The sequence below is a fragment of the Apteryx mantelli genome, chromosome 13 (genome assembly GCF_036417845.1).
Source record: "Apteryx mantelli isolate bAptMan1 chromosome 13, bAptMan1.hap1, whole genome shotgun sequence".
NCBI lineage: Eukaryota > Metazoa > Chordata > Aves > Apterygiformes > Apterygidae > Apteryx > Apteryx mantelli.
This window is the reverse complement of record NC_089990.1, coordinates 1772087-2053817: the sequence shown is the minus strand read 5'-3', so window position 1 is coordinate 2053817 and position 281731 is coordinate 1772087. Positions and strand designations below refer to the sequence as shown.

Sequence of the window (281731 nt, the reverse complement as noted above, 5' to 3'; positions counted from 1 at the left end):
GCCGGACGGATGGGAGGCGCAGGCGGCTTCTTGCACGGCCGATGGGCTTGGTCAACCCCGGTCACCTCCGGGCCCGGCACCTCCCACCTCCTAAATCCGGCCCCGGTCCTCGCGGGGAGCGGAACGGGAGCGGTGGCCGTGGTCCCGCAGCCGGTCCCGGGAAAGGCAAGCGGGGCGACCGCGCCGGGGAGGAGGCGCCCCACGGTGATGCCGGTCCTCTCCGCCCCGCGCCGTTCCGTAACGCCGAGGTTTGGCCTCGCCTGACCTGATTAGCGCATTATTAATTCAAGGTTTGCTGCTGCAAATAGAAAAACCCTTGAAAACACAGAGCGGATTTGCCTTGCGGGAGGCGCGGGAGACAAATGCTCCCTGCCCCCTTCCTTCCTCGTCCTCCGCCGGAGCCAGGCCCCCCGCGACGCCGCCGGGAGCAGAAAGCCCCCAGCGCCTTCCCCTGCTCTGCCGCCGCTGCCGCCGCGCAGGAGCCCTCGGACGGCCCTCACCGCTTGTGCCCTGCCTTCGGGGCCGGGGGGGCTTTAGCTGCCAGAACACGCTGTCCGCGGCCGGGACCTGTGATCTCTTTAATTGCACCCCGGCGAGCGGCTTAGCGCCTGGATTAGCGGGCGCTATTTCCGCCAAGGTCGGGGGACGCGGGAACCCGCGGGGCTGGGGCACGCTGCCGGCCCTCTGGCGCCCTGCGTCCGACGTGCCTCATCCCCGCTCGCCGTGCGCGGCTGCTCGCGGGGGAAAATCAGGGAGGGATTGGGTCCCTGCGGGAGCGGGTCTCCAGCAGGACGGGGGTCTCCAAAGGGATCCTTGCGCAGACCCTCTCGCCGGGTGGTTTTGGGGACGGCGATTCCTGCTCCGGCTGCTTTGCAAGCGGCGAGCAGCCGGGCCCTGCCCGTCGCGGCCGTCCTCTGGAGGTGACGAGAGATGCAAATGCCGCCGCGCGGCCCCGAACCGCCAGCCCAAAATAAACGGAACTGCCGAACTTCTCGGCGGCCCAGGCCGCAGCTTCCCCCTGCGACGGGGGCAGAAAGCCCAGGTGCCGCCAGCCCAGGAGGAAGCTCGGGACGGGGGACGGGGGCCGCGGTCGCTTCCCGGCAGCACCTCCCATTTGCTTTCGGCTCAGGGGCCGGCTCTCCGTGCAAAGAGAGCTCGTGCGGCCGGGCACACCTGCTCAGGCCGTGCAAAGAGAGCGGCTGGCGGCGGGGAAAAACGCAGGGTGCAAACGGTGCAAAACGCCTCGGTCCTCCTCCTCCTCTTCCTCCTCCTCCTCCTCCTCCTCCTCCTCCTCCTCCTCCTCCTCCTCCTCCGGTGCGGCCCCGGCCCCTGGCAGCAGATGGTGGCTGCTGCTCATCTGTAATTAACTGGGCGCCGTGCGGATAATCGTCCCGACGCGCCTGGCGCCCGCCGCCTCCCCAGGCACCCGCTGCACGAGGCTCCACCGCGCTCCCGCCACGCGCACGGCGAAACCACCCGCGCGGCGGCTGCAACGTGCGGCAGAACGTCCGGGCTGGCACCCGGGAGCAGCGTCACCCCGGCAGCTTCGTCCCCGGGGCGGTTTGCAGCTCCTGTTGCTGCGGCTCGTTTCGGAGGCTCGCTCCGATCAAACGCCCCCGGCTTTCCCTGCACGCACCCGGCACCTCCTGCCCGGGAAAAACGGCTGGCGAGGCGCCAGCTCCGCTCTGCCGGGCTGCTTTCTGCGGGGGGGGGGGGGGGGGGGGGGTGCGTGTGTGTGTGAATCGGGTCCCTTTGCCGAGCGCCGACCAGTTTTTAGCCAGCATTTCGTCCCGTCCAAAATCCGCCTTTGCCCATGGCTAGGGAGCGCTGCCCTGCGCGGGGACAGGCCGGGGGGGTGCGACGGCCAAATCCGGCAGCCCCGTCGCTCCGCTGTGCAAACCTCCCCCCCCCGCCCGCGGCCGCGTTTTGAGCCCTGCAAAGCATTTGCCGCGCGGGCGACCCGCGTCGCCCTCGGCTGTGCAGCTCGCCGGCTGCAGCCCGGGGCTTTCCGAGCCGAGCGAGCTCCGGCGCCGCCGGCGGGGATGGGACCCGGCCGCGCGCTCCGGCTTTTGGCCCTGCTGATGCCGCAAGGAGAAAGCCCCGGGGGCCGCCCCGGTTGGGAGGGGGACCGGCCCCGGCCCCCGCGGCACCCACATGACTGCGCCGGCTTCCTCCGGGCGGCCGCGAGCCCGCCGGCGGGGAGGAGGAGCGAGGAGCGGGGCCAGGGAAGTGCGGCGAAGGAGGAAGCGCGGCGGCGGGGAGCCCGGCGTGCCGAGCGGAGCAGGCCCGGCGGCGGCGGCGGCGGCGGTGGGGTCGGGGGTGCCGGCGGGCGCCTGCAGGCGAAGGGCGCCCGTGCTCCGGGCGGCCGCCCCGCGGGGTCCGGGCGGAGGAAGCTGCCGTCGGCCCGTGCATCCTCCCGGCTCCGCTGCTCCGGGGCCGGAGGCAGCAGCGGCACGAGCGAGGGAAGGTGAGCGCGTGCGTCCGCGGGAGCTGGGCGCCCCGGGCAGCGGCGGGATGCTGCCTGGGGAAAGGTCCGGTTCGCTGATCCATGCCTCTTCCCCGCTCCGGACAGGCCGGCTGGAGCCAAGTGGATGGAGAGCATCTGCACCCCCGGCCGCTGCCCCTTCCCGCCGCCGCAGCCGGGCCCCGCTGGGACGCGACCGTCCCCGTGACCCGCAGCCCCCGGCTCGCGCCTTCCCCGCCGCCTGCCCGCCCCCGCCGTCCTCATCCTCATCGTCCCGGCGAGCGCCGCTGACCCCGGCGGCGGGGCCGATGCTGGGCTCGGCCCCGGGGCCGCCCGCCGCGCCGGAGGATGGCGGCAGCAAGCTGGTACCACCGCGACATCAGCCGGGTGGTGGCTGAAGACCTGCTGGCCAAAGCGGGCAAGGACGGATGCTTCCTGGTGCGGGACAGCGAGTCCGTGTCCGGGGCGTACGCCCTGTGCCTCCTGTGAGTTACCTGCCTCGCTTCTCCTCTTCCTCCTCGCCCTCGGCCCCCTCCGCGGTCCCTCTCCCCCCTTACCCCGTGCGGGACCCTGGCGCCGTCACTCGGGGCGGTAGCAAGGCCTTTTCCCGGGAAAAGCAGGCGGCACCGGCTGAGCTGCTGCCCGCTCCGGCAGCCTGGCCGGCCACATGCGGGGAGCTCCGAGAGATGCCCGGGTCCGGCCGCAGGAGGTGCCGTGTCCCTGGGCCGGATCCCGACCAGGAGCCCTGCTCAGCCCCAAAATTCACGAAGACCTGAGGGATTCGATGCTGGGGCAAAACCCAGCGTTCCCTGCCTGCCCCATCCGCACATCAGTGGAGCATGGAGCGCTGGGAGCGTCGGGGACGCCCAGGCTGCGGACACTCGCTCCCCGGAGAGCGAGCGGCCCCTGGGAACGGAGGGAGCCGCCGGGGAATGGTGCCGGCGCCCGAGCGTGCCGGGAAGGGCGCAGGCGGTGCTTTGGGGTCGCCCGCTCGCGCCCCCGCGGCGCCAAGCCCCACCGGGCCGGCTGAGACAGGAGCAGCGGGTTTTTCCCCGCCTGGGGGAGCGCGGATGCATGGGAGCACTTTCCGCCTCCCCGGCAATCCCGCTTTCCATAGCGGGGGCCGCTCGGGGCTCTGCCCCACAGCCAGACCCCCTGCGCCAGCTCCGGCTGATTCCTGGCTCTGGGGGTGCGATGCAAACGCCCCCTCCTCAGTCGGATGCACCGGCCCAGCTCTTCCTCCATCGTCACCTCTCCGGGGTGGCCGAGAGCATCCCGGCCCTCCGCCGCCTCCGCGCCGGGCCGAGGCGTCCTCTCGGCGCCGGGGGCTGCCGGGGGCCCGGCCGCGGCACGGCGACACGTCCGCAGCCGTGAGCGAGGCGCGCAGGGCACGGGGCGGTGCCTCGCGCCGGGCTGGAAGGATGCCGCCCCGTTTCCTATGGTTTTCCTGGCCCGGCGCGTGGTGCAAATTGCAAACACATGGTGCCGAGAAGCGCCGGGGGGGACACTAACCCGTCAGCCGGGTCACGGCAGCAGCGTGCAGCACGGCGCCGGTGCAGCGGCCCCCGACGAGCCCGCCGGGATGAAGCCGCGCTCCGGCTGTGCCGTGTTTCGCCGCATGCTGCCCGCGGCCGTCGCACCGTGGTCTCGGGGCGCCCCCGGCTGCATCCCCCCCCCCCCGGCGGCCCAGCCCGTGCGAGGGGACGCGCGGGCACCCGCTGAGCCCCTGCTTGCTCGCGGCAGGTTCCAGCGGCACGTGCACACCTACCGCATCCTCCCCGACGACGAGGGGCTGCTCTCCGTCCAGGTGGGTGCAGCGGGTCCCGCTCCCGCCGTCGCGCCCCGGGCCGGGAGCGAGCTGGCGAGCCCGGCCGGCGGCGGGATTTGGGGCTCCGGCGGGATTTGGGGGTGGGCAGGCTGGCACGTTTGCCTCCGCCGCCGCCGCCGTCGGGGGGGCCGCGTGCGCCGCGCCTGCAGAGGCGGCGTTTGCACTTCCATGCGCGCTGGAGCCGCAAGCGAGCGGTGTGGTTTTCTTTTTGCATAAGCCAGCTTCAGCGCGCGGCGCCACAGGATGTGAATTCTGTGCACGGAGCCCTTTTGCAGCGCGGCCTCGCCAAGGTTTCCGACGCGCTGAGCGCAGCTGCGGCCTGGGAACGCCGGCTCCCCGGCAGCGCCCTGTTCCGCCCGGCCCGCTGCCGCCTTTAAGCCCGCGGCTTTAAACCTTTGCACTCGGCTGCCATAAACCGGTTGCCCGTCATCGTCCCCCACCGCGAGAGCACGAGCCCTTCCTCCCTGCCCGGCATCACGGCGTGAGCAGCGGCGCCGAGCGCCCGGAGCGGCGCTGGGAAACGCCGCGGCAACGTCCCGTCCTCTTCCTTCCCCAGACCATCCAGGGCATCCAGGCAAAGTGCTTCCGCAGCCTCACCGACCTGGTCGGCGCCTACCAGCAGCCCAACAACGGCCTGGTGACGCCGCTGCTCTACCCCGTGCACCGGGCGCGCGAGGCGGCCGACGAGGACTCGGGTGCGCGGGGGGCGGCGGGGGGGCGCGCGGGGCGGCCGGGGAGGAGGAGGAGGAGGAGGAGGAGGCGGGCGAGCCGTGCCCCGTCCCGCTGAGCCGGTGCCCGTGTGCCGCAGATGGGGACGAGGGCCGCGGCGGCGCCCCGGCGAACGCGGGCCCCCCCGGCGGGGCCGCCCCCGGCGCCTGGACCGGCCGGGCTCACATCTCGCAGCAGCTGCACCTGAGGCTGCAGGAGCAGGTGCACAGCAGGTAACGCTCCCCCGCTCCGGCCCGGCAGCGCTTTCCGGGGTCGGCTGCAGCGGGACATTGCACCGAGCCCCGGGGACGGGGTGGGGGGGCGAGGAAAGGCTCCCGCGCTCTCAGCCGCCTCTCGCCCTCGCAGCCCAGCCAGCGACTTCATGGGCTTCATGGCCGAGTACCTCACCCACCACCTGCAGCTGGACCTGGAGGCGCTGCGCAACGGCGACCTGCAGCTGCGGCACCTCAGCACCGCGCTCGTCACGGCCTGCCGGGGGCTGCACAGGCGAGTGGCCCCGGCCCCGGCCCCGGCGGGATGCGCGGCGCCCCGCTGCGCGGCCGAGCGGCTCCCTCCGCCGCGCTCACGCCTCTTCCCCTCTCTCTCTCTCTCCGCAGCGAGATCGACTTCACGCTGGCCGGTTTAGAGACGCTGGCCAAGGTGTTCGGCCCTCCCGCTTCCCCCCGCAGCCCCGCGAGGGAGCAGGTGAGCCCCCCGGGCGGGCGCTGGGGGCCGCGGGTGTCTCGTCGCGTGCGGGCGAGCGCAGCTGCTCGGCGAGGAACCGCTCGGGGCGGTTTCGGTGCCTACGTGCACCCGGAAAGGTGCTGCGCGCCCTGCAGGGACAGGTGTCCCGGCGCAGTGCGTCCTCGGCGGTGGAGGGGACCCTCGCACCGAAGGGACCTGGGGGAGGGACGGCAAATTCATTTCTGCATCCAGCCCACACTGCTGCAGGACGGGGAGCGATTCCCTGCCCGGCCCCGGGGACTCCACGTGCTGCATCCTGCCCCGGAGGTGGGACCGGCCGTGGAGGAACCCACCAGCCGGATCCGACCGCGCTGCTCCGAAAGCCTCCGCCCCCAGCGAGTGTCCCGTCTCCCTCCCCAGGGTCTCCTGACCAGTGATCCGGACCTGGAGCTGCTCCTCAGCAAGATATCCACTGTCAACCATCTCCTCTCCTCCCTGGAGAAAAAGGTGCCTGATGTGCCCGGCCTCGCGGCCGAGACGGGGCAAGACGCGCTGCAGAGCGGCCGGGGGGCGGCGGGTGGGGCAGAGGGGCGGAAATCAGGATTTGGGATGCTAAGGCGGAGGCGACTGTCATTTCCAGACGCCCATCAGAGAGGCTGGGGTCCCTCTCCCGCCCCCCCCCCCCCCGGGGCGCATCACCGTCTCCTTGCTTCGCGCCCGTCTCTCTCCGCAGGTGCTGAGGTCGCTGCAGGAGACGGTGTCCAAGCACAACCTGGCGCTGCCCAGCGTGGCCGCGGCCCCCCAGCCGGCCACCAAGCCCCTGGCCGTGCAGAGCTTCGAGGTGAGGCCGGGACGGGCGAACCGCGGCCCCGGGGGGGGGGGGGGGGGGGGCCAGACGGAGCAGGGGGCAGATGCCGACCCCACCGCGAGCGTGTCCCCGTGCTGCAGGTGAAGGTGGGCAAGTCGCAGCGAGCAGCCCTGACGGTGGACGTGGAGTCGGGCACGGTGGCCGTCACCAAGAAGGGCAGCGGGACCCCGGAAGAGACCATCCCTCAGGACAAAAGTAAGGAGCCCCCAACCCCTCTGCCGGTGCCCAGGGGACGGTGCGGGGCCAAGGGGTTCCCTCCGCAAGGGCGGCAAGGGATGTGCCTGGGACGCCACCCCAGGGACAGGCCTGATGCCGAGGCGATGGGCTCCTTCCTCTCTGGAGACCGCGGGGACAGCGGGGAGTGGGCTGTGCGTACCCCCAGCCCTTGTGTGGCCGAGGCCGGGGGGTGCCGGATGGGCGGCTGGACACGACGCGGGCGCCCTGCCGTCGCCCCGCTCACGCCTGCCGGCATCCAGTCTTGCAGCTGATTAAATACCAGAGCGTGCAGAGCAAGGTGAGGCTGGTGTACGACCGGGACCAGCACAAGAACCTGAGCAGAGACTTCGTCTTCCCGAACGCGCGGGTAAGAGGACCTCGCCGCGTCCTGACGTTAATAACTCTCCGCATGTCCCCGGCTCCTGTGCCTGGAGGTCGATGTCCCCGCAGCCTGGCTGCAGCCCTGCAGACCTGGCCATCGGCGTCTCTTGCGGTGCCACGTTCCCCAAAGCCCTGGGTCTTGTGCCGGGGCTCTGGGGACACCCGTGTCTTCCTGCAGAAGCGAGAGGCCTTTTGCCAGCTGCTCCAGCTCATGAAGATCCAGCACTCCAACCTGGACGAGCCTGACCTCATCTCGGTGTACGTCGGGACGTGGAACATGGGTAAGGGGCTGGGAAACGCTCGTGTCATGCAGGGAGGCCGTCGCGGCTGGTCGTGCGTCCAGGGAGGGCTTTGGAAGGGGACGCCTGCAGGAGCTGCCCTGGGATGTCTAGGGTTGGAGCTGCTCCTTGCTGGGACGAGAAGCCTGGAGAAGACCCCGACCGGGCCTTTTTTGGGTTTGTCAGTCCTGTCGTGATCCACTTATTTTGTGGTCGTATGGAGTAAACAGAGGAGCTGGGATACTTGGAGGGTTTTGGAGCGTAGCTGTAAATCTCAGCGCAGGTCTGGGCTGCGCATGGGTGGACCGTGCCGTTGACACGATACTTTCCATCCCCCGTGGGGGTCTTGACACACGCAGGGCCTGGGGGCCGAGAGAGGCTCGGGGAACCAGCCCTGGAGGCAGCCGCGCGCTGTCATCCCTCCCGCCTGGGCTGGCTGGGAAACGCCGCTCGGTGACCGCTGTCCCCTCTCCCCCCCCCCCCCCAGGCAGCACCCCGCCGCCGCGGTCCCTCGCCTCCTGGCTGACGTCGCGGGGCCTGGGGCGCACTCAGGACGAGACCACGGCCTGCATCCCCCACGACATCTACGTGGTCGGCACCCAGGAGAACTCCCTGGGCGATCGCGAGTGGGTGGAGTTCCTGCGAGCATCGCTGAAGACGCTGATGGCCATAGACTACCGAGTGGTAATGGCGCGGGCCGAAGCTCGAGGGGGGGACACGTCCTTAGCTGCCCTCTCCGGCTTTGCCAGGGGCATGCCCGCTTGATAAAAAGGCTGAAGACTCCCACAAGTAGGTTCAGGAAGCTGATTTCCCACCGGTAATCGAGCTGGGGCTTTCACACCTAAACCCGGCGTCCTCTTCGTATCTTTCCGCTTCTTCACCCCGTCCTGCTCGTTGGGGGCAGCTGGCAGGCACGGGCCGGGGCCAGGCAGCCCGGTTCACCCCCGTGTGTGGGGCCGTGCGGGCCAGCTCACCCCTGTCTCCCGCAGGTCGCCCTGCAGTGCCTCTGGAGCATCAAGATAGTCGTGCTGGTGAGACCGGAGCACGAGCGGCGCATCAGCCACGTGAACACGTCCAGCGTGAAGACGGGCATTGCCAACACCCTCGGTGCGCGCCGGGAACGGGGCCGCGGGTCCTCTCGGCGGGACGGGGCAGGGTGGGCCGGTGCGGTCAGGGATGCCTCAAGCTGGGGTGGCAGCCTGGGGGCACGGCGCGGGGAACCCACCGCGTGCCACCTCCGCCGTGCCGCGAGGGAGCATCGTCTCCCCCCCCCGGCTGCTCAGCGCCGCGCGTGTCCCCGCAGGTAACAAGGGAGCTGTGGGCGTCTCCTTCCTTTTCAACGGGACATCCTTCGGGTTCGTGAACTGCCACCTGGCCTCGGGGAGTGAGAAGACCCACAGGTGACGGAGGGACGCGGGGTGGGGGTGGGGGGGTCAAACCCCGCTGGGGTCGGCTGGGGGTAGCAATGCGTAATAGTCAAGGTGGGTCCTTGTTCGGATGGGTCGCTTAGAAAGGCATCACGGAGATTTTCTGATGAACCACGGACGAAACAGCAATAAAACACAAAACCGAAAAGCCACCCGCTAGCAAAGGATGTCCTTCCTCAGAGCCCCTTGTTTCCTCTGTGTAACGGGAAGCTCAGACGCAGCTTCTCCTCCCACCGTGTTTCCCGCTCGCTCCTTGCAAGCGCAGCTGGAAGGAAGCCGGGGTTGCACCCAGAGCCCTTCGGAGGGAGAGAAGTTTTGGTCCCTGAATGTCAGACGTTGGGTTCAGGGCTGCTGGTCCCTGTCCCCGTCCTGCACGGGCTGCCCCCACCACAAGGAGCCCAGCGGCTGGGCAGGATGGGGCCGGGGCTGGTGGTGGGGCTGCCTCACCTGCTCTGCTCCCGTCCCCCCCCCATGCCGTGCAGGAGGAACCAGAACTACAGCGACATCCTGCGCTCGCTGGTGCTGGGTGACAAGCGGCTCAGCGCCTTCGACCTCACGCTGCGCTTCACCCACCTCTTCTGGTTCGGGGACCTCAACTACCGCCTCAACATGGATGTGCAGGTAGGAGCCCGTGTAGGATGTGCATGTGTGGGACAGGGCAACTCCAGCCAGGCGCCGTCCCAGTCCCCAAGAAAGCAGGCGTGAAGGGGAGGCCGGGGCGTGCACTCAGGGTCCCTGCTGTGGCTGGTACCGAGGAGGAGCCAAAAAGGGCCCCGGATGCCTGTCGGGATGCTGAAGCAGAGGGAGGGTGAAGAAAAGCCTGGATGCTCACGGTCTCTTTCCTCCTCCCTGCCCAGGACATCCTAGCCCACGTAACCAAGAGGGACTTTGAAGCCCTCGTGGCTGTGGACCAGCTCAACCTGGAGCGGGAGAAGAACAAGGTCTTCCTACGATTCAGTGAGTGCTGGCGCGAGGTGCCAAAAACGTGAGGGTCCTCGATGTGCACCAAGGACAGCCCTCCCCCGGGGCAGTGCATCCGGGCGAGGAGGGAGGCTGGCCTCAGCCTGGCACGCGTGTGCCAGTGGGACGCGGCCGTGCCGCTCCCAGCATGGGAATGGGGCTGGGGGTGCTGCTCGGGAGACCCCCGGCAGGACGGGGAGCATGGAGGACGGCGTCCCCAGCCTGGTTCCAGCCATGGGGACAGCCACGACACCCGCCCCGGCTCAGCTCTGCACCTTGGTTCCCAGGCGAGGGCGACATCTCCTTCCCTCCCACCTACCGGTACGAACGGGGCTCCCGGGACAACTACATCTGGCAGAAGTTCAAGACTACGGGGGTGAGTTCCTGCACTCTCATTCCAAGGCTGGGGATCCAGAGGTCCAGGACTGCCGGGGAAATGGGGACAGCGGCTGACTCTTTTAGGAGTCCTCTATCCATTCCCTTGGTGGGGAACAAGAGAGAAAACTTCTGGGGTGGGAGAAGCACCGGGCTGGTGGGAGAAAGCAGCCGGATACGAGGACTGCGGGAGCACAGTTTTTCCTATTCCTAGATGAGGATCAACGTCCCCTCGTGGTGCGACCGCATCCTGTGGAAGTCGCACCCAGAGACCCACGTGGTCTGTAACTCGTACGGTGAGTGAGGTCCCCCAGGGCCCTGCCGGGGGCTTGGGGGCTGCCGGAAGCGCCGGGGCTCAGCGGCTGTCACTTGGCTCCCCCTTCTCACGTTTCAGGCTGCACCGACGACATCGTGAGCAGTGACCACTCGCCGGTCTTCGCCACCTTCGAGGTGGGAGTGACATCGCAGTTTGTGCCCAAGAAGGGTAAGGGTGATGGTGAGGGTGAGGATGAAGGTGAAGGAGCACCCTCTCCGGGAGCGATTGCCCCTGGAGCAATTGGGCTCGGGGACAGCTCGCAGCCCTGCTTCTTCCTGGGTTTTCCACCTTCTATCACCCAAAAGTGCTGGGTGCTGGGGCGAGCCCTGAGCGCGGTGCTCGGCCAGCACGCGCTGAGCCGCTGGCGCCTGCCTGCAGCACCCGGCTCCAGCCCCGAATCGCTGGCCTGCATCGAGTGGGAGAGCATCGAGGTGATCGTGAAAACCGCCAGCCGCAGCAAGTGCTACATCGAGTTTCACTCCTACTGCCTGGAGGGTGAGCTGGGGCCGGGGCCGGGACCCTGGGCTGCGAGGGGTGTCCGTGCAGCCGTGCACCCGCGGGCCGGGGCAGCGGGGATGGCTGCGCTCCGCCGCGTAGCGTCGGGGCAGCCGGGCGCCCTGGGGCAAGGCACGGAGGCGCCGAGCTTGACTCCGTGCGGGTTAAGGCCGGCGCCCCGGGCGGGCTGCCACGCGGTGGGGCAGGGCGGTGGGATCGGCGGCGGGAGGGAGCCGCCTGCCCTCACGCTCTCTTGCTGGCAGAGCCCCAGCGGAGCGGGGAGAACACGTCCCAGAGCTGCGACATCCCCGGCTTCCTCAAGCTCAGCTGGTCGGCCAAACACTTGCCCGTGGTGAGCGCCGGGGAGAGGGGGGGTCCGGGCCGCCGCGGTAGGGCAGGGGCGGGCGGACGAGGCACCGGCTGCCCCTTTGCACCAGCTCCGTGCCAGCACCCCCCATCGCTCCCCTTCCCTATCCCTCCCGCCCGGCTCGGCACCGGCGCTCTGCTCCAAGGGGAGTGCCGGGGCCATCACTGTTCCCGAGGCTGGAGCGACCCTCGTGCCGGCCCCGCGGCCGCGCTCCCCAGCACCCGCTCTCCCCGTGCGCAGCTGCACCCCATCCTCTCGGACCTGGAGTACCTGGGGGACCAGCACCTGCTGCTCAGCATCAAGGGCGTGGAGAGCTGCGAGTCGTACGGTGCGTGTCCCCGCGCCGGCACGTCCCCGCGCACGGCGGGGCTGGGCTGCTGCGGGCACCCTGCGGACGCCTTCGGGGCGGGGGCTCCTGGCGGGGGGGGGGGGTCTGCAGGGAGCTACAGGCTGCAAGCCCAGGGCTGCGGTGGGTCTGCGCCCAGCAGAGCACCGGGGAGAGACCTTGATGGCCTGTAGGAGGCCCCTAAAGGAAGCAGGGGTGGTGTCAAGAATAGCTTCTGCATGCAATTTTTGGGAAACAGTGTCTCCCAGCCTGTGGGCCTGCTGGGTATGAGGTTTTGCAGCTGGAATTTGGCAGGGGGGGACCCCAACACCCACCCTCCCCAGCGCAGCACCCGCTCCGGGTTGCTGCTGGAAGGGGGTCCCGCAACGGGAAACAGAGCAGCCCCTGCTCCTGTCCCGCTAACGCCTCCGCGTGCTGTGGGCGCAGGCGAGTGCTGCATCGCGATGAGGTCCATGATTGGCAGCATGGCCCAGCAGTTTGAGACCTTCCTCTTCCACCGCGGCGAGGAGACGGGCTCCATGCGCGGCTGGATGAAGGTCCGAGTCCCCAAGGACAGGCGCAGCACCCGCGAGAGGCTCTACGGTAACGCCGCCGCGCTCTTCGGCCGCCTCTGCCTTGCCTGGGACGGGTCGAGGGTGGCGTGGCTGAGTGGTCCCCATGCCCAGCGCGGTGCTCCCCTTCTCCGGCAGCGAGCGGAGGCCGTGCATGGACTAACTTGTCCTCCAGACACCCTGTGCTCCTGCTGAAAGAGGCCAGGACTCAAATATCCGCACGCAGCTCTTTAACCGTGCCCTTCCTGCCCCGAATTTCTTGCAAGCGAGCCTTCACCAGCCTTGTCGTTTGCAGAGTGGATCAGCTTCGAGGAGGAGGATGCCGAAGCGGCTGCCGATGTCCCGACGTGCTCCAAGCCGCCCACGCACCGCGTCAGGTACCCGCGGCAGATCTTGGCCCCGCCGCCAGCCCCGGCAGCGCCAGCGGTGCTGAGCCCGCCTCGTCCCGCCGTGTGTTTCAGGAGCCGGCCCCACAGCGTCCCGGACGCGGCCAGCAGCTACACCAACCCAGCCTACTTCATATTCGAGGGGTTGCCCAACACGTGGGCCCCGGCGCCCGGCGCCTCCGAAGCCCTCCGTCGCCCCCGCGGCGAGAGGCAGGCGGAAAGCCCGCGGCGCCGCAGCCCGGCCCCGCCGCCCGCGGAGGAAGAGCCGCGGGGCGGCCGGCCCCGCAGCGTGGCGGGGGGTCCCGGCCGCGGGCGCCAGCTCAGCCCCCTCCCCGCCGGCAGGCAGAAGAGGCCCAAATCGGCCGTTCTGGAGAGGGACGTGGCGGCGGCGGTGGCGGCGGAGGGCGACTGCTCCCTGACGGCGCTGCACATGGCGAGGTGCCTCAGCGAGCTGGACCGGGTGTCCCCCGAGCGGGGCGGCCGCCCGGACGCCGGCACGGCCGGTGGCCCCAAGGCGCAGCTGCGCCAGACCCGCAGCGCCCTGGAGCCGCTGCCGCCGCTGCCGCCACCCACGCAGGACGCCCGGCGGCACGGCCGCACCACGGAGGTACCACCTGGCTGCGCGCGGTGGGTGAAACGAGGGCGGCCGCATCGCGGTCCCCTGCCGCGACGCTGCTGGAGCGTGTCCTTGTCCTTCTCTCCCCAGTGGCCCTGCGACAGGGGCGACCGCTCCCGCAGCATCGGCGCGTGGCTGAGTCACCTCGGCTTGGAGCAATACAAGGAGGGGCTGTATGAAAACGGCTGGGATGACCTCGAGTTCTTCAGGTATTCCCCCAAATCCTGGAGCTCACAGTGGGGCAATCGGTCCCCAAGTGCCAAAGCAGTAGTGGAGCAGGTCAGGCCAGCTCCTGTGTCCCCGAGGTCCCTGGTGAGCCCCAAGCCCGGAGGGAGGGAGGAAAGGTAGAGCGCAGAAGAGGGGACCGTTAACCGATCAAGCCCCCAATTCCTTCTGAATCCCCTTGGCCCCTGCGCCCTCTCGGTGGCTTCCCTACAGTTGCTCTCTCTCACCCCACACCGTACAGAGACATCACTGAGCAGGACCTGCTGGAAGCCGGGGTGCTGAGCCCTACTCACCGGAAGCTCATCCAAGCCAAACTCCGCGAGAGCGCCGCTGAAAGTCCGCAGCAGAGACCCTACCTGAAACCAAACGCCTAGATGCCAGCGTGGCACGTGCCACGCGCGCGCGTTTCCTCCGAGGAGCTTCTTGGGGAGCTTCTGCTCTAAGGTGCCCAGAGCCCCGAGCAGAGGAGGCAGGACTGGAGGTCACAGGGATAAACCTGTGACTGGGAAATGCGCTCTTGGCTGGCTTCCTCCGCGGTCTTCTCCACCACTGCCGACGTCTCGCCGAACGTGCCCCGCTGACAGCTGCAGCACGCGCCCGTGCCATGCCTGCACCCAAGCCCGGACCTGTTGCGGTGAAACCAGCCGCGTTCCCAAGCTGTCCGGCCTCGCCAGTAAGCGACCGGACGTTTCTCCACCGGGAAGTGGAGAGCCTCGCCAGCCAAGAGAGGTGGTAGCCTGTGGGACAGGGACGTGGGACGCGTGGAGGCCACGCTGGAGGTGAGGACCATCCCCTTCCCGAAGGCCGCGGCGTCGCCGTTTCCTCGCGCCTCTCTCTCTCTCTCGCCGCCGTCGTCGCGACCGAGAATAAAGCCTCAGGGCTCGGAGGGCGCCGCGGGGCCGCCTGGTCTTCGACGCCGGCCGCGATGCGGCGGGAGCCATCCCGGCGGGAACGCGCCGCTTCCTCCCGCGGCCCGGATGGTTTGGCACGTGCCGCGTCCTCGGCGGGGGGCCGCAGCGCGGAGGTGAACGCGCTCTTCCGAAGAAACTGAAGCTTCCTCGGAGCGGTGCCCATCCTTGGGGACACGATGCCCGGGCTGGCCTCAAGGTGGCAGTGGCCACCTTTGTCCCCCAGGAGAGGGGACTGGGTGTGAGACCCCGGGGTGCAGGGCCGGGGGGGGCGGCAAGGGGGGGCAGCCGTCCCCGTCCCCGTCCCCGTGCCGGTGGTGGTGGCGGTGGTGGTGGCGAGGGAAGCAGGCGGTGGTGGTGGCCTCGGGCACCTGCCCCCGCCTCCGCCCGCCTCCGGCCCAGCCTCTCCCTGGCACTTTGCTCCCCGAGCCGCAGAGCGGGAGCAGGAGCGGGAGCGGGAGCGGTGCTGCTCGAGGGCGCCCAGCCCGGCATGGCCCCCGCGCCGGGACTGGAGGTGAGGCGGAGGCGGTGGCGGCGGCGGGGACGGTGGGGACGGTGGGGACAGGGGACGTGGGACCTTCCCGGGGAGCTGGCCCCGGCCGCCCCAGGGGTGCGGGTTTCGGGATGGCGGGGGGAGGGCACCGAGCGGGCGCCGAGGGACGCCCCGTCCTTGCTGTCGTCGCCCCAGCCGGGCCTGGGCGTCCTCCCCAGCGGGGCCTTCATCCCTCCCCACGCGCTGCCTCCTCCTCCTCCTCCTCCTCCTCCTCTGCCCCCTCTGCCTCGCTCCAAGGGGGTTGTCCCCCTCCGGAGGCGAGTTGCCCTCCGGCTGCTCTGCCTCCATCCTAGCTCCGTGGGCTCGTCCCGAGGAGGTGGAGGGTCTGGGGGGAACCCTGCCGAACTGGCAAAATTAGTCAAAAAAAAAAAAAAACAAAAAAACACCCATGTCACATCCCTCCCCGCTGGGAAACGGTGTCACCTCGGCAAGGACGAGCCCACGGGCAGCACGGAAAGCGTCCGCTCCCGGGGGAGGAAGCGTCGGCTCCGGGGGCAGCGACTCGGCGTTCGCCCTTCGGCTGCAGCCGCTCTCGCAGCCAAAGGAAAAAGGATCAAAAAGAAATTGGGTCACACGCCCCCCGTCCCCCCCCCCCCCGTCCCTCCCCATGCCAGGGCTTTGGCTGTGCAAACCACGTGGCGATTAGGGACAAGGGTCCTTGTGCAGGGCGTTTTGCATAATTTCCCCCTTGTTTTGCAACTTCCGAGCGTTTTTGGGCGAGAAGAAAAGCCCCGCGTCTCCCTCGCTTCCAGCTCACCCTGCCCAGATATCACTCAGCGGCTCGGCCGCTCCTCTCCGCAATTCGCGTTTCTGTGCAGCAGCTCCCAAAGTGCCGACGGCGCGGGGCCGGACGGCGCAGCCCCGGCGTCCCCCGTCCTCCCGGGGCGGCAGGACCTTTGGCTCCCGAGCGGAGCCCGGCATCCGCACTGCCGGGCTCATCCGTTTTATTGACGCCTTTCCACCGCGCCTACATAAATTCGGCACGCAGGAGGCCTGGGGAACGCTGCGGCGTGCCGGGGTCCAGGCGAGCCGCTCCGCGTCCTTTTCCTCCAGGGCTTTTTGTCTCCCTGGCCGGCTCCCAGGCGGCAGCACCCGGCCGGGACACGGCTGACACGGAGCTCGGAGCCTCGCTGCAGCTGCGCTCGCTCCCTCCAGAAAAAGTCCACCCAGGAGAGGCCGTGGCCAGGGAAAAACGGTGCTGGTGAAGTTACCTGGAAATGGGAACAGGCCCGGCGATGACGTGTCCTCAGGGTGGACTAATGTAAATCAGAGCAACTTAAACCGCTGATTTTGTTCATGACTAAGATGAGGAAGCAGGAAACGTTGGCTGTTGAGATTAGAGTGTCAAACGTAGTCGTCTCACATTTTTGTCTTTCAGCAGTTTTCCTGAAGAAAACTGGCTTAGGGATAGTTAAAAGATGTTGCTAAATACCAGCTATGCTCAAGGCTTTGTATTTTTGGGAGACAGACACCATGAACCTACGCTCCCATCTGAAGAGCCCTCCACCAGACAGCTACTCAGATGCTTTCTCCCTTTTCCTTTGTCTTTCTCTTTTCTTTTTGATGTTAGATTTTTATTTTTTTTTAACCCACTGGATTTTTTCATATCTTCCTCATGATTGTCGACCTGTGTTTTTTGGAAATTGGCTTTGGTCGCTGAATCCTTCAGCACGTCCGGTCTGGTAGATCGCGTTGTTTCATGCTCCATTTGTTCAGAGGTTAGAAGAGGAAAACAAATCTCCTGATCCTTCATATCCTCATCGGTGTCTCGACTTTGAGAGAAACAGCTGCTGGCCAGACCCGTGCAATAAACCCCAGCGACGAAGGGAGTCTGGCCGCACCTGAGACAGATGGCTGCCGGTTTCTTCCCCCGGATGTGGCTCCAGGTGCTCTGCTGAGGCCATGCACAAGCTCAGGGGTTTCAGTTCTTTGATTTTCTTGACAGTCCTGCCAGCAAAAATGTACCGAAAATTTTATGCTGTAATAAATTTATACTGGTTTAATGGGACGCTGGAAGGTGAGCTTCTAAGGCGCTGTGTTATACCCAGAGCTAGACTCTCCTTCCAAGCCCGATCCCTCCTTTTCCTGGCTTTGCAAGGGTAGAGCAGCCCAGCAGAGCTCTGTATTGTTCTGAGGGAGCCAGGAAATTCCCATGCACACCCGCAGCGATCTCGGGCCTGGGATTCCCGGCATCTCCTCTTATTTCTGTTCCGAAACTTGCTCTGACACGGCCCTTTGCTGCAGTGTTAGGAAAATCTCAGCTGAAGGATAGATAATAGTGACTTCCTCATGCTCCTGCTCTGCCTGGGGGAGCGGAGCCACCTTTCCTTGCCTTTGGACGGGCTGGTGCCAATGGTGCTGTGCCGCAGGGGCGATGGATTACCTTGGGTTAATATTTCAGCGCTGAAGATAAGTCCCTTTCCACCGATCGGGTCTCCCCATCACCAGGGCTTGGTACGTCGTACAGTACCTGCCACCGGTGAGGTCCCGCGTGGAAGCTGTCACAGTCCGGGCTTCCTCCCCTCCTGGGGACCAGCCGAAGGAGAGCGGGTGGTCCTGATGGCCCGCACCCAGCACAGGGCTTAAGCCCCCGTCTCTTGTGCAGGCTTTTAACCTCGCACTGGTTTCACTCGTCAGCCAGAAGCTGAGTTAGCATTAGGAGCCTCAGTCCTTTGTTGAACCTGCAGATGGAAGGGAATATCTCTACCGTGAAAGACACCTGGAGCAGCAGGGTTTTCCCACGAGGAACATATCACAAGATCCCTTAAAGGCAGGTGAACTCATAGGCTGGCGCCTTCTCTCGACGGTGTCTCAGTAACCGGTTCTACCCTGCAAAGGCCTTCCCTTGTGTGCTTCTCCCTGCCCTTTCTCTAAGGACACCGCTGTCAAAATGATTCATAGATCCAAATTCAGACTCGATGTCGCTGGGGCTCGGTAATGACTGCATTGAGAACTGGGACAAAGGCCTGCAGCTGGAGTGGGAAGCTGAGCAGATGCTGGTGCGAGGAAGGCTTGAGCGCAGATGTGATACGTGCACGATCGTTCCGAACCCCGGCGGGGTAGTACAGGCACCCGTTTGATCCCAGCAAGACCTTCCCTGTTCGCTGGTCTCTCCACAGAGAGTATTTGCTGCTCTGCTGCACAGCCACTGCTTGACTTTGCTGTGCAGGCTCCGGCGAGGATTGCTTTGCTGGCAGAGAGAGTCCGAATCTTTTTACTTTCTCAGGCCTTGCATCTTGCTAGGTACGTGCTTATCAGCTGGTGTTTATCTGTGAATTGTGGTGATCGTCTGAGACAGTCTTACACAAAGGATGTTAGCGGTAGAGAAGAACAGGCAGCTGCATCACTTTATTAACTCCCTGCTATGCCTGCTTTCTATCCAGGGCTTGTTCTTCCTACCCAAGCTGAGAACATAAGATGTTCCATAGTCTTCGTGGGTGAAGCAGCATTATTTGCTCATTTCCCCAGGACAATGAATAACTATATAGTTAAAGTTGGGGAAAAAAAAAAATCCAAGCTAGGTCTGGTCAGAGATTGCCTGAAATAAGCTTATTAGAAAGAAAGCTCTGCCAGCAGCTTTGCAGCTTTACAGCTGAGCAAGCTCTTTGCTCCTCACTACGCCGATGGCGCCATTTCGGTCTTCCTCCACTTCCCTATAGACGTGTCGGGGCAGCAGAGCAGCTGTCCAGGCTCAAGTCAGGACAACACCATAAAACGCACCCAAGAATGCCAGGGGAGCTGGACACACCGCCCCAAAATAGTCCAGGGGATCTTCTTGGCTCCCAGATGCACAGAAACTTCTGCCTTGCACATGTCTGAAATGTGGCTGATGGACGTGATCCAGGGATGAGACCTGGCGAAGCCGGCTAAATTAAGTGGCAGAGCCCGCTTGATTCATGATAGTCCCAATGCTCTGGGACCTCTCAGATGGGTGGTTGAACCACATACGTGAGGGAGACCTGGGTGTATCCTCCTGGCAGGACACCCTGCAGCCCCTTCAGCGGGATGCTGGCATTGCCCAGCAGCTCCCGGTGCTGCAGCCCATGCTGGCGGCAGAGACAGGCCACTTCCCAAATCCCTGCCATTGCTCTCCCAGCACCTGGGATTTCCATGGAAGTGTTCCCGCAAAGTGGTCCAAGCCAAGATTGCAAGATGCAGCTGGTACCAGAGCCCGGAGGCTGCTAGGGTTTCCCATGAGCTGTTTTTTCTCTGCTGTTTACAGGGGAATTGACAATTTCCTTTGTTAATGTTTGATCAGGATCTGCCTGTTGCTCTCTGAACTCATCCCTGTAATAAAGCTGTGAAGCAATCTGCACTTTCTGTAGCTGGAAAGCAACTGCAGAGTGTTTGATTTGGGCCCGAGGCTCCAGCTCAGCCCAGAACTCAAACAAACGGCGCAGATCATGCGCAGCCACGGAGGCTGGCCCGGCACGGACACCCTCCTGTCTCTCAGCCCATCTGCCTGCTGATTAATTTACGATCATGACTGTAAATCTAGGAATGCCAATCTATCCAGGCAAGGCTCTGCAGAGCAGAGTGACAAAACGGATCCAGTCTCACCTGACCCTGGAGCTGTGAATGAAAGGGATAAAGGGGACGGGAGGAAGAGGAGACCGAGGGAGGAGAGCAGAAGGCAACGCAGCCTTCTGCCTTGTATCACTGAAACCAACATCCCATCAACGTGTGTCATCTCCCTGGACCCAGAGTCCTCCTCTGTCCTAACGTCATCTCGTGGGTGAGCTCTGAACCAACATAAACCAAACGCACGCTGCGCAACCCCTGCTGTGAGATACAGCGTTCAGATGCACCCTCAGCTCTCTCCGCAGCACGGCAGAAGCCAACTCCTGCTCCCATTTCAGATTTCCCTGGTTACTAATCTAAGGACACCATGGACCCTAGCCACTTGCCCACAGAATGGGGAGATGGGGCTCAGCCCGCCTGGATTCGGTCTGCAAGTCCTTTCCAGCACCACTGTGTGCAGAAGCACCAGCCTCAGGTTACAAGTGCAGACCGCCTTTCCTGACTCTCCAAACAAGCCCTTGCTTTTGGTTATGTTTAAAACTCCAGGATTCAGTGGGGCCCACTGGGAAAATGCAGCTTAGCCTGTGTAACTGGCCAGACCCTTTTACTTTTGAATCCTCTGAAATATTACCAGCTATAGCTTTATATTTTCCTCAGGACCTTTGGTAGATGCCACTGGCCCAGGAGCGAATCTTTGCTGGACCCCTATAGATGCATGTCCATGGGATAAGAATATATGGCTTTACAATTACTTTTTTTGAGCATCTTTGATTATGGTTTTAACCTATCAGGTTGAAATAAAAATGGCATATCTAGTGTGAGCCCAAAATGCAGGTAAGTGTATGCAGTTAAGCGTCCTGGTTTTTTGTCCTTGCTTAAGGTGTGGCTTTAGCCTGCTGTTAGCAAAGCTGCAGAAGCACTGGCTGGCACCAAGCTTGTGCACCGGGTCAAAGCCGGAATATACAGATTGCCCAATTGGACTTGCAGCAGCTGACAGCTAAAAGAGGTTTTTACTCCAGCCAGCTGCTCTTTTACCCTCCACCATTGTGGGGCCAACTGTTGAGCTGCCTCTGTCCACCCTGCCTGTGGCTTCTCAGTCTGCTGCCTTGGCTGATGGAAGCAGCTGTTCTGGAAGTGCTTTGCAAGGAAGCAAGGCAACCTTGGAAGAACAGAGATGCTGAAACTCTTCTGAGACCCAGGGCTTTGTAGGATGTGACAATTGCGGTAGAAGCTCCCTCTTTCTTCTGGAGAAGCGGACTCTGAACTTTAGACATCTTGAGATGCAGATGCAATCATTTTATAGTTTGCCCTCACATTTTACCCTGGGGATTAATTTGCCAGGATGATGAAAATCCCAGTCTTTGATCCTAACAATGCTCAACAGGGAAATGTCCTGCCTGGCTTGTGAACTTGCACTCTCCTGCGCTGGGACTTGGCTCTGTCACAGCTCCTCTCCGCACCGCTTAGATCATCTCTCTCCTACTGAGAATACCCGGCAGCTGGAGGCCCCTCACTGTCCAGGGACACTCTCTCCCAAAGGCTCCTTTAACAGCCCCCCAAGGATTTCTGCAGGCCATAATATTCCCCCAGACAAGCCTTTCTTCTCCCCTAGCCTTTCTTCTGCCAAGGACCCCTCCGGGACGAGCAGCATTGTCAGGATGGTGCCAATTAGGCTGAGCTGGGTTCCAAGAGCCTGCGCTGGCACCGAGCAGGGGGTTGCTGTTGCTCATAAAGGTTTCTTTGTTAGCGGCGCAGTGGGTTTGCTGGCCCGGCGGCTGGGGCTCGGCGTGGTGGTTGGGGGGGGACGGGGACGGGGACGCAAGCCTTTCTGTCTGAGGCATGCTTCCCGGGCTCTCGCACAGCGCTGGTGTCACTGCGCGGTGCTCAAAGGGATGATTAACGGGTGTCACTGTGGGGGCTCCAAAGGGGAGGATTTGTCAAGCCTTTCTTGGCTGACTACAAGGCCCAAATGTGAGAGCTGAGGAAAAACAGAGAATCATCAAAGTGGCCGGAGCTCCTGGAGGGGGGGAAAAAAATCTGGCATCTTTGGCTCCCTTCCACTCTTTGTGCCTGACAATGGTTGGGATCAACAACTAATGCGTTTTTATTAACTGCTCTTCTAGGTCTGGCTTTGAGAACATGGCCACTTCAGTGAGGACATTCCCAGTTGCCCTGTGGACACCAACGCCTGCTTCCTGGCTGGTAGGGAACGCCACCACCGTGGCAGAAGCAAAGTGCGTGTTCGACGAGGAGTTCAAGTTCATCCTGCTGCCCGTCTCCTACGCGTTCGTGTTTGTGGTGGGGCTGCTGCTCAACTCTTGGGCCTTGTGGATTTTCGTCTCCAGGATGAGGCCATGGAACGCCACCACGACCTACATGTTTAACCTGGCTGTCTCTGACACGCTCTACGTGCTCTCCCTCCCCACCTTGGTCTATTACTATGCAGACCGCAACAACTGGCCCTTTGGGGAATGTCTCTGCAAGATAGTGCGCTTCCTTTTCTACGCAAACCTCTACAGCAGCATCCTCTTCCTCACGTGTATCAGTGTCCACCGCTACATGGGCATCTGTCACCCTATCCGCTCCCTCAAGTGGGTGAAGACCAAGCACGCACGCCTCATTTGTGTGGGTGTGTGGCTTGTTGTCACCATCTGCCTCATCCCCAACCTCATCTTTGTCACCATCAGCTCCAGGCACAACAGCACCCTTTGCCACGACACCACCAAGCCCGAGGAGTTCGATCATTACGTGCATTACAGCTCCTCTGTCATGGCCCTCCTCTTCGGGGTGCCCTTCCTGGTTATCGTCCTGTGCTATTGCCTGATGGCCAAGAAGCTCTGCAAATCCAGCTTCTCCAGCACCGGCACCCGAATGCCCTCCTACAAGAAGCGCTCCATCAAGATGATCATCATCGTGCTCACCGTCTTTGCAATCTGCTTCGTGCCTTTCCACATCACCCGGACCCTCTACTACACCTCCCGCTACTTCCAAGCGGAATGCCGGACCCTCAACATCATCAACTTCACCTACAAGATCACGCGGCCCCTGGCCAGCATCAACAGCTGCCTCGACCCCATTTTGTACTTCATGGCTGGGGACAAGTACCGGGGCAGGCTGCGCCGGGGGGCAGCCCAGTGGCCCCAGCCCCGGCCCCGGCCCCAGTCTGCCCTGGCCCTGGTGTCCACCTCCAGGGACGAGGCTGCGGGCGACAGCCATGCCACCGCTTACCGCATCAGCGACACCTGAGCGACAGGGACAACGCGGAGGCGGAGGAGGGCGCTGAGAGCCTGCTGAGGGGGAGCCGGTGGGGTTGCAGTGCCGGCATCACCCCTAGTCTCTTGCGAGTTGCACCTTCCCGGTGCTCTGGCGTCCTCTACATCCCCGAACCCTCTCCCCTTGCCCAGCCTCCACCTCAGAGCCGGGACTGGAGCAGAGACCTACGTGCTGCAGGTCTGGGCGAGGGAGGAGACGTCTGCGGCAACGCGCGGAAGACAGAACTGGACGAGATAAGGGTGATGAGGAGCTCGCAGTGCAGTTGGCGGGTGGGCTCTAGAGCTAGGCAATGCTGAGGTCCTCCTTCCCACCAGGTCCGGGGCCCTGCAGACCCGGCCGATGCCCCATGCCCAGGATCTTGCCTGAGCTTCACCTGAACGCCGCTTGCACACGGGAGAGGGAAGCGGGGGGCTGATCCGTCCGTCCGTCCGCCCACGCTTCTTTTGCAAGATGAATCTTGCAGCAGACGAACCGCTTCCCTTGCTTCCCTCAGCGCCCCAAGAACGGCGCGTGGGAGCTGGCCCGCCGAAGCGGGGACGCAGCCGTGCGAGCGGGGCCCTGCCACCGTGGCAGGCGGGAAGGGCGTGGGGCAGGGATGGACGAGGGGCAGGACGCCCGGCTGACAGCTGTGGCATCCTGCGTGCGTTGCAGAGGCTGTTAGAGATGTTCCTGTCACAATATTGTCCTTGGGCGAGGCAAGGGAGTGACCCACTTGTGGGGCTGGCGATCCCTCCAGCACCGCCGTCCCCGTGCCCGGCTCGGGCAGCGGCGGGGAAGCGCTCATTGCTAATCAGCCCACCAATAAAGCGTATTTTCTTTCTCTAAGTCCGGGCCTGTTTCTCCCTGTATCAGAAGAAAGAGATATCAGGTGGTCGTATCTGACCACTTGCAAGGGGACATCGCAGGAGAGGGGGAGCCCACATAGCATTTTTTTTCCTTCTTCTCCCTTCCCCGTGCAGCATGCCCCATTACTTAAATGATCTTTAAACGATATTAAAAAAATAATCTCTCTGATCCTCAAAGGGCCGTTGGCACGAGGCAAGCCGCTCCCTGGGTCTTTACGAGCTGTTCCCATCAAACGAGAGCAGCTCGTGCCCAGCCACAGCCTCGACCATCGCGCGGAGCGCCTTGCCCGGCAGAGCGGTCTCATCTGCGCACGCGCTGCCGTTGCAGCCTCCAAAAGCGGCCCCACGCCAGGCTCCCCTCGCTCAGCTCACAGCCCGGGCCGGCAGAGATCCATCTTCCAGATTGCACATTTTTTGCTGGGAAGGGATCAGGCCTTTAGAAGGTGTTTCTGAGCGCAGAGGAAAGCCTTCTCCAGCTTTCTTCATGCTTGTAACGTGGCCTTATCTGACACCGACGCTGACCGTGTGCCGCGTTAACGTTAGCGTTTCTACGGGTTTCAAGAACGAGGCAGCTGGAGTGGTGAAATAGCGAGGTGACTAGTGGTGGGAGGTTAATGAGTCCTCAGGAATCTGTTTTTTATGGGTGTTTGCTTTCTAAATGTTTACCCAGATCTCCTGTTTAACCGAGTGCCTGCGTAAAGAAGAGCAGGCCAGAGATGATTATCATCACCGCTATTGACTTTCCCACACCAGCCCATTAAGGATGTCATGTCCCGCTTCCTACCACCCCCTGCGGACAGGGATCGGGCGAGACTTGGCCGCCGTCCCCGCCAGCGAGGCCGAGGAAGGGGCTGCTCCCTGGTGCCACCTGCACCAGGAGGGTCACGGACCCCCCCCCAGAAGGACAAGTTTCAGCTTCACCAGGCCCTACCGCTTTGGTTTAGTGCATGCATTTTGGGTAGTTGCTGACGAGGCAGGGAGAAGGAGGTGCCTTTCAGCCCCAGACATCAGGAACAGCTCTCGGCCAGCTCCAAACGTGGAGAGAGAGGGCAGCGTGCCCCATCCCTCCCTGTAGCCATCAGGGCAGGAGCAGCCAGACCCAGAGAGCCCCTCGCTCACGGCTCAGCGCAGAGAGCAGAGAAGCGAGAAACAGCCCAGCAGCACCGCCAGCTCCCTGCCCTCCCTTCCCCTCACGCACCGCCTGCCCCAGGTGGGACCAGGTGCAAGTGCCCCGGCCAAACCCTGCGCCCCGGTGCAGCTTGCAAACGGGCCGGGAAGCAAAGCCTCGGGGACCGCATGCATGGGGCTGCGGCAGCGTGTTCGGCACGTGGGGCTGAGCCCAGCCAGCCCTCCCTCCCCGCCACAGCCAGGCAAATCTGGGGGTTGCAAGTCTGTGTTGGATGCAGAACCGGTCGCGGTGGTGGGAAAGGCTCATTACCTGGGGCCGCAACAGGACCAGTCCCTCCAGTAGGGTAACGTGGTCTTAGGTTTCATTGAGGCCGGTTGAATAAGTCCCAAGGCCTGGGATTCCCACCCCTTCCCCATAGGAGACCTCTCTCCAGCCCAGCACCTCACGCTGATGGAGGGCTGCCCCTAAGAGCTGCTCTCCTTAGGAATTGTCCCTCTTCCTCCTCCTTGCTACACCTAGTCTCCTGCTCGTCTTGGGAGGGAGCACGCCCGGTCCAACACCGAGATAGCCCTTCCCTCCTCCCCGTTGCCAAAACATCTTAGACTGAAGGGATGAGACTGTGGAAAGGCCACCACTACACCTGGCTGCGTAAGACCTGTTTGCCAAGATAAACATTGCAGTGCAAGCCATCATGTTCAAAAGCCTTGATTGAAAATACTCCCTGGAACGGAGCACCTCCCCGTCGCCCCAGGACGCCTGCCGCGGCCCGGCATCCCACCGGCACGGCCCATGGGGACATCGCTGCCTCCCGCGCCACAGCTCTGCGAGCCCCCGTCCCGCGGGAACCACTGCGCCAGCCCATGGAGGAGCGGGAAAGCAGCTGCTCACCCCAGCGACAGGCCAGGGACCCTCTGCCAATTTTTCCCTCCCTCCCTCCCTTTGGTTTCTCCCTTCCTCCCGTGCCTCACTCTGCTTTTTTTCCATCTTCCTTTCCTAAGCCGCCATGGAGGAACATGGGCTGGAGCGGAGGCAGCGAGGCAAGGGGCAGCGGCGGTGCCCGGTGCGTGGGAAGGGTCTCCGGGGCCAGGTGGTCCCCGTGAACACGGTGCCTGTCCTTCTGCGCCCACCTGCCAGGCGGGCTGAAATCCCCACCCGCAAGAGCCAGCCGCCCTTGCGGGTCAGGACTTGGCCGCCCGCCTCGGCCCGTGGCTTCTGCCCAGCCTCGCTCATATGATCCGCAGCTCGTCCGTCTCCGACAGCCCGTACTTGGTCTTGTTCTCGTTGAAGAGCTTGAGCAGGGAGCGGACGTACATCTCGTGGTACAGGTCCACCGTCTCGCAGCTCGGGTCCTCGATCTTGGGCACCGTCACGGGCTCCCCCACTGCCAGAGCCGGCACAAGGGAGGCCCGTGAGCCCCAGGGGTGAGGGACGAGCCGCTGCCCGCAGTGGCGTGGGATCCCACCCCGTGCACCATCCCACCCTCCCGGCACGCGGGGCTGCCGGGGACAGGGTCTGCACGCACTGCACCGCAGCACGGAGATGCTCACCGACAGTCGTGATGGGTCTGGGGTAGGGCAAAAATCCCCGGGACTGAACGGAGGTGAGGCCCCGGCCGTAGAAGACGCAGGGGGCGAAGCCCATCATCTTCTGGAAGCGCAGCTGGATGCTCCTCATCCAGCTGCCCTCCTCGAAAACCACCTGCCGGAAGAGGTCGTTCTCGCCGAAGGAGAAGGAGGGCACCAGGTACGCCCTGCAGGGGAGAGGCATTGCCACGAGACCGGGCACCCCGCAGCTCCCTGGGGCCACGCGGTCCACGGAGCACCCCCGTTGCCCGCGGGCAGGAGAAGCTCTGCCCCTCACCGCGGCCACCCAGCCCAGCTCACCCGTGCTGCAGGGCCATGCGCACGAAGCCCTTGCGGTTCTTCAGGATTAAGGTGGTGACTCCCGGCCGGCAGGAGAGCGACTCGGCCGCGCCGCCGATGACGATGGCCACGGCGTTCCCGGTGCCGTTCTTGGACAGGAGGTACCCTATGGCCTGGCGTGTCACGGGGCACAGACCTGGGGAGCAGAGCAGCGAGTTGCAACGGAGACGATGGAGATGGGCCTGCCCGGCTGGGAGCTGCATTTTGGGAGGGCTGGGCTAATACTCGTGTTTGCTGGGGAGGCAGGTGGCAGGGAGCGGAAAGCCTCCCCGTGCTCGGGGTATAGACAGCACATCCCAGCACCAAAGCAAGAGTGAGCTGGGCTGGCACCAAGCGCCTGCCCGGTGGTGACCCCGGCTGTGCTGCCCCATGGGCGCAGCCCTTCCTCGAGCCAGCCTGTGTGGGGCAGGGGCAAGGTCCCCCCTGCTTTGGGAGAGCACCAGCAGCTGGGGCCCTGGGCCTGCAGGCAGGGTGCAGGTAAGGTGCAAGCAGAGTGGAGGCAGGGTGCAGGCAGGGTGTGGATATGGTGCAGGCAGGGTGCAGGCAGGGTGCAGGCAGAGCACTGCCTCTTGCTCCTAGGGCGCACAGCCTCCAGGCAGAGCCGGCCCAAGCATGGGCTGTCAGTCCTGGGGTTTGCCCACAGGTGGGAGCAGGAGGCCGGGGGATGCAGTCCCTGCACCCCTCCATTGCTCCAGCTGTGCTCCCTCCCCGGTGCTGCCTGCCAGAGCAGCCTACGCGGCCCTGGGCATGGGGCAGAGCTAGGCGACCAGTGGCAGGAGCGGGGCAGGCAGGGACGGCCACCCCCAGCCCCTGGGGCACCCAGTTTGTTTAAGATGGAGAAGAGGAGGTGACGAGAGTGGGGTGAGCACCCGGGGACTCCGCAGGGTGCCTGGCAGTGGCCCCCCGGGCACGCTCACCCCCGCTCATCAGGTACTCCCTGAAGATGGGCAGGCGGAAATTGCCGGCCAGGGTGGTCAGGAAGGGTCTGATGCCAGGGAACATCTCCAAGAAGCCCGTCGATCCCGTGACGAAGTTGCAGAAGGCCCCGACGCAGAGGATGCCGTGGGGGTGCGAGCCGATGATGTAGTTGTGGCTGGGTGACAGGTCGTGGGTCTTCACCAGCTGCGGGAACCAGGGAGGATCAGCGGCCACCAGTCTGGCCACACGGGAGCCGCCGGCCACCGTGGGGCTGGGAGCACGTGTCCGCGCTGGGCAGCAGACCACTGCCTCCCGCCGGGCTGCAAGCCATGGCAAATGGGGAAAGCAAGGGCATTTCCAGGAACGGTTCCTGCTGGAGAGATGCCCCACATGCACCGGCCCTTCCTGGCCCACCTCCTCCACCTCTGGTTTTCCAGGAGGTGGGAGGTAGTTCCCACTGGAGCTGCTCCTCAGGGAGCTGGGCTTGCACCAGGGCTTGGAGGGGGGGGGTCTGCTGGGTGCACATGGCATGAACGCCCTGGCCCCTTGCCCACCCATGGCTTACCTGAACCGGGAAATAATCCCGGAAATGCTTCCACACGCGCCATTTCCGCAAGCACGCCAGCCTCCTCCCGCCTGCAAACATACACCAACGGGGGTCAGTGAATCCGCTCCAGTAGTCTTGCTGAACAACTTGCAACACATCCCTCTTTTCTACCTAGATGAAATTTGCAGATGGAAGAAGGGCCCGTTGCGGTGGTGGAAAGGCCGTTCATTGTGGAAGGGGCTGGTCAGGGAAGAGAAGACCGAAGGAGCAAGCAGGACACAGTGCATTCAGTCCAGCACGCTGGGATGGGGACCCTCTGGTGCATCTGCTCCCGACCAATATCCCTAGACTTACCTTTACCACGAGTGCGATTAGCTATTCACATGGGTCCCTGCCCAAAATCCAGCAAGCTACTTGCGTCGATCGACGCAAAGGCTTTGACACACCCAGCGGCACAAATTATCCCACCACCTTCTCCTTCTCTCTGCATTGGTCCCACCATCACGCCCCAGGCAACCCGGAGGTAATTCAGTGATAGGCGGAGAAATGAGACATCCCACATTTCCTGAGGGACGTCTCTGTGCTGCTAGAAAGACGCAGGAAACAGGGCTGTGTCCATCCATACCTTTCTCCGGCGTGTCCCAGTCGAAGATGATCCAGGCCAGATACAGGGCGGAAATGGGCCAGAAGCTGGTGAACACGAGGTAGATGAGCAGAAGCAGACTGACCACCCCTGCGGGAGCCGGGGAGAAGGGGTAAGCGTGCGCCCGCCCGGCCAGCTCACGACATCCCGTCCTCAGAGCCGCCGCCACCACCACCTAGGCACAGCTTTCCCACGTTCCAACAAAACCCAGCAAACACCGGGGTTAAGGCACGAGAGCGTTTTTGCTCCACTCACCCAGGAGCAGGAAGCTGAGGACCCACTGGAGGACGGCGAGGAGCTGCAGCCACGAGCGGACGTCCCGCTGCGAGGGCCACGGCGCCGTGAGCAGGGTGCGGAGGGCAGCCTGGACGCTGGCGCGACTCCCTGCGAAGCACGGACACCCGCTGGCCCCCGGCTCCCTCCGGCCACGCGGCCCGAAACAGCGCGGAGCCCGGGCTTGCGCAAGCCTGGTGGCCACCCCCGACTTTGGGGCAGGGGAGGCTCAGCAGCCCTCGCTGCTTCGCTGCCCGCCACATCCCCACTTTTTTCCCCCCTCCAGCCGGTTGACCGACCTTGGTGAACCATTAACCACCCCAGAGCGGTGCCAGCCGGGCCGGGAGCCAGGATCCAAACTCCACGCGCATCCCCGTCCCCTCCTCCCCGGCACCGGCCCACCGCGCTCGCCTCGCTGGCCAAAGGTCCGCCTGCCTCGGCTGCCACCGTGACCACGGGTTCTTGGGCCACATGGCTGCAAAATAGCCCCAAACCCGAGCGCCGGCCAAACAGAGACCCCTCCATGGAGGGACCCACACCACTCTCCTGGGCTGGGAGGTCCCAGAAAGACCCTCGAGTTGGAGAATAACCACCAAAATCCAGATTTAGGCCAGGCTGGGATGATGGAGGCTCGACTTTTCCCAGCTCAATCCAAACCAGGAGTGGGACAATTAAAATTAAACACTGGAGTCATCACCAGCGTCGAAGAATTATTTTTCCTCTCCCTATGCCCCCCGAGCGGTTTGCCATGCTTTAAACAATCCCTCCTGCCCGTCCCTGACACACGTCCCACGACATATTCCCAGAAATCTTAGAGCCCTTGGAGCCCTGTGGTTTCCAACTTTCCAAATTCCTAGTTTTTTCCAGTGAAGACAAGAGCTCTGCCTAGCGATTCGTGCCTACCAAAAAGTTGCTTTTTTTAGTTGCTTTTTATAGCCTCCCCCAGCAGCACTCCATGAATTTCCAGACCACAGAATGGAAACCATCAGCCGAGTAATGGACAAACCCCAGTGGCTCTGCTCACGCCCACGTAGGTCTCCGTCCTGTGTAACAGGGACTTTTCTGAAGGCAACCCACCAGAAATTTGGGCTCCACAGCTCGGAAGCAGCAAAGAAACATGAAGGAGAATTTGCTGCGCTTTGTAGCATTTTGCGGGAGTAACATTATCTAACACATTGTCAGTAAAAACTTAAGAAATTTCATTCCTGTTGAGCAACTCTATGTTTTCCTCTGGTGCTGCTAACCCCAAATTGCTCCGAACACCTCCCTTTCCCCTAAGCAGTCTGCAGCAGATAGACAATAGTGACAACAAACATTAATTGCCTGACTAGATACTCGCAACTCCAGAGCATTAGGAACCATTCAAACACGCTTTGGAAATTTCTTACCACTACGATTTTGGGAATAGGCTGCAATAATTGTTTTCATGGTGGCAAGAAGTTCTGCTCCAGACTCTGGTTCTGCAGGTTAAAAGGCAAGTTTGGAAATACCGGACTGAGACTGTGTATCCAGTTACTTTAACTGCACCAGCCGATCCAAGATAAACTGTCCGCTGCGGAGGGGAGAGGACGGGCTCCGGCCTTGACCTGCAGCGCGAGGAGAAGCTGGTGCTCCTCAGGAGGGAAAGGAGATGGTGCTGAGCGCCGAGGAGCTGCTTTCGTAAAGGGTGCTGTGCTCTTCCTCCAAAACGCACAATTACCACAGCTCTTCATCGTTATCGGAGGTCATTCAGCGGGTGCTGCCTTCCCCCCTGCGGGGAATGGTACTGTCCAAACTTTGGGTATTTCACAAACCGCTGTCATGCCTTACTGGTGTGACTCCCCCCGGGCTGCCCGAAACCGTCATCCCCAGGTCTCCTGCTCCAAGCTACAGGAACGCACTTTGCCAGATGGGTCCTGACCGTTAGTCCCACTGTCCAACACAAAATCCCATCCTTTTCCACGGCCACAGTCCAGCGGAGGAGAAAGCACGCTGCCTGTGACTAGGAGAGGCACCAAAGCCAGCAACCTGGCACCATTTCCCTGATGTTCTTGAGACTGTGGATGTTTTCCCTCTCACCCTTCTCCCTTTGGGGCTGCTGGAAGTGATGGGAAAGGAGATTGAATGTGAAGCTCAATTCTTTGTTGTTTCAACCCAAGGCTGATCCACCCAGGCAGAAGATTTTCCACATTCTGTGCTAGAATAAGATCAAAAATTAATGCTTCTGAGAAGATAATCATCTTTAAGAGGATGATGGGTGAACTAGCTGTCAGGCATACGACTATGGCCTGCTAGCCTGTGAATACTGGAGTAGCGCTCATGGAGGATGGGAGACCCAAAGTTTTTTTCTGCTTAGAAAGCAATCTGCACCAAGGTTCCCTGGATCCTACTGTGAAGGTTGGGGGAGGGTTAGGGTGTGGGAACATCTTCAGGAGTTCATTGGAATAGCCTTAACACGGGGATTGTGGCTCTGGCTGGAATTACAGCTCACCGAAACACTAGCACAGAAGGCTGAAAGGAGGATTGGGTATAGCTAAATCAAACAACTTTAGGCAAGATTCCCTTGCAAACGCACATAGGAAAAAAAAAGCCAACAAACAAACCAAAAGTAGCACAGAAGTATCCACGAGATGCGACTCCAGGCTAACATTGACAGGAATAGTAAAGATCTGCAGGACCTAATTCACTAGAACTAGTTCTCAGACCTACCTTTCCAGAAGTACTCAATAAGAGCAGTCTCTCTAACACCAAATGTAGGAAAGGGGTAAATCCATGTATAAGATTGCATGAGTGTTAGAGCAAAAAACATTTCAGAGGAGAGATCTGAAGCTCACAAAAATTCATAGACAAGAATCTGTTAAGTTATAGAGATTTGATACCTAGAAAAATGGGCATTAACAGCATCCATTGCAGGCCACAGCTTCAGAAATGCGGATTAGCTAAGAGCTGAGATTGCTTCATACTGCTAGGTATAAAATGTCTAAATCCCACTGCAGCCTAGCTGGTTCCCGAGCTGTGCCTGAATGATGTTAGTATGAAGGAAAAATGCTAGACTCTTTAAATCATCATCCCTAAAGCCTGCAGATGAAAACCCCTGACTGAACTTCAAAAATCAGACAGTAAATACCTTCTGGCCTGCTCTGGATAGCACACATGACCACATTAGCAGCTGCCACAGGAATTAGGCTTTGGTTTTTACCTGACATCTGTAACGTAGCTTCCATTAGCAGAATGCCGGTTTAGAACAACCTCGGAATCACAGCTGTTCACCACGCTAGGTGAGCCCAGAGTTTCCTGCAGCGTTTTTTCAGGTTTCTTACCCAGCAATGCTACTTCTGTGATCCGAGTCAGTGCTAGGTACGGCAAAACAGTCATGTCCTCTCTTCTCTGTCAGTTCAGGATTATTACCAACAGCTATTTCAACTAGCTTTAGAGGAATTCAGACAGGGTTTTCACCATTACAGGGCTATTTGGTAAGTAGATTTCAAAGCACACTGGCAGTCAGTGCACCACCCCTCTTTCGAACACTACACAATTTCTCCCAGTGTTAGTCTCCATAATACACCAAGCTGGCCGAGCATTTATACACACAGAATTTATATTATGTATGTTATATTATGTTATAGCCACACAATCTCCCTGTTACACTAAGTGAAAGGATAAACATTTCTATTACAGCATTTTACTGTGTGTATTATCAACACTTCACACCACAGCCCTTGAAATACCTGATCTACTTAACATACAAACATCCAAAACACTTTTGTCTGCCACTTTGGGACGAATGAAGGGATGAGACTGTGGAAAGGCCACCAATACACCTGGCTGCACAAGACCTGTTTGCCAAGATAAACATTGCAGTGCAAGCTGTTGTGTTCAAAAGCCTTGACTGAAAATACTCTCTGGAACAGACCACCTGACAATTCACATTTCCCATCCTCAGCTCTTTTGGTTGCTGGAAACCAACCTTACAAAATTGCTCTAGAAGAGCCTAGGACAAAGAGCAAGGGATTTTACAGCAAGAACTAGTCAGGACAAGAGATTTTATTTTGTTTAAAATATAGAGAAAAAATAAATACATCCACCAACAATACAAAGAGCTGTTTTCAAATTCATGTACTTTCTTTCAAGGACTTCCTCTGACTGGGAGAGCAGAGGTAGTTCGATCCCTCGGAAAGAGCTCCACTTGACAAGAGCTCCTGTGTTATCACTGCACATGACAAGTGCACTCTCAGTCTGACATTTATGTAAACCAAAACAAACTGTCCTGTTCACTCCTTGGACTCCAGTGACTCCCAGAGAAGTCAAGGATACCTCTGCGTATGTACAGTCTATTTACTCCTATATCTCCAGGATATAGGCATTCTTACAGGATTTCCAAGCCCTACTCTTTCTGCAGCTGCAGCGTCAGCCCATATTCTGTCGGTTGCCATAGCCTTTTGGGTGTGTATCTTTCCAGTCATCCCAGTTTCGAGCTTTCTGAAGAGCTTCCTCATCATCCTCTTCCTCTTTTTTCTCCTGCTGCTTCTTCTGCAGTTCGTCATCAGTTACACCTGCTATAGGTCAAGAATAAAAGTGAGGGGCAGTAAGACAGTGAAAGATCACTAGCCCAGTTCTCAGAATAGAAGCCCATCTGGGAGCCAGTACAGACTGAAAGCAGAATTGCCAACCAACAGCAACCTAATAGGCAAAGTTTGTTCTTACTCTTCATCAGTCAGTGGGTGTTTTGTATCTTGAACATATCCCCATTCACTCTTCCCCTCGCAACAGTTCCCAAATTCTCTATGCCAAATTTTACTTTCCACTCCATACCTGGTGTTCTCTGAGGGACGCTCTGACCAGGCATGACTCCTTGCCTTCTGCGCTGCTCATACCAATCATCTACTGTCATAGTTGGCACGCCAGGATATCCAGCACCAAACACTCTATGGGAAGAAAAAGTCAAGGAACGCGCTTTATGTACCCTTATTAATGAACAGAAACAGATAACAATGCAGAGAAATACTCTGTACTCCAATCTGTACTGTAATAGAAGACATTTTGTCATGGATGACTTGGGAACAGATGTATTTCTAGGGTCTGGGCCTTCAGCAACAGGCTTGCCAGTAACCTAGCCATAACAGTATTTAAACAGTTCACCCAATAAGTTTAGAGAGATAAAGACTGTTCTATTCCAAAGGCCCTGAATCACTTCTATTCAACGGAGAAAGGTCTCTGCTAGCTTAACCTGCCAAGGAGGCCACTGGGAACTGAATTAGGCACTGCTTAGCTAAATAGATACATTGAAGGCTCAGGACAAGTTATGTCAAAAGCATGACAAGAAACCCTGTTTCTATCCCATTTTGTGCTTTAGCTGCCATATTCTTTACAAGAATCTGACAGTGCCACAAAGTGTTAAGATCTTGATCCCCTAGGGAGAGCCTTACAGTCAAAAATTGTAAATAACAGGCTATTGTGATTGATGAATCTCTGGTAGGTATTGCATCTTCCCAGCCACTAAGATCACTTATTTGAATTCACTGAAATCTTCCAGAGTGCACACTGGATTAACAGACACCACATGTGCTTTTCACCACCAGGTTCTTAAAGAGTGAAGAACAATCCTGTTATACCATGCAGAGGTTTAGAGGGTGAGATAAGCCTTGCCTCTCCACAGCTAACTAAAGAGCAAGCACATGGTCTATAAACTAACACAGCTGTATTTGCCTCGTATAGTCTTCTCTTCTGCTACTCCGATAGGGGGAAACAGCATTAATAAAGACACTGAAGCATGCTGATAACAGAAGAAATTACAGAGAAGGTGGCGGAAATAAATTAGAAGTTTGCCCCATTCCCTGCCCCAGATGTACAATACATGCCACATCTTGATGTGGCACACTTTTTAAGAATAACCACCAGTTTTCTGCATTTGAAAGAATATCCTAGGGTTGATATGACAGAGCACTGCATCACACTGTGTCTAAATAATCAGAAAACAACATACTTAGCCTGAGCAGCATCCCGGGTAAGAATGAAAGGTTTCAATGGAGCCCTGACTTGCCGAGAAGTACCGTGTGGTGGTGCTGAAGACTGAAGTTGCAAACAATAGTCAAAAGATAATCATGTAGATGGCAGCCCCCTTCTTTCCTTTCCATCCCAAACAAGTTATTAAAGGTCTTGTAGATGAGAAATGCCTCTGCTGTCAGAGCAACATCCCAGGATGGACAAATCAGGCCCTAATCCAGTTTAAATCATGAACTCCATCTGTGAGCTTCTACAAATCACTTCTATTTGTGCCTTTGTTATACCAGTTCTGATCAAAGCACAAAGCTGACGTAGCTGAACCAGATCAGCTCAGATCGAAGCATGAAGTTTAGCTTATTTTTTCCAGGGATCAGACAGTGCTTTCTGCAGCAAGTAGAATCATCATTCACAATGAGGTTATCATCTGGGCACTACAGAAAAGCAGACTTCTACAGTGCCAGATAATGAACTGCACAAATAAGTCACACCAACAAAACTAGGCTATGGCACATTTAGGCACATTATGAAATTTGCATCCCAGCCAGACATTTAGGTGAGCAGCACAAAGCCGAGAAACACTAGTATACACAAGACTTGCAGGTTCATGAGAAGCTTCAGTCATTCAGAACAGGCATTCCTGGAATGTTTTGACGTTTTCTAAGCTAGAACTGTATGCTGGGGGCAGGGGAACAAAACAACCCAAGGCTCTTGTTTAAAAATCCACTTAGTTCTTTAGTGTTAAGGGACTGGCACAACTGAGCAAAGCTGAGAAAAGCCTCTGCACACAGACCAGATCAGCTTTGATATTCAGCACTCTAGTATTTCACAAGCTTTGACTGTCTAGGACACGCGGTGACACCAGACAGTGACTAATCCAAAAAAAAAAAAAAGACCACCACCCATTCGGAATTAAATCCAAACCCATCCGCTTAGGTCATATGCGAGCTAGATTTTAAACTAGAACTTCACAGAATAAAACTTACAAAACTGCCTCTGAGATTAATTTACTCTCCACAGTGTCTATCATCAGGTCTAAGTATCCACAGTCCACAGGACCTGCAGTTCAAGAGAGATCTCGTACCTGTTTTGTTGTACCTCTGCTCCTCAAAATGACCGTTTCTTGGTCAATACTCTCAATTTCCTCAAGGCTGATGTTGATCCATTTCTGGGTTTGCAAGAGGTAAAATTCTCGCATCTGATCCTCATCTGCTTGCCCACTCTCCACAAAGGTTCTCATAGAGGCCAATCTGTTCTCCAGTTCCTTCTTCTGCTTATATCTGGCTCACAGAGAACAAAATGAGATCATTTAAGTAACTTTTCTCTAGCATAACCCAGATACTCTGTTTTTTAAAATAAACAACTTGCGATTTCTTGAAATTCAGTCAAATTCAGTTAAAGAACCACCTCCTGCCCCAATCCCATTTTCACTGCTTTTTACATAGGTGCCAGTTGGCGACCAGCACTCATTAGGATAAGCAAATCCCAGACATCCATAGAGCTCCCCATATCTTAGAAAAAGTTCCCTGTGAAAGCAGTTCCCATTCATTTAACAACAGAGTAACATTCCTGCAAAGACTCACAGGAAAATTTCCATTATGAAGAAGAGGACCATTGGCAGCACTAGATCATACTGGGGGTTACTTGCTGGTGACCTCTAAAGGGTAAGCACAAGGCAAAACACCAAGCACAAGGCTTTATCCACCCACCTCAATTAGAATCACCTGACTGAGAATTTAAGTTTTTTGACACAGGAAAAAAATACAGAAATCAGAAGGGATTCACTTTAATTGCAAAAGATTTTGAAATGCAGTCATATACAAACATATAGTGCTAATACCTTTTCCTCACATCTTTCCCATCACTTTCATCTGTCCACTCAAGTTTAGACTTTACTCTGGATCCTTGCTACTCTTTACAAAATATTTTAACACTACGTCAGGTACTTAAGAAGAGAATTATGTACAGAAAGGCAGGTTTACTGTTGTAATTTAAAGTAACTCCTGACTGTTAAGAGTAGTTAAAATAAGACAGTTAAAATGCCTTTCCCCCCCCCCCCTTTTTTTTGTGCTAATAGGTCAGCAAACCTAAAATGTTAAGCCTCCCAGGTAAAATGAGGAAAAACTGGCAAGGCTAATCTGCTGGAGGAAAAGGAATTAAATTCTTCAGCTCCTTCAATGAGATAACCAACACAATAGCTATTTTGAACTGTCTCTACATTACATGAAGATATCAAAGAGCTGCTTATAAAGCAGATTAATTCATGAAGAGTTCAATCAAAACTGTGTTAAAAAAAAACAACAGCTGAGAAAGGAACTGGAAAAGTGTTTTAGTTATTGGGGGTGTGTGGAGGGAAACAGCCTAAATAATATATTTTAGGCTAAATGATTGTGTCCAACTTCCTTTACTTACAGTGAGAAATGAACAGTAAGAACCAAGGATTAGAAAACTACAGGAGCTGAATGGAGAAGCAGCCTAGAAGAACCTTGCAGCGGGGCAGGTTGCTTCAGCTGGCCTGCTGCAACGCCAGCCTGCTCCCCAGGCTCCGGCACGCTGGAGCGCCGCGCTCACGTACGGCGCAGAGAGCAAGGGTAAGGCAGCTAGGATGGCATGGGTCCAGACTAGATGCAGGCCTCCTTAAGGAAGTGTGTTCACAGTGTCTAAGGATTTTCCCGAAAGCAAATATAATTGCAACTCCTCATCTCGCAGCCGGATCGAGTAATGACCTGCTTTCAGCCAAACTCACAACACAGGCACCTCCGGTTTTCCCGTGGGCGGATGATGCCCCGTGCAGCCGCGCTCGCGGGATCAGGCGCAGCTCCAAGACGGCCAACACCCATCCCGTGTTGCAGAGGCTTTGCTGCGCTCACCCAAACGTCTCCAACTCACTCTCCTACCCCAAAGCCCATTTTATTTAGACTGCTTTCTAGAACAGGAATCATGTTTTGCCTTTGTGCAAGGTGAGCACTCTTTGAGCCCAGATGGGGCCTTCCAGCGCTGCTACAGCAAGCGACAACTTTATTATCAAAAGCCTTAAAGCAAAGCACGATGAAGAGGCTTTATATCTCTTTACTAAAGATCTATCAATAAGTTCAGTGGTAAAAAATAAAAATAAATAATAATCCCAGCGTGTGGCTTTACGCAGCTGGCAGCGACTAGGGAACTGATACCGAAGGAAGCATGTGCGGTACTTACTAGAAGACTGGAAACTCGAGACACGTCTCTCCTCTCCCCGAGGGAGCAGAGCTACGAGGCGGCGCGCGTTTCAAGATGGAGCGAACGCTCAGCGCCGAGGAGAACCGCTTTACCGCCGCGCAGGCCTGCCCAGCCACCCCCCCGGGCCCGGGGCCGGGGCCCAGGCCTCCCCCCTCCACCCTCGACCTACCTCTCGATCTTGGCTTGCCGGGCCGACGCCATGGCCACCAGGCCGCCGGCGGCCGGGCCCGGGGCGGCGGCGGGGGCCGGCGGGCTGCCGGCGGGGCCCGGCAGGGCGAAGCTGCCCAGGCCGTAGCTCTTGCAGAGCCGCAGGAAGCGGCAGAAGTGGGCGCGGGCGCTTTCCAGGTGCTCCAGCCGCCGGCTCTGGTTGACCTGCCGCAGCGTCAGGGCCCCCAGCAGGGCGGGCAGCGGCAGGTAGCGCAAGTCGGCCGACGCGATCTCCTCCAGCTCCTCGTTCTCGCTGCGGGACGAGAGAGGCGAGACCGTCCCGCACCCGCCGCCCGCACCGGGCTCGGGGGGGCGACGGGGGGACCCGCGCGGCGCAGCCCGCCTCGCCCCCGCCGCCTCTCACCTGAACAGGTCCAGCTGCGCCACCATGGCGGCCGCCTGCTGCAGGGCGTCGAGCCCCCGCCGCACCTTGTCCTGCACGGCCGGGGCGGCCGAGGACGGCTCGGTGCCGGCCTCCACCTCCTCCCACAGCCGCCAGCCCGCCGCCAGCAGCTCGGGCAGCCGCGGCGCCTCCGTACCAGCCCCCTCCGCCATCTTGGGCCGGGAGCGCAGCCCTTGCCGCCGTGCCGCTTCCGGGCCCGCCCCCGGCCGCCATCTTAGTGGCGGCGGCGAGCCACGCCGCAGAGGGCGTGCCGCCATCTTGGTAGGGGCAGGGCGGCCGCCGCTGCGAGAGCGGGGCGCCATGTGAGGAGGGCAGCGGGGCGGCGGTCGGGGGGCCCGTGAGGCGAGGGGAGCCCCGTGAGGCGGGGGGGGGAGCCCGGGCTGCCACACCGGGGGCCGGGCAGCCACCGTTGCCCGCAGCAGCATGGCCCCCAAAAGTGAGGCTGCGCGCCCGCCTCAGGGAGTCGGCGTCACCTCGCCTCACACGGGCCCATCGCCTGCAAAATCCGACCTGCTGCCCTTGTCTGGCTCACGTAACTCCTCAAATACCGCACCTACCAAGGCGTTAAACTTCTAGTGGTGGCCTGGGTCCTACCGACCAAGCAAAGATAATGACAGTTAGGGAAATTGTCAGAAAACGTGCCTTCTTCCCACTCAGAAATTGAGCGAGAATGGCAAAGAGGCCATTGCCATGTTAAAATAGCACATTTTTTATGAAACATCTGTTCTAAACAAATTACTTTGAAATTGGGCTCTTATGAGAATAGCCCAAAGAATACAAAGACAACAGGTTATGCCAGAAATTAAATCGGAAGGGACAAAGTGAAGTGGAAAATGCAGCTAGCTAGCCACTTCTTTAGCTCTGCCGATTTGGCTGTCACCATTACCAGTCATACCGATTTTAATATGACACACAGCATATACACCGGTTAAGCAGCATTCTGTATCACAACAGAAAATAAGACCTGGTCCATCTCTCCACAACTTCCAGCATCTACAGACAAGGTGATGCATCGCAGGACAAGGGTTATAAGGCACAAGCAAAGTAACCTGCATCCGGCAGCAAGTGGCATGTTAATAACACAGTGTTCAGGAAGGAACAGAGAGGGAGAAGGGAGCTAGACAGTGACTTTAGTTATGAAGAGATAAGCTGAAGGCAGGGCAGAAGATAGCAAACGATGAAGAGTACAGCCAAGGTGCCCCAGTGACTGAGAGGCAGAAGGGTCTCAAACAGTTGATCGACCCAAGGCAGGGCAATACCACCCTTAAGGCCCTCCTCAAATGTCAGCACTCTCTGCTTGCATGGACTGAGCCTCCATGGAGGACATCAATCCTTTAAAAGGGATTGTATTTCTGTTCTCCTTTTAAAATCAAATGTGCTGTTGTACGTGTCTGGAGCAGTGATTCACGTCTTCGGCCATAAGAGATTCTTTACCAGTGGGGATACCCTCCCTTGGCCAGGTGTAGAGCAATGTCTCACATTCAGTGTGCTCAAGCAAACGAGCCATGAATATAAAGAGACTTTACAGAGAAAACTGGCAGAAGTTTGTTTCTGTTGTCTACTCTGGTTTTCCCTTCCACCGGATGCTTTTGCTCATGGCCTGTCTTATCTTAAGTGCATCCACATATATAACAGCAGTTACTCATCTTTTTAGGCCTTGGGGTTTTTTTGTAGATAGCATTAAATACAAGCTCCCTAGAGTTCTTCCTGCTAAACCAAGAGGACCTGGATTTCCAAAAGCTCATGTCACCTCCCATGTGATTTTTGCTCCAGTACCCACACCTCTGGAGATTATTGGTTTGGTGGTTGTTTTTTTGTTTTTTTTTTTTTAATATTGTGAATCTCTTTCCATTAATCTTACCAGAAGAAATATGCAGTGCAAGGTTGGAGTTTGTCTGCATAACATAACATGGTGCTATGCAGCACCAGCCAAGCTGTAATCAAATACTTCATAAGCTTTATATCAGTATAAACAATATTGTCCTGATGAGCCCATTTGAAGATCAGGCTAGTTAGCCATTCTGCATGTGAACCCTACGCTAGCATTTCTGCATGGTGCTCAGCTCTCGTCTCCCAGCGCAGCGGTTTGCGTGGCAGCAGCCTGCACATCTCTGTGCGGTGAAGGTGTTGGTGTGCGCCTGGGTGTGTTTTGTCTGCGCGGCTGCACCAGAGGGAGCTAAGTCATTGCTAGCAGTGAGGCCCTGCAAGCCCTCCCTGAAGGCCACCTGAAGTCACAGCAGCCGCGGCAAGGCTGTCCCAGGCAAACGTACAGGTCATGACGGCAGCGTGTCTTGCCCCAGGTGCTAGAGCAGTTATTAAATCTGTGATGGCAGGTACTGCGTGTGGTCCTCTCCTGCACTTGGAAGAGTCAGAATGACATTAAGCCATAGGACACTGCGGCCAGTGCCACAGCTGGGATTCACTAATGGCTTGTACTGGATTGGACTCTTACTGCCTAGCATGGGATCTAAATCTGACAGACAGTCTGGACAACACAAAGCACAGCATGTCAATATGTACAGGCAGTGTAGTATTTTATAAGTGCAATGCCTCCCGTTTCTTCTCTGTGTAGCTTTTTTGAAACAAAAGAAAGACAAAAAGCTAGTCACGTTTCCTTGCTTTTAGCTCAGAGTCCTTTCTTACAATATTTCTGAAATTAAAATAGGGATAAGACAGATAAGAGTTAAAGCTGTATTTCTACAAACTGACATTGGTCCATAAGAAGTACAATAAAAGTAATTGACCTAGCTGTGAAAAATTTATATGGTGCAACAGTAATTCAGGGCAGGCTTGCAGCAATTAACCTACTAGAATGAGTCAGTTTATCATCTCCTGTGTTTGTTTTCTTCATACATACATGAGGAAGCTTGATAAAAAGTTAATCATAAAAAACAGAGCAGTTGTGGATTTAGGTTCCTGTATTCTTTGTCCTGAATAGACCCCCAATAGTTTTACTATCCTGTCATCCTCTCTCTGTGTGACCATTTTGCTTATGCCTGAAAATGCAGACACCAGTACTGTGAGATACGTCAACAGTTTTACATGTCATTATGCAGTATTCCTGCATACCAGGCAGGAAGTGAAGAACAGCACTCTGTCCAGCAGTGGGAAAATTAATTAATATAATTATTGGAAGCAGAATGGGGCCATGAATCAACAGCCATTTGTTCTTCACTAACACAAAATGCTATGACATCCCTAACAATTACTAGTTCCCTTTCAACAAAAAGGCAATGCCACTATCAATACAGCATCTTCCCCTTACACACGGATTAATTAAAAGCTGCAATAAACCTATCAAATCATCACCCCTTTTAACTAAGAGCCAAGATTTCAGCAGCACTTTTTTCTTAAGGATCAGAGTGAAAGAGACTGCTAGAGTGAACTCCTTCACCCTTAGTGTTATCCAGAGGCTCTCTGAGCAGTTCAGAGATCACCTTTCCCATAGGAAAACTCTGTTTAATCGTTAACGGGTATCTTCTATAGGCATGCCCTTCTGAGGCCTTCACCTCTCGGAGCAAACCAGAGCAGCGGTTCGCAGGGAGCTATAGGCTTGCTCTCCAAATAATTGCAAACAGGCTGATGATGGGGCAGTTTCCCCTCCCTTAGCATTGCGTGGGGACCATTTTGCCCCAGATATCCAGGGGTGGCACAGGACCAGCTTTCAGACACACACTGTCACAGCTCACCAGACGTGAACCAGACTGAGAGTAAGAAATCTGTGTGAGGCCCTGTTTCCTCTGAGAGGGAGAAGGCCATGCCTCTAAGAGCCAAGTGGGTCAGCTCACTTGTTAGCTGGTTGGAAGTTCATGAATTTCCCTGCTAGGAGTTAATCAGCCCTATTTTCACCTGTTGCTCCAGTTGGTCAAGAATAGGTTCTACTTACAGCACAGGAGCATGAAATAAGAGCTAGTGACCAAAATCACCCACAATCTGCTGGTCTTCAACCCCAGCATAAAAAATTGCAAGTACCCGCACATGTTGTTCTCCTGCTGACTGAGGTCTGCTTGGCAGGACATGTTTTTCTGAGCTGCCCCTTCCAATTACAGAACTAATGTTCTTAACACAAGGAAAAAATAAATGGTTCTTTGGCAGGCATAATTATCTAGCAAGCCCCTATTCACACCACAATGAGCCTCAAGCTGGGGACTACAGGAATAGTAGCTGTGATTAGTTCCACTGCACGTGAAAAGGGGGAGTTCCCAGGGTTTTGACAAGCAGGGGATCAATCTCTTCCACTCTCCAGCTCTACAGGGTGTTTTAGTGCAGTAGGTTTTCAGCATGAAGTTGACATCTAGGGATCAATCTCACCTCAGGTTCTGGAGTGTCCTTATATTTCCGCCCATCGTTTCCCAGACATGAAACATGCCCACATGCTTTCCATTATATAGGTAGTAAAACCAGGACCGCTATGGTGTATTCCATTTAATGCACATGTGCAGAACATCTGGCTTTGCACATCCAGAGGGCCTGTCCAGTGCTTCCCAGGAGCACCAGACACGTTACAAGTACGTCCAGTCTTCCTGGAAGGTGTTGGAGCTCCTGCATGTGGCCCTACAGCATGGTACGCACAAATAACACTCCAGCCAGACTGAAGCATGCCTGGAAATTCCTTGCTCTACCACACAGCACATGCACAGTGGTCATGGCTGACACAAACATAAGCTGAGAAAGTCCTCAAAATCTGAGTGGACTGAGTTCTGGGGTGGGAGGGGGAGGATGTATCTGGAAAAGCCCAGTTGCATGGCAGCCCTAAGGCAGCTCATAGGCCTAAGTCAGCCTCTGCTTTGGAGACAAGACTGTTCTGCACATCCTTCCCTGCTTAACTCACCTTCTGACTGGCTTTGGAGGTGGTTTCCTCAGGAATGCACACAAGGAAGATGCTATTATTTAGTGATTCATCAATAAGGCCAGGGCACCTTCTCTGCAATTTGAAAAGTCTACCACAAGCAACCTGCAGTGCGCCACCCACACTATACATGAATGAATTCAAACTAGGCCCTATTGCCCAGAAAACAAGTGAGAGGGAGGAAAAACAGGGTGGTGAAAGGAGACCAAGGTGCTTAGAAATGTAGCAACCCTACTCTCTTCCTGGCCCCTCTGGCTGTGATAAGGATACCATAACATGCAGTTGGCCTGTTCTGTCCCCGAGCCTGTGCATCATCGGGTGGTCCCTGAGCCTGTGCACCATTGGGTGGTACAGCTGCTGCTTCCCTCCTGCAGGGTGTCTCCTCAGTGTGACCTTCCTAGAGAGAGATCCCATCATTTTTGCTGCATTCAGCTTGACAGGACTCCAGCTCTCTCTCACTGCGTCCCCGCTGCTGAAGACTGCTCGCACAGCAGTCAGCCTTTCCTTAAGAATACTTTTGGCCATATCTCCTCCTAGCAAAGTCCTGTTCCGGTGACAGTGCTGGTACAAGCGCAGGTAACATGATGCTCCCAGGCTTTTTCTGTTGCGTGTCTTTTGTTCTGCAAAGAAACCAACAAGCACCACGGGACAGTTTCTTGACTTCAGAGTGTAGTTCTCCACAGCAGCCTTTTGTATCTGGGTCTTTTCTCCTCTGATTCACCAACTTGCTGAAACACATGATTCTGATCTGGAAGGGATTCCCGCCTGACCATCCGAGAAGAAGGGATGGGAGTCTCTTTCTCTTTGAATCTAGCACAGCCATTGCATCCACTGCCCTTCGTGCTACGCCTGAGGTCCTTCCAGGCTGCAGTCTAGTTCCCCCTCAGTCTCATGGCTGTTACTCTCGTTGATTCATCCCTGTTTCCCAGCTGAAGATCCCCATAAGGACAATCCCTATGGTTGCTTGTCATCCTCAGGGTGTCATGATACTGCTGAACACCCCAGAAATAAAGGAGAACAGAGATGCAAAGGTTCTTCCTTAAATACAAGCACTTACTCATGTTTGTGTCTTGAGGCGGAATAACGTAGGCACCAGCTGTCCCAAAGTTCAAAGTAACATCCCCCAAATATCTAAAGCAGTACAGATGTTGATCAACAGCTGAGCCCCCAGGCAGTGATGCCATCCCAAGCCTTTTCATTCTGGCTCAGCTTTTGTCATAGCCAAGGAACTCCACTGGTGCAGGTGAAAGCCCTGACCCACCCCACCTTCCTGTCAGAGCTGCAGTCTCAGGGCTGTAGGGAGGAAACATCCCAACATGTTCTTGAACAAAGTCATTCATCCCCAAAACTCTTACTTATTTACCAACAGCTAGTTGCCTTTGCTCAGGTTATCCTCCTGGAATAATTTATTGAGCATCCTTCAATGAATAAAGAAATAAATTAAAAAAATTGTTCTTTATCAAAGTCAAAGGAATCCATGCAAATTGCTCTCTTTTCTATAGACCTCATTGTCCACACAATCTAACCAGTAGGGAATGATCCTGTTCATTTCAGTGTTACTCCTTTCAAACACAAGTAAAAAAATCAGCTAGTGAGGAGAGGAGCCTCTTCAGAGCAAACCCCTTGCCTACTTCTCATCATACTTCATGTAGAGGAATAAGTTTCCTTCTTTTTTCTGAGCTCAAGCCAAATTCAGAGCCATCTCTTCCACATCAATTCACAGCACCAAGAAGTGAAAGACTTCTGCCATGGCCATGGCAAAATCAGCTCCAGGAATTTCATTTCCAGAGAGAAAGATAAACAAAAAGCCACAAGACATTAGAAAAAAAGATAATAAAAAAAGGCTTAGGAAAGAAAAGTGAAGAGGTAGATCCGCCAACATCAGTAACAAGCCAGATGAGGTTTCATGAAGCAGAGGGTAATGACAGCAGTCTACCACACTCTGGAGAGGACTGATTGTGAAACTGAGGCAAAAGAAATGTTGGAGGGAATGTCTGAAGGGCTGCAAAGCCACAACCATTACACAGATCTTCTCAGTTACAGGGACAGTGCTACCTTCCTGGTCCAGGTTTAATCAGGTCCTGAAGTGGTATCTACCAGAGCTTGAAACATTTGTGGTGGAACAGAAGGTATAGAGGGTTGGAGAAAAAGTCTCTTGTACTGATTTCTCTGGCAGAAGGCATTGCACTTTCTAGCGCTGGAAGCCACTGAAGGGTGACATCCACATTCAAGTTGTTCCCATCTTTTACCTCAGAGGGTTCTTGTGCCAGCCTGGGCAGAGGGAAAAGGGCTCTGTGTTCCTCTGGCGACTTCCTACTGGCATTTCTGTCCAGGCAGGAGTAGAGATAGAAAATGCATTCGGTCAGATGGATCCCCTCAACTGCATGGTTTATTCCTTCTGCATCCATCATCTAGTATTAATTGCCTTGTTCTGGCTCTTTGTCCCTGGGAGACTCTCTCAGTCTAGCAGATCTCACAAGCCCGGTAATTCCAGATGTGGGCCCAGGATTACAACACCTCCCACTCAAAACATTGTCATTTGACTGTCATCTCCCCACCACAGTCCTTCCTGTCCGCCTGACCATTTGCATCCTTCAACTAATTACAGTGCTTTCCAATTTCCTCCAAGACGTAAATGGAGCCCAGCATCTTCACTGCCAAATGACCCCTCCAATCCTTTCCCAATTCTTCCCTGTTGGGCCTGCAGTCAGAATGCAAAAAGTGAGGGAAGGAGAGGACTCTGCATATTCAGCACTTGACCCTGCCTTTTCCCAGGCAGAAATTCAAACAGGACCTCTGTAGGAGAGGATCACAACACCTCCTCAGGGCATTCCTAGCTATTGTAGCCCTTCTCCTCTACCCCAGGCTATGTATGTTTGTAGTTACCAAATGCAAATCACATTTCCCACCCTCCTGGCCGAATCTCTCACTCCACAATATCCTTCCCCTGTTTTTTTCTCACCAGCTCATTTTGCAATGCTCTGCAGAGTTCACAGCCCCTCCCAGTTTCACCTCCCTCTGATCTTGCAATGAAGAGTGAGGTGGCTATAGAGAAGGTATTTAAGCAATCCTCCTAATTAAGTACCTGCATCACCTCTCCGCTTAGCCTGGTTCTGGATATAGAAGCTTCACCCATTTTGCAGCCTAGCAGCTTGAAGACTCCCCTTTTCTGAGGAATGTTGGTGACTAACTCCTAATTGCATTTTAAAAGAAAATCTTGAGAGATAGCTTTTTTGGCCTTGCAGCTGTGACGGAAGCCTTGCAGCTGTGGCTTTGCTGTCACTCTGGGAAGGCTATATGCCAGCAGCCTGATCAAGTCAATGGCACATTAACAACTGATAATGATAGTTAACTCACTTAGTTAACTATGTGAGCATATGCTTCACCCCTGAGCATTTCAACTTCCAGCTCCCAGGCTTCTCTCAAATCACCTTTGACTCTCAGCTCTTATTCACTCTTAATATAGAAACCTGGAGCACATTAAATGGAGGGGACAATTTACAATAAAAGCTTATGAATTGATTCCATGACCCAGCAGAGGCTATTAAAATGATTGAATGAATATGGAAATGAGTAATCTTACAGCTGGACTCAGGGCTGAACACAGCCAATTCCATTCAATGCAAACCACAAATAAAACAAGATGCATGCAAAGCCGCCAGAGTCTCTAGGTCATGGTGTGAACTGCAGGAATTTGTCTTAGGATTTCAGTCACATTTACCTATATTCCTCATGCTGTAGGTTTTCTGAGCACATTTGTATTTAGACTCATCCTTTCTCTCCAAAGCCTGCATGAACTGGAATCTCTTATTCTATGCAAACACTTGGCCAGCTTCAGTGCTAGAATAAATCAGGGCAGCAGAGGGAAGGAAAGGTATATCAGGCCCCCCATCCTGCAACTTCTGACTTCTTGCTGTTCACACACACAGTCCAGCCCACGTTCACAAGGATCAGAAAATAAGCCCATGCTTCCTCAGTTTTCAAGCTAACAAAACTAAACCCCAGAAGGCTGAATTCTTAGCTTGTTGGTCAGAGGCCCAAGGAAGTATTCCATAAGGTTTTCTGTACGTGCGTAATAGCTGAGGCTGACCGGCAATAACTGTAGGTTAAAGGCAAACCTGGACCAATGAGCAGCAGAAAGTAAAAAACATGTCTTAGAACAGAACCAGTTCTCTGCCATACAAGTTGTGGCACCATTGTGTGAGGGTGCAGAAACAGTGCTTCACTCTCCTTACAGCCTCATTTTCCCTGTGGCCAGCTGAATTCCAACAGAGGGGAGGAATGAGGCTGTCCTAGGAAACATGTAGGTCTGTCACCAGAAGAGATGCTGTAATATGTTTATTTAAAAAACACACACCAGAATCCCACTTACATTAAATAAGCGAGTACAGAGTCTAAAGGTTCAATCTTATTCCCCTAGGGCCCTGAAGTCATGTCCTCTCTCCAGGCCAGAGTGCCAGCACACCCAGTATTAAGGGGGGGGTGGTGGTGGTGGAGGAAATAGGCTGAATACCCTTGTGATCTAACAGAAGGGGTAGGAAGGACGAGTGAGCACACTTGCTGAATGGGCTTCCACCTCCAACACAAGTTCAGAGGGCAGAAACTACGGGGCTACCATGGTTGTTTTGTTAATACAAGGTCGATGTGTGTGGTTTTGCCACACCAACCTGCCTAGGCAGCCTCCAGGACCCCTCCTGTCCGTAGGCTTGTATATTGGCATCAGTCACAGATGAAGTCTCTCATTACTGAGGAGGAGCAATCTCCATGCAGATCTTGGAGAAGATTGATGAGTCTCCTGGAGCAATAATTGGTTCTCCCTGTGTCCAAACATGGTCTTCATTTCAGATGCTGTGAAAGACACTGGACAAATATCTGCCCCTGAGGAGGAACATTTAGTGGTGTGGGGTGAGCCCACAGCAGAAACCTGCCCCCCCCAGAGCAACAGCCCATGACCCCTCACCCTGAGCAGCAGCTTTCTTCCCCTGCAGCTTTCTCCCAATGGGCAGCTCTTTACCCCCTTTCCCATCCATCACTCCTAGCTTTCAGGCTACTGTCAAAAACCTCCTGCAAAGAGACAATGGCAGCCCAGGGTCCCCATTCACCCCTGGAGAAAAGGGTCTGTGCATGCAGAGTGACAAATGGTTTGTCCCCAGCAGGAGACAGAGGGCTGGACACTCCTGATCAGCTGCAGAAGAGCAGCCCTTTGTCTCTGGAGAAATGGAGGAAAGGTCGGCCTTGGGTTTTAGACTCCCCCTCATCACTTGGTTTGTGGTAATGCCAGAGTCCAGGCTTCCAGCTCAGCCCCCTTCTTGCCATAGCTCAAAGCATCCCTTGCAGTTCGTGTCCAGGCTCCAGATGCACGCTGGAGGGTACCAGCACAAGGAGTCCTCCCCCGCCTGCCGTGAAGCCTCCTGCGCTATTTACAGACGTATCTCTCCACCATCCGCCGGCACTTCTTGCACACCACATAGCAGCACCAGTGATACTTGCAGTGACACCTCTCCACCATCTCTTCAGTGTAGGCGTTGTAGCCACGGCCGCAGCACATCAGGTTGCAGCCGTCACTGCCCACGGAGGTCTTGTTGCACTGCCTGCCAATGGGAGGACGTACAAGCAAGAATTCAGAGACTGTACATGTCCGCCCATCATGGTGGCAGAAGAGGGTACAGGCCACAGCTGTCTGCCCTGGCTTCCTGGCAAAGATTTCTTGCCCATAGCAAGAGGCAGCAAGATACAGGGGGAAAGCAGGGGCTGCTTGTGGCACACACTAACTGGAGCTGATTTCTGCTCATGTTACCATGACAGTGCAAACACTGTGCCAGTGGCTGTGACTGAGGATGGACACACACTATATCACGCTGGTGCAGGAACTTCCAGTGGAGAAGGAAGGGAGGATGGCTAGGACCAGTTACTTCTGCTATTGCTAGATCTAACAGGGATTGCAAGTCACAGCCCTGAGGCAACCTTGGCTCAGCCTTCAGACTATGCTTCCCCACCCTTCTAGACCACCCCCCCCCCACAAAAATACACCCCAGAAAGATGACCTCTGGGAAACACCACAGACTCCAAGGACTGCTGAACCTTCCTACCCTGTTTACAGGCATGCAGCACCCATAGGTTTGCAGGGAGGGGCAAGATTTTTCCTCCCTGACTCCACTCCCTGAAATGGCTGGATCCTGTCCTGGAGCAGAGTGGAGGTGATGGACTATCAGTGATGGCCTGCTAGACTCCCAATTGCCTTTATTCCTGCATAGTTCCATAAAAGCAACATCTGCCATCCTCCCCATGGAGGCTTAAAATATGCAAAGACTTCCCAGCAATCCCCATGGTGTCCACATCTAACTGGGAACCATCCATCCACATAAACTTCTTAGAGCGTGCTCTCAAACCCAGTGGTACAGACACTCATACATGGGTAGGTGTTAGTTTAAGCCACAGAAGGTGCCACATGAGTCAATGCAATGGAAAGGATGTTCTTCCTGCCCAAGTCTTTGGTGGGTCTGCTCGTACAGTCTGCCTCTGCAGATACAGGGGGCTACAGGCTTACTGCAGCAGATGTAAGCAGCACTCTGCATAAAGATATGGCAGTTATACCCCTTTCCAAACTGCTGAGAGACTGCAGAGACTGTCCAGAGTATTTCCGGTTACATATATGTAACAGAAGCCTCTCTATATTAGAGGCTGATTTATTATGTATTTGTAGCAGTTTCTTACCTATCCTGTGTCCCCAGAGACCCCAGCTGGAGATTCACAGTGCAGTAGTCTGGAGAGTTGATCAGATAAACCAAATCAGTCTCTTTCACTGGCCTCACATCCATTTCTTTTGGTATTAGCTGCTTCCTGGGCCCCAGGAGCCGGTGGGTCACCTTGATAGCTGCCAGGTACTTGGATTTGAGGTCAGAGGCAATTTCACCCAGGTTTGGTAGACCCTTCCAACAGGTCTTAACTGAACAGGAGCCTGAAACACCATGGCATTTGCACTTGGTTTCCAAGGAGTCACTCAGTACCTGCAGAAGACAGGAAAACAGATGAATTTACTTTTGCTTTCGCCTGGTACCCACCCTACTGATTTATTTACAAGAGCATCCACAGGAGGCTTCGAGAGATGAAAAAGCTCTGCTGCTTTCTGCCACCTGAGAAACTTTTTACCTGTTTGAAGGCAAAAGAAAACAATGCTATTGGGACAACAAGAGAATGCTTTCTTTGCAATGAATATAATGGGGCAATCAAGGACTCAGCCCTGCTTCATTCCCCTGGTGATAAGAATGTAACCTTTGGGAAAATACCAGCTGGAGTTTGCAGTGGGGCCAGACGCTTCCCTAACTTACATGTGCTGGCCAGAGATGGCCAAGTCCTCATCTGGGGAACACGACTGCATGAAAGCACAAAGAAATTTGCAGTTCTCAGCATAGCTGATAAGCACAACTGACAGCATTCCTTGAAGCAGAGCAGCCACGAAGCAGGATGGGCCTTTACTTTCCATTAGAAGGGCATAAAGAATTAGCGTAATGTAAAGTTGCCAATACCTCCCTAGTTGTGTAAGGGGTACAGGGATACGTGCGTGTGTGTGTCTGCAAACAGATGTAGCTCCATTTTAACAATTTAGTTGTCTCCTCACTTTAAGGACAGCATCCCAACAGCCTGGCCAGAGTCTACAACCTTACATTAGGCTCCCGGCCATCCAAGTTGCATCACTATGTGCCCCTGTTGTAGCAATTTGTGGCCAGTGACCATACCCACCTGTCGGCCCACAGCATTGTTATGCAGATTCATGGCCTTGATAGCTTGTGTTCTCAGCTTGCTGGATTTCAAGGGACTGTCAGCAAAAGCAGCACCAAGCTGGAGGCCATAGCGCAGGTTGTCCCCACAGCCACCCCATCGGAAGTCAGGCCCCGGGACCTCAGATGGGACAGATCCACACGAACAGAGAGGGAGTTCTCCAGAGGCGCAGGCCTGAGCAATAGAGTGCGTGACAGCAGCAGCAGCAAGAGCATGGACAAAGGCAGATTCCCTGGTTCCTGCAAAGAAAAGGGGGAAAATGTCACACCCACCTGAACACATCAAGTCACAAACCTTGCAATGCAAAGGGTTTTCCCGGTGCCAAGCAAGTCACCTGCAATCGGTTCCATTTCTACCCACTACCAACAGGTGCATTTTGGAGAGGTCTCAGCACAAAAGCAACTGCACTTCCCCACATACAGTGGGGATAGGGAAAACATGACTCGTTAGGGCTGACACTCAGATAAGCCGGGCAGCAGCACACCATGGCTAGCCCTGCTCAGCCTCAGAAGTCCTTACAAGGCATAACACTGTGTGCAAGTCCTGCACTGCTTTCCACCGCACTTGTCCCACCCACATGGATCTCAAGTCCCTGCACATCTGAAGTCCTCCCAACACTTCACACATCTGCTGTGTAAGTCAGCACCAGGCATTTTCTCTTCCCTTTCTCTTCTCCATCTGACTCGATCCAGCTTAGCCACCTTCATACCTCTGCGATACACCCCACTGTATCAGCCTCATGCTCTTTGCCAGACTTTTCTTCAATACTGCCTATCAATCATTGCTAAACACTGCTACATGCCACTAAAGAAAGACTCAGGAGGATATTTTCAACGCAAATGCTGCTTTCTTTCTTGCAACAAGATAAAGCTTAGGCTTAACACATTTTTCTTGTGCTCCGTATTTTTAACCTGTGCCCCCTATTGTATTATCCGCTCATTATATAGCCTCTGTTTCTGCTGGATTAGAGCTCTTCTCCCTTTTTCAGAGCCTCTAGCAATTGGTTTTGCCTGAAATCAAATTAACACCACTGTTGTAATAGCAGCAAGTTTTCCCCAACGAATCTGAGGCAGGATTGACGCCCATCAAACGAACAGCAGTTTTGTTTGTTAAAGCACTGTCTAAAGCACCGTTTGCCCAAAAAGCTACGAGAAGCAGAAAAACCAGCATGAAAACACCGGGCGAAGGTTCCTTTACCTTTTAGCAGGTCAGGACCGAAGGCGGGGGCGCGCTGGATGGAGGAGCAGTTCCACCGCATGTCGGCGAAGGTTTTCTGGCAGACGCTCTTGGTGTCGGTGGCGGCCCGGACGATGCTGTGCATGACCTCCAGGTTCCTCCGGCACATCTGGAACTGGTCGGGCACCAAGCCCGCGAGCAGCCGGCAGTGCTGGGTTTCGTTCCAGGCCACCCGGCTGCCGCTCTCCGTCAGCCCGCTGCGGGGAGAGGCCAGGCGTGAGGGGAGGGGGGGGGTGTGCGCGGACACCCCCCTCCGAGGGACGGGGGACAGTGAGCGGGGGGGCCGGGGACAGAGCGCTGGGGGCCGGGCCCTGAGGGGATCCGGCTGCACCCCGATTTGGGCTGGCCCAGGCCCTGAGGGGGTGGCTGTGAGGGGGGGAGCCGTGAGGGGAGCCAGCATGAGGGGGAGGCAGCCACAGGGCAGGGAAGGGGTCCCTGAGGGGAGCCTGGAGGGGGAGAGCCCTGATGGGGGACATGAGGGGGGAGCTGCTCTGAGGGGGAGGCAGCCACAGGGAAGGGAAGGGGTCCCTGAGGGGAGCCCGGAGGGGGAGAGCCATGATATGGGGCAGCCCTGAGGGGACAGCTGTGAAGGGGGAGAGCCCTGAAGGAGGGTCATGAGGGGGGAGCCCAATGGGGGGTCCCTGAGGGGAACTGTGAGGGGGGGGAACAGCCCTCAGAGAGGGTCCTGAGGGGAGCTGTGAGGGGGGGGAGAGTCCTGATGGGGGGGAGCAGCCCTGGGCATCCCTGAAGGGAGCTGTGAGGGGGAAGAGCCCTGATGGGGGTCGAGCCCTGGAGAGGGGCAGCCCTGATGGGGGGGCCATGAGGGGGGGGGAACCCACTGGGGGTCCCTGATGGGAGCTGTGAGGGGGAAGAGCCCTGTTGGGGGCAGCCCCGAAGGGGAGCCGTGAGGTGGGGGAGAGGGGAGCCCTGGTGGGACTCTGCCTGCCGCCGCCAGGCACCCGGGACCCACATCCCCCCCCGTCCCGCTACTCACAGCCACCGGATGGCCGCCGAGAGGCCCAGCTGGCAGAGCAGCGCCGCGGCCACGGCGGCGGGCACGGCAGGGCGGCCCATGGCTGGAGCTGGGGCCGCGGCTGGGACCGTGCGGCGCCGCCGCCCCCTTTTATAGCCCTCGGGCGCCAGGCTCCTTCCCCCCCGGGGAGGTGAACAAAGGCGGTTTCGGTGCCGTTCGCAAAGCCCCCGCCGTGTCGGGGCGTGAAGCAGCGGGCATCCGCCCGGAGCCGTCCGGGTCGCGCTAGGCGGCGGTTGTGCCCCCGTGAAGTCCTCACCCGCCGCGTGCAGCTTCCAGCCCCACAGCGAGGCGCAGCGGAGCGGGTTGCAGAAAGCCCCGACGCCGGAGGCATGGCACGGCCCATACCTGGCGCCTCCTGGGTTTAGCGAGCATCACCTTCCGCATCCGCTCTGCAAGAGGGAGGTCGCTGGACCGCAAAGCAAAGGCCCATTGCTTTGCTCTGCAGATGAAAACTCATCCATGGGACTGGCTGGCGGGAGCCAGAAAGGGCTGACACAAGTAGGGGACACAAGGGGTTGGCAAGGGCTGCTCTTATTTTCTGGCTTTTTCTCACTTTCTGTGCGGGAAGCTTTAAACGTACATTTTCCCTGACACAGGACGAGTGAAAGTCTCAGCCTTCCGCCTCCTCTGCCTCCGGAGCCCCACGACGAGAGCGGGCTCTCCAACAAGAAGCCGGGCTCCAGATGCACATGTGTCGGTCAGGGTGCGGACAGGGCGTCTCCGCAGCCCGGAGACAACCCAGTCCCCTGGGGAAGGCCGGGACTGCTGGGGACAGACCGCACAGCGGGACCGACAGCAGCAGAGCGGCTGACCCCTGCGGAGAATGGGCGAAGCCAGCCAGACGTGAAGTTTTCTCCCGCATCTGGGATCCCCAGTGACTCCGCCAGTCAAATGCTGTTCTGGGACTGAAGCTAATTGAATGTGGGGAAATCCTGCCCCTAGACATTGCCTTCCCAGCTTCTGCCCTATCCCCCTTGTCTTACAGACAAACCATGTTATTGACCTATTGTCTCAATCAGGACATTAGCAGCTGCTAATAGTTTCATAAATGTCTGAGGGCCAAACTGCAGAGAATTAGGGTGAGCAGAAAAGGACACCGGGAGGGCTGTCAGCATGCAACCAGCAAGCACATTTCAAAGTAATGCTGTTAAAATTTCTCCCTCCTGCAGCAAGGTGATGGGCTGCAAAGCAACTTCTCCTGCCTTTGCACTCCTCCGTATAGCCTTGCACATAAAAACCTGAGAAACAGCCCTAATTAATTAGTTAAACCATTAGAAATTAATGTGCTCAAAGCAGGATCTAACTCAGCATGGTGCTGTTTAAGCTTGCAAGCACTGCGAACCCCTGGACCATGATTGACATCGTTTTTTCTGTTGCCTCTTGAGTTGTTTTTTTCTGGAGGGGAGACAAGGCCTCAGTGAATCTTTCCCTTCAGAAAGTGGAAAAACAAAAGCGACACCTTGCTGCTGTGGAGAGCTTCAGGAATCAGGTAGCCTGATATCTTCCCACAGTGGGAGATGACACTTGATAGAAAAATCCAGCTGACCACTTTTCTGAGGCGTGCCCTGGGGCTGTGATTTGGCCTAGCAACATCTCAGGAAAGACTTGCAGCAGAGCTTGCTGGCTGTGTGCACTATCTTTTGAAAAGGGTTGCTTCCTCATGTTTTCCTAAACCACTGTGCTATCCCCTGAAAGTGGTACCAGTTCTGACCACATAGTTGGAGGTTTTCTCCATGTTCATCTTGAAATGCCTGCGGTGGATCTGTTGGATGTCATAGCATAAACCATGTTTGAGAAGAAGGACTTCCACTGGGTCCTATTGGCTGTGCTTGAATTTGTGTTCTTGCAAAATCAAACATCAATCTATTTTGGAAATAGAGGCCTAAGACCTCTACTTGGGGCTTTCACTCCCTCCCTTGCTGTATAACTTTCCTTCTAACTGGAAGGGGCTTTCCCTTCACAGGACATAATTAGGTGTTTGGTTAGTATTCCCCCCCCACTTGACCTCCCTTTGACTTACTGCCATGTGAACTAAAACTATGAAACACAGCTTGAATTGTTGACCTTCCCAAGCTGCTCCCTTGGGATGAAAAGGCCAAGGTGCATTGTGCCTAAGCAATGGCCCATGAGGAAGGGTCCTACTAGGAAAGGCTGAGGTCGCTCCCAAATCCCAGGCAGAGGCACAAGGGGCTTAATTAAAAGACAGCAAGAAAAGAAAGAAAGAGACACTATATTATGGCTCTCTGGAATCAGCTGATTCTGATCCCATTAACCCTCCTGCTCCTGGCCTCTCCCTGATGACTGTGTATTGACTCCAAAGGGCTCTGAGGTTATAGCAAGCTCTTGTCAACTGAGGAATGATTTTTCAGCAGAGGGAGAAAAGACCACAGCTGGGAGTAGGAACGATAAAGGAAAAAAGTAAATCCACTGAGCTGCTCTACAAAGTGCGCAGCTTGGATGCCTCTGCAGAGATCATGTGGAGGCCAGCAAATACAATCCACTCCCATTTCTGCTTCAGAGTCATCCAAACAGGCAGCCTGTTCCAGCTCTGGATGTGACACTGCCTCTATTTCCACTGGTCCCTGCTGGAGAGAACAAGGAATAACCCAGGTTGATATTCCCTAAACAACAAACCCCATTTTTTAGTTTCTGTCTCCAAAACAAGGACTGATCTGATCAAAATAACAACAACCTGCCTATTTTTTACTGGACAAGATGAAACAAGAAAGTAGCAATGAGCCTTCCCTCTCCTGTAGCATGTGCTGCTGCCAACCACTACAGACTAGGCATCAGGTATGCAAGTGTCCTCCAGCACCTCTGGGGCAGCGGGGCTGGTCCTCCCCCTCTGCTGCTCTCTCCAGCCCCAATTATTGCCCAGCGGAGAGAAGGGGTAGGAAAGATAGAGGGCAAGTCAGACACGCTGGCTGTGGCTATCAGCTAGCACTGCTTGTGATCCCCTGCTGCGGGGTAAGTAACCTACAACCTGCTTGGAGGTCAAGCACAGGCATCTGGGCTGACTTCATCCACAGGTGCAATGTGATCTGCTGGCAGTGCACCCAGCTCCATGGGAAAGGTGTTCAGCAGGAACAGGCATGCCCAGGAAAGCCTGCAAGAAGCAGACAAGGGACCATCAGGACTTGCTGTACTCTTTCAGTCTGGGCAGCCCCTAGAGAAGCTTTCTCTTTCTCTCTGATTCCTTGTGGTCTGAGACACATTTCAGACACCTGACCATTTCCACAATGCAATTCACATTTACATGTGAAATGACTCTCACTTGGGAGAACTGCAGAGATGAACCTGATGTGTGACCCTGGTCCTCTTCTCCTGAGAGCTCTGAAACAAAAAACAATCTCTGTTAATTCCCTGGCATGATGGATATTGAGGGTTGAGGTAGAAAAGTCCTATGAAGCAGCACCTGTCATCGGGGGCCAGATGGTGGTACTGTGTGGGACAGGGTGACAGCACTGCCGTGTCTGGTGCCCTATCATCACATTACCACTAGCTTCGTATCCTTAGACCCTAGGGTAAAGCTGTGCCTGCTGGGGTTCTCTGCTATGAAGCTATTCATGAAAAACCCAAGTTAGACCAGTCTCACCACCATGACATAGTTCAGCCTTCATCTTTCTTTACCCAGTTCTGTCCTGATAGTACTTAGTGTGCTCTGGAAGTCCCTGATATATTTTGCCATCTCACCTTCCCAGTATGGCTTTTGCAGATCCTTCTCTTACCTTGACCAGAGATCAGATATGGTGTCCACACTTCTTCCTCACGCTGGCCCATACGATCCTTTCACTCCAACCCGTAAGATTTTGATGTTATGAAATCATACTCTCTGTAAGTTCCCTTTTTCAGCCTAAGGAAATGCGGAAATGCCTTGGGCTCAGAGGGGGACATTAAGGGAAAATCTCAACAGCTCTTGGAGGGATTAGGAGTTTTCTGACCAGGAAGAGTAGATTTTGTCAGTGTTAGGAAGTGCTCGGGTGCTTTTCTGCGCATCATGTGCTCAGTCCATGTTTCACCAAGCATGTGCAAGCCAGGAATTGCCAAGCAAAGGCAAGCCAGCGTTGGCCTTCTCAGACATGGGCTGCCACATTTCCTCTCCCAGCAGACCCCTCTGCCAACCTCAGCCAGAGATGTGCAGGAAGTCCAGTGACTTCCAGTCCCTCCTGGTTACAGACATGCGGCCCTGGATTCCTCCGTATACAGGCACCCTGCATCCAGCCCGCCAGGAAAAGCTTCTTTGCTTGTTGTTTCTTTAACTTCTCCCAGTGCCACAGCTCTGCTAAGGGAACTGGTGGTGGAGACTCTGGTCTAATGAAGAGGCTAACCCTGCTCCGAAGAGGTCCCCACGCCACTGGTGTTTCAGTTACGCTACGACTCCCACCAACGCCAGCACAGCAAGAGCTGCCTCCATGAGAGGAACAGTGGGATGCTGAGGGACAGGGAGGTCTCAGCAGGAACACGGGCTGTCAGAGAAGCTAATCCTCCTTGCATGATTTCTAGTGTTATCTCATTAGCCACCTGGAACAGCCTCACACAGCCCAAGAAAAAGTGACCATCAGCACAACTATACCCTGTTACAGAGGATTTCAGACAAGACGGTCAGGGAGGCCAGCAGTCCCCTAATCTCTCCTGAGCAATACACAAAGGTGGGCAAAGTGCAATCCCACTTCTATGCAGGAGGGGAGGTGGAGGAAGGGCCGGTGCTCCCAGCTCCCAGGTGCCAGCGGGGCCCTGTCCCGGGGGTTTGTCATCTAGATGGGCCATGGGGTGCTTGCCTCCTGCCAGCAGCTCCTGCGCGGAGAGCAGCAGGGCCACGCAGCAGCCTGCATTGGAGTTTCGGGACGTGCTGCCTTGCCCGCAACACTCCGAGGCTTTCACTGCCACAGGTGAAGAGTGCCGTGGCAGGCCTGAGGGCTTGGGGACAGCTCTGAGAAACACCTGAGAGGCAGAGGCCGAGGCGGGGAAGGCCTCTCGCTGGGGGACGACAAAGGCACCCGAGACCTCTTTGGCTTCCCTTGTTTCTCAAGCGACCTTGCTCTGCTTTGCACTGAGATCAGCGGGATGTGCCTGCGCTGCGCGGCAGCAGGAGGCCTCCAGTGGTCTGCACACCGGCATGCAGGGAGAGGCCCGGGAAGAGCCCCATGCAGAGACTCTCCTCTCCAGCAGTAGTATGCACCGTGGCGTTCACGACACTAGCACCCACGCTGGCTGGCATGGCCTGCAGACTGAGCTTCTGGACAGCAGAACATCTGGATGCAGCTGGACATCATGGATGCTCACCCACCTCTTTGGGACATGGAGCATTGTCCTGCCACCGCCCGAGCTGTCCCTGCTCTGTAGACAGTCTACAGGCCCTAGAGTTGCCAAGCCAGCTCTTTACCCCTCAAAGCTTGCTAAAAATAAGCAATTCATACCTTGGCCCTTTCTTCCCCATATTGCGAGATGCCCTTCTGGGGCAGTATATACTGGATCTTCTGCTTCCTTCCCCAGCAGGAATCCCTCTGCCGCATGCTGAAGCTGTGTCCTATAGGCAGAAGCGGTGAGCATCCCGGTGCTCAGCATCCCAGACATCCTTTCCTGATCCTAGATGGCAAAAGGTCGAGACAGGGAGGCTTTGCGGCAGCTGGGGCTGAAACCTTGGACTAGCTCACAGAAACACAGGGCTATTCAATACAAAGCCAGGTCTGAGTTGGGTTAGAGTTTCCAGAACAATATTGACCATTCCCTGCTTAGTGGGTCAACCCCTTCTCTGGGCTGCTCTGAGCAGTGTCAGACCCAGAAAGGAGAGCAGAGATTGCCACCTTCTGGCAAAGCCCATTCCTTTCCCAGTGGTTTTGGTCTGAGGGCCACAGTCTCCCCTTTTCACCCCTGGAGTATCTGCTTTCACCTTGCTCCTGCCTGCTTTGTTGGTGCTGGCAAGTCTTATGTTGCAACAAGGTGCTTTTTTCCCCTATTAGCTATGTTGGTTTCAGGCAGACTCCTCAAGGTGTGGATGGCACCTTATCCTGGGATCTGGAGGCTCTTGAATGAATGAGTTGCCATATCTGATACGATGCTGGGGTCAGATGGGAAGGCATGAACACATGGGTGCCTGAGCATCCGTTTCAAGGAGCCTGCCTCCCAGCCCTGGTTGCATCGGCTGAGTGTTACGGAGACAGGCCATGCAGGTCACCTTTTCTGGCTGACTTCCAGACCTCAGGTGGCATCAAAGCACTTGCTCACACCTCCTGAGAAGCAGGAGAGACTTTGCTGAGTGCTAGCTGTGGTCATGTGTGGGTCTCAGAGTGGCATTGTGTCCACGGGCATGTGAGGGTCACAGCCCTCCTCGGTGCCCCAGGGGACACTCCTGCCATCAGTTCAAAGCATCAGCACTGTACTCCTCTGAGGTGGATAGATCCGACTGTCCTGGGAAAGAGGTGGCTTCCTTGACTTGGTCTACATTGGCCTTTGAAAGAGGAATTTGGCGAAATCCTGAAGCAACAATGAGCAGTGTAGCTGTGAGATACAAGGGTTTTCAGGAGAACCCATGAGCAATAGATGCCAAAAGCTGTCGGTGAGCAGGAATGAAGAGAGGGCAGATATGAGACTGATCTGGCAGGCAGAGGGCACATCAGACACAGGATAAGATGGATCTGTCTGTGGAGCCTGTCTCTGTGCAGATGAACACTACACCTTCTCGGCACTGACAGTACCACACAGCCCTCAGCTTGTACCCCTGTGCTTCACTTCTGTCCCGTCAGGCCAGGAAGATGGTACCACAACAGGTTTCACCCACCACCACCTGCGGTTGCTGGTAACAGTGACCAGAGCTGGGGGCAGAGGTGATTAGTAGCACCCTGTCTCCTTACTCTGGGATGCGAGGTCGAGATGGGAGCTGGCCAAGCCCATGAGAAGCCAGCACCAGTACAGGAAATAGTGTCCAGAGATTTCTGATGTCCTGTCCTCAATCTCCTACTAAAATCTGCTGCCTCCTATAAAAGGTGATTTCTACCAGTCCCCTCTTTGGAGAAGAATTTTGCAATGACTGAGTAGCAGAGAAAAAAAAAGTTTCCTTTTAAAGCCAAAGCCATTCTTCATTTGATATCAGTTCCTCTTCTTAGCTTAATCCTTGAAACAAACATAGGGTAAGTGCTAAAAATGCCCCTTCCACTTCCATGTCAGTGTCTCTCCTAGGGAAGGAGGAGGGTGAGGAAGGGGATTCCCAGCTCAGGAGAAAGGCTTCCCTTTCTGAACCTACCCAGGGGCTGGAGAGCCACAGCAGGGAGAAAGTGAAGTGGTGCGCTGCTTGCCTGATTTGTCTGCGTGTGCTGTATGGAGGGGAAGACCATACAAGAGCAGACGAGGAGCAGGGAACGGCCACTTGGAAAATGTGACCACGTGAATCCTTGCCTTTCTGGCAAATGTGTCTCCTCGGGATACAGCTAGAAGAGGCTGCAGCAGGCTAGTCCAGGGAAAGCTCAGGGTGGCAACACAGCTTCAAGACCTGCTCCTGGGTCAGGGCTTGTCTGCACACAGAGCTTGCTGCTGGGATTAAGCTAAGCATTGAATTATGCCGAGAGCAGGCCACTGTGGGCTCCCTCCTGAGCAGAGGGGCAACAGAAGTATCGAGAGGCAGAGTCTCGAGTCAAGAGGACAAAAAGTGATGGCCAAAGCAGCAGTGACGAGAGCTTGCTGACGTTCTCCTGGACACAGCATCCGAGCCCAAAGGTCTGGCCTGCAGGCATGGGCAAAACTAACTGTTCACCTGGCTAAAGACCGGACAAGGGGTGATGCAAAAAGAGCAACAGAGTCTGGACCCTCAGGAAGAGCCGTTCTGTATTCAGCTGGGCCGTGCTGCTGGATAAGCCGGCGCCCTTCGGGGCAGCGACACACAGCTTGGTGCTTGTTGCAGGAGAAGACCTGGCTGGCTGAGGGAGCTGCTCAGGGAGGAACTAAGAGGTGTCCTACATATGTCCCTTTCCCACCCCACAGCGAAAGCTGCTCCTTATGCAAAGAGAGGCCAAGGAGGGGGGATAGCAGAGGAACGTAAAAACAGTCCTGGATGTCCAACGGTTCGTGTGGCCCAGGATTGTGACTCTGACAGGGGCCAAAGCGAACACCCACAAACAGTTTGAGAACAAAGCAAGCACAGGGGGATACCTCCCCCGTGGACTGCCCAGCTCCCAGCTGTCAGAAGAGGCAGCTTCCTATTTTGTAACTTCCGTGGATTTCTCTTCCATGAATTTGTCCAGCCTCCCCTCATACCTCTGGAAACTCAGTGCCCTCCCCATTGCACACTCACGGAAGAACCACATCCTTTTGTCTGGGAGGATCTGACAGTGCTGAGCTGTGGTGACGCAAAGCCCGCTGGTGGCATGCTGTCATGTGATGCCGACGTCTCGGCCCTCCCTCCAGCACAGCTCGGCGACAAGGCAATTTCTGCGCCCCGAGCACCTCCAGCGACATGCCGGAGGGTACGAGTGGACACACTGTGTGTGTGTGTCTGGGAGTCTCTGCTCCCCACTGGAGCTGCAAAGGTTGGTGCTGCCTGGTAGAGGCCACCCGTGGTACCAGGTGGCTGTCCCGCTGCAGAGGGCTGCCTTTCCTTCAGTGAAATGGTCCTTCCTCTTTCCAATTTATTGGTGGAGTCAGTGATCTTACCACAGGAAAGATACTAAGAACAGGCTGTGGGAGGTGGTGACCTGCAAGAAATTACTCCTATCATCAGCTGACCTCCTACAGAGACAGTTAACGCAAGATGCTGACTTCCAGCGTCACGTGCTGATGTGGCTTCCCCATCTTACTGGGAAGATGCTCCTTTAGGTCTGCCTGGAGCAGCAGTGCTTTAAAGATGGAGACAGGGACCATGAGTCTGGAGCTGCTTGTGGGTTCAAGCTCTGAGGAAACCAGAATACTGGGGCTGCTGGCAGCAGCGGCACTGTCCCACTGCAGCCCCATCCCCAGGGCACTAGGAAAGCCGAGCTGGTGGGATCCAGCTGCAGAACACATGGATGCTTCTGTGCGTCCAGGCCTAGCAGCCTGGGACAACATGGGCAAGTTGCAGAGAGGCACCCCAGAATGCTAAAGGGATGTTGCAAGGGAGCTGCTCTCTCCATCTGTTCCCTGCAAGAGTCGCGCTTCCGACTGAAAGTCTGCGTGCTGGAGGTTCAACGGCAGGTCCCAGTCTGGCCGGAGCCCCACCGGAGAGGAAGAAAGTGTCACGAATAACATGTCCGACCTTGCTAACTTGGACAGAAATAGCTGTCAGGGGAGTTTTGTTGAGTCACGCAGAACAGGCGGTGGTAGCGAGTGATAGTGGAAAGCAGCGGCAGCACCGTCCGCACCGAGGGGCAGGGCCATGCCTCCGACCGGGAGGGAAACGCGGCCTCATCTCCCAGAGGTAGCCGGAGCCCAGGCGGGAGGGGGAAGAGACACGGCCACCAGCCCTCTGTCCCCAACCCACACAACAAACACCACGTTAGCTAGAAAGACGTAAAACCCGCCCTGCCGTGGGGAGCCAGGTTACAATAAGACGACAGTGGTTTGCGAGATCAGCTGCATTTGAGAATGCAGCAGTATCAGCAAAAAGCCAAGGAAAGGGTACGTGCAGCCGCTGCTTTGCTGCCGTGGCTGCCCGCGCACCGGCGTGGACGGAGAGCGCCTGCCTACGCGAGCTGGTCGTCGGGTGAAACACGGGCAGGAACTTCTGGTGAGAGGGAGAAAAACAGCATCTCACTGCTGCAGCTGCTTCTGCAGGGATCGCCGGGCAGCAGCCTACAACCCCTTATCTTAAAGCAGATTTGGGGGAGATTTAGGCTATCTACGTGCTAAACGAAAGCATGAGGAGCGCTCTCCCCACCCTGGCAGGGAGCCACAGCTACCAGCCAGCCACCACCAACTTCTTAATTCTTAGAGCGGGTCGAGCTCTGGCTTTTGTCTCCATGGAGAAGAAGGGGAAAAAAAAACAACAACAAAAAAAAGCGTGTTCCTAATTCAACTTTGCTGCAGAGAAGGTAATTTCCACATGAGTTAGCAGAACAACTAATTGGGAATTTTTGACAAAATCTATTTTTCTTTGAAAATACAGATTCAGTGAAATTTGAAAGCTTTCCACTGGAAAGAAATAGTTTTGCTGGATTTCTCAACCAGAAAAAAAATCTCCAGAAAATTTGTAAATGGTCAGAATATTTTAACTACAACTACTCTTTTTCAGACCGCAATTTGAACACATGCTTTCTTAAAGCTTGACATTAAAATGCAACATGTTGCCATAATCATTTCATTTGTTTAAACTTCACTATTTTACAGCTCTTTTAAACTCATTTTGGATTAAGAACAAACTGGAAATTCTGAGACTTCCGTGGGATAAGGCACAGCTGCCTGAAGCTGAAAACTCCTCGCTTTCTGTATTGCTTGGGAAAAGCGGGCATTACCCTCGGTGCTGCTGTGGACTTGCATCAGCTTAAAGCAGCTCCGAGGCCACCGCCTAGGATACTGCTTTTCTTGGAATCACAAAGGCACACGGATGCAGAGACAGATGATAACCCCCACCACCATTTCCCTGGCCCAACTTCCCTACCTTTGCCCTCGGGGGTTCTCCAGGGTTTCTCTCCGTTATTACAGCTTACCTGCACCTTCCCTGGGCTCTGGCAGCTTCCCCAGCCCCCAGCAAAGCCAGCGCCTCTCCTCCACCTCGCTTAGCCCGTTTTAGGTGTCTCCAGGAGCCCTCGCTGCGGGGTGGAGTTTCTCTTTCTGCTACCAGGCTCCTTTCTTCCAGCTTGAGTACACGTCCATTGCTCCAACCCCCCCAAATTCGACCCATGGGGAAAACTTAGGGAACCCGGAGAGCTCCATCCCTGCAGCCAACCGTTAGGATCTGGCAACCAGCCGCTGCTCCCGCTCCACGGGGACGTGGCACAGCCTGGGTCAACACTGCTCGGCAAACAGCACCGGGAAGCCCGCGGGAAAACAGGGAACTGCGTCACGCCGGCTACGGCGCCCAGCCGCACGCGGCGTCAGGCCAGTGCCGCGCAACGCCAGGACGCCCTGCGGCGAAACGCACGGGAAGTACAGCCTGGTAGGTGCTTTAAACGAGGAACAGAGGCCACGCAAAACGCACCAGAATTGCCCACCCAAGGCGCCGGCCCGGGGCCCGCAGGAGGCCTGAGAGCCGGACGGGCAGCAAAGCGCCGCAAACAGCATCCCGGCAGCAATGCGCACAGCATGGGGAAGGCATATGCTTTCCAGCGAGAATGCCCTTTGCTTTGCAGTAAAACCACGGCCAGTTAAGAAAAGAAAAAGTTAAGTAATCGGGATTTTAAGTTAGTTCCAAGCCCTTTTGCTCTCACATCCTCCAACACCACAGGTGTGTGGACACGTACGCGGCCTGCGCTGGGCTGGCTGGGGACTTTCAAGGTGGAACCAAAGCGACAACAGATGTCAGAGGCTTTGTTGCAGCTGTATTTTTGCCTTCCCCAGAGCTCGCCCACCTCTGCTGGAGATCCAGCTGCCCCTGCCGCCACGGATTTAGGCATTCGGGCGCTGAGGGCAGTGAAGGTGGGGAAGTCCTGCCTCCTGCACACACTCGCAAAGAGCTTGTAACCAAGCACCAGTCAGGGACAGCACAGACTTTTTTTTTTCCCTCTCATCCTTGCTATCTACCTCAACGGTAAGGACAGGACAGGCTGCCTTCCCGTACCCTTAGGAGTGCCTGGGGTCATTTTAAGACCTGCCAACTCAACAGCATCGTTCAGATGAAAGCGTTGCAGGAAAAGGAGCAAGAAAGGAGCATAGGATTGCGCAGAAGTCCCCTCCCCTCCACCGTGACACACAGCACTGTAATCACTGCCGGGTGCCCAACAGTGCCGGAGTCATTCCTCCAGCAAGTGCTTTGGCACCTCTTTGAAAAGGCACATTTTCCTGGCACAGGCCACCTCTTGCAGGGCTGGGCCAGGGCATGTTTTTGTGCACAGTAGCAAGTATTTAGCCGAGCTATTAAACCTACTTAAAAGGCAGATATTGACTCCTGGGAAAGCTGTGAAACACTCTAGTAGCACCGATACTCTCTGCTATAGAGATAATTATCTTTTCACAAACAGAACCCTGATGGATTGAGGAGGGGCAGATCAATGCAAACAGCTCAGGCCCTGTTTTCATGTCCTCAGTGATGAAAACAGAGTGGAGGGCAGGGCAGAAAACCCACACACAATTACTTACACCACATGTAATTTCTTCCACAAAACACAGCAGATGGGAGCCACCTCCATTCTCAGTATGGAGAGGTGCCCACAGAGATCACAACATCTGGCTGGCTGCAGCAGCACGGAGCACAGTGCTGGATTTGGCACCAACAGTTTGTGTTTGATTGTTTTTGTAAATCATGTAGGATATTGGTGACAGGAGGAGGCCTAAAATACAATAATTTTATTATTAATATTACAGAATCACAGAATCACAGGATGGTTGAGGTTGGAAGGGACCTCTGGAGATCATCTAGTCCAACCCTCCCTGCTCAAGCAGGGTCACCTAGAGCACATTGCCCAGGATGGTGTCCAGATGGCTTTTGAATATCTCCAGAGAAGGAGACTCCACAACCTCTCGGGGCAACCTGTTCCAGTGCTCCATCACCCTCACAGTAAAGAAGTTTTTCCTCATGTTCAGATGGAACTGCCTGTGTTTCAGCTTGTGCCCGTTGCCTCCTGTCCTGTCACTGGGCACCACTGAAAAGAGTCCGGTCCCATCCTCTTTACACCCTCCCTTCAGATACTTGTACACGTTGATAAGATCTCCTCTCAGCCTTCTCTTCTCCAGGCTGAACAGGCCCAGCTCTCTCAGTCTTTCCTCATAAGAGAGATGCTCCAGTCCCCTAATCATCTTTGTGGCCCTTCGCTGGACTTGCTCCAGTAGTGCCACATCCCTCTTGTACTGGGGAGCCCAGAACTGGACGCAGTACTCCAGATGTGGCCTCACCAGGGCTGAGTAGAGGGGGAGAATCACCTCCCTCGACCTGCTGGCAACACTCTTCCTGATGCACCCCAGGATACCATTGGCCTTCTTGGCCACAAGGGCACATTGCTGCCTCATGCTTAACTTGGTGTCCACCAGCACTCCCAGGGCCTTCTCAGCAGAGCTGCTCTCCAGCAGGTCAACCCCCAACCTGTACTGGTGCATGGGGTTAATCCTCCCCAGGTGCAGGACCCTGCACTTGCCTGTGTTGAACTTCATGAGGTTCCTCTCTGCCCACCTCTCCAGCCTGTCCAGGTCTCTCTGAATGGCAGCACAGCCCTCTGGCGTATCGGCCACTCCTCCCAGTTTTGTATCGTCAGCAAACTGGCTGAGGGTGCACTCTGTCCCTTCATCCAGGTCATTGATGAAGAAGTTGAACAAGACTGGACCCAGTACTGACCCCTGGGGGACACCGCTAGCTATAGGCCTCCAACTAGACTCTGCACCGCTGATCACAACCCTCTGAGCTCTGCCATTCAGCCAGGTCTCAATCCACCTCACTGTCTGCTCATCTAGCCTGTACTTCAGGAGCTTGCCTATGAGGATGTTATGGGAGACAGTGTCAAAAGCCTTACTGAAATCAATGTAGACAACATCCACCGCTCTCCCCTCATCTCCCCAGCCAGGCATTCCAGCATAGAAGGCTATCAGACTGGTTAAGCATGATTTCCCCTTTGTGAATCCATGCTGACTACTCCTGATCACCTTCTTATCCTTCACATGCTTAGAGGTGGCATCCAGGATGAGTTGTTCCATCATCTTTCCAGAGATGGAGGTGAGGCTGACTGGCCTGTAGTTCCCTGGGTCCTCCTCCTTGCCCTTTCTGAAGACTGGTGTGACATTTGCTTTCTTCCAGTCCTCAGGCACCTCTCCTGTTCTCCATGTGCTTTCAAAGATGATGGAGAGTGGCCTAGCAATGATGTCCGCCAGCTCCCTCAGCACTCATGGGTACATCCCATCAAGGCCCATGGACTTGTGGATGTCAAGTTTGCCTAAATGATCTCTAACCCAATCCTCCTCCACCAAGGGAAAGTCTTCCTTTCTCCAGACTTTCTCCCTGGTCTCCAGGGTCTGGGGTTCCTGAGGACTGGTCTTAGCAGTAAAGACTGAAGCAAAGAAGGCATTCAGTATCTCTGCCTTCTCTGTATCCTTCGCCATCAGGGCCTCTCCCCCATTCAGTAGCGGGCCCACATTTTCCCTAATCTTCCTTTTGTTACCGATGTATTTAAAGAAGCCCTTCTTTCTTGCTGTCCTTGGCATCCCTTGCCAAATTATTAATAATAGTTAGAGTTCTGACCAATGGCTACAGTTCCTCCTCCCCAGCACCGGGCTAAACTTTTGTAATGCTGTCTGCTGGCCTTGCCTCAGCTGTCTTTTCTCTTTCTGGATGGTACGGCATGACATCCACCCTATTGCTTCTGAAACCCAAACACCCAGGCAACTTCTGTCCTTTTTTCAGAAGGCAGCAGGCCCCATAGCTGAGAAACAAGAGGCTAATCACTACCACCAGCACAGCCAGAGAGCTATTTCCTTCGGGATGTGGACAAAGCCACCGAGGACTGCTGATTATCTTGACCGAGAAGTTCTTTGTCTTATCTTGGTAGGAGCAGAGCGTTTCATTCAGGTCCAGCACACTCACGCTGGTCGCCTGCAGCATATCCAGCCAGGCCAGCGCACAACAGTTAAATGGGTTTCCAGCAACAGACATGTGCTTGAGGCTGTGGGACCAGCCCGCAAGAGCCAGCTTTTCAAAGGTCATCAGGTTGTTACTGCGAATGTCCAGGCTTTCCAGCGGGGAGCAGAAAAGGCCTGCAGGAAGAAGGCTCAAATTATTGCCTGATAGGTCCAAAACTTTCAGTGTGTCCAGACAGGGGAATTCTGTCTGACCATCATGCATCTGGTTTCCTCTCAGAGAGAGTTTCTGCAAGGAAAACTCCAGCCCCTCCAGAGCTTCTTTGGGCATGAACAAATCCTTGTTCTCAGACAGATCTAATGAGATCAAAGGAGTTCGGTTGAACATGTAAGGATACAGCCTTGTAATGTTATTCTTACAAAGACTCAGATGCTTCAAGCTAGGTATGTTATAAAATGCAGTGCAGGTACCTCCTGGGGCTGGCATACGAGAGCCCCCTCCTGAAACCTCTCCTTTATTAGTTTCCTGGCTCTCACAAGGTTGGAGGCTGTTGGAACCAAGATTGATCGTTTCCAAATGAGGCAGAAAATCAAAAAACCAATGTGGCAACAAGTGAATAAAATTGCCATGGAGATCCAGTGAGCGCACAGACAGAAGCGCATGCTCCTGAGACACAAGTGAGTCGTCGCTTTCTGTGTCACCTGTAAGTGACTCCTTGGTTACCTTCTGGAGACAATTCATAGCCACATTGAGATTGTGCAGAGCGCTCAGACTGTGAAAGAAAGTAAATGGAAACTGATGCAGCTGGTTATTGCTGAGATCTAAGTCAGCTACATGGGTCAGACTAGCCACAGCATTCAAGGACTTGTTAAGCCTTGCCATCTCATCATACTGCAGTACAAATTCTGCTGGATGGTGTGAACTTGGGACCAGTGACATAATAGCATTGTTGGAGAGGTTTAAGTGTGTGAGGTAATGTGCTTTGGGGAGCTCTGGAAAATAGAGAAGTCTGTTATGACTCAAGTCTAGCACTTGAAGGAGGTAGTGCTCTTCTCCCTCCTCTGAGACAAAGAGCTCCAGGGCATTGTGGCTGAGATTTAAAACTCGCAGCTGTGTGAGAGCGAAGCCAGCAATACAGTGGAGGGAATTCAAAGCTAAGTTCAGCACCTTCAGGTCTCTCAGAGCCTCAAAAGCTCCCTCCTCTATTTCCATGATATAGTTGTTGCTGAGGTTGAGCTCACTCAGCTGTGGCGTACTCCAGAAGATACCTGCCGGCAGCCTTGTCATCTTGTTCCCAGACAGATCCAGCTTCTTCAGTGTGGTGAGATTGCTGAAGTACCAGCCTGCCATGTGACTCTCCAAATTATTTGCTGACAGATCCAGGACCTCTATACTCCTGAGCAACCTAAAGGCCTTCCCATTAGTGAGGTAATTGCGATCAAGGTGGTTTGATCCCAGGAGGAGAGAGTGAAGATGGGGTAGCTGAGCCAGGGTCATTTCAGACACAGCCTCCAGCTGGTTGAAGCATATGTCCAGGTATTCAAGCTGCCCAAACCAAGGCATGCAGCTGTCTGACAGGTTTTGGATGAAGTTGTTGGAGAGTTCAAGGTACTTAACTCCTTGGCCAAGCTCCTTTGGAAACTTGCGCAGGCCAACACCTTTGCATGACACCTTCGTGGGGCTCTACAGAGAAACAGGAAAAGCCATCAGCATGAGAGAAGGTGTACAAACCAGACTTCCAGCCAGTGAGCTGCTGTTCAAGATGTGCATGAGAAATGTGAAACTGTAGAAATGAGTACCACTCCCAATTTCTAAGCCCAGGACAGGATGGGGCCAGTCCATCTAAAGACAGTCTTCAGGAGACAAGAAGCTTGTCCACAGGATTAAGGTGAGCTTTCCAAGACTCTGCTTCAGAGGTAAAGGGGAAACTAGCTTCTGTGGTTTCTTTTTGTGGAAGATGCAGTTCACTGGTTTGCACTGCTCTACGATACAGTGTCATCTGAGCCAGCAGCATGGCTCACATGCCTCGGCCTTGCTCCTCTGTCTGCCACTGGAACAAGGCCAGTGACAGGCAGAGAACAGCAGCTCCTGACAAATGATCCAGGCTGTGTCACTCATGGCTGGGCACAGGTACCGTTTTAGTGACCCACACTCCCCAGACTGCAGATGGGTACAAACTCAAATGGGATCCACAAAATGTTATCCAACTGCTTGTGCCATTAAATTGCACCAATGCTTGTTCCATCTGAGAGCCTCAGCCCTCAGGGAAATGTGCGTTCTAGCAGAGCACAGAGCGGGAGGGAAACCTCTGGATGAATCTGCTCTGCTGCTTCTGATGCCACAAGGAGAAACCTCAATCTCTGACCCCACAGACTATCCTCACATGTTGCCCAGCAAGCACGATGGGCAAAAGTGCTGCAAGCACTGAAAAAGCTGCCCTTCACCTAGCAGTCTGGCTGGGGTGAGCCCAGCCTTTGAAGGGCACTAAGGAAAGACATAAGGCTCTTCGACTGGGAGAGCCCAAGGACTATTCCAGGAGCATCCCTTCCCATCTGGGCAGAGAAGGGCACCGTTCTGGTGGGCTGCACTTTCCTGCTCCCTCCAGACTGGTTTCCATAGGAGGGCACCCCAGGGGATCAGCTTGGTGGGGGGAGACAGAAACCAGCAGGAGATTCAGAAGTGCCATTGCACAACCAGGCTCCTGCCTCACTCGCATCTGCAGCTGCTGCCTGGAGGCGCACATGGAAACCTGCTCTCCATCCTGCTTCTGAGTGAACATCTTGAGATGATGCCCCCGTGGCAGGGACTGCTGAGAGATGACACCAGCCCAGCAGTGACACGCGAGCAGTGGGGCGCCGGGAAAGGCCAGGAGGGCAGGCTACAGTCAAGCAGGAGAACGGCTTAAGGAGAGGAGGGTGAAGAGGAGTACGAAGGTGGAAAGAAAGGGAAAGTTAAAGAGATGGAGGCTGAAATGATATTAGAGCTATGGAAGAAGAGTTTCACCCTCTCATTTTAAACCTGTGTCCTCTCTGCGCTGCACTGAGGGATGTTCACAGACCCGGTGGGGAATACTCTGGCTATTAAATCCCAAAGGATCCTTGGTAATCAGCCTTACCTGCTGGCATGGTAGAGGCTTGGGCCTCACTTCCCCACTAGACTGGGCTTTGAGAATAGATGGGAGCAGCCAGAGCAGCAAACATCCTCGTTCAGTGAGCCGGTGTTCAAAGAAAAGCATGTCGGGCTCTGGGAGCAAGCAGCCCCTTCCCACTCCTCCAGTGCTCTCTTGTAAGCTCCGCAGGAGAAGGGCTTTATATAAATAGGCTTCAGCATGGGATGGGGGAAGGAGATAATGCATGTGGGTGTTCGTAGCTACGGAAGTGGGAAAAGAAAGACATAAGCCTACAGAGGGGAAAAACAGTACGCAAAGCCACAAGGAAGGGAAAGAGAAACCACTAGATAGGGGGAGGAGGCAGTGCTGCACAGGGACTCAGGTGATCAACTGAAACTATCAAGGAAATAAAATCCCAGGAAGGAGAGCTGGTACCTGAGAAATCAAGGAGCTTTTGCAGGAGTTTCCCTGCTTGGAACTGCTCTTACTCAGGTTTCCTCTGCCCTATGCCAGGGCTTTGGGCCAAGTGTCCGTGCGCTGTATCCCAAGCCGGCTCTCGCAGGTCAGCGGTGAGGATCCCAAAAGAAGCAGGTGATGGCTCTCTGGCCAGCCTGAGCGCAGGAGCCAAACTCACGGCCCGGGGCAGCCGGGCCGCCAGGGGAACACCCTGGGACTCCCGGAGCATCTGGAGCCTGCAGGTGAGCTCAGCACCGAAAGCGGGGCAGCAGCTCTCCAAGGGAGAGCAAATTCCCCGCTCCCCGCACTGCCGCTGCCCAGCTGGAGGGGAATTCTCCCGCGACACCTGCCCTTCCTCTGGGGAACAAACGCTCCCAGGGTTTTACCGCCCAGCTCCCAGGGATGACTCACCCACGCAGCACATCCCTGCAATGCCCTTGCCTGCAGCAGAAACCTCTCTGTGGATCAGAGCGGATGAACACATCCCCTGGCCTCCACAGGCGGCAGCACGGCACCCGTGCCCAGGCAAGAGCAAACATACCAAAGGTGGGACCACGGCCTGACCCACCCGCACGGCCCTGCCAAGCGGCACGTGGCCTGCAGCTCTGGCTCTGCCGCTGGCCCAGCGCGCAGGGAGCAGGCACTTCTGCTGCCCAGCAGCCATCGGCAGACCGGCACATCGCGCGCTCATGCAGCAGCAGTCACCAAGCAGGTGCCTCGTCCCAGACGTTCCCCCAGGTACCATTAGCTGCTCCCTGGTCCGCAGCAGGCAAACGAGCAGGTGTTGGAGCCGCCTTCCCACTCCTCCTCTGCAGGGGTTTGGTGTGCTGCAACTGCTTCTTTTATTCTCAGCGTCTCCTTCAGGCCTGGAAGATGGTTGCTGTGTCACCTACTCATCGTGGGGGCCGAAACAAGATGGGGCTTTTCCTACTGCAGCTCCAGGTTGTATCTGGGCTCCCAGTGCTGCATACTGCTGAAATGGAAATTTTTTTGCTGTCATATTTTCCCGGTCTCTGTGCCACCTAGCAGTGACATGCACCCCAGGAATGTGCGGCTGCGGCCGAGTCCGGCCAGCTCATGGGACAGTTCACAGGGCATTTTGCAAAATGGACTTTGTTTTCTTTGGCTCCATGTGGCTGATTCCCTTTCCTTCCAAAGGAGCACGTCTGGACTGCTGCACAGTTTGCTCAAGAACATATTTTGCAGTTGTTTCACATGATTCAATGTTGCTTTATTCCTAAAAGGGTCTGGCAGAACCGCTCCCGGCGCTCCCGGAAGATGAAGCAGCCTGGTTCTGCACCTAGCCCTTCTGACAGTTCACATGGCGGGGATCAACTGGTTGCTTCTGGGATGCAGTTCAGCCTCGAGAGAGACAAATGTCAACAGCTAGACACAGTGGTTTTGGCTGATACACACATTCAGGTTCCACTCTCAAGGCCAGGACATTAGTGACAATGTTTTAAATCCAACCTCTGCATACTCCATTAAAGACAGTGGATCCGATCAGCCTCACTAGGTCAGTGGGGGTCTGTTAACAGCCCGGGCCAAAGGCAGCTATTAGAGAACAAACCTTTATTGTTTTCAGAGGCAATCTGAGGATATCACATCTGTACAGATGTAAAATCATGAAGCCTCTGTCCAGGGAAACACCGACCTCTGGATGAACCTTAATGTCCAACATCCCTCCTCTATCATCAGCAACCCAATGAGGAGCAGAGAAAGCAGAAGGAGGCAAGGGAGAGGAACTATGTAATTCAGTCGCTTTGGCCCAGAAGTGCAACTGCCCGGCCCATGACCGGCGCGCTGACCAAACCCCGACCTTTGACATCCCAGGGCGTGATGGGGAACGCCGGCCCTCTCCTCCATGCACTTCTAATTGCTGGGCATGGGTCTTCATAGCAGGCATGGCAGATGAAATCAGCCGAAAGTCCCTGATCAAAATCAAGTTCAGGGACTTCTGTGGAGAATCCCTGGGCGTTTGCATCCCAAGCCCGTGAACTCCCTTTGCCAGTGCACATCTGCTTTGCTCTCTGGAAGAGCAAGAGACTTTCCAGAAGCCTCAGGGCCTGGCAGAGTGCGATCCGGGTGGGGACAGAGCAACTCAAGGCGCTCTGCAAACACCAAGAGGCATTTCGTGGACTGTGCTGAAGACAGAGCAAGCTGCACAGCATGCAGTGGGAAGTGATTTGCTCCTGCAAGAAGTGGAGTATGAAATATGGAGGTGGTGCTTTTGGAAAGGATACACATATCCTGTGAAAACACCAGCTGCGTAATGACCCCTGGGACAGGGAGAGGACAGACACCCGCCACTAGGTGTCTTGAAGATACAGATTTTTCCTGTTTCTTGCCACTTCTGGCTTCCAGATCTCTACTTTTTAGAAGAAAATGTTTTATAAAAACATCTCTTGAGAGCGCTCTTTTAGAGATGCTTACGTTCCCCCAGAGGTTTCCTGTGAGAGGTCTCCAAAGGAGGCGAGGAAACGAGCCGCAGTACAGAGGCTCCGTACAAAGTCAGACAAAGCAGCAGCACCTGACAACACGCAACGCCCTGATCCACACCACTGACAGAGAAGGGAAGGGAGTCCAGACTTCCTGACATTTCACTAAAACGATCTTCAGGCTGGCAGAGAGTGACTTCATGAGGGGACCTGCTTACACCTCAGATTTGTTAGTTTTCTTGTTAAAATGAGTCCGGAAATGGCTATTGCCTTCAAGCCCCTCTCGCAGCCAGGGAGAGCCCCGGGGACCAGACTACACCTTTCAGTTTCTCCAGAGCGCCATCCCTCCTAGCACAATAAAAGCTGGAGGCCCAAGAGAGGCAAATTTGGATCAGTTCTGAGGGCCTGCATCTGTCTAACAGCGCCGCCTGCTCTGACCATCTAGCTGCAAAGTCACAAGCTGTCATCAGAGCAGGTCCTCTTTAGAGATTAATTGTTTTTCAGCAACCAAACAGTTTATAACTTTTTCCTTTTCAGGAGAAGAGACTTGGATGGTTACATGAAGTCACAGCTGTACCGCAGCGTAACAGACACATGCTCCCACCCTGGGAATTAAGGAGGCAGAAGGGTATCTGGTTATCTAGTTACATCAAACCTATGTATCTTTCCCAGTAAGTATGGTGACAGAAATGCTGTTTTCTGTAACTCTCTCCTGACTGCAAAGAGCAACACAGAATTGAAAGTCCAATACTGAACAATTCTGAGGCTGAATATTGGACTAGTGCCTCTTGAATCAGGTGAGGAGGCCACAGGAGAGATATACTAAAAACTCCTAGAAAGGTGGAGATGCCTTGCTTTTCAGCTGCGTCATATCACAAAAGCACATAAGAATTTGCTGTAGTTGTACAGACTTTCCACAGAAATTCCTGCAACTGTTTGTTTGGCTGGAGGAGGAAGTGCCAGACGGCTCCTCGGCCGAGGTACTGTTTATATCTCTAGGATCCATTTCCTCCAAGTGACAGTCCCCTCAGTCATCACATACCTAATACTCACTCCATGATCAACAGGCCAACAACGGCATCAATGGTGTACAACAGATTTTGCCCAAACCTAGACTTAGGCTGGAACAAAACCTATATGTCAGCAGCATGGAAAGTGCTAGACTGAATTTTGCAGCGTTTAAGAAAGACTTCCATAATGAGGAGTGAAAAAAAATATCAACAATATCTGAGGTCTCAGCACTACTGAGATGTCCACGTGATCTGGACTAAAGATGTAAGACGACACTCTCCCTAAGCAATGCTGGCACTAGAATAAAACTTCTGCCAGAAGCAGAAAAGGAAAGCAAAGTGCCTTTTGTTTTCTCCTCCGCCTTCTGCTTCCTCAGAAATTTGGGAGGCTTCCTCTTCTCCTTGGTCACCGCCACGTGCGGTCGGCCCAGTTCAGGTACCATTCAACCAGCGACCTGGAGCTTTTCCCTAGCAGCCCATCAGTTCTGGAGCTTGTGCCATCACAGATCAGAAAGCAAGACAAACCAGGGAGCCTAAGCTCCTTCATGGAGGAGAGAGTCAAGACTATTAGTAATAAGGTAAGTCTCCTCTGTTTTCGGAAACGTGTAGTGGCTCTAGGGGACGCAGATTACCTTTGGACGCTCTCAGGACGAAGAGCCTTGGAGGCAAGCGCGCCTCAGCGGCCTGTGGCGCTGGAGAGAGAACGAACGGTTGGGAGAGCTGGAACCGGAGCAGCTTCCCTCCTGCAGGAGCAAGGGCCTGGCACGACGGCAGGGAAAGGACAAGCACCAAAAGCGCATTCTGCAGTTCAAGAAACACTCCTGCAGAGAGAACAGCTCTGTTTGAGAAAGCAGGGGATTTTCTGAAGAGCTAGTTCATTAATCCCCGTCCTTGTTTTGTCCATTTCATCCCAGGCCATGTCTCCCTCTCACTTTGGACAACATTTTGGGCGTGCAGAGTGCCCTGCTCCCTCCCCAGGGAGGGCAACGGCCAACATGGGGAGCGGAAGGGACAGCAGCATCCTTCCGCACAGCTCCCGGGAAGAGCGCGTTTCGCCTGCCACCTACCTGACTGAGGTTCCTTTAGTCACAGCGCTGAACATTGAAGAACACTGAGAGATCAGGAAAAAAGCTTTATTTGCAAAGAAAATATTGACAATTTACATAAACTTACATCCTAATTTATATACATTATGTATATTTTATATACAGATAGTGTCTTGAATAAAGATGTCGAAGCACAAAACAGCAGCAGTGTATCACTGTGCAGTTCAAACAGAGTAACAGGCTTGGAGTTGTTGTATTTTTTCCCACAACTCCTCTCCCATTTTTGCTAGGGAGTCTGAGGAAAGGCTTTCTCCTAAACCTGGAAATGATGAATACAAACATTGCATGGGTGTGTGTGGGCCAGACTTGTAAATGGACGCAGCAGCAAAACATAACTGCACTTGAACGGGGAAGAATGTACGGTCTGTGCGCCAGAAAAGCTTATCAAGCAGAGAAATCAAAATCAAGCAACCAACCCAAAAGATGACTTCAGCCACGCCACAGGCTGAGGTTCAGCTCACAGAGGGGGAACGAAAGGGGCTTCCTTTGAACAGCCTTTGTGTTCCTGAGCTCTGAATCAACACTTTCGGAAAAGAAAGCTGCTTGTTTTGAGGTGGGGGTGAGTCTCTGTACATATGCAGGATTGAATGCATGAAACAAAAGAACTACTTGCAACACGACTGGATTTCACAGGGACTTGAAAGATGCATACCTGAGAACACCTTCCAGATGTAAATTTATCCCCACACCCTTTTTAGGCTGTAAAATACAAAGCAACTTCCCTTTTCTCCAGAAGCCTGCACCAGGACTGCGTGGGGCAGCAAAGGTGGAATTCAGGGTAGGTGCACAATCACCTTGAAGTCATTTAGTGGGAAGAACCAGCAAGTACAAGAAAGTTTCTGACTGCCTTCACAGTAATTCTCTGCGCTCCACTTCTTCCAAAAGAAAAGAAAAAGAGCAAAGGAAAATTACCAGGAAGAGGGGCTGCTGCTCCCAGCTGGGAGAGAAATGAACCCACTAACGCAGCTTGCTCATTTCTTTCTAAACACAGCTTGGCGTGCCCCTTTCTAAGCAGCTAACGCTGCTTATCCTGGGGAAGGAAGATCCCAAGGCCGAAGATGACCTGGCACAGTGGGCAGCAGCAAAACTACCGCTGGCATTGTGCTCACCTGTATAAGAAAGTCACTGGAGAGAAGCAAAGGGCAGTTATTTGTGGGCAGGGAGCCGTGACCTAAAAGCATCTACTGAAGATGCTTTCTAGCATCTATCCCTCAGGTGCCCTGAACGTCATAGCAGAGCTGGCTTCCCTATAAATTGTGTCTGTATAGAGAATCTTGGGAGGGAGAAGGGTTTAAAATGATATATTCTACACCGATTAGCTGCTTGCTACATTTCTGCAACTGGAATCCAGCCAAAAGTTGAGCAGCAGACCTAAGGCACATAGGTAAGAGCGGAGCTAGCAAGTACCACCGGAGAGGAAAGGCTGGCACATAAGAAGACAACAGCGACTGTTTTTATGGACCAGAGGCCTGTGTCAGCGTCTCTGATATGCAGACATTTGTCTATAAGTGAAGCACTTCTTGTCAACCAGACTAGAAACTGATATACATCAAAATTAAAAGACACCAGAGGGAAAGACTGGAGCAAGGTCCTGTTCTTGGTGGAGTTTGTTAAAATCTTCCATAAGCATCTTCCTGCTCCTGTGAGCTGCTTCCAGGCCTTTTCTGCTCCAGTTAAGGAGAACCATAGAGGCTCCAAAGATAGTGGCACAGAGAAGGATCCTACAGAAGCTGTTCTATAGCCTAAGTAACTTACACTGTAATACTTCATTAATGAGAACTTGTTGCTAGAGAGGCTAAAGGGTTTCAAGTATAAAAGACTCCCCACAGTTGCTACGGGGCCGGTGATCCACTCGCTCACACCAGTGATGAACATGGCTCTCAGATATGAAGGCCACCCGGAGTTAAGTATTCTCTAGCCTCCGACCCTGTGCTGAGGAGCTCAGCCTGTACTGAGCTCACCCTTTGGTATAATGCAAACACTGGGAAAAGCACATTCACAAACTGAACACCTCCCACTCCTCGCGAGGAGGGAGGCAGGGATCACTTCCCTCTGCTGTCCCTCACGCTGTCCCATGCACATGCCAGAGAGGGAACTTGACCGAGCTGCATGGGGTTTCTAGAGAAACAAGGGATTCTCCCTTTGCCTACTCCTGCTCACAGTCATATTCAGAAGCGAACCACAGATCCTATGAGTGGGGGACAAAGAATGCAAGCTACCTCCATCGTGCTCTCACAGGTCATTTCATTATTTATGCTTGCCCCTAAGTATTGCTGTTCAGACTATTCTAAAGCAATTCTGTTAATGATTTGGTTCATGTTCTCACTGTACACAGCTGCCCTGATTCATTCTTGTCAGAGGAACATGTCCTTCGTAATCCATTTTAAAGGAAATAAACCACAAAGACTAGTTAAGTGCCCCTAAGGCTCTTGCTAGTCCAACATGTTAAGGCTAGAAAGGAGGAGAACATGTTGAAAAAGAAATAGCAGGCAATTTTTCATGCAGTTATTTTATAAACTGCACGCCTCCTGTGAATAGCAAGGCTGAAGCCAAAGCCGGGTGCCCCCAAGAAATATTTATCTCCCAATAACTGCAATACTTGGCAAGTGAGATCCCTAGCTATGGATGGGGAACAGCAATGCAGCCAAGAAAGCTTCAGCCAGGGTGAACTCGTCCGTGCTCAGATCAGCCGCCAAGCACGGCACTGACGGGGTTCGCTCTCCTGTCCCTACAGGTGATCACTGCTGAGCCACCTCTACTGGCAGAGATGAAGGTTATGACCAAGATGTCAGTTCAGGACTTGTTCCCAATTCAGCTATTCACATTTGCTCTACCGGCTGAAATTTCACTACCTTCTTTAGTTCAAAAAATACACTCTAAAAAGAAATCCAGTTTAAAAAAAAAAAAAAAAAAATCAAACGCAAACCAAGGCACGACACAAAAGAGCAATTAGTGTTTCAGCCTCTTCCTCCGCTCAAGCCCATCTTATAGCTTTAGATCTCACCAGTTGAGGGGAGGTTATGGGAGAGAGTTGCTCTAGAAGCCAAAAGAAACAATAGCGTTGCAGCTATTCTATTAGTCACCAGAAACGGAGTTATGACTAGACTCAGCAGGGCTCAGAGAAAAGAAAAAGTGGTGACTTCATGCTGGACCAGACTTTTTAAATACAAAGCTTTGCTAGAGACTCCATCACCACTTATTAGAGCATTTTAGATAGAAGAGTGCTAAAAAAGAAGGGGGGGGGGATAAAGACCACATCTAAAAGCAGGACAGTTGCTATTAAAACAGAAAGAAAATTCCTGTTTGAATATTTTATTCTTAAAGATGACAAACTTCTTAAGAGTGTTTTCACAAGTACTTGTGTCTGCTCTACGTGGCTCTGTGAAGCCTGTAGAAATGTGTTCTGCTTTGCAAAACATTAATTAAAAAGACAAAAAACAAAACACAAATTGCTGTAACAGCAGCAGTACTTTAAGGCAGCCCCTGTTAGGGCAAGGTACACCTCTGGGGTAATGGCAGGAACTGAAAGTAGCAGAGGCTCTGGAACTGTAATTGTCATTATCTTTGGAATGTCTTAATTTATGGAATGTAGAGGCAGTTTCATATGTGCTAAGCCTGTTCTATTACATATGCATTTTCCTCTCAAACTTTCTGCTTTTGCAGCCTGCTTCTAAGCTCTAGATAGAGGCACTTCGCCTTCTTCTCTCACACTCCTGAGGATGAATGTAAACACCACTGTCTGACCTATTCACCTCCTTTCCCACTACATTGCCATTCCAGTTAGAACTGAGAAGGCAGAAAAACAGAAACCCCATTTCTTGCTTTCATTAGTGTGCAGAAGCAGGAGTGCCTAGACAGACTTCTGTCAAAGTTGTTCTGTCTTCTCCTGCTACTGCCTGGGACGCTCTTGCTAGTGCAACATAAAAGCAGAGACCCACATCATTCTCAACAAGCCTCATGTGAAGATCACAGAGCAGAATATCAGTGCAGTAATACTTGAAATACTGAGACAAGGCAGACTCAACAGCCTTTTTTTCCTCACAACGCTTTTTCAGCTAGCTTTTTGATCCAAGTCTCCATGCAAGTCACAGAAGACATTGTGCTTCCTGTATTCACATATAGGAATAAATAGCTCTGGATCAGTTTTCTTTATGGCCGGATTATAGAACCCCCTGAAATACTGATACGCTTATGAACAGCAGCACTGTGCAGTTCTGTGAGTATCCTTGGACATGCCAAGTTCATCTAGGATGCTGGTGCATCTCCTAGGCGTATGGCCCCAAAGAAAGTTGTGTGCTTGCTCATGTTGATGGAGATGTCAGCATGGACCATTTTCACAGCAATCTTCTGCCTGGCTTTGAGGAGGCAGACCCCAGCTGTATAGCAGGTATTGAAGTTGGTCTTGCCGGTCTCAATACTCCGAGTGCATTGCAGAAAGGGTTTTTCATCCACCACCACCTCATAGCTGGCAAAATCTGTGAAGTTTATGTAGTATACCTGATGTGAAGCAGGAAGAAGAAAGGATATTAGGGAGTGTATTTGTGCACCAGGAACAATTCCACATTCCTTTCAGTGCATATATCTGCTTCCTGAGCTAATGGTAACCTCCTTGGCCCCTCTAACCTCTATTCATTTGAAGCAGAAGGAGCCTCAAGCCAACCACACACAGCAAAACTTTGTATTCCACTTCATACTAATAGAAACATGTGAGTGTCCGTGATTCCAGGTATCTCTAAGGATGAGCTATGAATCCTCACATAAACCCTGTTTATTATAGAAAATATTACAAATCCGCTGCACAATAAAATGTTAATATGAAAACCTAGCTACAAAAACCTGTAAACAAACCTATCTACTACAAACAGCTTTTCATCCAACAAACAAACAAATAATTTTAACTCAAGTCCTCTTTCACTTACCTTCCAAATCCTGCTTTCGGGGTCCCATAGGCCTCCTTTAGTGTTGACATCAAAAATGCCCTAAGATGTACTGGGAGCTGCCTTCTTTGTAATTGTACTTGAGGTGCTTTCAAAGGCATAAGCTACTACAGGCAAGACACTCTCCCAACCCCCACAGCTTGGCAGGCAAGTGATCTTACAATATTTGTACTGAATTTAACACTTGGTTAGCTCTAGTGGCTAAGTCCTCATGATTCCAATACAGATACAATTACTTAACCATCTCCCACACACTGATTCTGAAGAACTGCAAGACGTATGAGAAAGACTGCACAAAGTCTCAGGGTTCTGCTTTTTCCTGACAGAAAAAAACTAGTCATTTTGGATGCATCTGCTAGTTCTTAGTCTATAGTCTGTGACCACAGAAGCTAAACAAGACTGATTCTCCATTTTCCTTGATGGACTACAAACGACAAAGGCTTCAGAGACACAATGTTGTGGTCAGCAATTAGCACTACGCGCTTAGGGAAATAATTTACCTTCAGCCCATGTAGAGTTATTTTTCCTGTCTCCATTCAAACTAGACACATAAACAGTTCTATGGAAGAGCCTCTGATTAACCTGGCATCCACAGCCTGTTTTTTCTGACTTGGTACAGTCCCAATGGGGCTGTTAACTGAATATAGGTAAATCATGAGCAGGAGATAATATTGTAAGCCTGGAGCAAGGTGGTAGTTGCTTAATTGCAGCTGTCACAAGGGAACCCTCTTGTCAGCTGCAGAAGTGCTAAAATCTGTCCCCGAATCTAGATGACATTTCTGTCCACAGGTGACTGCACACCCTGCGCGCTCTGGAAGGACTGGGTAGAGCTTAGTAGCTCTGCAGCCACCTTATTTTCCAGGTAGCTCAGAAACTCTGTTCAGAGATTTACAGGAAACTGGGAGCACTGCATTAAATGACAGCCTATCCCCTACATTTTATTTGAATGGGGAGAGGAAATGATGTCTTAATTAGCTGTCTACTAAATCATAATAAAATAAAATGTTACTTTATTTAGTACTTTGTACATAAGCAGGTCTGTATATCTGTTGTTGGTACTGTCTACTGCAGTTGCTGAGCCATCCTGCTACACAAGGAGGTTGCTGGAGCATCGTGTCAATCTGAAGCTACAGAAAGAAGGTGGAGGCAGAATGGAATTACCTGGGCAGGAACTTGGCCAAGCCACCTGGGCTAAGAGTCCTACAGTTATAAAGAGTGACATGGGTTCCTAGTGACCACAAGTTGTCAGGGTTTTGGTTTTACATCTTTTCTAAAGCACAGAGCCTAGCTTCCTGCTGGGACTCTTGTTCAGCACTGAATTGCAATACGGTTTAGATTTGCTGGTGAGTGACTGCAGAGACAATATGGAGGAGAAAAAAGACACTGATGGCATATGGAATTTGGTTCTGTGTCTGTGCATGTGTTTCAGTGACTAATCTCTTGCAGCTGGTATCATGGTGAAACGTGCGACCTTGCGCTTCAAAACTCTAACGTCTTCCTCTGACACACATTTCCTAGAGCACGAAGTGGTTAAAAGTACATACAAGTTCTTGGCATTTGCTAGTTGTCTGGAGCCCTCTCGTGGTTCATGCAAGGCTTCCATTGGAACACAAGAATAGGAGTTAGGCCTAGGACCGTACTCACTTCTACCTGACTATAGATGAAGTATGTGCCGTCCACCAGTACCTCCAGCTCCCCACTGCGGGCATGCAGCTTAAACACCTTGGGGTTCATAGTGATGCGAGACCAGTCATTGAGGACTCCACCTGAAAGATCTCAGTATGAGAAAATGGCAGTCACTCAGTACCCGTCAGAATGAAAAGCGCAGGAGCACAGAAATACAGTTACATTGCAATGTTTCATATACAATGGCTGATAAAGACTAGAGCTGAATAGTCATGTAACTCAGTAGTAAGAAAATCCCAGAATTAAAGACTGACGATGCCTTATTTTTGACTCCTTTCTGTGACACTAGCTCTAGTCACATGATCACTTCCTGCTGTTTGAACACAACATCCATTTTGCTCAGGGCGCAGGAGAAGCAATTTGTATCTCTACCTAGCCTCAGTAAGAGTAGTTCTTCTCATCCTAGAAATTCTGCATATGGCTTTCTGTACCATGCTATCTTCAGCCCAAGCATCAGATACAGACGACCTCGTCTCTTCCTGACACTAAGCTGATCTTATTATCATACCTGGGTGTTTTACAGGCATGACAGGATGGTCCCGTCAGAGTAAGCGGTATCATCCCCTGCTCCACAGCACAGAAACTAAGGCACATGGAAATCAATGTCAAAACTCTACGGGATTTGCTAAGCTTTCTTAAGTCATCTGAGGTGCTCAGGTCTAATTTTCAGACTATTTTTTTATGTTCAGCCACAAATCACAAATGACTTACTGCAGCTATGATTATAACAGCACTTTTGCAAATCAGTCCCCAGGTGCCTTCTGAAGATGGTATCATTCGTGGCCCTTGTAAGAGCTTCGTTATTGGCAACTTCCCTCTACCATGGAAGAAACTCTGCAGCAGAGAGAGGACCAGAATCCAATTCTCCAAGAAAGATCCTCAACTGATATAGATCAACTCCTCTTCCTCTAACTTCCATACTTTTCACTTCTCCCTTCACACTTCTCTACCCACCTTCTACGCTAAACAAAACAGAAGTTAAGCAGATGGCGTGCTGAAGACTACATCATCAGATACTTTCTTGAGGACCACAGCAAGGCTAGGATGAGAAAGGTTACTCTTGTCCTAATGGGAATGGGACTGTATGTGGCAAATCTGTCTGCCCCCTTCTCACTGCTGCTGAGCAGGAGGATGTTCTCAACAGTAATGCTATGATACAGCCCTGACCCCCATTTTAAGCCCTAGGTCATGCCTATAAGAAGGCTAGTCCTTGCAGCAAAAGAGACAGTGGTATTACAAAAAAAATTGTGTGCAACTATGGAATAAAACACACTCTCAGGACTCATATGCGCATGGAGGTCAATTTAGGGTTACACAATCAATTTTAATTTTGGTATTCCTTGATTTCTACATTTTTGACTTTGTAACTAGTGTTATTTTAACAAATGCTTTGTCATTACATTTCCTTGGTTAAAAAATAACCAAAATAGCAACAAAGTATGAAACTGCATCATATCACACCACATTAATCCATACTGGAGTCCTCAATGAGGTTAGGGATTTGTAGATCCAACACCCAGATCCCTTTCATTGGAGCCAATGGAATAACCGATGATATTAATAGACTTTTATTCTCTATATAGGCCAAAGAGCAGAGGAGACGCACTTTGATATGAGCTGATCACAAGAGGCGTTCTGTAGGTGTCTTGTTTTATCAAATGCAACTCTTTTTCTCCTGGTCTTCAGCTGCTCCTTTGCTACCTGCCCCCCTTTGCAAACCAGCCAGGCTCATTGTCAGCTGGACAACATTAATTTTTTAGAGCCCAAGAAAGTCAGGCTCACTGCAGCAGATTGTTCCCAAGCAGCAGGGAAGGACAGTTACAGGGTAGTTCCCACTCTTGGAGAGTAGTGTACGCTCTTTAAACATAGAAGGTTCCCATTAATACTGGGATAATTACTCTTTGAACGTAGGTAAAAGAGTATTTTTTCCCTAGTATTTTTTGTAAAAACAGCTGATTTCCTTTTTGTTTTGGAGAGCTTCCCCCTACCATTATAGTAAAGAAATTCAGCTTGAAGCATACTTTCCTAATCATGAGAAATTTCAGCTCCCAAAGCTCAAGTCTGGTGAAAAAGATAAACAGTCTATGAGTAGGAGTTTTGGCCCATCCTCATTGCACCACGTACAAGCAGAAGTTAGTGGATAAAGGTCCTGCAACCCTGGTCCTGTCTCACCAACTCTCCTGCTGGTCACGGGCTGCAGCCTTCTAGGTATGAAACTGGGGTATCTGTACTACTGCTGCCCCTGGCCCTTTCCTGGGAACGAGCGCGCTGAAGCGCTTCCCAGAGAAGAGAGCAGGAGCACCGATGACTCAGCCTGGGTCCAGGCAGGGGATAACGAAACTAGCTTCTCACAGGCACAGTGAGACACCATGAGCCGAAAGGCAGCAGCTAATGAATGAGACCCAGCTGTTGGCAAGAAGAACAGGAATTTAAACAGAAATCAGATAGGGATTTGGAGAGGAAGGAGGAGAGCAAAGAACAGCTTGTGGACATGAAATGGCTTGAGAGGACTTGAGCTTAAAGGCTGGATTAGAGATGTTGATTGAGGACTGGGATGCACAAGGGGCCATGGAAGCTGCACGGTGCACACACTTGCAGCAGTGTAACGCAGGAGGAGCTAGTGGCTGTGCATCTGTGTTTCCTCTCAGTTCACACTACAGCTGTGCTTTTCCCTAAAATAAATTATTGGGAAAAATGGAGAATAACACAGGCTAATGGGGCTGAGACAGGAAAAGGATACACTGAAGGCTTAAAATAGAAGAAAACAGATTGTGAAAGAAGGCTTATGAGTCAAGGGGCTGATGAAAATTGATGATATAACAGGTTTGAGGAGGCAGACAATGTATCTGGAAGTTAAGGAGAAGCTGAGACAGAATGGGACAGAATTACTGGGAGATGCACAGAGTAGAGAAAAACTGGGAGATAAATATGAGCATAGGAGAAAAGGGGATGGATGATGAACAGAAGACTGGTCTGAGGGTGGTTGGGCAACAGAGAGTCGAACTAGCACAGGGTGAGGCCAACAGCAGGCCACAAAGATAACTAGTGATCAGTGTTACAGGATGGGCGGCTTAAATCCAAACTACGAAATAAAGGGAGCAGGATGGACTCTTCACAGTAACAATCAATATCATGAGATCCTTACCATTCTTTACTTGAATTGCTGAGCCTTGGCCTTGAAGATGAACCACAGCTGGCTGCAAATAAAATTACAGGGATTTAAAATTAGCCAGAAACACTGCATCATTTTACTGTAACTTGACATCGTTCCACAGAATTGGCAACCAGTACATAAGCATGATAGTACTCTGAAATCAGTACTGCTTTTGGTAAACAAAAAAAGGAGATCAGAGCAGCTGACAATGGTCAATGACAACATAGTGTTTAAGCACCAGAAAAGAGATGAGAACGCCATGCCAGATGAGCACTGCTTTCATCTGAGCAATGAGAAAGGTGAGCTCAGCCAATCATTTTGTGCAGCTATGGTTTAGCACATACAGGAGGGTTTTTTTTCGGTGCTATGCCATCAGATACACCTTAGCAAACATAACTGGTAACTTTCACAAAAATCCAGACAGCCTCAAAGCTGACATTTTCCCTTGAAAGAAGATCAACCAACCTGGATGTCTCTGGAGCCTGCCTTGTCTGTGGCACCTGCAAAATGCAATTTCACATAATTGAAGATGAAGCTTGAAAGAGCTGCAGTAAATACCCCTATGCATAAACCTCCTCTTACCACTAATAAACATTAAAGAGCCATTTTAACAGGAAAGGAGGATAATAATAGCTGTATAATGCACAGCTTAATGTTAGAAAGTAAATAAATAAGAAAAAGTTTCATTGACTTTTTCCTATTAATCTGCATTTCTGTCTAACATAATCAAAATGCCCCAACTTTATTCCATCAGTTCCCATGAGAAGGAAAAACTGAAACAACTCTTTTCCTGATCAGCAGTGGTAATAAGACTCTTGGCTGCAAAGATTACAAGTTTCACTCTGCAGTAACTCAGGTCATTCATTGCATTCAAGCTACATGCTGAAATCTCTTTTCTCTGAGTGCCAAATCTCTGTTAACGAAGAGAAGCTCGTGGGCAGCACTCTGGAGTGCTGAGGACCTCATGCTGCTCCTGGCCTGTGCTTTGGCAATTTCTGAGACATAAACTGAAAGTCAATCAAGGATTCTTTTAAGAGCCACGCAAGCTGAAGGGTAATAGCCCTGATATCTCTGAAGAAGTATTTTCAATACTGGATTGTTAAAATATACATACATTAAACAAACAACATTAATGTTAACTTCCATTAGTCTGTATTTTCAAGAGTTGTTAAATTCAGGGATTTTTATACAATAATGGACACATGATTCCATGCAGAAACAATATGGTGCAGATACAAGAAACACAAAGAAAACTGAAAACAGGAACTGCAGGAGAAAAACATATTTTCCTGACTTGTATGGGAGGCAAACTGATTTGTTCAATGCGATTCCTGAGATCATTTAACGCTTGCGTTAAGCAGTAACTTTCCTGATCCTGGAGAACTAGGGTTTGTGTTAGCTTAAAAGGAACTAAAGCAAACACCCAACCATTACAAAGGCGAGACAGCTTGCAGGCCGTGTTCCTACACAGAAATCAGGCATTTGAAGATTTCAATACTGGTGAAATCCAGGCTCATATGAAGCTGAACAGTAACTAAGGCTCTGAAGCTCTTTTCTGCTCCTTCTCAGGATCTGTATTTGAATGCTTATGTATTTTTACGTTTTCAGATGGATAGTCACAAAGCTTCTGCTTCCCTGTAATGCTGAAAAGCAGTGTACACATCTCAGGGACTCAGAAAACCATACGTTTCAGTGGCACACAGAGAAAGAAAATTTATTACTAGAAACAATACCAAGATTTGGAGTCTTGCGCTTTAACCACTAAACTGTTCTTCCTTTCTAAGAGGGACAAAAGTAACTGATAAGCGAGAGAGGCAGCCAGGAGCCTGGGCTCCCGCAGCCAGTCTGGGCGACTTTGTGCCGGCGGCCTCTGCAATTCCCTCCTACGCGCTCCCCGGGGAACCGCTACCTGTGGGGAGGTTAAACAACCTCCCGCTCCCCTCGCACACCGCAGAGGAAGGGCGGCAGCAAACCAGGCCAGCTACATCGCTTCGTCATGTCCATCCTCGTCGGACGGTCACTGCTTCGCACGCTGCACCAAACCTTACACTGAACATCTTGGGATCCCAGTCGTGCCAGTGACCAGGAGCCGGCTGCACCAGACGTAGCCTGTCTTCAGTCCATCTAGCTGAGCTGTCGTGGCAAGACGGGTTTTAAACCCTTCTCACCTTATTTGCTTTTCCCCCCATGATGTTCAAGAACAGTAACATTAAGCCCTGCCTGGGGATCCCGCATCGCATTTGGACACCAAGTTTGCTTCAGACTGTGCCACTGTCACAGATGGGAGGGCTTTTTTATTATATATATAAAATATATAAGATGTATATATATTTATATATTTTTTGATTTTTTATTTTTTTATATATATATATATATATATATATACATATATATATATATTTTTTTTTACAGCAACAGTGCCACTGTGGTACTTGCCACATCACCATGGCTTATGAAGGCTCTGCCCAGAGAGAAGGGAAACAAAAGCGTTACCTGAAGGGCCCTGCAGTCCAGGCGGTCCCTGAGGGCCCGGTGGGCCAGGAGGGCCGGGCGGTCCCATTACGGTTGTGCCGGGGATCCCGGGGATCCCAGGAATCCCGGGGGGGCCCTGGGGCCCAGGAGGGCCTGGTGGCCCCTGGGGACCATTGGGCCCTGGAGGACCAGCCTTTTTACCTGAAAAATACAAGGTCAAATATTAGCTTCTCTGCATATCGAGCATGGCACTGTCTTTTACCTAAAAGAAAGCACTGAGAAGGCACAAAGAGGAAGAGCCACCAACCAGCTGAACTGTGGGGGGCCACCAAGGCTCAAAGACACGAAGACAATGTTGTTGGCAAAATGGAAGCAGGCTGCCTTCCTGTAGGTTCCTTCTGGCACATAAAACTATATTTAAACAAGGAACATGCGCTCTACAAGACCATCTTTGCGGAGCGGAGTCACCTGCTGTGGAGCCCACAAACAGGGACCACAAACTTCTGCCCTAGAGATTAACCACAGTGCTTGCCTGGAAATCCTGCTCTTTGTACTGGGCTGGGAGTTGGTTGCTCCGCGTTTGAAGCTACAGCCTTCTGAAAGGCAGAATTCTTAAGAGGCGGTCAACAAATCAAATGAGTTTTCGAAGCAAAATATTCTGAGAAGATTTGCTGTGATAAAGTTAAAATAGTTCATTTGAAGAATTACAAACCACAATGCAATGCAAGTCGAAATAGTAAAAGTCAAGATTAAACGCTCTGTAATTTCTCAATTTTATGATGGAAAACAGTTGTAATCTGATCAACCAGCTGTATGCGTATGGACTATTATATAATCTTTAATGACGTGATAACGTATCATTTGATCTCCGAGTCTGAGGGAGAGAGATTCCTCCAGAGGGCAGTTCAGAGCTTAAGTTCAGCTCCTGTTCCCAGCGGCCCTCCCTTCCCTCGCCAGCCCTGCGAGGGCTGACGCAGCCCAGCTGGCAAACCGGGTGCCCGAACTTGTGCGTGCTACGTAACACGTCCCCCCCAGGCTTCCCAACCGTTAAGGCAAAGACAGGCAAAGTAGCACGTTTTTACGTTGCGAGGAGGATGCATTTGTTAACATTCGTGAAGCATTTAGAGACTACAGTAAACAGTGCCTTCAAAAAATTAAATATTCATTTGGGGCTTTGGATAGAGGGATAGGGGAAGGACTACTAATTCAATCACGAGGATGAAAACGCTGAAGAGGGATGGGTCCCAGGAAAAACAAACAGTGCAACCACGTAAGTAAAGATTCCTAGAGGGCATATACACAAAGGGCTGAAGTGAGATCTGCAGGGAAAGCCTAACCTGCGATTTTTTCATTTTCTAGATCCTTGATAGGAATTATGTTCATTTAATGTAGTTTTTAAAATACTACTTTGTAACAGCTCTTATGCCGAAGAGCTTTATAAACAGCAAAATCATTTCATCAATTGCTGAAGCAAAGGCAGCCGTAGGACAGACTTAAACAGCTTTTTCAGACAACAGCAGCAGTTAAGATATGAGATAAAGACTACTGGAATGGTTTCTAAGCACATTTATGTACTTGCTTCTCTACTAAATTTGCATCGTTGTCGTGAAATAGAACTACAAAAGCACCTATGTTAGTCAGCACAGAACTGGAAGGACCCAGCTCTCCACTGGAGGCACCATGGCCCCTGGCCGTTAACAAGGGCACACCGAAGTCCCCCTGGGGACAACTGCGCCCTTTTAGTTAGCGTGCCACACCGTCCCTCCCCAAGCTGACTGATCAAGCATTCAGTTTCTTTTTCTTTCATCAGATGATGAAAAAGCTTGTATTTTGCCTGCAGCTGAAAGAGATGTTAGTCCCTCAACTTCTTGGAGCAATGGGCATAGAACTGAGAGTCAGTCAACTGCATACAATTAATCTCAGTGCCTGCTCTTTATTTCTAGGCCTAAAGAAAACAGAACTCTATCCTGTACTTTTTTAAAGCAGAAAACTATTTTAAAGCAAGTACAGGTGATTAAAGTTTAATATTAAAGTAATACTGGCATCCTACAAAAATGGGGCAAAAGACTTAAGGGGACAAATTGTTAACAGCAGTGTTTCCATCCAGATTAGTGGATATGTGCCTTCAAATCTGAGCTGGCAACAAGCCAATCTCCTTCCAATCCAGCAACTCTCCTCTTCCTTAGGATAATGACATGCTTTGGAAATTATCACCTTGAATTAACATCCTTACCTATTTCCCCTAAAGCGTATTTACTAAATTCTTTTCATTCATTACCCCTTCAATCTAGATTACCCTAATGAAGGATCATATGTATTAAGTCGGGATCCTGCTGCTGTGTCTCCTTGCTTTACTTCCCAAGAGGGATACACATTACAGCTGTTTTAACTAGTCTGTCTCAGAGATCTGTTCTGCTACTAAATTAGCTGCTATTTTAGCAGTAAAACAACTGCACATAATTCTGAAGCTGCACAGGGACACTTATTTTCTATGCATTCCGACTCCTTCAAGTAACTTCAATTACTTTTCTGTGTTACTGGAATCTTGCTTGTTAAAGTCACAAGGCAAAAAATAGTTACATGGTAAGTACGAAGCTCATGATTCATCTACTAACAAACAAAGGAGACCATCCACTGCTAAGTTATTGCATATAACAAATACTGCACTTGGAAGCTAAGTAAGACTCTTTGGACGTTTTTAGTAGGTTATGTGGGGAATGAGATACTTCTGTCTCTCCTTTTCTCTCTCTAAACTTCTGTAAGAGTCACTTTCTTGGGCAAAACACAGGGCATCCAAGAAGTCCTTGCCCACGAGAACAAGCACTTCATTACGTAGCTGTGTGCCTGCATCAGTTCATGCGTGTCGCACACGGAAAGAAGCCGAGAAATGGGAACAGGCTGACATAGCCTCTCGAAACCCAGCTCTTGAGAGCATTAAGCATTCAACAACGAACCAAAACAGAAAGTCGATCCTTCTGGTTAAGCAGATAGTATCTGCGGCTCTTGCACAGCAAACAATGCTCTTGTGTAGAGTTGCCATATCTCATAAATCTACATCGGTTTAAAAGCGTCCTCCGGCAATCACCAGCACCACCACAGAATAGCTTTGTAGTGAGTGTCTCGATCATCCAGTTCCTAACTTGCCAGGTCTCTATCTTTAGCCAAATGTACTAGGCAGAATCCAAAACTCAAACTTGGCAGAAGCAATATATTTCCCTTAATCATTATACGCCAAACAATAAGCTACAATTCTTAAAAAAAAAAAGTACCATAAAATTATAAAATTGTATACAGCACTACAGCTGTATATAATACAGTACTATGAGATCCCTCTGCTGCTCCAAAATTGCTATGAATACCGCAATCATCATTTGCTATTAATTCAGCTGATTTAACATGGGGTTAGGGTTTCAGAGTTTTGTCAGGACAAATTTTTAGAACATAAAATTTTATGCTACTTTTGAGGATAAATATAAACTAAGTTTCTAACTGTAGCCTGTCTCAACTTCTCAACCATAAGTTTTGAGTTTGTATACAATGAGTAAAAATGATTTGATGTGCTATTAAAGTAGTATATACAAGAAAACAGCACAGAAGCTCAGCTGCTGCCTGTTGTTGCATGCAATTATTGCAGTCTGGGGTCTATGTGAAACTCTGGGACGCATGGAAATTTCTTCTGAGTGACAGAGCATAACGTAAAGTGGATAAAGAGCTAACTTTCCTTTTAACCAAATATGCATTAAGTACAATAGGGCCCCAAGTAGTAAGCACAAAGTTGACAGTAAGTATACATATAAATGCTTTGTTGCATAGGCTTGGACATTGGCATGCGCTTCATTTAAATGCCTCCATAAGCCCCTTGATAAATTAAGCCTTGTATCAGTGGTGAGCTTCATGTGTTTCAAAGAAAGTACATCTGGGGGAGCCCATGAGTTGCACACAGTTTGTTTATGTATTTTTTGCAACCTATAACACTTCGTAAGTGCACACCACAGCTTTTAAAATGTACACAAAAGTATATAGATGGTTACGAGGAGCAAAAAATGGGCAATCAGACTATGCTTCCTTGAAATCAGTAACGTAACATTTTTTTGAGAAAAAGTTTATATGGCAACTCAGATACTTCGACTTGCTCAAGTTCCTGGGAGCAAATAAGAGCAAGAATGTAAGTATTCCCCAGGAGTATTACACAGACTGGGTCAACACCAGATACCGCCACTGAACACAGGCCTACGTGCCAAATAACCCAACTCATTGATAAGCGTTTTCAAAAATAATCACTTACATGTTCCAAACAGCTTGAAGAACATGGTAAGAAAGTCAAAGTATCTGTGGACTGATCAACACTTTGAATGGACACATAAAATGCTACTTCTGAATTTAATAAGCATCTAGAAGTCAGATGGAGAGTGTATTTAATTCAGAGGGTTTGAATGAGACACCAACCTGCGGATGGGCTTGCTAAAAAGACAGATCCACAGCAGAAGAGTCAGAGATGCAAATTAACGTTGTTTCACTGCAGACAGCCTGGCAAAGAGCAAGCAGCTCACGAGACCTGGCACAAGACTCAACTCCGCTCAGCCGTCAAACTACGCATCTTAGGGTTTAGCACATACATCTATACAACGTAATGAACTTTCCAGTAGCTTTCAGGGAAAACTTCAACGAACACCCATCCTCCCGAGGCCCTGCTAGCTCATGCAATCCTGCCGCAGCAAGGAGGGAGCGTGGGAGCACGGATGTCCCCCCCGTTCAAAAACGCGTTTGGCCCTTGCTAACCCTCGTCGTTCACGGCGAGGGGAAAGGGCGTTCGCTCTCTCATTCCCGTTGATCAAAGAGAAGCATAGCCGGGGGAGTTCAACACAGGCACAGAAAAGAGTCGTTACAGGAAAATTAAATTAAAATTCAAACTTACCCTTTTTCTTGTTTTTAACTGAACTCGGACCTACAAAGGAAAAAGAAAGCTAGTGAAATTCAGTGACCACTTCATCTGAAATAACAAAAAATCCCCACTACCCTCAACAACCACCAAAAAAAGGCTGTCTAGAGCTGGAACAAAATTGGTAACAAAAACACTAAGCCAAGGATGCACATTTTTCTGCCATCTACAATCAAATGCTGTGGAGGTAAAAAGATCCTACCGGGACCCCGGGTTGCTCTGCCTTCTCTCAGACTAGCAACCCGTATCTGGCTGATATAACTCAATACAGTGAATTTTGGGGCACACTTCAAGAATGAATGTGTCTCTCCCGCTTTACTGCGAGGGGCAAGTTAAATCACCTGCTTCTGGACGACAGCAGACCTCAGGTGCCGGCTGCTTTCCCACCATGGAGTCAGAGCTCTATTCACCGATACAGTCTTGTTTTTGGCTTAGCTACAACTGCTGAGTTTTGCCCTTAGACTTACTGTACATATCCACCGAATTTGCGGATACTGGAGTGACATGCCAAACTTTCAGACAGCAGAAATCCTGGGACTTAACAGATGCCATTTAAAAATATGACCGCTACAAACTAAGTTATTTTTCAAGTGGATAATGGATTCATTTATGGTCTAAGTAGCGATACATTAATTTTCTGTGTCATTAAACCTAACTCCAACAGCCCAGTATGCACTAGAGAAACTTTTAAAAACCTAAGCTCTTTTTTTTTCCTCTGTGATGGATTTGTAAAAGTAACTTTATCTTTGTTCTTCCTAGCCAAGCAACGGACAGGGGAGAGAATTCTTCTAAAATCTATTCCCTAAATCATAGAAAAGCTTTGCATTTTAAAAGGCCAGTAATGTCTTGCTGTGGACAGTGCAACAAAAACTTTTTAACATAAAGAAACAGTTTAAAAAAAAAAAAAAAAAAAAAAAAAAAAAAAAAAAACACCAGCCACAAAAGTATAAAATTGAAATCCGGTTACACCTGCAACTGCTGTTGAGAAGGTGAAACAATACTGCGGTGAGCTGCTCATGGCGGCGGACGTCGCCGGACAGCTCCTCGGAGCGCGGCCAGGGCCCTGCACGCCGGCTGCTCCGGAGGACGGCCTTGGGACTAGCAGGGGGCTACCGTTAACAATTTGCTACGTGACGGCATTTTTTTCCCCATCAGTTCAATCACAAAACCGGACCGCCAATCTGTTTACAAAATAAACACATCAGCTGAAAGTGGCCAAGCTTGAGAAACGGTGGTTTAGAGGCGACTTGCTTTGCTGCACCGCCAGCACCGGTCGGAAGGGAGCTCACACGACTCTGCTTGCAGGGGAAAGCACTAACCCAAATGCCTGCAAGCCAAGTTGTTTAAAAGTTATAATAAAATAAAAAACCAAAGAATTAGTCTAAACCGGGTTACTTAAACATTGGAAATACAAGCCTCCCAAAGCAAGAACTGAAAATATTTATAGCAAAATTGAGAAACTACAGGACTTTTTGAGCATCAAAATACCAGTGGAAAGTGAAGCGTGAGACATGTGCCACTGCTTCCTCAAAAATTAATCAGGGATTAGAAGTAAACTGCAAAAATCCCCAGACACTACCTTGCCAAGGAGGGAAAAGGGTCTACCAGTCAAATGCGCCTAAAATCTGGGTTTGAACATATGTTGAGGAAATCACTGAAATCACCTTTACAAGGAGGCATGTATTGGAGAAAACAAATCAATTTTGCAAGAAGATCTATTTACTATTCCTCTTGTAGGGAAGTAGAGAAAAAGGCACGAGGTGCATTTACAAGGTCTGGTGGGGAACATGACCCAGGTGGTAACTCTGCTTGCAAAACATCATAATTCAGGACTCAACTCCTCCAACATCAAAGCACCGTGAAATAGAAGAGTGCACTTTTTAATTTATATTTGGGCCAGTATTTAGTCAGACCCTAGAGTGTAGAAGAAACAATGCAATCATCATCTTTAGCTCCATCGTCCCGAATCCCTAGAATTCTAGGAGATCCGCTGCCTTCCCAGAACGACCGGCTCTGCTTGCCACACGCCTCTCCAGCGCCAGCCAAGCTGCGCCTTCGAGGCAGGACGGCAGCGCTTCCGTGCATGGAAGGTAAGGAGCGCATCTTGAGCCAGCAACGGTAGCGAAAGACAAATTAGAAACTAGTACGGAAGTGCCATGACTGCGTTCCCATAACTGGGATAACTAAAAGAAAGATGAGGGAAGAACCACAGAAATATCCAGGAATCTTATTCATGTCTTTTCAAGAGGAATACTGATTTCCATGCATTATATTAAGGTATGATGGGAAATTTCTGGTATTATCTATATTTATTTTAATTTACTATGACTTCATATATTCAAAATACTAAACACGTAGACGGGACACCACGTAGGTTTCTAGTAATGCTAGTACTAATACTTCACTAAGGTGTAATAGTGAAACAAAACATCAGGACCAGCATAAAAGAGATGAATTGTAAAACCTTTCATGTTTTGCAAACACCAAAAGGCTCCTCTCTGCATTTTCCAAGCTCTGACACTTCCCGCAATGCAGAACTAGTGACGATGGCACTGGCATCTCTACGGGCCCTCATCGTAGGCACCAGCTAGTTAATAACACTTGCAGGGAAAAGAAAAAATTGTCTGGGGATGTAATATAAAAAAAAATGCCGAGCGAAATGCGAGTGCTGCGTATGTGTCTCTACAGACCTCGGAGTCACGAGAGTTTATTTCATGTTATATATATCACACCATTAGCGCTATAACCAGAGTGAAAGTACAAATAACTGCGGCGAGCCAAACACATTTGAAATGGATGGAACCAATTAGCTTCAAAGATGAATGGGACGAATGAGAACCACATGCGATGTCAATGTTCACAGTCTATATTACAACACACGCATCTGTTCCAGGCACGGCAGAGAGAGATGTTACGGCTGTGCAAGTGAATCTTTCGACAAACACAAAAATACTTCTGACATGAAAAAACACAATATTATTAGCCCTGGGAGCTTCTGAGTCTCTGGGGTTTGCATCTGTTCATCTCCCAATAGGAGGGGATGGATAATTTAATTGTAGCAGAGAGCTGCAGGACTCATCTGATACAACACAAGACAGAACTTGCCGAATTTTTGCTCAAAATGGTAAACTCATCTGTTCTTTCTAAATTTACTCTAAAACGGTAACAAAGTCTTGCACTGAGTTTGGGCAGCAGAGCTCCACCTCAATGGCAGATGCATACGCCCTTCGAGATGGAAGGTGCTGAGGCGCAGGGCTTGAATGCTTTACTTGGTATACACTAGCCCAATGTCTACGTGAGGAGGAACAAATCCTTTCTGCCGTACTTTGCTAAGGCCACACCTCAATATTTAAACAATAAAACCAGTTAAATGCTGCAATAGTTTAATGCATATTACCCTTTGGTCATCTGGTTTTATCTATTAGCAGTAAGCAACAGAAAACGTATGAGCAGCAAAATCAGCCTGTACGGTGTCTGTATTAAAAAACAATCAAGAAAATGCTAGGCAATTTATTTAAAGTATGCCGACTTTAAATACCAGCGTCTCCTGGACACACACACACGCGCAAAATCATCACTGGAAGAGAGACGAATGATTCTTGCATTTAAAATATACCCAGACCCACTTATCAACTTACCAAGTTCTTTTTGCCAAAGGAAATAAATACCATGTCGTGAAAGACATTAAGATATTTTCACAGGTATTTGCACAGGCAATAACATGAGTTTCATGTTACTGTATTAATTCTTTAATACTTTCTTCAAAGATATTTTAATATGGAAGCATACAGAAAAGGATGATCAATAATTTACTAAGCAAGATCAACTATGTTTAGATTATTCTTAACAAGTATTTGCCTGACTTGTTCTCCAGGACCTCCAAAAATGAAGCCTTCAGAGGAAATCTATAATCACTCTTGAAACTTCTCAGTGTCTAACTTAAATCTCCCTAACTACAATTTTATCGTCCTGCTTCAAATACCAGGGACACTAAATTATTTCCTTAATTCCTCCTTGCAGGAGACCTCTGTAACTGAGGACCCATCTTCCCACTCAGTTGTCTTCTCCAGGCTAAACCGCCATAGCCCATTCAATCCTTCATCCCAGGTGCCCATTCCAGATTTCCGATCTCTAATAGTAGTTTCCTAGATGCCTTCTGTCACTTTTTGATCAACACACTTCCAGAACTTTGGTGCCCCAAACTAGACACAGTCCTCTAGATGTGGTCTCATCAGTGCTGACGTATGTCTTCTAGGCTAAAGTCCTGTTCATACATTTCAATATTTCGTTTGTATTTTTCCTCAGTATTTGATGTCATCCACTTATATTCAGGTTTTGACTCAACATAGCATGTGATCTTTTTCAACACATCTATTAGCAGGTCCCTCCACCACTTTGTCTTTATGCAGTTGATTAACCTTGGCAGAAGCTTAGTGGGAAGGAGTGCAGGATATCATACTTTCATTTTCAGTCTGTTCTCCAATTTGTCAATATTATGTTTAATTCTACTGTGGCTCTCCAGTACACTTGCAGTCCCTCCTGACTAAAAATTTAATAGACACTGTCTAAAATGCATTGTTCAGGTTGTTAATGAATAGTATTAATAACATCTGGTCTGGATCAAGAATGTTGTATCCTTCTATTTTGACAGTGAACCACTGAAGATTCCTTCCAGCTATGGCTATTTGGCAACTCATTACTCCATTTGTATGGACCCATTTGCACCAGGTTCCTCTACTGTATCAAAAGCCATATAAAAAACAAAGTACTTGATACCCACTGCTTCTCCTCTGTCCACAAGACCTGTCGTCTTGCTGCGGAAAGAAATTAGTTTGACTTGACAAGCTCTTCAAAAAACTATACTGTCTGTTACTGACCTTGTCTTCGTTTTTCAGGTGCTTACGGCAGTGCATCTGACGATTCCTTCCAGCTCGGGTGGAAACAGAGTAACCTGGCCAATTGTTCACAGTTCCTCTTTTGCCTTCTTTATACACTTGGCCTTGAGTTTGCTTTTCATCAGTTTTCTGACATCACCTCTGTTCTTCATACATTTTCACAAGTATCTGTTCAGTCCATATTAGAGATCAAGATCATGGTCCTGATTGCTTGTATTAAATGCAATAGCTACCAAAGCATGGATAAATTTCTCCACACACCTTTGTGCCGTACTTTTGTACTTCTTCCTAGTATCTCACCTAGCTTCTTCTTCCATTCTGTATTCTTTCTGCTTGCGTTTGAGGCCAAGACAGATGCCAAGATTTAGGGAAGACTATCCCTTTCTACACCTCCTGTCTTTCATCTGAAATTAAATTTATGCTTGTGCTCTAAGAATCCCTCCTTGGAGGAACCACCAGCTTTATTTAACCCTTCTACTTAGCTCTTTTGGGCACAGGAAAGAAAGTTGAGAAGAACTGCTAATACAGAGGAGGACTGGGATATCACAGAGGAAAAACTATACGGCTTTGAAGAATACAGTAATAAGTATGGAACGAGACTCAGTCGTACAAAATGCAGAGCCCTATAAATTAGACATAGGGAGTAATAAGCATTTCTGCTGTATGGTGCTGTTGTTCAGCTGGAGCCGAGGAGAACACAGTGTGTATGCACTGATTTTCTGCGATACAGCCAGGAAAGAGGGAAATGTAATCCTACAAAGTATCAGTGGAAATATTTCCAGCAGAGAGAGGGAAATACTGAACCACTTAATAAACAGGGGTGAAAAAACTGGAGTAATTCATTCAATCCTGATCATACAAAAAGACCGATTTAAATGAGAACAAGATGACAGAATAACTCCTGCGAAGGTCAAACAGACATGACTGGACTGCCTATCTTCAGAAAATAAAAAAGAAGAGCCTGTCTGGTTAGCAGTCAAGACTGTCCACCCTGAGAAAGAGATGAGTACTGCTGTAAGCACACTCCTGGGGAGCAGGCAGGGAGGAAGATGACCTATTAAGGCTTAAAGGACAGCTCTGGCACGCAGCACGTGTAAGTTAGTCACCAAGACAGTTAAGCTGGAGATTAGAAGGCTTTTTCTCACCTCCTGAATGGAGAGATTGTGGAAGGTTTGGAGGGCATCTTCTGGCTCAAAGCCGAGCTCTCTGGCATCATGGAAGCTCCTTAAAGTCTCTCAAAAATTCGTCAATCCCTCTGGAAAGTAGTTAGGTTATTTTTGCCAACTCTTATTGAAAGCCATAATTGGAAAACTACCAACTAGGCTGCTAAGCTCACCTGAAATGTTTAAACTTGCTACGTGATCTACTTTTACAATTTATAATAATAATTTATAATTATGAAATAATTTATAATAATAAAATTTCATTTCATTTCCTTTAGAAAAAGCTCACCAGCTCTGGCTATAATGATTCACAGCAGCTTTATCATCTGCCAGCTGAGTTCTTTGCTGGCAGGACATGATTTCCCCCCAAAAAGGTGCAAGAGTGGCAAAACTGCATGCTGGGCTTTTGAAGACTGTGGCTTTGAACAGCCCAAGATCTTGAGTTCTTTAAAAGCTTATTTTCCACATCTGTTTTGAAAATAAAAAAGAATGATAATAGAAATGGAAGGAATATAAAATCAGCAACAGTGGTAAACTTTGAGAGAAAGTTATAAGCAGGAAAATACAGCTCTAGATGATAGCAAATACCCCAGCCCAAATCAAAAAACCCAAGAGACAGTCGGGTTCTGTGGAAGTGGAAGACACGTCTACTGTAACTCAAAGCAACACCAAGTCACTTCTTCAAGCAGAATTATTATGGCCATAGGTTTTAGCAACAAGCCAGTTCAGCTGCAAACCTCTCTCCTAAGTTAAAGAAAATATTTGCAACAGTCGAGGTTTTGTTGTATAAACCAGCACCTGTGGCACAGGAAGTGGCAGAAGACACCTTATCAGGCTTCAGAGAACAGGTTCTAGCCCCCAGCTCTGCAGACCTAACATCTGCTGCATAATTGCCAAGGTTTTTGGAAAAAAACAGATGGTGAAGCAACTCAAAGATATTGCATTTGACATGTTTTCTCTTATAAAGATTAATAGAGCTTATATTTCTTTTCTGATTTTACTCTCTGCATACTACATACTGCTATGATTTACTATAAATATAAAAATATCAAAAACTTCTTTAGGACATGCGATGAAATACATAGGATATTAAAAAAAAACTGTGTTCGCTTATTAGTTATGTGTGTGGATTAACAACAAATAGTTCAAATTCCTTCAAAATAGTTCAAAATGATTTTACTGATGGGAACAGACCTTTGTAATTATGCCTGCTTCATATAAAACCAATAAAAGGTTGACATAATAGGAATCTGTCAAACAAAGGATTAGTACCTGAGAAAGCTGCTGAATTTTCTCCAATTCTCAACTGCAAAGAGCAGAACAATGTCAGTGAGCTTTGTTAATGCATTCCACCGGCATCCGCATTAAATTCAGAGCAAAGAGTTTCTGGGGTGAGGGGAGAATAGGGTTGCGCTTTACAGAGAAACTTGGAGAGGTTGAATATCTGACTTCCTCCAAGGTAGGTTTGAGAAGTTATGAAATACCTACCCTTTACACTTCAGAGGTAATGATAACTTTATATCTGTTCTTCGCAGAGCACCGAGAAGGCCGTAAGAACCATTTTGCACACTGAGAGGCATCTGGGCCATATCTGGTATATCTGCCATGTGATTAGCTACATTTAAGCACATTGAAACAAAATGAAGAAAATCTACTGATGTCTTTAAGGTGACTTACGTTTGCCTCAGAAACCAATTACGAAGAGATACGCTACAAAAACTGTAATATCGCCTATAGACTGCACCAACGCATTTTCAGAATTCACTCTATTTTCACTGCTTGGTCCTGGGATTATTACGACATTCCTTTTCTATTTTCCTAGCCCAAAGTTACCATGATATACTGTCAATCTTCTTGCCTAAGCACAGTTCTCGTTTGAGAGATAAGTAAGACCAGATAACACAACTGAACCGTTCATATCAGCCCCTGTGAGAGTGGACACAGAGCTCTCTGCATTACCGTCCCCTTTCTGCCTTCTACAGAGGAGAAAACGGAGGAACCGAGAAATTAATCTTCATCCCAGGTTGAAAAGGCAAGCTGAATCAGAGACAAAATCTTGATGATTAATGAGATGTTAGTGGCTTCCAGAAATGTCACTTCACTTGTTTTTCTTCATACTCATTTGTAAAATAAGCATGAGGTGACTTCTAAGTAAAATCACTAAGTCTATAGGTGTTCTTCTTGAAAGTAGCTACCTTAATTTTGAAGAGAAAAACAGAAGCAGGGAGCTCCACATAACTTATCTAATATGTGCGTTTTCAAAACTATACCATCTTTGTGAACTACAAAGAAATTTACAGCTTTTCTTTGAAGTGTGAACTTTTGGCTGTAGTTGGAAGAATATTAATGACCACTGTTCTCAACAGCTATCGAAATTTGTGTTAACCCTGCTAACCATCTGGTTTAAGAAAGAGCCCACTTGAAAAATCTCAGTCAAAGCTCTGAATACTGCCCAAATCCACAAGTACCTTCTAGAGAATAGAAAGCTAACAGGATTTGAGTCTAGTTCCTGGACACTAGTTGGGAAACCATTATTAATGGCATTCTTGAAGCATATAAAAGTCCCAGCAAATGCCCCATTTGCACACAAGGATTTTTGTCTTCAAGGAGCCTGGAAGCTAAACAGACAAAATGGAGAGTGGGAGAGAGAAGAAACCGAAGCAGAGTACAACAACCCAGGCTCCACGGTGCAGTGGGTGAGCATCACAGGATTCAAGTCTTATTACCAGCAGGTTGTTATTCTGCCTAATAATCCATAATAAATTCCATCTTTCATATAAGCCTCTGACCAGCAAGTGTCTACCAACCTTGAAAGCTTCCACCTTTCCAGGAAGGAAGTTCTCTGCCACTTGAAGCTTTCCAAAAAAATAGCAGGAAACCAACTATTCAGGTAATTTTTACAGTTCCAAGGTCTATGCCTAGTCTAACCAGCCTTGTTAACTTTCACAAACATTAAGACCAGAAAGAACCATCATGATGATCAAGTATAAAAGAAGTCCTACCTAACAAGCCTTCCATCAATCACTTTGTCTCTATTTGACCAATTTTAAGGCAAAAAGAAAAAAAGAAAAAAAGAAAAGCTCAAGTGTTACTTCAAAGATGAAAGATCTCAAGCAATGGAGAATCTACTACATTCTTTGGTAAGTTGTCTCAAAGGAGAAGATCAAACAAATCCCCTTTGGTCAAACCTCTGAAACTGTTTTTTCATATACAGAACTAGTGTAACAATATTTGCTTCATTCACATGGGTATAGGATATGTAATGCTTTTCAAATATTTTTAAGTGCAATGTTATTAATGCCAGACTATGGTGGAGTTGGGGAAAGAAGGATGTTAGCTCCCAAACACATGCTTAATCTAGAACATGTGGTTTTGGGGGAGATTTGGAACCAAAATGTTTTCAACATTTTCAGGAAATTTGGTTTAGCCAGATGAAAGCTTCTTGGACCCTACTGAAATATTAAGTCAGTGATACAAATACTGAAACAAGATGAGTTTTTTCCTTTCCCCTAAAAATAAAGTGTTTCTCTACTAATTCCAAAGAACAAGGCAACAGATCTTGAAGAGCAGATCAAATTTGGTATTATTACTCCAAAATATTAAGAAAAAACAATCAACTACAAATCCAGGAAAATACCCCAGAAGTAAAATGCATCATGTATTTCTCAAAACTTCTGGTTTGACTTGCTAGAGGGTTGTTGTTTTTTTTTTTTGGGGGGGGGGGGTTGATGAAGAGGAGTAGTCTTCCCCTAAATGTGGAGAAAAGATACTGTCTGCAATTACAGGCAAAATGGCTGGGATAGAATGAGATGTCCAAGGTACAAGGCTATCACTAACTCCAATATATCAGAATACATTGAATATATTGTACAACTGAATGCAGAGTTCACCATACAAAGTGGAAGAAAAAAAGCATGAAGAAACAGCAGCGCTTGATATATAAGTACCTAGGGCAGAGGCCAGTGCCATTCATTTATTCTCAACCATCACTGTTGCTTCTCCCTCTGCTTTTGTTTCAATTTTGTTTTAAACTCTTTAAAGCTCACCTGTGGACACAGTCACCCGTAATTATCTTTTCTGGCTACATCTTAAATTGAGACACTCCATGCTGGTCTCCCATAAAATGGCATGCCCTTCTTGTCCTTCTCTAATGGTATCTTCCTTCAACAGCACTACCAAGAGTTCATCCCAGCCTGCTGCTCAGTTCCTTTAAACTCTATGCACAGCAGAACTGTAAGTCCTGAATTTCAGAAGTCGTTGCTTCAGAAGATAATGGTCCCCCATCCTATTCTAGAATTACAGGCTGCTAAGTCCCCAAAACTGGCTGGGTGCCAATTTATAGCTGACACTCTTTGTTTATGATACCACACCCCTGTGGTGAATTAAACTGCCTAACACTCACAGCCAGTTTCCTCCAGCCCTTGAGATCAAGAAGAGTTTGCAGCTCGTCTTGCAATCTTTCGAGGCACTCCCTTGGCTATGTCCACTTTTGAGGCTATTCTTCATCTCCTTCAAGGACTTTTCATATGTCTCCATATGTCTCAAGGGGAAGCGTCGTGCACTGAGGTCTCCTCTGAGACTTCTGGGACACTATGCTTCTTGGCCAGAGGGTCTGAGAAGAGTTTGTGTATCAATAGCAAGGCTGAGAAGCACTTCTCTTGTGGTGAGTTAGGTATGAGAGTTGCTTTCTGTTGCCTCACTATTCTTCTCCTCTGAGCAATCTGTCAAAGGACAAGCCTATATCCATGTGCTATCCAGATGATCAGATCCTGTTCCAGGAGCTCTGTGAATCAGTAGCCTGCTCTCTCCCTATTCCTCTGATTCCATACACTAGACTTCAGTTTGACCCCATCAGTCTAAAAATGAACAGAGAGAAGTCACAGCCCGTTCCTGTCCAGTCTCCAGGATCACTGGAGTGTCACTAGAGCCAGAGCGCCACAAACGCCCTTCCTCAGACAGCTTCAGGCCATGTGAGATCTCATCACATAACAGCAGGCTTTACGTTACTGTTGTTTTTTTCTCCTCACAATACCTCAGAGAGATTTTTACCTGGTTTGACCATTAAGAAACAGGGCTCTTCACATGTAGGAATAACTTAGCCAAACTCATAATGAATGTGAGGACAGTTAAATCCCCAAATGCTGAGACACTGGGAGACAGAGAGAGTATGTTCTGCTGTATTTTAGAGTGACCCTTAATTATATCACAGGGAAAAAATCTTTAGTTAGAGCAGTTCAGGATAATCAGAATGGAAGTATGAGCAAAAGAGACAAACCTAAGAAAAGATCAGTCAAAAACCTGTTTCATTTTGTCCAGGTAAAGGTACCTTGCAGAGCAACCACGCTCTACCCTATTTGGGCTGGAGGAAGAAAAAGGATGACTGTAACTGCTCTCATGCATTGACCAGGTTTCTCCACCTTAAAAAGGACTGTGCAATTTGTAGATTGCCAGGTGCCACGTGAGCGGGACACGTACTGGAGCTCGCACAGACCCACCCAGCCCTGCATATCTCACAAGGGCTTTTTGACATGAGGAACAACACAGGTGTGTGGGTCTTAGAAGAACCGGGCCAAAACAGCAACAGTCCTGGAGCCATCTGCCATCCTTGCTGTCTTGTCATGTCTGTCACAACGTCGGTCCTACTTTGGGGGAGAGGGTTAGATCCAATGACCTCCTGAGGTCCCTTCCACCCTAAATTACTCCATGATCTTACTGCTTCTCTAACAACCAGGAGAATTCTACTGAAAATCACTACTCTAATTCTTTTCCTCAGAAAAGCATACCTACCCTCATTTCCTGCAACAGGAATTTTAATCACTTTATGTGACATAAAGAAGGATCAGCTGACTTTAATTTCTTTCCTCAATCCCACCAGAGCCACTTCAGCCTCCGGGGCAGAGCTTGCAGCGTTGCTCCAGGAGGCCAGCACATACTCTGCTCTGTCCTGCAGCTGATGCCTTCTCTGCAAGGCCGGAGACCTACACGGGCAGCACAAGACCTCACCCTCCCTTGTCTGTGATGGTGAATCGTTAAATGGCTTGAGATATCCCAGGAAACCATGCCATTCGGTAATCCGAAAGTCAGGTAACTTTGTTTCTTCATTATGCTGAAGGCTCTCATTTTCACCGCTCTTGAAAAACTGAAAAATTTCAGCGAACTAAAATGAAACACCTCAGTTTTGAAGAATTTGAAATGAAACTGAAGCAAGAGAGAGGCACCAGGGATGGCTGGGAAGAACTGAGGTGGGCTCTACTCCTGCGTACGTATATATTGCTGAGAGCAGGCAAGATATCAGGACACCCTATCGATAATGTGAAGGTTAAAAACCAACCAACCAAACAAACCAACCAACCAAACCCTCCAGTCTCCGCTGACTAGGTGTAAGCACACCACAGTGTGAATGTGTTCATGAGCAAAGACAAAATCCTGCTCCTAATTAACTACAGAGCCACTGTTGCTGGCTCAATAATATTGCACTGATTTCTCAAAAAATAAAAAAAACAATCAAACATAAATCTCCACCCTTCTTAACTCCGCTCCCACATAATCAGTCCCAGCCAAGCTCCTGGGGTTCACACCAGAACCTGTGGCCATCGTATTTCGTTTTCTGCACTCTCACGGGCTATGGAAGAAGAACAGGATGTACCTCTTTGCCTTCAGGTATTTAGGCTGCATTCCAAAACCTGCATCTTTACAGCAGAGCTGACAAACACCACTACTATTTCTAATTCAAGTATCTAAAGGCTTTTTTTCAGCTTGCTGGCTGGACTCACAGGGCTTATTTTATATACACCACTGTACCCTATTGCTTACTTTATCAATACCACATATTTGAATCTAACAATTTAAAGCGTAGTATTACAGCTGTGTTTTTATTTTGTTTGTTTTATTCAGTTGTTGCTTAACACAAAACATTCTGACATTTTAAGTCATATCCCACTAAGATAAACAACTAACATATGTCATGAATTCCAGCAGAAATGATTCCCAAGTGGTTCTGCAGCAAGGTTTTAACCAAGTGTATTAAAGGCTCTCTTAAATTGTTTGTTGGCATTTTTAAACACACATTTCCCCACTGCAGTCAGCCATAAGGAATCAAGGACAGGTGTGAGGGAATCTGTTCAGCTATCTCATCTCTGCAGCAGTTTACATATGTTTTTCTTCCTCCTGTAGGTAACTGCCTAATTGGACTGAAAGCTTCTATGAACATTCCACAAATACAGTGCCTGCGAAATAATCCGACAGTTTAATTACATGGAATAGCACAGATCTATATCTAAAGATGTATATGTGCGCATATATGTATACTTCCGTTTGCAGGAATCTGAAAGCAATCAGGAGGAGAGAGCCTCTTCCATTCCCTGCCAAGCCTGGGCCTCCTGCAGTGGTCATGTCCTTAGAGCAGTTATGACAGCGAAGTGTTATTTGGCCCAGCCAACTCTGGGTTTACCCATTCATGTCATTTCAAAGAGATTAATGTACTTAACCAAATCCTGCTCATATTAATGAGATCAGTTATGAATGCAACAATGTTGCTCTACATCATGGCTAACAAAGCCCTAATGAAAGCACAGAATTACCATGTCACATTCACAACATTTTCCCCTGAATAATTTCCTGGTGGTAGTGTTTTTTAGCTTTGTGCAATACTACACTTCTTTTCTTATAGTTGATGCATCTGGTCTAATACAACTGACTGGATTTTTAATATGAGACCAGAAAGGAACAATTGGTCACAACTTCACAATTCCCATCAGCAGAGCAGCAAGAATAAGTCTGTCTGTTCAATCCCTCCCCCTGCTCCCAAAGACAGAAAAAAGAGCCTGTTCTAGCCCAAGATCTGCCAAAGTCAGATATCATGTAATCGTGACAGCAGACCCCCGAATCTGAATACAATATCTGGGCCCTCAGAAAGGCTTGTGCACGCAGGCTCAGCACCAGTTACACAGCTTTTGTGTTAGAGCTGATGTGCGACCAGACGGACTTGCAGCATGTGCTAAGCAAACTTGTGTCTGCCTGCAGAATACTGTGTAGATGTGGCCAAAGAGCCAGTTTATTCACAAAAATCAAAGCTCAGCTGCAAATGTTTCAGGAAGAAGGACAATAGAGCCTCTCTCATACTGTGGGAAAGAAATCACCAACTACTAGTTTATTTTGCCATTTACAGTGCCTGGTACATGGCATCCATCATTAGGCGTACACAGTTCAGATGCAATCACGTTCCTGCATTGCTGTAACATCTGTTTTCTTCTCATTAGTACTGACCGTGTTTTGTAAAAGGAGAAACTATTCAACATTCTTAAACTTTTCAATACTTGACCCGAGGCATTATATGAAAAGCCCCAGTTTTTAGAAATGAAATTCATATGGAATCACCAGTCAGTCCTGAAAATTTTGGTCCCTGCTTAAAATGAAGTTTTAAAAGAGTTTAAGTTTTAGCAAAGTCTGCTGAAGCACATACCTTAGACCAAGCAGTAAGAATCTATCAGGACAATCCTGGAATCCATCCAAAAGTTGAATCAGCATAAGGAACTAAAAATGCAACCTAGACCCTCCTTCTCAAGCTTTCTGAATAACCTCAGCATCTCAAAATCTTTCAGCTGTGATGCTCCTACCTCAGCCAAAACAGATAGGAGATGAGGGGGAGGTACCAAGGTGGGAGAGACAAACACACCAAGGAAGCTTTACAGATGGAATGAATCTAATCGCTTCTTTAAATATATCACGAACAATGAAGTGAGGGTTACTTTTAGAGCAATCCAGATCCAACAGGAAGGGCTGGTGACAGAGGCATAGGAAGGTCGCGTATGGATCAGGGCACTCTGACTGCTGCATTGGGATCTCTGTGACCTGGACCAGTTCCTCCCTTTGTTGCTCTTCATGGCTACCACACCATTAGGTTCATATCTCTCTGTGAATTAATTGGTTTTAATACTCAACAGCTGAATTGGGATGCTATTGGGGTAGCAACGTGCCAATGGAGTAGGATGAAGAGTTCTGGACTCCGTTAGTTTTCGAACCCCGGTGCATTCTTGTTGGCTGATGTCGTACATCCTCGTGGAATCCTCATCACCCGTGCATACTGCAGGAATGAATCTCACCACTCAGGCTTTCAACATCTGACACTTTCCAGACAGCTAGTCCAAAACCTGAGTGGAAATGGCATGCAGGCTTCAGCAACTAAGCTAACACCTCTGCTTTCCTAACACTCTCGAGCTGCATGGTGCTCCCCTGAAATTGTGTCTTATTTGGATATCTATGGGGTCATGCTTCTGGATGATAATTGTTTCTCTGCGGTTTCCCAAGATATGCTTCGGCAAAGATTGTTAATGGATACTTCAATGAATTTGGCCTTACAGCAATTTCAGGATTAAAAAAAAAAAAAAAGAATACAGAGTATTTTGAACCAAGGACACTATTAACATTTCAGCTGACTGAAAAAATGTATTTTCTTAAAAGTTATACCTAGAGCAAGAAGATACCCTCTCTCTAGAGAATCTTCACCTTTAGTCTCACTTGTTTCCAGGAGTAACATGGTATTAATCTACCACTACTGTAACAGAGCTGAAAACCACGACTTCAACTTCATTCTGAATTTTCAGACAGTTGTTAAGCTTCTTTGGATCTTGTCTCAGTGGAAATGCTGGCGAGAAATGAGCACAGACACAAGATTATGGTCAAAAATAAGTTATCTATGTTTTTATCTATGTATCTTCATAGCCGAAAAGTGCCCAAGGTACAGGACCTTATACAAATAGGCTGCCTTATTATAATTAGCACAAGTTAAAGATATGTGAATGACAAGTAAGGATCTGCAAAAAATCTTTAGTCACAATTTTACCACAGTAGTTATAAGAGCTGACAATGATGTCACAGGAAAGAGACTGAGGTGGTACACGGAGGTTCATACATTTGTTATGACATCATCTTAATTCCTCCCTTCCCCCATTTTGGAGGAAATTGCAGAGAAATTCTGGGGGAAATCAGAGAAATTTAAATATTTTCTGGTGAGCCTTTCTTTTGGGACCGTCTCCCATGCTCCAGTATCCAGGAAATGCTCTTGTTCTTTATTTATTGAGTGCTCATCACCATGGTTTCTGAGCACAATGAGGCTCTATCGCCCTTAATACATCTGCGTTTCTGAGAATTCCTGGACTTTGGGGAATTGCATGTGGCCGACACAAAGGAACCAATTGTTCCAGGGCTCTGGAGTCAGATGGATATATCTTTTCTTTTAGACGGAGAGGAAGCAAGCAGGAAAAGTTGCTATTGTGATCTGTATAAAAAAAGCCCTACTGCACCATCAGCACCATTACGTAAGGAGGGGACAACAGACAAGTATGAAATGCCGAGCTAGGAGGACCTGCTAGCTCCGCATGGGACAGCCCCGGCAGAGACACGCTCCGAGAACGGAGCGCTTCTCATGCCGGGAGTAAACCTGGAGGCTTCTCCTCCCGCGAGGCACAGGGAAACAGGGAAACAAAACCCATGCTCTGGCTGGCATATTATTTTCAAAGCTCCAGGTAAAAGCAGGAATCTAGACAAACTTCTGCTATCCCAGTGAAAGGAATTTAATTTCTATTTCAACAAAAACCATTTACAGCACTAAAACCAATGAGTTCTCATCAAGGACTTTCCTCAGCAGTAAGGACTGCCAAAGTAGTAGGAACCAAATTGTTGTCAGCTTAAGGACAGCCATCTGCTCAGCCTCCTTCCAGCTGCCATGCTCCAAATCAAAGAATGGATAACAATCATTTATGTTTCTCACCAAGCTCAATATGAAAAAATCTAGGAAGGAAAAAAAACCCAAACCAAAAAACAAAAAACAAACAAACCAGGAAAGCGGCACTGCAGGGATCTAACTGGGAACAGAGATGAAAGTAGGAGAAAAAGAAACTAGTTTTTTTAAAACAATGTTTTTTAAAGAATCCTATTGACATCTGCTTTGTAAATGTTCTGTCATTCTTTATAACCTCAACAGCACGGAATTGTCTCTGTAGTTACAACCATGCTACTCCCATATTTTGGCTTTGTTAGCAAAGACCCAGCAGCATTTTTACTGTTGCTCTGGGAATAGAGATCTAACATTTCATACACAGTTTATTTAAAAGTGGACTAATTTAACATTCTTGATGGTTCCTTTTAGCATAACTGTTGCTAATTACCAGCTCCAGAATGATCTGTTAATCTGGGAGCTAAAGTGGTTCCACAGCAGCATAAATACACTAAGACAAAAAGGAGGGAGGGAAGAAAAAGAAGAGAGGCATTGGAGAGGGTCAAGTTTTAGTGAACTAAAACAAATTATGTGACAGGTGGAGCTGGTAATACGCAGTAAAAAGCACATCATAAATTGGTAAAGAGAATAATTCTGTTCCTTGAAAAGTGGAAAAAATAGTTTTTAAAGCTGTGCAAATGTTGGTTTTGGTGGCATGCACAGGAAGCTGGCCTGAAACATGATCTACGCTCCTCAGGATCGGGGGAGGCATTTATCCGTTTACTGCCGTTTGCCCGCGGCAGAGTGACCCATTTCGCAGCAGCACTGGGAGCTGCCGACGGCGCGGGCGCGAGCCGGGGCAGCGAGCGCCTCCAGCGCCAGCGTCCGCGTAGGAACCTTATCCCAGGACACGACCTCGGCTTGTTAAATTGGTTCCAGGGCACTGCACATGGAGGGATATAAACAAAAATTAAGACAACACGACCATAAAACACGGCAAGCGAGTAGCAGGGCTGGAGCAGCAGTCCTCAGAGAGGCAGTCCCTGAAACACTAAACTCGTGTTTAACCAAGAGGTTTGACTTGATTGCTTTAGGCTATTGCGAGCCATTTTTCCTGCGTTTTTTTGGCAGCAATGAGGACATCCCGAAGCAGTTTCGCTGTCTGTGGGCTGCCGCATTCCTGCTACGATGCTCTGCTCTCCAGATGCGGACAAGGGCAGGACCTTCCTCCTTCCCTTCGGCCTCCCAGCGGGGTGGGAAGAGCAGCGCTAGCCCCCTCCGAGGAAGGGATCGGAGCAGGTCGGACCCCTCCTATGGGCAGAGGGGGGTCACGAAGACCCAGTCCCATACAGATGAGACACAACTTTGTCCTCAGTACAAAAAAAAAAAGTTCTCTTGACCTGCCCTAGGTTTTGCCTCTCTTTCCAGAGGGCTGAGTGTAAAAAAGCTTCCTATCGCCGGCACCAGCTTTCTCACGAACCCAAACCAGCCACAACCCGAGATGGGCAGAAGGACTTCCTACGTGTTAGCAGGGTTTTATAATTGCCTCTTCCCTTTCCAGTCAGTTTTCACTGCCAAAGACTCGAAAGTAAATTTTTTTGAGAGAAGAAGCTTTTAGGAAAGGAACCACGTTATCTTTGACATTTAGAAATCAGCCAACACATCACACTGTTGGTACTCGTGGAAGACGACAAGCAGGACTCGATAGCCACAGACTGACCGCAACAGCTTCACTGAAACTACGGCCTCGCACATTTTTGATCGCTTTGGGCTTTCACTGCATGTGTGAAATGACTTGAAAGTTTATAAAATTAATTCCAGACAAATATTAGTGAGGCCTCAAGAAGAAAGCACATCTCCTTCCTTCTGGGAGTTTACAGTTCATCCACTTTTATCTTCAGGAGGCTCTTTTGAGATCAAAGATGTGTACAACTTTCCCGTTACAAAACTTATGAAGAAAACAGCGTTACCAATGCCATGCCATGATTTTTTTTTTTTTTTTTTATGATTCATTGGGCCTCTCTCAAAATAAGATTCCTGCATGCATACCTAAAACAAACAACAAAAGTCACACAGAAAAGAAAAAGCCGCTGCTGTGGGGTTACCCCAGATCCCCGGGGGAAGCCTGCTCCTGCAACACCCTGCGACGCTGAAGCAACAGAATCTGGGCCTCGGGATACTTCTTCCACAGTACATGATCTTGCTCTTCCTTTCTTAAAAAAAAAAAAATGGTGCAACCTTATAATGCAAAATTACCTGATTTTCCCCATGCTATTTTGAAGACTAAGCAAGTGCTTACAAACAAACTGACCCACTAATGTCACTAGGAAAATGACCTGTCACGATGGCAATTTTGCACATCACCTTCACCTTAAGGGATCAAAAACCTAAATTACAAAAAGACATACACTTGGTGGGAATGTGCTGCATTTCTGGAACAATTTGACTTTATTACATTCAGGGAACATAAAGCAAATTTGGGAAAGGACTGCAAGTTGCTGAAGTATTACAGAAGAATTACAAGTTTTCATTTAGCAGCAAAGACGACGAGAATAGCAGTCTCTACAGTTCACCGACTTTCAGCAACTATTCTCACAGTAATGCAAGTCTCAGCACATCTGCTACCATAAAACCAGTATTTAGACAGCCTAACGGACTAGACTGATTCTATCAAACATCTGCCCGCAGCACTAAATTTAAACAGTTCACACAGAGCGGAAAGTTGCTACTTATACAAGTGACTTGCAAAGATACTGGAATAGATTTCAAGGAGTCAATGCAAAAGGATTTGGAACCTGACTGCGAGTCGTCTGAGCACCAGCCTCAAACTGATTCTAAAAATGACGGACCACATTTAGCTGGAATCACTCACTGAGTCTGTACCAAATGCATCATACTTGTCAACATTTCGGAGAGGAAGAATCATGGGAGTTTCATGAAGCTATTTCTTGGAGCACAGCCACAGCGAAACATTTTCCGCTGTGAAACTGTAATGTTTCCAGGGAACATGGGAAACTCATGAAGCCAGGAAAGCTGAAGAGGAAAACTAATGATAGCTGGGAAGATTATAAGTGCTGTCAGGGATTGACGAGCTTAGTGAGCACGAGGCCATACACAGACCACTATTTATGTCTTTCTCTCCCTCACATCCTAGATGACGTCACGTGGAAGGCAGGTCCTCTTCTTGCCTTCGAACAGTGCCAACGCAAATTTTAACAAGGGCATAAAGTGCGCACATTCATTCGGCTGATAAGCAGCTCAAATTTTACTGGTTGAACTTATTGGTGGGCTGACTGCTCAATAAGCTTCTTTAATTATGTTTAAATTGTTCTAATGCATCTCTTACTCCAAATTCTGTTCTGTTTAAAACACCAGCTTCTGCTATAAGAGGATAAACATCAACGGTAGCAACAGTTTCATTGAAAGACATGAAGAAAATGCAGTCACCAAGTGCTGAACGGGAGATGCTTCCAAGTATGGTTTCGAATTAAGGTGAGCGACCTATAATCTAAACTCCTGTACACCTCCCGGGCCTCTCCTCTGCTCACATCTCTGCCTATTCCTGGAGCTCACAACCTTGCTGGATGAGCAACTTCAAAACCAGAGTAAATTGGGCTTCACACCACTGTGTTTCACACATCATGAATGACAGCAGTGCAGTCCCTTCCCTGCTTCTTCAGGCATACAGTTTTCTATCTCCAGTTCTCCTGGCCTGTATCATGCATATCTTACACGCACGCCAGACCTCAGGATACCTATGGAGGGCTGCACTTGCAGGCAGAGCATGAACAATCCCCAGCTTTCCCTACAGACTTCCTACAGTTTCTACACTATGAAGCCGTAAATGACCCACGAAGCCTGGCTCCTTCTACCACTACCTTTTTTTTTTCCGTACCAGGTCAGCCTCTGTGGAATCATCTGAAACAGCCTCCATCTCCCAGACATTTCCAGATTACAGAATAAAGTACTAACCCATGCTTAAAAAACAAAACCAAAAAAATCCCAGCTATCAGACAATAACAAGGTGCAATTACAGCTGCATTATGATACAGCCCATCACGGACTGGAAGATGGGGCTGTCTACCTAGGGAAGGAGTGTTGTCACACATCACGTCTAACTGATTGCAGGGTCTGAAACAAAGAGACCAGACACAAGAAGAGAAGTCATTTGGCATCTGAGCACAAGGGAACAGGAGACTTGAAGGACGACGCTCTCACCAAGGGACAGTGACAGCGCAAGGGAAGCAGCAGCTGATGCCCTGAGGACCAGAGGACACAGCACAGAACCTCCTTCTGTACCCTGACACCAGAGAGGTCCAGCAGTCATCCAACACCTATGCCTCCGAGGAAGCCCAACATGCCTGTGGTTTGAGGCACAGATCCTCATTTTTATATTTATCAAACCACAGATAAATATTTCACATTTTTGGTATTTTTCCACTCTCTTAATACAAGCTCTATACAACTCTTTAATCCCTTAATATGGGCTTCGAATCCATCTGTGACCCTCCACTGCACTGAGAAGGCCAATTACAGTGCGGTTGCTGTTTTGTAATGCAGACATGTTCAAAGTTGATTTTTAAAACTACTTAGAAAATATACTTTATTATTTTAATCCAAGACAGATGTACAGAACAAAAATATAGGTATATATGTACAAATTACACCCTTAAATGAGCTTAGAGCTTCTCTAATAGAGAAGAAGAGTCAAGGACAAAATTACCAAGCAACATTAATTCGAGTAAACTTATTAGAAGTACAGTTGTAGAAATTAGCACTACTGGAGCTAGTAATCTGGAAGGCAATCAAAGTTAGAAAGAAGCTGTTATAAGGCACAGATGTCACTTTTTTCCCCACATACACAATTCTGTATATAACCACGATCTGAAAAAATGCCAGTCTTCTGCTTGTTTGTGAAAAGACAGCAAATGCAGCAGTAACAAGTAAAGTTAGAGACTCACCATCGGGCCCTTCGCTACCTTTACTCCTTTTATTTCGACGGACACGTCTACCTTCTTCTCCAACATGCAACTTTTCTTCAGGATGAAAGAAGTTCAGCAAGGCCAGCTGGAAGAACAAGAACAAGGTTAAGCATCCTTGGAAGCAAACCGGCTTAGCTGCGTATCCTGGAGAGCGGAGTTGGAATGCCAGCTCCTTCCAAACGCAACAGCTTCTGTTAAACTGGGAGGGAAAGCTGAAGTGACATGCTGGAGAGCCCCTCAGGAACGCCTCATTCCTCCTGACTGGAACTGCAAGACCTTTTGTCATATATGATACGTGGCTTGTCATAAATGAGGTCTGATACGCCCTCGAGGGCTTCTGTTTGTAACCAGCACGTGCGAAGCAAGAACTTGCAAGCTCTGATGTCAATTCTCTTGAATAACGCTATTCAGCCAACCTAAAATGCGGGAATTAATAATGCTCTCTGCTGCAAGCAGGTTGTGGTGAATAATAAAGTCCCTCTTTGAACACACCCCTGAAGAGTTAAAGCACCACCACATACACAATCATTAAAGGAAATACCGTAATGTTCATGATATTTAGATATGTAATGCAAAGTGGTGGATAAAGTTGGAATTTCATGCAAGAACTCTAACATCTACACAGCCTGCAGCAGGGTTTTGCGTTTCTGTAAGGGAGCAATCCCTCTACTACTAAATCCCAGTCAAAGCGGGCTGATCTATACTGAAAAAAATTATTTCTGTCATCCTTCTCAAAATGGCATCCATTTTCCCTAGCTAAATAAAAATCACCTTGGAAGCATTCTAAAACTTGTGAAAATTCAGTCTTAATAATGAACGTAATTAAAAAAAAGCAGCAGCACATTTCAACTTCGAGTGAAAACAGGTTCCCTACTGATAGCACAGCAGAAGTCCAGAAAACGCCGTATCCAGCGTACAGCCAGAAGCACGAATCGCTATAAAACCAGAAAGTTTCGAAATACGGAGTTCTGTAGTTGCCACTTTGAGGCTTATTTTCAGAAATTGGCCTCAAACTCTGCTCATGTTTTGTTCTCGTTTTTCCCCCCCAAGATCCAGCTTTCTTTAGGGACGCGCTTTCAAGACGCCCCGGCAGCGCGGAAGCCGCCTGAGCAGTGGTGGTCGGGGCGGCAGGACGCGGGAGCCGGGCAGCGCCGTGGCACGGTGACGGGCGCAGCCCCACTGCAGCGGGCAGCAGGCCAAGCCCTGGCACCCCCCGCCGCTGGCAGATTTTCTAATTTCCTGCCGTAGATTGAGTTACTAACCGTGGGATTATGGAGGGGCTAGCTGGAAATAATCAAAAGCCCCAAACGCTGATGCAATCGCTTCTAATTATTCTCTGCAAAACTTGCTCAATTCTTGAGCTCTTCTGCCAGTGTTTACTCCCTGCCAGTAAGTTTTTCTCTCTCGAGCTCTCTCCTGTAAGCCTCATTAGCTCCTGAGGCTCAAAGGTCTTCGGGGACCTTTAAATCCAATTCAGCATACCACGTAAATTAACACTTTAAACCTAGAGCAAGCACATCTTTGTAACATGAGTTTTGCCAAGAGATAAAATTTTTATGTAGTGACGTCTTATTCATGAAAAATGGTCACTGCACTAAGGACGCTTTGACAGTCATTAAATAACCCTTCCTACCCAGAAACTCGAATTTCAGCTTAAAGGCTTTACCGGTCTTCCCAGCCACTCCAAGAAAGAGATGCTCCTCACCCGGTAGCCTTTCCTCCAGGTATTTCCACGTCATAAAATACACAACCACAAGACAGGCGGATGAGTTTGGGGAGCCGAACACCCAGCTCTGTGCGTTACTGCACCCACCAGCAATCGGGGCTGCTTCTGCTCAGGGTGCGATTTTCTCCTTTAAACTTAAGAACTTTGATCGCTGTCGATTCACGCATACAGGTACAAATCTAACACGCACAAACGCACGCGCCTGTAAGAAGGGAACGGAGAGGCTTCGGGAAAGCAGCCCCGAAGGTCACCAAACTCGGTTACTCTCCTAAGGACAAGCCCTGCGGGATCAAAGCGGCGCTTAGACAGCAGAGAACAAAAAACTCCTTTCATGAACAACTAGCTAAAGCGGGGGCTTGCTAAGCTGGAGGTCATAAAGGTCCCTATCGAAAGCAATGACCATTAACGCCGCTCGGCTTGTGCCGTGCAGGGAGCAGGGCTCCCCCACCGAGCGAGCTCAGCAGGCCTCTCGCCGCATCAGATCTGGGCTGTGTTTTAGACTGTCTACTGTTGAGTTGGGTCTGCAAAAGCTAAAAAGAAAAACCAGTATTGTCGGTGAGCCGAAATCCACAAAATGGAGAAAAACTTCCAGATCTACTTGCAATGGTGGGCTTCATTCATCCCTCCCCTCCTTTTTTTTGCCTTCTGGAAGCGTTATCTCAAGGCAGCGGCACAAAAAAAAGAAAGGGGGAACTGAAGGACGACAGCGTGAACTTGCTAAATTTATAAATTCAGTACCTAGGCACAGATAGAGCTGCAGATGAGGAGAAGTCTGGTATTGTACCTTCTAACCCTGAATTTCAGAATGAATGCATCTTAAAGTCATGTCCCCATAACATGCATTTTCATTTATTTTCACAGCTGGCAAGTTGAGAATGAGAGAATTTGGTCTCCAACTGCGTTCTGACAGGACGCCATCAAGACCATTTTGGCACATGAATTTCTTTCCAACAGCTAGGATTATAATTTACCGTACAGAGGCTATAAACTCATCACACAGGTGCTAAAGCCAGCGTAAAACTTCAAAAAGATGCAAATACCTCACTGCAGAGGAATGCACGATCGCCCCGGGGTCGTTCGCTCCTCGGCCCCCGCCTGCCCCAACTGCAAGGCCTCGGCAAGGGCGGCGGGCCGGCGGCACAGCTCCGCGCCTGCCTTCGCGCCGGCCGTGGCCACAACAGCCGCTGCGGGCTTGCTTCCTCTGCTGATGCTCTGCTTCCAGCTTAGGAGTGGCACCTTCCTGCTCCTTAACGAAGATCTGCTGCGTTCTGCATTTGTAACTTTATGCCAATTTGGCTTTGAAGCTCATCCAAGCCCTGATACACTATTTCACATTCTTCTTTTTTTAGAAAAACCTAAACCAGAAAGTTTCCCGGTCCAAGGTCCAAGTCGTTTCTATTCAATCCCACCTGTCCACAGGTGGATCTGAATTTAATAAAACTCTTGACGCTTTGTCCTTTGGCTCCTTGCCGCAACGATGCCGTGCTACCGAAGGAAGCAAACCCAGGCCCGCGAACCGCTCGGGGCAGCCTGAGATCTGGCAGGAGCTCCCCTCCACCACCTGCACGCCGTCACAGCAATAAAACACATCCAAAAAGCAATGACAAGTAAAAGCAGGCACTTATCGACCTAAGGGAGGACGACTTACAGCGCCGGGTGGGAAACTCTCAATTACGCTCAGAAGAAACAACATGACTAAGTTTTCTGAGTAAACTGAGAAAACAAACCAGCGTCCTCGCCATGATTTACAGCATCGAGCATCTTAAGGGCTACAACAGACAAGGAATGCAACAGCGTGAGTGAAAGGACGGCTGGGCCCTCGCGGGTACGGAGGATATCTTCTTCCGCACAACAAAGCAGGAGAATTCATGAGCAAAACGACTGAAAGCTTTTTAAACTTAAATTAAATCCAGTTGAAACACTGGCATCCTAGTCTGAGAAACGAATTACATTATAATTCAGGTTAAAATTTCAATGAAATCATCCGTACTACTTTTGAGTGCCATTATTGCTTGGCTATCCTATTTGAACATCACAAAATATGAATAAATAGAAGCACTGAAAATTACATGTTTGTGCAACCAGCATGCTAAAATGTGCAGCTTCACTCAGAAATAAAAAACAAAAAAATCCTTCTAACTTCAATGAAGTGACATGAGCTGCTTCTGGCACTAACGTTAAAAATGAAATCTTTCATTTTAAGATGATTTTGTAATGGTACAACACTAATTGTTTCAAAACAAACACGTTTCATTTTATTGTTATTATGAATGCAATTTTAATACAACATCCAAAATTTTGAAAAGCAGCAGTTCAAAATTAAGCTCATCCAAGTCTAAAAATCACCCAGGCCATCCAAGTCTATCTGTCTAAATATGCCAGTACGGACAAAGCTGCAAATATCACTTATATGTTTTAGAAGCACAAATGCCTTTGGCTTCAAACAACAACTTTTGCTGGAACGTGGTGGCTTTTTTAATTGTGGAAACTCAACACAGAATAGGAATCATGGAGGGTGGCAAAATATTTGGGGGGCTATCTCGTTTTCCATGCCTCTGCGTTAGCGCCACAACAAAGATTATTGACAGAGAAAGGCAATTTTCTTCTTCTGATAGGTATAAACTGGACCCTCGTATATCAGCTTTCCACTACCCATGCTTCAAATACACAAAACTATTAGCAAACTTGGAATATTCAGCTAACAATTTCAAGAATTTGGAAGGGATGACGTACTTGGATTTTTGATTGAGGACTTTTTTTTCCTCTCTTTTTGGTGAAACAGTCCAAATTTATTAAAATACCAGAAAGCATTTCAAAGGCTGAACAAAACCATTCCAGTTTGATCTCAGAAGAAGAAATACAATTTTTAAACAACAAACTGACACAAAATATGTTTATTTTTTACTACTGCTATTTAACCAACATATCCTTTTATTTACAAAATTCTAATAACAAGGCTCTAAGCATGCTTTCTTCAGCACTACAACTAATGTGAAACTTCCTATAAAAAACCACCCCCAAGTAAGAGGCGTACAAAAGGGAAACTCAGCTGATGACTGCTGAGCAAATGCAAACGGGCCCCTTCACCCAGCCTGGCTTTCCTCACACAGAAAAGCATCGCATTAACTCGCAGCTCTTCACTGCTGCAGCTTTGGGTCTGGATGCAAGGTTGTCTATGGTTATGCCTCAGCTGCAGCCCAGCTCCTCTTCCGCTATTTTCTGCGTTTGCAACAAGAGGGGGTTTTCACAGCAGAACTAACGGGCGTTTGCCACCGAGCTAGGAAACCATAACGAAGCCACGTGGGCAGATGCAGAAACAGAAAAAGCAAAATGCTACTAGTTAGCCGCTAGCAAAGCGTTAAAACATAAACGTTGCCGAAAGTAATTCTTTGCATGTCTGAAAACTGACCAACGGCAAGGACAGTCCCCTTGGGCCTCCGTCCCCTCGAGCCTCCAGGTCCGACCGCCGCTGGGAGCGGACGAGGAGGCTACAGCAACGTCTCGCCCGTCCCCGTGAGCGAGCACCTCGGGGCGTTTTGAGGGCAGGCCGGCGCGGAATCACGCAGCGCCGCCCCGTCAGAGACTCGCTTCCCCTGTTACGAAGGACGTTTTCCTTCTTGTTTGTATTTGCGCTAAGAGCTGACAGTGCATATTTGGTGCAAAGGCGTTTACAATAAACGCCCCAGTATTTTTTCTTCCTCTCGAGACCACCTGATTCCAAACTATCCTTGAGGGATTTGTCCGACTGCTCCCGGTGTGCAAAGTAATGGCCCAACCCGAGGACTTTTTCCCATCTTTTCTAGGGCTGAGCTAACACTCGCTCCTTTTACCACAGTTTTCAGGGACCACTTCTGGATCGGATCTGATAGGATAATTTCCAAAATATATATTTATGCTGAATCGTCATTTTAAGAGTTGGGAGGTGACAAAAGCAGAAGGAAACTAAATATCCCACTAAAATCACTCACGCTGCATCTTTTTAAAGGTAGCTGAAAGTGCTGAAGATCAATTGTTGGGAATAAGAAATCATATTTTAGGCAGTATCTATCCAGCTATGAACTCTTGATGATAAAAGATTATTGGATAGCTTCAATGTTACTTTATGGGCAGGGGGGGAAAAAAAAGGCAGCAGCAATATTGAGGCTGATATGCTTCTGGCATATTCTGGTCAAAATTCAGACTGTCAGGATCTGGAGACACAGAGAACCTTGAGCATCGCTTACTCCTGGATAACGAAGGACTGAGCCCTGATATTTTTTAAAAACTGCATTTTCTTTTACTTAATTTTCTTAATTACCAACATAAAGAATATTTTCTATAATTACTTGGTAATATTCTTCAAGTACTGTTCCACTGTTACCTTAAAAAAATCCCCACAAGCAACGGAAAAAGCAACTTAAAATGAAAATGAGGAATTACAGAATGTGTTAACTTAGTGCTCTTCCTTTGGAAGAGCTGTGAGGTGAGAAAGCATAGCTCACTGAAGGTACTAAGAAAGGTAAAAATACATGTAACTTGCGTAGCACTCACGCTAGAACATTACTAAGAGTATTCTTAAAAGTCAAAACCAATAGGTGCACTCTTCAAAAAGGTTTCTTTTAGGAAAACGTGACATCAGCCCGATGCTCGAGCTGGCACTTGCCGGCGAAGCCCTGGCAGCCGAGCGCGTAGCCCTGCTCGCGGCTCACCGCGGGACGTCCCGGACGGGGACCCTGCCTTGCTCGGCCCCCCAGCGACCTCCCGGCCCGTCACGGCGCTCAAAGGAAAGGGCAAGTCCGCAGCGCTGCGGAGAAGCCCAGCAAGCACGTACCTGCTTCCAGAACTGAAGTATTTGCTCCCACGCAATTAAGCAATAGCTATATAAAAGTTTGGAACGATCACTGTTCCCCTCCCTCCAAGCTCAAGCCCTCAAATTACATTAATTTTAGAAACACCACGTAAATCTATTATGACTCTGTACTTTCAGTCAAGAAAATAAAATCACTGGAGGATGCTTAAAAGGTCAAAAAGTGAAAAGAGAAATAATCCCAGGGAAAAACATACCTTAAAATAACCTGTAAAACAATAGTAAAAGCATGCCTTACCAGAATGAATCAGCTCTACCTTGGTTTCTCTCAGCAAAATAAAGAAAAACAAAGGCCTGCATACAAAAGCACTTATTTTCTCTGCAGCAACATGCCGAATCCTCTCTGGAAATGCTGAACAATAATGCTCTGGAATGTCAAGAGAACACAATAGGAATTACCAAAATAACGTAGCCTGCAGTTACTCAGAAACTAATCTGTTTTGTAAAGAACGACATTCCACAGTCTACAAAAGTGAGACTAAAGACACTTCATATAATTTTTTCTTAAAAAGTACCATAAAATAGGAAGCTTTCTTCAGGATATGAAACCCAGATGTATCATGGAGTTATTACTGGAAATGCAAACTATGCGCAATAAAAAACAATGCTGTGATGCTAAAATAATTGTTACAGTTTGAATATTTAATTACACCCCTCTGCAAATACCCTAAATAACACGCATCCCTCAAAAATACATTTTATAGGCACGAAGGTCCACTGGAAACCGAGAGAACGTATTTCAGCAGGCTCAAACAGCATCAAAATGAGAGGTGAAAAAATACAACCCAATCTATGCAATTATGTGCAAATAGCACATTTTTTCCTTAGGCAGGACAGTCTGTAGGAAGAACTAATATTTTACCTAAACAGCACAGAACTGGAAAAAAGCCGACAAGCTTTTGGGTGCACAAACCCTAGTCCTGAGGAAGCCTTACGCTCCTGCCCAAGATCCACCAACAGCAAGGGGCCCCTGGCTGTGTCACTCTGGATGATGCTAAACAACTGCACGTGTGCACAATTTTGGTTTCCAAAAAGGGCTAGCATGACAGGGCAAAAAAAGCAGCTGAGAGATCAGGCTACAGGTTTACAGGAGCCCCTTAAAGCCAAAAGGGGTATTACCTGCGGCCTCTTCTGGGTTCGCTTTTCAGGTTAGGTAAGTTATCGATAGGCATTTTGGAATATACCTCCTATGCATTCTTACAACGTGCCTCAAAGCATATTCGTTATGTTAAAAACAAAAAAACAGAAAACCACCCTGATCTGCATGCTGTATTTCTTAAAGTTTGCTTTTAATCAATAATGAGAATGCTGGACCAGTCAGCTTTAGATCTAATAATAAAAAAAACAAAAAACAAAACTCACGCTCTCCTACAGCACCAGAGAACAAGCATGAAATCATCCTCCTACATTACTGTTTAATGTTATTGTTAAAGTCAAATTCTCTCATTCATTTGCAGTTTTGGAGATTATTAGCGTGAGAAGACTAATAACCAAACTAAGCTCTTTAGAGACATTCTTTGCAAGTAATGCTGTTGCTTTTCTGGCGCTCTGAAGTTGAGCAGTCGGAGGTTGTGGTTCAGAATAACAGCAAATTGAATATTAGCCCCATTGTCCTACATCAGAAATACCCCTGTGGTATCACGTGGTGTAAAAAACCCGATGGATTATTTATTTTCAAACAAACTAGAAAAGAAGTTTTGTGAGTAGCTTTGTTTTATTGAAAAAATCATTCAACATATTTTAAGCCTTGCTTTTGTCATCATTACTTTTCCTTATAAAAACACAAGACGCGAAAGAGCAAACAATTCACATTTCAGCATGATAAAACATGACAAAAATTTACACAAGGAGTCTTGTTTGCAAGACACGCCACACTTCTGAATGCAGAATTCTTGTAACGTGATACACATCACGAGAGAAAACCTGGCCAGAGATAGTAAACGAGAAAGTAACAATTAAAATTTCTATAAGCCATAACTCTCAAATCCCTTCTTACACCTCCAGATCTTCTCTCCTCAGCCCAACTCCTCTGCACGCCTCCTTCCCAGGGGATTTGAAATAGGTTACCTCCGGTCCCCTCCAAATCCCCCCACTGGCTTCTTTTCGGCATGAAAGCTCAATACCATCCGCTCCTTCAAGACGGTCCATAACTCTTCCTAGCCCTATTGCTCCATCTCTCATCACTCCCTGTCGTCCTTCCTCCACGGTGCTCCGATGCCAGCCAGGCCGCTCTTTTTGCCAGCTATTCACAGTGAAGCCTGAGGTCCCAAAGGCACAAAACATCAGTTTTGAATTGATAGGAAAAACACGATTCCCCCTCATTCTGATCTGCACGTAATGGTCCTGACAGGCTTTTTGGACTCAACAGTAATCTTCAATTTATTTTTATTCTTTACCTCCCAAAGCTAAGAGGTAAAGGGATTCTAGTATCTCCATTTTCTACCTAGAGAATTAAGGCATCGGAGATACTACGCAGCTTATCCAAAGCCACACAGGAAGTCTGTGCTGGAGCAGGGCCTGGAACATCGCCTCCGGGCCGGGGCTGTACCAGCAGAGCCCCCTTTGTCGCAATACTCAGGAGACCCTTCATAATGAGTGACGACTAAGCGGCCAGCCAAGCAAGTCTCCGGCAATTATAAAACCAGACCCAACCGTGGTCCAAGAGGTGGAACGGGACCAGGTCACTCAACAGGGACTGGCGCACTGCACCCGCCGCTGCTTCCGTGGAGAACTAATGCCCTTCCTGGTAAATCCATGGCCATTAACAGAGCACAAGCACTTTTAAGAAACAGATTTGAGCTGCTTCTGAGTATTTCTATCCTTAGGTCGAAAAGCCTTTCAGCAAAGGACTGTGCAATCAGACTCTTCAAATATGGAGCCCAGTGAGTCATACTCTTGGGTCTTCTAGGCACTGTGGTAATTTAAAATTATTAGACAACAATAAAAGAGGAGGGAGCATATTTTCCTAAGTTTTAATTGGTATTTTAACTTTGTTATTCAGGAAAGCCACTGTATTTTTCAGCACAGATCATTAAACTGATTGCCAGTTTATCAATTCAATCCTTGTTACAAACCGCCCAACACAGTGAATTAATAGTCATTAGAGGCTATAATGCAACTCAAACTTTCCTTCAGAACTGAACCATTACCAAAAACTTTACTCTTCATTCTTCCTTTTTATGGGCAGCATTTGTTAGAGAATGGGACCAGACCTTCAGGGAATACTGGCAGAGCAGCGCGCAATCCTGCCGGAAAAGGATCTGCGTCCAGCTGCCTGGCCCCGCAGCCCCGGGAACCGCGAACCAGAGCCGCTGCGGAGGTGAAGACTAATCCTTGTCCTTGGGCGACCCGGCAACACAATACCATCCTACAGCTCCTACTGGAAAGGAGGAGTTAGTCCAAGAGAAGGCCTGCAAGAGAGAAATTTCTTCATTAATGTAGAGAGCTCCTCCAGGCTAGGGAGCAGAGTAGGAAAAACAGATTAAAAGAGGTCGCTTCGGGAAAGGATTTCCCTCTCAGTGCGTATGGCCAACTTTACAACGTTAAATAATCCAGAACACTCCATCCTTTGCATCTTTTCAAATAATTGCTGGACGCCCAAACATATCAGTATTGTCTTTTTTCAGAGAGGACTTTTTTCTCCCAAATTTTTATCTCAGCAGAAAATAAGTAATTTTCTAACTAGAGCTTTTAACAGTAGTCCTAGATATACGGCAGTGGTTTTCTTTTCACACGCTGAAAACTCCCACAATTACAGCTACCAAGCTTTCACTAGGAAAACTAATATCCTCTCAGAATGAAAGGAAAATAGAACAAAGACTAAATATTTTAAAGGTTCATGTAAAACCTCAGTAGTTAAACTGCTAGGTCAAACTACTCCAGCAAATGTCAGGCTGCTTTCCAGAAACCTGTCTTTAAAAGAAAGTGTTTTTATTTGCCCCACCAAGAGACAGTAAAAGTCAGGAGTAGCTACATACTGTTTCCCTACAGTATATTATAGATAGCAAATTCCAGAAACGCAGATAGTAAGAAAGTCATTTAAAGCTGTACACTGATTAAAAAACACTATTCCACCTGCCCAGCTCGTGACACAGAGTGTTACTGCGCAGTATGAAGTGCTTCACAGAATACTTCAAACAACGCAGTACCATCTCACGGTGGCTCCTCCGACCGTTCCCGGCCTAAAGGCCTTGGACAGCTAATCCAGAAAACCAGCTTCTGTACATCCAATGAATTTAGCTTAGTTTAACATGCAATGTACCAAGTATTTACATTTCTACCACTAATTCACTTCTACTTTCAAACACACTTAACTCATCTCCGTTAACGCCACACTCATGTTATAGAGGAGAGAAGAAAAAACAAGTATTTTCTGTGCGACTAAAACACTTAATCAGTTTGTTCTTTCACCAGAAGCTGGAGTAGGTGCTCCCGGGCTGTTCAAACAAAAGCTTCAGATTAGCATGAGCTCTCTTCTTTCCATATATTTGTGTGTTAAATATAGGCCACAGAAAAGGCTCTTCACAGCGACCTGCTTTACACACTTGAGGAGGCTTCCAGCTGTCCTAATTGGGATTAGCAACAGGACTCAGTCTCGCCACTGACTTTGGAAGCATGGGAAAGTCTTCTCCTGCGAAGGCTCTCTCTTGGCCTGGGGACATACAGTGTTTATTATCTTCCAGGATGGATTGCTCTTCCATACCTCCAGCTGCTGATACACGATTTTAGCCCAGCGGGAGAGTTTCACTCATGTAAAAACCTCAACCACAGTTTTTAAAGCATGCACTATATAGACACAGCTGAGGAGACAAAATCTTCAGAGGCTCAAATCAGAGCTATAGACTACAGGCAAGATAAGAGCAGCTCTGTGACGACATCTGGATCAAGCAGCTTTAGAGACAATTAGTTATGCAACTAATTTCAAGGTTTCCATTAGCAGCCATCTCTGGGCTGCGGGTCAAAGCATCGGAGCTGTTAACGCTCGTGCAGAAGGTCCCCTCCTTTCCTCCGGAAATCAGGAGCGCTGGCTGTGGGCATGGGGCTTGACAGCACGTGCGGATGGCTAGCCAAGGGTTTTGCTGGGGCATGTCTAAAACAGAAGTCAGTCGCAAGAGCACTGACTTCAATGAACAACTAAGAACGGTGGCTTTTTCTGCACTTTTTAAAAAAAAGAATAGAAAATAAAGGTGTAAGTGAAGGGAACACCTGACCCACACTGAAGATAACACTTGCTTTTTACTTTCTGTGAACTCGGAGAACCTGAAGCAAATGCAGTTAAACTTTGGAAACATGGCAGCAGAAGCAAACATGAATTTCCTTTACATGGAAGCTGGGACGAAGAGTCTTACTTTGGAGAGTGAAGGGTTCTGACACACATTCAATACAGGCAGTCTCCAGCAAGGTCTTGTATACAAATTGCTGGTTCTCCATATAAAATTTGTTTTCAGAGTAAAATGGAACCAGTTACAGATTCCAAAATCCTCAGTCACACACACACATGCAGCTTTAACTGATTTTATAAGAGCACCTGAGTACCCGAGATCTAAATTTGATAACAAAGCAACATAATCTCGACCCTAAAAGACTATGGTTTGGTTTACAAGGCTGCTTGCTGAAATGCTTGTCTCAAGATACACTTCTGCGGAGCTGTTTTGGTCTGTATTTTAGCTGCTGACTCCTAAGTGAAAGCTTCATCCAAGGGTACTATGCCGTTAACGCTCCAGCTAGACACAAACCTGAGGGAGTCATATACTACATCTAATATAAAGCAACGGTTTAGTTTTTCAATTTATTACACCTGTTGGCACTGAAAGAGAAAGCTAAAAACACAACCCAGATGTTAGGTAGAACAAGGTCAAAGCGAAGTTTAACACCATATACAAAGACACCTGCACTAAGTATTTTAATGGTAGCAAGACTAAGAGATTTCCATATCCTGGTACAGTAGACCTGCCATAAGTTCTAGGAACATATTGGTTAAACTGCTGAAAAGTATCAATATCAGTTTAAAGAAAGGAGCCTAAATCAGTTCCTTTCGTTTCCCAAGGAAATCGGACTTAGCTGTGAACCAGAGCCAGACAAAGATCTGCTGTCTATTACCACAAATTCTCAGTTTTTCACATTTTAATTAGCCTTCACGGTCTTTTTCAATCCCATTTTCAGCCAGCTGGACTACTTCCCCTCCATATGTAGGTCACAGCTTCTTCTCTTACATACCCATGGTAATTTTTTTCTTATTTTAGCATTCTATATTATCAAAGCATTTGTGCACTGCTATAAAGCACTGAGCACGCTTGCTTTGGAAGGGGGTGGAGGGAACACTATAAGCTGAAATGTCTCTATTTTCGCCCTATTTTCTCCTTTTGTCTGTTTTTCTCCATCTCTGCCTTTGTTCATGCTTTCTCACTGCCTGGATCTTCTCCAGTATGTCCAGGACAGCATGAAATCAACAGCATAAACCTTCTTGAAGCAGTAATACCTCTAAAATGTTCTGACATTAGGCATCAAGCCAGCAAAGAGCTTCAGGGCCTGCTCTACGCCCCGTGAAACTAGAGACTGGAGTCTCTCAAACCTGCAAAAGCTCGTATCCAACCACAGCTATGTCTCCTCCTCAGGAGGAAGTTTCCTTTTACTATGTTTGAAATCTTTTTTAAGAACACCCAACACGTTCCACTAGCCATGACGGACCAGTGAGTTCGTGTGGCCTCCACAACTGAATACCATCACCCATAACACACTAGAGAGACTAGAAGATGCTGTTTTCCTACTCCCCACTAAAGCATGCTTCTTTCCCACTCAATGGCCTCAGTTTGCACCACCTTCAGACGTTTCTCATAAGAGAAAGGAGCTCTGAAGCACCACTATCTCAGACAACTGAGCAGACTGGCTTCTTGAAAGAATAATGAGTTATCTCTTTTCTGAAAGCCACCTCCAAAAGAGGTATATCCTGATGGTGACAAAGCCATCTCTTCTTGCAAGAGCTAACAAACCAGCAGAAGATGGACAACTGGATCGTGCTCTGGAGCGTTCCATTAAAGATACGTCTGCAGTACCTGAACAGACTACATTTTTAAGTTCTCTGATATTTTTCCATTTATCTTTCAAAGTTCTACATACATAAATCCATTACTTGAGCTGCTACTAGTTATGGATTTGGATTTTCTTATTAAGATGACCCCTGAAGTAGAAAGTTACAGGAGAACATTTGTCAAACACTGGAAAGTCAAGTGTCTGACAAACTGATACTTTCTCCGCAAACTTAATTCTACCCTTGATAATAGAGACCTACTGCCACCCTCTTCTTCCCTAAACGAAACCTGCTGTTTTCTCCGTGAGAATCACAGCTCCAAACCAGCACTGCTGCTCCCAGCCGCACGGTGCCAGCCATGGAGCACAAGGGATGTGCTCCCTTCAGCCTAGTCCCACGCAGCTGCGAGAGCCCCTCAGGGCGCTTCGGGCAGCACTGCTGACATGGGGGAAGCTTGGCCCTGGCTGCCGTTCCGGGGGGATCGGACCCCTGTGATATACACTTGCTTTCTTAGGCCAGAATACGGGGTGGGAGGTGGAGGTGGAAAGTCAGGCGTGTAACTCAGTTTGCCAGCAGTTAAAGTTTAAGGATTATACTCATGTTCTGTAAGATCCTGAAAAGTTCATGGCAATACCAGATTCACATAACCATTCCTTATTAATGCTTTTTTCCCTATTTATTCCAGATTAATAGAATTTTGAGAATTTTTGGCTCTAAACTGTTCAGGTAGATAAAGCTTTTTTTTTTTTTAAATATATATTTTTTCTTGCTCCACAACAGAACAAAAACAAAGACTTCCTGTTAGAGGGCATTTTTACCTTCAGCCCAGGGGTTTTAAAAGCTCATTTTCTAAAACTGGATCTTAAAATAAACCTTCAGCTTGGATTAATTTTTATGAGATTTCATTGGAAGGAGGAAAATGGAAGGGAAAGAGAGATAAGGAGGGATTCATATAGTCCAAATGAAACTATTACAATTTAAAAAACCAAAACAGGTCTCCTGTAAATATAATGTCCATTAAATAATTGATACACTATAAAAAAAAAAAAATCTGCTACAGCATAGTAACTGATGAATAATCTCAACCAAATTATTGCCTATGCATTTAAAATAGTCTTCATATTGAAGTTTTCTCAATGAAATAGCTAGAAAAACAAGAAAAAATTACAGATAGCAACATACCTGACTAATTTTCAATTGCTGATTCATTTCCTGCAGCAGGGCATCACTGCCCATGTAGGTTGGAAAATGCCAGTGCAGTATGTTTGGACCTGTCAAACAGCCGGGGCGATACAGAACGAGTACATTAGACAGTTCACAACCTTACACTTGAACTGATTTTATAAAGCATTCTGTTTAGGCTAGGAAGGTTTTGATGCCAATTCCCATAGCTGCAGGAACTCACGGTAGTGTGGTGGGAGACAGCTGCTGCCAATTTATTTCTATAAAATTGATCGATTCAAACAAATTATGCCTTGTTGCCTAATTAATCAGATCCACTGATTAGTGTCAAAAGAGACTGATCTCATAGAAATGTGATTCAGTGCTTTTAAAGCATTTGCTCCCTTTCAGGGCACAGCTATGCAAACAAGTCGCCGCAAGGTAGAGCTAGGGTGTGGATTCACAGCATGTCAACGACACTGCTGAACGGCCAGCACGCGTGCTGCTGCCATGCAGAGATTACAAAAGAGCTTATCCCTTAATGAAAGGTCTCACTGACGTTGCGCAAACTAGATTCTTCAGATTTTCAGAAGCAAGATCTCAAGTGATTCAGCAGTTCTCACACTGCAGGGTGCATCATCTCAGGTTTGTCTTGTGCCTTATACAGAGCAGGGAAAAAACTAGCTTCCACCAAAAAGAAACGGGGGAGATGACCTGGTCCAAGCTGCTGAAGCCACCTGGTCTACTGGCTGCAGCTCCACCTGAGCTCATCATTTTGTACATAAACAGGAACAGGACATAGCATGAGAAGAGGGAGAAGGAGGAAATATTCCCCTGCGCCTCCACTCTAGAAAGCAGATAGAGCCAAGATAATCCTCAACACATGGCACCTGGGAAACAAATTATTTTGTCTCCAGATAAATGTAATTCTTGCCAGAAACTGAAATTAAATTGCTGTTTATTTTCCTCCTAGTTTGGTTTCCCCTGGCTGCATTAGCTTAACTGGCAGGAGATGTTTCCTCTGGAAGCCTGCAGAGACGCCCTTGGACACCTCTCCCACACACCCCAAACAGCCTCGACACACACCGCTCGTGCCAAAACCACAAACACGAGGGAAAAACAAAACCCAACGGCATTTTATATATGGCTTCCTAAAGAAGTAAAGCTTACGCCGTCACGATCTCTTCTGTCGGTTGTGCCATCTCATCACCTCTCCAGACCTGGGAATCCATTGTCCTGTTTTAATCAAACAGGGAAAATGGTTTGGCAAAAGCAAACAAACAAATCAAACCCTTAAGCTCCCCCAAAGTTTCAGGATAATCAGCAGATAAAACAGATACAAAACGTAACATCCCTGCCTCAGAGTGTGCGTCCTCCAGCAGCCGGCAGAGCACAAGGAACAGGAGCGGTGCTCGGACACGCCACTGTCCGCGCCGTCCCTGCCCAAAGCCGCACACGGTTACCGGCATGGCACGGACCTGGGAGCACGCAGGGCCTGTTGGCAAGCGCAAATTAAGAGTACAAGAAGAGAGAGACAGGACAACCCGCTGGAGATGGTGCTTCATTCATTTCGCTGCTCTTGGAGCAACCTGCCTCCTTTAGTAACTGACAGCTCTACAAAGGCAAAGGCCGTTTGCTGCATCGGCAAACCAACGGGGCAGAAGCAAGTCCTCCGGACCGCACAACGCGCTCCCAGGCTGGACCGGCACCCTGCCACTACAGATTTCGGGATGTTCTCAGCCCTTTAACGTGCTGCCTGTGCTACAGAGGTTGACCACGTGAGCGTTGTTGGGTCAATCCATGGATTTCATAAGATACCAGCAGAAGAAAACAGCAGAAACCTGAGCTTTGAAAAGAAGCTAATGGTTTCCAACTAATCTAAGTAAGAAACGTTTGGATGTACTGTAGAAGTGGAAAATACAGAAAACAATCTGGGAATAACACAGGAACTCTAATTCATTCACACCTAGATATTCCATAAAATACCATATCTCACACAGCTGGTCCTAAATACAGGCAACGCCACATCCCGAGCCATCCTCTAGGCTGGGCTTCAGCATTGCCAAATAACCCTGTTCCACTTGCTGGTGCTACCATACAGATTCATAATCAGAAAGACAATCTCAGTTTACTCTCCACATAAAAGCAAAGTGACTGCTGGTAATCAAAAGCAAAATGCATCAAACCACCCACTGGTTTGATCAGCGGTCAATTGGGTATGAGTTCCAGCTCGACCAGTACTAGCAAGCACATTTTGAAGTTAACCATTGTCTTTTTAGCAAGTGAACCTTGATTATGACATTCAGTCTTTGGTTATGAGCAAAACACAGTAATACAAGAAAGGAGAGGTGTTATTACATACTTATATATACATACATATAAATATATATTGTATTATATATCCTTATTATATCCTTTGGGCAAGCCAAGCCTTTCTGTTTTAAACTTTGATGTGATGAAATAGAGAGCATGTCTTTTAAACAGGCAAGATCAGCGACACAAATGATGCTGCACAAAACAGCAGTCAGCACAACTTTTCATGACATAAGGGTCCACTAGGTTGTCAGCCCAACCAGATGTTTCCATCTAGCGAGCCAGGCCAGATGGTGCACAGCTGTTCGGAATCTGTCTTCGTTACTTCTTCTGTATGATAACGCTGGGAAGTCAGTTACTTATGACTCTCTTCTTGCAGGTTTTTACTTTCTGAGACTGGAACAATTTGACTTTGCATATGCCTTCCAGTCTGTCAAGATGTGTAAAAATATTTAGGTATTTAATTCTAAGTTTGTATATGCTACTTCTGGCGCTCTGGTAGTTATTTTCTCCATTATACAGATATGGCAAACCAAGGCACAGCAAGATTAACTGACTTTTTGAAGGTTAAGAAAATAAGTCAAACAAAAAACAAAATATGATTTTTTTCCATAAACTATTCTGTTCATTCTGAATTCCTAAAAGCTTGTTTAATCGTTTGAAGATTTGCAATCTGGTGTTTACGTCTTTCTGAAATACTACTTACCCCAGTTTATTTCCAATCATTTAAGGTTCAAAACTCAATTTTAAGTGTATGCATAACAACGCAGCTATTCCCTGCTTGCTTCTCTGTAATGGATCCCAGTGATTCTTTCACAGGAAAATATAATATTGCCTTTTTTTCCCAACCGTTCATTGTATCATTATCCTTTTCTTTCTTTCTACTACCTTTTCCTTCTTGCTTAGTCTCTTCCTATGCTCACATATATTCTACCTAATTTCCCTCCCCAATAGCTTATATACTTACTTGCAGTCTTTCCTTGTATTAACTTTTAATTACTCTTCTTCTATTACACAGTCAGTATTTACTTCTTTGTGTGTGCATGGGAACTAGTGAAACAGAAATACTTTTTCTCTCTTGAGTACACATTCCTTTGTGCACCCCCTTGTTTTCCTGCCCAGTTTCCCCAAAAAACAAAACCGTGACAGAAGGCAGTCAAAGGACCAGGAGGCCTGGCTTCATTTCCACGTGCAAGGGCTGGGAACAAGCAGGTACACCAATTAAAAGTGGCCAGATGTACATGGCACCAAAACTCTTCGTAAACAGCAACAAGTTTGAACAGGGGCAAAATTCATAAAAACCTGATGTCGGCCAGCGCGAAAGGTGCAGCACATACGTTCTCGAGTTGGCACCAAGCCTGCGGGGCAGGTGAGGGGGCACCGCATGCTGAACCTGTGAAATGACCACTGTTTTGCAAGTAACTTGTGGCATGTTCCTGAGCAAGCAGGAGTCGTCCCTGGTAGAGCAAGGTGCTGCTTTGACTGTTGGTTTCCCCACAGATACCTTCAACAGAACCATACACCGACAGTAAATTCACTTCAGAAGGAACTCCCTAACCTCTGTTCTCCTAGGAAACAAAAGAAACTCTGAATAACAACCTAACTGTGATAGGGGCACCTATTGCTAGTAATAAAGATCAACTTAGTCCATCAGAAGAGCCTGCCACCACGGGCTGGCAAACGGTTCAAAGCCAAAGCATCCAGGCATCTGCTCAAACTGCACGGTCGTACGTAAGCGCTCTTGTGAACGACCGCAGTGAGGCAACAAGAGCAGACTGCATTGTACGCTACGCTAAAATCAAAACCTCGGACTGGTGCCCTAGCCCAGCCTGCATCTTCACTGTTCAGAAGCCCTAAACGCAGAATCCAGAACGCCTGAGCTCGGTTTCAGGCTTGCCAAGCCAGTAGGAGTGGGCAAGCACACTGAGGAATGAATCAAAGCGGAGTCCGCCGTGCCAAAAAGCTGTCACTGGTTGGTAGGACATGGGCGTGTGTGCACACGCACGCAATTTAGAGAGCGAGGCCGCTGGAGAGCATCTCCAACACTCCTGCAGCCAGCCCACGTTTCCCGAAGCCTGACCCTTCCTCCCTCCGATTGCCCATTCCCACCACCAGCGATGACAGCTTCCTGCGCATGTGCGGCAAGACCTGTCATGCCAGCAGGCTTTCATCCCTGGCCACATTAGAGCGCCGAGCTCTGATCCCAAATCCACAGTAATTGGAGCTGAGCACACTCAGCGTCTCACACAGAAAACAAATTGTTAGCGTACATCTGGGGAGCCCACAGCTAACACGGCTTCGTGACTTGCTTTGTGCCGCTGCATTAGCGAGTACCGTGTCATAACAGCTCACTGAACGTTCAGGTCAGTCATAGCCTGGAAACCACCAGAGGCACATCGAAGCCAGGAAAGCTTCTGGGACTACTGGACGTAGCCAGTAGCCTCTTACCTGACATCCGGCACTGGAAAACAGGCAACAAGCTGATCAGCAGAGGACAGGAAATTTGCCACTGTGTCTCACAAATCTCCAACACGCACCCTGGTAGGGCACCCACACTGGAAGCCTCATCCGGACGCCGTGCACTTGCTATTGATAGAAAACACTGATGTCACAGAGAAAATAAGAAAGGGGAAAACCAAACCAAACCAAACCTCCTGTGGCTGGGAGTCGCTGCTCCTCTGGGTGAGATGAACTGCTACACGGCTTTGGGCTCAGTGTAAGACAAAATGTTGTTTAAAGACAGAACTGGAAACTACTTCGAATGTCACCTCACATTCCAATTTGCCCATGGATGGGGACAAAAAAAGCCTGGATAAAGCGCGAGCTCTGGGCAGCCGTGCTGCTGCGGGTCCTGCTGCCTCCCTGTCCTGGCACCGTCCTGGCAGCGAGGTGCGAGGAAGGACAGACAGCAGCAGGCTCTGCGGAAGCCCCCGTAAGCGTTTTCACTTTTCAAAACAGAAGGATGACAAAAACTGTTTAATTTTTGCCAGGAAAAAGTATCAAATATACCTTCACCGGGGTTCTTCAGGCAGTTTTGTGTCTGTTTTGGGGGTGGGGGTGGGGGGGGGTTAGGCTGAAACTGGCTTTCTAAATCATCCTGGACAAACAACCAGGAACATCACACCAAAACAAGAACACTTCAACTGGCCAGGTTTTACTACAAATTCATTCTACTTGAACTTCTATATTCTTCAATAGCCCACACTGAATCCGCTAAGAACCAGCCGTCAGGGAGGACGGTGGCAGAGCAGGCAAAGCCTAGGGCAGGCAGGGGCAGGGGGCGGCCAACGACCCAGACCACCGCGCTCCCCAGCGGCCGCAGCGCTGGAAATCGGCACACCAGTGGCGCACGGTCCCACCTCGGCGGCACTGAAGCCATCGGAGTGATCTCAGTGTCACGATGTTTTATTCCCTTGACCTCGGGGATCAGCCAAGCAGCAGGACAGATTCCCCCACGCCCACCAAATGAAAGGGGTATTTCACCATAACCTTAAATAAACAAAAAGCAGAAAAGGCAAGATGCCGCTGGGAATGACAAAAGGCGACCGTAAACAAAACTGCAGATAAAGCCAGTGAACGTTCTGAACAATGTTTTGCACTGTATAAGCAGAAGGATTTTGCTTTCTAGTTAAGACAGAAGGATGGAAGGGAAATGAAGGCTGTAACTACAGAATTAATTCTTGAATCTCAGTAGCATGCAAGGCTCCAAAATAAAATTCCAGATGACAAAAAAAAAAAAAAGACAGACTCATGGAAATAAGCTGAAGAATGGAAATCCTGCCTGCATTTCATCTTAAGATTGATCTTAGCCAGACTAATCATCTTTTGGGAAACTACTGATTTAGCTAGAGAAAATGGAAATTAGTTTAGGAGCTGGAATACTGGCATGGAAATTATATAAAGGGAAGAGACAAACCAGTTTTCTTTAGAGAATTATCGGAAAGAAGAAAGTTTGGTTGAGAATTGGTCTTTACAACAGACACTTGCTTTAATAGCACTGGCAAAACATCAATACTTCTGAAGTTTGCTGATAGCGTAAAGTGAGAGATATCTGTGATGCTGAGGAAGATCAGAGAATCAGCCAGCAACTGATGACCGTGAGGACTGCTTTTGTCTCGTTGCTTCTTGTACGTACCAGTCAACCACCAGAAGACTAGGAGCCACTAGGAAACAAGAAAATAAAGTCTTCAAAATTTATTAAAGCAGTAAAGGTTGGAAAACTTAAGTCACTGTTCAAGGAATGAAGAGAGTTCATCTGTAACACTGCATCTTAGTTGCACCTCTTTATTCAAAAGTCAGGAACACTAAGGCTCTCGACCCTCTGAGGGTCAAAAAGCCAAATCAAGCTTAGCAACACTGAAGAGAAAGAAACACAAACTGACCAAGAAAAAGTTTTCATTAAAAAAAAAAAAGTGAAGATTGTTTCAGAGACAGAAATGGGCTTTGCTGCGCATGCTGAATTAGGCAGCAAGCTTTACGGAGCTCTTTCTGTGGGCCAGTCCTAACTGCAGGCTCAAAGCAAAGATCTCTGTCCTCCTTTGCTCCGCAAGGGACATATTTGGTCAGTCTTCATTAGTGTGATACCTTCGTTCTCTTCATGCATGTTTACATGGCTCTCAGTTACTCTGTTAACAACTTATCTGAGTACTCATTCCAACAAGTGTATGTTATTCTGCTTTATCGTATCAATATGACAAAAAAGCTCTTTAAATTAAATACAACTCTGGCTATATCTGCCATGATTATGCAGTCAAATTTCAGGTTACAAATATTACCCACTTACCCTAAAAAACCCCTCAGCTAACAGTCAGGATAGCAGAAACAAGTAACATTGCAACGAGAAAACAGAATAATCAAAGATACCTTATTTAGGCAAGCATGTTAGAAACCCGGATTCAAAGACCTTAAGATTCCTAAGGTAAGAAGGATTTTTTGTTTGTTTTATTAACACAGAGATCTAACACGGAATATTCAAAAGGAAATTGAGATAATCTGCCTGGATTGCATTTTAATGTTTAGCTTTTCCCCTTATTATCTCTCCTTTTCTCTTTGTATCACTTCAGGCCTAAAGTCATGTCATAACAACGTTTGTGAACACCTAAGTATTTGACAAATAACATTTGATACCTGCAAGAGGTTTTCCTGAGCTGCCTCGTGGAAAGCGGAGAGCACAGCAAACCGAACCCAGCGAAAAGGCATGAGGCTCCCAGCAGACTCACAGCCAGGTCTCTCCTGATCTCCCACCATGGTAGATCAGGGCCAGGAGAGTGGACAAACCTCCTTACGTTGTGGTGGCACGCCAGATTTGAATCTCTCCTCAGTGAAACAACCCAGTTCTAACGACTAAACTCAAACACAAAAGCTGTGTCTTGGACAATTATAAATCACAGCTGGACCACTAAGAGAACCTGGTGCCTCTGCAAAACGCAGTCACATGCCTGGTGGTTAGAGACCTCCTGATGCTCCCAAAGATTTGGGCAGAAGATTCAAAGTTCTCATAACTCTATTAAAAGTTTGTAACTCTTGTAAAGGTTTGTATTCACATTCAGTTCTGTCCCTCCTTAGCCTTTTTTGTACATAGAGAACAATTTGGTTTCTTATTAGCAGACTGAAAAACTGTTACTTTATGATAGAAAGCACAGTTAATGCTACCAGTGTGAGAAACAAGCTTCTTTTGCTAGATCTTATTGTCCTTATTTAAAAAAAATAAAAATAAACAAGTAGCAGCAAAAAACAGAAACTAACAAAACAGCCTTATAAAATGGATTATTTGGAATCACACAAATATTTAGATTATGGAAAGTTTTAGTAGCACTGATACATAGGATACATATTTCTTGGGAATAAAGTTCCTGTTCTGCCTGTGTTACCTTAACCTGCAGGGTTACCTTTTGTGATCTATTTAGTACCTGGAAGTCAGGACAGTACCAGTCAGTTTTCCCAACATATTAATAAACAGAATAATCCAGTGACCTTTCATGGGATTTTTTGATCAAAACATTTTCAAAAGCCATATCTGTTATCAAGCAGACACCTACGTGATCTCACGCAGAGCTGAAAAGCTGACTGCTTTGGGTACGGTAACACATACCGAAAAATATCACATTACTCGTTATTGCACTTCTTATTAGTCTGAATGAGCCACTCTTTTAATAAAGTATCATTTTAACTATTGGAGATGACAACGAAGATATTTGTGAATCTAGCAGAATCTTGTAAGATCAGTTTAAACAGTTAAAATAATAAAAAGGAGGAATATGAACAACATCAAGCCGGTAACTCCAAAACTTTCGGGATATGCTTTGCCCCCCGCTGCAAAGGCTCCTCTCGAAGGAGCGAGCAGGAGGGTGCAGGAGGGCAGGCCGCTCACTCAGCTTTGGCACAAGGCGTGCTGACCCCAGCTTTGGTCACGAGGACCTCTAGTAGTCCACAAGGCCATAGCGTGGTAACTTGGTACGGTGAGCATCATCCTAAACGCTAGAGAAAGCCTGACCATCTATGACTGCCTCAGGCCAGACTGCTGCCTTATACTTTTTAATTCAAGGAATCCCGGAATATTTCCACCCACTTCTCTCAATTATACCGACTATGTGATCTTCTGCAAGTCTCGGAGCCTTTAAGCATTCTGGGAGAGCTGCAACGAAACAGCATCGCACACTGCTGACAACGGGGACGTGCAGCTCGCTACTGATTCTTCAGGTCCTTCTGCACATGCATCCCGAGAAACAGCAAGGAGAGGAAAAACCTGTCCTGAATTAGAACACACTGACATTCTGGGGATTGGTTCTTCTCCAGTTGTAACAACTGAGAGATCCTGGGCAAGGTGAGGGTTTTGACTTTTAATTTAAAGCTCCTTTATTATTGATGAGGATCTGGGGCATTCTGTCCGTTCCCTACTTCTCATCTTCCCAGTGAATATCTTCCTCCCCAGAAGCACAATGAAATTCATCTTCCAAACATGCAGCTACTCGGAAAAGGCACTCAAGCACCGGACAAGGTAAATATTTAGCTAGACTGAGGTTAGCCCTTTTAAAGTGTAACTGTGCTTCTTACTACAAACTCAATTGACTGAGCTTTGTTGACACTTGATTGTGTCAACAACTGATTGTGAAGCTTAGCCAGCATTTAATTTGAATCACATCTGTGAGAAGCAAATGACCTACAACTGTCCTAGGAAAGAAGCGCTGCTCACTCAAGGAGTGAAGCTGAAAGCTTTAACATAAGGACATTTCTTGACAGTCAGACGTCAGAGCAATCCAAAATCAGAATGCAAAATATAAGAAGCTAGTCTCCCTGCTTGCTGTGCCAAAACCAGACTGAGTATAGTCTTTGGTCACCATACAGAATATTTGTATTAAAGAAGCTGAGTTAGCCCTATAATCAAGTGTGTCAGTAGAGTGCAATGCTTAGATGTGGTGATGATGAGAACGTACACATACAGAGTAATGCAGAGTTGCAGCTGCTTCTATCCCAAGACGTCAGGACGAACAGATGGAAGGGCACTTATACTCCTTGCCGCTGGATGAGATGGTATCTCATGTGAGACCAGGCTGACATTTGCAGGGCTGCTGACACAAACTTTGTACAGATAGCTCAAGAAAGCTATGACTGCAAAAGAGCAGATACTGCAAAGAAGGAAAAATGGTTTCCCCAAGGAACCTTTTGGAAGAACAGGAGGAAAGGAAGAAGGGCAGGCAGGTTTCCCTTTTTCTATTAACTATCTCCAAAGATCAGATGAGGTCAAATTTTTAACAGGTGAGCACAAAGTGACCCTAAAGGATCTCTAGCTTTGCGAGGACTTTGCAGTGTAGATCCCCAGTGAGGCTGAAGCTTCTTTACAAGTCAACAGTACTGAAATGGTACAGTGGGGGCAAAGAGGGGGAACTCCTGCAAACCACCTTCTGATTGACCTGGGAGGAGGCACTGCACCCTAGAACGTGGATACTCATACTCAAATGACACGGAAGTCACAGAGGTATTACCAGACTCCTTACCCACCCAGGAAAGTCTCCAGTTCTTGTTACTTCCAACAGCAGCACAGGAAGAGGGCAAGGAAATCTATTGTTAGAACAAGTGCACAGGATCAGTGATCTACACCCCTTCCAAATATACACAGTGGTTTTAATCTTAGCTTTACTTGCCAGCAACTTCTCCCTCCTTTTGAGATGTATATGTTCTCTCAGTAATCTCAGAACTGCTCAAACCACAGCCTACAGTTTCCCTTTTGCTTAGAATTCCTTCAACTGAATAAAAAGGGAATACTAAAGACTTCATAATACTAATATTAATGAAATGACCAATACTAATGCCATACAACACCCTACTAAAACAACCCAAATACATCCAGTATGACAGAGGAGACCATATTGTCTTAAATCACAGACACGAACCCAAATAACTGAATGGATGAATATACTGGACTAATTCAGATATTCTTAGCAGTACAAAAGTATGCACACACACTTTTATGGATTTAATACCATGAATATTATGTTGGAAAAGGGTTTTGAATTCTGTCAAAAATGACAGCAAACAATCAATAGTTCTATGCAGGGGCAAAGAAAGAAAGCTTGAGCTCTTGGGTTATAGCTGTCCACAGATAAATATAACATAATCTAGAAGGAAAACTATTAGAAACCTTGCAAATTCCAAATGGTAGCAAAACAGTCCAGGCCTCTGTAGGCTTCTGGTTAGCATTAACAACTTTGAGGAGCATGTAGGGCCGTGATCTTTGACTGGCAGCTGTACCATCAGGTGCCCTGCACACAGGAGACTTCCAACAGCAGAAGTGCACCTTTACCACTTCAGTTTGCTTTGCTCAGAGGGGAGGTTCTGCCCATGACGCTACAAAGCATGGCTTTGCAGATAGACTTGGGTCTGAAATACGAACACTTTGCCAATACAGTTACACTGGCAAGAGACCCCGAAGTACACGTATGTGATCTTAGTTGCAGAAATGTAGAAAAATCAATAAGCAGACCCCTCATTACCAGATGCTCCCATACACCACTTGGAAGGGAGAGCAGAAAGTCACACAACCTTGTGCAGTAAGGTCAGCATTCAAAAGGAGAAGAAACAGAAGCCCTCTTTCAACTTTTAGAGTTGAGAAAGAAAGAGAAAAGGAGAAAGAGTATCTGAAAGGGATGAAATGTGCAGCATCCCAGAAGCACAAACGTAAAATTCAAAATAACATCAGCTAATTCGGTTAAGAAACCAATTATGCTTCAACTGAAAGTATAAGTCACTCTGCACCTCCCGAACTTGCTGCCTTCTGGGATACTGTGTTTTCTATTAACAAAAGAGGATGGCTTTATAAAACAGCTGTTTTTGTGCAGACTTGATATCCAACTGCATGTCCCAACACTTACTTGTTCTGTCTTGGTTTATCATTTCATCTACACGCCCTTAAGTGGCTCTTTGTCAAACACCTGAGTGTTGACATATCCCGTTCTGCAGAATTATGCAAAATGGAAAGCAACAAAAGGTCGGGCTGCACAAGTTTCTGTGGATTAGCTGCTACCATTCTAGCCAGGAGCAGTGCTTGTAACTGCATTTATCAAAATAGTTCCCTTATACATGCATTAGACAGAATATCAAATAAAAGTTAACAGTTTAAAGAGCCATACCAATTAGTGGCTATTGCTCTTGCGCTACACAGTGATATAGAACATGCGCAGATTTTCATCAAAACCCTCTCAAACTAAATGTGCTTAACTTCAACAACTTTAACAAAAAAAGCAAGAAATCACCACATTTATTACATCCAGAGCACTGAATAACTGAAGGCAGGGGAAGGTGCAAGAAGCCAGTGATGGAAGCTGTTATTCCACTGTTTTTATGATTTACCTTCTTTAAGTTAGCTTCCGGCATATCTTGTAACGCCTCACTTGCACTGAATTCAAACGTAACCTAGTTCATCCATTTTCAGGCATCCCTTCTTAACGCAAACCTAAGAGCATATCTTTGAAGAGAGGTTAGTTACCAGCAGTACTTCCGTTCCGTGGAGTACTTCCATTGCCACAGGCAGGATAATCAACAACTTTTCTCATCGTACCCTGGGCAGGAACCCTCTGAACCGGGGGAAAGAAAAGCGTACCAACAAAATCCCCAGCTGCAAGCCCGAGCAGACCAGAATACGAGATAAATATCACCCATTCACTGCCACATCCCATAGGAGTGCCACAGAGTCACCATGATCATGTCATGTTCCCTGAAAGCCCTGCAGAGGCTGGGAAGTTTTGCTGATACGGAGCCAGCTATCTCTCAGGGCAGGATGGGAACGGGACATGCTGTCAGCACCATGTCTAGACTAGTGCAAGCTGCAGATCTGGGTACACATAAGCTTGGGTGGTGATGGATGGGCAGGACCCGCTCAGTCTTTGCAGTTATGGGCTACTAGCACATCTGTGAGCCTTGGTTAATGCTTACAAGGGAGCAGCGTGGTAAACCCCACCAGAGCAGCCGTGACGGACTCAGAAACTACCGGCTGACAGATGGTGCCGTTACTCCCTCCCAAAGACTTCCCAAAGCCTGGGCTCTGTTCCCGCAGGCAGACGGAGCGTGTCCCCCAGCTGACGTACCAGGCACCCGCGCAGCAGTGCCCAAGGCAACCTCAGACAAACTGCTAAAGAAACTCAGGTCTGAAGAGCAAGGATTTGCAGATGGCCTATCGCTCAAAGGTAAGCTGTTTGATTAACTGCTATCCTCAAGAAAAGGACCTTGATGAAAGCACTCCCTAGTAGGCCAGAAACACTGGAGCAACGAAAAGGAGCCTTCAAGCCTCTGCCTGCTCCTGAGGCTCAGCATCAGTCCCCCGTAGCAGAGTTATGTACGAGCTCCTCCTGACTTGTATGAGGTAGCAGCAGATTTGTCATCTCTTAATATGACCAACAGAACACAGATACATATTTAAATAAATCTCAGACTCTAAATAACTAGGAAACAAAAGTTTAGTGCATTAAAGCAGGCAGAGAGAAGCAAGTGGTTTGGAAGCAGAAAATGTCTGAGTTATGAATAATTGTTTAATGCCCTTAATAGGTACTCTACTCCCAACTTCACTTCTGCCGTTTGCCCAGACATGCACCAAGACACACGCTTTCCACAACACAATGTTCAGCACAGATTTAAGATGATGCTACAAATATTTTGTCTCATATTAGGTATGCATGATGTGGCACATCAGGTGTGTGGGAGACAGCCACAGACTGCTCAAGGACTCCCGATCCCAGAACCGAGTCTCTGTTGTCTGAACCAAAGGAGGAAAAAAAAGAAAAAAAAAAGGCAAACAAAAAAACCTCCTCACAAAGTTATTAATTTTCATTTCTAAATAATGGTGCCACTGGAGAAAGTCAGAGTACCTCACAGTGGAAGTGCAGAGCAACTGTTCTTAAAAAAAAAAAAAACAACACTAAAAGGTACCTGCTTCAAAGACAAGACTAAAAGCACATTATCAAAAAATTTACTTTGTGTGACATGCCCCTGAAAAGCTGAGTTCTAATACCATTACTTGAGACATTCTTACATCCTGGATAGGGGTTTAGGCTAGAACCCGTACGTGTTTGACAGATGCGCTGCAGCTCCCGGCGAGCAGGCCGGGAGGAACACGTGCAGCAGCAGAGCCGAACGACGCTCCCTCCAGCCGCTCGGGACAAGAAAGGAGAACAACGCACACGCACGCACGCTCCTGCCAAACTTCCCTTCCCACAACTGAGCCAGGCATTAAGAGTCTATCAAGAAAAGAGTTTCTCAAAATGAAAACAGCAGTTCCTGATTCATCCAGTAACACTGGTTTGGGGGGAAATGAATGAAATGCTTCCGAAGTCCTGCAGGATGTTTAAGTAGGTAAGAGAAGGCAGCTAATGAGGACAGCGGAAGCCTCGACTACTACCCATGGTATTTAACCACCCTGACACCGTCATAAAGCATTTTCATTCATCACAGCTGTATTTTAAAGGTACGAGTGTTGTAATTAAGCTAGCATAGCAAAGAAGATTAAGCAAGATAGTATGTAGAGCTAGTGTAAGCTTTGCCAAAGCTCATCACTATCTGCAAATTAGTTGCATGCATTTAAAAGCACATTTGCATCTATTCTTCCTAGGTAATGGATTGGCAATTACTTTAGCTCAGGTATTTTCAGTACATGCACAGTGTCATGCAGTTGCGTTAGCTAAATTAATTACGTTATGAGGATTCTGCCAATTCTTTGGATTACGGCCACCGAGCTCAGTTTCTTCGGTTTGGATCCTATAATACTGTCTGTTAACTATACAATTAGCGTACAGAAAAGCAACCTGGGGCTATTCCTTTTTTCCTGTGGCTGCCATTACTTTTGTTGCTGCCGTGTCAAGCCTTCACCTACATAGGAGATTGGCATAAAAAAGCATTAACGTCCCTTCCAACCCAGCTCACTTAGAGCCACTGCAAAATACTGCGGGCTCAGAGACACCAGCTTTCCGCTGGAGCGCCGCAGCACCTCCTGCACGTGTCCGGGCCCCGTCCGCCGTCTCCGCTCGCTGGGCATGAGCCCGCAGCAGCGTCCATCGCCCAGGCTAGCTCACAGCTTCGCAGGCACAGAGGCAAAGCCGAGTCCTGCCTCCCAAAGACAAGCAGCCAAGCGCTTACATTGATGGGGACGAGAACCGCAGCAGAGGTTACAAGCGTATTTCATCACCAGGTTCTTGCAAAGATTAAAACAAGCAGTGAATCAAAGCAAAAGAAAATGGTCATTAAAAAGCAGAAATTAACAGTGTAAATGAATCACACTGCCACTAGGAAAGCTGACTCGCCTGCCTGTTTGCTAAACTGTAGGGAGGCCACCATCTAACCAAAAGAAATCCAGCATACTTTTGCAGAAAACTTACATTATCTGGTACAAATAGCAACTGCAATTAATCTGAATAACAAGTATTTATTTATTTCAAGTATTTTTATTTATTTAAGTATATTCAGCATTGCCTCTGTGCAAACAGGACCCTTGCCATGTTGTTTTTCACCCACATAAAGAAGATTTTTTCCAGGAGGAAATACCATTCTAAAGCTGCCAAATTGCCAAGGGATCAGGAACATGGATAGACATGAAGCTTTCAATACATTTTATTAAGTGCCCAGATTTTAATCTTACTATGCATGAATCTTTGGGACAGACCTCATTTTTAACTAGCTGTAACTTTTCAAACCTAAATCTTTTGTCAGATATCCTCCAGAGCAATACCACACTACAAGTATGTTTAGAACAAATATCATCGAGTTTCCAGAGCTCTTCCCTGCAGCTGCAAATTATTGGCCAAAAACACCCCTTCTTGGTCAGCTCACCACCACAGAAGACCTGAAGGGAGAGAGACAAGCTCTCTCCCTGCCTTTTTTTTGACTACCAAAACTTTCTGCCAGACAGACTGGAGCAGTCCGAGAGGTCTCTGAACTATAAATCACAGCAGCCCTAACCCTGGGGAACACATACTCACCCATTAATCTTTGCAGCAGCTCAAGACCAACACATGGACAACTCAGAGCCTCGGTCCCAGACGGTACAAATTAGTTATAACTATGGAAATCACAGTCATAAAACAAAAAAATTCAAAACAATAGAAGAGAATCCAAACCTTACCAAGAGAGCATTTTCTCGCAATATAAATTTTGTCTAAGCTGGCTCTATAAATCAGAGCAGAAATGGTCTGGTTTTGATGACTTCATTTGAGGACGAATATGTAAAAGTGTCTTCTAGCCCAAAAAGACTTTTCCAGAATCACCTTACATGTTTTGCAGAAGGGGGAGACTTATTTATTGCAGATACGCTTTTTCCTGGTCATTCAGTATCTACCACCGCCTCCGCTGCCCTGGGAACAGAAGAGCGAGGGTACAATTTCCATCCCTCTTTGCTCAGGGAGCAGTTTCTCCCACCCCAGTTAAAAAGGCGGGTTTCCAAACGTATTTCAGCCTCCACCGAACAGTCTCCCAGAGGTGCAGAAGTGGCACACTGGTGCTGCTTCCAGACACGGCGGAAAACGCAGACACTGTCCGAGGGCTAGCGCACAGGCACATACTGCAGAAAAGCACAGCGCAGAGACACAAACGGTACAAGACGCCAAAGCAAAACATCTCTTCCATTTAACCCTATGCGATGGCTCACTTGAGGCACTGGAGCAAAACAGTCTCAAGTTCAGCTAACTCACATCCCCCCTCCCTGATGAAGGCAACGACCCCGACTGCAAGGTGAGACTCGACGGAGCAGAGACGCCGCTCATCTGACGACGTACTGAGCAGGTACTGTGCCGACACATCCACCAGACCAAACATCCTGAAGCACATCGTGCTTCGTGCTAGCTCCGTTTTGATCACCGATTCGCACACCTTGACACAGCCTCCACTGGTCCCTGCGGGTCGGAGGAAAGTCATGACTTGGTGTTAGTATTTTGGGAATGAAAAACAGTGAGAGCGCGCTGGGCTAGAACCCACTTTGAGACAGGATGCAGCCCTTGCTCCTGCATACAGATTTTAATCGGTGGTATCTTGGTCCTCCTTCATACTGCTTATAATGCCAACCCCTCCCAAACAGTCGCTAGATCAAGGAGACTAAAGCAGGGCCTAAACCCAGCCTCAGCACTCTTGGCATTACCAGCGGGGCTGGTGCCAGCATTCAGCCCCTAAGCAGGTCCTTAGGGGCAGATGCTGACAGTTTTCCAGGGTGTGCACCTCATGCACCCAAAACAGCTAAGTTTCACTTCAACCAACTTCTACAAGTGAAAGCTCAGTTCTTCCTCAAGCTGCTCTGGTAATTTGTGGTGCATTTTTTTGTTAAATAACTCATTCCAAGTTGAGAGCTTTCCATAAATTTAATTTGAGCTAATCACTTTCTTGCCAAAGTAGAAAAACAAATCAAAGGTTTATTTTCATGCTACTGAATTCAATGCCTGTAAATTTAATTTCTATCTGTACTTTTGTTTAAACATTTTAGTGTTAATTACAACAAGCAATGCAAATTAGTTTTCCAGCATAATAAAAGGCCTGTTATAACAGATAATAAACAGCTTTGAACCATAAGCTCTCCAAGATGCTATTGAAGTGTGTGTTCTGACTCATAGGTCAAGATCAAAATCTTCATTCTAAAACCAGGATGAGGATCTTTGTGGCAACCGTAAGCTGCAAATACTTAAGTGCAGAACATCACATTCCTCTCAAAGGAAGAGTTTGGAGCAATCTAAATGTCTGAAATCCAAGAAATGAAACCTGAAAACCTAGAAGCCCAAGTGCCACTGGACTTTAACTAAGCTACTATTTTAGACGTACTATAACATGCTATGCGCTATTTGTTCTTATTCATGGCAGGGGGAGGATGGAGAGAAGCACACGGGTCTGTGTTACACAGCTCCAAGAACGCATGGTAAATAATTGCCGGGAGGCAAAGACTTTGCAGATGTTCCACCAAACACCTCACCCCAGCCCCGCCGCCAGCAGTGCTCAGGCAGGGGTAGGGGTGATCACGCCTGCTTTCCTTACCGAGGTACTCGGGCAATACAGGGACAGAAGGAAAGATTTAAAGTAGCTTCTGTCTTTATGAGAACTGAAAGATGTTCAGCAGACCTGGACACAGAACTGAGCAGTGAAATTTTCCTTGCTGGACTCCAAGCTAAACAGGCTGACTATAAGATAACCACAGGATATGGAGGATTTTGAGGACATCTGGTTGATCTTCCACTTGTGATCCAAAAGCCTGAAAAAGACGACGGCTGTCTGCCAACACATTTACATGCCTGATATACTGCTGACACGAATCCAAAAAAGACTTACCACTTCCAACAAGGAGCAGGTGATCACTGCTATGATTTGTTGATATGAAATACAGCAGTGCTGCTGCTAGCCAGCACTTGCGTGTGATGTTTGCCGATACGAGGCAGAACCTGCTGGCAGCCTGAGCTGTAACACCCTGATGTGTGCATTTACTTCCTCCCGTGACCACTAGATGCAGAGCTCCCAAGAGGCTTATCTGAGCACTCAACCTGTCAGGGACATCTGAAAAGGCATACGCTTGAATACAAATTTAGTGAGCAACTTATCACTGAGGGGCATGGGTGACTGGAGGAGGAACTGTCGCTTCAGTTATGACTTGATGACATTATGGACATAAAAAGCCCAGAGCTGAAGGGTTGCAGAAGCATTCAGAGCAAGACAAAGCACGCATATACTTCCACGTGCCGTAAAATGGTCATCCAGTCCTAATACAAACATGCCTGACAAATCTCCCATTCGGCAAAAGAGACCGTCTACAAAAAGCTAGCTGGTCTGATGAAAGCAGGTTGAAATGGAGTTCAGTTGTAGTCTAACAAATTCCAGAGGCTGAGACTTCAGGCCTGCTAGTGAAGTGCTGAGAGAGCCGAGAAGGTCTGCTGAGACCCAGAGGTTTCTGAACAGTCCTGCCACCAACCAGTCATCCAAATACGAAAATAAAGAAACCAAGTGGCACTGCTACTCAAAGAGGCTTGACCAGAAAAATCAAACCAAAGTATTCAAAAATCCAAGTCTTACTGGTAACAAGCAAAATCATGATATGAAAGCAAGCATCTTGCTGGTCAATAAGACACTAACCAGATTCTCTTTCTGGACACCTTAACCTGAACTTGCAAAACTTGTGAACTTCCCAAATCCACACACTAATAAATCCCTTTCCCATTTTGGTACTAGGAAATAACTGTTGTACTGAAAAGCTCAGAGTTTTGATGACAGCCTGCTCCACAAGCCCAGGACACAGGAACAGAGAACATCCAGAGAGCCAAGAACGTTAGCTGTTGTTCAAATATGGCAGAAGAAGCTCCCTCCACCCATCAGAAACCACTAGACATGGAGAAACGTTTAAAAGAGGAGGACAAGCATTTTGTTTTCAAGGCTCAGCCACCAACCCTGTTGTGGTGAGAACATGCTGATGGCTCACACGTACCTCTGAACTTGTCAAGGGCTGGTTAAACATGAGTGTGGAGATCCTGCTGGTGCTCCTTCTCCCCTCCTGTCTTTTAAGAAGGATACCAGTCCCAGTGCTAGATGATAACAGTACCCTGGTCCTCTTCGCACGTTTTATGGGCCCAGCAATAATGCAGCCTCAGTCTGAAAGAAACTCCCTTTCCTGTGCTCCGTATTACGGGGCGTTACATTCAGAAAAAGAGGATGTGGAAAAGATGAACCATCTTTTTCTCACTGATGACTCCCAGAAGGAGTGTGCTTGGAGCGCCAGCTCAGCCAGGATGAACAGCTTTGGTGCGTATAGTTTGGTCCAAAGGGTAATTATACCCTCCTCACTAAACAAAGTTTTTTAGTTCAGAAAAATCATGGTGAATCAAAAAAGTCTATTCTTATGACCATTACTGGTTGTTCTATGGATTCAAGCCATCTCCTATCCTGCAGAAAAAAATTTTAGAGAACTATCCTGTAACTAATATTAAAGATGTACCTTTTGCTGAAATGTCAGTGCGTTGCTACCAAATGCTGTTGTCTGATCTCAGTTTTCCTGTCTGCTCTGGCTCAAGCATTGGCTGATAGGAAAATTTATCACAGAGCAGATCACCACTCAGTATCTTCACAGTCACTATCTCCCTACTTATTTTTCTTGCTTAAGAAAAGAAAGCGTGGACAAACAACAATCAAAACACTCTGCACTCGCACTGGTATGAAGATTGCAGATTTTACAACCAAACATCTGGCACATCAATGGCTTTCGTTTATTCCTTCTGCATGGTGCACATGACATCAACTCATTGATCTCATAAGTTAATATAGATTTAAAGAAAACACACAAGCAGGTGTTTTCTCTCTAATTGACCTTTTCTCTCTATTTTAAACGCAAGAACCAGAGTTTTAGGAAAGTCACGCAGGTTTAGCTGGAATTGGTGGCACGGTCTAATAGCACATTGGGCTGCATTTCAAGAGATCTGGTTTCAAAATTGTTGGCCCAGTCACAAGCTTCCTGTGTGACCTTTGGCAAACAAGTCTACCCCACACCTACCTCTTCTATTTACAAAACAGGGTCAGTATTTTCCCCAATGCAAACAATATCCTACTGCCCTGTAGAGATTTTGCAAGGATAAAGCTAATCCATGCAGCAAACAGTACTCAAAACCAGAAGTGAAGCCTGTATTTGAACATAAAAAGGAAGAGTCTTCATCAGACTCTGTAGGTATATAAAATAATCACAAAATGCAGAGGAAGATGAAGGAACTGTGACTTGGAGAGAAAAAGAAAACAAGGTCAAAACCAAAGAAAAATTGATGTTTGAAAATGAGGAGCATAGTAAAGGGCTGAGTTTAGCTTTAGGCACTTTTTTGAAGCATAGAAAAAGGCCTGAAGAAGGGTAGAATAGTTCAATACAAGTGTGTGTCGGTGTGCATATGAGATGAGGGATGGGTCTAGCTCATGTTTGTTTTAAAAACATAAGTCTTTATTCCTCCTGGAAAAGTATGGGCAAGTAGACTGAGATTTAGTAGGTTTATGCTATAAAAAGAGAATGGCGAAACACAGACAAGAAGGAATTTTCCATTCAGAATTAATTTGTTTTCATTAACACCCAATTCCATTGCTCACTATTAGAAGAAAAGCTCTTTTGTTAAAATTTATAGGGGCTAAAAAGGCCAATGAAGGGCTGAAAACGCTCCTCCCCATAACAATGGATTCGCTACACGAGCACTTCCCACAGAAATAAGTAATATCAGGCTTCATATTCCCAATTTTTCTAAGGTTAAAAAGTATATGGAAGCCACTTAAAAGCACAGTTTGGTCTCCTTCAACTATAAATAGTAAAAATATTTTGTTTCCACTCTCTTTGGTGTTTCATTTTCAGCCCTCCACGTCAGTAAAAGTGGCATTCAAGCTTCATTTGGACAGTGGGGCTTGCAGATGCTGGCTTGGCCACGTCACAGCTTCATCTGGACAGGGGGGCTTGCAGATCCTGGCTTGGCCACGTTGCAAAGCAAATGCTGCTGAGCGATGCCCCAGCGGAGGCTCTGCCCGCGCAGCGAGGGGCTGCTCTGCCCACCTCTGGCCGGGGGTTCACGCTGGCTCCCCGCTAGCGTGGCCCTACTACCCTCGGTGGTCTCCGATTTCAGAGGCATCCTTCAGCCCCACACTGCCTCTGTGTTTTGAAGGGGTTTTTTTCCAGTAGGGATGGAGGAAGCAAAAAACCATCAATACAGAAATCCCACAAACCCCAGAGAAAAATAGCAGCCACATAAGGATACGAACATCTGCATTAATAAGCTATTTCCACACTTCAGGATCCTTACCGGCATTTAAAGGTACTGCGCTGGGAAGAAAGGAATAGAAACCAACTAAGGTGCTGGAAGGAGGAAGGAAATCTAGTAGAATTAGATTAACCTGGAAATAAACAGAAAGATGATTTGAGCAACCTTCTCCCCTGAAATGTAACATTCAAACAAAAAAGTGAACCAAAACAGAAATGCCAAGATGCCGCTGTAGGTAAAAACAGAAATAAAAATAGCTTAAATTGTAGAATTAGTACTTCGGTAAACTAATGCATGTAGTACAGATGGAAATTTAGCATTGTAATCTCTTCACTTTCCAGATTTGATGCAAAACATTCAGAAATCCAGAATCAATTGCAAATATTCACTCCTGATAAAGATATCAGGAGTAAGGAGAAAGGAAGGAGATTCACAGAAGAGTAAAATTCTGCAGAGCTGGAGGAAGTGATACAGAAAAGCTTTAGGAAACCACACAAAATGAACTATGAGCTATCTACTTCTCAGTGTCACAAGCTACTCTCATTTGACTTTTCACATTCATTTAAAGCACTTTCACAGTGGATTCTGGATTTTTCAGTAATTTCTAAAGGAGTTGATATAAAATAGATTTCATGCAGCTGCAACTCGATGCACGTCAGCGTAGCAGCCCTGCAGTTGCCGCTCGCTGCTCGCCCGCTCTTGCCTTGCGTGCATCCACGCGGCCGTCTCCTTGCATGTCCTCTGCTGACCTTGAGTCACACTGACGAGATGCAACTTTCTTACTTAACTAGCAGGGCACAGACTTTCTGCAGCCACGCAATCCAAGCCACAAACTTCAGCATTGCATCCAGTAGTCCAAAAAAGGCTGTTGTGTGCCGAAGCATGCCACCCCCTACTTCTCACAGCGCCAGGGGAGTAAGCCAGGGCTCCTTTCATCTTCTGCGCCGGACAAATAGTTGCATAAAGGGATTTCTCCCCCCTTCACCAACTGTAACTGTTGACAATATCATATTAAAGTAGGGCTGTAACAGCCCTGGTTTTTGCAGCCAACAGATCTGCAACTGCATAGCTCAGCAAAAGGCAGTGAGAAGCAGAGCTCTTGGAAAGCTGCTCAGTGCCACGAGCACAAGGAGCCCAGACCGCCTTGTAACACAGCCCGGCACAGAAGCGGGATCCTGGCTGCAGGGTCCAGCTATCCGTCTGTATTTCAAAATCTAGAAGCGGTTTTGCTTATAAAGTAACCGAGTGTCACTGAATCTCAGGTCAGAGTGGATAGTTTCAAAGACACGGATAAAACAACAGGCAAGACAGACGGAGACTCAGCAGCTGGGAAGCTGTGAGAAAGAGAGCAGAGCCCAGGAGGGAGCGTTGCCAACTAAACACAGTGCACTTCATCACAGCTACGAGGAAAAAATGTAGGCAATATGGACAGGTTTGCTGCAACCCATGATAGGACTATTCTCAGCGACTGCAGAGGAATTCCCTGGCAAGGTGCTCACCACCTCGCCCGCTGCAAAGCGATAACAAAGCGGGAGAAGGTTTCTTCTAACGAAGACGGCAGCACTAGCACGGAAGAACGCGCCTGCTCTTGGCCACCTTCCAACCTTTCCCACGCTATTCCTCTTTTTCCTGCCTCCTTTCCTGTTTTGGTTGTTACAGATAGCCCCTTTCTAAAGTTCAGCTTCCGGCAGCAGACTCGGATAAGACCGAGAGATGAACTTTAGTGGCAGAATGTGTAATAAAAGATGAAATACAGAGAAATAGGTGATGTTAACATTATTGAAAGCTGCCATGCATGCGTTTGCAGTTATCACAACACTTTATGACAGACTTCTGAAAGTGAGATACAGCAATACACAGAGATTTAAGGCACTCAGTTGCTTGTAAAGAGCCTGAAAATGATGTCAACTCTGACCAAAAAAAAAAGTAGTCAAAGCACTTGCAACCGAGCTCTTTATTCTGCAATGTGCAGAGAACAAAAGAGCTCCACGCATGCAAGTGCCCTATTTTGGCACGAATGCAACCTTACTAAGGCTACCAGCACAAGCAGCCCCCTGCTGCAGCCCCCATCACGGGGTAAGCAAGGACCATGCTGCAACCCGGGGATCCTTGTCCTTTGTGGAGAAAATGACTTTTCTGGTCCCTCACACCATAGGGACCCGCAGATCTCCAGACGCGGGTATCGCCATCCTCCCTGAAGTTACGGTAGAAAGTCTTACTAGAAAGAGTCCTAGACAAGGGCGGGTTGGATGCAGATCCCTCGGCGAGAGGCAGGAGCTGGCTAGAAGGCCTCTAGTTGGCAGGAGAGAGCATCAGCCACCCCAGGAATGCCACTGAGAAAGGACAGGGACATATATGAAATATTTCCTGGAGCTGATGCAGAGACAGAAAGCTTTGCTGGAGAACATGTTTCCACATCGCCCCACAGCTAGGAACTCTAGCACAGCCCAGTCACGTCTGGCAGCCCATCGCGACCTGGCAGCAAGAGCCCTCCGCAACGACTACTTGGAGGGAGGCCTTCTCCTCCGCTTGCCGGGCGGCGAGAGCGCCCAGCTCGCCCTCGCCACCTTCGGCTGCCCAGCCCTGCCGCAGCCTGCGCCCGGAGGGAAAGCAAGCGGGCAGCAAGCTTTCTCCTCCGCTCATTTATCACTGGCAGATCCCACATATATGCGCACTTAGCTCTTGCTATGTTGTAGAGTCTGAACTGTTCTTTGTTAGTATTTTTTTTTTTTTTTTACTATGTTTAAAGTTGTATATTGTTCCAAAGTTTCCTTGTTTCATGTCATTGTTTGTTACTGTGTTTGAAAGTTGGCACATATTTGTTCAATTAAAGATTTATTTGCACTATTTGTTGAATAAAGATTATTCTTGCTAAAAGCTAAATAAAGTTTCATAAAAACTCACACATCCCATAAACAAAATACAATGTCCTTTCCAAAAAATTATTGCACAAAACATTTCAAAATCACTCAATTCATTATACAATAAATCCACACACAAAATAACAGGACCTTGCCAGGATACATAATAAAATCTCATTACAACACTTTCAGACCCTAGCTTCAAAGCGGGAACACAAAGCCTCCACGAACGTCTGGCCCTGGAAATTGCCAGTTCAGTGGTCAGAGACTCCCCCATACGTTCTGAAAGCCTCTGCCATCATCCAGGGCCATGGTTTGGCACCTCTTGGCTATCACCCAAACACAGCAAGCTGTTAGACACCCAAGGTGGGTGCTGCTCAGCAGTCTCCGGCCTTGCTATGGGCCTTCTCCATGGGCTCCAAGCCCACAGGCCCATTGCCACGCTGCGGCCACTCATGGCTGTGGTGGAGATGCTCCCTCACGGTCCAAGCACCAAATAAAAGCATTCACAAACCACAGACACAGAAGGCGAGCAGGGTTTTAAGGAAGAGCCAGCACAATTTCCACACGGGTCCCGAAAGCAGAGCTCCATTTGGCATGAAAGAAACAGAGGAGAGTTTCTGCAAATCACAGATCCTTCCAGAACATATTACACTAATAATTAACCTGATGACTGTTAAAAGTTAACTAATCTTTGGAAAACCATTTGAAAAAGAAAAAAAAAAGTCCTTTTAAGTTTGTAATGAAGTTTGGGGCAAAAGCCACGTCGCAATATGCTTAGGGAACCCCAACCATGCAAAAACATCCCCAACTTAATGACAGTCTTCAGTACCTTTTTCAAAACCAAATGGCAGCCCCAACTTATCTGCTTACAGCCCATTAATCACTCATGTTGACTGCAGCAAACTTGCAGAGAGCGAAGGCCCCAGACGTGGGCACGCTGAGGGTGTCCTGCCTTGGCGGATCGCTGCCAAGCCAGAGGAGAGCAGCATTTGCCAGCTGACATTCTGCTGCCAACCTGCAACAAAGTTAGTTTCAGTCAGCAAACTTCTCCCACCCCCACACCAAGAAACCAGGCTGCAAATGAAGTGCTGCTGCGAGTGATGCTCATCAACAGCTAGCTGCTGGATAGCTTTGGCTACAGCAGCAAGACGACCGTTCAGCTTGCGAGACGGCTGCAGTATCACAAAGTAAGCGTGCAGCAAGACTGAGGACATGTGCAACGGTCGCTGTGCATTAATTGTCAGCATCACAGCGCATTAACAATTTTCCATCTGTGCTGGCTGACAGATTTTGAAAAATGGCCTGGCTCATTTAAAATTCTGAATAACCATGATTCTCTTAACCAACCAGAATTTTGAAATTGGAGAGGGTTGTTTTTGTTTTTTAAGTGCCGTAAGTTCCCAAATAGACAGCACTTCACAGAAGGATAAACACCATGTAATGCTCGCACAGACTGCAACATGCCTATTCAAAAAAAAAAAAAAAAAAAAAAAAAAAAAAAAAAAAAAAAAAAAAAAAGCTCTTTATGGATGCACTCACCTTCTTCCCGGCCTATTCCCGAGTGACTAACAGCTGCCCATGTGGATTCAGTTATTTCCGAACAGCTACTCTGAAACTGTTCACAAGAAACCCACTGCATAGAAAAGCCCTAAGCAAATATCAAAGAGTTAAGAAAAATGACAGATTGTGAAAATTAACACCAATGTTAGAAAAATTGCTTAGCCTGGTGTAACAGGGTTTTCAGACTCAGCTGAATAAGGAAAACTCTAGACTAAGGCAAGGAAAATCCTGCTGAAAAAGGTTAGGCTATGGAATAACTTTCCAAGAAAAATGGAAGCAAAGCCGGCTGTGATACCCAAACAGTAAAATGGAAGTAAAAAAGCAACAGAATATAGATGATAGCAGACATATCCTTCTTACGAAAATGTAGGTTGTGATACATACATTTTACCCTCTTATTTATAAAATTAAGCTTTTACAAATGCTGCCAAAGGCTGGGGGACAGGGGCGAAACTCTGCTCAAAGAGAGCGGTCAGGACGGCGCTGGAAAGAAGCGCCGGGACAGGCTACGCACAGCGGTCACCGACCCCTTCCCACGCAGGGCTCAAAGCGCTTTGTGTCTCCTTCCATTTTGAGCACAATCACTTGCGTTAGCTGCTAGAGACGCCTCCCTCTGAATGCTGTGTGTAATATATTGTTTAACCATGCAGAGAGGAGTATGAACTCATAGTGGTTTCCCAATCCTGACCAACAGCTCTGAGAGCTACTGGCAATGCATATAATAAGTTATTATGCAAACAAAAACTGGACTCAGCCAAGGGAAATGTGCTGGCTCTTAAAGTCCCATCTGCATCACAGCAAGGATCTCAATGAACTTTAAAATACTTATTGTCACCACAATGGGCAATATTATATTCTAGTTTGGATCTGCTCCTTCAGAGCATTAGCTCTCATTTGTAGATATTTTTAGGCTTTCCTATCCCACTCCTCATTATGAAACACTGAGCTGCAGATTGATTTATTTCTTAAAAGCAAGTTGCTGTTTTCCCAATAACAGATTTAACAAATTTGTTCCACCTGTTCAGTTATGCTTCCAATGTCTTTTTTGTGGTTTCATTGAAGTTTTTTTTAATCCAAACCTCAAAGACTCTAAACTCAGCATTAAAAGACAAGCTCAGCATCATCACTACCACTCACAATTCAAATGCTGCTCCAAATTACTGCAAGCTTTCATTTGTAAGTCGATACAGACAGCAAGATTATTAAGCTTAATGGCTGTGGGCGCAAACACACGCTCTTCCGAGGACATTCTCCTACTGTAAAAACATACCTCTTCATTATACAGAAGGTTGTTACACTATTCCGATCATTTTTCTCCTGTTATCTTGCTAACCTCAGCCCTGGTCTACAGACAGAGAGCTATTCTAAAGAAGAAATCCTGTGCATATCCATGGAGTCGCTCAAGTCCAGCGAAGGGCTTGCTTCTTGTTTTATTGCAGCGCGTGTTAGCATTAGTGTGGGTCAGAAATTAGGACGTGGAGCTTTCGGAAATGGCTTATACGAGACCTCTGAGGCACGAGGTGATATAACTCAATAAACACTGCATTTTATTTCAAGGTGCATGGCTGCAATCCTAAACCTTGAAAGAAAAACTCGTTGCTGCAATATTTCATTAATATAATCACAAACAGCTTTCTTGGATATCCAGCTCACTAAGGAACTTTATGGATTAAAAATTGTTAATAGCAGCAGATGTGCGGTCACCTTACAATAAGAAATCACCCTTATGCTAACTCTTCGTAACTAGAAAGATAATCAGCTTTTAAAATTGCTGTAACTAGTCCAGATAAAAAGCAACTATTTCTTCCTTCAGAGGTAAATCCAAGAAGGCTCTTTAGAGATTTATCAACAAGTCTGAGATGAACTTAAGTCTTCTCACACCAACCATGAAGGGAAAAAAAATTCCAACGAACTGGAATTTAAGATCTTTTTTTCCTTCCTATCCCCCAATTTTTTAAACACTTACTTGCTCCTGCAGACTTCATTGCCAATTCTAAAAAGGCTGGAAGCAAAAACAGGGAATGAAAGGAAAATCCAACACACTTAGCCTTTCACATTAATACCAAAAAACCCACCCTGACAATCATTAACTATAAGATTAATTATCTTTGAGATTTATTTAAAAAGTTTAATCCAGGGAATTCTCTGCTAGCAGATATCACTGTAGTCAAGAGCCTTGAATAAATATAGGGAACATCCATCCATACGGGTAACAAGAATGCTCAAAGCAAAAATAAATGGCATTCTCATGTGCATGGAAAGAAGTGTGCTTACCAAAAAGCTAAATTATTTCCTAACTAGCCAATTCTCTTTGCACCTCACCCTGGTTCTCTGGTCCCAGCTACGCTAACGCCCGAATGAGCCACGTCCCTGCAACGGTCGTGCGTCTTAAATGCATCACTAGCAAGGACAGACATCACCGCTTCTGTCAGCCTGAAACACATGCTTTCTTTAACTAAACATTACACACTTGGTTGTGGTTCTCCCCATTTATCTTACTGCATTTACTTCTCAAGGCTTTTGTCTGCTGTTCTGTCCTCAAGCAGGTAACAACGCCAGCAATTTAACAACTTAACAGCAGGCATGTCTTTTTCTTTCTTCTTACCTTGAGTCAACAACGGATTATGAAAACAGTCACCTGAAGGCTAGCAGCCGATACGAAACCTGACTTTTCCAGCATTGAGCATATACTATACTGGCAGAGCTAAGAAACAGCTTTAAGCCTTACTGGCATAATAAGCACAGCACTAGGATGGAGGGACACCAGGCTGCTGCTAAGTTTATGCTTATATCGAAGAAAGAGGAGCTCTGCTTTGCCTTCTGAACTATCGACAGGCACGTTCTGATTTTACAGTATGCCAACGCTTGGGAGTCAAAGGAGAAACATGGGTTGGGATTGAGAGGGCTGAGTAGAAAACAGACACACAGACCCCTTAGAGCAAAGAACAAACCAAATTCTGAAAATCCCTGTTTTACCACCTGTGGGAGGGCAGGAAAAGGGGCCTAGCAGGGGAAGTGGCACACTCCAGGATGGCTGTGCCAAAGTAGCTGTCACCACGAAAGCTCATTGGTGATATGAGATGTCCGGGGTCAGATTGCTTCTGGATCATCACTGCAGAAGGCAGCCTCGAGGACTGCAGGAAAAGCTGCCCCAGGAAGCGAGCTGTCCCTGCAGGACTCTCCAGGTCTGATCACAGGTGGGCAAGAGGAGAGATGCCGAGCGGGGAAAGCAGATGGGATGGGCGTCCTCTTCCGTGCCTCTTCATCACTGGCACCTTCTAATTAAGGCTTTGAAGGAGAAGTGGCTAATGAAAACTATCAGAGACAAATTTTGAAGGCATTATGATAAAGGCTGGAATATTGCACTAGAGTTTGATGACTGAAATGACAGAAGCAAGACAAAGTTCAGCAGCACACTGAGGAGTCACCAAAGAGTGCAACTCATCTCATCTGCTGGTCTGAAAGACTGGATGAATAGCTCTGACAACACAGAGCTCTGCCTGCGTTCTCCCTACGGCCAACGGAGAAAAGTAGGACAAGACGAACTGTGCCTCGAGGAAGATTCTCCTTATTCAAAGATAAAAAGAATAAAGACTACACACCTAATTTTGAGGTACTTGCAATTAGCAGAGACTAAGCATTGCGTGGCTTTCATTCAGGACCACCTCATGGGTTTAGTGCAGTTTAATCTTTGAATTTACATCTCCGATTCATTTACATTTCCTTAAGCACCCACATAAATGCAAAGCTTTGAGTCTGCTCCAGCGCTCAGGTTTTAGACAGCATTTTCCTTTCAAGAACAAGTTCCTTTCCATTATAAGCAACTGCTACGCTCTCTGCCAGACCAGGAGGCGAAACGGCATTCCCAGCCCCAAATCCTCCTAACGCTCACAGGGGAGGGGGCAGCCCCCGGGGCGCGAAGGCCCTGCCCGCCCCGGAGAGGAGCTGCCCAGCTTTGGCATTTGAAGCTCTCGCCACCTCCCTGCTGGGGAAGTGTCCCCCCGTCACAGAGCAGGCTTTTGCTCACTGCCCTACACAACCATCCTCGCACTTCAAAGGGCAGCAGCTTGTACTGTTTTTATTTTATATTGTCTGTTTCAGTAAATTCAGGTATAAAATGATAAATCAAATGCTATTTTTAAGAACTGAAACTGTTTAGTTAAAGAATACCCTATTTTCATGTTGCGCTGATTCACAAATGACCAAATAGGAAGTCCAAAACTGTAGTTTTTGGATGCGATCAAGGGAAAGAGCCCTTTCAACAAGCACAAGCAACAGTTCCAGGATCTCAGCTAATTCTTTCACTGTTACCTCTTGACAACTGGATTCCACAATGAAAAACAAACAAACAAACAGTATTCTCGAGTAGCTCAGGCATTAATAAAATCATTTTTAGATTTCAAAAATCATTCCACAGCAAGCATTTTAGAAGTAACATTTAACTGCAGCAATTTATTGGCAGAGCATAGGAGTGCACAGGTGTGCAGAAGAGCAGGCCAAAGAATTCTACTTAATTTATGTGCAAACAATTATGCTATGGAGCTATCAGAGAAAAAAAGAAAACTATGATTCTGTAAGGAATAACCCAAGTCTGTTTATTTGAAAATTATGCCTGAATAGTGCAATTATAGTAGAAAGCTACAATCCTAGAAATAATCTTTACTCATTCATTCTTAGCATGAAAAACGGAAAAAGCTAAGTATTTTATTCACCAAAGGGATCCTCAAAGTTTAAAATATATAGTGACATCTTTCCAGCTAGGATTGCAAGGAAATTTAAAACTTTAATCAACTATACAGGTCTGATTTTAACCTAAAGCAAATTTTTAAAGATCATGTGAGACTTAATACGATCAAAATAATACTCAAGAGGCCTGATATAGAACCAAGAATCAGACATTTGTCTCTGCACTTCTCAAACCTCCCTCAAAACTAAATTTGCAGAAGGAAAAGTTTCATTCACCTTGCAACTATTTAAAATAAGTACTCCAAAAGCTGAAGCCAAGAGCCTGAAAACCTCAGTGTACTTCTCTCCTGTATTCAAGGAATCTCAAACCTGCCTCCCACAAAAGTATGTGTTAACCCGAGAAGCTACTGACTGCGCTGGGCTCTGCACGTATATGGTGGGTTGCAAGTGCACTAAAGCCTTCCCTGCGGCAGGGACCGGAGCTCAGGTGTTCAACCGTCAACGTCAGGTGTCTCCACACCAGGCCACCAGCCCGCTCGCCACCCATGCCAGAAGTCCCCATGTGCAAATGTCGTGAGCGGGGCAGCACATCAGAGAGGTGGCACCAGCATAAAAGCAACGTGATCGGGTCCAGCTGGGTATCTCCTGCTTGGAGACAACGGTGGCGAGGCTGGGGCGGTCCAACCGTCCCCAGGCTCATCACGGGAGCTGGCTTACAAGCCATGCTGACCCTGCTGGGTGTATGCAGGAAGGAGCATCTCCCTTTCACACTGGAGTTGGGAAATTCCCCCTTCTGCCTGCAGACCTAACCCTTTACAAATTCAGCTGAAGAGTCTTCCCTTCACTAGACTTCCCCACCCCGATGCAAAGGAATTCTCCTTTTCACTCCTTGAGGCATGGGAGACCTTGGTTCAAACTGCTACTCTTAATCAGATAATCAAATTTAAATCTGTTCTGCTTATCTCCGGTACCGGCCTGAGCTCCTGAGGTGGATTTCTTATTTAAAAATCTGGTTCTAAACAAAATCATTTTGGATTTCCTGACAAAAAGAAAAAAAAAATTCCGCAAAGGCCTGCTGTGCTAACAGAAAGATTCTGACTTTTGGGGGGCTGGAGGCAGCCTGAGGGCTAACCAAAAAGCTAATGGCAGTAAACAGACTCCCACTGAAAACCATTTAATCAGGTTTTAGGAGAAAACAGGCGATACAAGAATAGCAAAAGGGAACTATTGCCACAGACATAAAATTTGCACATGCATTTACTTGCTTTCATCCAACAATTAAAGCAGGAGACATTTATCCGCAACTGCTGCTCAGCCTAGCCATTACCAACTGACTGACAGTTTTACAGGCCTCAAAGTTATTTTGCACAGTGAATCAACAAAACAACACAGCCTGCACAGTCCAGACACCAGTCCTAAACATTGAATGGCACCCAGAGCTCTCAACATACTTAACTGATGTAAGCGACTGAAAATGTATAGAGCTGCCTGTAAAAAACATCCACCCAGCCAGATTATATACTCCACTGCCTCCAAGTGAACAAAAACAGTTTTTAAACATGCCAGAGTTCAAGAACCTTCAAAATATTAGTTACCAGCTGCAAAACAGGTCCATGCTGCCTCACTGGGTAGAAGAGCAGCAAGGAATACATAATATCACTAAAAAAAGAGAAGTATACCCACTAAAGTAGGTAATCCTTGAAAAGGTTTGACATGGATAGTCTCTAAAAGATGGAACAGCTCCACCAAGAAGCCAAAATGTTATTACGAATGCATCTCCAGGCAAAAATCCCCTTTGGTTTTCATCAGCCTAGGTATCTCAAACTATTGCTCTCATCAAGGCTTAATACAGGCTACTTTAGCACTCCTAGGAATTACAGCCTTAGGCCACCAGTGAGAGTGAACCTGCCCCCTGGACCTCTCTCCAGCCTTAGAGATGGAGCTGACAGCCGAGACCTACAACGGCTGCCATCATTCCCACCCAGCAAAGGCTTCAAGTTGTGAGGCCTTCAAATACCAGGAACCATTGCATCTTGACCTTCTTCAGCGAGGTGATGAAAGATGCAGTAAAATACAACATGTCACTGAAACTTCCCCACCAGCAAAGCCTAACCATGCCACTCTTCTGCAGATGCGGCAGTCGGCACTTCTTGGACCCCTCCATCTTCCCCACGCACACCAAACCTGGCAGACTGCTTAGGAAAGAAATCTTTCTTCGATGAAGAGCACTCAGTCCAAACCAACTACCTATTTGTTACCTCTAAAATGAGTGGTACAATTCATTGTACTTACAGCTAAAAATGAACACTACACAAGCACGTTGACTGTCCCTCTTTCCTACAGGTCGAGCTGTTGAAAACATCTTCGCTAGCTTTCAGTCAGCTTCCTGCATCAACACAGCTTTCTTTACCAACTGTTCCTAAATCACCAGTCTTAAGGTTTTAAAGCCATTAATACACCAAGACAGTGACATCAATCAGCCTAAGCAGCACCACGGCAGCAGCTGCCCTGGGCGTAGGACAGAGCAGAACACAGGGCCCTGGCTAACACACAGCAACATGAGCACGGTGTCCTTGGCCAAGTGGAGCCTGGGACAAGGGAGCCTCCAGGCACCACTGGAAAACTCAGAGGTTCGCCATGCGTACAAAACACTGCACGTTCCTCCTCGGAGGAAGCCTTTCCAACAGGAGTATCACTTACAATATGAACAAACTCTTCAAATTTCTAGATCTCTAGTAACCACCATATATTTCCCCACAAAAATCCAAGATACTCAAACTAAGATTACTGGCCTTGAAAAACTAAAAGCCAGAAACACCAAAAAATTACCAGGGATTTTGTGATCGTTGGTATCTGGCAGGCACTCATCATACTGACAGATACCAATATCAGAGCCAACAGACAAGCCAACAAAACGGACTATGCGGCTATCCAGAGGATCGCCCCATGTATTCTGTTGCTATCAGCCAGATTTTTCCTCAAAGTACAATTAATCTCTGTTTTTCCCTCACAATCAAATACTTTATTATCAGGAACTTTTAACCTGGGATTGTTTTTGGTTAAGTCTGAAAATAAAAACCAGGGAAGGACAAGAATTTCTAGAACAGCTATAACTAACTCAGTTTTGGAGGCATAAGGCATATTTCATGTTAACATGTCATTTACTAACATTTAATGCTAACAGTGTCATTCGCCCTTCAGCTAGAAGAAAGGCATGTAAGCAACTCTGACTAAACTAAAATTCCCCGATTGCAAAGCACTTCTGCTGGTAGTAGCAATTTGAGTATCATGCTTCTTACGTCCTTCTTCGAACAATATCCCCACAAGTCCATTCTTAGAAACACTCTTTTATTACTTCGTATTATACATGCCAATGTTAACTGAGCATCCTAGATGCAGCCTGAATCAACTTCAATGTCAGTAGCCTTCTGTATCATGCAAAGTAATGTTGAAAGAATGGGGAACAGCTGGATCAGAGCTAATGTTCTGCTACTTTATAACCTAAATGGTTATTACTGATTTTTCATGACAGAGTGTTCCTATTTTTCCACAAATACTCTCGCTTCATTCCCCAAACAAGCAAAATTACAGAGACAGATAGAGGTGATACATGAATGCATTACATTGCAGCCTGTCTCATTCCATAAACATTTAAGGCCAATTCCAGAACTAGTACAAGGTCTTTACGAGAAGCCGAAGCCAAGGTGGTTAACATTGAAAGCAAGCTTTTAGGATGACATTTCAATAGCACAGCACAAGCCCAAACAGGAAGTACTGCAGAAGTTATTTCTCTCCTTCCTTGTATCATTTTCAAGCTCAACCTTTTACTGTCCAAAATGCATTTACTGTATTATTTGCACTGTTGTTTTGAAACTGCTACTTTGCCCTGCCTCTAATAGCCTCATGGACTAAAGTTAAAAAATGTAGTGCAAAAACTCTGCTTTCAATTCTAGTGATTTTTTTTTTTTTTTTTTTTACTTTGTTTAACTAACTATAGTTGGCCTCATTACAATTATCTACTAACTGCCAAGTAGTCAAACTACAAGCAAAATCATTTGTTATCTTGAAGCTGCATCTGCTCACAAAACCTACAATGTTTTTTGTTGCTATTGTTCCTGGGATTTGGGATTTCTTGAGAAAGCACACTTAATGATAACAAAATTGCTAGGTAAATATGTCAGCGAGACCTTTCCTTTCAGTCATAGCCTTGGGGTATGATTTCTGTACACAACAAAAATCCTTGCTATTTGCCAGATTTCATATAGAAAACTTGGACCCACTAGAATATACCTGTCATTGCTTTTGTACATCAAAAGGTGGAATATTTAACCAGTTGAGTACCTGATTCAGATAAGTAATTTGAAGCCAAACTGGATGTTCAATCTAGAGCTGACTGAGAATTTAACTCTCAAAGCCTCCCCCCACCTTAGAAAAATGCCACTATCATTATCAGAACTACTGAAACAGTTTCTAGCCAGAAAAGAAGTGCCCAACACCAGAAAAGTTAACAGTCTAAGGGGACGGAGAGTGTACCAGCCTAGGAGTCAAAAGACTTTGTTTTGAGCCTAACTGCAGTTATTCATGTGCAGACATGCGTGTCTGGTTTATTTTAAAAACAGGGTATCAACAGGTCAGGTTGTGTGACAATGTAAGTGAATTCCTTAAAGTCTTCATTAAACAGGAACAGTTTCCTCAGTCAGAGCTAGTTAATATTTTAGCCAAAATTCCCCCTTGAGTACTTTGGTTCAATATTTAGGTAACAAAGGAGAAGAATTCAAGTTATTCTCAACTTGATACAACATGGTATCCTTACCTTCGTAATAAGTTTGCAAAGAAACTCAACAGCCTTTGAAAATGCTGTAGCTGGGGCGCTGCAGAAGAAAATGGGTTTGACTGTAGAGGAGATGGAAAGACTGGGGGGAGATGCAGCGGGCAGGGGGGGACAACGAGACACCTTTACTGAATTAGGGAAAGCATCACTAGGAACATGAAGAATACAAAAACCCTAATATTTTTATCACTCCTAAATATTGCAATTACTTTGAAAAGAGAGAGAGAAAAATAGACTGACAGACTAGGGAGGAAAGAGTTGACAGCTATTTGCTATATCTAGCATAATTTTCTTTGGCAAATTTAGCCTGTTGTTAGAAACGTGTGCCAGACATTTGGATCAGCAGAGTTGAGCCTGCAGGAGCAATGCTTTGTATTTAACACTTGAAGACCTCAACTTCCGAGATCTTATCCTACCATTTTATACCAGCGAAAGCCTGAAGACAGCACATATGGAACTGACTAAGATGCTTGATGCAATGACTATAAATTGTCCAAGTTCTGCAGCCGCACATAAGAGTGCTAACAACAACTGTGCAGTACACATTTGTTTGAAGTCAGATCCTCCTTTTATTACAGGCATGCTGCTTTAGCCTTCAGAGCAGTATTCTCTGCGTGACTTCAGCAGGCCTTGTGGCCTTTTGAGATAGCGTGCCGCCAAGGTAGCGGAGCCCATCTACAGACCTGAGCGCTGCTTTCGACAACGTGTACTACTGGCACAGCACCCCTCCTATCAGGGCAAGGCTTTGCTGGGCTCCCTCTGCCTCGTGCAAGCGGCTAAGCGTAAATGAAAAACAGTCACTTCAATCTGCACACCAACGTGCACGCACAAGCAACACTCACGGGCAAAGCACGGGAGGGAAGAAGCCACAAGCTTTACGGTGTTTGATTCGATATGGAGTATTTACAGATTAAAAATCCCAATATCCCTTGAAATACTGCACACAGAGGTTCCTTTTGTCTCAGGAAGAAAAACCTCTGTATAAACAACAATTGCTGCCTGATGTCATTTTTGTCAGGGAAAGGTTTGATATTTCTCATTGATCCAATGTCTTGCCAGACATAACAGCAAAGTGCAGCTGAGCAAGATTCATGCTGAGCCTCTGTAGCAGCCTCACAATTGACTTTATTGAAGGCTTTAGTTAAACTTGTTCTCAATATTTTTCACAAACACATCTATGCAAAATCATATCAATATACCTTAACCAAGTCAAAATCAGACTTTCAGAAATTTGGTACTTCTGGCAGTGTCACTGTAAAATCTTCTGACTCCACCCTGGGAGAGATTTTTTTTAAAGCAATTACGATATCATGGTAGTTGTTGCACTGTGATGTAAATTCCTGTCTGTAGAAATGGAGTTAAAGAGACAAACAACATCCTAAATGATCTTTGTATTTTACATAATGACAAACTGTTGCAACATTTTCCTGAAGGTTTTGAGGACCATATTCATATAATTCAGACCACTATTTCACCATGCAACATCAACACAACTGTTTCCAAAGCTCCGGTTATCACTGGCAGCGCTGTTAAAGGTTTTTGCCTGGAAAGTTGCAGCAGAGAGAGAGTTTATTAAAGTTATGAAGAATAATGACAACAACTCAGTGTTTTCTTATGCTCAGTTTTGACCATCTTTACCCCAGAATGATGCAAAGCAACTCATTTTAGAGCCACAAGTTGTTTTGAAGTAATCCCAGAAGCTACTTGCCACTTTTTTCTGATTTACAGATTGCCAGACTACAACGCTTCTTGTCCATCCTTTTCCTTTCGTGACATCAACCTTGTCTGCACCTCCCGTTAGCCTATTAGCCTATTCGCAATGCGGATATAGACACTAAGAGGGACATAAGAGGGTGTCATTGCTTAAGGTAGCCCCAAGGAAGAAGCACTGCCAAAGATCATTGTGTACTGCTTCCAAACTTTCTCAACTCCAATTCACTCTCTGTTACAGTTTGATTACAAAAACAAACAAGACAAGCTTGACCTGCAACTTCTTTTCAAGGACTGACATTTTGAGAATTTAACATTTCACCTCACAGCAAACTAGAATTGCTTTCTGCATTAAGACTGCTGAAAGACAAGTAAGCCTGCACTAGGAATCACTATCACATATGGCTTAAGGTTCGTACATCTGCCCCAGTCTGACATCACCAGTATGACACTGTTTCACAAAGATATTACAGATGAGATAAACACCACAGACTGCAGACGTTTCCAGGTCTTCCCGAACTGGCCAGTTTATCAGAAAAGTGTAAATAACAAGGTGATTTTCTTAGCATGTTCCACTAGGAAGTGACATCTAAGTGTGTTTCAATCAGTAACACAACACCACAGAGCCTCCTCCTAGTCTTCAAAGTCCCAACACACAATTACACTCAAACCTCCTGATAGTACGTACCTGGCATTTTGTGGAATAACTTAATGATGTTGCCAAGACTCCCATAAATCTGGTTTTTAATCTCATCAGTATGACTAAACAGACACTATCAAGAGATAGTACAATGAGCCTGTTATTCCTGACCTTTTTATCCAGTAGCTGGCCCACTGGGGAGCAGAAATAACTTTACCTAGCACCAGCACACCTGTGGAGATCCAAACATGCAGACTGTATCACTCATCTTTGATTTGCCTGCACGACAGAAAATAAAACCATCCTCAATATCTTTCGGATGAGTTTTTCCAGCAAGGAATTTCAGTGAGCGATGACTATAATGCTGTAGGACCACTTAGGCTCTCAGCCCTCTGTCATTAATGAAAGTGTCTGGACGTATCACGATGTTTAAGGTCACCACAAATTCTTTCTTTTTTATCACAGAATAAGTTGTCTAACTACGTACAGGTGGTATAAGTAATTTTTAGGGATTCTTTTCTTCTGCTTTAAACCCTGGGGAGAACTAACTGGACTGTTCATCACAAACCCTACTCTTGATGCCCAAAGGAAACACGTGACCTACCAGCACCCCTGCCTGGAGATGAGCTGCTGTCATCTGAGCTGCTGCACATGAGTCCGTGTGGAAAGGCACCTACCAGAAACCTGCCTGTCTTTATTGCCTTTTGTTCACTACTGAACAAAACCAGAACAACCAAGGATAAGACAAACGTCAAACTGCCGAAGACAAACACAGTGATAAGGTATACGTAGCCCATGGGAGCAGGGCTACAGCCACCACGCCGCCTAGCAGAGGTGACGGCACTGAGCCAACAGCGCCCACTTTTACCTTATCTCCCACAACGCGCTCGACAGCCTGGTGGTTGCGCTAGCAGTGAATGACACTGAAATGTTATTTTGTTCACAGCCCAGTTTATTAATAAGCACGAGCACAGTACATCTACAGACTAGCAGACTTGTTTTTCCATAGATTCCTTTTTTCATTGAGGGAACGGGGTCAGCATTCAAAGACTCTATCAGATAGGATATAGCTACTGCAGTTATTATGGTTCTCAAAAAAACAAAAACAAACAGAAGAACTTTTGGTGGTTACGAGAAGAAACACGTACACAGCCAAATTTTCTTCTTGTTTGAAATTCAGCACACCTTTGTTCAGGTTGCATCTGTTGAAGGTTGATGACTTACCCAGCAGAGAGTGGAGTCAGTAATTTAAAGTTCTACCTGGGTACAGAAAAAAAAAAAAAAAAAAAAAAAAAAGAAGTCAAACATTACTTTTGTTACCAGGGAAATGAATACCTAGATGGTCTTCAGCCATTTTTGAGATAACCACTACATAAACATCCTTCAAATGAACACTGAAAAGCTACGTCTATGGTCTCTTGTTTTGTTGTAGCATCGAAAGGAATTTTGAGCCAATCAATCAATACTGTGTCTGCAATTACTAACTATTTTACCATGCCCTTGCTGTTTCCTTACTTTAAGCTTAAGCTTGATATTGATACTGCCCAGTCAGTTTATCAGACTGGAGCTCCATTTTGCCATGAAGTCATGATTTCTGTTGGCTTCAATTCGATCTGGAATTCATACAGTTTGAGTATTTCCGTTACTGCCTTCAAAATGTAACAGTTTTAAGTTAATTCCCCTGCTCAGGTCTGAATGCATTCATTTTACCCCAAGCAGCTCACATTTCATTTATATTACTAAAAACGGTAATTTTCCTTTGTAAAGATTTAGTCAATCTGAACTCAACACTCAAGTTGTAGGAAAAACACTACTAAAACTTCAGAGAAGGGTCCTCTTAGTCACGTAAAGATTATGCTACATCGCAAGGAAATCATCGTGGAAGTTATGGTGAGCAGCAGAAAAACCTGAGGTCATTAGAGGAACATTCGTTAGATCTTGTCCAGAACAAAAACACACAGAAAATAAGGTCACACCTTTCTTGGAAGTGGAGATTAAAGAGAGTCGTGAGCATATATATAAACATCAAAGGCACTTAAAAATTCTTCCACAGGAACAGCATTTTTAGGTAGTGTTGTTTTTAGTGTAGCTGCAGTCAGCAAGCACGACAAGCACTTCCTCAACTGAACTAGTGCGCAACAGAAAAGAGTCAAACAGATTTGAACATATATACCAGAAAACGCAATAGCCATCTAATAGTTTACCTCAGAAAACTATGCTTTTATATTTAATAATACCAGCAAATAAATTGTTATTAAGAGGTATTTTATGCTATAAAGTCTTCTTACACCAAGCAAAAGGCCTGTAAGCAACTTAAACTTTCTTTAAAATGAAGTGTCAATAAAATGTGAATAGTAAAAACCTAATTTAGTTTGATTTTAGGTCTCCCTTGATCCCAGTCATAAAAAAATATTTGTGTGTGTGTGTGTGTGTGTGTGTGTATTAAAGTTTCTGCATTTATAACAACAGAAGAGTATAATAAAGAGATTTGCAGAATCAGATTTCAGCGAAACTTCTATCAAGAATTCTCTCAGGCCAAGGTGGTGCTACTGGTCAAAAGCAAAGACAAACCCAGCTGCTCCTGACGGACAACAGCCCCACAGCTCGCAGGGGCTTGTGAGACAGCAAGGTCCACGCTCTTCCTCAGCTCAGTTTCAAGGTCAGTGATGTTGTGGCTTTCTTATAATTAAAAATCTACAGATTTATTTCCTGACCAGCTTCTTCTGAGCACATTCCTCTTTTTCTACCTCTAAAAAGATACAGCAGCATCACTACTTTTGAAGAACAAGCTTGATTTTTACCACTGCATCAGTGAAGCAAACACCTGCTGCAAATTCAAGCTCTGGCTTATTTAATCTTTTGCTAAGAGAAACATCAAGAGAAAACTCATTCTTGAAAAATACATAGTCTAGAAAAGAGGCACGAAGAAGGAAAGAGGCTTGCATGCTTTTCCTTTGAACAAGGGAAGGCCTCCATCCTCTGTGCAGGGCTTCACTGCCTGAACACCCTGTTAGCTAAAGGCACCGCTAAGATCCTATACATTTCACATCAGTACAAGCAGCATCAGAGGAAAATGATTGCTGGTTACTCAAAGTCTCATACAACAGGTCTGCTTTCCCCACCTCCCCCCTCAAAAGCGTAGCAGCAGCAGCCAGCAGATACGTAGCTTCTGGCTACATCTTGTTGGTGATTACCTACCAGCCTTGAGCTTCTCACGTATAGTTAATCTAAGTCTCCAAAACTGCTGCTAAACATGTCCTCGAAAGCACACAGGCAAACTTCCTCCGTGCTTGCGGTTAACAGCTCGTCAGCAACCAGCCACAGGAGAATGAGCGGCGGTTAGGATGCTTGTCTCACGCATGTGGTTTACCAACCGCTAATACTCAGAAAGAAAAAACTTGGAATGCCCATTTCTTTTCATTCTCAGCGTTGTGTTAGGAAACACTGGTTACCTGACTGCCTAAACTAGAACACGTCTTGGGAGGTGCAGATGACAAGGAACTGCTTTTAAAAGGTTTTGGTATCTCAGTCTTCTCTATCAATCGTCTCAGCAGCAACATTTGTTTTACTGTCTCTGTTGTTACGGCACTGCCTTCTCCTCTGCTACACAAGGACGTACAATTCTTCAATTGTATTCTGCACAGGTGGCCACTATCACTAGATCCAGGCGTGTACAGTGCCTATAGTGTTCCTAAGGCAGCTTGCAATTTCTTGGTCAGCACATACAGCCCATCTTTGTGCACAGCAGTATCCCAAGACTTAAGCTCAACGCTGCTGCGTCACAAACATTTTCCTGCAGAAGTGTGCCATGGAAGCTATTGCACATGAGTTTTGGCTCAAAAAACCTGTTTTCTCCTGTTTACCTGTTCCTTGCTAACACCAGAGTCCAGAAGGCTGTAGCAATGCTGCAAAATCATCGATGCCTAAATGCAGCCTCGAGCCTTTTGCATGTAATTTACTTATATGTTTAGGCTTTCAAAATTAAGTTACACTATCTGCAAAACAAAAACAGGTTTGTGAAGGAATGCAGATGGGTCACACAGTTCCTGAACAACCACAATAACGCAACGATCCTTCAAGGTAGGCAGAGGAAGTCTGGGAAGGCAGACTATTCACAGCACACACTGGATTGTGAGAACAGCCCAAATTAAAGCTCAGCAATATTAGTAAAAATCAGCATTTTTCACATAAGATTATTCTGTTGAATAAACCTGAACTGAAGCCAAAGTTCTGCACAGTTTAGGAACTGGCACACAACTCATGTTCTTTGGTTAAAACAATTCCTTTGAACAACAGAAAATACAGTGCAGGCAGGGGTAAGAATAGAATTACAACCAATATAAACTCAAAAAGAAAGTCATAGGTTTGTTATCCAAGAACTCCAAGAAATAAGGAAGATTATAATTCACGTTAAAACAAAATTCCAAGCCAGCAATAAAGATGTTATTAAAAAGAGGATACAATAACCATTCAAAATTGACAAGAAACATCTTTAAAGTTTACCTTTTACCAGCACACAGAAAAAGTCTCCTTTCCATCTTCAAAAGGAAAATGTTCCCCACAATCTGCTTCAATGACGCAAAGATATAATTCAACTCCTTGTAAAAGCTGGTGAGCAATATTTCCATTCACTTCAGTAGAATGTCGATCTCTAAAACAGTATTACTATAATTCCTAGTAAGAGTTAATCATACAAAAAAGTTAACAAGCATCAACAAGTCTATACATAGCTCAAAGGTAATGAATGCATTAATTTAGTTCACTATCACTAGAAAGGTAGTAACAGCTGCAGTTAAAAATAAATTACTTTCTTTACACATTTTCGTCCTGCTCTCTAGATACACCTCATCAGCTGCAGATCCAGAATTTCATATTTTGATCTAAGTTTTCTGCCATAGTATGCTTTATGGAAAAGTCTGAGAATTAAAGCTTTCCAAGTAGAAACAACACTCTTAATCATCCTTGCAATCTCAAGTTTCTCACGTCCTCACGAAAGCACTAGTGAAGAGTAGGCAACTGTTCTAATGTGCTAACAGGTAGAGTGATAGAGTCCTCCAACTACAGTTACATCAACAGTCTCATTTATGAAGTTGAATTGTTTTCTAATCTCAGTGTCACAACAGGTTAGCATAGCAATAGTTCAATGCATCAGCTTTAAATGATTTATCCTGTTTTCCTATCTCATAGGAAATTTAAAAAAAAAAGTGCTGGTCAGATTTAGCAGTAGCTCAGCAGCGCATCTGGAAGGTTTAAGGAAATAACCATTTCCAAATTATTTCCTGGATTAATTTCATTGAGCCCAGCATACGGAAAAGATTCACAGAACCATACAAAGTCCGTTTATGCCATTAGCACCTATCCGTTCTGTGCCCACAGCACCTTCTACTTACTGCAGCGGGGCGGCTAAGCCTCCTTTCCGTGGACACGAGAAAGGTCACTATCATTTTACAGGTGAGAAAATACAAGTAAGAAGTCTCAGTATTCTGCTGTTAGACTGGACAAACTGCATTTATGTCCTCCACCCCCTAGTATTTTGCCTCAGGATCACAGAAATAGAACTAACCAGGTCTTTGGTGCATATCTGAAAGCAGGACGTTACTTCATCTGCTCTGACCAGTCCCCATTCTTCACTGAGGCTTCTCCTAAAGATTGCAGGAGAGGGGGCAAACAAGGGTCTGCAGACAACTTGGCCTAAATATTTGTCATTTGCTCTAGTGTGGGGAGGTACCCATCAAGAATGTGTCCTTATCTTTTCATTTGTTTTCAAGAGCTTTGTATTTTTTTACATGGAAAAAAGCAGGCATGCAGACCTATGGTAAAGTGCTTACTGTAATGGAGACTGGGAACACCGAGTTGTTCTCTCCCCACAAAAACTCTTAGCCAAAATAAATAAAAGTCTCAAAGAGAATCTGTTAGTTTAGATCTTTCCCAATCAAAAAAGTGATAGCATGGCTATGATGAAGGATCTGGTGAACAAAATGATGGTCAGAGGGCCCAGAAGCCTCTCAGAGTCCATCTTACCCCAGAACTAACCCAAGACCATGCCAAGTTTACCTTTAATCCTCTCCCCCCCTTCCACCTCCCAAATAAAAAAACATCTTGCACTGTTTTAAGGGATATGTAAATTCAGAGCAAGTTTACCCAAAAGGGGAAAAGATTAGAGCTTGCACCTTGCTTTAACTTGAGGCTTTTAACTTCATCCTTTACAAGGCAAAGGTGCACATGGTCCGACAGCCGTTCTAGTTAGAGCAGTGCTGGGAATGAGCACAGGAGCTCAGAGATGTTACTTATGAAGGAATTTTAAAACTGGAGTTGTTTAGCCTAAGCAAGGGAAACCGAGAAGGGACAAGACAACATGGAAGGTAATCTAAAACTGCTGCATATCTAGAGGACCAGCATGGAGGAGCTGCAGCACTGCATTTAACCATTACCAGGGCAGGGGGAAAACACTTCAGCAGTTTAAAGAAAAAATGTAGCACCTGTCTGGTCTTTGACCAATAATTTAAGATTACAGAGACATTATATGTTCTGAGGTAAACTTTACTTCAAGCGATGGCTTAAGAAACCATTTCACTGCTTTCCTCCTTCCACCTCGTTACCTGCCTCCAGAGAGGTTGAAAACGCAGAGGTAAAAGGAATTGCAAATGGAGCATCAACAGAGGCCACACAAAGCCCCCGTGCAGGGGCAGGGGCAGCTCGGCAAGCGCTCCAACACCCGCATTGCCAGAGGCGCGGTAAGTATTTAAGCCTAGTTTGTGACTAATGGCCTGCAAAGACTTTCGGAGCTGTCGGGACATTGTACCTATTGTAAAGGGGTTAAAAACAGCAGAGAAACGAGGGGCCCAGTGTCACAAAGCCACACTTTCTCATGGCGCCTGCATTCTGGGCCAGCACCCTCCAAGCTCGCCCCAAGGGGGGGGTTGGTGGCCCCACACCGGAGGGTCAGTGACCAAAGGCCGCGCAGGCCCTGCGGGGAGGCCAGCTTTCCGCCACCTTCCCTCCTCCCGGCCGCGCCATGCCATGCACCTCCACGCTACCAGCCATTCCTCTGCCGGGCACTGCGTTATCAGAGTCCTTCGCTGCACAGCAGCTGGTTTTGTTTCAGGACTAGAGAAATGATGGTCTGTGTTCTGGGAGGGCTGATTGCCCAGAAAAAAGTACACGGCTAAAATAAATAAATAAATAAATAAATAAAAAGGATGGTTTTCCGCTCCCCCCTCCAGCTCACCTTGCAGACAAACAGCTGCACCAGCACCAGCCGCGAGAGCTCTGGGGCTGGAGTGGGTCACGGCGGGACCCCGGGAACGCAACCCGCCCCGATGAGGGAGCTTCCGCCGCTTTTCCGAAGTCACTTACGTCTCCCGAGGGAGCCTGGCTGAGAGGAGGGCAGCGGCAGGGTTCGGCTTTGCACGCTATCCCCGTGGCCATGCCAGGCGTGGAGGCGCAGCGCCAAGCCAGACCGCTTAGGAGTCCTGGAGCGCTCGGAGGTGCGGCTCCCCTCCGCTGCCGGAGCGTCGCTGCGGCGGAGGTGCAGCTTCCGCGGCAGCACGGTGGCACTTGCCGTTTGCAATACATTATAACGCTGGCCTTTCACCAATACAATCGCACATATTTAGTACTTCACACTTACAGCAGAATTTCATTTCGGCTTATGGAAAGGGCTCATTTTAATATCCACACATCTGCCAGTAATTATTTCTGCTGTAGTAGCATTCAGGCCCAACTGGCATCGGCACCATTAGCATTCAAAAACAGTTCATTTCCCCAAGAATTTAACAAGACAGTACTTATGACTGTAATGTTTAAAAGTCTAGGCTAGAATTTTATTCTTCTAACTTATAAAGGCAGTTAACCATTTTTAAATGGCATCCAAATCTTACTGTAATTTTGTATTTGCAGATAATGAATTTTGACAGATTATACATCTTCAGAGACATTTACGCTTACTTACTGCACAGAATTTTATATAGTGCTTTGCAGTTACAAAAAACCCACAGCCTCTCAAACACAAGTCACCTTCTGCAGCCAGACACCTCTAAAAATAACTTCTTCTTAAAGTGTTGAAAGATATTAAAATACAAAGTCATTAACATATAATAAGACTGGAATGAGAGCTTTGCATGCTCTGAAGTTCTCAGGGTTTGGCTTCAGGTCAAGAAAAATATATTGGATTAGTATGAGAGCAAAATTAGGACAGTGTGCAGTTTAATTAGTATTACAAGATATTACATGTGTATGGGAGAGCACAGAAGATTTACAGTATTATGTGGTAAGAAAATATCATGAAAAGGTTAAAATAATATCAGTTTGATAAAGCACAATGCACTCAGAGGTTTAGAGGAACATAACTTAAGAATGCCACTGATATTCTTAAAAATATAAGTTTAAGTACTTGCCAGTTAATTCATCTAAAATTTGCAGCTGAAAAAAGGAAAATTTGACCAATGTGACCAAAGTTATTTCAGATATAACAACATTCTCTATCAAACAGTTCTAACAAATGCTAATAAAAGGTTCTAAGTCCTTGTATAAAATTGCAGTATTCATTCTTATTCACAGAATGGATAGAAAATAAAAATAAATACAGGCAAGACTAGTACTGGAATGGAAGATGGATGTAGAGTTAACAACAGCAAACTATGGCTATACCACCTACAGGATTTCAAAATTTTTCTAAAGAAGTTGTCTTCTCAACCTAGCAGCTCTCAGCCCAGGGAAAACCAAGCAGACCCTGAAAAACACTCCCAGCATGTTCTGCTCCACGGAGAGCCAGCAGTGCGCTTCCATCCACCACGTTGTTTCATGTTCACGCTGCCCAAACCCCTTGGGACATAAAGGAGTAACACAACTGTATTCTATTTGCCCGCAAGCCTTTTCTGGTTGTTTGCTTGTTTATTTTTAATTATTTCAACATCATCTGCATTTCCATATTGGAACGAGGATTAATCAAGGAAAATACGCCTATCTACTAAATACAGAACTATCATTTCTGGACCACAGAGTCCCTCAGCAGCAAATTCTTGATGCCAGGGGAGTAGACTGGAGAAGGATCACTCCGTACTTGCCCACTATTTTATCTCCTAGGCATCTGTTCTTGGCCTCTTGTCAGAGGCAGGAGACTGGGGGGAGGCTGACCATGGTCTAATGCAATGTAGTTAGTTATTCTTGCAGTCACATTTTGCTGTTTCGTACAATACATCAGCATCTCAATTCTTAAGTGATCTGAAGCATTTCCTCCCTTCCTTCACTCTCATCTCAGAATGAATTTCACACTTATCCCTTTGTCTACTTTTCTTGTGCTCTTGGCTGAAAATCACTCTTTCCTTCTGTGCTCCTGCAGTTATTTCCCCAAATCTGTCCCATCCCGTGCCCCCCAGCCATTCCGACAGGTCCATGCAGGAACCACCAAACACACAGGTTAGCGACCACAACTCTGCTGCTGACCAAACACAGATTGAAACCTTCTAGCTCCTCAGTTACAGGAAAGAGGATGACTGCAATTTCCCAGGATGATGCCACTGGCATATAAGCCTGCATGATGTTGATACAAGCTTCAAGACAGCAGTTGCAAACCGTATTTCATGTTTTCTAATTGTTTCTTCTGTTCTAGCTGACAGACGTGAGATTTTCGTCTTTTATCTGTTCAATATTCTTGCCAGCATACTAACTACTTTCAATCCTTCCTCCCACTGGCGTTCAGGTGATCTCCAGCGAGAAGCTCTAGCAGTTAATGCATACTTGGGAACAAGAGAACTAGAAAGTCTATTTTACCAACAGCTTCTTCCTTTCAGGACGAGAAGTCCTAAGCTCAAGCCCTATACAGCTACCCAATTTGGGGGTGATCATACCCAACAGCTAGGTTTTCAGCCAACAAAATGAAACACTCAGCTTCATGTACAGAAGTCAGTAGGCAACCAGCACAACGTAAGAAATTGTGTTTATGCAACCTGCTTTGTACAGTATTACAAGGATGGAAACTAAAGATAACAAAATGCACCAAATGGCAGAAATCTCTGTAAATAAGCAACCCAGAAAAAGTACCAAAAGCAGAATAGTCACAGTAGCACACGTCTCCATCCAGCCTAATCTAACGCACCAGGGTGTCTGGCCAGGGAGATTTCCATATTGTCAAATTAGAACATTCCTACAAAGGAAATGTTCCTACTCGAGCTAAGAAATTTAAAGCTACAATATACGGCAGCACAGACATATTTCAGACTTACAAGCCCATTCACAGGCATAGTAGCATAAATATGTTTTCCACCTGATTTCGGACAATCACTCTACAACCCTCTCTTGCAGGCACATACCCCCCAGACCTCGTACCACCTCAGGAATGTTATTCTCATTGTTGAGGGAAAGGCACAATTAAAACGTGAATGAAGGTTACCAAAAGACATTAAGTGTGATTAGTCTGATAGTGCACTGTGGTCTCTTTACTGCCATGTAAGAGCTTCCTTCAGCTACAATTAAGGTTGCCAAGTGTAATTCAAGGGAAAAGATGCCATTAAACACATCCTTAAACATTACCATTCTTCTGCTTAATGGCCTGCCCGCATGAACCAAATGTTTACATAACCTCAGATTAAAAGTAATGAAACTTCGAAGAATGAGCTCTGAATAGGTACTTAAAAGTTTATAGCCCCTTGAACTGCACTTGCGGTCTCTTGGACTGCACAGCTTAAGATTTCCTACTTTTGAAAGTTATGGAGTTACATTTTGAATATTATCCTTGGAAGCCACGTTAAGCATTTCAGAGGGAAATGACAGATGCCACACATCCTGCAAGACCATCTGTTACCTGAAACCTGAGGTCAGCTGGAGGGTAGAGCATAAAAGACTGGTTTCAAAGGAAACTAATATTTAAGTGTTTTTGACAAGATCTCTGTTGAAAGCTTTCAGCGCTCTGTCATGTTTTAACTCTTTGCTTATCTGTCACGCACCAGTATATCGTCCCTACTTAGTGTAGGGACTTCAAGGTCAGAAGTACTTCACAACTTTTCGCCACAATTCTTGTGGCCTTTTGGCAATAGTATTAGCACAGTCCATCCCAAATGTACATGTCTAAGGAACTAAAGTTTGAAGCATGATTTAAAACACTCATAAAAGTATGAGTTTTAAGTACACTCAAGGAGGCAAAAATCTTTGAAGTAGCTTTCATGCCTTTAAGGCCATTTGACGGCTTGCTGTGTAAATTGTACCTGGAGCCTATCTTGTATTCTGGAGCTGGAATCAAGATGAAAGAACAAAAAAAAAGGTATTTCACCTAAGTAAGGGTGGGAAAAGGATATGGTATTTTCACTACTTCATAAGATGAATACAGCAGTTAACTTTTTTACATAATTCCCCATTCAGACACACAAACTGCCATTCTAGATCTAACCAACAGGCCGTTTGTTCAAGTATCCTGCTTCCAGCTGTGTCAGAACCAGCTGCTTTCCAGTATGGGGCAAGAAACCCCATGAAAGACACCTATAGAATTATCATCTTTCTTTACATATATCTCATTTATTTGTGACCACCTCAGAAACCTGAAAGAGGAGGTCTGAAATCTTTTCCAAATACATTAACAATTTAGATCAGTGCAAATAACCAACATCTCACAGCATAAACCTTCTGTATAAAAGTTCCCTCTTCTGAATGTACTTGTAAATCCTGCATGTTTTACAAGCAGTAAGGAAAATCAAAAGTGATTACCTTTTACCGATACGTTGTGTACCTTACAATTTAATTTCAAGTTACTGGAAAAAGGATGCACCGATCATTAATACTGTCCTGGTACTCCAGTCTAGGTACACTAGACTAGAGACTAAATGTAAAAACATAGTTCAACTTCAGGGAGCTTCTTCATCGAGAACGGTCTAAACAGAGAGGTGCACAAACAAAACAGTTGGAAAAGAGAAAGAGTGGGAGAACTCCATAAAGAGGAAAACCAAAAACATTAGTATAAATACTGAATAAGAACAGCTGTCCACCGAACCTGGTGAACGTACTTTCTGGAAGAAGCGTCTAGACTAACATTAGCCTTCTGTCCTGTATAGCCAATAGCTCTTTCCCATTATAAGTTACAGAAAGGCCAACACAGAGCAACCCTTCTCTAGCAGAAATTGCCCAACTGATTTACCAAAAATTAACTTGACATCGTATCCTTACCGAAAACATAGAAAGACTATATATTATTCCCTAAGTCTCTTCCTTCCTCTCCCAAATAAAACCAGTTATTCATTTTTACTAAATATTACAGAAAACAGTTTTCTGTGTGGATAAAATGAACCATCTCTCGGCTCACAGCAAGCAGTAACAAACAGCACCAGAAAGTATGGGATTTGCAGAATTACACTTTCTGCAGCCCTATGTTCTAACAACATTAGCAAGCCAAGGTTTGTAAACAGATGGGATACTCTGTTAGACTGAGTGATACAGGTGCAAAAGAGAAAAGAAACAAGTAAACAATTTGGGGGTTTAATATGCCTTTCTTTAGTGGAACTGCAAATACCAGTGTGTGTGTGTGTGTGGGGGGGGGTGATCATTATGTCAGTCATGCTGATGTAAGCCCCACCTGAAAGCAGGTACTTCCCTCATGAAAGCAACGATAGAGCTAGTGATCTACCAGAAGGACATCTTTCCAGGTGATGAAGGTAAATACTGGTAACTGAAGTGCTGCTCAGCACATTTTTTCATGTGACTTGCAGTAGCCCCTGGCTATGACAAAGCAGAAAGCCTCATTTAGCAAGCCTCAAGTGCCTTAAGAATTAGTTTGATGTGATACATCTGATGAATATTTGATTTTATTCCAAGAAGCAGACTTGAAAGATTCTTTTTTTAAAGCTTGTCTTAGGACACTTACAAGGGCACTAGTTTCACCCCATGTTTGCTAAAAACAAGTTTTCAGAGAAAGATGGCGTGACACATGCTTATTCCAAGGCTATTTACAGAAAACATACAGCAGCTATCAATTAAGACAGATTTCGGGGCTAAGCTAACCTCTAGAGCAATCCCGACACCTAATTCTTTTCATGCTGTTGCTTCTCCACCAATACCCCCGGCTGCTTCAAACTCGCCCGCGGCGCTCTAGTCCGGGCCTTGCACCACGCAGACTGCCCGAGAGGCAGCGCCAAGAACCGGTCCCCTGATTAAAAACTTACAAGAGGCACATAACTTGTCACAGTATCGCAGCCTGTATTTAAAACAGCTTATGTTTTTCCAGGGTTTAACTTCAGCGATGCTATTCTGCACACCCCAGGGCACCTCGCAGCCCTCCGCAGCACTCGCAGGAGCGGCTGTTTCTGCTCCGTAACAGAGTGACTGAACCCGCGCAGCAACCTGCGGCCGGCGCAGCCTGCCCTGTGGGTGCGACCCAACGCAGCCTGCTTACTGCGCAGGTCACAAAACGCCAAGAAACAGAATTCAACATATTCCTTGAAAAAGGCAGCTTCGCTAGTGCGACAGGAGGCGCAAATATTATAATGGCGACTTTCTGACAACAAGACATGATCTAGTTTAAACATCAGATATTTTAGTAGGTTGCGTGTAGCATCCTGCTGCCTCCTCTCTGAAAACAGCTCCATTCACAAAGCGCCTGCCAAACTCCAACGAACACACCGACAGAATCACTTCTGTGTTCTGCAAGCACATTTACTTGAAGAGATTATTTATATTTTATAACTTCAGTCAAGACAGAACGCACCACTGCAGTACCACGGCCATCACTCAACAAATCCTGCTATTGAATCTCAGAGTCGCAGCAATTTAAGAGTCAATGAATTAAAGCAGCATTAACAAACTTTTAATCTAGAAGCCAAACTGATGATGCAACACCATGCAGCTTCTGGGACAAAGATGTGAACTACAATGCCTCAACCTTTGCCATGAAAAATTGCCCTTGTATCCTAAATTAGTTACATATTTGAATACCCTGTAAGATAGGAAAGCAGAATGTTATCGAGCTGCCAAATCTCACTCCTGTCATGAGGTCATTTCTGGCTCTCTGCCAGACACGATTTCTGCCAAAATATCTACGCTGACCATCACTCCCAGTTCTTCCCTCTCCTCTCCCTCAGGTCAAAAAGGAAAAAAAATAAAAAAATTGGGGGGTGGCTGGGTGGGGGGAATAGTCTTAGTTTTTAAATCAACTTGTGCATTTAATCCAATATACGCAGCAAGTATTCTACTTCTTTACTGAAGATATTTATCATACTTTAAAAAGTCAAAGGAATTTTTGTGGGTTCACAGCACACAGTTTGTCAGGATGTTAAATCACTTCACGATGTATCTTGAACTATCAGACCATTCACCTAAAGTTACATTTGAGAGCTATGTTGTTGATCAGAATCTCTTCTGTAACTCTTTAAAGAGCTATTTAGTAATTTCTGCTTAATTTATGTAAAATTGTGTCTTGGTATATAGTTACATAGCACAGCGCCTCACGTTTAATAGCAGTGCAGTTTGGATGCCATGGTTCAGGAAGCAGCTACAGACTTGATACATATTAAGTTGTTATTATTTAACACTGTTGATATTAACTTTTCAAGTAAGGCTGTTTGCCAATACTTTGTTTCATTGTTTTAATCACAAGATAGATGTTTTAATGGGAAACTTGGTCGTAAAAGCGTGTGTTTCAAGTTGTATGTAGACTCAAGCAAATGGGAAGGCAGTAAAGTCAGTGAGAAATAGAAGAAAAATTACTATAAATAATATTAATTACATGTTGTCAAAGCACTAAGCTCCAAAAATGCTGTTTTCAATCCCAGCAGTTTGGCTGCAAACTGTATGCTGCCAAATTAGAGTTTTGCATGTTCTTACTACTAGGAAACTTTCTCTTACAACCAACTTCTTCAATATGTCCTAATGAATTTTTCGTTTTATGCCTGACAGACCAGATGTAAAATAAATAAATAAACAAACAACATTACCTTATCTGGAGTATGTCAGCTGTGCAGAGCAACATTTGGATTTTAGTACATATTCAGAAACAAATTATCTAACACTACAATTTATGAATGCCTGAACTATTTATTCTGGTATTTCATTATCCATGTGCCCAAAAGAAGAGCTTTGTGAGACTAAACAGATTCAACGTGATAATACGAGAGGAACTTCAGCCGTATGCTATTACCAGACAATCAAAGAATTTAAACATGACATCAAGCAATTCCAGTTCACTTTACATTGACAGTGCTTAAATAATGAAGGGAGAAGAAAGGCGCAGCTAGTACAGGTTATTTTCAGTTCAACTGCTTTTTAGATTTTATTATTTGAAGCTACAGAATCCAAACATCCACTTGAAATAGTGAATCTTTCTTAGATGAGAACAGCAGAGGCCTGAAGAGTGGGATGGTTGCCTACTGCCAAGCAGGAGGAAGAGCTTCCAAATTCATAGCTGTATCAAAGCTATTTTTGTTCTGTTTTCCCCCTATATTGATAACTAGGAAAGCAACAACTCCCATGGGAACTGAGGCAGGGCTTTGTGTTTGTCACACAATGCTTCCTTCACACCAGCTCCCTCCCCCTACAACCCAGTTTCTTATCTGGACAAGAGGATGGAAGCTGGAGTTCCTGATCCGCCGGGACTGCCGCTCCACCTCCCAGCGAAACCACGCACAACCTAAGGCATCAGGCCGATGAAGCTCTGGGGGAGAAAACTCCTTCCTCCATCTTATCCGGCCCCTGGTCCCAGGGAGGTTTTCATGCCTGGGAAAAGTGAGCCAAGAGTGCTGAACAGAGGCCTCAGCTCCATCCCTGCTCTCCCAGGGGCTCTGCAGACAAAAGAGCACCTCGGAGGCCGCTGCTCCCAGTGACTTGCTCCGTCAACGGGAAAAAGGAGGACGAAGCCAACCTGCTCTACACACGTCTGACTTAAAAGCTCACTGGGGTCAAGCAGCTACTAGCACAGCAATTAAGTTCTCTAGCTCCATTACTGAAAAGGCAAACACATTTTTTGCTGAAGGACAGGAAAAAATATTCAAATAATCAAAAACACCCCAGCAGGATAGAGGAAAGAGCAAGATGCACAAGGAACAGGATTTCCTCCACCAAACATTCCAGGATAATGAGATGAGAGGTAGACAAGAGAAGTGACTTTAAAACTCAGTTTAAAACTAAAGCTGTATTTTGTGTGCCAGTTCAGCACAAATATTCTCCATTGATTCTGTACAATGAGTATATGCACTCTAATGTCCAATACATACCAGCGTTACAGGAATTTACAGGTTAGAAACACTGCTTTGAAAAGTTCCACTCTATCAGACATAAACAAAGCACTTTCCCCAGGCAACGCAACACTTTCAAAAGACAGAACTGACACCAAGATACTGTCGTAAAAAAATGACAGGACAAGGAAAAATAGTGCCAGAGCCACAAAAGCCAGCAGCAGCCTAAGCAGCAGGTGTAGCGTGTGTGAATTTCAACTTTCCTTTCAGAAACCTGATTAGACCCTTCAAGTAAAGGCTCACTCTTTATATTGCTGTATAATTAGTGGCATTAGACAAAGAAAATCGAGTTCTCTCCAAATTTAAATCCCATAAGTGGTGGGTGTGTGTGTCAGGGTTTTTTTCCCTTTTAAATAGAGACAAGCGAGACAAAAAAAAAACCAAAGTAACTTCGCGAAGGTTATACGGCTGGAAAAATCATGAAGTCACTGCCAAAGGCAAAGCGCAACGGTCGCTACCTCTCGCACCGCGCTCCAGAGAGGAGCGAGCCCGCCCGCCCGCCCCCCCCGCCGCGGAGAGCTGCAGCGAGTTGCGGCGACCCTCGGCGCGGCGCGACAAGTGCAGCCCCCCGCGCCCCCCTCACCTGCGCCCGCTCGCTCTCCCGCCCGCCCGCCCGGCACCCACCTGCTGGCGCCGCTCCGCGCCCTCGGCGGGCCGCTGCGGGCGGCCGGCGGCCGGGGGGGCCGGGGGGGCCGGCGCGGTGCCGTCGCGGCGCGGCGGGGCGGCGGGCTGCGGGCCGCGCTCGCGGCGCAGCTCGGAGCGCAGCTCCAGGTAGCAGCCCAGCGTGAGGACGTGCAGCGCCAGCGACAGCGCGAAGAAGCCCAGGAAGAGGCGCCAGCTGCCGCCGCCGCCGCCGCAGGAGCAGCCGCCGCCGCCGCTGCCGGCACGGGGCGCCGCGGCCGCCTCCCCCCTGCGCTCCGCACCCATGGCCGGCGGTACGGAGCGGCGAGGCGCCGAGCCGCTACTGCTCCATGCTCGGCCGAGGCGCGCCGTGCCGCCGCGGGGCTGCGCGGCCGGGGCCGCCCCAGCGCCCCGCCAGCGGGCGGGGCCGCGCCGCGGGGCGGGGCCGGGCGGGGGCTCCGCCGCCGGGGCCGGGGCTCCGCCGCTCCCCCCGGCCGGCCCTTACCGGCGAGCAGGCCCGGCCTCCGAGGGCTTCGCTTTGCCGTAAAACACGGCCCGCACTTTTAACACACACCCCCCCCCCCCCCCGCCCGCGCCGCCTAAAGCAGAGCTGTAACGGGGAAGAGGAATGTCAACAGCTGTAGCTGCTCCTCGGGGCGATCTTTATTTTCCTAATTACGTTATTCACTGCAGGGTGAAGCCGCGGAGCTTCTTGACACAAGATGTTGCGAACGCTAAGAGTTCACCGAGGTTGAGAAGGGAACGAGGCGCCTCCACAGAAGAGCAGCCCAGCCAGCTTCAGTAAATACAAAGACGTAGCCTCTGCCTCGGGAAATGCCCGTGCCGTAACTTTGGGCAAGGGAAGCATGCCCGTATACCTCCTCTTCTGCTCCTCTCCACAGACATCCTCTTTCAGCTGGCAGCAGAGACTGAATTAGCTGTACCTTTGGTCTGACCCAGTACAGCTTGCTCTCTAAGCTTTTTTCCCCCTTTTCTTTAAGCAAACAAAGCACACGTCAAGGAGTTGCAGACCAAAGCCAAAAATAATCAATAGACCAGACGGTTGAAAGCTCAGAATAGGTTATATGACACTAACATTGGAAGCAAACTAGACAAGGATCCAAACCAAAAGCTTGCGTAGCACTAAGGGAAGTCCAATACAGCCCTCTTGGAATTGTGAACACCTGAGAGTCTGTGGTTACTCTAGGAAAATCTTCTCTGAAAACTAGCTTCACTGCCAGACAGTTGCATGTGTGAAGGATTCTCTGTAATGAGAAATCACAGGAGGATTTTTGTGAGGATTTTTTGTCAGCTAAAACATCCAAAGCCCAGAACTCAGCAGGCAGACTTTAATTACACAGGCACCACTTGGAAAGGGAATACAGCTGAACTCAGAGCACCCAGCAGGTTTTTGGAATGTTTTGGTGCTTTGATAGTTGCCTTCTCCAGCTTCTTTTAGGTTTTCATTCTGACTACTAGAAACACATTGAAGGTGGAAGGCAGCTTGGGAAAAAGTAAATCAGGAATGATTGTGGCTCTTGAGAAGGAAGACTGTAAACTTCAAGAAAGCAGACTTCAGTAAACTGAGTTTTGGTAGGTTATATCTCTTAGAAAACAAGAAAGGGGGGGGGGATACATTCAGGGAGTTGCCAGTTCCTTATTGGAATTAGAATAGGCACATCTGCAGACCATCCCAGTGTAGAAGCAAGATAGGAAGAATAGCATGAGATCAGCCTGGTCATCTCAAACACAATAAAGAACACGCACAGAAAGTATAAATCAGACCAGTTACTAATACCGACTGCGAAAGAACAGCATGAGCATTTAGGGACAAAGCTGGAAAGACCAAGGCACTGAGGGACATACAGCTATAGCCAGTGGTATAAAAGATAACAAGAAAACATCAACAAGTATGTCAGTAAATAAGGAAAAAAATACAAGTGAAGAGTGGTTCTACTTAGCAAGGATGAACACACACAGCTGAAATGGAAGTGAATAAAAGGTTTGGGACTATTTTCTTATTAAGTTCATTCTTCACTACAAGTCAAATTGCAGTCAGACAACTGCCAACACCAGCAACAGATAAAAACAGAGAATGGATAGACTGTATAAATAGGAGCATTAGAATTTTTGCAAATATCTGGGCCTAACCAAGTTTGTTTTATCCAGATCATGAGGGATTATCTTTGAGAATTCATGGAAACAGGGAGAGCCTAGAGGACTGGAAGCAGATAACAAAACGCCTATCCTTTACAAGGTAGAAAGCTGGGAAATTATAGAGGCCAGACAACTCGACTAAATACCCACAAATACTGAAAATAATCAAGTTGTTTATTAGCATCTAGACAATAGCATGGAAATGAGGACAGCTAACATGTATTTGTCAAGCGTGAACTTGTCAACACGGTCTGATTTCCCGTGTGACTAGGTAATAGGCCTTCGGTGCAGCAAAAGCAGCAACCACTTTATATTGACTTCAACGATGCTTCCGCATTCACAGCGCAGATCGGTTCCCTCATCTGGTTCACCATACGGCCCTCCGACCCTTTGCGCTAGCAAAAGCGAATGGGAGGAGGAAGGCAGGAACAAGCAGCTGAACACGTGAGACTACTTAAATGAGCATTTACACCTAAGGGAGCAGTTTATTAATAGTTATCAATCAAAGAAGTAATGTATCAAAAGGAGCTCTGCAGAAGTCTTTTCTGGTCCTATCAATCAATGTTTGTACTAGATAATGAAATAGACAGCAAGATAAAAGTTTGTATATGATATATATGATACTAACATGACACAGGCTTCAAGCAAGCTGGAATGCAGAATCAGAATTAGAAATGATCTTAAAAAATTGGAGAGATGGCCTGAAGAAAATAGGATGTAACTTAAAGCAAATGCAGAGTTCTTAATCCAAGCACAAAAGATCGGCTGAATCTGTACAGGGTGAGGAGTGAGTGGCTAGGTAGCGCTACCGCTGAAAACTTTCAGTTGGTGTTAGTGGATCAGGTGCTGAATCTGAATCAACAGTGTGGTACTGCTGGAAAAAAGAGAGAGCACTACACTGGGATTATCATACACAGGACATGTGAAGCAATCCTTGCTCTGCGTGACGCTGCTAAAGCCTCAGCAGCAATGCTGGGTGCAGTTTGGGGCACCGCACTTCAAAAGCAAATGTGGAGTCTTTAAAGGGTCACTGTAGGGAGCAAAGATGATCAGAGGTTTAGAAAACATGACTTAGACAAACAGAGACCTGGAACCATTCAGCTCTCTGTCTGGAAGATAACACTGAAACATAATAATAATCATCAGATGCATGAAAAGGGAGCTGCAATGAGAAGCATCGCCTAGCAAGCCCCACTAGGTGATCAATGCCAGCAACACCCTTGCTCTCTCCTGTGACTTTACAGCTGTGGCTCTTTGTCCTTTATAGATAGGTTTCAGGAAGGCGTTGCGTGCCCTGTAACGCACAGGGACGCGTTGTGTGAACCCACCCGGACTCACCTTCTGCTGTGTGGCTGTCAGTAGCTGTTGGGGCTGGGCCTGATGAGTTGGATGGTCCCTTCCAGGTCTGCATTCCTGTGTCTAATCCTGTGGGTAGAGTAAGTTTTACGTTAGGAAGGCTTTCTACTGAAAAGGACCGCCAAGTACTGGAATACACTGCCTGGAAATTTGTGGGGACTTCATCCCTGAGTATTTCATAGACATCTACAAAGAACACTGTAGCTGCTGTTTATCCTGCCTTTGGGCAGGAGGATGGACCAGACCTCTGGATGGATAGACCTCTTTGTAGTCCTTTCTAGCCCTGTTTTTCTACAATAGTTTTTTTTTCCCCCCTACAAGTTCTGTGTTATAGTCACAAATTATATGAGAATCTCTGTTTTCATTTAAGAAAGAAGTGTTTCTCTAATATTTGTGAAGAAAAAACTGGAAGCATTAACCCGTACTAACCCTAACAAGCAAAAAGCAAATAAAAGTGAATAAACCCTCTTTATATAAAATCCTATAATTATTTTAGGACGGAGTTTAATTATTTGAATGCTTAGGATTGTTACTATTTTTCAAGATCAAGATCCAAATTATTTAAAGGCAATCATGCACTGGCCTATTCAGACTTGCAATAGCCTAGTTCTATTTTCAAGAATCATTTATGTTACTTTAAAGATGAAGTTTAGAGGTCAAATAAGCCCAGAAGTCCCTGAAATACTCCAAACAGTACATATTCTTTGGGCCTTGAACAAAGGTCTGTATTGCCACAGTCTCAGTCCCAAGCTGTGTGAGTCAAATCAGCTATTATTATTTTGAACTGTTCATAAAAAGTAAGTTCACTATTTCTACTGGGATTTCATTAAGGACTCTTTGCAAAATACTCAAAATGAAGTACTCATGACTCCTACGCAGATGATTGTGCAGCATCCCACCATTTAAAAAAAAAAAATCCCATCTGATGAAATAATTAGTATGTGTCACTCCAGACCTGAGAGAGGTCCTCACATGTCTACCATGTGGCAGTGGTCAGACCTCACAAACTGAGACATTATACTGTTTCTCTAGTACTTCATTTTAATTTCTCTCATGCTAAGTGTTGCTGCAAGCTTTAGACTTAGGTGAGAGCATATGTTGGAGAGCCTTCCCTTGCTGTTGCAGATGTTTTCTTTCGAACCATGAATCCTCTTTCTCTGAAGTAAAAAGTAAAGTTTCATCCCTTTTTACTAGGTCATCCCTGATAAAATTTGTGACATGAATGAAGAACCTCAAAGGTTTAAGTGATCTTCTCTAGCCTAGTCTAATCACACCAAGAAATTTCAGCCCAGGAGAGGTAGAAGAAAGAAGACAGAAAAGTCTTCCATTCAAAAATGGAGTTGTTAGTCTGATACAGAGATTCTTAATAGTTTGGATTGGTTGATCAAAGACAGGGTCCATGATGAAAAATAAACAACAGTTCTTGTTAATCAGAAAACAGTATTACTTGTTTCACAAGGAAGGGTTCCCCCCACCCAAATTCTACCTCTTTCTATCTGATGGAGTTTATTGGGCCCAGCTACCCCTGCTTTTCTTCATTGAACAATAGAGAGAAATCTAGGAAAAAAGGAAACATTCCAAAAATAAAGGCATTGTTCCTTGCAGTTCATGTTGTGTGACAGAAAGTCCTCTGGAGGATGGGTAAAGGCTGAAGAGAGTAAGAGCACAGAGACAATATCTCTAATTCCACTTGACCTTTTCTCTTTTGATTCCTATACTTGCTATTATTTCCAGTATCACAGTTTAACTGAGTCTTGGGGTCCAAGTAGCATTTACCTGAGAGGTGGGAAGGAGAACCTGCTATAGCAGTTTTATCAGTTTAGAAGATCTCCCTTTCTTTTGGAATGGGTAAGACTCTCTCAGCATAACACAGGACACATTAGTGGCAGATCTAATGCAAGTTGCCACGAATATTTAACAGATTAGTGAATCTCTTAGAAGGATGTTGTAAATAAGATTTTAGCCCATTTCCCATTTACATTTTGGCAACAGCTGTAATATTTGCAGCAGCAATAGAGTAGATTTTAACATGTGTGACCTAAAAGCTTTGGAATTCATGACTTTCCTTTGAGGAGAGCTCCACTAAATTGCAGTAAAGCCATTTCTTTTACTCTCAGTGATGTTAGCAACAAACTTAATGCAATAAAGTCTCCTGAAACCTGAAGTCATAGCATACTGAGAATGTGTCCTCAGATATGTTTGTAAGTGCTTAGGACAAAGGATCCTGAGTTTTATAAAACCTCCATATATCACTGCAATTATAATTATTTTTCTTCAGAGAGAGCTGAGATATTATAAAACATCTGGTTTATTTAATATTATATTTTCAATAGCTATGAGTTCTGCCTATACAGTAAAAGTAGTTATTTGTATCAGACTGCTTTCATGGGTGCATGAATTGAATATTATATTCACATTATAAGAGCAGCATGTACTAAGGAACTGCATTCACACAGATGCCTTCTTTCCTAGCCTCGTCTAGGATTCCTCTACGATTTTCCATCTCTCAGGTCATCAGCATCTATCTTTGATCACTTGTCTGTCCCTTTCATCTCACTTGGTGAATTCTTACAACTGTCATTTAAAATGACACCTACAGAACTTCTCATTCCTTTCCTCAAACTCTCTTGCACAAGGACCATCTCATTTTCCCCCCACTTGACTGGCAGTCAATGCAACAGAACTCGTCCTCTGCATCTCACCCACAAAGCTTTCAACGGGTGAGATTTCCAAGACAGAGTATGATCAGAAAACACTCGGTATTACAGTATCGGATAAAGAGCCATTGCATTTTAAGCCTGGAAAATTTTTTTTTTTCCTCACAAGCACTAGGCAGTGTTTAAAGAACACAGAGAGGACAGTGTCAGTCAAGGGTCTTAAACTGCAGGCTTTGATTTCTTACTCCACACAACCATATATTTAAAAGTAACAACAAATGACCGTTACCTCATTAAGTGTGAAAAGAGGAGAAGCAGGAACTACCGCATATTTATTGACAGATTTTTTTTCTTTGATATGCAATAATAATAACAATAATTAATAAAAGTTAACTGTGCTCATGTCCTTTTTCAGAGAGAAAAAAAATCAGTGTTTACTGATTTCACATGTGCTTTCCACTGTAATATTGACTTCTAAAAACTGGTAGCAAGTTGAAATCTAGCTTCCCTGTATAGACAAGCCTTTTCTTTGCTTTTTGTTTTAAAGGAAGATGGAGGCCTAATTGCTTAGCCAGATTTGCTATTTTATTTCATTACAAAGTATACAACAAGGAAATTTGGCCAAACACTAAGTTAAGCCTAAACACAGCTTCTTCTAGAAAGGGTAACTAGGATATTACTCTTAGTTCTGTTGTATGTTTATTTATATGTTATTTGGTGATAATGAAAAACAAATGTTAGGAATCTATTCAGTTCTTAAACTTTTATAGACTTATTGTCTTTATTTTCAACTGTGCAACTGTCTCTCAGCCTCCCCCTCACTCAGCCACATGGAACTGCAGTCAGTGACCCAGCGTCAGCTGTTCCGTTAGTCATCCTGGCCGAAACAACGATATTCCACACCACATTATACAACCACCGCGGCACTCGCTGCCTTGCAGCCCCTAACCCTTTTGCTCCCCACCTCACAGGTCAGTCGGACCAGGGGGCCATGGAGGACTCTTCCAAGTTCTTGTCCTTAAGTGTCTGCTTCAGGACTCATTGTTGCAAATGAAAACGAGAGAATGATCTTGCCTCAAGAAACAACTATTTATGAAAAACACCCTTTCACAAAGCCCAGGACAGAGCCTGGTTCTCACCTCACTGCTCTTACCACTACCATTGCACTCTGTCATCAACAGCCATGTTAAAACAGAGGGAAGGAAATGAGAAGGACAGCCTTAAATTAATACTCACGCTTGACTAAAGAAAGAACTAAGAGAAGGAGAACTCCTCTCCTCAATGCCTCTCACTGCCCACTGCTGCAGAATGACAGCAGTTTTCACCCAGACTCCAGCATTTCTGGCTTATATGTTTGCTTAATCTTTCAGCCAGAGAGCATGACTCCGGATTTGTTGGTCCTTCTTCCGTAGGTGTTCTCAGCAGCAAAGCAGCCTCCTGCAGACCGTAGAAAGAAACTCCGTTCCCTTAGTGTGAGTAGGAGGTTCCTGAAGCACACCCTTTCCCACGTAAAACAAGCAGAACCCCCCCTCAAAGCAGAACCAGATGGTTGTTATGGCACACTTGGCTCATACTGGGGCTCAAACTGTGGCCCTGCTCCATCTGCAAATGATTTTGGTCATTTGATATTTGTCTCTGTTAATGCATGGCACTAATTTTTTGGAGAAGCGATCCTGACTAAATTATTAACCACAGAATTTAAATCTCCAAAGCAAGAAGCACAAGCCAAAGGCACATGCTACAAAACAGGAGGGTTTCCAAGACATGTCCTGTCAGGTTTTTGGGTGACTGAAGGAACCATATTGTGGTCATGAAACCTGGATTACAACCTGCTCTGTGTGGATAACTCTATACACAAAATACAGTACTGTGTTAAGGGAGTTAATTCTAAATGGTACAAGCTCAATTTCCATAAGGCACATCAGCTCAAATACTACACTATGCTCACGTGTCTTTCCTCCGACATGAGCCGGTTTGCGCAAGGCTCTTTCAAGTGCAGCTGTACAGCCCTGTATTGTCCTGTTTGGACAATCCTGTCCTTTATGTCACTGTAGGTTGACATATCTGTAGGTATGTTACTCACTTGACTAAACCTATGTATTTTCTGCTCCTAGAAAGAAAGCCACAGATCTTTTTCTCCATGTCTGCAATTCCTCAAAGTAGTCCTAGAAGTCCACTAGGACAACAGTTGCTGACACGGCTCTTTATGTGCTTTCCTCCTGGAAGGCAGTAGCTCTGGGTTGCCCTGTGGGTCTCTGACAAATGCCCTATCTCCTCCTTGTTAAATCCTTCTTACAGGGCAGTAACTCTCCGAACTGATGGCCACAGGCTCGCATATAACCAATGTGCACAAAACCACAACCAGCTACGTGTTGGTGGCCAGCACAGAGCCCTCTTTATAAGGGAAGCACTGCGGGCTGCAGTGTCTCTCTTGTTGCCCGGTGAGACTGTCACACACTCTTTTGGTCCCTCCTATCACCAGCTCTGTTCCCCCTTTCCCAAAATCACCTCTGGACCCACCAGCACTCGGTACCTGCGACGAGTGCACATCTGGGCCTTCCTCAGACACACTGCCCTCCACCCATGCATCTTCTGCCAGCTCTCACAGGTATATACCCTATGTATATGGACTAACAATGAATCATAATCACATGAAAAGCCCAGGATCTCAAGGAGGCCTCTAAACTGCCCTCCTTCCTAAGGCACCTCTTTGGGCACTAAGGTCACAGTCACACAAACCATTTAGGCTGCCATAAGCTGCTTCACCTAGGAGAAAATACTGCTTAATTATTATCCTAGGAAAAAATAAAGCAGCATTGAACAACAACAACAACAACAACAAAAGAAGAATGAAAAATTAGCCACATTGCAATTGCCTTTTTGCACACAGTGAGCAGTATGTCCTTGTGCCTGATCCATACATGACTTGAGTTTGTGTTACCTCCCAGCTGCGCGACCCTGATGGTTAGTGCAAAGTGCAGAGTTTTTGGAGAGTCCTGGTTCAGCCCCTGCTCTCAGCCACAGTCTTGCCTCATTCTTCCCCGTAAGCCAACAGTGCAGATAAAGCTGCAGGGTTGCAACGACATAGTAAAGCAAAGCACACTCTCTTCCAGGTTCCAGAGTTCTTGAGGACCGATCATTTTTCTACCCCACAAAGCTGTGCCTGCAAAGGTGCTAAAGCAAATACAAGCTGTATGAACTGTTCCATTTTGACCCACTGTTTAGTGTGCGTAGGAAAGATTAATAGCTATGGGAGCCAGGGACCAAGTTTTCCTATATTGTTTTGGGCTAAAAGTTAGTAACCATCAGTAATAATGGGGAGACAGACATGCTTCCAAAGGGCAGTTTGACAGTGAGATGGTGTTTCTACTGATTACTGAAGAAAGTTATGTTTAGGCTAAACTCCAACTTTCAGGCATCTAAGGTAAGGTAGGGCAAGTCCAGGGTAAATGACTGAAACCCCTGGTTTTGAAGAGGATAAATCTAAGGCATTTACATCAAAGCACGAGCAATCATAAGGAGGACATATGGAATTGTCTTTTTCTATTCATTTCTTAGTTATTGGAACCTGCTTACCTAAGGCCTTGATCTAGCTAGGAGACCTCCACATAAGGGCCTTAGTTTCCAGGTTACCTAGGACTTCAGTGATTTGTAACCTCAAGACTGTTAATATTATGTGACAGCAATAACCAAGGGATGGAAAACCTGAGTGTTTGCTCTTAGATGCATCCCAGCAGTTACAGATTTAAGCAAGGAGAAAGATCACAAGGCTGAGACGTAATATCCTATAGTAACACAGTCTTAAACCAGCAATTTCCTTTTTGGACTTCACATCGGATCAAGGCTTGACAAAACACACCATTTGGAATATTAGCTAGAGGATTTGGAAAGAGACGGTAGCCATTTATTATGGTACGGAATGGTAATAATTACATTGCTTATAACAGAGGCATATTTCAAACAGCTAACAGATACAGTTCTAATGAGCGCTGTTTGCTTTCACCTCTTTTATTACAGGTCCAGCAGTCACGGTTCCATGAGCTCTGGATTTCTAGCTTCCTGGAACGCCGTGTTTGTAGACTAAACTAACCAATATACACGTGTTTCATCTCAGAACAAAAAAAGAAAGATTGAAAAATGGCAAACCATGTAATTTTCAAAATGAGTAATTCATTTGTGATTTTAAATAACATACGTTTGTACGTGAAGACCAGTTTCTCTGGATCAACAGGATGAAGACATCTGCTTTATTTCAAAGATATCTGAAGAGGTAAAACTTGATAGTTCTTTGCTGAAATCTTTGCTCTTTTGTGTATCTAAATTACATCTATTGATATATAATGATATTTTTGTAATACTTCTAAATCTCATAACCTTCTGTTTCAAATTCACAGTCTTCCACCACTTAAGCTATTATTATTTTTTACCAGTCCCAAGGGTGTGCTAGAGTCTTTTTGGTACAAATTAGAAAGGCTTTTATGAAAAACTTACAGTTTATGTAAAAGAGGTTCTCTTTGGCTTCCTGACTCCACCATCACTAATGCCAGCGCAGTAAAAGTCTCTAGTGTAGACTCACCCAGAATGGGTCAACATGACATCTGGCATTTTAGCACTGTTAGACTTGTTCACAACTAGACTCAGAGGATCTGAAATGGTGTTAGAAACAGTAGCAATTTTCCCCAAGAGAAAAAAAGCCAAATGTTGACAGGCTAATGAATACAGACGTGTCAGGGAATATTCTGACAGCAAAACTTTCCCCTATAAGTTGGTTGCAGACCTGCCTGCCACTTTACCGTAGATTGGATGCTAACCTGGGTTTAGCAATAGCAACAGGAGAAATGGTTTTGGGAAGACAACATGCTAACTGATTCTGCAAGGAATGAAAGCTGGGGTAGAAATGATCCTTGGGAACAGGATTCCTGGAACTGTGTAGAGAATGTGGGGGCCAATACTCATTAGTTTTGGAGGAAAGCGCAAGTCTCAGGGAAGAAGGCTGAGTGAAATAGAGGAAGACAAAGTGGAAAGAACCTAAAATGAAGGATAAATGCACATGACTGGAGGTTGAGAAAGTCTAGAAGAGCACAATAGGTTGCTAGAGCAAGTTTTGGAAAGAGCGACTGAGCAAATGTGAAGGGCAACTAGAGAGCCCAAGAGAGACAAAGAGGCTATAATCCTAATTATTACATACACAGGCCTGTCATTTTGTACCAAAAAACATGAAAGGGGCTGTTAGGGCAAGGGAACACAGTATAATTGAGATTATGTGCCATGAATAACACAAAGACAACCTCTCCCTCCCTAATGCTGGGTAGGCATACAGTAATTTTTGCCACTTGGTTCAGGTCTCTCCTGTCTTGATTTTTCATATTAAGACAAGAAAATCTGATATAATTTGACATTCCTTGGCTTCATCAGATCCGAGAGAGGCTTTGTGATCTTCGCTTACACTTAACGCTTCCCTCTTTGAAGGGAAAATGTATTCTGCACACTCTTCCACGCAGGAAGCTGCCCAAAGGACAGTGCGAGGGAGGGATCCCGGAGCACCGAAGCAATGCTGGACGGCACTAAATGAACACATGGGGCATCCTGGCTATGCAGTGAGGCACGGCTGCATTGCTTCCCTACCACAACACCAAACTCACCTCTAGAGTCTCGTTCTGTGAGCTCTCACCTTCACCACATAAAGACTTGACTGCTCTCGCCAGGAGCAACTTTTCCCAATATACAACGGATCTCATGACAAGAATTAGATATCTGTAGAAGACAGAAAAAGGAAACTGATCTGAGAGTTTGTGGTCACAGCTGGGCTGCAAGGGGAAAGGATTCCTGGTGTCCGAGAGAAGCAAGGGGGTTGGTAGGGAGTAAAACACCTGCGGATCACCCATAAATACAGCCATATTGTTGGACAGATAATACAGTTGGACTAGAAATAGCTAATAACTAAGCACATCCCACTTTCCACATCTATTTGAGGCAACAGGAGGAGGACTGTGCCAGTCCTTCACAAGCTCAGCCTAGAATACCCAGCCTAACCTAATCTGTTCTCCTCTGCCACTATTTAAAGATAAGTCTCCAGGATGCAGCCAGCACGTTTCCTGATGACCGCTACCTAATCACTTTTGCCACATAGGGGGTCTGTGCTTCTGGAGACTCCAGGAACGTGATCACCAAGTTCATCCCACTTCCGGTGCTCCACTCTGAGCCTTTTTAAATATAATTTTTTTCAGAATACTGAGACTTACAGTTTCAGCACACTCAAGATGTGTTTTTATTAGTAGAGGCTGCTCAGCCCTCCAAAGATGTCAGCAGTGCCTACAGCTAACAGACAGGGTTTTCAGATAAACCGCTGGCTCAGGGCAGGCTCATGAGAGAACACGTTCATCCGAGTCTCATTGGTACCAGCAACACCTTCTGTTCCTGTGCCACCTCTCTCCTCGAAACATTTGTGTCTCTGAAAGACCACAAATATAGACGGAAGAAAGGAAAGGATCTTTTGCTCCTGAATTTACTTCACACGAGTAAGGAGAGAAAACATTCCCCTTCCCAATCCTTTCCTATCAAGGGGCCTCAGTTCAATGTAGTTTAAGCTGAATTAATACAGGCAGATGTTTTCAGTGGAGGAAACCCGTCAGTATGACCTAAATCTTCCTCAGTTACCAAAATGGATCTGACAGAATGATATGGCCATTGTGCGGTGTCGCAGTCATGATCTACAGCAGGCGAAGGAGAAGCCAGAAGAAACAGAGTGGGAGAGAGAAGTTATATGATATCATATAAAACCATCTTCTGCAGTCCATCCAGGCAACTTCTGCTCTGTGATGGCAAAGGGGTTGCTAATGAAAAATAAATTGTAAGCTCTTACTTAACACAAACTTTAGACAAAAAGAGGAGAACAAAGGAATCCTCCAGGCAAAAATTGGGGAAAATGACGATAATTATTAATTCCTTCAACTCAAACTACAAGACTTTCATCTGTTTTCTGATGAGACAACGCATTAACTTTCCAGTCACAAAACCCATAAATCTACGAGAAGTACCTGTTTGATCAGACAGAAATAAACAAGGAACTCAGCACTAGCATCACCACATTCTCAGCTGAACATTTGCAGCACATAAAGATACAGATATTGAAAGGCCTGGAAGTAAGTACCTTTAAACAGAAAACATGTCCTGAAACTGCACTCTTATATTGAAGAGCATGACAGACAATAAATGTGCTCACCCTCTTTTCAGGATTCTTAGTCTTATACATTCAAGTACGGGTGTCAAAAAGGCCCTCAAGTACTTATTTAGATACACGGCAACAAGTTGCCTAGTTTTCAGAAGTTCTGGGCACTCACAACGCCCAATGAAGACAAAAGAGGCTTCAGGAGCTCTGTAATTGTTTGGACGCTTAATTACACAGTTTGCATGATTTCTACATGCATATGCCTAAGGACTACACTTTTAACTTTTTTTGGATAAGACAGAAAGCAAAAACCTGTGTGTAATTATTAAATGAGATAAATAAATAACGGAAGCTCCTAATTCCCAGAACATCCCGACCAGATGAGGTCTGAAATCCAAACCTCATCCATGATTTTGGTTTCTGTAGAAGCCCATCTCTTACCTCAAAGTATTTCAAGGTCTGAAGTTTGACTTGGGCCCGCAGCGCTCCTTATTTTCTCTGGGGTGCCGCGCTTTCCATGATCTTTATAGCAGAAGTTTTTTTTTTTTTTCCTTCTTTTTTTTTTCTTTACATTCTCCATTTCAGTTTTTATGGAGTCATAAGAAGAATTTATAGCCGAGAAGCTTCTCTCTCATCCTGCATCACTTTCCAGCTTTGATGTCTACAGGCACAAAAATTTGTATGCACTTAACAGCATTTTAAAGTCGATGCGAGTGAATGAAGTCACCGGGAACGCCCGTGGCACGTTCCCGCGTGGATTTTTAGCCCCCCGCTGTCAAGCTGAACCAGACCAAGGCAGGTTTGTACACCCAGGAGGGCACCCTGGCTGCCAGGGCTTCCGTCCCTCCTTCCCGCCGCGCTACCCGCGGCCACCCAACAACGAGCCCCTCGTCTTCACGGCCGCGGAGCCCATTTCGAGGCGGCTCTGCCACGAGGCGGCTCAGCCTGCAGACCGGCGCCTCTCCCACCATCTTCCACACGGCTTGCGTGGGCCGGGAATTTATCCCTGCACAGATCTCCCGGCTCGGCCTCGGCTCCACCGGGGCGAGGGGCCTGTCACGCTCGCTGTGGCCGCGTTATTCCCCACACGGACGAGGGCCGCAGAGCGGCGGCGCGGGGGCGCGGGCAGCGGCGGTTTCACGGCCTTGCCACGGCCACGAGAGCCGGGGAAGGGCCCCCTGCTGCCCTCGCCGCCCCCTGCCCACCGGCCCGGCCCCGACAGGCCGCTCCGCGCCCGCAGGCACCGCGTCGCCGCGCAGCCCGAGCCGCAGCCGGGGCCGGGGCCGGGCGCAGGGGCGGCGCTGCCCCCTGGCGGGCGGAGGCGGCAGCGCGGTGCGCGCGCGCCGGCCCCAGCCCCAACGGTCGCCGCGCCGGCCCCAACGGTCGCCGCGCGGCGGTTGGGCGGCGCGAGGCGAAGCGGCGCCGGGCGGCGGCGCTCTGAGGGGGGGGGAGCGGCCGCCGCAGGCCTCGCGGGGAGGCGGGGCGTGAAAGCCGGCCCCAGAGCCGGGTTTTTTACACAGCCTGCGTGTGCTCCGCCGCCCGCTCGCCCGGCCTTCGCCCTCCGCAGCCGGCGGGGTTCGGCCGGCCGCAGCCCTGGCGCCCGAGCACCCTGCAGGCTTTTGCTCAGGCTGCGCCCCTTAGGCTCTCCTGGAGACCCCCCTTCCTCTTGAAGTACAAAGACAAGTTTCCCACTTCAAAAAGCTGCTTTTTTATATTATTATTATTATTTATTTTAAGCGCAGGCATTCTTTTAATCGCTCCCGTTCTTTACGTGCCCAGCCGCTCTAGCCATGGACCAGGGCTCCTTTTGCTTGTGCGGTCGTTAAGACTGTTCTCTGTGTTTTATCCAATGACTAGTTCATTTTACGTTCAGAAGCAATATTGGCTACTCACCAGGCTAGACAGTCATGTTCCCTCTTGCCCCTTTTCCCTGGCCCCATAAATCTTGAATTCCGTTTACGCAGGGGCCAAGCCTCAGCAGGAGCTGCCCTCTTTCAGCGCGTCCCGGAGGCAGAGAGCTGGGGCTCAGTCGTGGTACCTTTCTCCTTGGAAAAACGGTGACCAAGGGGAGAGGTGACTGGGGTCCATCAAGCCCTGAGAGGCTTGGAGGCTATTATTTCTCAGCTGCTGAGACGTAGGGGACATCAAAAGGAGTCACCAAGAAGAACAAATACCTTTCCAAACACGCAATGTTAAACTACAGAATTTACTGCTGCGGGAGGGTGGACACCAGAGTAAATAGCTGGATCCAAGAACACAGCTACACAAATTCAACAGTGAAACATCAATCCAGAGCTATTACATAAAGAGATACCAGGAAATCCCTTGCATCTGGCTTAGAAAACTCATAATTGCAAGTTGCTGGAAGGATATTTCAGGAAAAATGTTGCTATATGCTTCTCCTACACTTCCCCTAAACATCTGCAGCTGTAACAAACAGTACACCCCGAGCCTGGCCCAGCAGAGCCCGCACTGTAGTGTTAATTCCTATGGGCTCAGCCAGTGCCTAAACCTGCGTCTTTCACCATTTGGCTCAGCATTCTCCCTCCTAAGCCAGCGATTGCAAGCTTTTTCTGAAGTCTGGCAGCAGGTCTATACTGAAAGGCTTTGTACCTGTTGCTGCCACCCAGTCAATGCCAAGCGTGGCAGAGATGCCAGTGTTTTGTCATCGCTGTATTAGGCTACAGGTAGAAATCAATGAGGGCACATGACCTGCTTGGGACCTGTCTTGCTGGCAATGTTCCAGAAGGAAAAAGTGATCCCAAACACATTTTCTGAGAAGCCTGATTCTTGGCACACAGACAGCGTATTTACCAGACTGAGCCCTTTGCAAGGCTTAGATACCTGGTTTCTAGGTCTCAGCTAAGGTACAGAGCTGCTTGGACTGGGGCAGTTCAGGACATGCACAGGAGAAGAACAGTAGTTGTCTAGAGTACCTTAAAGGCAAGCAAGGAGGTGCCTGGAGAGATTAGGCAATGCCTGTATTGGAGGATATTACCTCACAAGATTGGATTTAAGCGCCTACAGCAGGATTTATAAAAAAATTGAGACATCCAAGCGGTATTCTGGATGTAGCCTCTGGTGTATGATTTTCTGTTTGTCTGTGTGTCTGAGCATGATCCCCAGTATGCAAATAAGAAGAGAAAATCCCTACTTCCGTTAACTGATAGTCATACTCCTACATTGGAAGTTCATGTTCAGTCTTCCTCCTGGAAACCATCTTGACTTTACTTTATACTTCAGGGGCACAAGAATACTCTTTATTACACTTTTCCCCCTGTAGGAACAAGCTTTTAAAGAAGGGCCTGTAAATCCAGTTTTAGAAAACCTGTGCAGTGTATAGAGTGAAATATTCCTTCCTCTCCCTAGCATCTGATTTGTTTCAGGTATCTGATACTGTTAAGAATCTAAAAATCTTCTGAAGTGCTACACTGAATTGCAAGTCTTGTTAATGAATGCATAGAAGCTTGCATTAGCAAAATTCTTACCTGATTCAGGAACTAGAAGAAGCAATGGCCAATTGTGGATTCTGTGGGCTCCCACAAAGCCCATCTAGACCTGCTAACAGCACAGCCAAATATCTGACTCAAAGGAGTCCTCAGAAGCTGTGCTAGGTCTCCAAGGAGTCCTGCGGAAGACTCTGCAGCTTTCACTCAGTAAAAGCAGGTGGGTACCTTCATCCCACCCTACCTAATTATGTATTGAAGTTTTCACCTGCACCCATCCAGTTTCCAAGTTCCTTCTAAAAAGCAAAACAACAGGCCTAGAACAAAACAGGACAAAGGGATTTAAAAAAAAAAAGGAGCCCGCCATCTCTGACTTGCATTGTCGATGCTTCTGTGCATCATCTACACTATTCCCTGGCTTTTCTACCAAAGCTATGAAGATTACCTGAGAAATTCAGTGGGAACTCACATAAGTATTGCTTCTGGAGACCTCATGAGAGATGATAGGTGGTTTTCTTCTGCTAGCGAACTGAGAGGGGAGTCACCCTTGGGACAGTTGTATCAGACAAGATCAGTTTCTTGCAACTGCATGTATGAAGTAGTTTTAACTCTTCCCTAATAACACTCGCATTTCTGAGTTTCTCCCCAGGCTTAGAAGAAGCAGCTCCAGCAGTCACTGCCCTGTGCACTACTGTAAGACCAAATGTCCTAAACTCTGACTTGAGGTCTTCCTAGGATCCCAAGGCATACAGGTTCTCCAGGTGTCCTAGCTGAGCTCCTGTTTTACTCCTGACCCTCTTCACTGTGTGTTTGCTTCACAAGTCCTGGCCTGCAGCAGGTAGAACAGCTGTGTTTACTGCTTGCCAATTGCGCCAACAGCAAAAGTCAAATCCCGTGAACCTGGCAATAAACAGCTCTTACGAGCATACAGGAAAGAGTTCCGCCTCTCAGACTGGTTGCAAGAGTATGCTTTTCACTTTTGGTTCAGTTAATCAGAAAATATGAAAAGCAAAATCTAGACAAGTAATATCACTTTGCAGTACAAGCAAAACAATGTGGGGACGACGCTGGCACTGGAGCTGCTGGTACGGGCAGGCTTTGTGCTCCAGGATGCCCCTCGGGAGTCAGTACCAGGATTCTGCTGTCAGGGTTTCAGTATCACCCAATGTGTCTGTGGTGCAGTAAATGTAATGGCCTTTGAACCCCACTTGCTACAATGCCGGTAACTTATGAAACAAGCAGCACAATTTCAGTATAAAACGGGCTGGGATACGCTGAGCTCTTGTTGCCCCGACTGGGAGTAACCCCAGGACCCTCCCGACAGATTGTCCCAGTATGCTGCACCTCCTCCATCTGGGTTTTGTGGACAGAAAGGCAACCAAGCAGTTGTTTCAAACAAACTGGCTCCCTCTGAAAGGAGATTTGGTGTCCTCTTCTACCCAGCAAGTGAATGAGCAAAACACTGTAGAAATGAAAATCAGGTACCAATCCATCTGCTGACCTTAATGGTCAGGGAAGAAGTGTGTGTCTGTGCTGGTGCATGCGTAGCTGTGTGCAGAAGTGTACACAGGAGCGGGCTGTTGGCAAGGACTTGCAGTAGCCCTGAAATACTCCAAATTTTGCAGCTCGAGAGCTGAATGTGTATATTGGCTGTGAAGCAAATAGGAGAAAAGAGATTAAAGTGTCTCCATAGGAGCATGGGCCAGGAAAGGTAGAGCCTAGCAAGAGGCTATATATCTTGTAACCTCAATGCTGTTACTGACACATGGGAGCAGAGCCACAGAAGACAAATTTCTGTTCTTCCTAGCTGAGGTATGAGGAACCCAGTCTCGACACCTAGGAGGTGAAAGCTTCCAGCAGACTCTTTCACTGCTCTTCAGTTGTGCATATTGTGGGGTTAACTGTACTGTTTCAAGAACTCGAGTGAATGTATTTTTTTTTTGTTTTTCATTCTGAGTTACAAAGAAAACCTGTCTCTTGTAGAAATGATTTTGTTTCAGCAGAGTGGAATGAGAACCTCACAAGAGGCCAGGAAATGCCTTCTTCACTTCTAACAGTGACATATTCCTCTAATTGTTTACTTACACAATCTTTTGTACATTTTACAGAATATACCATCTGCCCCACTCTTTTGGTTCTGCTCAGTGTCTCCCCTCCTGCACTCTCTACCAGTTCTTTATTCTCTTTTTTGGTTTTACAGCAGAGCTTGTTGTCTTCCAGCACCCTCCTTCTCTAATTCATCTCCTGTACCAATCTGTTCTTTTTTTCTATCTCTGTCCAGTTTCATTCCCTTTTTGCTCTCTTTTCCCCATCTTCCTTCCAAACTGAGAATTTTCAGCTCAGGGTAGCAATGGCCAAAATGTAACTTCAGAGTTTTATTACATGGCCTTTTGCAGCCTGGCATGCAGCATTCAATTTGGAGCGGAGTGTCCTAGCTCTGTTGCATGCGGAGATCTGTTGTCCAGATGAATTAATTCCAGATTATATGTGGGTGTGGACTTCAGCTGGACAAAATTTGGATACCCTGGTTGAGTCATTATTCTCTGATGAATCTCTTGGTGACAGTCTTCGCCCCTATTGTTCTGAGGTGAGCCCCATGGCAAGAAATGTGAAGGGAAGAAACAAAAGAATATAAAGAAAGGTTACGAAATCAGATTCAGCAAGGCAGGGTTATTGTCCCTCCATTCTGCCTCTTCTGTCCTCCATCTGAGATTGGATTTTGTAGGAAAACACCCGTAGGACAGACATAGCAAATCCACTGGACTCTTCAGCCCGGATGCATCATTTTTCCCAAAGTCTTGATTTGAACGGTGCTGGCGGCTCCATGGCACGGTCTGCAGGGTCGGTTGTGATGGGCAAGCAGAAATAAGAGACCAGCCTGTCCCCGGGGCCTGGTGAGCTACAGTCCCACCTAATCTCCCTGGAATATGAGAAGCACAGTGGGATCTACACATCCCAAATTAAGCAACAGAGAAAGGGAGGAGGAAGTTATCATCAATTCTTAACATTTTATTTCTTTACTGGGTTAAACAAGGAGCGGAGAAAACCTCTGCCCCAAAATACAACAGAACTGAAAGCATTACAGGTACAGAGACTATTGAACACAGAGAGTAGTAGGATAATATTTTAATACAACTGAATTATAGCATGGTTTTGTGTTTTTGTTTTTTTGTTTTGTTTTTTGTCAAACCATTTTGGAAAATAAATGTAATAGGAACTAGTGCAAAAAAGTTCTAAACATGAAGCACAGTGTATAAAATGGCATAAGAAAACTGTCCCCTCAAGGACACAGTCACTTTCTTATGACAGAGGGGAGAAAGAGAGAAACAGAAGGAGGGTGGGGAATAGAGAAGGAAGGTTAGGAAGGCAGAGGAAGAAGAAAGCTGGAAAGAAAGAGAAACTGGGCAGGGGGATTAGAAAGAATATTTTGACTTCAGCAGTATGGTTTTTTTTTTCACCTCGCCACCATGTACTGTAAAAGGACCTTTTGCAGGTCTGAGCTCTGTAACCACCAACATTTCACAAGCACTTGAGAAGGGTTCGGTCACAAACAGCCTTTTTCACGTACACCCAAAGCCATCCCACAGGGGCTCATCCGATTCCCATGGAGGTTCCCCCCGCACTCCTTTGATCTGACAGCTCGTCTGGACCTCAAAGTGCTTGTCCCTCACCATCAGCAAAGGGTCAGAGAGAACTTGTATGGTCTTCCAACAGCATCTCCCGTGCTTTGAATCGAAAATGGCAAGAGGGCAAGGAACACTTTCTTTGGGGCTCTCTTCTTTTCAATACATTCCCTTAAACTGGTTATTGTTGAAACATAATGTTTGCTTTTCTCCCTTCATGTCCACTCACTTTGTGGTATCCCTGCTGGACCAATGCATTTAATTTCTTCTAATTTAAACTCCCATGAATGTGTGGGAATATCTCTGGTTTTGAAGGCTTCCCATAGCTGTGATGTCTGAATGCATTGGAAGCTAGAAGAAGCTGGATTCATTTTGTTTTGGAAAAGAAAATAGAGCTGGGTTAGAAGGATGGCTGGGGGCATCCAACACGGAGTGAGGTCCTAAAGAAAAAAGTGATGCTTTCTTCCAGACAGCAGCACCTCAGCAACAAACCGCCAGTCAGGAACATGCACAAGCAGTTCCCAAGGTGTGCTCTCCCGGACTGAAACAGCCCTGGTAAAACAGGAAACTCTCCAATTTGCTTTCACCACTAAGCTGCTCAGCCTACTGCCCCCAAGAAATTGGCTGGATGCTATTTTAAGTAGAGCTGGTTGGAATTCCTTACAAATTGCTATTCTCTTAGAATACACAGCCACCAGTTCCAATTGTGCAAACAGAAAAAGTGTGATTGATTTTTTTCATTTTAGTTTTTGAAAATGAAAGGTTTTGTGGGAAAGGGCTGTTCCTGATACATTTCTCAATTTGAAAAAATTGGTCATAATTATCAATATGGCTTGTTTTGACAAGTTTCAAAATAAAATAAAAAAAAATACTGTCTGGCTTGAAATGGCTTTTTGTTTTGCAACTCAGGCATGTACAGTTCCCAAATAAATACATTTAAAAATGGTAAAATCAACCCCAAATTTCTTAAGCTAAACCCATTTTTTTGTGTGTTTTGGAGTTTCAGTTTACAACAAGCAAAGTTGTAGACTTCCTGGTCTGAAGAAGGATCATAATAAAATTCCATAGTTCCAAATGTTAAAGAGACAGGAAACTACTCTTGACCTTGTTTCAAATAAATAAACTAGATATACAGTAAATAAAACTAGGCTGGAGTTATTTAGTAATTCAGCCCATCTCCTGTCTGGGAGCAGCAAGTCTTACAGGCACTGGCTTATGCTGAGATTTGGCAAAAAAGAAGGGCACCAGAGCTGAGAGCAGCACATTCAGCGAGGCTAGGAGGTTCCTTGCAGCTGAGCCCTGCCGCGTACATGGCACAGACACCTGATCAGGTGGTTTCTGTGTCCTACAGGACTGATTTGCGGTACGTCTGGTACTTTGTTCCTGAGGTTGGGACATGTAGGATGAAGTTAATTGGGATATCCAGAGCAAAAAGCAGCAAGAGATGCTCATAAAGTACCAAAAAAAAAAAAAAAAAAGAGAGAGAGAAGAAAATATAGCTACTGGATTTGGAAAAGAACCTACAGTGTGAATATTTCCTTGCACAGCTGCTACTGCCTAGTCTAGCAAGAGCTATGGGGAGACATGCTTGTGTTTGTAAGAAACCGGAGGACCCAGCTATTCCCCTTGGGTTTCCTCCCTGGGGACCATATGGAACATTTGCTACGCTTTATGTGTTAACGACTTAAAAAATCCCAGAGAAACGCACACCACAATGTTTCAGCTTTCTCCTAAGGAGAATACCAACAGTTGTCCTGGCTCAGGGAGTTCGACACATGGTTTGTAAATCCTGCCTACATGTGTTGTGAGGAGGTGCGCAATGGAGCAGGTTAGAAACACACAGAAATTAAAAATCCAGCAACTTTTAAAAGGAATCATTTTTTTTAATGTCCCTGTTTGAAAATGATTTATCCTTCGCATATGGCCACAATATTTCCTGTGCTCCCTTCATCCCAGAAGGGAGCCCTGAAGAGCAGAGCTGAAGGTCCCTTTGAGAACTGCACCAGATCTACCCCAGCGGCATCCGAAGGTCTGTGACCTCCCTCGCAGGGTCTCAGCGCAGCGCTGTATGGCCTGGCTGAGCGGTGAAACTTCTCCTTCACCTATGTTCAGCACTCCCCACCCAACAAGACGGGTGTCCCGTAGTGACATGACAACCTGTGCCAGGAGAAGACAGCTACATAGCCTACAAAATCCAAACTGCAAAAGGCCAGAGCAAGTGTGGTCAGATGCACCTGAGACTCAGTCAGCAGCAACCCTCAGATGGTAGAGCAAGTCCAGGTTTTGAAGGCTTCTCTTCTTCATTCAGCCTTGGGGTAGCAGGGTCAGTGCTGGCTTTGTCAGCTACACATTTAGAGAGGCCACTGCCTCTCGGTGGGACTTGTGTTTTGAAACTGTAGGAATGGTATAAAATGTCTGAATTTGCAGCGTTCAGGTCCCGATTCTTCACTCCTGCTCAGGGTACAAATAGAGCAGGATGATCACGGTGTGAGTGAACGGAGAGAGCTTGCAGCGACACCACTGCTTTGGTGGACAGCTGCAAAACCTGCGGCTGCTTCTTGCACTGCGACACAAAGTCCATCTGAGTGCAGCTACACAGCATCCTCTATGCGGCTACGCAGCTTCCAGGCATCCCTCTCACACTCTTTAATACCCGCTTCCAATATTAATCCTTTAAATAATAACTCTTCGCTAAACAAATCCCCACTACTGTTACAGGCCATCAGCATACGGATCTGCACAGCTGAACTTCACAGTGTTTCTAACCACGACAGCGAGCAGCGCTCCTGCCTTCCTCTGCCCCCGTCCTCCAGCAGAGCACAGGAGTGAAAACATTCACCCAAAGAGCCGCGCAGGACTGAGAACAACCAAAAAGAGCTGCTAAAAAGCTTCTCCCCTGAAATACAGAATAAACAATGCTTGGGCCTGGGAGAAGATGGACCTTCAGAGCTCCCACGGACCTGCCACTGCCCGGCAGCACTACTCAAAGACCGCCTGAGGGGGAGAACGGGTAATCACGGGCTGGGGTAATTTAGGTACCTCTATCATCCCCCTGGAATGCTTAAGAACTGACTTTGTTTGACAGGCTAAAGTAAGTTGTTACCAACATCTTGGCTAAACATTAGAAATTGCCCTTCTTAACCTTTCAAATATGATTTAATAGAGATTTATACTCCTGTGGACAGAAATCCACAAGGCAGCCCAAAAAGGCTATAAAAAAATTGTCTGACATATTGCATAGATTTTAACAGTGATTTTCAAAAAATCTGAGTATATTTCTGTACAACTCCCCTGAATTTGTCTCTATTAATTTCTATATGCATTCCTTTCTGGGGTGGTAGCTAGGTATCACATTATAATTTATTACAAGCTGCTGCATGACTTTTTGAGGGTAGAGACTTAAATGAAAAGTCTGAACACAAACTAGTGACCACTCCCAGCAGGATTCGTGATACAGTATTCCACCATCAGTGAAAACAGCCACGCTCTTTTGCTCTAAATCACCAACCTCCATTTCAAATGCAACACAAGTAGACCATGCTTGCCAGAAGACACGTACAAAATTTGGGAAGTGCTATCACGCTGCTGATGGGGATCCTTCCTTGAGATTAGCAGATATCAGAAAATTTCTTTCTTTTTTTTTCCTCCCCCTGCAAACGTGGGGCAAATGAACTGTCTCCCAGCATTGCCTGGAGTCCTGAGTGGCAGTGAATGAACTGCCCTGACATTTCCTATTGAAGCAGAGCAAAATGTGTTGAACAAAAACCATTTCAAGATGTTTTCTGAGTGTTGCCAAGTTACTCAACATGTTCTGCTTTAGTTGTCAGATGCTTTCAAAGTGATTTCCCTAACTCAGAGCACGAATGGTGAGGGCTCTCCCAGGGAATCTTTTGCCTGGGGCTACCATGGATCTGTATTTTCATAAGAAAGAGGCTCAACTAATGATTAATCTTCACCAGAGGAAGCAGGGCCTTTCTTTGGGATTTTTCTTCAGTTATTTTTAATTAATTTGTACAACTGGCAGTTACATTAAAGTGCAAAACTCAAGACTAACACTCCAGACAGAACATAGCTACCTTTCCTCTCGCAGCTTCAGTGGCAGAGCCGAGGCCTGGCCAGCCCGATTCCCTGCGGATTCAGCCGTGGCTGCCTCCGCTCACGTACAACTAGCAACCCGGCAAACAGCACGACGGCCAAGCAACGGGAACGTGCCCAGCGAAGGGACTTGTGATCTGCCGTGGGGTGACAGCATCAAAGCCAGCTCCATCCCTGCCAGCTCCCCCTGCGCCTCGGACATGCGGCCCAGGGGACAGAAATCTGTTTTGCTCCAGAAGGACCATGAGGAATCACTGCTCTGGGAAGGGGGGTGTTCTCTCAGTGGGGAGAAATCTAGTCATTGAAGGGAACATTTGACTTTACAGACCAAGCCTAACACATGGCATCTTTCTCTGGGGAGAAGAATCCAGACCATTCAACTGAAAAAGAAAGGAAACAGCACCTGGGTTTTAGATTTGCTGTATAATAAATCCTTTTGGACTTGATATTTTCCAAAGTCCCAGGTGGCTGCATCAAGAGCTGCTCTGGGAAGACTCCAGGTCCTGGAGTCCACGTTCACACTGGGGGCGCGATGGGGAGTGGATTGGGAAGCGTACCTGCATGCACTGTGCAAACAAACTCCCTCTTTTCTCTCCTTATCCCAGGCTAATTGACTCCAGGGCTAACAGCAGCATTCTTTTAATAAAAATAATGTCAGAGATATTAACTGAGACCATGTTAAGGTCTACTTTCTGGACTTCTCCCTTGTACAGCAACGAGAGAGCTAATATAGATAGAGGATTATTAAGGTTGTAATGTCAGACCAGAGAGAAGATTTTTATCCGATGGCCTTATAATAATGGACTGCAACATACACCACTTCCAGCTGCTCAGTCCTGTTCTGTGAACAGCCTAGTCTGGATTCATTTAACTAGATTGGCAAAGTGTTGAATACAGCATATGGTGCCCTAAAACCACAGAACTTATTGACAGCAGCCTAGACTTGCTAAATAAAAGAGCTCCTTCCAAAAGCCTTGCTCTGTGAAGACTCAGCACTTTCTTCTCAGTCACACTAGGTAAAAAACACAGCCCTGCGCCTGCCAGCGAGCCTCCATACCATGCATATCCACGTTACCCTCCGTGCCAGGAGACAGGGTGCCCTCCACACTGATACAGTGAGTGATGCTTACGTGTGTACCTTGTGGGAAGCCGCAGCTTGGAAAATGTTTGGATCTCCTTTAGTTAGAGCAGAAGTGCCCCGCAGAGCTTCCTCATGTACTGTGTACCTGCATCATGTTCAGCTGATTAGGCTGATGCAACTACACTGTCTCAGTAATTACACTAAAGACCCAATCTTGGAAACTGATCAGCTTTCAGATCATTCACTGGGAGGTAGTAAGGGATCTCTGCCTCCTGAGATGAAGCTCATCATCGGATATTAGGTATGGTAAAGATATTTCTCACAGCTCTCAGGTTGTTTCAGCAAAACCTAGCCAGCCTCCCTGAGCCCCTTTTGATGCCCATGTAAGACCACCTGGGCTATTCAACTTCATTCCTTCAAGCTCTGCAGCATTCACTCCTCTCTTGACATCACACAGTACATATGCTGGCACAGAAACTTCTTGCGCCATTACATTCAGTGTCACAGGAGACTGTACAAGTCCGGATTCTCATTTATGCTAATGCACGTGTACATTGCTCTGGTCTCTGGCAGTGCAAGAGAGCTTCGGGGTGGGCACAATGACACTTGCCCCTCAAGGATGAGATTCGCACCTACCGGATCTGTATGATATGGCACACGCATGTGGGGCAAAACGGAGAGGCCACAGAGCCATGCTATCTGCGGCAGAGCAGATTCTGGGTCCTGCACTGTCTCATCGGAGCAGGCTCCAGAGCAGACAGTGAACAGGGCCAGTGACTCAGGGCCACTTGCTGACACACCACACTGGGCTATTCTTCTCTCTCTAGATGAGTTGTTCAAAGATTGGATTCAGCCTATCTCTGAAAAGGATGCCTGGAATTAGCTTAACTCTTGGCAGTACATGAAAAATCTAATTTCCTTAAGAATGGACTGGATCTGGTTGTCTTGAGACAGGAACATGACTGTGCTCCCTCCTTTGGTCTAACTGTATGCTTTTGCTATTCATCAAAGCAGCTATGCAACTAATTTTTTAGCAACAGAGCAAACAAAAAAAAGTCAGATTCCTATTTGCTAACCTGCTGCATGTACTGGTTCTCAGATCTGTGTAAACTAGGCTGAAAATATATGGATGCTGTTATGAATATTCAAACAAGAATGGTCCTACCTATTCTGGGTAGCAACAACAATAACATCTGCTCGGGAGACATTCTCTGCATCTTCCCTGAAAACTAGTTACATTAACCTTACAACATAGTGCCTGATAACCAACGGACAATGAGTTCACAGGCTTTGCATCTGCAGGACTTTGGTAACACCTAACAGTTAATGTGTAAACATCACCCCAAAGCTCTGAGATTCAAGTCAAAGCAGAAGTCAAACATTCAGCTGCTTTTCAGAGCCTCTTTGGTCTGGAAATGGGCTGGAAGTTTCAGAAAACCAGTCTTTCCCATGACAGTCCTGGTACTTCCCTTCCAGCCAGGTAGGAAGTAGCTTTTCTCTCAATGCTTTGCTTATTTTTGCTTCACCTCAACAGACCAGAAAACACAAAATATTTATTGTCCTGAACTCTGTGACTTTTTTGACCCTCACAGGGATCTGGGATTGGTTTGAGATGCAGCAAAATATTCTTCTTTGCTTGGTCCCTGCCTACCAGCAGGACCACAAAAATGCCAATCTGTGCTCTGCTGTAGGGTATCTGGGAAGAGGCAGTCTAGAAGTAGAGGAAGAGTCATACTTTCTCCTCTACAGGAAATGACCAGGTTTACATCCATATTGCGATTTAGACATTTTGCAGCTGACTGCAACCTGCTTCCCCATCTCCATGTACTTCACCTCACACCACCACCACAGTGTTAAAACGCATATTCATCTTTTCCTTCACCCCATATCCAGAATGAACTTTCTTTTCTCTAATATCTGATCCTTAGTTCTTTCTTCATTCCCAATTTAGTTCATCTTCCTGTTTCCATCCAGGCCTCTCACAGTATCATTCATTCTTGCTAGATTGTACCAACTTGTCACAGTAAATAACGAGCGACTGAGAGAAACTGCCTTGAAAACAGGCCCCACAGGAAGAATCCTTGCCCACGGCAGGATGCACAGTGAAGTATCCCACACACCACCTTCCAAGAATTATTCTGAGTATAGTTCCTTGTGGGTGGATGGAGGATTTGGAAGTCCCATATTAGAGTCAGGATCTGAAATCTGTTTGGGACTGAGTACCTGGATAAACTGAGCTCAGGTAAAAAAAAGTGAGTCAATTTAGGCTGCACCAGATGGCACCTTGCTCATCTGAGTCCAGCTGTCCCAAAAGGGCTCCTAGAAATTTTCTGATCTGGGAAGTAGCTCTTGATAAAAAATATTCATAAACACTCTCCTCCCCAACTGGGGTTCATTAACGCCTGTTCTCTGCAGGGGAGACTAGATGTCCACAAGCCAGATTTCTCCAGCCCTTTTGCCCAGCCCTTATGCCGTCTACTACATGATTCGTACAAGAAGCACGGAAAGATGCCTTTTGAAGCCTTTCATCCAATTGTTATTATTCTTGAACCGACTACAAACTTGAAGTCTCCCTTAGCTGAGTCTGTGCACTGCTTGAGTCACATCTCCCTAACTCCTCTCTGAGACAAACCCTTCCACTGAGGAAAGAAAACAAAGGAGAAAACAAAAAGTTAAATGAAATCATCAGGATACATTGCAAAGTGGAGCATTAGGAACCCTGGGAACATCCTTGCCTGCTCCACCCCATCCTCTCTCCCTCTCCACCTCTTTGTACAAGAGAAGAGTGGGAGAGCCAAGCCGGAGGAGAGAGGTAAGGACCTGACCGAGATGAACCCCGTGCAGGACAGAGAGCGTTTCCCATTCCTACACCACAACTCCTCTCAGCAAAAGGACAAGCCCGGGCCGGGCTGTCTGGTCAGGAACGGCACGCTGAGGGCTCCTCGCCCTTCCACGAAAGATGGGGACTGCCTTTGAGCTGGCATTTTTTTTCCCCAGATAGGAGAGGGGCAAGGATTTGGACAGAGGTGCTGCTTCCACACCCCACCTGGCAACTGGGGAACGCAGGATGCTGGGCTTTAGAGACCAAGGAGGAAGAGAAATCGGGGTTAGGTCGATTTTTAAACTCTTGGCATTTAGGTGGCAGGTAAGGCGGGTGCCACACGGCACACCTGTCAGATGCCTGGGAGATCTGCAGCAATCCCACGGGGGACACCTCTTGCAAAGGCACCCCCGCTCCGTTCTCCCTGCCCCTTTGCCGTACCTTCTTGCGCCGGCGCCCAGCGCCTCTACGAGGCCGGACGCGCGGAGCTGCCGGGCTGCTTCTGACCGAACCCTTCTCAAAGCCGAGTCCCGCAGCCCTGTGCGCATTAGAGACTCTTCATCACGGGGATGCCCCGCGGCGAGCAGCTCTTGGGGGTATGTGCGGGGGTGTGTGTGTGTGCGTCACCCCCAATCCCGTGCCTCCCATTGGAGGAATAGCATGTGCCCCCCTTAGTGGAAAAAGATCTGGCATTCTTCTTGGAGATCTCCTTTCCCCTCTGCGTCACTCGTCTCGCGTCACGCTCTCGTCCACGGCGGGCAGGGCCTCCAAGCTCAGCCCTCCGCCGGCCGCCCCGCCGCTGCTGTGCACGCTCGAGAAGGACACCATGGTGTGGAGAAGCATTAGGACCAGGACGCACAGTCTGAGTCTGCTGTTGCTGAGGCGAGACCCTGCAGAGACTGGCAGCAGAGATGGCGGGTGGGGCTGGTGGTACTGGTGGTACTGGTGGTGGTGGTGGTAGAGGTGATAGTGGTTCTGCCGCTGGTGATGGAGGTGGGGGTCGTGGTGGCGGTAATGGAGCGACTCTGACGCTGTGGATTTGGGGGATGTGTTGTAGTTGCTGTCTGGTGGGTGGTCGCAGGAGTCCCATTGCACTTCGCAGCACTTGGCCTCCTCGTCGGGCAGCTGGTTCTCTAGCAACCCTGGCGAAACAGGCAGCGGGGAGGGGGTCAGCGGGGCGCGCCGAGGAGGGGGCTGCGGGTGGCCACGCTGCGGATGCCCAAGGGGAACGTCCCACTGGAGAACTGGGACACCGAGGCACCTCCACGCAGGGTCCCTCCCGGGCCCGCGGCCCCCGGCCAGCCCCTGTGGCAGACGCGCAACGGAGAGACCGCAGTTGACTCCGCAGCGCTCCCAGGACTCCGCTAGCTGCGGGAAAGGGAGTCCCCAGACACCGCGCGTAGCAGCTGAATTCAACATCCCGGCCATGCTCTAATCCCGCCACCTTCAGCCCCTTTAAACGTTTTCTTTAGGTCTCCGTTAGAGGTGGGGTTTTCGTTTCCTGCGCTAAGCTGTCAGCCTGTTGCTGTGTCTCCGCTAAACGCTTGCATTTCACCCCCAGACGGCTGCGTTTCAGCAGTCGGCGGTTTCCACACTGTACCCTCCCCCCCCCCCCCCCAAAAAAAAAGATTTCCAAATCTGCCGTAGGGCTTGTAGAGCGCTAGAGGATTCACTGGCGCCGGGCCCGCAGGCGCGGGCTGGGTCATCACCCCCGGCCCGTCTCCTGGCGCTTCCCCCACCGCCCCGGGGCGCAGGGGCCGCGTGACCGCTCCTGGGATGCCTGCCCTGCTCCCGGGACCTCCTTACCCGTACAGATGAAGCCAGGCAAACCTCCATAGATCAGCTCATCATTGTCCGGCAACACAAATGGGCACCTGGTCTGCACCTCCAGGCAGTATTGCTTGCATGGGATCCGGTGTCGGCACTGTTGTTGCGTCACGTTGAAATACTCGGAGCACAGCCAGGCCTTGTAGACAGCCTAAAGGAAGTCACCGAGAGGAAAACGTCACCTCCGCAAACACCTGGGCAGCCAAACTACTGCAGAAGCTTGGTTTTGAGCAGGGGTGAAATGGAAGGAGAGATTTCCCGAGAAGGGAAGGAGAGATTTTTCCTCTTACCTCACTTAGCTCACTCAGGAAACATTTCTCAATACATCTGGGTTACTTACTGTATTAACTATTAAAAGAAACCATCAAGGTGTTAGATACTGTGGAACTCATCTAACAACCCAGAACCATCACAAGAGTAAAGCAAATTAACACTATGGACTACTGTCCCCTACAGATGGGCACTGGTGCATCGCAACACATCACTGTAACTCTGCCGGGACTGGAGGTCTGAGAGCTTTGAAAAATTCAAACATGAAAATTTCACTTTATTTCCTTTCCAAGACCAACAACTGCACTTTTCTCTTCCCTGAGACTGGGCAGAGGAGGAACCTCCAGACGGCTAAGCAATGCTGTCCGTTGAGCGCACGTGTAACCTTCAACGCTGCAATACTCAGCACCGGCCAGGCACTTACAGAGGCAAAGAGGACGGGAGCCCAGGAAGCCGAACGGGACTACGGTCTCTGCCGTTGCAAGCACCTCCACAGCAAAACAGTAGCCAAGGGAGGAAACGCAGGTACATGCACTTGTGTGAGCAAGGCCAGCGTCTGCTGTGCCCCACCTGAAGGGATTCCCGAGCCTTTCAAGTGGGGACAACCTGGCTCTTGGGCTGGGGTTACCTCTCAGGGTGCTGCACACCCCGGGGCAGGGTGAGGATTTCACGCTTCCTCTAATGCATTTTGCACTGGTCACCGTCAGCTGTGAACACTGGGTGCTGGACTGCAAAACAGACTGCAGACTAACCTTTTTTGGCAATTTCCAAAGCTCTCCAACTACTGGAAAAGCTGCCTGCCAGAAGCATATGGGCACTGCTGGGACACAGCTAGCTGCTGTGCCGAGCTCTGGTAATGAGAGCACACTGTTGTTACAGTCGCCTCGGATTCATCCTTTTCTGCCACAGAATAAAATCCGTTTCATCTTCTGCAACAATCTACCTGGTTCTGGGGGGACTCCCAATTCACAGAAATCTTGCACTTTTTCCCATGCTGTTTCTTCTGGCTCAAATGAGCAGCTCTCATAAGGAATACTTCATTTCACAGGCAGATTTTGATAGCTACATACCCCAACGAGTGTGTTACCCAGCGCTATAAATGCTCCTGTGCTCTCCCAAAACAGAAAGTCGCACTCACCTTTTAGCTGGTTAGAGCTGCACTTTGCACAATTTCCAGCAATAAAAGCTACCTGGCGGCTAGCCTGCAACTTGGGACCGGAGGAGGTGGCATAAACTCTGCCCGTCAGGGCCGTCAGCTCTGCTGTCCCTCCTCTCCCCTAGGTCTCGCAGCAGAGCGAGGTGGCCCTTCTCACCAGGAAAAAAACCAAGTTTTGAAGAGCAAGCGGAGGAGCGTGGAGGTCGCGCCTTTCTAGCTAAGCCCTGGGGTGGGTTGGCGCCCGCCCCAGGGCTGCCCAGCGAAAGCCCACCGACGGCTCTGCTGGGACTGTGTCTCCGGCATCGTCCTGAGCTCCCGAGAACCGCATACGGGGGAAACTGTTTGTCTTCAAGCGATCTCTTGTTTCTTGTGGTGAGCAGTCATTCCTCGGACTGCGAGAAATCCATGACAGCGATGGGAAGAAGAGCACCCTCCGTGGCATTTCCAGCTCATCTATGAATGTATCAAGGCACTAGCTACAAAATTGAGGTCACATTAATGACCATATCCAACTTCCTTTGAAATCAACTAGAAAGCACTCCCTGTGAGTCAAAGGGAATGAATTTCCCTCCTCAGAGCGCTTGGAGTAAACCCCGTGCTTCTCCTTCCAGCTGGATTTTTATTTTTTGGAAGCTGTAAAAACATCCCTTCTTTGTTTCTCCATGTTTTGCATAGATCCTTATCATTTGTTTGGACCATGGTAAGGTCTCAGGATTAAAGCTGTTTGGGAAATTCTTGGCAAGTTGTTTTCTCATGTCTTTTTTTTTTTTTCCTGGAAAATGCCAATTCATGAAAACCAGAATTTTCATGGAAGCATGTTAATTTTGGTGAAACTTTCATCAGAAAAAGTTTAATCGGGACCAGGACGCAATACATGGAGTAAGCTTTTCAGAGCAGTTAATAGCCCTGTGGTCAGGGCGTTCATCTGGGATGTGGGAAATTCAGCTGCAGCTCTGCTTTTTCTCTCTGGCCCGTTGGATGTTAATTATTTAGACAAAGTGAGACGGCTCCGGAGAAGGGACTGACTCTGTAATCAGACTCTGAGGACACAACGGGGAGAAAGAGCTTCGAGGTCTCATTCTGGATGAGAACCTGCCTGAGCTTATTTCCCCAGGCTGTGGCAGTGGCCCCAAGAGGAAGGGGAGATGGGGGTCAGCAGGGTGTGCTCACCTCCCAGACCCCGTCACCTCGCTCCTTCCTAAATCCCTTCTCCAACTGCCATGGCCCCGGCAGTCCAAAGCTACTTCCATGCAAGAGGTGCCTCTGAGGTTCCTGCTGGACACGAGCACGGCTCTAAGCGAGCCAAAGTCCCCGTCCAGCCCTGCGGGCTCTCGGTGGTTTGCAGAGCTTGGGAAGCGAGGCCACCACCGCCAGAGCTGCAGCTAGTGCCAGCCAGGCATGGCGAGGTCTGGCCCAGAGCCACCAGGGGAAATCAGGGGCCTGACAAGCCGGCCCAGAGGGACAGTTCCTGCTCTGCTGCAGGGCGACCCTGGGGCTGCGTTTAGGACGTGTTGGAGGTTTCCCAGAGGAAAAATTGCAAACAGGCTCCTACCAAGCTTCCAAATTAGCACGGGCTCCAGCAGAAATACCAGCTCCCTTGGTGCCAGCCAACCGCACTGAAAGTCTATTAGCTTGGAGCCTGGGGCTGTGCTACAGGCTGCATCATTCCTTTTGCTGAGCATGAGAGAGAAGCAGCAAACAGACACATGATGCAAAATTGCACAAGGCATCCCTCTGCCACCAGACACAAATGGGGCAGGAGAAGCTTGTAGGTGAAGCGACCCATTACAGCCTAACTCATTACAGCTGAACCCGTCAAATTCACTAGCAGATCCATAACTGCAACTATCTTCAACCCAGCCTGGAGACCAGCCAGCTCCATCTGTACCCTTTGGTAATGAACGCACCCAGCAAATCCACACTCCTCATGTTCCCTCCACCACCAACCACATCAGGTTGATATTTACCCCTTTCTTCGCCTCCCCGGACAGGGAACACATTGCAGGTGAAGCTGTGGGACCAGTCTCATAGACTTGAAGACAAGGTCTGCTCTTCTGCACAACCTGCACTCCAGAGACTGCCACAACTTGAGCTTTAACATGCATCTTCCTTAACAGTCTCTAGTCCCTGGGGGGACAATGTGAGCAGCAACAGGGCGGCGGGGAGTCAGGAGGATCCTCCTGAAGAAGGATCACTCAGCAGGGCTGACACATCACACTTAGCAAGTGCGATTAGTTTTTCTCATTAGGGAAATGAGTATCCATCATTGCTCTTCAATGGGACCTTAATAGGACATAAAGAAGGGATAGATATGTCAGTGGATAATGATGCATTACAATAGATGAGATGGAAAACCAGAAGATATAAAATGTGCTTCAAACCATCTGCTGACTAGAGAGGATAGGAAGAGCTCTAAGAGCTCTTTAATCCTTAGCTAGATGGGATGCATCTTTACTCTGGTCCAGCCTGGTGAGCCCCTGCTTCTATACAACACTGTTATTTATGTACATCTACAGGTGTGTGTGTGTAATCTGGAGAAAAACAGAGAGACCTCCACCCCAGAGAGCTTGCTGTTGAAGAGATGTGCTCTACAATAGCCATAAAGGATGGGAAGAGCTGGGGAGGGCCATCCCAAGGATGCCACCAACTGAGACAAGCAGATATAAACATTCACATACAATCAGCTCCCCTCTGCTTTGCTCCCCCTCACGCTCTGTAAGGGTATGGTGCTATAACATTTGATAGCAGTCTCCAGAGCTAACCTCTGGATTACGCCTGCCGGGGCAACCAGGGAACACATGTGAGAAATGGACGCCATGGGAGAAACCCTTGTTGGCAACCAACTCTAGAAACAGGCCATATGAAGGGTCTTCAAACAACAACAGAGCTTCCCCGAGAGTTTTCTGGGAACAAAGCATCTTGCCCTGCTGGGAATTTCTGTGTTGGATAGCTTAGGGAGGATGTATTCTCATTTTCCCCATTAGAGGGCACATGCATCCTACTGCATCTCACTCCTCCAGAAACCTGCAGGGGCTCCAGCCCTGCTATCAAAGCAGGGGAAGAGGGAAAGGAACAAACAGAGAGATGAAAGCAGACCAGGAGGGCAGAGGGAAAGCGTGTGCTGCTGCACAGGTTCTGGGTTCAGCACCTGCCCAAGTCATAGCAGGAATAGACCTGCCCTTATCAAAAAGTCCTGTGGAAATCAGTATGAAACACATTTTCCACATAGTTTTTAGCTCTACTGGAGTTTTAAAGCATGCAAGATGGAGTTAGTTTACCTGATGTTGATCTAAAAATTTGGGCTTCATCTAAGTTATTCAGACTGCTTTTATAGTCAACAGAGAGAGGGCATCCTGAGGACAATAAATCCCTCCCCAGACGGGTTCCCTGACCACCCCAACCATGGATGGATCAGCTGGAGGTGCTGCGCTCTTTCTCTGTTGACTGCAGAGGATTTGTGACAGCTAGCTTAGATTAGATGCCTGAATTTTAAATGGCTGAAGCTGGATGAGATGAATTCTGCCCTAAGTTATAAAATTTTCAGGATTAAAACCTGGATGTATTAACTAAACCATAAGCAACTGAGCTGGATACAGAATTTGCTGGCTAAAATTCTCTGAGATGTGTCAGACCAGACATCAGTCTAGAAGATCATAAAAGTCCTTTAGACTTAAAATACCTGTAGCGGAGAAGTTTCACAGAGATATAATGAATGAAGCAGTTGCAAAACAGCAGGGAAAACTCAGACCCTCTGTTGTATTCTTTAAGCTTTTACAGCACCTGCTGCAAGACCTGACTGGTTTAGGCCCAGGCAGTTCCCCGTGGGCTGTCTGTTGACATTAGATGATCACTGCACAAGTTGACATGTGTCACTATTCATGTCCGCCGTTTGCTAAAACAGTCAGGGAGACCAGGAGCTGCCCTGAGCCCTCAGCAGATTCCTCAAATTCCCGGCTACAAGCATGTTTTGAAGAGCAGCATTAATAAAAGCCCCTGCTGCGTGGATGCAGTCGCAGGGAACCTCTGCTTTGCCGGGGTCCCTGGAGGCCTTGGTCTCGCAGAGCCATGCCCGACGGGCAAGAGCACAAGTGACTCCTCGGCGTCAGCAAGGAGCTCAGCTCACCGCTCTTTGCAAACCACTGGCTGTGCAAGGCAGCGTCCAGCCACAGAACGCGCATGAAAATATTCATGGGTCCTGAACAGTCTGCAAATTTGACATGAACCAGGATTGTAGCAGAAAAAGATAACTTGCTACTCACTTTTTGTTACTAATCGTTTAGGCTTTTTCTATTCAACAAGTCTTCTAACCGTGTAGCAACAACAGTGCCCTGTCCCTTAACTCTCTCTCTCTTGCGCACACTCTTTGATGTTCCATGGTTATGAATAATAAATAGCAAATAGGTTAAGTGGATAGTTTATAAACAGCTCACAGTGTTATATTTGCTCACAAAAATTCTGCCGCAAACCCTAAGTGGTAGCACACACAATGGCAAAACCCAGCACCCATCCACAAACAATGCATGAAAAGGAAAAAGGTTAAATTTGCAACAAACACGATCCAAAGTCAATAAATTGACTAGAACCAGTACTGGGCGTTTCCCCTTCCACCAGGACAAGCAGCTGCTGCAGGGCCTGGATATCGCAGGCAGAAGGCGAGAGCCTCATAGTGCAACCCTCTAGGAGCATGCAGAGATGCAATACACAGCTGAGCAGCAGCGCAATTCTCTGTTGCACTCTTTCCTTTCGGGTTAAATTATTCGGCAGTGCCAAAGGGACATGGAAGCGCTCACAAGAGCAGAAGAACATCCGCAGCGTCGCTCTTCCGCGAGGCTGAAGCAGCCCGGATAGCGCTGCCTGCAGCAAGCCCTCCTCCCATCCCACCGGCCCCAGCCGACCTGCCCCAAGGGCCAGCCTGGAGGAGAGTGCAGCCTGCACCACCCCGCCTGGGGATCGCCGCGAGGTCCGGCCCCGTGCGAGCTCCGCACCTGTCTGCAGCCCGACACGCCTGGGGAGAGGTGGAAGGACCACTTAGGAGATACTGAGTTCATCCCTCGTTGGCCAGCTGATGCCCTCAGCCTGTTTTGCAGGACCTCACCTGGCTTCGTGTTGAACATCTCAATCAATGGGGAGGTTGTTTTACCGCCGAGAACAGCGCACCTCGCTGCCTACAAGTTTTCCTTGTTATTTGACCTACATTTTTCCATCCAAAAGTTCATTCCTTTCAATCATTCCATAAATCATTCTTCTCCTTTCTTTGTGTTTACACATTTCTAATATTTGCAGATGTATCATACTCCCCATTTAGTCATAACTTAGGCAAGCTCGACTGATTTACTCTCTTACATTTCCTGTAAGCCTCTCTCCCAGCCCTTTAATCATTCGTGTCTCCTTTCTAAGCTCCCTGGCTTTGTCACTCTCTCACTGGTATGAAGGCACCTATTGCCAAACACAGACCCCCAGAGGACGTGACAGTCGATCCTGCCTTGGAAGGGCAAGACGCTTTCCTCTCAGCTGTAGCTAAACCAGGAAGAGCCTGTGGTCTCCCTTAATCCCTGCAAAGTCCTTTGCTAGACTGCTCGTCTCTCGCTGGAGCTATTGCGTGCGATGCGCGTGCCCACGCATCGGGATGCCCGCGAGCAGCCAGGGGCTCCCCACCGAGGGCCGGACACCACCAGTGCCGCACCGCAGGGCTTCCCGTGCGTGCGTGGGGCACCGTGGGGACCCCGCCGCCTTGCGAGAGGCTGCCCAGGTCCCAGCTGTGCTAGGAGGAAAGGAAAAAAAACACGCTTCGAAAGCCAAGCTAATGTTTGCAACGTGAATCTTCTGGAGGGGTTTTCCAGGCATGGTGGAGCCAGAACCACTGTCTCCTACAGCTCGACCAGTCTGTCTTCCCCAGCCGCAGCTGAAGAGTTTGCCTGACTAACGCTGGCTCCCGTGTGGGTCGCCCAGAGCCGGCGCCTGTGGCTGAGGCCAGCCGGGTTTCCCGTAGGAGACGTTTGCTGGCTGCGGGACGAGCCGAAGGAGCAGCTGCAGTGCATCAGGGTTTCCAGAGCCCAGGTCCCCTACGCAGGGCTCCTACCCCACAAACATACGTAACGCGGTGACGAGCCAGTCCCACATGGGCCAACTGACAGAGCACAGATTTACGAGGCCTTGGCTTTTGCCTAAACTGTCACAGATCAGGCTTTTAGCCCTGGCAGTCGCTGATTTGTTCCCACAGGCCAAAAAAGGCAGTTGTCACAGCAGACTCGGGAGAACCGGGTAGGAACAAGCTCGCTTTTATCCTGGTTTCCTGTGGAAACACAGCCTGCACAAGCAGACTCCGCATGCATTTGTACGCTTTCCCCCTAAAACATTCCCGCCCCGTTGGCTCACTTCAGGCAAACCTGGCAGATGGTTGGGGTCTCAGAGACAACGTCATTCTGACGAATTTAATGAAAACGGAGCGAAAGACTGCCGAGAGCTGGCAGCTTATGAAACACCGGCAAATCCTTGCAGAGAGAGACCTCGGTGAAACCTCAACCATTGGAGGTTGAGCAGATGCTTTCACCCCACCGGACACCGCAGTCGCTCACCTGGTGACAACGACCCACCGGCCGCGCTCAGCCCCGCGCTGGCGCTCCCGCCCCTGCTCCTAGAAACCCCACTGAGGCACTGGCATTTCCCTGGTGCCGTTCCCTTTCCTTTCCTCGGTTGCTCATTTGCCCGGAGGGAAGCACGGCACCCACGCACGGCCACGAGGTCCCCAGCCTGCCCCCGGAGCTATTCAGTGCCGCCGGCACACGGCAGTGGGGCAGCGCAAGGCGACTCCTTTGCCCCTTGCACAACCCCGTTGCATCACGTGAACGTCCACGTCCTGCCGCCCCATTTCTTCTAGGCGTAAAGCACCTTCCCTCCCCTCCCCTCCCCTTCCCAGCCCGTGCCGCAAGGCGAAAGGCCTGGCCGCGGCTCCTCCGGGTGTTTCGGCAGCTGCGGAAACCGCCTGCGCTTGCTCGCAAACGCGCACGGCAAAGGTCTGCTGGCTAACGGCGGCTTGCAGCTGCCCCCACCGCCCCACAGCTCGCTTTCCGGGACGAAAGGCACGCCGCCTCCCAACGGAGACTCCGGTGTCTTCCCGTCAAACATCCGCACAGAGCAACGTTACAGGTGAGCAGCGAACTCCCAGGGCTGTTTAAAGAGTGAGCCTTATGGCTCCGGTTTTCAACGGCTTTCGATATCTTTGCACTTATTGCACGCGACCTGCTTCCTCTTGCTATTATAAAGGACCTGTCGGAATTTAAGACAGTAAGAAGTTTGTTTTCTGCTTAAATCAACGGGAAAAGCTCACTGATTTCCCATCATTGTCCTTTACCCAAATGCACTTCCTAAAGAAACCGTATAATCAGTGTTTCTTCCATTCTGGTTTTATTTCTGGCCGATCTCCAGCGAGGCCAAGTAGATATAATTGACCCGAACTCCCCAAAGCTCCACTTCAACGCCCTCGCCCTGCGTTTTTAGCGCAGAAGACTCGCTAGACGACTCCAGGAGAGCACAAAGAGTTTTGCCGCCTAGGAAAGGGGCCAACTCCAAAGACGCCCAACGTACCTGCAACGAGGAAGGCGGGCTCGCTGTCCGCCTTCAGTTTTGCAGCTGTGCTAAAACAGCGCATCCTAAAGGACATTAGAGAGAAGCAAAACGAAGCGGATTTCCAAGAGCTACCTGCCTGCTCGCGTTTTCGGCGGTATCTAAAAGCAGCGTTAGGACATGCCTTTCCACGGGGACTTCGGGGCCAAGCGAGTTTCTTGCCGTTTGGATTTTGCGTGCCGCCTGCCTGCGAACACAGGGACCGCATCCCCACGGAAGAGCTTTTCCAGAGCATTCTTGAGTTGCTCTTGGTACTTTTGCAGGAAATAACAGCGTATTCATTTTTAAAAGTAATTTGGCCGTTCTCAGTACCACCCTAGTTGCTGCCAGTATTTTGCAGGCAGCGGCACCGTTTGCTGCGCTACCCCAGGTAAATCTGGGGAGAAGGCGGGGATGGGGGACGGGGAGGGACGCGCGTCCTCGGGATTCGCCCAACGAGCCCTGCAACGCCTTCCGAGAGGACACAGCACTGGGAGAAGCTGGGTGTCCGCTGGGACGAGCAGCTGTAATTAACAAGCTGCCGTTTTCCCATTAAAACAGGAAGCAAAGCTTGGGCATTTCCCCCGGGAAATCCTCATCACAGCTAATCATCCAGGGGGGCCGTCGCCTTAATTAGAGACAGGGGCTCTGGCAAGGGCCGTCACGGCAACGGGGATGAGCAGCGGGCTTAGCCGGCTGGATGGGGAGGTCACAGGGATGCGGTGGGAGCGGGCACAGGTAGCTGGGAACGCTGGAAGAAGATAACGAGGACAGAGGGGGAAGCGGGAAACTCTCCGCTACAAGTTAACCTAACTCTGCTCAGAAAAGGTAAAACTTGCTGCTTCCCCTCCGCTAACCTGAAAAAAGGGTGGTTTCACCCCCGCTAATCGAAGAGGAGCCTCGAGCCCAAAGCGGGCGGCCGAGGAGCGGCACAGCGGGAGCTGGCAGCCCCGGGAGCGGCTCCCCGGAGCGGCCGCGCACCCTTGCCGGCCCTGCCCCCAGGAAGGGGGTTCCCGAGGAGAGGGAACCGCCGAGCAGCAGTAATGAGCGGTTTTACCAGGTGCAGGCAAATTGGATGCTCCAAGACACCAAGCGTGAGTTTATAGCTTGGCAAAGCTGCCTGGGGCCGCGTTTAATTGCAATAATATTGGACTCGGCAGACTAATCCGAGCAAGCATCGGGGTCAGTTCTGGAAAACGATCCAGGAACGTGCTCGGGTCGGCGGCTGGGGATTTGTCCTGCAAGCCGTTCGGCTCTGCCGTCACGCCTCCGCCTCCTCGCCGGCGACGCCGAGGCCGCGAGCGCTCGCAGCCGGCGCGCTGCCGCCCCCGGCCCCGACACCGGCGCGGGTCCTGCCCCCGATTACAGGCGCTCAAAAGAACAAAAGCGGCTTTTTGGAGCCCGGTCGCGGCAGCAGCGAGGAGCCGAGCACAGCTTGGAGGCCGGCAGCTGGCAGGGAGCATCCGTGCCGCTCCGCCGGCCGCTCCGCCGCCTCCCGAGGAGGGCAGCCTCCCCGCCGGCTCCTCTCCCGGCCCTGCCGCTATTCCTCAAGTCCGGTCTCTCACCTCCCAGACGAGGCCCTCGGGGAAATAGCGCCACGTGGCCGGTGCCCGCTGCCCATGCCGCTTCCCATCCCGCTGCCGCCAGCAACGTTCCCTGCTGCAGAGTTTATCCGCCGCGCTAAATCCTCAGCGCTTCGCAGCACTCGCTGCTCCCCGCCAGGGAACCCAGGGAAAACCCTTCCGCCCCACGTCGCCGCGGCTCTCCGCTTCGGCCGCATCCGAAGCCGCGGGGATCTCGCCGCCGCTTCGCCGGCCGCGCGGCCGAGGGCGCCGTTCCCGCGCCCCGGCCCATGGCGGGACGAGTCCTCGGGACTCGCCTTTCCACCGCGGCCCGCCACGAGCATCTGGAGCGGCTGCGCCTCATTAACCTCGGACCCGGGGAAACGAGCGCTGCTAACGAGCTGCTCGGGCGCCTCTCCAAGCTCTGGCGCACCAGGGTGCGGCGGGGGGAGAGGAGCCCCCTTGGACGGCGGAGGATCCAAGGGAATGCCGGCCGGCTGCGGCTGCCCAGGAGGAGCCGCAAACACGGGCTGCAACGTCCAATTACCGCTGTATTCAATTACTGCCGCCTGCGACTCTGACACTAACGACGCCGAGCTCTTTAGCAGGCCTTGTTTTTATTAGCTTTGCTATGGGCTGTTTTAACATCATATCTGCAGCAGCAGCTTTTTTGGGGTAACTTCTTTGATTTTTGGGGGGGGGGGGAGCTGTATCCTGGCTGTGTTATCCCGCCTTGGCTGTGCATTTGCCACACCCACATGCTCTTAAGAAAAACAGTGTGTGATTATTATTATTTTTGCATTGTTTTTTTATATATATAATGCTGCCTCTTGCCCGGCGATGACAGTGCTGGAGCCGCGGCGCCTCCGGTTCAGAACGGGGGGAGCGGAGCAGAGCGGGGCGCGGCGGCGCGTGCCCTGTCGCAGCATCCCAGGATGCCTGAGGTTGGAAGGGGCCTCTGGAGATCATCTAAGTCCAACCGCCCTGCTCCAGCAGGGTCACCTAGAGCACGGTGTAAACGTCCCTGCCGCAACCACGGGCAGCGGCCGCGGGGACGCAAAGCGAGGCCGAGCCAGGGTCCGGCGCGGGAGGGAGCGAGGGATTCGCCTTAACGGGGGGGCGAGAGTCCTGGCTGGAGAAGCCGCTCTGCTTCCCACCACGTTGAGCTGCCTCTCCCGGTGCCGCACGCAGGGACCCGCTTCACGGCCCCGCGCGGCCACTGCAGCGATTTCTGATCTCTTCACCGAGGTCACCCTGCAATTACCCCGGAGTGACACGAGAGCCGAGCGGGGCCGGACCGAGAGGTCCCCAGCAGCAGCGCTGCTGCCCTCGGTGACTTCAGGAAGCAGCTTGTGGTTTTTAGCATCTTTAATTTTAATCCTCAGCTCTTGGAACGAAGAGATTATCCGAAAGCCTTGTCTTCTATGGAAAAAAACACCCAGAAAACAAAACCAAAAAACCCCCAAACAACTCAAAACTAGCTTGAGAAGCACACAACTCCCTAAGCTCATATCTTTCAACCCTACGGGGAAAAACAGCTTTAAAGCATGACCTACACGCACCTCAAACGCTCAAAACCAAGATAAGAATCCTGCCGTACTAAAGTTCGCAACACTGGGCAGCCCGATGGGCGCTTTGGGAACGCTTGGAGCTGGCAAAGGACAAGAGGAAGGTCTGAAACCGCAGATCTGGACCCGTCCGTACAAATGTATGCATGCAATTAAAATGGAATTAAAATTAAAAATTAAAGCGGAAACCTGTATTCACCCACGCTGTCCCGTGGCCACCCCGGAGAGCATTTGTTAATGCTGGTCGCTCTCGGCAACGGCTTCCCGGGGATGCTATCCGGGAACGACCGGCGCCGCGCTTCCGGCCTCAGTTCCTTGCTAAGCCGCTCAGCGTGGTCGAGGGCACAGCTCCGTCTCACCCCGGCAAACGCGACTTTCCGGCCTTGGAGCAAAACGGCGAGTAACACCATCCTGGCTTCACCCCGCAGAGCCGCCCCGGGGAGACGCGCTCGTCCCGCGAGGAGCGTCGCGGGCTGGGACACCCGGCAGGAGACCTGCGCGCCGTGGAGCCGGCCCGGCTCGTGGCCGTGGTCCTGGCCGGCCGGTTGCAGCCATCCTCGCCCGTGGAGCCGCCCTGCCGTTAGCAAACCCGACCCCGTCCGCCGGCGCCAGGGCAGGGGAGCCCGTAACAGCTCCGCGCGCTCGCGCTCCAGGTGATCCCCTTCGGACGAGCGCAAAACCTTCACGCCTTGCTGCCCCAACAGGAAACCCCGCGTGGGGCCGGGCTCCCAGAGCACAAACCCCCTCATTCTCCCCGCAGCGTACGTGACTCCCACGGCGTGCTCGGTTCCCCCCGCATCCTGGCGTGTCCCGTCTCTCCGCCCTGCGAGGTCCCCTGGCAGGGACTACCCGCGCTTGGACGCTGTCGAGTACAAGGCGGCCCCAGTCTTGGTGGGCTGCCTCCAGGCGCTGCTGTAGAACAAATGTATTGAATCCAAACACAATCCACATTGAGGCTGCTCGGTACGGAAGCGCCTCGGAAGCGGGCGAGGACGGGGCCCCACTTGTGCCGCGGGCTGTACAACAAGGGCAGCGGGCAGGCTGCGTCCTGAGAAACTCACGGCACGCAGCAAAGGCAAAAGGGACCCGCGCTCCCACGCAGCGCCAGCGGAGCGAGAGGGGCAACAGTAAATTCCCAGCGCCGCTATTCCATGCTCTCCTTTGAAGCGGCGTCTTGGCTGGAGTTGAGAGAGGAGAAGGCCAGCGCGACAGGAAGGCACGGCCCAGGACACGGAGCGTGAAGGTATGCGTGGGAAGGGGCAAAGCACCAGAAGAAGACCCGGGAGCAGACGAGGAGGTTGGGAGAGGGACAGCCAGCGGTCACGGAGCGGAGACCGAGCGGCTCCTCCGCAGTCAGCCGCCGTATCTGCAGGGCTTTGTCCTTCCCTGCCGTTCCTGCGACACCACGCGGCCGGGCACAAGGGAGACGGGATGCTGCAGGGAGCTGATGCCGCCGAGTCCTCCCTCCCGGGAAATGCCGCGGCCGGGAAGGGCTTTGGCAGGACCCGACTGCCGGCCTCCACCCGCGCCGCTTCCCGCCGCCTCCGGCCGTAACGGAGATGCTCCCGCTTCGCTTCCCGCTCGGGCGCCCGAGCTCCGGCTGGGCGCTCTCACCGTGCCCCCGCCGTCATCCCCCCCCCGGGCTCCCCGCGCGCGTTTGGACCGAGCAGCCGGTATTTTCGGCGACGCGCAGCAAGCGCCTGATTGAAATTAATTCACCGAAAGCACGTGGGAGCCTTTGTTTAAGCCGTTCCGGGAGCGCCTGTCACTCGCTTCCTCCTGGATTGAGACGCAGCGCCGATCCCAACGCCCCCGCGCCTGGCGGCCCGCGATCTCCCGCCGGGAGCCCGGCGCCGCGGCCGGCTCGCCGTCCCGTGGGCCCCGGTGCCGCTCCTGGACGGAGCCGGAGCCGCCGCCGGCCCTGCTGCAGGCTGCTCCGTTAACCGGGAGCGACGGGCTGCTGGCGCCGCCGCGGTCCGGCTGCCCTTCCCAGCCCGCCGCTTCGCAGCCCCCTTCTCCGCGTTGGGGACCGAGTCCTTTTTTATTCCGGTCGGTGCCACCGACAGAGCGTAGGGAACAGGGAAACCCCTTGCACAACAACTTTTGGGTTTTTTTTTAAACCTTGCAAACGGAAGGGCCCTGGTTCCCCGTCCACAAACAAAATAGCAACATTAATAATGAATAACCGATCTGAGTATTTATAGGGAAATAAAAAAAAATAAAAAAAGAGAGTTTCCTCGGCTGTTTATGGGAGAAGCGCCGGGAGCCGGAGCAGCCGCGGCGCCCCGGCTGGCGGGAGCCGATCCCGCTCTCCGCACCGGGAGCGGCGCCTGGCGCAGGGAGCAGCGCTCGAGCGCCCTGCCTCCGCCGGGGCAGCCCCTCACGCCGCCCGCGGTGCGCGATTTAAGACCGAAGCTGCCGCAAAGCGAACGCGGTGCCGCTTTCCTGCCCGCCGGCTCCTCGCGCTGCCGGGCCGGCTGGTGCCGGGGGCAGCGGCTGGAGAGGCCAAACCGGCTGCGGAGGTGCGACTAAGCCTCAGACGTCCCCAAAGCTCCCGGCACAGCGCTTCTTCACGGGAAAGGTGACGCTGGGAGCCGGGCAAGACCCGGCCCGGGTCACCGCACGCAGACGCGTTGGGAGCGTTCCTGCGGCGAGGGGCGGATGCCGAGCGAGCTCAGGGCAGCAGCAAACACCAAAAATCCCGGCCCAAGGCAGGAGCGACTCCAGCCGCCCACATGGAGGTGGTCGAGTGTCCCGACCAGCCGGGGATTAGAAGGGAGCAAGCGGAAGGCGAGAACAAGCCGAGCAGCCCAAGGCAGGGAGGAAAAGCATTTCGCCACGGTGCAGAGCTTCTCTAAGCAGCTACAACCGAATCACCGCTCAGCGGCAAAAACAACCGTCCCCAAGCAGAAAACGCGGCGTGGGCTGGCGGGGGTGGCCGGGCCGATGCACCCAAGCTGGTATCCTTCGGGAAGCGGGCATCCGGCAGAAAAGAGCGGCGACCGTGGCAGGTCAGACGCAAACCAGGACGGCGCAGAACAGAGAGGGCGATCAGCCAACATCCTAAACACGACTGTTTGGCGGAAAAAGTGCATCAGAAACGGGAAGCTCGAGGAGGAACTGGTGAGGCTGCAGGAGCTGTGGGACAAGTCGGGCAGCTCAGAATAGCGCTCAGAAGCCAAACGGTTTCTTTGCATTAGTTACAGCCGCCAGCACATCCTGAGAAAAACACACCGGAGAACCAGGGAACAGCCCCAATTCTTCTGGTGGCGCTCGGATGAGGCCGTAGGTAACCGGTGGGTTAGTTAGTTGCCTAATTATTATCAGACTAATTAGTTAAAAAGTAATTAAAGACAGTTATGAAGTTGAAGATGAATATGACAGAGTCGGGACAGACAGAAAAATCAGGTCCCTGCAATCTATTAGACCCGCTTGAGGAATTCACTCCCATTAGATACTGCTGCAGCCAAGAGCTTAGCAGGACTCAAGAGTAGATTAAACATTTATACAGATAATGAGAACATCCTGTTACATTAGATAGGATATAAAAAAAATAAAGGCTAGACACTTCAGTGCCACAAGCCATAAATTACCCACCAGCTGACGGGGTCCGGGAGAAGTTTCTCCCGGCGGACAGGGTATCTTCCACCTCCGTGGGAAGCGGCGGGTCCCGAGCACCCTTGGCGATGTAATACCGGGTTTGGGCTGATGGGAACTGCTGTTAGCAACGTAATACCAGGTTTAGGCTGCAATGCAAAGGGCCGAATGCAACCTGCTCCGGGCAACGCTGCCCGCTGCCCGCCGAGAGCCGAGGCGAGCAGGGTCTGGCACGTTCCCCTTCCGCCACGGCCGACGGCAGAGAAGCGAGCGCCCCGTCTTGGCAGTGCGGCCCCCGCACTCGTGCAGGACACCTCACCTGGGTCAGACAGACAGACAGACAGACAGACATGTACCCTACCGCCCGGCCCTGGCACGGGGCGGTCTGGGCGGCTGCATGTGCCTATTGCACTTAACCAGCGTGCGGAGGTCCCTGAAACTGCAAATGCAGAAAAAACTGATCATTTCCTAAGCATTTTTTGCTGGTAGCTTCCACTGACGGACACGACCGGACTGGGCACGGCTTGTGTCAGCCCCGAGTGCTGGAATCCGGTTTTTACCCCGGCCGAACGCTGCCTGCGAAGACCCCCCCCCCCTTCCGGGGGGCCCTAGCGCGCGGGGGACGGCGGGCTGCGCGAGAGCGAGAGAGGTCGGGAAAAATCCCGGCTCCCGCTCAGTTTCCATGGTGACCAGCAGGCCGGAGAGACACCCAGGCCGGCACCGCTCCCGCTCTGCCTGCGCCGGCATGGGAGAGACACCCTTCTCCGGGACCCCGGGGGGACGCCCTCCATCCTGCCGGAGCCGCTGCTCTCCGTCTCGCGTGCAACCGGACAGACGCGGATCCCAGTTTCTCCTAGGCAGGAGAAAGGATCCGGCTTCCCGTGTCCCCCTCCCCCCCCCCAGCAGAACAGCCCTTAAGCCGCAGCGGTTCGGAGCGAGGGTCTGTCCAGCCCTCCGGCCGCAGGAGGACCCCGGGAGGAGCAGGACAGGCCAAGCCTACGTCTCTCCCGAACGTGCCGCAGCCCCAGGCTGCTTGCAGCTCGCTGGATTTCCCCAGCAAATCAGAGGACTCCGCAGACGGAGATTTCCCCTGTCTGCTTAGTAACAGCCAGGAGGTTTCTCTTCCAAGGTCTCATCCAGGACCCCCGAGCCCACGTGAGCTGTCTATGTCCACAACATCCTTTGCAAGGCGTTCCAGACCTCGCGTGCCAACTCTCCTCCTTTCGGAGGCTTTGAGCCCAGCTGCTCGTAGCTCCATCCAACAGTCCCTCCCTAGGCGTTTTCTCTGGGCCACTCACACTTTTGTACATCTTATCATACCCGTCTTGTCTCTTTTCCAGGCTGACTGGCTCATCGGGGCCTGCCGAGATAGGTATTTATAGCGGCTAGTCTTTAGCAAGACGGCTTTTGGCACAAGGCTCACGCCACGGGGAACAGGCAATCCCGTAGGAAGCCAGCGGAGATACCCGCGAGACCGATGCGCGCGGGACGGGAGCGCTGTCACAGGAACCGGAGAGGGGCCGAAGGGGCTGACGGCCCAACGGCAACGCTCCCGCGCTGTTTCTCTATAACGCAGCATTCCCAGGCTATCCAAAGCGGGAATAGCCCGTCTGTCCAAAGGGACAAGACCTCCCCGGCTTGAGACACTCAAAGATGGGTTAGATCAAAAGCAGACTTGGAAACGCTCCTGGCTTGTCCCTGGAAAACGAGGAGCTGAACCGAGCAGCCTTCTCCTTCTGTGATAACACCAGCGCAGAGACCTAAACTTCCAAAGCACTCTATGAACATTAATCACCTATTTTGATTACTGGTGATATATCCCAGAAGAGCGCTAGGGAGAAAGATGTCCGGCAAGATGCCACTGAGGCTGACATGAGATCTAGCTTTAACGCCTTCGTTAATCATCGAGAAGAGGAGGTAAACAGCCCGTTAATGACATTTGCCGATACTGCCAAATAAGGAGCTGTTGTGAACTCCAGTAGGGACGGAGAAATAATATGAAGGAACCCACTGAGGTTAAGCATATGGTCAAGAAATAAATGAGATTCATCCTGGAGGAAATGCAGTTAATACGCCTGGTTAAAGTACTATGTGCCTAATCAGTATGTCTAACGTGCCCGGCGCTACCGAATGGAGGTGCTTTGCCTGCATTTCAATAAGCGAGAAGCGTCCAGAAAGCCAGGCAATTCCTTATGCTCTGCCTTTGGCTTCGGGATCCCACGGGATCGCCTCCTGCTCGCTCCGAGCAGCGAGCGGGGGGAGACGCAGGGCCCCGGAGCTGCCCCGGGGGCTGGATGTGAAACGCAGGGGCTTGGCGGGAAGGAGGAAACCACTGCGGGAAACCACAGCGCATCTCAAGCTGCTCCTGGAGACCCCGAGCGAGAGCCCAGGTCTTCGTGGCAGGAGAAGCTGCCACGCGAGAACCACCTCCTTGCAGAAGGGCTGCAGCGAGGAAGCGGCACCGAGCCGTCTGCAGCCCCTGCCCGGGCTTCCCTCGGTACCAAAGGTGACGAAACGCCGAGCGAAAAGCTGCAGAAACGGCTGCGAAGGTGCCTCCACGACGCATGACGCAGAAACCCCGGCCGGGGAAGAGCCACGGCTCGCGCGTCCGCCCCGTTTCTTGCAGCGAGCGCTCGACACCCAGGCTCCCACCCCAGCAGGGCCGCGGCTCCCTCCCGCGCCGGCCCGGCTCGGCTCGGCGCATGCCGGGAGGGCTGCTCGTGACATCCCACTTCTATTTCAGGTCTGGTCCCGTTTCCTAGTCCCAAACCACATGAGAAGCGGTAAGGTTTTAACTGAACTCCTGATTATTCATAACTGGTTTTGGGCTCTTCCGCTGAACAAACCGTGCTGCGAGTTCTTCGCCGTCGTTACATCCTCTCTGTCCTGGGCAATTACTACCGTTTCCTGGTTCTGAGACAAACTCATTTGCACCAGGAGAATAACGAAAAACAAGTAACACATCACGGCAAATAAACGCTGCTTTCGCATACGCAGGCAGAGACTCATCTGAACGTCGCTTCACAAACATCGGCGCAGAGGTAACAGCGGGAAAACTCGGAAAGCTGCAAAAACACCATTCAATCAAGTGACTTGATTTCGCAAGCACTTTCTCAGGTATATTCTCCATAGCTACACAGATATGTTTTCCAACCAGTTCAATATCGAGCTATAATGCTCTAATTGCTCCGAATCACAGGTACTTCAGAGACCAGATTTCTCTTTGTGCTAGATGGCGGCTGCCGAGACCAGCCGAGGCGGTGCAGGATGGGGATTTTCAGGAAGATGGTCCTGCACAGCAGCAGCCGCTCTCGCTGGGAACGGGTGGGTTTAGGGCACAGCGGAGGGAATTTTTGCAGCTTGTTTGTTTCTACGCGAAACGGTGCTAGGTAGAGTTACTGGGGCCGTTACAAAGATCCAGATTTTAATTAAGGATTTAGAGATCAAAATCAATCACCTAGAATTCGCCTGGAAACAAAGTGGCAGGCAGCAAAATTCACAGGACTTTGGGGCAGCATGCGTCCTGCTTGGGATACTTCTTAAGAAGCAGGCAGATGCATTCCCTAGCAGCAGAAGTTTCCAATTTCTGCCAGCCCAGAGCCGCACAACACCGCGGCCGGGAGGGGAGCAGGTGCCCGGCTAATGGGGACGGCGCTCAGGCTGGACAGGACGCAGCGTTTTGCAGAGCACAAACGACAAACAGCGTTTCTACAAATAGCATCGCCGTTAGCGGCTGCGACCTGCAGAAGCCACGGCAGCGAAGGCTCAGATGAGGTCTGCAGGCTGCACGCAAGAATGAACCCCCCGACGGCATCCGGCAGGCAGCGCAGGGAGCCAATACAACGCTCATCACTCCTTCCACCCGCCCTCCCAGGAATATCTCTTGTCCGTACCGCGTGTCTGCCGCTGTCTCCTCCAGCGGAGCAGCCTGAGCAAACGGGACGTCGGCTGCTGGGAGCGGGAGGGACAGCAGCGCCCGGAAACCTTTCGAACGGGAGGTGGCAGAGGGGTGCGGGGCACGGAGCAGACACCCCCTTGGAGAGCTCTGCGCGAGGAGGCAGCCGGCGTGCAAAGTGCAGCTTGTCACCTCGTGCTGGCAGCTGCAGATCCGCTAGCAACGGCTCATGCTCAGCAGAGGGAGAGCTGCTGGCACTCGTAAAATCATCAGTAGAGGCACCTGACCCACACTCCTCGCCGGGGATCATAAGCTCCAGCAAGTGCCCTCAGCCCCAAACTTCAGTTATTCACCAAACACTGACACCCTTGCCCCAAGAAACACCCTCCTAGGGGCTAGGACGTGTCTTGCACCCACCCCACCCCAGGAGTCACCAGCACCAGGGGCTCTGGAGGGTGATGCTGGAAATCCTACCGAGATGACTAAACTCTCCAGAGCGGAGCACTTGTCTAACCTCAGGCCGTCAGCACTTGGTTTGTATCCTCAAGCATGGAGATTTCTCTCCTTTTAAAACTTGCATCTCGCTTATACGGTCCTTCTTACTCCCTGTCATCCAGCTCCACTGCAGATCGCACTGGCTCTTTCAGAGTTACGTGGCTGTTCCGTTGCTCTGAAAAACAGGCCATCAGCCTCGAGAAATCTTTAAAAACGTACAGCTGTCCTGCTCCAAAGTCCGTACTATAAATGAACAGGAGAAACCACCAGATTTCTGCACAGCTCTAGACGCTAGGACATGCTAGGCAGTGATCCAAGCCCAAGCTAGGACCTTACCTTGTTCATCAAAAATGAACACGGGAGGAAATCGGCTCCCGCATGGAGCAAGACTCCTAGGGACGAGTCCGTATGAGTCAGCCGGGTCTGGAGGGGGGGGTTGACGGCAGCGCTCGGATTTCATTAACGAAATCCCAGTTCCCTCTCCCACACCAGCAAGCCCCCGAATGGCCCGTCCCAAACTCCAGCTCTCAAGAAACTTCCAAGAACATCTCAGCTTGTCTCGTCTCCCTCCTTAACGAGAACACGATGAAGTGATCCAGCAGCGGGAAGAGAAGGGGGAATTTGTGTGTAGAGAGGCCTCCGAACGGTCTGCCGCGGACAACCGTGGGCAACCACGCAACGGAGCCACGCGAGAGGGAAGGCGGCTGGGAAACGGCTTGAGCAGAAGGCAGCAAACTCGCCTCTGAGCTCCCCCGGGGAAAGAGCACACCGAAAGGCAGGTTTGCCGGGCAAAACCAGCCCTGCTTTTCCGGCTTCAGGAAAGCCAGGCACCGGCACAGGGAAAACTTTAAGCTGGGCATCCAAGATCCCGTGTCGGTGCTCTATCACTAGCTGGTCTCCGCGGTGTCGCCAGACCACTGGGGCAATTTAATAAGCTGCTTCGCCTGAAGAGCAAGACTAAACGAAATATCTAGAGACCTGGTGCACGAGGCTCCCTGCCCTGGAGAAACACTGACGCCGGCACAGTCTTTGCCTGGGAAAACCGGCACAAGCCATTAACTCCAGGGGAACAGCCCCTGCCTCTGCCAGACCGGGAGCAGCACGCGGGAGCAGCTGCTCCAGATCTTCCCCGTTCCAACTCGCCTGGGCATTTTCCGTAATAACCACGGCGGAAAAAAAAACCCTTTAATGGCTGCCACCTCCGTTTCCACCTCATCGTGTGCATTACACACCATTTTCTGGGGATTACCGTGACAGAGCTGCTCAGGCAACTATCTGTGGAGCAAAATGGCCCGCTTCACGCTGTGACCGTGCTGCCGGAGGTGCCGGGGGAACAGCGTCCTCCCAGGGACATGCCTGGCCTTCATCGCCTCGGGGAACGCGGTTTTGAGGAGCGGGGACGCTGCTCACGCGTGCTGGCTCCTGCCAGCGCAGCCCTGGCAATAACCCATCATCGCTGCGGGATGGAAAAATCTTCCCGCGCCGACCTCAGAGCCTTGCGGAGGGTGCAGGGGGGGGAAATTTGCCGGCCCGGAAAACGAAGCTCCCTGTCACGCAGCTCGAGGCATGTTGGACCACCAGGCAGCGACGACCCCAGCAGGGTTTGGCGGTGGGGACGGCCGGTCTCCATCCCTGCGGCAGCGGGCGCCCGGGCCGGCTCCTCCAGCTGCTCCGAGGCCGAGTGCGCTCAGGGAGGAGCGAAGGGCCAAAGGCAACGGGAGCCGGGGTGGAAGAGCCGTGGCGGAGGGGCGCAAGGCCAAACCGCCTCTCGGGGGCTTCCCCCGCGTGCGACGGGGGCCGTAGCCGCCTCCGGCCCGTGCAGCGCCCCGGGGTCTCCCGCGGCCCAACGGCTGCCTCCGGCGCGCTGCCGGGCGGGCAGATGGCCCTTTCTCGCCCAGCCGGCCTCCGCGTCTCATTCACAGATTTGCTGTCCCTGAGTCATTGCCCTTCAAATGACAGCGGAGCCGAGCTTTCTCCGTGCAGAGCCAGGCATGAGTTGCATCCTAATGGCATCTCGGGGGCGGCAGGAATAGCCGCCGGCAGCCGAGGAACATCCCCGCGCTCCTGCCTCTGCTCGCCGTCCCCCCCCCGCCACGTCCAGCCCACCCGGTCCCGGAGCGGGGAAGGCGCCGGGCCGGCGGCGCTGCAGCTGCTCCGTGGAGCATCCGCGATGCCCCGCGGGGCTGCCCGCGCCGCGGCATCGCATCCCCGCGCCGCCGGATCGGCGGCAGCTTTGGGGACCACGTGGGGCCATCTGCCGCGCCGGCGGGTCTCGCGACGCCCCAGGTCCAAGCAGGCGCCGCGCGGGACCGCGTCCGGCCCCGGAGCACGGACACGGGCAGGGCGCGACGCCCGGCGGGGCAGCGGCCGTGTCCAGCGAGGCGGTGCCCGGGGCGGAGCTCGTGTTACCGGATTCCTGCCGACGCCGTTTGCCGACACCGCGGCACGTTCTGCGGAGCTTATCGGCTCCCGCGAGCTGCCTACAACCCGACAGGACCACGGCACGCTGGATGCTTTCCAAAGGGAATTGCTAGCTGCCGAGGTGCCGCACTCCGACTCTCCCGCTGGAGCCGTGCCTGCTCCTCCGTGGAGCTCCTTCCTTCCGCCCCTCGCTGGGTGAATCCCGAAACCTCGGCCGTTCCTCCAAACGCTGCCCTAGCCGCCGACGCCAACGCGACGGCTCAGACGCTCCGCGACGGACGGCCGCTGGCTCGAGGCCGCGCCAAGCCCCTATGCGGGGAAACGCCGGGCCAGCGCCGCGCGAGAGAGGTCAGCCGGAGACCTGCCGCTGCGCAGGGCCGAAGCGCCGTTACGGGCTCAAACTCCTTTTTTTCCCCTAAGCGCCGCTGGAGATCATCGGCAAGCGGGGAGCGGAGCCCGGGGCCAGCAACGCCGCGGCTCCCCCGCGCGCCTCCTTCCCGCGCCGCGGAGGCATTTCCTACATCTCGAAACTTTCGCATCATGAAGCAAACGCCTTTGATCAATAGATTAATTTTTAGCTTTTTTTTTTCCCGCCCTGTTTTTCGCTTAGAAAACCGCCGTGATCTTTGATCGTTGTTCTAAAGCGTCTGAGCAGCGTCTCGTGCAAGGCGCCCAAACGGCCCTGCGCTGGGGGCTACGGTCGCGGTAACAGCGCGTCTAAAGCCGCGGATTTCTTTTGTTCGAATTCTTTATGCCATTTAATCGCATCTTTGTGCAGGGCTGAAAAAAAATCGCCTTTGCTGACACGGACTTTGTGCGCGCTCTGCTAAGCTCGCACATACGGCCTGGCTCACGCTGCCAAACGAAGCGTCGTGCTGCTCCGCCGTTTACCGGGAATTTTTTCTTCACCTCACGAAACGCAAGTAAAACTTCATGCCGTCACCAGCACGGCGCGGCCAGGGCAGGGGCGCCCGTTTTACTCTCGTTTCTAGCTCCGTCCTGCCTCCCAAAAGGCCGTGCTTTACGGGGAGTTTGCAATCCGAGCGACTTATTGCAGGTTATAACGCAAAAAAAGCGTGACGCCCGTCGCGAGGGAGGCGGATCCATAAGCTCTCGGAGACGGACAGGTCGCGGCAGGCCGACAGGAGCCAGGAAATAGGAAGCGTCGACGACGGAGCTGCCTCGGATCGCTGCCGCTGCTGGCAAAGCTGGGAAAACGCCTCTCCCGGGTGCCGCTGGCATGGGACAAGTTCTCATCCAGAGACGCTCCGAAATCCGAGCGGTGGCCGAGAGCGCCTGGCTCAAACCCCCGGGGCAGGGAGGCAGCGGGGGCCGCAGCCCCGCGGAGACGGGAAGCAGCCGAGCGGGAAGAAGCGGGGAGAGGGGGGAGAGGAGGGAGAGGTTTGCAGAGCCGAAGCGCTAGCTGCCCTGCGCTGGCTGCGGCCGGGTTTCTGCCGCGGCTTGAAGCCTCCGGGAAGATGCTCCGCAGGGAGGGAAGCTGAGCAGAGGCTCTGCCTGCTTCCACTCAAGCAAGAATAGGAAAACAGGCCCCCGGAGAGCGTTTAACCCAGGGCATCGGCAGATTTGCTCTGCAGCCCTGCGCTGCTCCCGCGCGGCAGGTCCGGGGCCAGGCCCGGCCTGAACCTCCCAGCGGTGCCACCAGCGACATCCAGGCAACAGGAAAACACGAGCGCTCTGCAAAACAGGGGGAAAACGGAGGCAGAGAAATGGAGAGACCCGGCCAGGGCCGCAGTGGGATTCAGCAGCCACAGGGAAACCTTGATAATCTAATATAATCTGAGATGCTACAGGTCCTGGCCAGCCCTCCCTTCGGAGCACGGATATATTCACTAACACGGGCCCTGCAATTCCCCGCTGTCAGTCCTGCTCCGTCCACAGCTTTGTTTCTTACGGCCTAATGAGTCCTTAATTCACCAGACTTTGTCCCATACATCTTTATTTGCCCTAATAACGGCGGGGATTTGCACTTTTAAGAGAGCTCTCCATAGTGGCTATTGGTTGAGGGAGATGCTATAAATACAGCGCTCCCATCTTAAAGGAACAAACCTCTAATTTCACAGTAGCTGAGCCGGAAGGAACATTGCTTTTTGTCTGTCCAGAAAAAGGCAGAAAAAAAGTACAAAATGCCTGTAAGTATCATGCAGGACATCAGTTCAAAGGAATCGGGATCTCCTCCTGCACTAAGTCCACCTTGGTACTGCGCCATCACCTCCCCTGTGCTGAGAACCCATCCAGGAGAGAAAAGCCACATTCGCCAGATCTGCTCCTGAGCAGAAGCGTCAGGTTTCTGCATGCCGACGGGGCGAGTGCAGCCCTCATCTTCACTGGCCCTTTAGACACCGCCGTCGCACGAGAAGCGAATAACCCATCTGCCCGCAAGAAGCGACCCCTGGGGATCCAGGAGCCATTCCCCGCAGGGTCACGCATCCTAGCCTCAAAAACGGTTTGCACCGAGACATGCAAAGTTTGTCATTGTGCTCGTCATGATCCGGGCGCTGCAAAAACACGCGGCGATCAACAATCCGCACCGAGGACCTTACGGTTTAAAGACAGAGCCTTGCAGAAACGCAGCCGACTGCTTGCACGCTGCCCGGGCTCCCACTGTCCAGGATTTCCCTAGGGGGGTGACATTCAGTGACACCCGGGCACCTGACCTCATTAAGCCCCTTTGAACGACGCTGTCAACATTATCACTACAGTTGCTCCATGCATGAAGTTCAACATGTCTTGCAGTAAGAGAGGGCACAAGGAACAGGGGAAAAAGGGAGCCGGAGGTGGCAGCCAGCTAATTGCAACTAACATGCTCATTTAACAAATTTTCCTTCTCGCAGGCAGAAAAAACAAACGGTTCCTGCCTTTTCTATCCAAGCTGCCACTCACTGGCACAACCGACACCATGAGCTGAAACTCAGGTCTTCACCGCCAGAGATGAAAGCTGTTTGGGATGACGTACCCGACGGCGCACACCAGCTTCTCCCTCTGCCTCCTCCGGTGAAAGGATTGCGCAGCCGCTCAGGGCAGCCGCCTAAAGGAGCGTCCGGGAGGAACCGCGAGAGCGACTCTCCACAAAATCCTCCAAAATGTAAAATGCAAACAAACAATAAAACAGAGAAATGTATTTTCACGTTTCATTGTCTTTCAGCTATAGGGATTTTTGGTGTTAGCTGCAGGAGCAGTAAGTAAAGCATTTCCAGAGGCTAATGGTGCTGCACTGGAATAACAATGATGTATGCAGAAACTGGGGCCTGCCTGTGAATTACTTCCAAGCAAGAAAAAAAAAAACATCTAAAGAATATTAGAGCAGCGAGTGGCCTAAGCAGCTGAATTCCTTACACAAAGGCCCCATCACCTCAAGGAATTTCTCCCTTTCTGCATCTGCCGGTGAGATTTTTGCTTAGTCTTCCCTGTCTGCTACACTCCAAGCTCCGGGTAAGGCCTTGCAAGGCATCAAAGAGGCTGGTGCTTGATAAATCCAGCATGCCGATCGCCTCTTCACTTTCTGCAACTTCTCCTCAGCCAGGCAGCGGCCGGAACCAGCTCCGCGTGTGCAGCCTGGTCACAGAGTCCCTTGAGAGGAGGGGGAGGCTGGAAGCTGATTTATTAACAAGGAACGACTCGATTTGTACATACCTATTTCTCATCAAACAAACCAGCCAACGGTCAAACAAACGCGCACCGCAGGACTCCAGCCTCCTAAATCTCCCTCGGCCCAGACTCGGGCGCTGAGGCTACGGGAAGCGGAGAGAGGTGAGTGCTCTCTCGCCCGCGTTTGCTGGCTTCCACCTTTCTCGGTTGCTCGTTGCGGAAGAACCTGCTCCAGGGGCGAGGGCTTGCTTCAGCCGGGCAGGCGGCTCCCGAGGAACCGCCGCACGGACTTCACGGGGAAGCTGGCAAAGTTGGTAACTTAGGGGCAAACCTGCTGCAGTAAAAACAAACCGGCTGCTCTGCTGGGGCTTCTTCTGTCGTTTTAAAGCAGATGCAACAAAGACCCACCGTCACTGGGATGACTTGGCTGCCCAAGAGCTTCACGTGTGATGTTTATCGAGCTGCATCGCTCCTTGGGGACTAAATTACCAGCGGAGCACGTGGCTCTGCTGAAGGACTGGTCGCTGGAGGATGTGCGCAGGTGAGCTGGGATTGCTTTGTTTTCCAGCCTTCAGTTTTCCAGCTTTTAACCACGGAATAGGAAGGATTTGAATTAGAGGGAGGGTCAGATGATTTACTGCCTTATGCCAGGGTCCCTGGTGCCTGCTCTATGCCCGTCCTCCCCGCTCTGGGCTCCCGCGTGCTCCCAAACTAACCCCTTCCGAGCGCTACACCTCGAGAAGGACCTCCCAGGCTCCTACCCAGAGCAATGTCCATGCAGACAGAGACCTTTACGCGGTAGGTCTAAACGCTCTCTCCTCTTGCATACTCACCCTGTCCAAGAAACACCATTTAACAAAGAGCTACGCAGATACGATTTGCCACCCTCCGAGCCCTTTGCAGCTGGGATTTTTGCAGGAGCCACACACACGGGTTGATCTGATCTGTTACATCTTCTTCCACTCCTCCCTTATTCTGCTGTTTGTATCACTGAGCAGTAGCTCTCTGCTCTTGCTTATAAGCAGGTATTTACAGGAGCAGCATGCAGCCAAAACTAACATTAGAAAATGCAGTATTATTCAGCATTTGGATAGGGTTTAACAGATTCAGGTTGCTTTAAACATTCCAGCAATCGGTTTTTCCAAAGCAGTGAGTAACGGCAGCCCCTGCTGAAGTCAACAGGAGCCACAGGTCCTCGGCTCCTTGGAAATCAGGCCAAAACTCACTAATCACCACAACACTGGATGAGTTTGGCGTTAGCCTCATTTCACAAATGGGGAACAGTCACCAAGAGGGCAAAGTCAAGATTTGCAATTGTGAGAGTCTAAAGTAAGGCACCTACATATGCATTGAAGCACCTTAAATAAGTGGCCTGATTTTCACGAGATGCTGAAACGAGCGGGAGCTGCAAGGGCTCCGGTTTGTACGTACAGATTGAGGCATCCGCGCTGGAAAATTCTGGCCTGGGAAACTCCTCACGGTTCCCCCAGGCAAGGACCTACGGCTTGGATGTGCTGCTTCTGCACTCCTGTTGCTTCCCAATGCGTCCTGCTCCATGGCAAAGCCGGTGCTCACTGATGCTCCAAGGATGCAGCCATAAATGTGACGACATAGTGAGTTCGGTGTTGCAAGTCTTGTGGCTGCTGCCTTGAGCCCCACATCTACTAAGCTCGTTTCCTGCTTTCCCATTGAGGATGCTAAGCCCAGGGACACCTAATGAAGACTCATCTAAGCAAGGCTCTGTTTCTAGATGCTTCATAGTCAACGGTAACATTTCCTCACCCAAGACCCTAAGATAATGATTTTCTTGTCTTTTTGTTTGCTTCTCTCTCAAGGTCTCTGAACCAGAAAGCGCAAAGTTAGACTCAGCGGAGAAGGATGCTAAGCCTGGAGGACACGTGACCTCCCCGCCCCGCAGCTCTCCCCTTGAAACGCGCCTTGGTTCCCTCCTGCTCCGAATCCCACCGACGGCTCCTCTGCACGAGCTCTACACAGCTAGCATCCAGCTTTCGTTACCTCCTTCACCCTGAAAGATCCTCTCCTGCTTTTAGATTACACACACAGGAAACACCAACGTCTCTGCCACTACCAGGCTGCCTACACTTTCATCTCGTTGAGTCAGCCTCAACAACACCAGCTCACGTACTCACCGCTCCCGCAAACGCCTTTCTGCTTTCTGCCGCGCTCCCCCCTCCACAAGGCAGGGCTGCCAACAGCCCCGGTATTTTCTTTCGCCGGTGTACAGTCAAGCAATGCCCTCCCCGTTGCATGACGCAGGGCGCAAACTCCACCCGGCTGCGGTAACGGGAGGGGGCTTCGGCCCCCTTCGCCCCATACTCTTCCTCCCTTAGCCCCGATAAATCAGCTCGCTCGTGAAAGAGCATCAGAGTTCCCCTGAAAAGCCACCGACTTTTCCCTCCTCTACATACGTCCAAACTCAAAGGTCCATTTGTCTTTGAATGACAGTGGAAAATTGCCAGGTGAAGGAGGCAAGGTGAGTGGCCCGGGGGAACTGCTGGAACCAGCTTGATTTATTGCACACAGATTTGACAGAAAGACTTATTCAGTCTCTCTGACATTTGCGAGGACTACTGGTCCACGCAGCCATGCGTCCTTGTCACAGCCCTCTCCTTTCCTCCCACCTCCTCCTGCCCTTTGCTAAGTCTACCTGGCACGTGACCACGAGCTCTCTGGGGGCGGAAATTATGACCGTCTCTACGTGGGTGGAGGACATGGCACGCTAGGACTCTACTTCTGCTGGGGCCACCGGCAGTGACAGCGGTAGCAAGGCAGGCAGCACTGAATTACTTCATTCACCGCTGAAATGCAGTCACAGAAGCAGAGCAGCAGTACCAAACCACTTGGTGCAGGCTGAATACTACGTACCTTCGAAACCGCAGGGGGAATTTAGGCAAGCAGATTGTAATTACCTGGCTTGGACCCGGCCCAGAACGCCACCACTAGCTCCTTTCCAGAAAAGGTTCCTTACAAAAGCAATGCAGAAACCTGGTCGTGAGAGCAACGGCCAGGCTCTCGCGGTTGTGCCCTTGACGAAAGACAACACCTCCAGCAGACCTGGTGTCCCCAGCACCGCACCGAGGCGCTGCTTCCACGCTGTCGCCGGCAGAAAAGCACCGCTCAGAGCTGCCTGGGCCAGGACTGCAGCTCCAAGTTTCCCTCCAAACTCTCCCAGAAAAGCACTGGCCAAGCACTGTCCTGCTAACGGGGCGAGCTCTGCCAGCGCCTCTCTGAGACGACGCAGAAACAACGCGTTTCGCTGTCACGCACCGCGCTGCCTCTCCCCCAAGACACCGCTCCGAGAAAGGGAAGCGGGTTAATTATTAAGATCATTACGCTTCCCGGAGACAACATCCGGAGGGCGATTGCATAGGTGAGCCAAGCAGATCCTCTCGGCTTTCAAACACACTGAAACTCCAACAGCCATGGTGCCGTGATTAGACCCGGCATCTCTGCCACGAGAAACAAGGGGGGACACGCGGCAGAACCGACGGGGATCTGGACAGACGCACAACTACAGTTCTTCTTTTTAAAAGCAGACGGTGCTGGGCTGAGAGGTTTAATCCCTCTGACGTTGGGGAAGGCAACCCTTTAGCTTTCCGAATACGAACTGCTCCAAGCATCGCTCCTCCGTTACTGATACGGCAATGCTCAAGTGACTTAGAGACATCTCGCCTTCTTTAGGCAGACAGGGGCAGAAAGACCACCGGCGAAGGCCAGCTGAAGGACTAAGCGTCACAGAAAAGCAGACCCTACTGCGCCCACAGAGAGCTCGAGCTATGCTGTCCCCGTCTTCCAGCAGCGTGCTAGGCCCAGCCTCAAGAGGCAGCGCCGGGTCGCGCTCGGCGCAGGGCACACGCGGGCAGAGCCCATGCTGACCTCCGCCCGGCCCAGCCCCGGGCCCCCTGGACGGAGGGAGCTGGCGATGTTTGGGGGCAAAGGGGGGAGGCAAACCCCAGCCCCTCCTGCCCACTTCCCGGGGACGAAGGGGCTGGCAAAGGGCTGCTCCCCGCTGCTCGCCCGTCCCGCCGGCTCCCTCCTCCTCTGCCGGCGCCCGCAGCCCAGGAGAGCTGGGGCAGAGCCAGCGGGTGAGGCAAGGGGGGCTCCTTCTCCTCGGTTCATCTCAGGTCATCGCTTGCCCAGGCACGTGAGCAGAGCCCCCGGCTGCCCCAGCCCCGCGCGGCAGCGGCGCTGATCTGCACGCAGCAGGCCAGAGGCTGCGGTGAGGGGCCTCGCACCTGCTGCTGTGCGCAGGGGGGGCGCAAAGGGACGCACATGCATGGGTGTGCACGGCCGTGTCCGGCGTGGGGCAGGAAGGCCAAGAAGCCCCCGAGCATCACCCTACGGTGGAGCCAAGGCCTCAGGAGGGGCCGTTCTCTGGCCAAGGTGGGCATCCTCAGCCTCTCCTCCCCCTCCCGCTAGGGTTTTTTGGGTCGTCTGCCCGTAACATCGCCAGACCGGAGGGACCTCCGGGGACATCTGAGGAGGCCGGAGCAGCAAATGCCAACTCCTGGGGAAGCAGAGGTACAACATGAGGGAGGGAGGGGGGTCCACAGGGCACCTGAGAGAAGCAAGGAGGTGCAGGAGCGGGGACGGGGACCCGGGAGAACGCGTGGTTCGCCTTAAGCCACTTCTCCGGTACCACACCGGGATGGGGCTGGGAGGCCCCGGGTCCCCTTCCTACCTTGCAGTCTCTCACGCAGGATCTAACCGAGTACTCTTCCGATTGCAAGTATTTCTCCAGCAAGAGGTCAAACTCCTCGTATTTTTCCTGAGCGTGTTGGTCCAGCCTCTGATACGCCTGGACGCAGCTGCTACACGCCTCGCCGTCCAGTGCCCCGGCCGCCGCGGCCACGAAGTCCACCATCAGGTTGTCCAAGCTGCAATCCAAGCTGTCCGGGCTGGCCATCTCCCGCAGCAGGTCCCAGATCGTGTAAGTATCACAAAAGGAGAGGTTGAAGTTCCTAAAGTAAGCCTTCAAGAAGTTCCTCTTGGAGGAGGGAGAGGAGAAAAAAGAGGCGGAGGAGGGGGCGGCCCGCAGGGGCGCGCCGGAGAAGGAGCCCAAGAGGCGCTGCAGGGAGGAGAGCCGGGCGCAGGCGGAGTCCAGGTCGCCGCGGGCGGCGGGGCAGGGGCCCCCGGGCCCCCCGGGCCCCCGGCTCAGGTTGCCCAGGAAAGAGGCCTCGCAGGCGGCGCCGGGCGCCTCGACGGGCGGCAGCAGCGCCCGCGGCCCGCGGCCCCGCGGCCTCCCGGCGCCGCTCCGCTCCCGCGCGCGCAGCTTGGCCCCGGCGCAGAGCCACAGATGGTCGGAGAGGAGCACGGTGAAGAAGAGCAGCGAGGCCAGCGAGAGGCGCCATTTCTGCGCCCGCTCCGGGTCGGCCACGGGCTTGTCGCTGCGGCGCGGCGCGCAGCACACCGCCCCGCCGGCGGCGCCCCCGCGGGGGGACATCCAGGCGCCGCGGATCATGCCGCGGGGGCGGCGGCGGCGCGGGGGGGGGGCGGCGGCGGCGGCGGGGGGCCGCCCCGCGCTGCCGCCAATGTCACCTGCGCCCGCCGCGCCCCGCCATGCCCGCGCCTACACGCCGCCGCCGCCGCCGCCGCCGCCGCTGCCGCCGCCGCTGCCGCCGCCGCCGCTGCCGCCGCCGGCCGCGGCATGGTGCGACGGGGGGGGGCGGCGGCGCCGCGCCGCTGCCCCGGCCCCGGCCCCGGCCCCGGGCGCGCCGCGCGGGGGCATGCCCCGGCCCCGCTCACTCGGCTTTCCGCTTCCCCGTGGGCTGCGCCAGCTCGCGGGCCGCGCCGCGTCCGCCGCCGCCGCCGCCGCCGCCGCCGGGCCCCATGCCCTCAGTCTGTCGCCATCTTCGGCCGCGCCGCCAACACCTTGAGGAGCCGCGTCGCCCTGCGCCTGCGCGCCGCGCCGCCCCCCGCCCGCCCGCCCGCCCGCCCGGCGCCGCTCCGCTCCGCTCCGCTCGGCACGGCTCGGCTCGGCTCGGCGTGTCCCCGCTCGGCTTCGCTCGGGCTAAACCCGGCACGGCTCCACTCGGCTCGGCCCGGCCCGGCTCGGCTCGGCTCGGCTCGGCTCGGCCCGGCTCCACTCGGCTCGGCCCGGCTCGGCCCGGCTCGGCTCGGCTCGGCTCGGCCCGGCTCGGCTCGGCTCAGCCCGCTCCCTCGGGCGCCGCGGCCTGCCCCACGCGGCGCCCCGGCGCGGAGCTGTCCTTCAGCACCACGGCACCTGCCGCCGCCCGGCCCCGGCCCCGGCCCCGGCCCCGCCCGCGCGCCTGCTGCAACTTGTGCCGAGCCGAGCCGAGCCGAGTCTAGTAGAACCGAGCCGAGCCGGACCGGGCACCGCGAGCCCCCGAGAGCGCAGCCCGCGGCCCCGGCCGGGGCAGCCGCGCCGCCAGCCCCCATCCCGCGCCTCGTCCCCCCGGACACCGCCGCCGCGCCGCGTCCTGGCAGGGCCGAGCAGCATAACGTCCGTCCCGGGCGACACCACGTGCGTCGCTTCGTAAAATCCCTGGCGCCAGCCCTGGGGCTGCTGGCGAAGGTAGACCAGTGCGATCCCCCCTCGGCCCTGGCCGACGTCGCAGCGAGCAAAGCCGACGGGCCACGTGCTGTCCTTTGGCTTTGCGAGGGCAGGTGACATCTGTGCAGTGCTCCACAGCAATAGGCACGCTTAGGGACACACGGCGCTCCCACGGCTGTATTAACACTGACCATCTGGCCAAGTGGCTGAGGAAAACATTCTCTCCAGCTCCGCAAGGCCACGATATACAGTCGCTGCCATGCAGCTGCTTGTCCCGAGCTGGGGCCCCGCGGATGTGCTGGTGCAGCCAGAGCAGTGCTAATAGAGTGACAGGGGCTTTGCAGGCTTGCTCCTGCCTGCAGAGCAGAGATCACTCTGGCGTGTCCCCTGGGCGCTCCCTGACTGTTTGCCCTCAGCCCTGATCGCCCCGAGGAAGAGCCCCCAGGCATTCAATTTCTGGGCCACTGGGAGGGAGTTCTGAGCTGGCACTAAAACTAAGCAGGAAGCCAGCTTCCCAGGAACCTCACGTTGCTGGGGTCCCAGCCCCTGCTAACACCCCACTAGGGGGTTCATGGGCTAGTTAAACAAGAGACTATCAGCTCACCAGGAACAAAGAATAAGCAGAGCTCTGCAACACGAAATCCTGCTGTTAGCAGAGTGGCAGGCAGCGCCTGCTCTGACGCTCCTTCCCCACACAGGAATCCACCCTCACCCTCGGGCACTAACCTGGCTTGTGGGAACTGGTTCAAGTGTTCCTATTTCTGGGGTTTTCATCAAGCTGTGTCCCCAAGTGACCCAACCCTGTCGTGCCACTCAGCTGTGCTGACAGCCCTGCAGCAACAGAGGTGCTGGAGCTGGTCCTCCAGGCCCTGTCGCTTCCCCTCCCTGACGCCAGGTACAACATGAGGGAGGAGTGGGAAGCACAGGGTGATGCCGGTGGGGCTGGGGTTTCAGGCTGGCCTGCATAGCTCCAGCATGGGATCCTGCAGGCGCAGGGAAAGTCACCCAAGGACTCTATTCCCCTTTTCCCATTTGCCAGCCGCACCTGGGCTGCTGACAAGAATACACCAGTGCAATCCCACCTCGGCCCTGGCCGACATCCCAACAAGCAAAGCCTACGGGCAACTTGGCCTTCAGCCACCTCTGCCTCCACTGACGAATTGCAGGACCGTTCCTCACCTGCCACACATCCTGCAGCTCAGCCCAGGCACTTCCTAGAGGTCTGGGTTTCACTTCGTCTTCCCCAGCTGCTCTCTTCTTCCTTTCCTTCTCTCTTTTCCCTCATTCCCTGGAGGACAAGCCTTGCTGGCAGGTGGGAGCCCTCTGAGCACAGGGCTGATCCTTGGAGAAGGTAACTGGCACCATGCTGAGGGGTGCTCAGCCCCTTGGGGAGCCATATAGCTGGGGCTGAACTCCCCCCTCCTGCTGCGCAGCCATCCTGGAGCGGATGGCATGGTAGTTAGGAGGGCCGATGTGCCTGAGCTGCACCTACTCCAACAGGTAGCTCTGCTCAAGCCAAGGCACTGAGGTGAGGCGATATATGGTGACCAGCCAAGAGTGGTTTTACAGCCGGAACGAACAAATGCCAAACGTCACTGCAAGCGATATAAGCAAAACTGCAACCCACGGTGGAGGCTTAACTTCTCCGAGCTGTGGCACAGAGGCCTTTGCCACTTGTGGAGCAACGCAGAGCTCAGGAGACAGCTTCCCTCGGCTCCTCCCAACCATCCCTGCTCGCCCTGCCGGCAGGCCCGCAGCCCGGCTGGGGAGGAGTCCTGTGCAATAGCTGGGAGAGGTATTCTTGCAGGCCTGGGGGTTTCTCTGGTGCGGTTTCTTTACCACGACTGTCTGTGCATGTCTTGGCAACATACAGTTATACTATGGGCTGGGGCATGGACAACTGGAGCCATTATTTTGGAAACAAAATACTAACTTTGTTCCCTCTGTCTATATCTGCAAAGAAATGTGCCCTGATCCCACAGGCACAGATGCCGCCTTGTCAGGAAATGAACCCTGAACAGTGATCTCTGTGAGCGACCTGACCCTTGGGACACGGACTTCAAGACAGGGAAACGCTTGGCTGAGTCTCTGAGAGGGTAAGAGTGCTGCCTCCTGGGACGGGGCCGCTGGGAGAAGACGGTGACCCCGGCACGAGGAAAAGCTTTAGGTGGATCCTAACATGCAAAAGCAGAAAAGCTCGTCTTCGCTTCCCTTTCTGCAGCGAGTGGGAGAAATACCCTATCTCTTGCGTGGGGCCTGGGAGCAGGGGTCTGCGGCCCAGGCGCTGCTCTGCGGAGGGGGAGCTGCGCCTGGTGCGAGCAGACGCGTCGGGGGCCGCAGCAACCTCCGTCCTTGCCTGCCGCAGGTGTAAGTGCCGGGCAGTTTCCTGCAGCTCCTCACCCCAGGAATGGAGGAGAGGGATGGAGTCTGGTGGAGACAGCCCCTGTCCGCCAAGCGTCTTGTGTTCTGGTAGGAAATGGAGGCACCGGTACAGCTACGAGGGAGAAACTGGAGCAGTCTGAGCACGCCTGGAGCAGGCACCGGGACCACAAGCAGGTGACCCCGGGCTTGCTAAGCCGTGCCAAGGGGCAGCAGCAGGACTTACATCTCTGACACTCGTCCCAGCCTGTGCTGCTGGGGGGCTTTCACCTCCCCCAGCATCTCCACGTGCCAGGTACCGTTGTTTCAGCCCAGGGTGGCCTTCGGTTTTATGCCGTGCGTATTCGCATTGGCTCAGGGAGAGCACGGCAGGCAGGAGGCCAGCAATCTGCTGCGTCCTCCGGCTTAGTCTCCTGAACGCCAGCAGCTGCCCCATCCGTGGGGACTGCTCTGTGCAGTCTGACACGTGTGCATTGCTCCTCCCTGCGGGCTCGCAGGGCGGGCAGCAAAGGGGCTCTGCGCCTCCGCGTCAGGAGAGAGGATCTTTTCCTGCTCCGGTCCTGAGCGGGGACCTGCTCTTTAAGTCTCTTTCAAGCTTTTTCTCTATCTTTTATCTTCTACATGTCTTCCAATAGCCCCACTGTTCCCATCCTACTTCACCTTCTTCCCCAGTCTGCTGACTCCTCTGCTTGCTTTCTGCCCCAGGCCTGGTCCTTCCCTGCACATGGAGCATCAGGGTGCAGGGAAGGCACAGGGAGAACCCACCTGGGTGCTGCATCCCTTGGCTGGCACCAGCACCCTGCCTGAGCTAAGGCCTGCGCAGACACTGTCTGATGGAGGGGTCCGTTTCCAGGGCACGGTGCTATTTCCACCTGGGAGTTTGCCCTCATTGAGAAAACATTGACTGCTCCTCCCACTCTCTGCTCTTTTATTGCAAAAACAGGGGTTTACACGTGTCCCTCCATGAGAGAATTGATTCGTTTGCTCAGCCTTCCTTGGGCGTCTCTCCGCTTGCTGCTGCTGCTGCTGCTGTTATTCAAGGAGTGACACAGTTTGTTAACATTACCCTTACGCCAAGCACAGGGGCTGGATCCCAGCAGCACGGCTGCTCAGCTGGGAATGCCAGCTCCAGGCCAGTCTCTGCCTTGGTGCTTCCCCAGGGAGCGCCTGCATCTGCAGAGGGTTTGGAGACTGTTTGCCATCGTTAGCTGACACTAATAATCAGCGCCAGGGACTCCAGGGCAGGGTAAGCCAGCTAGGATGCCACTGGCAGAGTAATGACAGCGTTTTCTTTCCAGATGCAGCAGCCATCTGACAAGGGGTGGCCTGCTCTTCGTGCAGGTCCACGATGTGTTTTCCCAGGATCTTGCTGCTTTGCTGGGAAAGGCAAGTCATCAAGTGCAAACAGGAGAGGGCCCTGACGTCCAAAGAGGGGATGGAGAAGGATGCTTGGAGCAGCTAACAGACCCCGGGGCAGGCACGTCCCCAGGCGCTGGTGAAGCACTGCCACGAACAGACTCTCCAGGGACTGACGGGATGGCGCTTGGCACGTGGACACATGCAGCAGGACCTGGGCTGCAGAACACGGACTGCACCATCCCCGCACTGCCACCAGGCTGGAGGCTGCGAGCCCGGCTCCTGCCTCGTGCTCTCGTGCCCGGCGTACCGAGGGTCCAAAGCTGGAGCAGCCCCAGGGAGGAGAGGGGCAGCCCCCGCCTTTCGCTTGCAGACCAGCGGGACTGAGCCGTCCCCGGGCACCACTGGGCGATCGCCCTGGCTCCAGCCCGGCGCGAGGCCTGGCCGGTGCGGGGCTGATGCTGCTGGCGCTGCAAACCGCAGCTGGTGGCAGTCTGCAGAGTTAATCTGGGAATTTAAAAGGAGAAGAAAAATGGAAACTTTGAATGGTGATTTATAGCACTGAATGCCTACCACAGCAGTGCGAAGGATACTGAGGGTAATGCAGGGCAACTTTTAATTTCTGTGATTAAAATAGGCTGGTTAAGAGATGCAGTCTGGCTGGCCATTTCGGGGCCTGAACCACCAAGAGGACAGAGCGGGCCAGGGCACACCACCCTCACACGTCCTAACACCTGCAAGTGCCCCACACGGTCAGCTGTGAGCCCAGAGGAGATCTTCTGGGCTGGACAGAGCGTGGCCAAAACCAGCCTGGGGGCTCGGTGCTCCACCAGCACTCAGCACCTCGATGCTGTGCCACGCCGTGGTGCCCTCCCTGCGTCCAGCCTCTCGGACGGCGAGCGGCACCAGTCCTCGGCACTGCGGTGGTAGCTGGGTCCCGGGAAAGGAGGTGGCTGCTGGGACCGGTGCGAGGGGACCCGACTTGGGACGTCGCCTCCAGCCTAGCGGGGCACAGATAGGATCCTGGGGGCAGCTGGGAAGCGCCCTGGGCGAGACGGTCCGGAGGAGACCGTGGCTCCAAGACCCGGCCCAGGGAGCTGCTCCTTACCACGAGGCTGACCCGAGCTTGGAGTAGGCAGAGCGGAGACTGGTGGAGCCTGAGGACTTGTCATTCTCCCTGCAGATACGACTACAGCCTGGTCACCGCTGGAGAGCTGAACCGCCGGCACCTTTCACTGAGCAAGCCGGAATTTCAGGGAGGAGTTGCGGGAGGCAGAAGTCGCTGCCGGATGGCTTCGCCCCACGAGCAGCCCTGGCCAGACGTTTTTGGTGGGTCCTGTAGCCGTGCCTGAACCGCGGGGCTCGACCCCAGTGTTGAGCTGTGCCCCCACGCCAGGGCTCCGTGTGGGGCACACGCGTGTGCACGCATACGTGCATGCACACTGCTGCCCTGGCTCCTTCCCTCCTCGCCCAGCACCGCTCTGCAGCCCTCTCCTTTCTCTCCTTGCTTTGCTCCAGGCAGCTGGGCCCACCAGCGATGCCGGCTGGTGCCGGCGCTGCCCACCGCCTGCCCGGACGGAGGGGGAAGGTCTGCGCCTGCCCCGCGACGAGGGAGGGCGCGCTGGCAGGGCAGTGCAGACGTGTGCGTGGGGGCTGCACCTGGCACGGACGGAGAGGTGCATCGCACTTCATGCGGACAGAGAGGTGCATCACCCCTCAGAGCGCCTGCACCCACTCGTGCACCAGCAGCTTTAAAAATCAGCCCCCTGCCAGTCCGGACCCACATGGGCTTGCAGGTCTGGGAAGGGGGAAGCTGGAGAAGGGGCCGACACCTGGCCTGGAGTCATTAAAATCCAGTCCCTGCCACGCAGAGCCTTCTTCCCAGCTCACGGCCAGGACACGGGTAGCGGGAGCAGCTTCGCCCACCCCCGGAGCATTACAGGCACCGCGGGGGGAACGAGCCTCACATCTCCGCTACGCTTCTCATCAGCGATGCGGCGACAAGCCTCGCGAGCCCTGCTGCTTCCCGCCTTCTGGCCAGGAGAACTGGAGGACCGCCGGGCTGGGCAGGCCCTGCTCGGTTTCGGAGGAATCTCCAGGGCAAGGCCTTCTCCCGACGCCCTGTGGCTGCCTTGCTGCAGCACGAGCATGCCTGAGGTTGCTTCGCTTCAGGAGAGAGCCCGGGAGCTCCGCGTCCCCAGCAGCCCCTGCTTTGGTGGCAAGTAAAGCAAATGCAATGAAATAACAGCCGGGAGGCAGGCGGGAGGGGGATGTGCATCCCGGAGCCTTGCGCAGTAAGGCTGGGAACAGCAGGGAGCGATACCTCGGGTCCCAGGGGCTGCTCGCTTTGGTGTCACGGTCCTCAGTAGTCCCCAGGTCCCGCGTCCAGGCTGCAAGGTGGTGACCGCCGTGATGGAGCAGCCCTCGCCGGGGACAGCACGCACTTCACCCCGCCAGTGCCGTGCTTGTTCCCAAACGCCTCGGCCCCGGGCTGGCTCTGGCTCCCGCTGACCCCGGCGCGGCGCCGCCCGGCCGCGTTCCTAGCTGTGCCCAGGACGATGTCGACAGCATCCAGCCCTGCTTCTATACGGCTCTCCTGGGAGAGCCTGCAGACGGCGAGCCGAGCCGCTGGCCGGGGCCTGCCGTGCTCCCAGCTCCTCGGCCCGGGGCTCGGATCGCCTCAGCTGCCCCGACCGACGGGAGGGCGCACGCAAGTGGTCACGCCAGGTCCACGGCTGGTGCCACCCCAGCTACCTCCCGGCGTGGTCAGGCCACGCTCTGCCCGGAGCACGGACATGCAGGCAGCCCCGCCGGGGAAGGAGCCGCCTTGCAGCCGTTCCCGGGACCGGCCGTGCGCGGGGGCTTGCAGCTGTGCTCGCGCCCGGGGCTTCCCGCGGCCCCCGCGCGCGGCCCGTCTTGCACGGAAGAGGAGAGCTGCTGCGGGCAGGTTTCCCGGGCGGCTGCAGTTGCTGTGGCGATGGCAGCGGGGAGGCGAGGAGCCGGCGGGACCAGGCGCCGAGCTCCACGTCAGCGCTCCGAACCGGCTCTCCGGCAGCCACACCGGCGACCAGAGCCTGCGCGCAGCCAGCCAGAGGCGCTCACCAGCTGCCCGAGACCTCGCGCGCTCGTGCCACGCCAGAGCAGAGCTGCACCAGGCTGGGGAGGAGGCTGTGGTGGGCAGGTGGCTTCGCTGGGACGTCCCCACGGTGCTGGCCTGGCCGCAGAGCCCAGGCTGCTCCCCGCACCCCCCGCTCGCCCGCAGCCCTTCCAACCATGCCAGCCCTGCTCCGCTCCTTTCCTGGCGGCTCTTAGCTGGAGAGCAGGGCCAGGCATGCGCCACCCCACCGCGTACCTGCTCTAGGAGGTATCTGCTGACCACTGCCGGCTCCATCCCCACCACGTGCCGGCTGCTCCCCGCTGGCCGCCCAGCCTCCCCCACCTGGCTCCCCAGCTGCTTCTCCCCCCTTTCGACCATCCTCTCGCTGGAACCGGGTGCTGGGAGCCAGGGGGGCTGGAGAGCTGTGGTGAAGGAGCACAACGTGCTCCACAGCAGCCAGCTCCTGCCCTGGGCAGCCTCCCCGGTCCTCGGCGCTCCCGGTCCGCAGCGCCAGCGCAGGGGCTCCCCGGCCGCGGCTCCATGCTGCTCCCAGCTGTGAGCGCTCGGAGGGAGGGAGGGGAGCAGGGAGCGGGTTTTATAGCCCACAAAAGCAGATGTTGCTAATTGAGCCTTTGAGCTCCGTGCCAAGCTGTGGCATAGAAGCTCTGCCCGGGTTTCAGAACGGCTGCCAGGTCTCCAGCTTTGAAGATCGTGGGGGTGGGAGAGGGGGCTGGTGCGCAGGGAGGCCGCGCATGCATATCAGATTCGGCATGTGGGCCCGCAGCCAGGCTGGGAAAGTTCATCCCGCTGGAGCGGAGGAGCGCTGGAGGCGGGTGGCTCTCTGCCTCTCAGCCTCGGCCATGGCCGGAGGCCAGGATTAGGAAAGGTTAACGCTCGGTGTGTGCAGGAAGGTAGTACCTACAGACACTGGTGGCTACTCCTCTTATTTTCTTTCATGATGAAGATGAAGCCCTTGTTAGCAATTGCACATCACCACTGGGAACAGAACAGCAGGTCCTGGAGGTGCTGAGGAAGAAGAGATGACTGAACCCTCTGATCTCACCAGAGCATCCTTCCCCATCTGCCTGGATGCTCGCCCACAGCCACCATCTCCAACCAGCCGCCTTTCTCATCACAGAGCCAGCCCTCGCTTCCCAAACTCCCCAATTTCCCGTCTCCCAGCCTTGCTGGCCGCACATGGAGGGAGCCCAGGTTTAGCTCACCCCAGGTCTTTGATGCCCCCAGCGGCAGCCGCTGCCTTCCCCGGCAGGGAGCCGAGCCCTGCCGCCCCTCGGGCTGGCGGGACAGGAGGCCACGCGCGGTGGTCCTGGTGCAGAGGGTCTCGCTGTGACCTCAGTGGCTGCCAGACACTCGCTGATTGGACCCGAGCGTGGCCCCGCACTTGTGTCTGTGAGAAGTTCTCACCGTGGGGCCTCCACGGTCGCTCCTGCAGGTCGCCCTTCACTCAGCTCTTCAGGTAGTGGCACAGCCCAGCTTGGTCCTTCTGCCCATTGCCACCAGGCCAGGGAGCCCAGCAAGGATGCATCTCGGTTTCCCAAGGCCGTCTCTGCAAGAGCTGTTCCGAGCCCATCGGGGTCACCTGAACGCACTGCTGGCTGCACTGCTTGACCTCCTGTTGGGGCAAGGGTGGTGCTGGCACGAGACGAGGACTGCCGGCACATCTGCCCGCTGCACACGGTGGGCAACGCGGTGGGCAGACACCCCCTGCGTGTGCGCTGTGCCGGCGGGGGCCCTGCGGATGAGCTGGCTGGGGGGGCTGGAAGGACAGAGTGCATTGCACAACAGCTCTCGCCCCTCGGGAGCCCTGGCCACTGGGTTAGGTAACGCAGAAGTATTTCGGCAAAGAAGGGTCCACCCTGAAGGGGAAGTTACTGGGGGGACCCTGTGAAGGGAACCGTTGCTTATACACGTTTTCCAAAGGGAATGGGAAAGTTGGGGGTTGCTTCTCAGACTGGGACCAGGCAGTCGAGGTGAGCTGGTGCGTCATGCACCACCATGCCTCTGCCCGGGTTGGAGCGGACACGAGTCCAGCACACAGACGTTTGCCATCACCTCGGGGCTGTGCTGCCGTGTCCCACCACCAGCAAAGCAGCCGTCTGTCCTCGAGAAGCTCCCGCCCGGGGGGCGCAGGCAGCAGGGCAAAGCCCCCAGGCCCCCCGCACGGGCCGACGCGTTGGTTATGCCCTGCTCAGCGCTGATCTCTGGCAGCCAGCCTGGCTCCAGCACAGCCCCTCTCGGCTGCAAGCAAGACGGAAAACCCCTCAGCGAGGAACACTGGGTCTCCTTCCAGGTGGAGGCAGCCCAGCATCGGCCGGAGCCCGGGGATGCCAGCAGCACCGCCGGGCTCCCTGTGCTCCCTTCCGGAGGCCTCCTCCGCCCCGGAGCACAGCCCTGAGCCTGCATGGCAGCCAGTGCTTTCCGGGGTGCCGGTCCCAAAAGGAAGAGCCGGGAGCTGGCAGAGCATTGGGGGGACCCAGGGTGGGTAGCGCCGTGCTGGGGGACGCAGGCAGGGCCAGGCTGCCTGCGGTGCGGTGCAGCCCAGCCGCCCCAGCCCCTGCCTGTCCCCTGCTCCCTGCACACTGCTCCCTCCCTGCCTGTCCCCATCCCCCTGCACACTGCTCCCTCCCTGCCTGCTCCCTGCCTGCCTGTCCCCATCCCTTGCTTGCCTGCCCCCATCCCCTGCTCCCTGCCTGCCCCCATCGCCCGCCGCCGCCGGCGCGGGGAGCCCGGGCCATCCCCGTCCCTCTGCTGCCCCCCCGCGGCCGCGGCCCCCCCCTGCGCCCGGCCCGGCCGCTCCGCAGCGCCCCCGCCGCGCCGAGCCGCCAGCGCCTCTCACCGCTGCCTCAGGCCCGCCCCCCCCCCCCGCGTTTGCAGCACATTTTGCACACGCGTGTGCTCCCCACCGGCGCAGCGGGTGCAAGGGGCTGCGCAGCACCTCGCCCGCACACGTTGTGTGCACGCACAGCCACGCACAGCACATGCAGTGCACTTGCTCCCGACACACATGCGGGCAGTGCCACACTGGCACATGCTGTGCGCACACGTGGCCATGCACAGTGCACACGCTCCTGACATGCGTGTGCACACGCGTGTGCAGGCAAGCACTGATACTGCACGCTCCCTTCCCTCTCCTCCACCCAAACGCTCGGCCCCAGCACGCTGGCACTTGCTAACGCATCCTCGCTTGTTTTTCCCCCTTTGCCTTGAGCACCGCTGCCTGCCTCCCACGCGTTTTCACCTGACTCCCACTCACGGCGCGTTCAAGGCTCCCTGCTCTCGGCTCCCGGGTCTTGCGTCTGCCTCCCTGCTGCGTGCACCGAGGTCTCTCCTCACGCTGCTGCATCCGTGGGACTTCCCCCGCATGCGCCGCCTCCGCCTGGAAAAGCTGGGAGCTGGTCTGCAAAGGTCCTGAGCTCTTCCCCCAGCCCGATGGGGCCTCTTTGCCTCTTGCTGTAAGAGGAAATAGCCCCAGAAGGAAAGAGAAAAGCCAGGCTTCCCTGCAGCCAAGGAGGAAGGTGTCATCCGGAGCAAGGCAGAGGAACGGAGAAGGCAAGAGGGTGAAAGGAAACTCCGGCCAGGAGGGAAGAGGGCGTAGGGCCCCAAAACGGCCTGCCTTGGCCCGTCCGTGCCAGCGGTGGTGAGCCAAAACCGCAACCCTCCATCGCTCTCCCTGGGCTTCTTCCTCTTTCTTGCAAGAGCCACAAAGCAAGAAACGCTTCTTCCCTGGGGCACGGCTTGGAGCCTGCCGCGGAGCCGGGAGCGAGGCCGGCCTGCTGGGAAAGCTTTGGTGGCTTCTGCACCCGGGGCCAGCAGCTGCACTGTGCGCAAGAGGGGTGAAGCTTGGGACTCCTGTTTTCTAGCACACGCCTGCGAGACGGAGGCCGGGGTGATGGAGCCAGCGCACCGGCACAAATGAGCGCAGCCCCCTTGGCTATAGGGACGTGGCAGGTTATATTTTTGGGAGGTGACCAGTGCCAGGTCTCGTCTCTTCCCAGCAGCTGCCTGCCCCACACATCTGCAATCCAGCTCGAATGGCCAGGCTGCTGCTCGCAGCCATAGGGCCCCATCCAGAAATCGCACGGCAAGGGGAGAGCTGCTCCCGCACGTCCTCCCACAGCAGACACCCCTTGGAGCAGCTCCCCACCAAAACCTCACCTGAAACGCACATGGCCCACGTGTGCCTGGTTGTGGTTGGGGACACATGTGTCCCCACAACAGCCTGGGCTGAAGGCTGTGGAGCTGAGCCCCCTGCTCCAAGGCCCTGCCAGGTAGCACGCAGGCCAGCTGCTCCCTAGGGAGGGTGAGCCGGGAGCTGTGGTGACCCCAGTGCCGGCAGTGCCCTCACCTATGGATGCAATCCCATCGGCACTGACCACAGCAGCAGAGCCAGGCGCTGGCAGCAGGCTCCATCACCCAGACCCAGCAAGCAATGACCCAGGTCCAGGACCCATCCGCAGAGCTCAGGCAGGAGCAAAAGGAGACGAGGCCAGAGACAGGGCTGGAGACAAGGCTACAACACAGGTCCAAAGCCCCTCCAGGAGCCAGGGCTGGAGACAACCTCCAGCGTACGACCAAGGGGTCCATCCAAGAGCCAAGTGCTCACGCTGCAGCTCTGCATCCACCCGAGGAGCAGGGCAGGGCTGGAGACATGCAACCTGCAGCAGAGCCTGGAGGGGAGAGAGGGCCCTGGGCTGAGCTTAAATGGAGCCCCAGGGCCTGGGCAGGGTGGGTGGAGGCCCCAGGTGAGGCTGCTCAGGGCCATTAAGGCATTTTGGTGCCCTCAGAGGCCTGACAGCCCCCTCTGCTCCACCTGGCTCTCTCCCCTCCATTCCCTTTCCCTCTTCCTCCTTTGCATCTTCCTTTCATGCCGCCTTTCCCCATCCGGCACCAGCTCCTGGTGCTTTGCAGGCTGTGGGTGCACCCTGTGCCCGCCGCGGTCCTCGCAGCCCCCGCGCGCATGCACGGCACGTCCCTGTGCGGCCACACGGCCGTGCCCCGGCAGGCACCTGGTACATCGGCTGGCGCACACGTATAGCGTGTTTGCACACCTGCGCACACCGATGCCTGCCCGTGCACCCCCCCCCCCCCCCAGCCTCCCGGCCGCTCCTGCCGGTCTGCCGGCCCTTGCAGGTGCCGACCTCCCTTCTCCTCCGCTCTCCTCTCCAAACAAACCCTCGTCCCTGGGGATTAGTGACTGCAAAAGGCAGCACGGCATGGCACAGCGCGGTGCAGAGCAGCCCCTCGGCCGGCTCTGCCCCCCCCGCCGGCCAGGGCCCCTTTTAAACGGGGAGCAGACAGGTTGCCAAACATCCCATCGCTCAGGGCGAGGGGCGCCGGAGGGGGTCAGGAAGAGGGGAGCCACGGCTGGCAGCCTTCAGCCTCCGCTGAGGAAGAGCCGGGGCATGGCCCGCCCCTGCCACAGCAGCCCCCGCCACGGCAGAGCGGTCCGGAGTTAGTGTTTCAGGGCTGCAGCGCTCACCTGGGGCGGGCAGGGCTCTCTCGTGGGGTTTGTGTGCCCCATGGGCCACTCTTATCAGACCCGAATCCAGGGTCGTCCCCCCCTGCATGCCTCCCCCCCCCCCGGTTCCAGCTGAACCAGGGCCCCTCTGCCCGCACAGCCCTGCACCGGCCGCAGCCCCCACAGCCGGGCCTGGCCGAAGCTCCTGCCACCCCCGGGAGGCACTGCCCGGCCCTCACCCCTGCCTGCCGGGGGCAGAGCCCGGGGCGAGGAGAGCCGTGCCATGCCAGTCCGTGCCATGCCGGTCTGGTCTGGTCCGTGCCGTGCCGTGCCAGTCCGTGCCATGCCGGTCTGGTCCGCACCGTGCTGCGCTGTGCTGTGCCATGCCGTGCTGGTCTGGTCCGGTCTGTGCCATGGTGGTCCGTGCTGGTCCGTGCCGTGCCGGTCTGGTCTGGTCCGGGCCATGCTGGTCCGTGCCGTGCCATGCTGTGCCGGTCTGTGCCATGCTGGTCCGTGCCAGGCCGACCCGGTCCGGTCCGGGCCGTGCCGTGCCGTGGAGCGGCGCGGGCGCTAGGGGCCAGGCGAGCTCCACGCACCGGCCGGCGGCGGCAGGCGGCGCCCGAGCGGCCGCGACCGGCAGCGGCTGCTCCGCCGCCCCGAGCCCCGGCACGGGCACCCCCGGCCCGGGCACCTTCGGCCCCCTGCACCGCCAGCTCGGGCACACCCCCCCCCCCGACACCCCTGGTCCAAGCACCCCTGCAGCCCCGAGCGCCCCCAGCCCCGAGCATCTCTGGCGGTTCCAAGCGCTGCGCATCCCCGAGCATCCCCGCTGCCCTGAGCTGCCCCGCAGTGCTGCATCCCTGCTGCCCCGGGCGTCTCCCCCAGCCCCGAGCACCCCCGCAGCCCCGAGCACCCCAACAGCCCTGAGCACCCTGGCAGCCCTGAGCACCCTGGCAGCCCCAAACACCCTGCTGCCCCAGGCGCGCTGGCGGCCGAGCATCCCCGCAGCCCCGAGCACCCTGCAGCCTCAGGCGCGCTGGCAGCCGAGCATCCCCGCAGCCCCGAACATCCTGGCAGCCCTGAGCATCCCCACAGCTCTGAGCACCCAGTCGCAGCCCAGCCTCCAGCCGGGCTCCCAGGCCTCCTGGCCCCGGAGGCTGGTGGGCCTTGGGCCTCTTGCTAAAACCCTGCCAAGCGGATCATGGCAAACGTGAAATCAGTGGGGATTTGGTGCTTCTGCTGGTGCACGGCGTTTAGATTAGTTTATTCAAATCCAGAACTGGGAGCGTTACTTTGGGGGAAGCAGCCGAGAAGGTTCCCATTCGCAGCTCTGCCCCGGAGCTGGTGCGGTTGCATAGCAAACATGGGAAATGTTTCGTTTCTCCTCGGTTTCAGGTCAGACGGGGTGGGGACCTCTTAGGGCTGGGGAGATGTAGCAGGTTCTGGAGCCAGGAGCTGCTTCTTGCATTAAATTCAAGGAAGAAGAAAAGGATACGGGAAATCCCAGGTATAATGGGATGCCTGGAGCCTCCGTTTCACTGCTGGAAGCTGGCTCTGCCGCCTGCGCTCATGCACGCACACACACGTGTGCACACACACACACACACACACGCACGCTCAGGCCGAGCGCAGCCTCACAGGTCCGAGGGAGCCGTAGCATCCGCAGGTGAGTCCCACCGTACCCGTCACCCCAGCAAAGTGCGCTAAAGCAGCCTGCTCCCGGCCCCTCTGCAGGGACCCCCGTACCACCCCGGGCAGCTGAGTAAGGAAGAAAAAAGGGAGAAATATGATGAAAAAAAATGCCACCTTCCAGGCAGGGCACCCGGGAAAGCTCTTTCCTCCCGGCAGGGCTGCAAGCCAAGCGGTGCAGTGTGGACAGCACGGCGATCCCGCCACCCACCGAGCCGCGGGCTTGCCTCCGCCGGGGCGGCCGCACCGCCACTGCCCCCAGGAGCCCGTCCTGCCGCCCGGATCCCAGCGGGAGCTCCAAAGCGTTTCCTGATGTTTAACCTCAGCTTCACCCCGTCCTCCACGTGGACGCAGCCTGCCACGTCCTCGGCGCGAGCCAGAGTCCCGGCCGCTTCCCGGCCGCCCGCTGCATCCGCCCTGCTCCATGCAGCTGCTCCCCGGAGCCACCCTGAGACCAAACCCAGCAAACTGAATCTTTCGGGTCGGCGGTTTCTCGAAAGCGAGGATGGAGCTGAGGCCGGCCCGACCCCTCCTGAGGCCGGCTGGTTTCCCCATCCTGCTGGAGCTGGGACCGGCCTTCTCTGCCCGAGCCTTTCCCGCGGCCGGAATCGCCTTCTCGGCACCCGGGCTCTGCTGCGGCCCCGGAGGCGGGTGCAGGGTGCAGGCTGGTCCCGGGCAGCGCCTGGCGCGCGGGAGCGGGCTGAGGGCCGGGACCCGCCGCCGGGGCTGGGGCCGGGGCGCACGCGGGCGCTGCTGGGGCCGGAGGAGCAGCTGTGTTTACTTTCCATCCGCTGGAGGGAACAACAGGGGATTTTTTTTCTTCTTTTCTTTCTTTCTTTCATTTTGCTTTCTCGAGGCTTTGTGTGTCCTTCCCCGGCCAGAAACCCTCGTGTAAACATCCTGCCGCTTCGCCGAGGGGAGGGAGCACCGCGGTGGAGGTGGCGTCCCGCTCCCCACTCCGCCGGGCTGCTTCCTCCTGCGCGCATCCCCGCGTCCCCCCCAGGGCCAGGTGGCACCGGAGCTGGTCACCTCCCTGCTGGGGACTTGTCCCCTCCGGCTCGGGTTGTCCCTGATATTCCCCACTGCCCCAACTCATCTGCCGGAGATGCTCGGCTCCAGGATCGATGGAGGCAAAGTGGTGTCAGGGTGTTTCCGGAAAATACATCCCCGGAGGAAGGGAGAGGGGGGGTGTCCCTGCGGTGAGGGGCTGGGATGCACTGGGGAAGCCACGTGCGTCCTGCACGGGGACTGGAAAGCGGCTCCTGGGGACCCCGGAGACGGGAAGGGGAGAGGAAGGTATCAGCCCGGGAGACACCAGTCCTGTTCCGAGCCGCAGGGCAGGAAAGAAGCAGCCAGGGATGGCGGTGTCGCGCTATGGCTGCGCTGGAGGCTGCTTTAGAGGAGCTGACGCGGGTGGTTCCCGCGGCCCCTTTCCGGGGTCCTGGCTGCAGGGAGCTGCCAGAGCTGCCGGCTTGCAGGAGAGCAGCCGGACGCAGCGGGGATGGGGAGCTTGGCCCCCCCCGTCCGTCCGAGGGCTGTTATCTCCTGGTGATGCTTCTCCTGCCCCTCTGCTCTCGGCTCCCCGGCAGAGCCAAGGGCGCCCGGGCCCCGATCGCCCCCGTCGCGCCTGGTCCCGCGGGGCTGGGCAGCGCTGCGGCGGCGTCTCCGCGAGGATGCGGGCGATGGATGCGCGAGGAGCGGCGAATCCGCGCGGGAGGCGGAGGAGAGGCCCTGGGCGCCCGCTGCCGCCGCTCAATCAGCGACGGCTTGTTCCCGGTCGTGGGCAGCCTGATTAATCCCGGCTGCCTCCGCTGCGATGCTGATTTTGGTGCCTGCCGCTGAGAGCAAAATTTCTGGCTATTATGCACAGAAAATTGCCCAGGTTCTGGCTGGGTTATCTGTGTCCAGGGAAATGGAGCGGGGCCGGGCAGGACGAGGGCCGGCAGCAGTGCCGATGCCCTCCGCGGGGCCGGAGCTGGGGCGGCTCCGGGGCCGGCGCCGAAGCCAAGACCCTGCTCTGCCGGCCAGCAGGGACGGGACCGACGGCTGGCTGAGGACATCGCTGAGGAGCGGAGCGAGCGTCCGGCTTTGAAGGAGGCAGCGGCCGGCCTGGGCGCTGCAGCCGGCTACCGAGTCGCTCAGCATCTTCCCTTTTCGGCCGGGGAAACTCGGGAATTGGGATCGGCGGAGAGGCACCGGCAGCTACGGAGAAGCGCTGTATTTTATTTTTGCAATGGAAGTAAAAAAAGCAGCCCCCAGCCGCGGCCGCCCCCCCGGCAGGCCCTCGCCCCCTTCCTCCACCCGTTTAGCCCACCGCCGTGTGCTTTTAACGAGGACGGCTAATTAGCCCGGGCCCCAGGCGGCCGCGCGCGGGAGCAGCTCTCGGCGCCCCCCGCGCCGCCGCCGTCCCCGGCAGAGCCGCTTCCCCCCCGCGAGCACCGGGGCCGATAAGGTGCCGGCGGGTGCCGTTCCCTGGGCCTTTCCCTGCTCCTGCCAGGCCCTGAGGACAAACATTCCTGGAATATTTGTCGCGTTCGGCTCAATGCAGCATCCTCCAGGAAAAAAAAAATCAATAAAAGAAAAGCCGGTTCTTCCACCATTCCCTTTAGCCTTCTTTTCCATTTAAGCTTTTCAACTCCGGCTCTGGATAGCGCTCCTTATGGAAGAGCTGCAGCCTTGGTGGCAGCTGCTCTGGAGCGGTGGGAGCCGCCGTTCCCAGCCGGGGCTGAGGATGAGGAGGAGCAGCCGGGTTGCTTCGCAGCCGCCCAGCCCTCCGGGTGTCCGCGGTGGCTCCGGAGACGTGCCGGCGGTCCGAATCCGCAGCGCTTTTGGGGCAGGGAGCTGGCTGGCGTGCCGAGGCGGGAGTGACCCAAAAAGGCCCCGTTTCACCCCATTTCTGCCCGGCGCAACCGCCGCTGCCCGGAGCCGCTCGGGGGCTCCAGCCTCGCGTCTTCGCTTCCGCACCCCATTCCTCTGCCCGTCGCCCCCAGCGCCGGGAGCTGCCGCGGCGCGAGGCCGGAGCCGGCGGCTCTGCCGGAAGCGGGTGCCGGGCGGAGGGCTGGCGGGGCTGCCGGCACCCCGGCTGCTCCGTGGGAACGGCTTTGCCGGAAGGCTTTAACGGCAAACACAAACGTGTGCGAGTGGGTGCGATCCAAGGAGCCTGCGCCAGGACTCGCTACCTGCTTGATGCCTGGGGCCTGCTCGGTTACGGCAATTCCCTCCTGGATAATGAACATTTTTAGCACTCTGCTATAGCGATTTTAGTGCCCGGAGAGGCCGGCTGCTGGCCGCCCTCCGAAGGCCGTGCCGGGGCTGGCGGTGTTATTCGAAGGATGTCGGCGTCCCAAGGGCCCTGCAGAACAGCCCCATCTCGTCCGCTTTTGCTTTTTTAACTTTCTCTGATGTAAGCGGAAATAAATCTGCCGCTTTGGAAACTGGGGGAACTGCCTGTCTTTTCTCTTTTTCCTTTCTTGCTCGGCATCAGGCTCCGAGCTCGCGCAAACGGCAGGTCCGTCCCTCCTCACCCCTCCGGAGGCCAGAGCTGAAGGACGCCTCCCTGCCGGGAGCAGAGGGGCGGCTTTGCCCCTTCCCGCCGGCCGGGCCAGGGGCTCCATCTGGAAGCACTAAGGACGGAGGGGAAGCGGAGTTCCTAATATTGTGCTTGGCCGCGCTCTTGTTGTAGCGACTGCTGTTAATGCAAATCCCACGAGGAGGAGCTCAGCGCCGCGCCGGGCGCATGCCGGGCTGCGGAAGACCGGCTCATCCCACCCGGTGCCACCGCCGGACCGCGCTCGCTGCCCACCGCTCCCACTCTGCTCCCTCCCTCCCGCTCTCCGGGAGGTGTAATTTAATCTTTCCAAAGGTTCAGGAAGGTCAAAGACTTTTTCCAATGGTTCCCATCGGGCCGCGTCCTCCCCACATGGCGTCAGTCCGAGCGGCTCGGCTTCATCCACCAGGCCTGACCCCTCGGTTAGCTCATTCCTTGGCCGGGACGTTCCCCCTCCCGCTGGATTTGCTCATCCGCACGCCGCTCTTGCAGCGCCTGGATGCCGCAGGGCCGGCGCGGGGCGGGAGGAAAGGCCCACGTCCTGCGGGAATGGGCGCTGCCGGAGCTCCCGGACAGCCGGGGCCGTGCTCGGGCAGGCGGGATCCTTCGGCTCGGGAGCTGGAGGAGCAGCCGGGCCCCGCATGTCGAGCCCAGGGGGGAGTTTTTGCGCGGCCAGGAGCTTTTCTTGTGAAGACTGCACTCGAGCAGAGTCGGCTTAGGTTTATTTTTCCCTCTAATAAAAAACTAATAAAGGAGAAAATGAAAAAATAATTTTCAGGAATTTGGCTGTGTCTGCCCCGTTTCCTTTGGCCGCTCCGCAGGGGTGCGCGTGGGTCAGCGTGTGAGACGCAGGTCACTGCGGCGCGGGTCTCCTTCCCCTGCCCCTGCCCCTTCCCCACCTTCTTCCCTTCTCCTTCCCTTCCCCTTCCCCTTCCATATCCCCTTTCCTTCCCCTTCGTCTTCCCCTTCCCTTCCCCATCCCTGTCCCCTTCCCTTTCCTCTTCCTCCTCCCCTTCCTCCTCCTCCTCCTCCCTTGCCAGTCCTCGTGCTGCCCCGAGGACGGTGCCGGTCCTCACTCTGCCCTTTGCTCCCCTCCAGGCCACCGGCGAGGAAGCCGCCAGGCGCTTTCGCTCCGGGCAGCCCGGTCCCCGCTCGCCGTGCCGAAGCCGGGCTGGGAGCCGGCTGCGGGGCGTCGCGGGCCCCGTGGCCTCGTTTGGGGCTTTGTGTCTCTCCGCGACTTGAAAACCGCCCGGCGTAAATCTCCGCAAACAGCCCGTGCTGCATTATTTACGCTCGCAGCGGGACCCTTCGCGCTCTTTCATCCTGCCTCGTTAATGCGAACCAGAGACGGGTTGGGGCTTAGAAAGAGTCTGCGGCGCCGCCCCCCCCCCCCCCCAGCCCAGCGCCGCTGCTCGGCCGCCCCGATAAGGGGAGATTTATACGGGCGAGGAGGGAGGCGGCGAGCAGGGGGTTAAGAGGGAGTCGCTTTGGGGGGCTCTTTGAAGATAAATTTAACTTGTTCTTATCTGTGCTCCATGCACTCGGGCAAACGGGAACGCCGGGACGGGACGGGGGCTGCTTCCAGCCTGTCCTGTCCCGGGACCCTGGCACTCCGGCTCCATGGGTCCGTGCCCTCGCCACCGCCAAGCCGTGCGAACCGGGACCGGGGGGGGGGGCGAGGGGCTCGCGCCCGCTGCATTTGCCCCCCGCCAGGCGCCCCGGGACGTTTCTGCAGCCCCTTTGGCAACGGGGCCCCAAGGCTGCACAGCCGCTGCCCGCGCAGCGAGGCCGGAATGGGGCACGGACCGCGCAGCAACGCTCCCACAGCCACAAATGTTCGGCATCGAAATACAGGGAAAAGGGTGAAAAGAAAAGCGGAGGAAGCAGGAGGCGGCGCGGCTTTCCCAGCGCAGCCCAAAGAGCTCCGAGCGCCGGCGGCTCCTGAAGCAGCATCCGCTCTCTTATCCCCAGGGCAGCGACGTTCTCCATGTGCTTCCTGCTCCGCCTGTGCCACGTGCTCCACGGAAAGCACCCAGGGACCCTTTCCTCCCCTTTTCCTCCCCTTGAAGGTAAATGCCACGTGGAGCAGAGCCATGGACTTGTGCTCCCCGGCAGCGTCCCGTCGAGGGAGCAGGGACTCCAGGCCGGGGTCTCCCAAACGCCCGGGGCGCTGGTGAGCCCAGGGATGCGCAGCCCCTTCCTGAGCCTCCGGCAGGGCGACGCAGCTCAGCTGCCAGGCTGAACAGATCTGGCTGCGAACCGCTGGAGGAAATAATTCTTCTATTAAAAATGCCGATTCATCAGCTTTGCTATGAACAGATCAGCACTGGGGTTTTTTTTCTTTCACCGCAAAAAAGGGAAAAACTCTCCAAATTAGCAAATGTTTAGTTTTTCTACTTCAGATGTCCTGAAATTTAAGCTAATTGTAGAAAAACATATTTAAAAATAAATGGCAGTCATAACTGACACAAAAGCTTGTGGCAACATCGGGACAGTGTGTTTTGCTTGCGCTGGGCTCCTCTTCCAAATCGCTTTCACTCCCCCCGTTCCCTTTCTTTGAACTTTGACTTCGGCGCTGCTCAGGCCCGCAGGTCCGGCCGTTTTGGACGGATGGCGGCGGGATGCGTCCTCGCTCGGTGGGAGCCGCTGGCCTGGCATTCCCAGCCGGCAGCGCACGGAGGGACCGGCTCCAGGACCTGTCCGGGAGGTGACGCTGGCGGCCGCTGGCCTGGGGTGTCCTCGGTGGCGACACGGCAGGATGAGGGGCAGCAAGCACCGCTCTGTCCTCGGGGGCAAAGTGGGAAAAACCCTGGGGCTGGCCTCAAGGAAGAGGAAATCGGGCATTTCTGGGGGAAAAAAAGAAAAAAAAAACAAGTTTCCTATAGACTTGGTTGCTGCTGGGGATGCAGGTAGCTGCGAAGCCGACCGGAGGAGCGACACCTCTTGCAGCACCTGTCCAATGTTTCTAAGCCAGCATTGAAACCACTCGGCATTCTGCTCCCGCGGTTTTTCGGAGAGCAATCACGGAGCTCTTTGGGGCATTGCTAGGTGTTAAAGTTATAATGAATAATGCTTTAATTAAGCTTGTGGTCCCTAAAAAATAATACCTCAGTGAAAGATTGGAGGAAATCCTGCAGAGGAAGTGTCTCCCATCCCAGCAGCGGGGCTGCGCGAAACCAGTAATGGCTCTAGCAGAAGTTCCTGCCGCTGGATATAAAGTGAGAAAAGATGTCTTAATTGCTAATCCAGAGAAAATCGGAGCAATGGCTGAAACGCCCCCTCCCCAGCGTAAAGCGCCTCCGCAGAGGGTTCTCGGAAAGATTAATCACGGGACAAATTCAGGCTAAATACATAGGTGAACCCAAATGCTTGAGGGCACCTCTGGAAAATGGATTTTCCCTAGCGGGGAAGGCAGCTGAAAGCGGCATTGGACGGGCTCCGGGTGTGAACCGCCAGTGCGAGGCTGCCGGAGGGAAGAGCCACGTTCATGTTTCCAGACCATGGCAATGGGCCATGCTGCACTGGAATGGGAGAAACACCGCGGTGAGCAGAAACCCGGAGAAAGGGCCGGCAGTGCCCTCGGCCACGCCGGGCTGGGGATCCTGCGGGAGCTGCCGCCACGCCGCGAGATCCCTGGAGCAGCGTCCGGGAGGAGACGCACCAGCGCGAGGGGCTGCGCGAGGCACGGCGGGGCCGAGCGGGCGTTGGGTGACTGCTGCTATTTAAGTGGTTTTTGTGCAGGGGCTGAGCAATGTAAAAAAGAAACAGTGTCAAAAAGGAGTTTCAAGCTACTCGCAGGGAATGGCGTCCTGTTGCATCCGAACTTCGACAAGGTGCCGCTGGTGCAGCCGAGGGCAAAAACACGACCACCGGGATGCAAACAGCAGCAGCCGATCGCTGCCTCCGCAGGCAGGAGCCCCTCTGTGCAAGCGCCTCTTTTCCCAGTTCCGACCTGAAAGAGTTTGGGGAAAGAGAGAGAAAGTGCCTGAAAATGAAAACTTGGGGCAGAACTTTCTTCCAGATTTGGCTTTTTGAGAAATGAATTCCCGTTGCCGGCCTCCCCCAGGTTTCTCTGGAAGCTTTCGCAAACGGGCTCTTTTCCACCTTCCTTTCTTACGCGTGGGGGAGATGTTTGCCATTTCATGACCCGTTCCACCAGCCCTTTTTACCTCATCCTCTTTATTTGACTGAGTCACCGTCGCCGGTGGAAAATCGGCCAAACCCAAGGCGGAAACGGAGGGTTCAAACGGGCCATTGCGTTATCGCCGCTTAACGAGTTACCGCGTGTCAGCAGGGCTGCGCCGGCTCCACGAGCTCCCCGAGCCTGCGGCAAGCAGGAGGCAAAGAGAGAGACGAAATTAGGCAAACAGATTTTACTCTGCCTTTGCCGCAGCCTCGGACACCGCAGCGCTGCCACTTGGCTGGCCCGGGATAAAGCCCGGGAAGCTCCCGGAGGCGGGAAGGCGAGCAGGGAGCTCTGCAGCTGTGTGGGAACCGCAGCGGGGTTTCCTTAGCAGTGTCCTCGGGGCGGTGGGCAGCAGGCAGGGCTTCCCGTGACCTGCTCTTTGCCAACGCGGATAAAGCTCCTTGCAGCCTCCGGAGCCGCTGGCACAGACTTTGGATACGCCGGCATCTCCGTGCGACAGGGCTGAGCCCAGAGCAAACACCCGTAAAGCCCCGAGCCTGGGGCTGGGCGCAAAGAAAACAAGCAGGCTGGAGGGAGACGGGCCTCCGCAGGTCACCTGGCCTCCTTATCTCCGGCGTCTGTTTGCTCCAAGATTAAGCCAGAGTCTGCAAGTTACAAAAGTCCAAGGGAACCGCGCGGCTCCCAGCAGCACGGGATCCCCGCAGCGGGATCGCCGGCCCGGCGCTGCCGTCCCCAGGAGTGTAAAGTCCAGCTGATGGCTGCGGTTGCTTTATGATTTGTTATTCCTCCTTGCAAGAGCTGGTTAATGAGCAATGAGGGGGCAGCGAGGCTCGGGGCGGGGGGGCCGGGTGCACCCTGGGGAGCCGCGGGGACGGGGATGGGCCGACGGCAGAGCAGGCAGCCCCCCGCCGCCGGGATGAGGCCACCCTCGGCTAAGCTGCAAATCACCTGGGGACGTAGCAGGATGGCCCTGCTCCGGCTCCAGGGCTGTTCCGGTGGCTTTGATTCCCACCTCGCCGGCTGCTCCTGCAAGGGGCCGAGCCGGGCGCTGCGGTGACCCCAGTGCCAGCAGTGCCCTCACCCATGGATGCAATCCCACCGGCACTGACCACAGCAGCAGAGCCAGGCACTGGCAGCAGGCTCCATCACCCAGACCCAGACCCAGCAAGCAATGAGCCAGGTCCAGGACCCATCCGCAGAGCTCAGGCAGGAGCAAAAGGAGACGAGGCCAGAGACAGGGCTGGAGACAAGGCTACAACACAGGTCCAAAGCCCCTCCAGGAGCCAGGGCTGGAGACAACCTCCAGCGTACGACCAAGGGGTCCATCCAAGAGCCAAGCGCTCACGCTGCAGCTCTGCATCCACCTGAGGAGCAGGGCAGGGCTGGAGACATGCAACCTGCAGCAGAGCCTGGAGGGGAGAGAGGGCCCTGGGCTGAGCTTAAATGGAGCCCCAGGGCCTGGGCAGGGTGGGTGGAGGCCCCAGGTGAGGCTGCTCAGGGCCGTTAAGGAGAGCTCCACGGCAGCTCTACATACAGGATAACGATGCCGTACAGGAGGATCTCGTACCTGGGGTGCCCCACGCGTGGGAGCCGGACACCAGTGACCTGGTGCGGGGCAGTGGGGCGGTGAGCAATCCCACACCTGCATCCATGTGCTTGTCCGGTGGGATGAGCGCCGCCCACACCGGGAGCGGGACCCTCTGCCATGGCGGCACCCGCCACCCGCACAGGCCGGAGCAGCCAGATCGGCCTCTGTGCATCCCGCGTGTTTTCTCCATGATGCATATTTAGGGAAAGGAGAAGAAAGCGGCGGTGACGGGATCGAGAGTCCAAATCTAATTTAAGTCAGCGCGTTAGGCCAGGTGCTCCGAGGAGCGGCGGCTGCAAACGGGACCTGCAGGAAGGCGCCGGGCCTGGGCCCTGCCGAAGGGCTGCTGCCGCAGAGGGCTGGGCGCAGTGAGCTATAATTAATATCTGCAAGGAATTAGCCAGGATTTGGAGGAAGAATGCCCTCGGTTTAAGTTAAACAGCAACGCGATCTCAGCCTCGTTATAAATCCGCTTTCCCGACCGGCTGGCTTTTCTCTCGGTTACAGAAGTCGCTGTCGAAATGAAGGAGGAAGGAAGAAATACTGGGGGGGAAGGCGGGGAGCAAGGACAAGCCAAGGCACCAGCCGCCACCGCGACGGCGCTGGGGAAGGCTCGTAGCTCGTGCCCGGCCGCCCTAGCGCTGCTGAGCAGCCGATTTGGGGTTCCCCTCTAACGGGGCAGCGGGATGCTCTCTTCCTCCCCGGGGATCGGATAGCAGGGGAATTAAGGAGGGAACAGGACCCAAATCCTCGCGTTCCTCTCTAAGGCACTGCGAGGTGCCTCCGGCTCAGCCCCCTCCCTGGTGGCCGCTCGCGCCCTGCTCCGGGAGAGGTGAGGATGCCGTGGGAAGCCCTGGAGCGCGTGGACCCGGCCCCAGCTCCGGTGCGGGGACCTGGCCCGGAGCCCATCCTGATTAGCGCCCTCGGCGTAAACAGTGCAAGCAGCCGGGGGTGTACGTCCATCTGGGTGTCTGTCCATCCGGGGGGTGCCCGTCCGTCCCAGGGATGCCTGTCCATCCCGGGGCACGCTGGGCCTCCTCGGGGCATTGCTCAACCCCGCTCGTCCTTGCCGCTGGCACCGCGCCGAGCCCGGCCAGGCTGGCCCGGGCGCCTGCTCCGTGCCAAAGCCAACACCCTGCCGGCCGCTTGCCTGCAGCGCTGGCAGCTCCCCCCCCCCCCCCCAAACCTTTAATCGGCAGGTAGGAAATAAATAATGTCAGAGAGATAAACCGAGTAAATACAGCCCTGGCTATTGCGTTTCGGAAAATATTTGCCGAAGCCGCGTGCCCGTCCCGCCCGGCGTGAGTCAGCGGCCGGGCAGGGAGTGCCGGCGGGAGCCCCGCGCTCCTCCGTGTCCGCAGAGGCACCCGGCACGCTCATTGCCGAGATCGCCCAGCGCCGTATCCCCAAACCCGCCACGGGTGCCGCAGGAGCGGCGAGAGCCCGACGGGGAGATGTTCCGCCTGCAGCCGGGCGCCTAAGGCAGTGATTTATCTCGCCTTTCTCCTGACTTTGCTTTTTCCTTCTCTCCCAGCATCCGGCCGCGCGTGCCTGCGGCGGCTCCGGCTGCCGGCAGCGCCGCTGCGCCCGGGGCCCGCGTGCGCCCCGCTAATTGGCCGTGATGGATGAGGGAAGGGGCGGAAGCGCGGCTCCCACGCCGGAGCTCGGGGAGCGGCGTGGCAGTGACGGATAGGGCTCCTCGGGCCGAGCAGGGAGCTCGGCCGGGGCGGCTCACTCGGTCCCTGGCTCCGGGGACTTGCGGGAGGGATCCGGGAGAGCATCGGCCTCCCGGCTCCCCTCGGGGGGGGGGGCAGAACCTGATCGGCGGTGGCAGGTCGCTAACGCTGCAGAGATTAATAAAAGCCACCGCTTTGGATTGCTTAACGCCTTGGCGTGCCAGCGATGCGGGCGGCACGCGCAGCGGTGGCGGGGACGGGAAGGAAGGCCTGCACGGGCCGTGTCCCATGTCTCATCCGGGGAGAGATCCCCCCGGCAGAGCTGGTGCAACCTGGGGCGGCGTGGGACTGGATCCGTCCTGGGCTCACGGATCTAACCACAGAGCGGTTTGGGGACTAGCCGTGCTCCCAGCAGCTCGGCTGATTTCCGCCCTTCCAGCTTGCATCCGAGGGAGAAAAGCCCATCTGGTGGCCAAATCACGCAGCCGGAGAAGAGGGATCCCGCTCCAGCGCTCCCTTCCCTGGGGCTGCTCTCAGCTCCAGCCCTCGACGGCCCAGGGACTCCGTGAGCTGGCTGCTGTATCCGGATCATACTTTTAACAGTGAACCAACCTCCCCGAATCTGTCTAATCCTCTTTTAAATTCGGGTATGCTGCTGGTCCCCGGAGCAGCCTGTGGTGAGGAGTTCCACAATTCGATTACGCCGCTGCGTGGGAATCGTTTTCGTACTTGTTTACTTTAGAGCTGTTGTCTAAGGGTCGTACTGGCACTTTTTCTGGCCTGTTCACACTTTTATAAACCTCTGTCACATTTGGCTATTCCTCCCCTCACTCTCTTTTCCAGGCCGAGGGCTCCTGGTCCATTCAAACTCCCTCTGCACCGATGCTATCCCAAACCGTTCGTCAGTGCTGATAAGATCTTCTGCACCTTTGCTTCTGTTCTCCTTGCGGTCGGCTGGAGCCAAGACGCAGCAGCTCCACAGCTCGGGATAAAGGAGTAACGACATTTCCCTCTTTGTTCTCTGCTTCTGCTCTAAGAGCTCTTAATATCCCGCTCACCTGTTTTGACTCGCACTAATCGTTGGAGGGATGTCTTCAAAGCGCTCTCCGCAATGTCTCCAAGATCTCTTTAAAGAGCGGTAATTGCTGATAGGGAGCCCGTCGCTGTGTGTCTGCGGTGGGGGTGACGCTTTTGATGTGCATCGCTTCGCAATTATGAACAGTGAAGTTCATCTGCCATTTTATTGCCCCGTTACACACTATCATTACGTTTCTTTGCAATTCTTCAGTGTCAGACTTAGATTTGACAGCTTGAATAATTTGGTGCCACGTACAAGCTGCCGGCTTGGCTACGCTGTCCCCTGTCCCCGATCGTGTCTGTAGGTGACCAGGGGAGGTCTGAGGCCAAGGTCCCGTGGGACCTTGTGGATAGTCCTCTCCCATGGTGATAAAGCACTGGTTTCTCGGACTCCTTGGGGTCGGACCGGACATTTCCAGAGGTCCCTTCCAAGCCCAGCCATGCTGTGGCTCTGCAGCCTTTCTTTTTGGTTTGGTTTGGTTCCCTCCAGGCCTCACCTGATATCTTTAACCAGTGAGTAATCTGCCAGAAGACCTTCCCCTTCCAACCCGGGGCAGCGCTCTTCCCTTGCGAGCCTTTGCTGAGAGCATCTAACGCATGCTGCAGCTTTTACCGGCCTCTGTCCCCAAAGGCGCGTGAGCTTAAACGGCCTGGAAACGCCAGGGAAGGTGCTGCGTTCCTCGTGGTCTGTCATGCAGCTTCGTCCCGTCCGGAGGGAGCTGGGCTGCACGGGAGCCAAGCTCCTTCTTCTAACGCCTTCCGGCAGCCGTAGCACACGAATAGCAGAAGGGAGAGGAACATTTTCCACGTTAAATAATATTTTTAGTGCAAAAAGGCCATTCCTTTGGTTGAAAATTATTTCTGCTGGTAACACTAGGACTGGCTGAAGACCCCCGCAGCTGCTGTTCGAGTCGGAACTGGTTCCTCCACCAGGGAGAAGCTGCCAGCTCCAGCGCAGCCTTCGGCACACCTGGGCACAGGGACAGGCACGCTCGTGCTCGCGTGCCTGAAGCTTGGCATCCCCTCCGCGAGGCACGGAGTATGTCGGAGTCCTGCCAGGGTCAGCGGGAAATGCTTCCGATCCCGAAGGATGCCCCGGTGCCCTCTGCTCCTGTTATCTTCTTTATTCTGCACTTCTGTCTTCGCTGTCCTCTCTTTCTCCGTGCACGCCTTCTGCTCTGGGTTGCTCTCCTCCGGCTTCCTGGGGCTCCTTCCAGCCCTCCTGCTCTGCCGTGGGGCGGTGGGGTGAGCACTGCCCGGCACGTGGGTGCCCGACGCTCACCGTGAGTTCATGGCACCCCGTGTGCCCCCCTGCCGTGCCCCGCAGCCCCTGGTCCCGCGTGGGCACGGCTGCCAAAAGGCTGCGTCAAAGCTCTTGAGATGCTTCCTCCAACGTCAACGCTACCTGCTCCTTTGGCCTTCGGCCAAGGTTGGGCAGCAAGGAGAAAAGGGTCAGCTAAAGGGCCTGTTTTTGTCTTTTTCTCTTTTCTTTAGCGAGGACCTAGGCCAGGAATCAGTCTAAAGTAAACACAGGAAGATTTGGCGGCCAGGATGGTAACGATTTTGCAGAGCTGGCAGAATCCGCTGAGGTTGGCCCTGCCATGGACGGGGAAGATTAAGCGTGGGATAGTTAGCCGGGGTTTCCCAACGCCCGTAGGATGTTAGTTTTCAGACCTCATCAATAAGATTCTTCTCCTGTGGCTCCCAAAGATGTTTATGAAAGAGATACAGGAAGGGGGGAAGATCAAACCTGCTTTCGTGAGGCCTTTCTAGCTTTATCTGTAGTTTATGAGGTGACCAGACCTTGGCGGCTCTGTTTTAACTTGTTTTGAAGCCTGGCTGTGCTTTATGACTATTTTTCTGAAATGTTTTGACAGCAGCAGGCCTCACCCGTCTGGGCTCCTCCGCGGGAGCCCCGTGTCCCCAGGCCGGGGAGCGCGGGGGCCATGCGGGCGCTCGGCTCCCGCCCGGCCGCTCGCCCTCCTCTCGCACAGCCGGAGCCCAGGACGGGCCAGGCCTGTGCCAACATCTGCATTCAGCTCCCCTGGCTTTTAGTTTTTTTGGCCAAACACCCTGGAGACCCCGGTTCATGGGCCGGGTGGGGAGGCACGGAGCAGCTGCAGGTGCGCGGGGTGCAGCGGCTCGCGGGGACCCTGCGCGCGCTCGGCCGCTCCTGCCCGGCGGCTCCTCTGTGCCAGCAGCGAAACCGCTTCCTCCCACTCAAATGCCTGCCAGCCCTTGTCTTCGTGGTGTCGGCGGTGAGCTGGGCTTTTCAAAACTTCCGGCGATGTTTTTTTCAACAAAGGATTGGGGCTTTCAGGCACTTCTTTTTTACACAAAAATGTCTTTTGTCTGCACGCCTTTCATACACTTTTCAATTAAAAGAACCTGCAGCTGCAAGCTGCATTTTTTTGAATCAAAAATCCTTTGTTTTCGCTTTTGCAGTGAAAATGGGAGGTTTTCAAAACCCACTTCCATTTTTGTTCAACTTTTCTGTGGACAAAGCTCAAAGATGCTCTTAGAGCTGCTGGCTGGTTTTGGAGAGCCGGGAGATTTCAGCATGAGCAGGCAGCGCCGGCTGAGGCGTGCTGAAGTTTGAGACGCTCCGGCGAGCGGCTGGGCAAATGCCCATGCTTCCCATGAGCCGGTGGGGTCGGGTTGGAGCGCCTGGCTCTCCGGCTGCCTGCCCATGGCCCGGACCAGGAGGCTGCGTATTGCACATCCAAGCGATATCATAAATCCTTGTGATATTGAGTATGTTTCTAGCTGCCAGGATGGGATCCCGAGGGGCCAGAGCCGTAGGGAAGATAAGGTTCATCGCACTTTCTGATCAGCAAAGGTTGCTCAGCTCATGGGCCAGCACCTTGGCCTGAGAACCGGGGAGCTGAAGACCACCTTGCTGCGGTGTGGATGGAGGTGATCCAACGCTGTGCCAAGGTCCCGGTATGGGGCTGGCACTGCGGACCGGGACACAGGGACAGTGCCCGCACACCAGGGCCGTTGTCCCTTTCCGTCGCCGGATGCCTGCTGGGATTTGCCGCGTGCTTCTCGGCGAGTCCCCGCGAGGATCCCTCAGGTCGCCCTTATCGCGCCCGGCACTGCTTCCCGGGAGATTGTGGCTCATAATTACCGTCTGTGTCAGGGATACGGCTCCCTTTGATCTGCTTCGCGGAAAAAAACAGCCAGGTCTCTCCCTCTCTTTACTTTGTTTTAGACGTGGTTTATGGCAGAAGCAGCGCCCCGCGGCGCAGGGGTGCGGGGCGAGGGCGGACGGGCGCTGGCACCGGCCCCGTGCACCAGGGAGCCGCTCCGGGCCGCGTCGGGGCAGCCCGCGGGAGCAGCGGCGACGGCAACGGCCGCCCCGGGAAACTTCCCGAGCCGCCACTCGACGCCTGGCAGCCTCGAAGCCGCGAAGCCGGGTTGCAGCAGCGAGCGCGGGAACCAGAGCAAGCCCCTTCCCCTTCCCCTTCCCCTTCCTTCCCCTTCCCCCTGGAGCCCTTCTCGAAGCCCCAGGGATGAGCGGGGTGCGTGGTGCTGCTCCGCAGGGCCGCTCCGCCCTCCCCTCCTCCCGGTTTGGGGAACGGGCTTATCTCGGCCGGCCGTGCTCTAGGAGCACCGCCGGAACTGATACTGCTCACTGAACTCCTTAATTGCTTTTAGTTGTAGAGTTATTAGGGAGCAAGATTTAAATAATGTCGGGGGGGGGGAAAAAACAGCATAAATGAGCTGAATGAGATAGCAGAGAAGCTTCCTTTAGTGCTGCGATTTCCTTTAGTGCCGTGATTAGTCTTAGCGGTAGCAGAGAGTTACTGGCAGGATCTGGAGCAAAGGCCGGGCACGCTGCTCCCCCGGCTCTGCCTTTCACAAGGCTGCAGGTTTCCTATTTTTCCTCCAAATCTGTTTCGCATTTAGGCAAATACTCTGAAGAGTGCCCATGAATAGTCATGCAAGAACTGCCTGTGCTTGCAAACTGCCTGGGTTCCAGCTGCCTTTGCTTCCCACAGGTATCCCAAAAAAATGAGTTTCCTGGCAGAAAAGAGATGAGAAAAAGTACAAGATTTTCCTTGAATATTCCTTATTATTCACTTAAGAGCAGTTGGACTTGCAGACACTAGTTGGTGCTTGCACTGAAGATCTGATATGAAGAGCAACGCTTGCCCAATTATGGAATGGAAATGATACTGGGGGACGTGCAGCCAACTGGAGCAAGTGTTCTTGGTTAAAACGGCAAAACGCTGATGCAAAACACCCTACCAGCGAGGAACGAACCTCTTTTAGGCTGAGCGTTGCCCTCTGATTTCTCTTGGCAGAGCTTTTCTTTTTGTGTGGGTGTCTAAATCAGAGAAAAATCGTGATTATCTGGGGGAAATCCAAGAGCAGAAAGAAGCCAGAACCTTCGGAAAACTTCCCTTGATCACCACTCAGCGCTCTCGGAGGGGCTGAGAATAAGGGATGAGTTATGGGTGCGCGTTGACTGATCATGACATTCATACTAACCAAACATGCTGAAAAGGGCATTGGAAACAGCGCTCATTACCTCCTTCTCCGGAGTGCTAATTGGGGTCACGGAGTGACTTTTGGAACAACAGTGCTACTTAAACCCGGCGCGAGCCAACCGCTCGTGGCACAGGGCGCAGCTGCGCCCGGCTGACGGGGCGCCCGCGAAGACGGCGGCGCCCAGCGGGGCTTGCAGGCTCCTGCTGAAAACCCCTTCTCCCGGCAGGAAGGCAGAAGCCGCCGTGCCGGCACTGGGGTTTGCTGAGCTCGTCCGGCGCGTGCGGCGCTGGAGGCAGCGCCCGGCCGGGGGATGTGGTGCGCCCCAGCCCCACCATCCCGGGCAAATTCCCACGCTCATGCATGGGCTCCTTGCATGGGGTCAGGGCCTCTCCCACTTCGGAAGTGAATATATAGGTCTCAGATTCCCCCTTTCCTTGTGGCAAATGTAGGAAAAAAGCCACATTTTTGCCCGAAAGCATCCAGCCTGCTCACAGAAGTGCTGTAGCGGCTCTTTCAAGCTGAGGAAAAACAACAACCGCAACAAAGCAATGAGATACCGCCGGAAAAAAGCCATCAGTAGCTCTGCTGTTTCCTAAGATGAGCTTTTTTTGGCAGAGGCATCCCAGCCAAACCTCTTCCAGGTGCAGACATGGACGCGGACGCGGGGACGCCCCTTTGCCGGGTGCCGGGTTCCCGCGGCCGCGTGCTGGCAGAGGAGCCCTGGAGCCGGGGGGGAAGGGGGCTGCTCCGAGGGGCTGGAGCCCAGCAGAGCCACGGCGAGCTGAGCGGCGAGACAGACAGATCGCTCGATAAAGATGTAAAGCGAAATTGAGGGTAAATACAGTAATCTCCCAAACTTCCCACCGGGGTGTGAGCACTGAGGTTGTAAATACGCCGAAATCAAAGACTCATAAAACATGCAAATGGCTCTGCGTGTGTTTGTCTGCCTCCTTCCCCTGCCTTGCCCCTCGCCCCCATCCTCTGCCTCTCTATCTTTCCATCTCTCCTTTCCCCGAGCTCTGCTCCTCTCCGCGCCGCTCGCTAGGGCGAGGGAGTGACTCTTTAAAGGACATTTTTGTGGTTCTGGGCAGCAAGTCAAACGAAGCCGCTCTCTTCCCGTGCCCCTGCCCCCCTCCCCGTTCCAGACGCAGGGACGCGTCACCCCGCACCTACACAGCCATCAAAACAAACTGGCATCAGGATGCTTTCGGCGACGGTGTCACCAATTACCAGCCCTGCAAAAGAAACGCTGCTCACGGAGGCAGTTTGCCCCTTTCGCGATGGCGAAGATAAAATGTTTTATTCTGCCGTTTCCCTTTCTGCCTTTTCCCCCCCTGGTGCTCGGCGCTGCGAGCCGTGGGCATGCGTGGGATATTGACCCCATCCCGTGAGCGACAGCCGCGACGATGGCGCGCCGTCGGGGGGAGCGGTGGTGCCGAACCCACGCGACGCTGCGTTCCCGCCGCGCGGGGGGGTTTCGCAGCGTGGGGCTGCGCGGGGTCGGGCGCGCGGGCGAGAGGGGCGGCGCGCCGGGGCCGAGCGCGCACAGACTCTCTGGAGCCTCCGACGGAAATCCCGGCAGGAGCGCGCCAGCTCTTAGCTCATCCGTGTGAGATCACCCAGGCGTCCCGGGCGCGGAGGTGCGCTCCGGGCGCTCTCCTGGCACCAAGCCACCCCGGCTCTCGCCAGCCCAGGGCTCTGCCTCCAAGGGAGAGGTGGGAAAACCTGGGTCCGGCTGGCCAGCGTCCCTCCATCCCGGCCAGTGCTGGCCTCCTCCAGGCGGCACCGCCAGTGGCTCCCGGTGCAGCCGCACAGGTGCCTTCGCCCGTTATTGCTCCAGCTTCTGCTCCTCGACGGGGCTTTTCCCTCTTTCGGTGGCTCAGTGACCCTCCTTTGCTGCCGCCGTCTCCTGCACTTCGCACCCCGCTCAGACAAGTTCTTAATCACTTTGCCCCAGATGGGTTAGATTAGGGTTTTTTTTCCTAACAAAATCATTAAGCTTCTTATGCACGTTTCCAGCCATTTCGGCTCCTTTCGTGTTTCCCGGACGGTGGAAATATGCACAACCCCTCACGTCGCGGTTTCCTCGGGAATTGCCTTGCCAAGCTGCTTATCTTCTCTGCCAGATCATTAGCATGCTGTTTATGCGTTCTGCCAGGTCATTAAGGAAGATGTTAACCAATGACCTCTGCAGTACCCCGTTAGATACGCTAGATACGCCTACCCCCCCCTTGGCGAGCTCTGCTACAACTGGACAGGCTGTTGCTTTATATATATATATATATTCCCACCATATCGCTCTTTATATGTATTTCCATTCAGCGAAGGACTGCTCACGTTCCAGCCAATTGGAGTAATTTTCAGCGTGTTTTCTGCAGTGTTGTTCAAAGAGCTAAAAATAACTCCCTGCCGCTTCTCGCCCATTGACACTAATCTTTAGAAAAGCAAGACGATCCGTTTCTGGCAAGGGCTTCTCGTTTGTAAGCTGATGTAACTGCAACTCGCGTTCCGTTAACTTCCAGATACGCAGCATCAATCTTCCTTCGTCAATACTCGCTCGGCCACGTTACGGGAGACGCCGGTGGCCGGCAAGGCGCGCCAGCGTTCGACATCGCTCGCGTCCCTTCTCGGCAGGCCGGCAGCTCCCTAGCTCTGCTCTTCCAGACTTTCCCCTTGCCCGGAGCATAACCCGTGCCAGGAGCCCATTTCCAGCGCTGTGCAATGGGAAACGGCTCTCCTCGCCCGCAAGACGCATGGAGCGGCGCTCCAGGCAGCCGCGGGAGCCGGCCCGGCTGCTTGCCAGGGCAGCGGCAGCGGCTGCGAGCTGCTGCACCGAGCTCCCTCCTTGCAGAGGATGGAGGGAAGCAGGGAGTTCAACATCTCTCACCCGTTTCTGAGGCCTCGTTAATTTAAGCCAATATTCTTTCCTCCCCAGAGGTCCTGATGAAAGAGAGCAGCTCTATTGAAGATGCTCAAGCATTAAGCCTGTGCTCAAGTTCCATTAAAGCGCCTGATTAAAGCCTGAATGCCCGGACTTAGGACAATGCTAAGTGCTTTCCTGAATCAGGTTCCCTGACTTCCCAGTGCCTTTGGCTGCACACTCCGCGCTCCAGCTTTCTGCCTCTATTCTTCCCCTGGAGCTCCTGGTCGGACCCTTGTCCAGTTCCTTTTACGTTTTCTCTTTCTTGCACGGATTCTTTTCTTTGTTTTTTTTTTTTAACCCTCAAATCCATGAGTGGCCACTTCTGAAGTGACAAAAATCTTATTCCTTGCCTTTGTTTTTTTTTCCAGGCAATTGTAGCTTACAACACCTTAATTATCGCGTCTCTGAAAACTGCTTAGAGATTTTAATACTTCCTTCCACGGACCATTATGCAGCAGACGTCTCAGCCCCATAAAATGTGCCTCCTGGAACCTGATCGCCTTGTGCGGCTGCATTTCCCGG

The 281731-nt window shown here is 50.9% G+C and overlaps 8 protein-coding genes and 2 long non-coding RNA genes across 15 annotated transcripts; 2 read left to right on the top strand and 8 right to left on the bottom strand.

Annotated features, from left to right (window-relative positions):
* The first annotated feature begins 2368 nt into the window (after positions 1-2368).
* On the top strand, positions 2369-14385 carry LOC106486171 (phosphatidylinositol 3,4,5-trisphosphate 5-phosphatase 2). 2 transcript variants are annotated; one of them, XM_067303874.1, is made up of 28 exons: positions 2369-2467; positions 2573-2949; positions 4208-4271; positions 4849-4987; positions 5101-5233; positions 5367-5507; positions 5618-5705; positions 6105-6191; positions 6418-6525; positions 6633-6747; positions 7029-7135; positions 7328-7430; positions 7915-8111; positions 8417-8534; positions 8731-8827; positions 9337-9475; positions 9712-9811; positions 10102-10190; positions 10404-10485; positions 10584-10673; positions 10884-11000; positions 11264-11352; positions 11608-11695; positions 12140-12295; positions 12560-12641; positions 12726-13257; positions 13357-13475; positions 13733-14385. In XM_067303874.1, exons 2-28 carry the CDS (start codon positions 2813-2815, stop codon positions 13863-13865), a joined length of 3450 nt encoding a protein of 1149 aa, XP_067159975.1. In that variant the 5' UTR covers positions 2369-2467; positions 2573-2812; the 3' UTR covers positions 13866-14385. The 2 variants fall into 2 exon arrangements, with proteins under 2 accessions (XP_067159975.1, XP_067159976.1); XM_067303875.1 differs by having other exon boundaries at positions 7915-8191; positions 8275-8534.
* Positions 14386-14692: 307 nt separating this feature from the next.
* P2RY4 (pyrimidinergic receptor P2Y4) lies at positions 14693-23547 on the top strand. Of its 3 annotated transcripts, none has more exons than XR_010885479.1 (2): positions 14693-14913; positions 15705-16951. XR_010885479.1 is itself a non-coding variant. In XM_067303877.1 (2 exons), the coding sequence occupies exon 2, from the start codon at positions 21613-21615 to the stop codon at positions 22717-22719; it is 1107 nt and encodes a 368-aa protein (XP_067159978.1). In that variant the 5' UTR covers positions 14693-14913; positions 21597-21612; the 3' UTR covers positions 22720-23547. The 3 variants fall into 3 exon arrangements, 2 of the variants coding, with proteins under 2 accessions (XP_067159978.1, XP_067159979.1); XM_067303877.1 differs by lacking the exon at positions 15705-16951 and adding an exon at positions 21597-23547; XM_067303878.1 differs by lacking the exons at positions 14693-14913; positions 15705-16951 and adding exons at positions 18184-18195; positions 21597-23547.
* A 2133-nt stretch (positions 23548-25680) lies between these two features.
* Positions 25681-30735, bottom strand: LOC106486174 (diacylglycerol O-acyltransferase 2-like). The gene is made up of 9 exons (XM_067304405.1): positions 30723-30735; positions 30412-30483; positions 29006-29134; positions 28733-28840; positions 28126-28196; positions 27560-27764; positions 26604-26778; positions 26268-26470; positions 25681-26101 (listed from the first exon to the last, which is right to left on the bottom strand). Exons 1-9 carry the CDS (start codon positions 30733-30735, stop codon positions 25947-25949), a joined length of 1131 nt encoding a protein of 376 aa, XP_067160506.1. The 3' UTR covers positions 25681-25946.
* A 2293-nt stretch (positions 30736-33028) lies between these two features.
* On the bottom strand, positions 33029-38997 carry IGBP1 (immunoglobulin binding protein 1). The gene is made up of 6 exons (XM_067304033.1): positions 38790-38997; positions 38388-38678; positions 36087-36282; positions 34986-35071; positions 33815-33927; positions 33029-33558 (listed from the first exon to the last, which is right to left on the bottom strand). Exons 1-6 carry the CDS (start codon positions 38978-38980, stop codon positions 33410-33412), a joined length of 1026 nt encoding a protein of 341 aa, XP_067160134.1. The 5' UTR covers positions 38981-38997; the 3' UTR covers positions 33029-33409.
* A 9809-nt stretch (positions 38998-48806) lies between these two features.
* Positions 48807-53784, bottom strand: LOC106486175 (protein Wnt-11b-like). Its single transcript, XM_067304026.1, has 5 exons — positions 53687-53784; positions 52654-52889; positions 51418-51695; positions 50392-50684; positions 48807-49268 (listed from the first exon to the last, which is right to left on the bottom strand). Exons 1-5 carry the CDS (start codon positions 53764-53766, stop codon positions 49094-49096), a joined length of 1062 nt encoding a protein of 353 aa, XP_067160127.1. The 5' UTR covers positions 53767-53784; the 3' UTR covers positions 48807-49093.
* Positions 53785-67882: 14098 nt separating this feature from the next.
* On the bottom strand, positions 67883-71580 carry LOC106484142 (transforming growth factor beta activator LRRC32-like). Its single transcript, XM_013942280.2, has 2 exons — positions 71461-71580; positions 67883-70028 (listed from the first exon to the last, which is right to left on the bottom strand). The coding sequence occupies exons 1-2, from the start codon at positions 71578-71580 to the stop codon at positions 68043-68045; spliced, it is 2106 nt and encodes a 701-aa protein (XP_013797734.2). The 3' UTR covers positions 67883-68042.
* A 4897-nt stretch (positions 71581-76477) lies between these two features.
* Positions 76478-185122, bottom strand: EDA (ectodysplasin A). Its single transcript, XM_067304173.1, has 8 exons — positions 184820-185122; positions 115386-115491; positions 93629-93658; positions 88735-88914; positions 86707-86741; positions 86233-86284; positions 83046-83176; positions 76478-80961 (listed from the first exon to the last, which is right to left on the bottom strand). The coding sequence occupies exons 1-8, from the start codon at positions 185120-185122 to the stop codon at positions 80710-80712; spliced, it is 1089 nt and encodes a 362-aa protein (XP_067160274.1). The 3' UTR covers positions 76478-80709.
* A 907-nt stretch (positions 185123-186029) lies between these two features.
* On the bottom strand, positions 186030-198775 carry LOC136993281 (uncharacterized). Its single transcript, XR_010885537.1, has 4 exons — positions 198596-198775; positions 196629-196740; positions 188312-188398; positions 186030-186081 (listed from the first exon to the last, which is right to left on the bottom strand). It is a non-coding gene; the product is annotated as an uncharacterized lncRNA (long non-coding RNA).
* A 15140-nt stretch (positions 198776-213915) lies between these two features.
* NALF2 (NALCN channel auxiliary factor 2) lies at positions 213916-246701 on the bottom strand. Its single transcript, XM_067304125.1, has 3 exons — positions 245922-246701; positions 215027-215198; positions 213916-214362 (listed from the first exon to the last, which is right to left on the bottom strand). Exons 1-3 carry the CDS (start codon positions 246699-246701, stop codon positions 213944-213946), a joined length of 1371 nt encoding a protein of 456 aa, XP_067160226.1. The 3' UTR covers positions 213916-213943.
* Positions 246702-267640: 20939 nt separating this feature from the next.
* Positions 267641-269771, bottom strand: LOC136993274 (uncharacterized). Of its 3 annotated transcripts, XR_010885526.1 has the most exons (4): positions 269471-269771; positions 269098-269253; positions 268409-268508; positions 267641-268147 (listed from the first exon to the last, which is right to left on the bottom strand). It is a non-coding gene; the product is annotated as an uncharacterized lncRNA (long non-coding RNA). The 3 variants fall into 3 exon arrangements; XR_010885527.1 differs by having other exon boundaries at positions 269094-269771; XR_010885525.1 differs by having other exon boundaries at positions 269098-269771.
* Positions 269772-281731: the final 11960 nt, after the last annotated feature.

Bases quoted from the DNA above. Each gene is read 5' to 3' on its own strand.
- LOC106486171 (XM_067303875.1), top strand. From the start codon at position 2,813: ATGGCGGCAGCAAGCTGGTACCACCGCGACATCAGCCGGGTGGTGGCT. The intron at 4,272-4,848 runs GTGGGTGCAGCG...TTCCTTCCCCAG, and splicing joins AGGGGCTGCTCTCCGTCCAG to ACCATCCAGGGCATCCAGGC. The intron at 5,234-5,366 runs GTAACGCTCCCC...TCGCCCTCGCAG, and splicing joins CAGGAGCAGGTGCACAGCAG to CCCAGCCAGCGACTTCATGG.
- P2RY4 (XM_067303877.1), top strand. From the start codon at position 21,613: ATGGCCACTTCAGTGAGGACATTCCCAGTTGCCCTGTGGACACCAACG.
- LOC106486174 (XM_067304405.1), bottom strand. The intron at 28,197-28,732 runs GTATGGATGGAC...GTATGTTTGCAG, and splicing joins CTGGGACACGCCGGAGAAAG to GCGGGAGGAGGCTGGCGTGC. The intron at 26,779-27,559 runs GTGAGCGTGCCC...TCTGCTCCCCAG, and splicing joins GGAGTACCTGATGAGCGGGG to GTCTGTGCCCCGTGACACGC.
- IGBP1 (XM_067304033.1), bottom strand. From the start codon at position 38,980: ATGGCGGAGGGGGCTGGTACGGAGGCGCCGCGGCTGCCCGAGCTGCTG. The intron at 38,679-38,789 runs GTGAGAGGCGGC...CTCGTCCCGCAG, and splicing joins GCGCAGCTGGACCTGTTCAG to CGAGAACGAGGAGCTGGAGG. The intron at 36,283-38,387 runs GTAGGTCGAGGG...TCTGTGAGCCAG, and splicing joins CGGCAAGCCAAGATCGAGAG to ATATAAGCAGAAGAAGGAAC.
- LOC106486175 (XM_067304026.1), bottom strand. From the start codon at position 53,766: ATGGGCCGCCCTGCCGTGCCCGCCGCCGTGGCCGCGGCGCTGCTCTGC. The intron at 51,696-52,653 runs GTAAAGGAACCT...TTTTCTTTGCAG, and splicing joins CGGTCCTGACCTGCTAAAAG to GAACCAGGGAATCTGCCTTT. The intron at 49,269-50,391 runs GTAAGAAACTGC...TCCCATTGGCAG, and splicing joins TCTCTGGGGACACAGGATAG to GCAGTGCAACAAGACCTCCG.
- LOC106484142 (XM_013942280.2), bottom strand. From the start codon at position 71,580: ATGCTTTTCTTTGAACACCGGCTCACTGAACGAGGATGTTTGCTGCTC. The intron at 70,029-71,460 runs GTAAGGCTGATT...GTTTCTCTGTAG, and splicing joins AGCCTCTACCATGCCAGCAG to AGCCCCACGAAGGTGTCATG.
- EDA (XM_067304173.1), bottom strand. From the start codon at position 185,122: ATGGGTGCGGAGCGCAGGGGGGAGGCGGCCGCGGCGCCCCGTGCCGGC. The intron at 93,659-115,385 runs GTGAGTCTCTAA...TTTCCTTTGTAG, and splicing joins AGGTAGCGAAGGGCCCGATG to GTCCGAGTTCAGTTAAAAAC. The intron at 86,742-88,734 runs GTAACGCTTTTG...TGCATTTTGCAG, and splicing joins TGGACTGCAGGGCCCTTCAG to GTGCCACAGACAAGGCAGGC.
- NALF2 (XM_067304125.1), bottom strand. From the start codon at position 246,701: ATGATCCGCGGCGCCTGGATGTCCCCCCGCGGGGGCGCCGCCGGCGGG. The intron at 215,199-245,921 runs GTAGGAAGGGGA...GACTTCCTTTAG, and splicing joins CCTGCGTGAGAGACTGCAAG to GCTGTCTACAAGGCCTGGCT. The intron at 214,363-215,026 runs GTAAGGAGGTCC...CTGTTTCGCCAG, and splicing joins GCCTGGCTTCATCTGTACGG to GGTTGCTAGAGAACCAGCTG.